The sequence below is a fragment of the Phyllostomus discolor genome, chromosome 3, assembly GCF_004126475.2.
Source record: "Phyllostomus discolor isolate MPI-MPIP mPhyDis1 chromosome 3, mPhyDis1.pri.v3, whole genome shotgun sequence".
In the NCBI taxonomy this organism is placed as follows: domain Eukaryota; kingdom Metazoa; phylum Chordata; class Mammalia; order Chiroptera; family Phyllostomidae; genus Phyllostomus; species Phyllostomus discolor.
This window is the reverse complement of record NC_040905.2, coordinates 9140640-9428997: the sequence shown is the minus strand read 5'-3', so window position 1 is coordinate 9428997 and position 288358 is coordinate 9140640. Positions and strand designations below refer to the sequence as shown.

The following is a 288358-nucleotide window of genomic DNA, read 5'->3' as shown; positions in this document are numbered from 1 at the left end:
GCACACCCAGTGGACAGCTACAGACTACTTTAGAGTATCACCACCTGGCCCCTGCATAGCTGTTCCTCCGCAGAGGGCAGAGGTTGCTGGTCAGTGGTCACAGCCAATCCTTGTAGCTGATTGGCCTGGGTAAATCCCTCCCATTGATCTGCCAACAGCAACCAAGGCTCAACTACAAGAGGAGGGTGTACTCAGCCCACATGAAGGGTATACCTTGAATACCCAGCTTGGGTGATAGGGGAGGCTGTGCCTCTGGACCCCACAGGACACCTACTACATTAGGTCACACAACCAAGACATGAAGTCAAAGCAGCTCTACCTAAAACATAGACACAAACACAGGGAGGCTGCCAAAATGAGGAGACAAGGAAAGATGGCCCAAATGAAAGAACAGATCAAAACTCCAGAAAGAGAGCTAAACAAAATGGAGAGAGGCAATCTATCAGATGCAGAGTTCAAAACTCTGGTTATAAGGATGCTCAAGGAACTCAGTGAGGACCTCATCAGCATAAAAAAAGATCTGGTCCAAAATGAAGGATGCACTAATTAAAAAGTAAAGAACAATTTACAAGGAAACATCAGTAAAGTGGACAAAGCCAAGAATCAAATCAATGATTGGGAACATAAAGAAGCAAAAAGCAACCAATCAGAACAAGAGGAAGAAAAGAGAATTTAAAAAAATGAGGGTAGCATAAGCAGCCTCTGGGGCAACTTCAAGAGGTCCAACATTCACATCATACGAGTGTCAGAAGGAGAAGAGAAAGAGCAAGACATTGGAAATCTATTTGAAAATATAATGAAAGGAAACTTCCCTAATTTGGCAAAGGAACTAGACATGCAAGTCCAGGAAGCACAGAGAATCCCAATCAAGCTGAACCCAAAGAGGACCACACCCAGGCACATCATAATTAAAATGCTAAGGGTGAAAGATAAAGAGAGAATCTTACAAGCAGCAAGAGAAAAGCAGAGAGTTACCTACAAAGCAGTTCCCATAAGACTATCAGCTGATTTCTCAAAAGAAACTTTGCAGGCAGGAAGGGGCTGGCAAGAAATATTCAAAGTGATGAAAAGCAAGGACCTACAACCAAGATGACTCTATCCAGCAAAGCTATCCTTCAGAATGGAAGGGTCAGATCAAGTGCTTCCCAGGCAAGGTAAAGCTAAAGGAATTCATCATTACCAAGCCATTATTACATGAAATGTTAAAAATGTCTTATTTAAGAAAAAGATAAAAACTATGAACATCAAAATGACAACAAACTCACAACTATCAACAACTGAACATAAAAAATAAAAACAAAAACAAACTAAGCAAACAACCAGGACAGGAACAGAATCATAGGTACGGGGATCATTTGGAGGGTTATCAGCTGGGAGGGGGTGAGGAGAGAAAGGGGAAAATGGTACAGAGGTCAAGAAGCGTAAATGGTAGGAACAAAATAGATAGGGGGAGGCTAAGAACAGTACAGGAATGAAGAAGCCAAAGAACTTATACCCACGGCCCATGGACATGAACTAAGGGAGGGGATTGCTGGAGGGAAGGGGGCACTAGGTGGAAGCGGGTAAAGGGTAAAAAAATTGGGACAACTGTAATAGTATAATCAATAAAATATACTTATAAAAAAGAAACATTAAATGCCACATAGATTAACAGCTTGTTTTAACAGCATATAGAATTTACTTTTCCTTGACTAATTTCTAAGTTCAATACAATTACAATTAAAATCCCCCAAAGGATTTTTAAACATAAAATAGATTCTAGAATTTATGTATGAAAATAAAAATTCTCAAAGAGTCATGGCAATACCAAAAAAGAGATATATCAGCTATTACGGCACATTATTGATAAAGCCAATAAAAGGGACAGACTCTGAGAAAATAATGACAATAGCTAAAACCCACACATAATTAAATTTTAAAATATACAAAGAAACTCTTGCAGTCTAGTTAAATCAATATTGAAAGTGAAGTTCAAAGCAGAGAACATAGAGAATAAACTCCCCGATAGATAACAAGACAAATTAGAAAGTTAAATGATCAAAACCAGTCAGGTTAAGAAACACAGTAAAAAAAAAAAAAAAGAAAAGAGTCAAGGTTTAAATAGAGAAATTGCATGTGGAAAAACCAAATGTCTAATCGTTATAGGTAGAATGGTGTCCCTCACTGGAGATCAGATGAATGTAAAGTAAAACAAGAACGATACACCACTTAACACACAGAGATCGGCAAAAATGAGAAAAAGCGACTGCCGGTGTGGACACGGGTTAATCAGGAGTCCTCACACGCCAGTGGAGGAGGCACGAAGCCGTGCAGCCTTTCTAGAAAGCAACCCAGCGATGCTTACTGAAATTAAGAATGCATGCACACAATGGACGGCCCTAAACCCCTACTCCTGACGCTTATCTAAGTGAGTATTTAGACACAGTAGAGGATGCTCGTGCTAAGCTGTTGGTGAGAGCAAGGACCCGGGAGCAATCTCGATGTCCACGGATTAGGGAAACTGATAAAGAAAAGGTGTGACAGGATATGATGGAATCCAGCACAGCCATCGGACATAACGAGATTTACAAGTGACAACATGGATGGATCTCCAAAGAAAGCGTTGAGTAAAAAAGTTTAAAAAAGGATGAGATTCAAAGCTTGACAGCATTTATGTAATTCAAAGATGCTGATACAAGACAACATTATTTTTTAAGGGTCTACATGTGTAAATAAGCATTGGGAAAACCTGTCGCAAAGACATAGGTTAAGCCCATGGTGGCGTGCGCACATGGAGGAAGGGAGGGAGACGGGGGATGAAGGGGGAAACTAGAAAGACAGTCAGAGGGGCTTCGCATGGATTGATGTTGGTCATGGATCAGGGAGAGGAGGGTTTCAGTAACTCAATTCTGCATACCTGAGGCTTCAGAAAGACAAGGTGAAGAAAGGAAAAGAAACCGAGGGTGTGTTGAAAAAACCTTCTGGCTGATCTCTGTCTCTCGGTGTTTGGAAATGTCTGTCTCACTTCTCCAAAAAAAAAAAATTAACCACTACCTAGGACCCAGTCAAAGAAAAGTGTCTTCCTTAGGATAGTCACTTAACTCTGAAGGCTCGGGGTTGTTACCTATTAATAAGAGTGCCCATCTGCCAGGCTGGACAGATGCATAAAAATGCTGACCCTTGCCCATCCCCACACAGTGTCTGGTTCAGAGCAAGTGCTCAGTCCCCAGCCGTCACTATTATTTGAAATTGGAGAATGTCAGAACTTGACCAAATCTGACAGGTGAATGAGTCAACTCTTGATTCATTACCGCGAGGCTGGACAAGGAGATGAATTAGGTGACCTGCCCGCAGTCCGGGGACCAGGGGTGGAACAGAAAGGACACACCCGCTCAACGCATTCATCACTGGTCTTGTCTCCGCTGCCACTCCTTCCTCCTCAGGCTTCCTTGAGAACACACTCACAAACTCGTGTTTCTGGGTCTAACAGGAATTTTTATCACCGATGGTTAAATCCACAGGATGTCAACATTTCTGGCCAATGAAGCACCGTGAAGAGAATTTCTTTAAAGAAATATTACTATAGTCCCAGTTTTTCCACTCTCATATTTCAACTTTATCCCAAGCTGCAGCACAGCATTAAACTCCTTATTTTCTTTCCTTCTTCCTGCCATTGTAGATTCTCAACGACCACAATGCAACCAATTACTGCCCCGCTTTAAAAAGTAATACTTCAAAGGCTTGTTTTCAACACCCACTCTTGCAATGGAGAGGCCATTTCCCCAAGTGAAAGAATAATTACATACTAAAGTTCACGGGTTTCACTTGTAAACATCAGAATCTTGAGTTGATTAAGAGCCATTGATAATGTGTCTCCTCTGAAAAGAAGTGTTATTTGAAATAAAACAATGACGAGAACCCCCTGTGGTAGGAGACCCTGGATAGAAGATGATTCTTTTTCCGTCAAATGACTTTGGGGAAAACCTTGGTTGGTATTTGAGTGTGCACGGAGTTTCTGATTCGCTCTTCCTTACCCCACAAAGATCGGTCGGTCCTGTCTCTGAGTTTTCCTGAAAGGGTGAAAACAGATGACCACCAACAAATAATATATAAACGATATCAACACATCAATTTTATAAGTACCTACATTTACATATATGTAGCTAAATCGATCAAATATTGATGAGTAAATACTTGGTGATCTTTAGCTACATCTCTGACATTTTGGGGGAGGAGAAGGCGAGGACTTGGAAAAGGGAAGTGGGTCTCACGTGTGGCATTGCTTTATACTAGGGCATATACGGTAGAGCCATTTACCATGGCCCAATCCTCAGTGAGGTTTGTGGGGGGAAGAACAACCCACACTTTCACAGCAAGTGCTTTTCTTTCTTCGTTGTTATGGAGAAAGTATGTTTGCCTAACCCTCTTTACCTTGATTTCGGATCCTTCGCAAATGACGGCTCTTCTCTGCACATGACCAGGCTGGTTTGTGCAGAAAAGCACTCCGCATTTTATAGAGGCGAGCGGGTGTTTGAAGTGCTCCTTCAAACGCAGCCACTTGAGGAGGCTATACATTTATTCCAAGAATGCTTGGGAACGCCTTCCCCAGGGCGGCCTTCAAAGAGTCAGTTCACAGGCCCAGGCGTAGACAGCCTCTTTTCTTTGTCGTTTTTTTTTAACCCCAAATGGTTATACTCACGTCGTTGACCAGACTGGCCTCTGGATGACTCTTGGCTCTTTTCAGAAACCATTAACTCCACTCCCTTCCGTGGCTCCCATCCCCCACCCCGCCCCAAAGGATGGAGACTTGGCCCAGAGCGGGGACTCGCAGGAAAACGCTTTGCAGGCTCCCAAGGCAATTCCGCAAGAGGAGTTCCACATGTTTAGAGGCAAAACAACACAATCAGACCGAGTCTATGACCTCCGGATGAGCATGTGCCGAAAAGGGATGACATTCCTCTGGGTTCTAGGAGATTTTTTTTTAGAGAATCATTTTATATGCCTACCTCATGATTGAAATATAAAAGTCCTGTATGTCACACCACACAACCAAATTTAGCAAGTAATTTCATTTACATACCATTTCATTAAAATGAAAGCCTTCAGCTTTTCTTTCTTCTTTTTTTTTTTAGAATAACCTGTACACAGAAGCATGATTTACAAACCTACTACGCACATTAGCCAGAATCAATGGAGTGCAATGACTATCCCATCTTGGATTCTTTAGCCAGGCAGTGAAACCAGCAGTCCCAGCAGCATTGCTAAGCAAAGGACGGGCTGTGAGCAGGGATGCGGCTTAGGAGTAATAAATGAGCATCTTGGGTTAGTTATCTGCCCAGCGGCCGAGCGGCTGAAAGCTAAAGTTACATGGACTCGTCTCACTTGCAGGCCTGGCTAATGGCACCTTCCCTCTTCCATTCTGGCCCCAGCATGTTACCTTGTCTCCATACATCACATTCTGGTTTTAGTCTCCTGGGTATTTATTGTGTTAGGGACTCATCACTATGCCGTTTACCAGAGTCTTTCCAGCATGTAAGCTATTCCCTGTTTGGAAATGAGGCTGTTTTCAAAACTTGCTTTAACTCCTTCAAGCTGCTAGGGTATTATTTAGTAAGTTCACGGAGGCAGTGATTTCCTAGTAGGAGCAGCTGGCCCTGGAAATGCTGTCAAGCAGCCAGCTCGCGAGTTGATAAGATCCAATCAATGCAGACAAAATGCAACCCGAACCCGTGAAGAAATAAGTTACTTTGGGAATTTAAAACAGGAAAGTGAATCCAGGGAAATTTGCTAATTCTTTTGGACAGAAAATTCAGGAATGAGGGAAAACAAATTGGACTTCACATATTTGGGTATCGGAGGAACATTTGATTCAGAAAAGCAATTTTACGCTTAGATTAATTCAAGCTGGGTTGACTGTTTGGAGACGAGAATGCATTAATTCTAACATGATACTCATTAAATTCGCATTTCTCATTACCTCTGGAGAGCGCATCGTGCCAAAGGCAAACATTTCAGATAAGTCCTCTCACTGGGCAAAAGTTTGAGGAAGCTTTTTCCAGGAATTTAACCCCGAGGAAAACCCAACAGAAACAACAGCAGTCTGCATTCGCCCACCCTGCAGCCTTGCTCCGGGTCCCGCTGGGGGGGTTTTGGAAATCTCAAACCCACTTTCCATCCCTACTTCCAGCGCCCACCCCAGCAACACCAGACATGGGTCAAGCGTTCACCACCGTGGAATGCTTCCTTTGTCCCTGAACTGCCCACGCGCTCTGTGGGTTTAGACATGCTTCTCCACCTGCACGTGGGCTCCGGGAGGGGGGAATGCTGTCTCCCTGGTCTACGGCCACACCCTCAGAGCCCACAGGAGCGCATGGCCCTTGGAAGGCAGCAGCCACGAAGTACTGACTTCTGTAAGTGAGAAAACTCAGGGACCTCCAGGGGAGTGACAATGACACGTTTGTTAAGCCCCTACAGTCTTCAGACAGTTGTCCCATTTATCCCAGTTTTGCAGAGTCCCATGTTTTATGAGAACACTACCTTCCTTTTTTTTTTTGGCTGTAATTACACATCACGCACCCATCCACACCCCCTCACACATCTCATTGTGTGGCGTGGCCAGCAGCAATTTGACTTTTAAGAATTGGCGGAAGCTCGTTAATTAGGCACATTGAAAACCAGAAGAGATTTTAACATCAAAAGGAAACAAAGCCAGTTCTGAAGTAATAACACTCCATGCTTATGCCTCTCACGGTTCCAAAAGAAAGTCATGGGTGTGTTCATATTTACTCGTTAATTTTTTAACCCTTCATTATGGTAATTTTCGAGCATACAAAAAATAAAGGGAGTAATGTACTGAATCCTTTGGACCCGACATACAGTTCTTAAATATTAAACATGGAAAACTCCAAAACACAGTTTCAACACATTGTCTTGGGTCGACCTTGTTTCACCGGCCTCACGCCCACATGTCTGTCCCACCTTCACCGGATTGTTGTGAAGCAAACCCCAGATATGTCATTTCATCAGTAACTATCATCTAGACACATATATGTCTTGATTATTAAGAATTCTACCCTGGCTGGCGTAGCTCAGTGGATTGAGCACGGGCTGTGAACCAAAGTGTTGCAGGTTCGATCCCCAGTCAGGGTACATGCCTGGGTTGCAGGCCATGACCCCCAGCAACCACACATTGATGTTTCTCTCTTTCTATCTCCCTCCCTTCCCTCTCTAAAAATAAATAAATAAATAAAATCTTAAAAAAAGAATTCTTTAAAAATTACACGTAAAAGAATTTGAAATAATTCCTTCATGTCATAAAATACCCAATTAGTGTTCCAATTTCCTTCTGTGTTTAAACCATATTGTTCTTATAATTGCTTTACTGAAATCAGGATCCAGAAAGCTCCGCCCATTTGCATTTGGCTGATGTGTCTCAGGCCTCACAATCTGCGGCCCCTCTCCTTTTCCTTTTGTTTTTTTTTGCAATTTATTTGTAGAGAACACCAGGTTACTTATTCCACAGAGCTTCCCACTGTCTAGATTTTGCTAATTTAGTTTCCATGCCTCGTAGGAGGTGTTTCCCTGCCTCCTTATTTCATGTGAACTGAAGGGTGGGGCTGGAGGTACCATCGGATTCAGGTTTGATGGTTTGGTTGTGGGTGCCTCACAGATGGTGTCCTGTACAGCCTTTAGGAGGTACATCATCATTCTCTCTCTTTCTACGAAGTGGGCAGCCATCACGTATTCTTAAAAACTCTTTACACCCCAGGTTTTTGGGAGTGATACTATACATATTTTAGAAGAGTCATGAAAATACCTGCAAGTTTTATAGTGGTCTTCGCCCATTTTCGTTTCCATTAATTATCTGACACTTTTTTCCTGAAGCATCAGCTTCCCAAATCCCATGGATCACGCTGATGTGCCATCTCTTCTGCAAGGATGCGGCCACTCTTCCTTCCTCCGCTTCCCGTGCACCCCCGCCCCCAGGGAGGGAACGTGAGTGTCGTGACGGCGCAGTGGGTTTTGCAACAATCCTTTTAGAATGTTGTCTTGTTTTTACAGCATTCTCCTCTGCCTGTCCCATGGTGCCTTATTTCCTAGGCCATGAAATTCGCCTTTGAAGATTCTGCTCACTAATTTCCATGGGTCGGTTTTCCCCTCACACCACCAAGCAATTTTCTGACACCAGCTGGGTATCCCACAATTCAACTCAGTTCTGACAACATCCAAGGGCATCTGGTCCCACAGGTTCAGGGCTCAGTCCCACGAGATTGCCCCTCCCCCACTGCAGATGCCACCTGCATGTCTAGGTGGTCACCTGTCCTGCCAGTGGACTGACTGTAAGTCAGAAGTTCCAGGACCCACTCTTTGGCTTCGATTGATTTGCTAGCGTGGCTCTCAGAACTCAGGAAACCCATTTACTCATTAGATGACCCGTTTATTACAAAGGATATTAAAGGATACAAATCAACAGCCCGAGGAAGCCACAGGGCAAGGTCCGGACGGAAGAGCGTCTCTCCTGTGGCATTTGGGCCCAGCACAGTGGCACATGGCAGTGTTCTGGTTCCCCTGCCTGGAATCACCCCAAGCCTGGTACCTTGGGTTTCTATGGTGACTTCTCTACCCAGGCAAGGCCGACCACATCATTGGCCATTGGTGATGTACTCAACCTCCAGTCCGTCTCCCCCAACCCTCGCCCCACAGGTCCAGGGTGAGGCTGGAAGTTACAACCCTTAATCACAGAGCTGGTTTACCTGGCAACCAGCCCCCCATCCTTAGGTGCTTTCCAGAAGTCACCTGATTCCCTAAACTCAGGTGCATTTGAAAGAAGTTTGTTATGACTATCGCTGGTATCAGAAAATTCCAAGGGTTTTAGGACCTTTGTGTCAGAAATGGGATAAAGACCAAAAACAGGTTTCTTACTCTAAATCACAACATCACATCTTCTTTTATCATTTTTATGTTTTTCCTCGCACAGTGTTGACACTGTAGGACTATGTCTCATTTCTTCGCAGCCGATATCTGAAGGCCCACGCACCGGAGGGCTGGCTGAGCCTTCTCTTGCTCGTTACCAGATTCCTGACTAATCTAGTGCCGTTGACCACTCCCTCCTTATTGGAAAGTCCTTCCTTTTCTGGGCACCCCGCGCCCCTGGTTTTCCCCTGCCCCTTAGATTCCTCCTTCTTGGACCCTTTCAGAGTCGCCTCCTCTTCTGCCCATCCCCGACATGTGACTGCTGCCCAAGGGTTTGTCCTTGGAACCTCTTCTCCCTTCACATGAGGGTGAGTGGTCTGACCCACCCACTTGGCTTTGACCGCTGACATAGGAGGGTGACTCCCAGCTCCAGACCTTCAGCCAAGGCTTCTCTGGTTGGCTGTGGAACTGTGTATCCCGCTGTTTACTAGAAATCGCTCCCAGACAATTCCTCCTCTGTGGGTTTGGGACAGAACCCCTCACCTCTTGCTTCCGGCCCGCCGTCCCCCGAACCCAAACCGGTCTTGCTTCATTTTCTCCCTCTGTGAATTGTATCCCTGCCAACCACAACCATCAGAGAAGAAGCCCAGATCCTCCTCCTAGGCTCTGCCCTCCTCTGCCAGGTGATCCATCACCGCTTGGGCCCATGGCTGCCGTTCACGCTTTCTCACACCTGCCCCCTGTGCTGTTCCCACGACCTCACCGCTGCCGAACCCGTTTGCCTGCTTCCTGAACGGTGCCCCTTCCATCCGTCCTTCATTCTGCTGCCAGAACAATCTCAAACACAAATCTGGTTTACAGCATTTTTTTTTTTTCATTTAACGTCCAGAGTCCTTGAGACGACAGTCTTCGTTCCGCTTTGGCCGTGGTCCTCTAGCCCGTGCTACGTATAACCCATGACTCAAATGTGCAGCCACACGAGCTGATTTACTGAGAGGGAGCCCAGCTCAATAGATAGCAACTGCTTTCCATTTTGGGCCTAGAAATGTGCTCTTCCTCTTCGGTCGAATGCCATTCCATGCCGTTGTGTGTGTGTACACACTCTCCCGTTCTCCCCTCTCCCTGCTGGTCCTGTCTTCCGCTTTTCCAGCTGGGCAGTGCTTACTTCATCTAGCCTCAGCTCAAGCTTATCTATTTCAGGAAGCCTCTTTTTTGAGATAAGATGCAATTAAACTCCTCTTCCCTGTGCTTCTCAAGGTCTGTCTGTTACCTCTGTCATGGTCCCTAGGTGGCTTGGTGTTGGTTTACGGGCCTCACTGACTGTAAGCAATGTGTGGCAGGTCTTGGGGTTTAATATCTGTATCCCTAATAACAGACATAGTGCCTGGCCCATGGTGGGTGTTCAGTGAAGGCAAAACGAGGGAAGCCCAGTCATGTCTACCTCGACACAACTGCAGGTGAGTCCCGGCCCTCATCATCTCTGCCTGGACAACCATAGTCACTGACGAGTCTCCATCCTGGTCATTTCACCCCCTGGCTCTGATGCCCCCATCTTCCTCCTTCCGGTTCTGACATGATCCCTCAGAGGGCCAGTGCCTAGTAAAAGCCGGGGATTTATATTGTGTTTATAAATGGTGTGGAGGCAGAAAACCGGTTAAGAAACTCTAGCTCATCGAGCAAAACCCAGGTTCCTCAACATGGTTCCAAAATGCCATGTGACCTGGTTTCCCTGAAAACCTCCGAAGAGCCTTGAACCTGGCCATTGTGGACTTCCACTCCCGCACCTGAACCGAAATGCCCTGGGCTCTCCCGCCTCCAGGCTTCTCCTAAGAAGGCGGGCGATGGAGTCTTGCATTCCCTTCTTTCACGCAGTCCTCATCCTTCAAGATCCATCTGAAACGCCACCTCCTCTATGAAAACTTCCTTGACTCTCCCCATGTCCCCAGCATGTTGTGAGCCCCATTACTCCCCCACTTAGGGTCCAAACTCCTATGTCAGTGACCACATTGTATATGTACGCCATTCTGTGTCATGGTACAGAGTGGGATGTTGGTAGCACTACCTCACGAGGGTACAGGGTGAGGGTACTACCTCACTACTTCATGAGGATGGCAGGTGCTTATCCTATTCCTTTTTGTAGCATTATTCCTGCTCACTCCCTCCTCAAGCCCCGAGCACCCAGCACAGGTCTTGACTGTCAGTGTTTGTGGACCCAGTGTGCATTTTTCTCGGGGAAAGCAGCTCTGCCATAGCTCAGGATTGACGGGACCCACCGTTCCCTCCATTTGTGAATACCAGCCCTCCAAGTCTCTTGCTCCTCCCTTTCTTCCCACAGCGGACCCCCATGGCCTTATTTCAGCTTCAATCCCCTAAGTTTTGACATTGCCTTCTCCCGGAAGGGAGATGTCTTTTGCTGGGAAAGTAATATGCTGTCCAAATTATTTTTGGAAACACTATCATCTTAACATGCTCAAGATTTCTTTCATCTATTTCCAGTGTGTCTCAGACCCCACATCTGTCCCCTTTAAGACAGCCCACATACTTTGAGCCATTAATGCCTCTCCATCCCCGCCTCCCACCCCCAGTGAATCACCTGCATCTCATTTCTAGATCTTGACACTTTGAAACCTCTTATCCGCCGTCCATTCTTATGTTGCCTTCCCAGCACAAGCCTGGGAAGCAGACCGCTCTTCTCTGATTAAACGACCTCGTGCAGAGAAAGCCCCGCCTCCCACATTACAGCTTCCTCTGCCAGAGCACGAGTGCCCTGACGGCCTTTAATCATGTTTATTTTATGGCACCCATAAAGCAATAACATATTTCCATCAGCCCACTATGCAAACAGTTGGCTGCAGCCAGCAGTGACTGGGGAAGATAAAAACTGGTTCCTGAGCTCTTTATGAGGCAGGTGGCAGAGGACGTGTGTCCGGGGCTTCTCCTGTCACTCACCTTCTACATTACGGTCCCTCTGTCGCCTGGATTTTTTACGTTTGCTCTTGCAACGTGCTTCCTCGCCATTTGGATTCTCCGTGGGCCTTCCTTTCCTCTTCATGCCCTTTAACTCGCCTCCCCCTTGCACATCTCAGATTGCACTGATGTGCAAGGTCTTGGGTCTCCTCCCTGTGCACTCGCTGTAGATTTCATGTGGTCCATTTCCAGAGTACAGTGCGGAGAGCAAGGGTCCTGGCTGGGGCATCAGCCTGCATCTGGATGCTCTGCTCGGCCTGCTCTAAGTGTGTGATCACAGGCAAGTAGTTCCGCATCTCTGAGCCCTAAGCTCCTCATCTCGAAGGCAGGGCAATGGGATACTCAGCTCACAATGAACAGTGACAGTGGCCGTCATTATCATCAACAGTTTGGCTCCAGTATTTTCATAACCATATATAGGCTCTTACTCAACCACCCCCAACACCGCTACTTTTAAAACTGACGGGTGTGTATTTGACACAGAGCATCTCTCACAAAGGAAAAAAAGGTTGTACAACCATCCCTATTTTGAACCAATTGACCCAAGAACGCAGGGGTCTGTTAGGTTTCTGGGTCTACCCCGAGTTTTGAAGCCACCTAGGGTGCCTTTGGCATTTGTGCCTGTCTTGCTAAGATCTCCTGAGAGCAGAGTGGGCCACCTGGGTGCTCATGAGCAGCAAGGCTGACGTGGGTAGAAAGATCTGAGCCCTCCTCCCTCTGGGAGGGGTCACTGGTCCAGCAGGAATGAACAGAACCCCCACTTCCAGAGGGCCCCCACAAGCCATGAGAGCCTCCAGAGCTGGGTCCAGAATATAAGCACAAAGCCGGGTCAACAAGTGTCCTCAGCCAACTTCCCAAGGGCCAGGAGGCTAGGCCTTCCATTGGAGAGGGAAAAGGACGATTCAGAAGGTCAGGTGAGCAGGGCATATGAACCGAGTGACTCCAGGCAATCGAGTGCCCTCTCTGGACCTTGGTTTCCCAATCTGCAGGGGGCAGGAGGGCTGGATCTAAGGGGAGACTGGATCCGTTGGTTACCAGGCTTTTTATTTATGTAGCCAGCATGTACCTGGCATTTACAGTGTGCCAGGCACTATTCTAAGACTATACTGACATCATTTCATTTCATGTGCATAACCATGTGAAGTGAGAATTTTTATTATTCCTATATTACTGGTGGGAAGCTGAGGCACAGTAGGTGGCTCAAGTCACACAGCCATTGGGTGGCTGGGCCAGCTCTGCGCCCTGCACTGAGGCAGGCCTGCCACTAATCTGCTGCCGTCAGCTCCAGGCACGTGGAAGGGGCAGTGGGCACAGCGGACACTCAGCCCTGAGTCACTGTCCACGTCTCGTCCCACCTTGACTGTTGCCGGTTTGGAAGGACCCGTCACCGTGACTCTCTTCACAGAGCTCAGGTTTCGACCTCTAAGGGGCTGTGGTCCTCAAGGACCATGGTCAAAACACATGGGTAGCATCCCTACTGTACCTTTTCCTGGGTCTGTGGCTTCAGGTACCTGTCCCCAGCCTCCGCAAGCCCCTTTTAACACGAGGCTGTTAGCACCTGCTCAGCCACAGAGGGAAACCCCCGAGACCACAGAGAGGGGACTTTCTGGAGAACTGCAAAGTGAAATACAAATGAAGGGATTTGTGTCAACACCTGGCACCTTGCATGTCAGTCACTTAGGACACACGTTTGTTGAACTGACCGTAGACAAAGGCAGGACAAACGTGAGGAGAGCACACTGGCCTGTGACAGTGTTTAGAAGGCAGAGGAAACTCGGTCCGTGGTGTCCCCAAGCCTCTGTCCCTTTAAAGCGATCTGCTGCACACGGGCACCTTTTCCACCGAGACGCTTGGAAGCGGGGGATGCTCTGCGGCCCACGTGTGTTTCCGTGGAGCTGGGTGACGGTGGGTGCCCCAGGCCTGGGCTCCGGGGAAGAAAGCAGGAGAAGCTGCGGGTGCGGTTGGGGGAGGGAGGTCTGGGAACCCCGAGGGCAGCAGCTCCCTTACGCTGCCCCATGTGCGTGGTGACAAAGACCGAAATTGGTGCCAGCTTTAGGTAAATCTAAATACGAGATTCCAAACACCTATCTCCTTTATCCCTGAAAACAGAAGCTCAGAACCCATTTCCTCGACTCCCGCTGAGGCTGAGGGTAAGGCTGGCCCAGGAGGTCCCTCCCGACAAGAATGAGCACCCCAGCCGGAGCCGCGCCCTGGCGGAGGGCCACGGGCTTTGCTGGGACGCCCGGTTCCAGCACCGTGCAACCCCGTGGACTTGAAAGAATCAGCGAGTCTCTGAATGCGAGCAGTGTCCCGCTTTCAATGAAAAAAAACCTTTTTTTTTAAATAATAAAATAAACATGTCCTGCTGGTTTAGAAGAATCCTTGTGAGCTTCCAGGAACCGACATTCCCCAGCCCTGGTTTGTGTTCATCAGGGAAGCCTAGGCTGGTGCAATAGTGGTGGCTTGTTTAGACACATCTGGCCTGTGGAGAGCCAGCAGGCACGGGCACACTGGGGCAGCGAGGGCTACTGAGAAACCACACACACATTCAAGGGAGAGAAAGTGTGGGCTGGAGGTGAGGAATGTGGAGTCAGCGTCAGTGACTCCCCAACTACTTTTATAGGGGGTTGAAGGCAAAAAAAAAATGCACCGAAAACTCCCCACAAGCCCAAACAAAGCCACAGTGTGTTCCCGTTTACCGCCAGGCCCACGGTCACACCCTGCACATCTCTCAGAGTGCGGCTGGGGCCCCGGGAGCCCAAGGCCCTTCCTGTAAACAGAGGCCAGTAGGGACCACGGGCCTTCCTCCTCTTCCTCCTCCTCCTCCTGCAGCTCCTGCCCTGCACGCTCTGCTCGGCCAGGAGGTCAAGCAACTGCTTAACCTTTGGTGTTAATTAACATTTGGCTCACTTTTGCAAATTAGGAGCCAGAGATAAAGGATGCAGGGGGCGACCATTGGAACTCATGGGGAGGGGCTTGGGGGCAGGCCAGGGACTGCTGCTCGGTATCATGCCCACCCACCCCACCCCCGCGCTGGGCCTGTGCACCCTGCACCTGGGGCTGGTCCCACCTTGGAGCCTGCGAGGCTTGTCTCTCCATAGGCCTCAGCATCACTTAAGCAAGGGGCCTCCGTCTTGGAAGACAGTGTTTGGCGTGGAAGACAGTGGCGACTCTGAATTCTAACCCACAGCCAAACTGGGAAGAGAACTGCAAGCCCCTTCAGAACCCTCACTCCCCGTCCTGGCCTGGACTCCCCAAGAGGGAGACCCCCTCCCTCCATTCCCTTCCCTGTTCATTTTGTGCAGCCTCCTGTGAACCCCAGAACTTGTGCGCCATCCCTGGGGGCCCCTGTGCTCTCCCTCCCTGCACAGTGAGGGACGTGGCTCTTGTTTGAGACTTTGTAGACCCTCCGGCATTTCCAGTTGTTCCCCTTGTCGCCTCCCTTGACCGTGGGGGAGAATGATTTGCTTCCTCGTGCTTTGCTCTCTTCAGCCCCCCCTCCATTACCCCCCAACAACTAGTGGGTAAGGTCTGTGAAGCTGCTACATAACAGAATGTCTTATTTATATGCCACAGCCTATATAGTATCAAAAAAACCAATTTAAATTCCTTTTTAAAGTTGAATGCTTCTTCAACCAATGTTAGCCATCCACAGTCTCTCCTTTTCTCAAGGCCAACCTTGGATTCTGTTGCATCCACGTGACCCCCCCCCCCCCCCACCGCCATCCTCTGGTACCCGCCTTCCCCTCTCCTGTCTCTGGCCTCTGTGGTGCATCTTGTCTCCTAGGGACTCGAAAGTGGGGGGGGGTCCTCAGGAGTCTTCCCAGCGAGCCAGGGACTCCATGGGAGCTGGTCCCGCACCTGCTGCCTTCCTCTCTGTTGCTCCACAAGGCACGGGATCCTGCTGAGATCACTGTTTTCTGTGTGCCCAGAAACTGTTTCCTTCAGAAGAGTGCATGGCGGTGATTGTCAATCTACAGCACGTTTCGGTGTCACTTGGACACGCAGTCAAACACAGATTTGGGCCACCACCCGTAGAAATGGTAAGAGACACCTGGTCGAGGTTGGGCCTAGAAGCTGAGGCTGGAAGACCACAAGCTCCTCTGTGCGGACCAGACCTTAAACTGCACGTGTGTGTCATCCGTGGTGCCAGACAGCAGAGCCACCAGCTGGCTGATTAAAATGATGCGGGACATCTATCCTAAGCCGGTCTTCTGAGCCGGCCGACCTCCCCCTGCAGGCTTAAGAGCTGTCACCCGGGGCCTCTGCAGATGAGATGACCTCCACAAAAGCACATCAGGAAAATCCCTTGGATTCCAAGCTAATGGACAGAGATTCCAGGGATAGTTAGTAAATACTTCTCCCTGCTCTACTGAGAATCCGCAAGAACAATCGTTGGCTCTCAGCCCATCTAGCAAACATCATTCCGCCGGAGTTCTCTGCAACTTCTCGGCGCCCTGCTGCAACATCTAAGAGAACAGTTTCTCTAAAATGGAATTCTGAGCCTAAATGAGACAATTTTATGACACCTGGAGGCAGAGCACTCAGATGTTTGAAGTCAAGTTGGCCCGGCTGAGAGAACTCTCACACTCACAAAAATATCAGAGTTCATTTTTGGCCTCTCCAAAGAGCTGAAATATAGCTCTGTTTTCAAATTCTAATGAATTTGGCACGAACACCATTTCTCAAAAATGTGATTTTTGGAAAACTAAAAAAAAAATGGAGTGTGAATTGATGTAATAACAGATTTCAGAATCGCAGAATGCTGGAACTGAAACAATGCCAGACGCGGCCCAGTCCAGACCCAGCTTTTAAAGGTGAGGAAACGAAGGCTTTGCTAAGTAACAAGCTAACAATGAAAACCACAGTTTCTAAAGGCTCCATTGTTCTTGGTGGAGGGTTGAAGCACAATATAAAAGAAGTCTGTGTGAAGTTGGGACAGCACGGGACAATACCATATAGAGCACTTTTAGTGGGGCCAGAGGTTCTGCGGACGCAAGGTGTTCACAGAGACTGTGATAGAGCAGAAAGAAGGCTGGGGTCGGAGGCGGAAGACAGGCGTTCCGTGGCCCGTGTCGGCCACGTGAAGACCTCAAGACCCCGGGCAAGTCCTGACTGAACGTTAGCACCTTCGCCTGCCAAACCAAGGTGATGGTAGCATGGGCGGTCTCCAGGGGGAAGAACAGCGTGTCTGTGGAAGGACACCACACACTCTCTCCAGTTCCACCGTCTCGGCGGGAAACAGCCCTCCTGGAGATGTGTCCACATGGTCCGCTTCGGGGGCAATCTTCGTGTCCCCTCATGTCACCTCCCTTCTTCCCAGTCACCGGAGTTTGCATCCAGTTTGGGGATCCTGGTTGGTTGTGGCCTTTTTGTCTTTTCTGATCCCACTCTGTCCACAAAAACAAACAAACAAACAAAAAAACCAGGTGCCCCTCCACTCAACGAGGCCCATGTCCAGGCTGATCCTGAAGCACAGTGAACACGTGCGTTCCTTCCGTCCTGTCTCCCAGCACCGCGCGCAGGTCCCCAACCTGCCGGTTCCTCAGCAGGTATCACGTTGTGTGCGAGGGAGTAGAGTTGAATGGGAAGGGAAGAAATAGAAACCCTAACGTGAGCTCAACTCCCGCCCTCCCCAGACTCGGGTCTGTCTACCTTAAGGAGAAGACCCAACTCACCCCATGAGACACGGATTTTCCACAGGGGAGTTCTGCCTACAGCCAGAAAGTGGGAGCTTTTCTTTCCTTTTTTTTTTTTTTTAAAAATTGGGCTCCTCCCAGGCCTCCTGCCTACCTTTCCCAGTAGGAAACGGTCCTCTTCCTTTCTGGAGGAAATGTATGTTTAGGTCTACAGGGTGGGGGCGGGGTGGGGAGTGCTGATACACCACAGAGTTTATTTGCAGACTCTCATGATGGGCAATGATCGGTAATTCTCGTTCACGGATCTGGGCTATTTTAAGGGCCATGGTGAGGAGACCCCTAGGAAAGGAAGAGAGGAACTCAAACTAGTTTTCCTAGCTGGCTTTCACTGTCTGCTCTAGAAACCGTGGCTCTTGCCACATTCCTTTTTCAGGTCCAGGTTGATTGTCCCCCAAAGAGGTTCCACTGAAGCTGCAGAGGTGCCTCCCCCCAGCCCCCCACCCCTGCTACCCCTTTCTTGCTTCCCCATGTGTCAGGTGGGGGCCAGATATTTCCTGTCCATTTTCTCACTGACTCACCCCAACTCAGGTATTTCAGCTCCAGCACCTGTTGGCAGCGCGGCTGTTTAGGCAAGTTACATGCTCAGTCTGTCCTTGGTCTCATCACATGTGTCCTTGCGAGGTTCGAATGAGGTGACCCACAAAAGCACACGGCCCTGTTCTAAGGGAGCACTCGCTGCACGTCACCTACTGTCACCCTTATTCCCTCCTTTTACACATGAAGGAAGAATGTTCAGGCAGCTTGAGAACGGTGCTGAGATTGGACCCTGAGTTTGTCTCCAAAGACTGACTTTGTGCTGCCCTCATGTACCTAAGACTTCCCTTCTCCACTCCTTCCCCTCCCTCCTCTTGGACCCTTCCACCTTGGGAGGCATCCCATTGTACTTTGCGGTGTTTCTGATCCTACGCCGCCCGCATCAGAATTATCTGAGACTCTGCCCACGTGGGCTGAGTCAGAATTTCTGGAGCCGACACCCAGGACTCTGCATTCTCACAAGCAGCCTGGACAATTCTTCCGTGCCCAAGAAGGTTATGAGCCACTGACCCAGACTGACCTCTGCTGCCCCTGCCGGTGTCCAGTCCTCCCACTGCCCCCCTCACCCAGGAAGTAGCTCAAATCTACCTGCTTGCATAGCCTTCCTTCCCTGCTCACCCCCATCTGCTCTTCCGTGATTAGCAACTCAAGGCCGATGCCAGCTCACTGTGGGCACTCATTGCAACCCACTTTGAATAATGGCTGATTGAAACAATGGCTCATCTTGCCTGAGAGTCTGGCAATGGCTCATGAGAGAAGGTGGGGGGAGAGAGGAGGAAGGAGAGGCAGAGGGTTGGACTACACGCACTCCATATACAAGACCTACCGTGTAAAAAGATGCAGCAACTTTCCACCTAGCCAATCTCATGCTGAACCAGCATCGACTGTACAAAACTAAGCATCCAGCTGAGCAAGCAAACACAGAAGGGGAGAAACAAAATCAATATTATTTGTGTTAGAGTTTTATCTTATCTCACAAGCACAGCAGATTGCTTTCAGAGAGGACGCCAGGTGTCATTTACCATCTGCTTTCACTTAATCCAGTTTTGCAAGGAGTACTCAGCCAACTTCTCCTACCCCAACCCCTCCGAGGCTGCTGATGCAGGATCTGAGCACCTAACCCCAAGGCACACATTTCTGGCCTTCCTGTCGTGACGATGATTTTCTCTGCCCGGTTTTCTTAAGAGTAGACCTACTCTCTGGTTATGTAAACAACTCAAGATACTCTAATTGCTGAGAGGATATCAAAGCTCTGCACTTGAGTGGGGGAAGGAGTTGAGGGGGTGGGGAAGAATGGAAGGAAAACAAGGATTAATTATTAAACACAAGAGTCTAGAAATCACATACTACTTGGCACCGTTCCTCTCTGCGTACTGCATTCCCATTAATTGGGAGGAAAGTCAGGCTTCTCGCCATGGCAAATTTGCTTAATTATGTTTTCTCTCTCCTCAAGTGGGTAGGGTTGCCATGGCCTGGCTGAAAAACACACTTCCTCTGGGTGTGTCTGCTCCTCCAGATGGGAATGCAGTGGCCCTGTCCGCATTGATTTGCTGCAATTTCTTATTTTTACAAACCAGACTTGGAACCACTTAACAGAAAGTGGCATGAATACCATGCAAATCAGCTATACCACCCAGAATCCCAGGAGTGCTTTGATAACAGGACAGAAACACTGCCGTCAGCTCTGTCTTTGCTTGTTGGAGCTTGGGGCAGGGGAGCAGTGCAGGGTCTGGGTGTCGAGGAGAGAGAGGGGGGGATAGAAATAAAGACATTCCTGATGTTCCTCACTGTCCACAAGAGGGTAGGTCCAGGTTTGTCCGCCATGTTTTCCACATTGTTGAATTTCTGGGACAGATTTAATGCCACTGTCATTAGATGTATTGTCACCTACTGGCTCAGACGATGGGTGCGCTCATTTAGAATTGGCAACCCAGTCTTTGCAGCCAGGGGTGTCGTCCTCCTGGCGCTCAGAGCCCAGGTGGGGACCACCTGGGGGAGTCATGTTGCACAGCCCCTCTCGGACTGCAGACGGCCACCCACTGTCAGAGGCCAAATCCTCCTCAGAGACCATCTCGTCCAACTCCCTCATGTTACGGGTGGCAAAACCGAGGCCCGGGGGCCCAGTGTCACTCTGATTCAGTGAGCTGGTGGCTACACAGAGCTGAGAATGGGGGCTCTGTGAGACTTGGTCTGGGGACTACCAGGCTGCTCTTCCAGAGTTTACAGAGCGTAGAGATGATATGAACACATTTTCTAACGTCTCCATCAGCTTAAAAGGGAGAGAGACCAAGAAGAGAGAGGCAGGGAAGGAAGCTACACCTAACAAAGGGGTGGGGTGGGCGGAGTGGTCTTGAGATCAGGCTCTGAGATAAGACACGACGCGGACCAGCCACTCAGCTGATGGGTGGACTCGGCCAGTCGCCTCGCCTTGCTAAGCCTTAGCCCTCGTCCTCAGCACCGAGACAGTAGTGCCTCCTTCTCGGGGTTGCGTGAGGATTGAGGGGGATAATGCACACGCAGGTCCTGGCACACGCCCAGTGCTTAATCAGCGTTGGCTCTCACTCTAACCCCAGCGCAGACATCCAAGGGCTGGAATCCACTGCCAAGGCGTCCGTCCTGGGAGACCTGTCCTTACGGCAAACTTCCTTCCTGCCAGCTCCTCTCTTCCAGCCCCGGACCCTGGCTGGCTGACCCCCGCCCCTCCGTCCCTCCGGACAAAAGACAATCAGGACAGCTTTAGTACTCAGTCCCATGGATCTTTCCAGAAGAGTGGCAGGGCACAGAACAGAAACAAAGATGCAAAAAGGACCTGGGACAAAGGGAGCTTCGAAGGCATTGGACACGGGATGGGAGGAGGAGCTCCACACGGGACTCCCTTCACCCATTATCCCTGTGTAGACTCTGAAACTAAGCTGCGATACGTGTAGGGAGTGCGGAACACCACCCCCGGGGCCCAGTCCGTTGTGGAAGTCACATGGGGAGCAAAATCGCTTTCCTCTCACCTCGCTTAAGTCATCAGACAGCCTGGGCTAGTGCAAAAGCTTGTTTTTCTCCCCCCAGGACCATTAAAACCATGTCCCACAAAAGCTGGAGTCAGTGGCATTCTGATCACGGACTCTCGGCTTGGTTCCTGTACCACGGCCATTAATATTTATAAAGCTGACCCTGAAAGGTCAAGTTAAGAGTCCCTGTGATTTTCGTGAGAAATACACTGGATCTGAGTCTCTGAAACTCGGCCACACATCGTCTGTGCACGTGAACCCACACGCCCCCTTGTCTGTCTATATTAGAAAGCACAGTTCACTCTCTTCCTTCACCCTGGGTCTGCACTTTTCCTTTCGAGGCCCCATTTATCTTCTTGCGAAACACGCACCCAGAAGACCAACAGGATAACATTTTCTCAAGACAGTGTTTGTTTTGCAGAGTGCGTCCCTGACACTGGACACCACGCAGCTGCCGGTGACCCTGGAGGCCCAGAGGCTGAGGTTCCGACCTGTTCAAACCCCCCCAGAGCCCAGCGGATCATTGTCCTGCTTTCAGAGAAGTCATTATCCTCATTTTTTCCCTTCTGGACCCTGGAGCTGAGCCCCCAGCCCCTCCCCCAAGACAAGAACAAACAGGACGTGTTCTCTCTCTCCCCCAAGATTGCTGCCTCGGCATGTATTTCCCATTGAAAGCTTTTAAGCGTTTGACTTCCACGTTTGTGAACACCCCCCAGTGGACTGTTAGGGTTTGGTTTAATCTCCAAGAAAACTGGCGCTAAAATAGACCTTTTCCCAGCAATAATAATCTCATTTACGATAAATTATTCTGTTCTCAGTACCTTTGAGACACATGAGAGCTTTTTGTGCAATAGAGAAGCCATGTATTTCCGAATAGTTTAATGCATGTTTCCACATTTTTCTCATTTTTAATGCAAGGGCCATTGACAGTATTGTGAGAGAATGTCTTTGAAAAGCAAATTTACGGTGCGTGTTGCAGCGGAGCAGACGGCTGCATCGTTGCAGGGCTCTTCCGCGGGGAGTAGCAGGGCAGAGATGCCCTAACTCCCATTTAGGTGCATAGCAGAGTCACCCCTACAGCGAGAGACACCGTTCTCGGGTGAATTGATAAGAGGTGGGACACCCCGCTTCCATTTGGGCTCCATCCTTTAATTTGCTGTAGGTGCTTAGTTATCGCTGCGTCCCAGACGCCTCCGCACAAATACAAGGGCAAAGAACTGGCGGCGGAGGAATCCCGGAGGACTCTCGGGCAGAGGAAGTTAAGGCAGGGCCCTTGTGCGTTAAGGGGCGCCAGGGCTGCTCGCAAAAGGCAGGGAGTCGAGGAGCTCGAGTGCCGGAGGTTTGGCTGTTTCGGTTTTCTCAACGTTCGTCTCAGGGCTGCGCGTTGGAACGCCGTCTCTCTCTCTCTCCAAAAAGCCACCCTGTGGAGGCCCTTGATGGGGAAGGTCGTTGCAGGGTCTGCAAGGGGCACAGCATCCGAATCAGAGCATACACGTCCCCGGGGCTGGGATTTTAATTTGTGCTAGGCCTTCGGGGCAGAAGATGTTCTGAGCAATCTGCTCAGAGGTGTCATTCTGATAAACTGCCCGATTGAAAACCACTGCCTAGTGTACGTATGAGATTTAACTTCGATCCTATATACTCACCAGAGACAGCAAAGCAGGTCCTTAACGCGAGCAATATGGCCCTTCTGGGATAAGAAACCAGCTCATGGATGGCTTCCCGATGTTCTTTTGATATAACGCGCTGTACGTTCTCTGACATGAACACGGCCCACCGGTAAGGGTTTCCTGCTGCCCGTGGGTCCGGCTAGCGCAAAGTCACTCTGGAGACCCCAGGCAAGGGCTGGGCGAAGGGTCTGTAAGACAGGGGTCTAGTTGTAGTTCTGGGAAGGTGAGCTACTTGGGCCTTGGAGATGTCGCCTTCCAAGCACCCGAAAAAGGGAGAATGCATGTAACAAGGTACGAGGTAAAGAAGAAGTCGGTCGGAGAAGGAGGAAGAGCCGAAGCCGGGTCGGGGCAGGGTGATGTGTGCGCCGCCCTCCCCCCACAGGCCGGGCTCTGCCTGCAGGCTCCGGCTCTCATGAGAACGAGAACACAGATCTCCTCTAGGGGTGGCTCAGTCCCGCTGTCTGGTAGGGGTGCCTGTGGCCTCGTGCACCCGCTGAGTACTCGACCCCCGGCCAGTGTGCCTGATGGGGTGCCCTGAGTGTAAACCACACACCGGATTTTGAAGGTTTAGTACCAGTGAAAAACAGTAAGCTATCTCATCAATAATTTTTATATTGAATCTACGTTGATGTGATTATGTCTTGGATGTTAGGTTAAACGCAGTACATTGTTACCATTAACTCCCCTCCTTCCTCTTGCCCTGTTAAGAGCAATGCCGCAGAAAGCTCGAGGCGGCACACGTGAGACTTGCCTCTGTGGCTCTCGTCACACTTCCGTTGGGGGGCGCTGGCTCAGACTGTCCTTAAAACTCGGCGTGAGGCGAAGCGGAGAAGGGGAAACAGACACTTCTCAGTTCAGGGGATACCTGAGTCCCCAACCCAGACCCCGGGAGTCCTTTTCAGGGTGGTGCTAGGGGCTGGGGCCGTGAAACTAGGAGACGAAAGCAGGGAGCTGGAGTTGAGAGTCTGCATGCTGGTGACTTTGGCAGGAAGTCCTGGTACAACGCAGCTACTTAGGGTGGAGACTCTGGAGACCAGCTGCCGGGGCTTGAATCACGGCTCAGCCACTTCCTAACTATGTATCCAAAGGCACAGTTCTCCCAGCTGTAAAACTGGTTCATTCTAGCGGCTGCCTCGGAGAGTCGTGAGAATTAAATGAGATGCATGGAAAGCGCTTAGTAACTAACTATACACAGTGAGCCCAGCAATAAATATCGGCTGTTGCAGGATAAGGTTCCGAAGTCTGGCTCCCCATGACCTTCACAGTGGCCTCCCCCGTAGGGCAGTGAACCAGCGTGTGTAGGGTCTGTGACATGCAGAAGTGCTCCAGAGGAAGCCAGCTCTGTCCTGGGGCTGAGAGAACAGCAGTGGAAGGAAAGGGCTGGAGCCTTGGGCCCTCTTCCCCAGAGAATGCCAGGAAGTTGAGATACTTGAAGACATATCATGTTCTCTCATCAGTGCAAGACGCTGTGGACAGTTTGACCCCCCTTCACCCAGTGGTAAAGAAAGATTCTCTTGCCCTAGATGGGCGAACCATCTTTCTAAGAAAGAGGATGTCCCAGGTCTCCCAGGACACCACACGGGGCACAGCTCCACGGCCTGGCAGAGCAGGGCAGGCCGGCAGGGTACCGGGAACTGTATCAGATGCCACGTGGGCGGGGCCAGCATGAAGAGCAGAGCAAGGCTGGAGGGCCTCTGCTCACAGTGGTCAGGAGGGGTGTGGTCACAGAGGCCACAGAGGCCACAGAGCAGGAGGGACACTGGGAGCTTCTGGAGCCTTCTTGAGTGGAGACCGCTTGTCTTTACAATGCATTCACTGCCCTTCCCTGTCTTTGAAAGGCATGTTTGGAAGCCAGAGAGACCTACGTGTGATTTCCCCAGGGTTGGTGCGTCTCCTGGGGGATCCACTGAAACTCAGGCCAAGATGACCATGGGGAGAAAGTTTTATTCTGGCCAGTAGAAGCCAAGAGCCCTTCGGAAGGAGAGCATTGGCTGATGTGCTGCATGATGGAGGAGGCAAGTGGGGCTTCACCTTGAGCTGGAACGAAGGAGGAAAGGGAGTTTGGGGTCAGACCTCGAGAATTGGCCTTTCCTTCCTTCCTGTTTCTTTATCAGAAATTAAGTGGTGCAGGCAGCCTAGACTCCGAGCAGAGAAAGGCAGGCAGGCGCCTGGCTACTGCTGGCAAGACTCACAGCACCCCGTCGAGGAAGAGATTCTCTCCCACAACAGGGAGTCTCAAATTAGCCAGAGTCTTGGAGTGGTTTCCTGTTAAGTGAAATGTAATCAATTATGATGGCTTCTTTGGGGGACGTTACATGTCTTGTTCCTTTCTCTTTGTTTACTTTGGATTGCCCCTGAGGTCAAGTGCGAAGTTGTTGATTTCACCCCAACTGCCCAGCGTCCATGAGCACATCTGCAGCCCAGGACACAACACTCAGATGGCCAGATGCGGAACGTGGTGCGAAGTGAACCACACCATTGAGAAGACATGATCTGGCAACAATTTCAGTCATTATGATGTGATTTGCACTTTTTAAAATGACATTTTAATGTCTCTGGTTATGTTTTGCTGCACTGAATAAAGAACAAGCTGACCGTAATCAGAGGGGAGGGGGGAGGAGGTAATGGGGGGGAAGGGGGAGGGGTTTTCAAGGAACACAAGGACCCATGGACAAAGCCAAAGGGGTGGGAGGTGGGGATGGCTGGGGTGAGGGGGACAGGTGAGGGGAACTAGAGACAACTGTATTTGAACAACAGTAAAAAAAAAAGAGGAAAAAAATATTGCATGTAACTATTTACAGAAAAAAATAGCACGTTAAACACATTTAAAAAATTAACTGACATTTTAAAAAGAGGTAGGACAACACAGAATGTTGAAGCAACTTCAGTGTAAATAAATGTCCCCTTCAGGCATTTATGGCAGTGCCTCCTGGGGCTGAACGTGCAGGTACCTTACGCTCCGGCAGTTCCACTCCCGTGACTACGCCTAATGGAGCTGTACGCACACGCGCACCGAGGCACATGTGCGAGAATGCCCACAGCCTCACTGTTCCACAGCCAACAGGTGGACACTTCTTTTGCACAACCTCAGCATGGGTTTGGCCCCACCTTGCTGTCACTACTGATCTCCTGCAGGCTCTGGCTTCTAGCAGGAGCCATGCATAATGTGGGGGGCTTGCGCCACGCACAGCGGACTGCCCGCAGTGCAGCTTCTCTGACTTGGGATTTCCCTGGAAAACTTAGGTAGGCATGACCTGGAAGAACGGGAGAATGTTCTTGAAGGAATTCTGGCGGGACCATCCTCAGCCAATGGGAGGTAGAAGCCAATGAATGACAGAAAAGTATTTCTACTCTCTGTTCTCCTGGTGAATAGTTCTAAAATGGATCGCATCCACCCCTGTAGAAGACAGAACGGCAGCTAACTGTGGAAGTGGTTAACTGGGTAGCGCATCCATATATTGGCCCCCCTGCGTCTCCCATTTCATGTTCCCTGCCCTGCACACCTGCCCCCAGGAAAAATAGTTCCACGTGAAGTGTGAGCAGGCAAACTTCTGTCTTGGGCCTTGCTCAGTTTGGAAACCGCCCAATAGTAGAACGCATACATAAATGGTGGAATATTCATAGAAAGGACTGTGGAACTCATCCATTCCGAAAAAATAGGTGGATCTCACAAATATAATGTCGAGTCAAAGAGACTAGACATAAAAGGATATATACTCTAGATTCTATTGATACAAAATCCAAAAGCAGGCAAAATCATAGCGTTAAGAAGTTGGGAGAGTAGTATCTTGGGGGGGGGGCAGGGGGTGGTTGTTGGAAGAGGTTAGGAGGGGCTTCTGGGTACGCTGTCAGCATTCTCGTCCTTGACCTGGACAGCGGTGAGCGGAGCTCACTTTATGAGAACTCCTGGAGCTGGACTTTTAGGTTGTGCGCTGCTGTGTGAGACCTGAATTTTAAAACAGGTTTTAAAGGAGGCTAAAATCAAGAGAGAGTGATGACTGACTCTTTTTCCTTACTCCACAGCCATGTGCAAGCCTGCTTTCGGAAGAGCACCGTCCATTTCCTTAGTCTGTTCTAAGAGATGCACCTCCAGCTCCTTCCTTACCCAGGAGGTAACATAAACAAGAGAAGATGGCCCAGCAGGACTGTGTTTCTTCTAAACAGAGTGAGTTCTCTTTGGTTCCAGCCAGTGACAGTGGTGGGAAACCGGCACTCCAAAAAAAAGCAAGTAAGCAAGCAAGAGAGGGAGGGTTAAGGAAAGATGAAGGGAGAGAGGAGAGGAGAGGAGAGGAGAGGAGAGAGGAGAAGGAAGGAAATAAGGAAGGAAGGAAAGAAGGGAGGGAGGAAGGGAGGAAGGGAGGGGACAGGGAGGGCTGGAAGGGAAAGGGACGTGAAAGCCCTAATTTGTCGTTTGGCCAATGCCCATGGTGTAAATAATCTAGTTATGGCCAATTTCAGACTATCAGCTATTTCACACTTGGCTCACAACATTTCTGAACGCTTTATAATTGGCTCCAGTGAGCCGGTCCGAGCTGGCCCCAGCACACCAGCTCCAGCCAGTAGCTGGCACATGTGAAAATGTTTGCAGTGCATGCTCATCTTGGAACTTTTCAAAAGAAGCCAGAAATCTGGGTTTGTATGTGAAAACTGCTGATTTTTAAATGTTATCAGCTAGTTAAATTTTTCAAAAACACTTTACGAACCAGAGGGAAAAAACGCATCTGCAAATTAGATTTGGCCCATAAACATGCCAGTTGTTGAGCTGTGGTTTGCAGACGAAACCTTCTGAGCACGGACAGTGTCTCAGGCTGACTGGTGTAGCATTGCCTTCGCAAGGAATGGCGGACACGCCCGGAGTGCCAGCACGGCGCGGTGAATGGAGCTCTACCTGGGGGCTGGGAAAAGCGGGTGCGGCCCCAGCTTTACTACAGAAATTGTGTTAGTTACCCAGGCCTCGGTTCGCCCATCTGTTTTAGAATGCCTTTGGCAGAGGTCTTCTCATACCGAAACTCTCTGGTTTGTGTTAATGAGCGCATAAGCGTGGGAGGCTGGCCTTTGGGACCAAACATCGCAGCAGGAAAGCGTCAGGGGTGCCGGTCACGGGACAGCCATTGCCCGGTGGAAGGTCACTGCTCAAAGGGAAGGTGCAGCTCTCTGTTGAACGATGTTCGTAGGCCTGCCGGGAAGTCCTGTCCCGATGTTCTGAAGTCCTCGGGCTTCTTGTTTTCAAGGCAGGACACAACCACTTTCTGAACACGTCCCGGAAGGAGGCAGGGTGGCAGGGGACATCAGCCTGGGGGGCCGTCAGACCCGGGCGTGTGCTGTGGCTCTGCCACTTCCTCACCGGGGGCCTCAGCCCCACTTCCGCGGGTTCCTGCCCCACAGGGGCGGTGAGAAGAAGCGTCAGCTGTTTCAAGTGTCTAACTCAGTCTCTGGCACCCGGCGTCCGATCAATGTTACTCGCCATTAGCATCATCGTGATTTATCAAGACATCTGTTTAGAGGTGCTGGACAGCAAACAGCCCATGTAGTCATTAAAATTTAATCTTATGTCTCGTTGTGTTTCATTTGGTCTCCATTACGCTGTTGTTTTAGATACCCAGCCAGAGCTAATATTTCTGCAAGATCCAGGCAGGTCTGGACACGGATACTCTGATCTAATCCAGATTTACGAGCTCAGGAACCCTCGCTCACAGGGAGATGCTGGTAGTTTTCTGCTGGAGAAAGTTCACGTGCCAGGGAGAAAACCATGCAGACTTGGAATATCCAGGAGGAAATTAGGTAGCTTAATCTGTGCTATTAATTTATTTTCAAGTAATATAGATAAGTTCCCTATAGACGAAGTCAGTAGCTATACTGGAGTTGGAGATACAGGGAAAAATCACTCATACTGAGCCCATTTTCATTTAAAATTTTGGTATTTCTTCCATCGAGAATTTTTTTTTATTAACGTTGGTTTTTAAAGCATTGCATTAAAATATTACACCGACCCCTGCATATTTTGACAACCTTTAAGTGTTGCTACTTCCTCCTCCTCCTCCCGGCTCTGCTCACCGTGCTGTGAGGACACGAAGCCAACAGCCACTTCATAAAAGATTTTCTAGATGTTTTTGAGAATTTCTAGTTGAACTGAATCAAGGCTGTGACTCCAGTCTCCTTGTATAATGAGGCAGGTTTTTGTGAAGAAAGCACGAAACGAGGAGCCGGAACGCCTGGTGCTAGCTTTAATCGGGGTGTGATGACTCACGTGAGCACAGCACGAGGTGTCTCTGAGACTCCGTCCCTTTAACTTTAAAATAAAGGTAAACGCACGCATATATTTTGCAAGGTTGGAATTCCTAAGTGCTTACTGAAATACTGATTTTGACCACTGGCTTTTTTTTTTTTTTTTGCATCCCTATATGTGCAAGGAGTTATTAGCGAGAGTTCTTGGTTGTTCATTCTAGCAACCACAGTCGTACTCACTGAACTATACCAGCCTGGCACAGAGTGCCTGGCAGGGCTAGAGTAGTAGGCTTGGAGGCCACTCAGTAGGACCAGCACTCTACCTATTGCTCCGGGAGAGACACTGCTGTCACAGCGCTGCAGGGGACAGCCGCTGGGACCACCACAACAACCCCCGCAGTGTCTCTCTGTCATCCTCATCGACAGTCTCCTACTGAACACCCTTGACTCTGCAAGCGCTTCTCCTAATCAGAGACCGGCATGGGTGCATGAGAGAGGGCCAGGCCCAGGCCTCTCTCTGGCTGCAAAGGAATTTGGGAGAATGAATGTCTGGCTCCTTCCTGGGGAAATAGAATCATAAATCTGAAAACTTCCAGACCGCGGAAGGGTTCTGGAAAGCGCTGGGCAGCCATGTGGCGTGATGGATGTGCACTGGATTTTACAGGCCTGGGCAGCATTCACGGGGATACGTGCGCACACGGGGGCAGGGGATTAAATGTACATACACTTGGAAAATCACCTCCCTGTTCCCCGAAGTCACACTCGCATTCGAAGCCCTCCTCCTTCCCGGCCTCTCCTGGAAGCAGACGTGGGCACGAGGGATGCGGCTGAGGTTCCCTCCCGATGTCCCCATGGCTCGCTCACACCCTTAGATTTCCCCATCTCCTCACCGTCATCTGGTAACACCGTGCCTGCCCAGCCCCCGGGGACGCTCCCTGGACTCATTCAGCCTGCAAATGCTTGGGAAATGCATCTGCGAAGGCCTGCAGCCAACTGTCATCACGGTCAGCGTCCAGACACTGGGGCAGCAAACTGTTTTCGAGTTCTAAGCTCCGGGCCCCAGCCCGTGCCTTTATTTCCACTTACCTAGGCTGGCTAGACCCTCTGCCTAGGACTCACACACTCAAAGAGAGATGTCCTGTCTGCCTCCTTTTTAGAGACGACAGGGGCGCACGGCACCAGCACAAGGAGGCGTGCTGTGAAATGAGACCGTGAGCTCCGCGGGGCGACTCCCTCCCCTGAGGGAATTGGACTTCAGCTCCCCGACACTTTTCTCTTCTTTGGCTCCTGAGAATGGAGTGCCGCCCTGAGACGCAAGGTCTCTTCGCTGGCGGAGCTGTTAGTCTGAATTCAAACGGACCGCTGGCATCCACTCCAGCTTGGAATTTGAGGCTGTCCCCATTGCGTATGTGTGCGCGTGCATGGGCATGCACGGGTGTGCACGCATGTGTTTCGGTGCTCAGTCCCCTCTTTTGCGTTGTGACTTGATGGACACTGGGGACCAGGACTTATCTCTGCCTTTCCCCCAACAGTGACTCAGGAAAAATGCAGTTTCATGAATATGTTTGGAAATAAGTGCTATGTTGATACAATAATTTTTCTTTGCTCCTTCCTTTCATCATAAATTAGGTGGTTTTTCCACCTAAACAATGTAATGAGTGCTGATTATATCCTAAGGGTAACAGCACAAAGGGCCATGTAGTTAATAGTATTGGTGAAAGACGTTTAGTACAGAGGAAATGAATAAGAAAGCCCTTTTAAAAATACTACTTGAACAAAACGTGTAAACAATAACCTCAAGGAAGACATTATTTTGGAAATAGTCTGTAGCGTGGAGGAGCCTGGAACTTGAAAAGGAGCAGGTGACTCCCGGGAGGAGAAAGTGGCGATGGGAACAACCGTGGGGACGCTGCAAGGACCCTCAGGCACGAGGGCCTGGCCAACCCGAAGACGCCAGCGCTGGTTCTTGGTTTTATCTCATTTCACTCCCAACACAGGGGCAGTTAAGTGAGAATACTATTTATAGGTTTATTAGACTTACTACAGCTTGTCTTTTGGCTCACATACGAGACCAAGGGAGGAAAAGAAAAAACACACATTTCAGCATGATAGGCAAGAGTTGAAAGAAAGTGGGAAAAAGATCAAAGCGTGTGTCTCACCACGTACGAGGAAGAAGTGAGCTGCCGTGGTGCTAACCAGAGTAGGAGGGTTCCCATTATTCTCCTGCTGGGTGTCTGGGCTCCGCCTGGCGTGGGCCGCGGCCAGGCCCTGCGAGGCCTTGCAGAACGTGGGCAATGAGAAGAGCATGGGTGTGATAGGGGGCGGTTTATGTTCTTGAAAAGATCCTTCTGGCTGCTGTGTTTGTTGGGGGTCAAGAGTGGAAAGTGGGCAGTGGCCCCTGGGCGGTGGCAGAGGAGGTGGTAAGCAGTGGTCATCTGCTGGATGTGTCTTCCAGGCAGAGCCATCAGGATTAGCTGGTGGTTGGTGGCAGCTTCAGCCCTGTGGAATGGTTAGCTCCAGAAGGGCAGAAGGTAAAATCAGGAGGAAGCTCCTCAGCTGTATGGAAAATGTGGATGCTGGGAGTCCTTCGTTCAGGGGCCTGTTGTCCTTGTTGACTCTCAGTGGCCTGGGGAGCTTCAGGGATGTTAACTGGACTCATCCCCTGGCATGGTGGGAGAGAATACTCACCATTCTAGACTTCCACTCAATACATACAGGGTGAGGTAAAAGTTGGCTTAGAGCTGTTTGTGTGAAAAACACTATAATAACTAATAATAATACAGGAATGAAAGCTGTTTTGTGCACTCACAACTGTGAACCGACTTTTGCCCACCCTGTGTTTACTGCATGCCCCCCGGGTACCGTCGGGCATGATGCTGCAGAGGTGCCAGCTGGCACACAAGGCTTCTGACCTCGTGTGCTTACACTCTAACCACTAAATGGTTTTACGGATCTGACTATAAAATTTTCCTGCCCGACTTGTACCTTCTCACGTCTCAGTTTTTCTCATGTCATTTCCTCCTGTTAAAAGGCTCTTGTTCCTCTGAGGTCATTTGCACCTTTCAGGGAAGCCAGATGCCTTCTTCGTGAAACCTCCCTGATTCTCTATCTTCAGTTTCAAAGCCCTTTTTGATTCCTCTCCTATAGTCCTCACTATTCTGGAATATGTTCTTTATACGAGGTCTGTCCAGAAGGTATCTAGCCATGCACTATAAAAAATAGACATTTCCTGGCTGGCGTAGCTCAGTGGACTGAGTGCGGGCTGCGAACCAAAGCATCGCAGGCTGCGAACCAAAGCATCGCAGGTTTGATTCCCAGTCAGGGCACATGCCTAGGTTGCAGGCCACGGCTCCCAGCAACCGCACATTGATGTTTCTCTCCCTCCCTTCCCTCTCTAAAAATAAATAAATAAAATCTTAAAAAAATAGACATTTACTGAAGAAGATATGAGACACATTATACATAGGATTATGATGCCTCAGTCCCCTTCAATATAGGCACCTTGGGACCTCACACACAGTTCTCCCAGCTGCTATCAGCTACCCATCATGTTTTCCTGAGTCACATCAATGGTCTGAAATTGCTTCCCTTTCAAAGGTGATTTTACTTTTGGGAAAAGCAAAAAGTCCCAGGGTGCCAAATCTGGGCTGTAGGGAGGCTGAGTCACCTGGGTGATTTGATGTTTCACCAGAAAACTCTGCACGAGATGTGATACGTGAGCAGGCGTGTTGTTGTGATGAAGCTGCCAATCATCAGTTGCCTGTACCTGCGGCCTTCTGAATCATCCGGAGAGTTTCCATGGAGGAAGGAATGTTCAAGCTTAATGCAAAATTTGACACAGATTCATTGCTGTACTCACTTTGTCATTTTGAATGCGATGGCCACACAGTACACATGCTCACTCCACAGCATCTACCACCCCCCTGACTAGCACAGTGAAGTCATCACTGTTCACTCATGCGCACTCCAGTCCCCTCTCCTTGGCTGCCAGGTTATATCAATGTGGCACAAACCGCTCTCGTTATATTAACAATGGCTGGGCCTTTTTCCAGACAGACCTTGTATACCTGACTTATCTCTCTCACTAAACAGTAAATTCCTAGAGTAAAGTCTGGCCACCCATCTTTACATGGCCCATTTACATACTTGACAACCAGGAAGTGACAAAAGAAGGAAAAAAATACACTTTCCTGTAGCACAGAATGCAAAAATAAAAGTGCAAAGGGCCAAGGCTTAGGCAGTTTGATATGGGAGAAGCAAAGAGAATTCCGAGGGAAGAGAAGCAGCGTGGCAAGAGCAGGCGCAGGAGAAACGGTGCTAGGGAAGGGAAGAGTGGTCCCTCAGGGGAGTCCCTGCGGGGATGAGGACGCTGGATGTCAATGATAGGACCTCGGTGATGGACCAGAGGCCAGCGTGTGGGAGGCTGACAGACGGATGCAGTGAATGTGACCGTGACCGAAGTAGCTGAAACTTTCTCCATGTACTATGTACCTGCGGGAGTTGCGCACTGCCATGCAAGACATCTCTGTTTCTCAGGGGCCAGAGCAGGACACAGACACCACGGCAGACATTTCGGACTGGCCATGCCGCAGGAGCCGAAGTCAGGGAGGTGCCAACAGGCTTTGGGTTTTGAGATCAACCCACTGGTCGCATACAGGGAGCAGGCTGCTGCAGGCTGTGAGCTGCTGCTCCAGCACTCACATGTGTGGGGGTTGACTCGCCGGCCGCCACCAGAGAGGACAGCTTCTGCTTCCCATCTCCCACCCCAACCTCATGCCAGGGCAGCTCCCCGGAAGACTCTAACTCTCATGTAGCATGCCGGCTGCAAGGAGGCCTGGAAGGGTGCTTTTCAGCCTTCCAACCTCTCCTTATAAAACGGGGCAAGGTGGGGTTTAAGGGTGCTCATCCAAAGATGTTATGCAGCCCAGCCACCTAGGGGTCGGCTGAGAGGGGAGGGCCATGGCCAGGCTCCTGTCTGCCCCTTTGGGCGCAGTCGGCTGTGCCCAGGCTACCGACACAGACGTTCTTCAGGACGCCTTTGCCGTCTCCTGCCTCCAACCTCAGGATTCACGTCCCCTCCTGTGCAAGCTCATCACGTGTTTTTCTTACAATATTGATTATATCCTTCTACGCTTTATTGTTAGTTAGGTAGATCTTGTTCTTCCTTGCCAGGTGACACTTCCCGAAACATGCCAGGGCTCATGTCTGAGTCCGTTCGGGCTGCTCGAACAAGAATATCGTAGACTGGGAGGCTCATGAACAACAGAACCTTGTTTCTCACAGAGCTGGAGGCGGGGGAGCCCAAGAGCAGGATGCTGGCAGGCTCGGTGTCCAGCGAGAGCCAGCTCCCCTGCCGGTGGCTGTCTTCCCGCTGTGTCCTTACGTGGAGGAAGGGACAAGGGAGCTCTCTGGGATCGCTTCGATAAAAGCACTAGTTTCATTAATGAGTGCTGGGCCCTCATGACCTCCTTATCCCCCAGTACCCCCATCTCCCAATACCATTCCCTCGGGGGTTAAGTTCTAACATATGGATGTTGGGGAGGGGGGGACAGAAACACTCAAACCACAGCAGCTTGGAATGGACTTTCATCACAGAAAGTGCTCTGTGATCATTATCAATATTGTCTCAATTCACGTCACCCCTAAATCTCAGTAGTCCTGTGGGTGCTCTGTCTTGTCTTGCTAAGTGAATGAGGGGGTTCCTTAATGCTCTGCCTTTGTAAACAGTAACTCTTCCTTCTGGGGTCCCGCCCCTGCTCCCCAACAGAAACCTCCGCACACAGCCCTCTCTCCCAGAGCTTCCCTCACATCAGCTCTCCTACCCCCATGTGCACGTTTCTGGGAAAAGAACCACGAGCACTGCTTTACCAAAAAAAAAAAAAAAAGTGAGGACGTGTGTGTCAATGAAATAAGATGCTTAATTTTCCCCGAGCGACCGAAATGTTATCAGGCCGCTCTGACTCCGGGGAGCAGCCGGCTCCAGGTCGCCAGGGGCTGACTGGCTGAGCAGGATCTGCAGCCACGCAGCTGCTCCTTATCCTGCATTTTGGGGGATAGTGCCGAAGATTAACGAAGGCTTTATTGACATCCACATCCTCTCCCTTGTCCCACACAAGGCCTCGGTTTGGCGGCGAATGCTTCTCCAATGAGCTTTGGACGGAGTGGCTGCAGCATGCTTTTGTAAAACTGGGTACTGTTTACTGAAAACACAATGAAAACTTCATACTCGGAAGTTCAATCACACCAAGCCCATATCGTTAGCTGCCTGTGTGGCTGCCTAAGGTGCTATTCCACGTGGGGAGGAAGCAGAGGGCCTTTTGGGGGGGCGGGGGGAGCAGGGGCCAGCCCTTGTCGCTTACAAGGGAGGCCGGGTGGTGTTTGCATTCCCAGCGCCTCGAGGGTGTTTTCTCAGTGTTATCGGACGCACTGACAATACACTGGCAGCTGAATGTGGGGACGAGTCCAGACGGTTGGATCAGTGTCTCTCTGACCGAGGTGGCCGCTGTGCCAGTGTGTGAATCTAGTTCCAGCTGGAAGTGGGCACTTGCTGTGTCTGAGGGCTCTTGACATCTGCTTCCCCCGTGAAAAATCTAGAGCAAAGGCCGGTCCATGGGAGGGCAGCTGGGAAAGTGGGCTTTGTCCTTAGGGGAGAGGCGGCGTCCTCTGAGCAGGGAAGGGAGCCCGCGGCCAAGCCGTGCAGGCAGAAATGAGCTCGGCAAGTCCGCGGGATTCCCCCGCCAGCCGCCCCTGTCTCCTGTGACAGTCCCTCCCTCATTTGTCCTCTCAGGTCGATGCCGACGCCAGAGAGGGAGTCAGCCGGCTCCTTCTCGCCTGCCTGTCTCCAGCGAGGTTTTGAAGGTCTTCCAGGGCCTGTCTGCAGCCGACATTCATCCCCTTGTCTGAGAAGAAGCCTGGCTCCGGGGGCAGCCCGGCGGGACGAGCGCCAGGGACGCTGAGGAGGATACAAGTCGGAACAAGAACCCAGCCCCATGGTAACCCACCAGGATGTCGCTGCTCCGAGCTGGCCTGTCCCACGGAGCCCACTTACTAACCATGGCCTTGAATTATTCATCAGCTCTTGCAGGGAAACAAAGGGCAGAGTCATTTCATCTCCCCCAGAACTGACTGTCCTAGTCTTTGACCTCGAAGAACCTTAAAATTCACCATGGGCATCCTGAACTCCCCCAGGCACCTTGGGGAGGGGCAGCCGAAGGCCACGCCCCCTTCCCTCTCCACGCTGGCTGAGTCCTGCTGGGTGGGCGTCTCTTCCTGCTTGGTGGTGCAGGCTGAGCTCTGCTCCTTCCTCTTCTCACGGCAGGCCAGGTCCCCGGGTCTCCCCTTGGATGGCCTTGACATTTAATAGGCACCGGGAACCGGGACAAACGTTCAGCTTTGACTCCAGGGCCACGCTCAGCCTCCCGCCCTCCATCCCCAGCTTCCCTTTGGAGGAGAAGTTCCACACTCCTGGTCCTGGATGGCCCTACTTCACACAGCGACAGGAAAGGGAGAAACAAGAGGAACTTTGTCCCCATCACCACTGCACGTACGCCCTCTTCCAACCCCACCCCCTTCTTCCAGCTTAAGTCCTTGATTCCTGCTTCACCAGAGACAGCGACTCCATCAGGCAAGACCCTGCCTTCCTCCTCCCTTTGCCTCAAAATCTCCTTGAAGAGGCACCCAGCGTCTTCGCACCATCACCCACTGTGTTCCTGACTCGAAGGAGTCTTCCTTCTGGAAACGCCGCTGCTCCCCGCTACGCCCTGTGCCTGAGCACCCCACCCTCGCTAGCACCTGCTCACGGTGTCCCGTCTCCCCATAGAAGCAGGCGGTGCGGTGTGCCTCTTGGGGAGCCGGGGGTGTGGGGACAGGCACTGGTGTGGCCACCTACCAGCCACGGGACATGGGGCTGTGGCACGCAGCACTGGGGTAGACAATTGTCTGGGTTTCTGGTGATCCAAGGGGCGTGTGACCAAGACAGAAAGTCTTGGGTCAAATTCCACAGGGGCAAAGGTTTATCGACTAGCAGGCACAAAACGGTTCCCCCCACAACCCGTGTGTCAAGCCCAGTGTGGCCCTGCTCCACCCCAAGCACTCCAACAAGCAAGCGCCTTGCCGAAGAGCCACTTCAAGGTAGACAGAGCGGTGCTCTGTGAGCAGGACCACCAGCCGGCAGGGTTGGGGGAGAGGTTTGGGGAGCAGGACCACCTCTGGGGTGTGGGTTCCTGAGTAGCAGACTTCGACTCCACCTACCCGCCCAGGGGGGCAAAGTTAACTTATACTTGCAAACGTCGCGCTCAAGCTTGTGCTGAAATATCTTAAAGGAAGTCATCATGCAAACAGCCTAACGGGGAAAGGCTTCTCTCTCTGTGGCTCTGTCTCCTCACTCTGGCAAATGGCGATGATAGTGATACCTGCCTTAGAGGGGCGCTGGGGGGAGTGAATGAGTTAATACATATAAACACTTAAAATAGACTTAGACACAGAGTACACACCCAAATTTTCTGTTATTGTTACATTTCTGTGAAGAATTCTTTCTTAGACCTTGCCTTTCCATCAGTTACGACGTCTTTGCTGCAAAACTTCTTCAGAGACTGACTTTCCCTGTCTGTCGCCACTTGACCAACTCTATATTACTTTTCCAGTTGATTCCACCTTTTCATCATTGCTTCTTATTTAATCCCTCAAACATCTGTTAAACTCCTAGCACATGTCCGGGACGTGCTGTCCTAGCACATGCTATGTGTGTGTGTGGAGGGGGTGGGGGGTGAAAGGGATCATCTGATGCAATGTAACCCTCCGAGAAGCTCAGGGTAGAGCTAGAGAAGAACAGAATGCATAGTTGTAAATTCCTTGGCGGCCGGGGCCTCGTCTTAAGATGTGGTTTTAAAGCAGAGGTAGGGCTGCTCGCTCGTCACCGGTGGCGGGGACTCACTACCCTCGGCAGAACGCACATCAACACCTTGCTGTTCCTGAGGGTCGGGAGGTCCTAAACTAGGGGAGATCAAACAGGACAGGACTCTCTCTCAATTCAGGGGTGTTTGTTTGACATCAAAAACGTTTGCATATCTTAAGATCCAACAAAAAGCAAAATCCCATCAAACGACCAGTTTTAGTGAAAGTTGAAATTTTCTTGAAGCAGCAGCAGAACGAGTTGTTGCCTGACTCGAATGTCAAAGCCACACCTGGGACACCACGTGGCGGGTCCTTGATGTCAGGGCCACAGGTCAGGGGCTCGCAAGGTCTAGGCCATGTGCGCCTCCAGCTGGCTGAGACAGCAGCCCCCAGATCCCACGGGAAGGTCACCCCCACGGTTTGGCAGAGTGATCTATCTAAAGCATTCACTGATTTGTCTTAGTCCAGAAAGAGTTAAAAAATGAACACAGAAATGTTTAAGACTCTCAACACGATAAGTATTAATATTTTGCCTTAGGAATCTATGCATACTTGGTATTTTAGATGTGTGAACATTTAGGATAATTTGGCCTGAGTTATAAACAGGTAAGTACTCAAATTTCTATTTACAATGAGAAACAATAATTTAGACTTTTGATTTTAAGTTGAAATCGCACTGTTTTATACACTGTTGAAGCATCTAAGAAAAAATTAAGCTTTATCACACTCATAAGATTGTGAGTTGTTCATTCTTGAAGAGACTATTTGCATACTCAGGACTTTTTTTTTTAAATCAGGCAGTTGAGTTACTTCAAAGGGAATCAAATGTATTAAATTTATAGGTGCAGTTTTAAATGTTTAAAATAGTGTAACTGAATTTGTAAGTGATACAACATACTAATCTAAGGTCTTCCAAAGTGACTTCTAAAATTTTCCCAATTGAGCAATCCTAATGCATAAGCAGAACGTGAGATGAAAAACGTGGGTTGTGAACGTGCAGCTTGACCAGTGCCACAGCCGGAACCCGAGAAGTGAGTCCTGACAGCCCTTGCCAGTGCCCGTCCGACAGTCCCCTGCAGTCCAGACTGCATTTGCCCAGGACCGGTCAGTCCTCCTTGCCCAGCACTTCGACCTCAGCCACTCCTGTCCCGACCTGACCCTCTCGCGGCTCCACGCAGAGAAACCTCACATCCTTCACCGAGCAGCACAAACAAACCCTCCTTTGACAACTTTCCTAATACTGGCGGCCTCCCATAGTGTTGTTTTGCTGCGTTCCCATATTAACAAACCCCCTCCTCCCTGGGGTGGTGCAGGGGGAGGCAGGAGGCAGAGGGGCAGAAAGCCCTGGCCCCGGATAATTGCAGAGAAACAGGCCTTTGTAGGCGTCTCGCTGCTGTGGCCACTGCTTAATGAGCTAAGTGACCTGGGCAGCGTGGCGTGGACAGCTTTCTTCCTGGCCCGGCCTCAAGCTTTGGGTGACTTGGAACAGCTTGCCCCCTCTCTTTGGGACATCCTTCTCCAAACCCACGAAACAAGCACTGAAACGTGAGCTCTACGGCCACGATTCTCGAACATCTTGGTCTCAAGGCTCTTGAGCACTCTTAAAAACTATTAAGACTCCCAAACATCTACTAATCTATCTATGGGGTTGTATCTATGGGGACCTTTACCGTCATAAAAATTAAAACGGGGATGTCTTTAAAATGTATGAATCAAAAACACACATTCTCTTTGTCACTGGAGCAAAGATGTCATCACATGCCATGGAGCCCCTGGGAAAGTGCACCATACACTTGAGAGAAACCAGAACACGTCACCCCAGAATGTGCCTCTTTGGCATAAAAATGATTGTGAGCGAAAGGCAACGAAGAAGCAGTAAACACAGAGACAGGCCCCCTGCTCTGCCTGAAGGACGGCTGTAGAACCTCCTTGGCCCAAAGGCAGTCCTCAGCCCGGACAGGCCTCCAGGCGAGTCTGCACACAAGCCCCCTTCAGCCAACCTTTCTCCTTCCAGCCCCTTCCCCAGGGGCCCACTCGGAGCTCAGACACCTGTGTCCTCCCCGTTCCTCACAGACTTACTGCTTCTTTGTCTGAAAGGTGCAAACGCTTCCTGCTATGGGCAGTGCTTTGGGCTTCATTCTCTCGGGCAGACTCCCGTGTAAAGACTTAGGGAAATTCAGCATCATGGGTGGGCTTTTCTCCTGCTCATCTGTCTGTGCGAGTTTAATTTTCAGACCCAGCCTAGAAACCCTCACCCAGGAGGGCGGATGGAAATGTTTGTCTCTCCTCCATACTCTTAGAGAATAAACATGTAGGGAAAAAAATCTTAATATCATTATGGAAATAGCGTTAACCTCACAGACCTCACAGGGATGCCCTCCCATCATAAACGCAACTTGGAGTTGCATTACAGAAACAGCCCACTGAGAAGGTTATTATTTTAACTTTTAACTGCCGAGGCCGCCTCACACACGCTCATGCTTTCTCTTTGACCTGCGGAGCGGTGGGGACCACAGGCAGCGGTTGTCCGAGAACTCCCTTCTCTTCCACTTGCCAACTGAGTGTCTCAGCAGGCCCGAGAGAGGCCCTCCCACCTGCCTGTTCCCGCCAGGCCCCGCCCAGAGTCAACACTCTAGGACACAGCCTGTCCTTGTGAGGACTGGGCAAACCACACACATTAACTTCTGGAGCCGCTGGGAAGCGACTGGCATTTACTTAGACCCACCAGAGGACCCAGCCCGCCTTCTGCCCAAACAGCCTTTGCTGGCAAACGTCTTCAGCCAGAGGTGGCTGGCTGGGTTGCTGCCGCAGAGGAGAATGGAACGGACCACGTGGGCAGATGCAAGACGCGGTCACAGAGAGGGGCAGCTGTCACCAGCGACAGGGGACTGAGAGCCCCATCGCTGCCGGGGCGCCTGGGCCCCTGACACCTGCTCTCCGGCTCTCTGAGGGCTCTGGGCCCCGAGGGCTCAGAGGATGATACCCCACGTCTCCTCCCCGGTCCATCATGCACTTTTCATACCACGTCTTTCCACCGAAATGGCCGAGCCGTCAAGCCGCTAGCACTCCAGGGGGCTGATTAGCTAGCCCACGCTGCGTCCCACCCCGCCACCTGCCTCTCTGGTGGAGCTGTGGCCACTGCAGGATGAGTGGCCGGGCACACTGCAGTGGGGACACCAGGGGCAGGCCACTGTGACGCCAGGCACACCTGAGCACACTCTGCAGGATGCAGTAAGTGTCTTCTGGCTCAGGGTGTCTCTGTTTCGCCCACTCTCGGAAAGCGGGTCAAGACTTCCTGACGACAAGGCAGAGACAGCCCGGAAGTGACGATGGGTCCAACGCCCCCCACCCCACCCCCCACAAAATCGCAGAGGGGCTGATACCTCCTCCCCACGTGCCCCCGTTCTGCGTTCATCGCCCACCATCCAGGATGGATCCACTCGAAAAGCTCTGTTCTGTGTTCTCCCGATGTTTGCGGGGAAACTCTGGGTCCTCCTCACACCTTCTTAAGTTCACATGCACAGTTTGCATGGTAAGTTTAGGTCATCGATAAATGTATACCTTCGGACACACTGGCTTTTAACATTGTTAAATCACTCGATTAAATGTCTTGAATACACACCTTCGTCTATTCAAAAAGCTCTTTATCAGGAATAAGTTCTTTCACAGCCGGAAATTTTCCATCATTTACTATTCCTCTTGGCACCTATATCCCATCGACGTTACCCACAGAATTTTACCCTAGCGTGATGTACTTTTAAGCTAAGAAGGTTTTTATTGAACATCATTTCATAGTTCTTAGCAGTTAAATTCTAGACTGACTTACCATGACAATTTGTACTAGTCTATAATTGGGCAAAATAAAATAATTATAATATCAACATTACAAAATAATCATTACACATAAAAAGGCAACTTTTTCCTTACAGACTAGTTTCTGGATCATGGGTGGATATTGCTTACTGCTAGAATAAGATGGTTTTGGGAAAACACCAGCATTAACTGTGCAGAAAAGTCGAAGCAAGCAGAGCAGGGGACTGCCACCCACATTTAAGGAACAAATATGGATTTATACTTCACGACGATCTTTGGCCATAAAGCTGAAGAAAATTGTTTCCCCGTGAGTTTGAGTAATGTTTAAGAAAATACTCCATATACTTTATTGTGAACCTATAATCTTAATCTTTCACCTCCTCCTACTCGAAATCAATGTACAATATGGACTCAAGACACAGACATCCGTACTTCAAGGTGACCCTCCATGCGGTGCCAGGAGGACCTCAGAGAGGCTGTCCCCACTGGGAGAGACGGCCCTCGGGACAGGTGGCCCCGGCCAGGCAGCCTCAGCGAAGGGGGAGGTAGGAGATGAGAAGTCTCCTGGCACTGGGGTGTGCCTGGGAGGGGTCTGTTTCAGGAGCGAGCACGCATGGAAAGGAAGCTTGTCTCAGAAGGCCCAGCCGGGGATGGGACGGGACAGGGCTGCCCAGAGCAGTGGGGACCACGGGCTGCAGTCCCGGTGAAGTGCACCGGCCCTCGGCACTGGCAGCGTGCGCCTGGAAGGGCTCCAGGCCTGCTGGGCATCTTCCTTCAATTCCCTTTGAGAATGGAGGTGTTCGTCACAATTGTCCCGTCTCTGTCTCCCGTGGTGTGTTGACTGTGTGCAGAGCACACGGCTTGTCTCATTTGCAGGTTTTGGGCTCAGAGGAGCTCTGGCCAAGGATGTGTCTCACCTGCACTTGGAGTTGATAGAAATCACAAGATGTGGGGCTCTGAACCTCATGCCAGAGTTGAATGAGACTTGGCTGGGGGGGGGCAGTCCTTGGAGAAAGAGAATGTATTTTGCATACGAGAGGGGCTTTAATACTTGGAACTGGGGGGGAGGCTGTGTTCTGCCTCTGTGGTAATGGCCACCAGTGACTCATACATTCAGGCAGCTACTTCCCATGGTGACTTTGAGCTTAACCATGTGACTTACTTTGGCCAGTGGGACATCAGCAAACGCAAAGCACACGACAGCTTGAAGAGCCACGTGTGTCCATTAGGGCTCGCCCTCTCTCGCTGCTTCTGGAGAGTCCTTCCACCGCCACATGAAGAAGCCCAGTTTGGCCAACTGGAGGGTGAGAGACCGTGCGGAGAGAGGCCCCAGGCCGTCTCAGCGGCCCCAGCTGAGGTCTCAAAGATCTGAGTGCGTCCCACTGCAGACCAGGCGGTCCAGCCCAGAACAAACATCCAGTTATTCCAGGGAATCATGTTCATTGTGTCAAGTCATTGAGTGTTAAGGTGGCTGTTTCAACAGCTAATACAGGGAGGCTCGCCCGGGGATGAGTCCAGTGTACGAAAGACGAGGGGAGGTGACCCGGAGGCAGAAAAACTCTTCTGAGAAGAGTGGACCCAGATTCACAGAGGGAGACCACGCTGTGGTCATTGAGGAGCCAGGAGGAAGACAATGGCCAGAAGTCAAGTCCAGCGGGAAAGTTCGAGATGGAAGCTGGAGCCTGAGCAACGCATCTGGAAGTCTGTGGGATTGAGAAGAGGCAAAGCAGCGGGAGGCATGAGCAGGTCAGGACGAGAGGGTCAGAAATGAAGCTTTGAATGGCTGAAAGACGCGGGCCCCCTGTAAGGCCTCTCACAGGGCATGAGCGTGATGCGTGGGGAGCCAGGACGGTGCAGCCCGGACGGCCGCACGTGCACCAGGAGCCCCAGGAGTTTTCCGCGTGTCGCTTCTCTTCAGTGACCCAGCCTACACACCAAGGGGTACCCGAGGGGGTGAGCCTCGTTAAATTACCAGCGTTCCTGTTACATCCTTTCCCCAGGACAAAGGGTGCTCATCCACCTCAGACATAACCAAGGCAGATCAGTGATTCTCAAACCTCGGTGCACATTAGAATCATCTGGAAAATGTAAAAAAAGAAATATGAAGGCGGTGGGGGCAGACGCTGGAGGTGTTGATGTCATCCCCAAACCAAGAGCCCGTCAGGTTTCTGAGAAACGAGTAATAAATCTCCGGGAACTTCCTCCTTTCCATATATTTTGCCATTGATCTCAACTGATATTACACTCCAAAGAGCAATGCTAGGAATTTCTGTGACTAATGGCTATTTCTGAGTCAAAAATGAAATAGCACTTATTTTCATGATGTAATAAAAGTCAAGGGAACATTAATTCAGACCCTATGAATCAGTGCCTGTGATCATCCAAAGAGTCTGAAATCATCTATCACAAGCTATTTTGCTTAATTTGTTAAACAAGATTCCGAGTCGTGTGTAGAAATGTTCAAACGATTAAAAAAGATTTGGTAATAGAAAGGAGCAAAAAGCCAACCTGAAATGCGGGACAATAAGGCGTAGTGGGGAGTGGTGACAAACCAAACTGGCAGGGTGGGGAGGGGAGAACTTCTGCAGTGGGCACGTGTAGAAAGGGCTGAAGGTCAAGTTAGCCCCCAGGCTGCCAGAATGTGGACGTCTGAGTCATAACAGAAACCATTTCATACAGAAGGAAACAGAAGCGTGGAATTACAATAGGTGAGGGGCCAGGGAAGGGTTTCAGGGAAGGGTAACCATGGGAGTATTGTAAAGGCTGAGAATTTCATTTTCACATTCTAAAAATTTTTTAAAAATATTTCAAACATTTCTACTGAAATGACTTCACTTGCAAACACATTACAAATATGGTAAAAGGCTTTCTGTGCACTCTCCACCCAGGTTCTCCAACTGTGTTAATATCCAATACAACTTCTGTAAAATAATCGAATTGGGACATTTTTTCTGATATAACACTGTTACATAGTCTACAGACCTTATTCAAGTATTACCTATTGCCCCACTAATGTCCTATTTCTGGTTCGAGACCTAATCCAGGATCACACTTTGCATTTGGTTGTCACAATTCCAGTTTCCTTTAATCTGGAATTGTTTGTCTTTGTCCTTCATGACCTTGACATTTTGGAAACTGTCCATTCGTTATTTTGTAGGATGGCCCTCAATTTGGATTTGCCCAGTGTTTGCTCATGATTTCAAATTAGGTCATGTATTTTGGAACAAACACCACAAGGCTCTCCTGTGTCCATCTGACTGTGTCCTGACTGGGCTGTATGATGATGAGCCGGGCCGTTACAGGGGTGAAAACTCTGACCACTAAATTAAGCGGCACCTGCCACATCTCTCCATTATAATGTTGTTGAGAGATACTTTGAGATGATTTAAACATCCTGATTCCCGTCATAATTTGTCCATGAATTTTAGCATTTATTGATGAATTGTGTTACTGTGGTAGCTGTCAAATAGTAAAAATGGCTCCAGCAGTTTCTGTCTTTACACCTTCCTCCTCCGGTTCAGAGGGGAAGAGCAGAAAAGAAGACCTTTGATACCCGGATTGCCTGTCAGAGTCCCCAGGTTTACCCTGATTGGACTGTTTGGGTCGCATGACCATTCTAAACCAATGGGGAATGGGGTATGTTTCACCTAAGTCAGCCCATGCCCACCCACATGGGTAGTGTGTGGCAACAGTAGATCTCCAGTGGAAAACAGCATACACCCTTAGAAAGGCAAAAGTGGATTCTAGCTGGACAACTAATGATAACCCATTACCAGGCCTTTTCAATTAAACTTATTACCTGCCTTTTAAAAATAACTGTATGCCATCTTTTTTTAAAAAGCTGTGTGGCTTTTTTTTTAAAGATTTTATTTATTTATTTATTTATTTATTTATTTTTAGAGAGGGAAGGGAGGGAGATAGAGAGAGAGAGAAACATCAATGTGCAGTTGCTGGGGGTCATGGCCTGCAACCCAGGCATGTACCCTGACTGGGAATTGAACCTGTGACACTTTGGTTCACAGCCAAGCTCAATATCATCTTTTTTAAAATAGCAATAATCTCTATCTGAAATTATTTTATGCATATGTCTCCCTTTGGAGAACCTAAGGTTCCCTGAGAATAGGGACCTTATTTGTCTTGTTCATTGCACTTATAATACAGTGCCTGACAGTCAATAAATATTTGCTTAATGGATGAATGAATGCATTGTGTTTATCCTGCATCTCTGAGACCTTTCAGCGTAATGTCCCAAACCTCTGGGGCACGAATACTTCATCGGAGAGGCTTGGGCTTAAACCTTCACAGCTGGTAGGTGGACGTCCAACGCCTGGATTCATACTTGCTGACTCCACACTGTGCATTTCCGACTGTTCCGAGCTGCTCCGATGTGTTAAAACAAGTCCTCAGAGCTTTAGCACAGCTGTGTTCAAAATCCACGAAGGAAACACATAAAATATGCTGACAGAGTGTCCAGATAATAATTTGGATGGTTAACAGAAGCCTAAGACATGAATAAAATTTTGCTTTTCTGCTTTGGGGCTATCAACAACCCCCGAGTTGAGATTGTGTTCTGCCTAACAGCACATGAAAGGATGGGACTGCCCGGTTGCTGGCCTGGTTTCCCATTTTGGGACAGCACTAATATAAGGCGCAATGTAATTTTGTTTATTGGATGTTGCCTGCATTGAAAAGAAACGCTTTTTTATCTGACAGTGTTAGGAGAGACGCCTGATCAACAAACAGTAAAGAGAACTCACATTAACTCATTGTCTAGCTACTTCATTCACTCATTCACTCACATCTTTTCATTCGTACCCATTCATCAGATACTACGGAGTACCCGCCGTGTGGCAGGCATCGTGCGAGGGGCCAGGGACACGGCGTGCGGCGCGGGCAGGGGAGACGCCGTGGTGCGCGGACCGAGACAATGAACTCTGGGGTCGGGAAGATGCCGCTGTGTTTCCTACCAGATGGTCCCTATCCTCAAGCTGCTGACAGTGAGTAGAGGAAACAGACTTAATATTTCCCCAAAATGCTCTGAGATAAGTGTTATTTCTCCCATTATACGAGCACGGAATTTGAGAGTTTCAATAGTTCACTCGAGTCCCCAGTGAGTGAGTAAATGAAACAAAATTCGAAGGCATCCTAGTCTGAAGCCCAAGTTCCGTCCGGTGACCTGGGTGGGAACCTGACAGGCAGTGGTCCCAGCCCCTGTCTGAGACCAGGGGTCCTCGCCCCTTGAGAAGCTTTATCAACCACCCCACCCCAGCACCCTGCACTAATTCGGATAACCCGGCCCCTCAGGACTGAGTTTCCCCGGGGGAGTCTGACGGGTGTTCAGACTTGAGAACCACGGCTTCAGACTCTTCCAGGCTCAACAGTCTGACCCCTTCCGTACTCCACAGCAATGGTTAGAATGAAGTCAGGGCTGTGGAAGCAGGGACATTCCAGAACTTTCCTCCACTGGGGCTCTGGTCATCATTGCGTACTTCAGGGGAAAGGCCAGCGCAGGTATTGCTCCCTGGGGTCGGGCCGCTGCCGTAGGGGTGTGAGACCCAGTGGGGCAGGTACATGGCACGCCCAGCAGCTGCCCGGGTGCCCATGAAGGAGGGTGGTGGGGGTCCAGTCCCCTTCTTCAACACCGAGCTCACAGATAACAGCGCCCTTCACACATGCAGGAAGGAGTAGCCTGGGACACGTCCCAGACAAACGCAGCTGTTCTTTGTTTCGGGAGAGGGTGCCAATAACATTTTGTTCCTTGGGGTTCTCGAGAATGAAAATGTGTGCGTAGCTATAAAAACAAACAAACCCATAGGGATAACGATCACACTAACCGATATGTCATGCTTAGTTAAGTAAATTAAGTGATAATATGCACTCAGGTCTGTATTCTCCAACGGATTTTATATTGAGATCTTCTACACAAAGGGAAGAAGGACAGTTCATCCCCCACCGGACACCCTCGGTCATTCTTCAGTCCCTCAGAGTCGAAGCTTCTGCCCCTCCCTAAACTCGGTTATTTTCAGGAAATCATCTCCGAGCCTGGTCCACATAAATCTAACCTGCTACCCTCAGATTTGCTCCTCGTAGCAATTCTATGAAATACACGGTCAGGCAACATCATCCCCATTCCACAGAGTTGGAAACTGAGGCTTAGGAAGATTCAGCAAGTTGTTCAAAGGCCAGAAAAATGCACAGCCTGTTTTCAGGCGTGCACCTCATACATGTCACACGCTCAGTAGCCACGCGGGGCAAGTGGCTCCTGCACCGGACTGGGAAGCTCTAGAACATCTCGAACAATCGCTAGGCTGGTGTGCTCACTCCATAAAGTTCGTCTGATGATGCTTCCTCATTACTGAGGTTTGATTTGCAGCAAGATGGGTTCTGATTAAACGTGAAAGGTAAGGTGTCGAATGACAAGAGAGCAGAGATTTTTACTGAATTCTGCCAGTGCCCGACGCTGTGTTTGGCTCTGGGAGTGCAGAGGGGAGCCAACTCGGAGCCCTGGCATCCCCTCTCAGTGGGGACATTTAAGGATGATGAGCCATCCATCTGAAATCCTGGAGATACAATTCTAACTGGAAGCTCACGGGGATTCAGGGAGAGCTACTGAGTGATGGAGATAATTTAGAATCAGAAATCAACAAGTATCTGAGCTCCTTCTGCGAGCTCTGCACCCCCTACGGGTTGTGGGTGACATGACAAACACCTAAGATAGAAGGACTTGTAAGGGTCTAGGCACCTTACATAAACAATAAAAGAGCTGTCTTAGTTTTGGCTCTCCCAATGCACCCCATGAAAGGAAGGATTTAAGTTTGTGCCATTTGTTTTGGAGGTGACCTTAGAAAACGGATGAGGGAGTGGGGAGGTGAGACAGAGAAGGAGGCAAGCCAGTACTCAGTGTGTGAACGCACGGGTGAGTGCTGTGGACCTGCAGAGCTCCGCCCCGCTGAGGGTCCTCTCCGAGAGCACACAGAACGTGCCAGAACCCACCCCCTGAGCCACACCGGAGCTGGGGCATTTGTCCTCCAAGCCCGGCCCTCACTGGTTAAGAGTTTCTCTGGGGCTCCAACTCCAGGCACTTTGGACCTGCCGTGCACTTGAGCTGAGCTCACTGCTGCTGCCGGGAAACACCCTCAGGAAAGGAAGGAAGGGACAGGCACCGTGGGTGTGCATGGGGACTACCGAAGGCAATTCTGGAGCAGGGATCCGGCAGTGCCTGTGGCAATGATGAACACTCCTCAGCGCTGACCATGCAAGACGATGCTGTAAGCACTTACATGTATCACCTCACACAGCTCTGTGAGGTTGGTATCCACCACTATTCCCATTTTTCAAAGAACAAAGTGAAGGCCCAGAGTGGTTAGGCAATTTTCTCAAGGCCATATCATTAAGAAGCGACAGAGCCAGGCTCCGGGTTTGATGTCTGCATCACTGTGCTCTAGGTTACCAAACACCAGGGGTTCTGTTCAAGTCAAACCCGCCTGTCAGAGAAAGGCTCCCCAGGACCTTTCATTTCAACAGAAAACTTGCCTTTCCAGGTCTCATTGTACATTCTGGACCATCTCCACAGCGCTGAGCATCTGAGTGTCTGCAGATCAAGTGGAGGAGAGCTCTTCAAACCCAGAACTAGACTAGACTGTGTCACCAAAGACGGAGGTCTGCCCAGGTGGGTGCACAATAGAAATGGAAGGAACAGTTTTATACGTCAAGAACCAAGATGGCCTGTCTCCAAAACTGAGCAGCCCCCTTGGGCAGGGCCCTTCCATGGCAGCGGGAGCCCAGCTTTCATCTGAGATGTCCCCCTTGGCCCAGGGACGACAGGAGGACAGCCACCCTTGCCACCATAGTGTTATTTGCTGTCCCTTCAGCCTTATTGTCAGGAACAGTCCCGCCGATCTTTCCCCTTTAGCCCTTTGCTGCCTCTGTGCCCTCCAGTTCTGCAGAACAATTGTCCGGCTATGCTAAGCATGCTCTCCACATCCACGGCAGCCTTGGGTTTCTGCAGGTAGGCGAGCAACTAGGTTGGGGGTGAGTGGGCAAGATCTAGCATCCTCTCCTGGCCAACACCCCCACGCCCCGACCCTTTCTCACCTCCCTTCGCACGTTTCTTTTGAGCGAGTGGGAGCAGGGGAGGAGATATTCCGGGTCCAGAGAAATTCTCTCTCACCGACCTTCTTTCAGCATTGCTATTACCTCGTCTACGTGTGGGTGAAGGGGCATGATGCACTGTGGGAGCCAGACCGGTCCCAGCCTCTGGGGGACCACCTGCCGACGGGCCAGCAGCCACTGCCCTCAGCTTTGGGGCCTGAGCCATGAGGACCATCTTACCTCCTCTGGAAAGTTCTGGCTATCCCTCTGAGCTAGCTTACATGCAGTCATTCTGACAATAGTTAGATTATGTCAAGATGTCTTCAACGTTTGGGTTTAATATTCATAAATGTAAGCTTTGTTTGCTGTTTTCCCCCTAACCATAGGACAATTCCTAAAAATGCCTGAAAAGTGGGAAGAATACTTTTAAAAAATTTTAAGTATATGGGAAAATAAGCCAAATATAATACAGAAAAGCAAATTAAGGACCCACAGTTCCACTGATGTAGAACTGTACCAACCGACTCCTGTGCCAATCATTTAACAATAAATGATTCCAAAATGGCAGTCATTTAACGATAAAGAAGTCTGAACAAAAGTGTGATCAGAATACAAGCTTCAGAAAGCAGCCCTCCCCTCCCCCACTGGTGCCTACCCACAGGAGAAACTTATACTAAGCTGAATCCCCACACTAAGTAATTTCTATGTCCATTCCTGGGGAAAGAGAAGGAGGGAAGAACCAAGAGACTATGTTTTTAAGTGCTTAGTGAGCTTCAGATTCAGAGAAATATAAATCTCCCTCTCTCTGACTTTACAGATAAAATCTCCTCTATGGGAGCAGGTTGATCTCGAAGCCATTCTTCCTGTCACGTTCCCCCGCTGCTTACCGAGAATCCGTGTGAATCATGGCCACCATAAAACTATACGACCGAACGCTGGTAATTACATGACTTTTAACTGGAAGAGAACAATGGCTTCAGTTTCCTGATGGAGCCATCCTCCTCAGCCATAGATTTGGCTGTCAACGTGCAGCCAAGAGTTGGGCTTTGCTAGTTAGAAGGTTTCACTGCCTGTCTTTGTAGGAGATTTAGGCACAGCAGCCGACAAGGCTCAGAGGGCCAGCGTGCCGCAGCTTCCCAGAATCCCTGTTGGGACCAGCTCCTGCCTGGCCATGGGGGTGGCCCTTTCCCAGAGCTGGCAGTGCCCAGGACTCCCGCACCCCTGTGGGCTGCCCCCACCTACAGCCTGGCTCTTTTGCCTGAGCCTGGATGGCGGTGGGGCGCCCAGGCGTGTAGGGACAAACCTTCCTCCCGCTGCTCTCACACGGCATCAGTTGGTACAAGAAGTGCCAAAGTGCAGGAGATTGGTTTAATCATTGTGACTTAATTTCCTCCCCCCTCCCCCCCCAAAAACAATGTGCCTTCAAAGGGTAGGTGCCCTGGATCATACTGAACAGAACACTACAAAACAGCAGCTCCGGCTGGGGTACCCGGCTCAGTCCCCTCCTCCCACGTGCTCTTACCCATGTTCGCTCACTGCCAGTGGGGGAGACCGCATGGACACTCTGACCCCTCCTTAAAGCCGTGACCCCTGACAGTGGCCGTCCCACTGCAGGCAGCATGCCTGAGTCACAAAGCTCCTCATGTTCAGGGTCAGCACTGACGGCCGGTTTCCTCGCACTCAGAGACCTTGATCGAGGAGAAAGCTGCACAGCAATTTTTAAAAAGTGATTTATTATTTTTTGTTTATGCAAGTAATTTGTATTTGTCAAAACAACTAGAAAAATGCAGAAAGCACTAGGAAGGAAAGAAAACCCACCCGTGTCTTCAGGCAGACATGATGGCCGCTACCGACACCCAGCTGTGGGAGCTCACACGCACAGGGTCAAAAAGGGTTTCATGCTGTGCGGGCTGTTTTTTGGTGACGTTTCTCCCATCATCTCTGCAACTGCAAAGGTAATACGGGCTGGTACAGGAAAACCAGGAAACAGAGACAACGTAAGGAACATCGAAATCACCCTGCAGTTCCACCCACAAGAGGCAAGCACCAGAAAGCAATTTGATCTAATTGGACATTCAGAGAGCCCATAATGTTGCAACATGCGGCTCAGGCAAGGGTAGGATGTTTTAGGGAAAATTAAGGAAATACTCTGCCGTTATCCTTATTTAGAATCTAGGCTGATTCATCTAGAATGAGTGTCTCATTTCAGCTTCCCTTTCATAGGCATAGGCAAGGGTTTCCAATGAACTTCACAAGAATATTTCGGAGATCGATAATGTGTCACTGATCGGCAATTTTGAATGCTCTGGAAGAAATCAGTGATCTCCAGGCCATGCCCCATGCTCGTTCAGTCTGAGTTTCTCCTTGCCAGGCCAGACCACATGAAATCTGGGCCACATGGAAGTAGGAAAAGGTGGTTTGGCTGGAGATACATTCGCTCTTCAGCTGTCTCTGGGCCCAGGGGTGAAAGGAGTGGACAGCACAGAGGAGAACGTGGATGCTCACGTCCCTCTGCACAGTCAGATCCCCCCCCGGCCACACCCCTGTGTGGGTGCTCCCGGTTTGGGGAGGGAAACGGCTCTCTTGGCTAGGCCGTTTGTACTGGCTTTTGGCTGATATCTGCTTTTGCTTTTCCTTTTGTTTTCTGAGATGTCTCTAAAGGGCCATGAAAATGGTAGTTGGCATGTGGGAAGGTCCACCGTCTGACTCAGTAACTGTCTTTGCACTGTCCTTGCGTAAACGGAGTAGATACAATGGCCGAACCAGCCAAATGGTGGCGGCACCAAGCAGGGAAGATGCTACAGAACATGAAGTCTCAATCGTAACTCACAGGACAGGTGGATGTTGGTCATGGCTGCAAAGAGGCCCCAGAAGCAAGCACTCGGGCGGGTGCCACCTGGCCGAAGTAAAGCAAAGCAGACCAGGCAGCCCGAAGACAGCGTTAAGTGCACTCACGATGTGTGTTGGTCCCCGGTCACCTGACGTTGTCCTCACGCCACGTGCCTCCCAGGCCTGTCCCCGCTCCTGCCGTCCTGTGCATGCATGACAATGGCACCACCGTCTACCTGGTAGCCCCTAAGCCAAATTCCTCAGCATCATTCTTGACCCTTGTCTCTTCCTCATTTCCCGTATCTACTTCATTACCGAGTAACCCTGCTGTTCCTCCTTTCTGAGTACGTCTCAAATCCTCGGCCGTTCGCCATCCCCACTCTCCCCGCGGTCCAAGCCGCAGTCAGTCCTCTCTGACCCGGGCCACCGAGAGCTCCTCCTGGGCTCCCCTGTCCACTCTGGCTGTCGCCCCTGCCGCAGCGGCCTTCCGGAAACACGGATCTCACAGTGTCACTCCTCCACGGCAATCCTTCCGCTGGCTTCCTACGGCTCTTTTCATTAAAGGGCCATTTTCCTGGAGAAAAACCACTCTTCTGAGGGCATGGTTACGCAGATTTTGATAAACTCGTGCAGCCGCGTCACCAGCATGGAATTCAGAATGCAGAACGGTTCCTTTTGGAGATAAGGAATAAAGCTGCTGTAAAACCCACAGAGGTTTTTGTGGGGAAGTAAGTTTTTGTTTCACTTGTATAATGACCTGCGGTGGTATTTCTGGGTGGTACGATAAGGGCGTATTTAACCGTGCGAGCAGCTGCCACGCTGGTATCCAAAGCAGCCACACCATTTGGCATCCCTGTGGTGCAGGATGAGGTCGAAGCGCCAGAGCAGGTCTTCAGGGCCCCCCACCTCTGCCTCTGCCTCTGCCTGTCTCTCCGCCCACAGGGCTCTCCCTTGCCCGCACGTCATCACGCCGCCACACTCAGCTTCATTTACTACTGTGACAGGCCCTCACTCATCTCCAGGACTTCTGCCCCCAGTACCTGCACCCCCCTCTCCTCCTGAGCAACGCCTTTATCTGACCAACTTGCTGGCATAAACATCACCTCTGCCCGAAAGCTCTCCCTGAACCACATGGGGTTCCCATGCTCTCCCCTCGCTTACTCATTCAACAAACGTCTGAACAATAGCACCCAGGATCTCGGCTGGCTTCCAAGTCCCCGGGGAGCTCGCCCTGAATGAGAGAGTCGAAAGTCCAGGTGCCATGAAGCTGCGGACAATGTACACACGACAACAACAACAACGACGACAACAACGATAAATCTACACCAGAATGTCAAGTGCAAAAAAATGATACAGCGGAGCCACAGGCAACAGAGGGGGGTGTGGAGCTGCTCTTTTAGAGGCAGTGGTGGGAGGCCGCCTCTCTGAGGAAGGTGTGAGTGAAAGAAACCAGCGGCTCTGCAAGTACCTGGAAAGGTAATTCCAGGCTGCGTGAGCAGCAAGGACGAAGGAGGTGAGACAGGAAAGAGGTGGGCAGGAAGAGGCGCGGTGCGTTCAGGAAGCAGCCGGGGGACGTGTGGGGGGGACACGGGAAGGGGGGGCACAGGTGAGGAAGCCGAAGCCAGGTCCTGGGTGGCGGCTCCCACCGCACATCCACCCCCGAAGTCGTCTGCCCCTCCCTCTCAGCTATGCCTTCTCTGAGGCCCAGGACTGTGCTTATTCCGTGCATCACTAAGCGCAAGCACGTAGCACAGGGTTTGCTGGGTGGTAGGTTCCTAATTAATATTTGAATGAATGAGCAAGTGCATGAGCATCTCAGCAACAGGACGCGTCTTGACTGAGTGACTAATCCCCGAGAAGATGGCAGGAGCCCCGCATCACCAGGGGAGAAAAGGAGGCTCCGATCGCTTTAATGACTTCGCCAGAGGGAGAGAGGTGTGGCGGCTGGAACCGGGCTCCCTCCCATCACAGCCCCCTCTCACTGCATCTGCTCCGCCTGGCCTAGTCCGAGAAGGAACCGGCTGTGACATCCATCCTCCCACTCTGTCCCCTGCTAACCTTGGGTTTGAAAGAATGTCTCTGGCCCATCCTTTAGGGCAGCAGTCAAAAAAAAAAAAAAAACAAAACAAAACACCCAGCTCAAGACCCACAAATGTTTTCTATTTGACCCACAGAATGATCTCAAAAAACCGGGAAATATCATCTCAAAAAATTAAAGTTTCTGGCTTATCTTAAAAACCATCTGAAGATGTTGCAATGTTGGGTCTGTGCTCCACTCCGTGGAAAAACCCTCGGAGCAGCATGGTGACGGCCCCTGTAGGCAGCCTGTGTCCCTGCCAATGCACCACAGCCCTCGGGACTCCGAGGTGCCTCCAGGGCGGTTTGATGCCCCCTTACTCATGCAGTCACACACAGGGTTCAGGGTTTGCAGGAGGGGCCGGTCCCCTTGAGTATTGCTCTTCCCTTCCCTGCACATTTAGCTGGTTGGATTCCTGATGGAGTGACTCTCGCAGGAGCAGCGTATGAATCAGGAAGCCAGGAAGAAAAGCGATGCCGCAAGGACCGCGGGCAACAGAGGGGATCTAAGAGGCCCGCAGGGAAGACAGCGGGGGAGGCTGCTGCATTGCCCCGCCCCAAGCAGGGCGCTCGGAGCCTCGGCTCAGGGTCTCCCCTGTGTCCAAGCCTGCAGGGTGGCGTGCCGGCTGCCAGAGCCCTCGCTCCCCATTTGACCGTGTACCTCCGCACTCCAGCCATCCTGCACAGCCCGAATTAGTGTTTTATTGAAGACATAGATGCACATCAGGCAGCACTGATTCAATTACAGTCTGGCTGGGGAGCACCCTAGGAGAGAGCTTGGAGAAATTTTCCATGGCGTGTTATGTAACCCGGGGTCTACCACAAATCCTGGCACGGCCACTTAATACTTGCTGAAAATGAATGAACCTTGGGCAAGTTACTCCCCCTCCCACTTCATTTATACACTGAGGGGTTTTCACTGAACTAATCCTTAGCTCACAGAGCTCCGGAATTCTACAGTGCTGTGGGTTTCCAAGCAGTCACATGCCAAGTAGAGGTCAGCAGTAAGTCCCAGGGGTCTGCTCCACTTCCTGGGCACAGTGAAGCAGACTGCAGTGGCGGAAGGAAGAGAAGAGGAAGGCTCTGGTTTCCCCGCCGCTGGGCTGAAACGATGCCATTCGTCACAGCTGTGTTTCTCGGCATGGCTGTTAGAGCGCATATATCAAGAGCTCGCATTTTGAATAGGAGTGGAGTTTATTTGCCAGAATGAATTCATCAAAAAGTCACCTCCACCCCTCAAGAAACGTGTCTGTGATGGATGGGATACCCAGGTGAGGCCAGCCTGCACAGACTGGCCAGGAGGCTGGGGCTTGCTGGCCAGCGGAATGCAAAGAGCACCCACAGGCCTCCGCCCGGTGATTCTGCTTCGGCGCCTAAAATCTCCACCTTTAGTCGTGCCCTTGAGTCGAGGCCTGGAAAGCTGCTGCTCCAATGTGCAGGGAAGGATTTTAAAGAAAGACGTTTGCATTTGTTACCACACTCAGAGGAGAACAATTTTCTCAAACAATAATGATTCTTGCAACTTATCATTGGAACTACAAAACTCCCTGTGTGGCAGGTGACATAGTTACTCTTGTTTACAGGGACACATGTGGTCTTGGTGAGAGCAGAGCTCACATGACCCTAAGTGGGTGCAAACTCGGATCTGCTGATACTATATATTCTCTCTCTCTCTCTCTCTCTCTCTCTCCTCGTACAACTTACACACAGTGAAGTACACACGAATATTTTCACATGTGCACACCCTCACACAACCCCACTCAGACCAAGGTGGAAAGTCTTTCCAGCACCCCAGGAAGCTCCCTGTGTCCCCTCCCAGTCCACCCTCCAGCAACCTGAAAAAGGAACAGAACCAAAGGGCTCATGGACATGGACAGCAGTGTGGAGACTGCGGGGAAGGGGGGAGGGTACAAAAAGGGACTCAATGGTAATGGGGAGAAAAAGTCAATACAAAAATGAGCGGAACTCTAATGCTTAACTGTCCGGCTATGTGAAGAAAGGTGGTAGCCCAGGTAAGCTCGGGAAGAAAGGAAATGGTCCAAGGCAAAAAAAACATTGGAAGGGGGAGGGGTAGCTACACGATAGGAGGGGACTGCCTCTGGAGAAAGGCACGGGTTTGTGCCCAGGTGCCACCAGCCCCTGAGACGCACTCAGCTTCTGCCCGGATGGCTGAGACTGCCATCAGCATCTCCAAAGCATGAAGACGCAACTGCAGAAGCTCAGGTCTTGCATTTTAAGCAGTGCCGGTCTCTCCCGCTGCCGGGAATCCCAGTCCCTAACAAGAAAACGAATGCTGACAAATGAAAAGGAGATGTATTCGCTGGCACAGAGTCAACAGGCGGGGAAAACAGGCCAACTCAGGGCTCCCACAGGAAGTGTCTAACCCACTTTCTAATTCTTAGCTTAGCTGCCATTAACTCTTCCCAGATCCGGTGTTGTGTTTGTATTTTGCTTTGTTTAAATCTCTCTTCTCCTGTTGTCCGCCCTGCCCCTCAGGATGCTGGTTTGAAATTGTACAACCTCCTCTGGCTTCTGCGCAGCACTATTTCCATTCTCTCTGGGAGAGCTCCCCTGCACGCCGTCAAGTGTTGACAGGCAGCTCGCATTGGACTGTTCTTATCGGCTCTTCTTTAAGTATGCATCTGGAGGTGCACATACATCTCCAGATCTGAGGTCTTAAATAGTTGGCAGTCTTAGGGGACACACCTGAGGGAAACCCTATGACTCACACTGCTTTAAAGATTACAAGATACGTATGAGGTTTCTGCTGATGGAGAGAGAGAGAGAGAAGTAAGATTTTTCCAAAGGGAGAGAAAGCTGAAGGAAGAGGGAGCAAGCAGGAAGGAAGAATAAAGAGTGGAAGGAGAGAAGAAGAAGAGAAAGGGGGGAGAAGAAAAATAGGAGAAAAGGGTATGGTGGGAGAAAGAGAGGAAAATAGTGAGGAAATAAGGAGGGAAGAGAGAGGGAGGAAGGAAGAAAAATACAGAGACTAAGTCCAGGCAGGAGCGAGAAGATGTAGTTCAGGTTTCAGAGGACAAGAGAGGAGGCTATTAGACAAGCAAAATTGACTTCTGAAACTTTAATTCCCTATGATAAGTTTCTACAACAACTAACTAACTAAACGCTGCCACACATCCGCCTCAGTGGGCGCCTACGAAAAACTGCACACCGAACGTTGCAAGTATTACATGTTGTGAGTTCCCCGAGGTGGTGGTACAGGAAGACCCTGGACTCCCAGGAACACACCGAATATACACCTACATACCCAGAAATCCCTCCTGAGACACAGCTGAGGGCTGACTGAGTAGCTTCTGCACAACGAAGACGAGAGAATAGAAAAGTGGCCCGGAGACTGTTGGGGAACCGCAAGAACTCTCGGGATCTCAAGACACACAGGAACTCCACAAGAGCAGAGGTCCCTGCGAGTGCCCGTGTTTATGTTCCCTCTCCACCTGCGCTGCCCGGGGGAGCTCTGTGCAAAGGCTCTGGGTGGCCTGCAAGGTGCCCTGGGCACCCCGAACCTGTGCCCACTCCAGCCCCAGGCAGCCAGGCTTTCAGAGCATCGCCACACCCACACACCCTGGGCCTCCCTGCACCAAGCCTGCTCCGCCCTGGCCCGCCAGTTCCCTAGGGTGCTCCAGGCGCTGCACCTGCCCTCTCAGGCTCTAGCAGCCTGCCGGCACCACCCAGCGCTCACAGTCCACACGGAGGTTGCTCATACATATGGCCACTCCTTCAGGATCAGGAGAGATATTGGTTTTGTCTAATTCACATAAACAAACATGGACAATGAAACAAAGTGAGAAGACAGAGGAGTATGTTTCAAATGAGGAAACAAGATAAAAAAAACAGAAAAAAACTAATAAAATGGAGATAATGAATTAGGTTGATAAAGAATTTGTTCAACCAGAACAGCAAGAAGAAACAAGAATTCAAAAAAAAACAAGGATAGTATAAGAAGCCCCTGGGACACCTCCAAATGTACCAACCTCCGAAGCATAGGGGTGCCAGAAGGAGAAGAGGAAGAGCAAGAAATTGAAAACTTATTTGAAAAAATAATGAAAGAAAACATCCCTAATTTGACAAAAAAAAATAGACATAGAAGTCCAGGAAGCATACAGAGTCCCAAACAAGTTGGATCCAAAGAGGACCCACCCAAGACACATTATAACTAAAATGCCTAAGGTTAAAGATAAAGAGATAATCTTAAAAGCAGTAAGAAAAGCAGAGAGTTACCTACAAACATAAAAAAACAACAGCAGCAGATTCACAGATGCAGAGAACAAACCGGTGGTTGCCGGAGGGGATGGGGTCAGGAGGATGGGTGAGAAGGTATAGCGAAATGAGAGGTACTAGCGTCCAGTTATAAAGTGGACAAGTCATGGAGTCACAGTGGACAGCACAGGGAATATAGTCAATAACATTATAGTCAGTTTGCCTGGTAACAGACAGTTACTGGATTTATCATGGTGATTACATGGTAAGGCATATAAATGTCGAATCACTGTGTTAGAAACCTGAAACTAATATAATATTGCACATCAACTATACTTTAAAAAAATTTATAAAAAATATTCTTCCCTGTCATGTTCATAGATATACTTAGCAGATAATGACGTAGATAAATAGATAACTAGCTATACGAGGTCTGCCTGGAAAAAGTGCAGCCATTGTTAATGTAACAAGAACAGTTTGTGCCTCATCAGTGTAACCTGGCAGCCAAGGAGAGTGGACTGGAGTCTGCATGTGTGAACAATGACGACTTCACTGCACTGGTCAGTGGGGGTGGTGGATGCTGTTGAGTGAGCACGCGAACTGTGTGGCCGTCACATTCAAAAATACTGAGCGAGCACAGTAACGAATATTCATCCAATTTTGCATTAAGCTTGATCATTCCTCCGAAGAAACTATTTGGACGACTCAGAAGGCTGCAGTTATGGGCAACTGGTGATTGGCAGCTTCGTCACAACAACATGCCTGCTCATGCATCCCATCTTGTCCAGAGTTATTTTGCGAAACATCAAATCAACCAGGTGACTCAGCCCCACTACAGCCCAGATTTGGCGCCCTGAGACTTCTGCCTTTTCCCAAAAGTAAAATCACCTTTGAAAGGGAAGAGATTTCAGACCATGAATGAGATTCAGGAACATACGACGGGGTAGCTGATGATAACTGGGAGAACTGTGTGAGGTCCCAAGGTGCCTACCTTGAAGGGGGCTGAGACGTCATTGTCCTGTGTACAATGTTTTTTGTATCTTGTATCTTCTTTGATAAATATCTCTATTTTGCGTAGTATGTGGCTGGATACGGTCTGGACACACCTCCATACTTCCAGATTATGAACATGGATGGTCATGTTCAACGTCTGGGAAACTGTTACCGACGAGGGAAACAGGAACAAACAGAAACAGTTCATGGCCACCCACTCCCTTCTTTACAACTTCAACTGGAGAGATTTCTTCAGCTGTCATTCGCTGCGCTAACGCTGGGCAGTCTGCACTTTCAGAACATTCTCACTACGGAAAGCCCGTGATGCATCTTGAAACAAGTTCTATCTGAACTGCTTACAATTTTTGTGTGGATGTGTATAGGAGCTAAACCTTGCATTACAGCTGAGCTTCCCAGAGGGGTGCACCCCCTCCTTCTCCCCCTGGAGCTCTGCAGGGCCCCCACTTTCCCGGAGACAATTGCCAGGAGAGTTGGAGAAGGCCTCAGGGAGCTGCTCACTGGCAGGCCTGTTGGGCTCAGGGGCAATGTGACGTTTCACTTTCTAGCATTGACTTAATGTTTCATAACACCCCTCACTCATCAAAAGATCCCTACAGTTTAACAAAATTAAACCTCTACCAATAAAGGAACTCACTTTAGAGCACATAAAAATAGTGGTTCCAAAGTATAAACATATTATTCTATTTGCACATTTTCTGAATTTAGAAACACAGATGTGCTCATATCATCATGTAAAAGTTAGAACTCTAAATCTAGTAACCTAAGTTCCAATCTGAGAGAACCTGTTTAAAGAAGGCATCTTAGTGAACGAGAAAAACTAGAAATTGGATGACTTTAGTTTTAGTACTTTCTTAGCCACTAAATGGATGTTCTCCTGCCATACGTTTATTTATTCATGAATTCCAGAAGTATTTTATTGGGCCCTTAGTATGTGCCAGACTCTTCTAACCCCACAGGCTACAGAGAGGGAGAGCTCACGGTTAACCACCCTGTACTTCCCCGCGGAATGTACTAAATTGCACCTCGTTATCCAAAACCTACTCACGGACTATCTGCCTCCCACCCTGCACTGTGCACTCCCCAGGAGAAGCGCCTGCGCTGCTGCTCATGCTCCCTTCTCCATCAGTTAGTTCAGTCCGGGCCACGCAGCATCCGCTCAGCAAACATCCATCAGGTGAACGCGTCTATCGTACATTAACACTGAAACAGCATTTACATCCGTCATCTCAGTTAACCTGCACAGCAGCCCTCTAAGGTAGGTCCTGCTTCCTCCATTTGACAGTCGAAGGAACTGACAGAGACAGAAGTGAAGAAACTTGCTGTGGGTCACTTAGCATAGCAGGAGTTCAAATCCAGGCCGCCCAGGGCCAGAATCCACGTTCGTATCCACCTGCTCTGTTGTCTAGGAGTGTATCACTGAAGGAATGAATGAGCGAATGCATGGGTGAATTTAAGTAGTTCGCAGGCTCTGGGCTTCAGGTTTGTTCATGTCAGTGTTGGACAGTGCTTCAAAACGTTTCCACCAAAGTTTAGTACAAGGTTGTTTTTTTTTAGCAAATCACATCACCAGATCATCATCAGGTGCCCTCTGTTTGTTATTTAAGATGCCCCACCTGCTGTCCAGGACAGCTGGGGCCAGTGGCCCGCACGCACTCTCGAGCGCCTGTGCACGGTGGCTGTTCCTGCCGCCTGAGTTGTATCACTTCCAAACACGTTGGTGACTTTTGCACCTGTTACAATTACAGAACTTAATTAAATAGTATTGACCCACACAGAATAGGATTACAAAAAGAGGTAGAGCTGTTGTTTCCATGTAAACTATGCAGATTAATTGGTAGACATACAGGAATGGATTCTTGCCTATAGGTTTGAAATCCTTCAAAATAAATAGTAAATGCTGGAACAATAAGTTAAAAACTTGGGGAAAATTCAACAAATGCCAATCACTTGTGTTTGGAAATTGCTCACAAATAATGTAGAAAAGAGACAGGAGTGAAAGACCTATAAAACATCGTGAAGTGTTTCCCACTCAGACGGTTTTGCTGGCGGCTTTAGATTCTTGCATAGACCAAGCACTTAGGTATATAAGACAATAAGAAACTCCAATCCAGGAACTCACTCTCACAGAAATCCCCTCAGACTGACCTCAAAAGATAAAGCAATGAATATACATTTATATATCTTATATACCATACATATATTTATGTATATTAAAAGACAAAACATTTCAGGCAAGTATGCATCATTTTCCAGGCTTCTCCTGCCTAATCAGTCTTTAAATAGATGCACCTAGGTTGCAAGAAACTCCTTCTCAGCCTTGTGTTTCATCTTAAAGTCTCCACGGACTTTGCACCTCATTCTGTGGTGGATGTTCATACTGTCCAGCAAACATTTCTAGTTCTTCTGGGCACCCAGCAGGGTTGCGCTTCCCTGCCCCGTTTTGAAATGTATGGGTCAGCGTGGCATGCTTCGGCCAACGATGTTTGTGTTGAAACGCCATCTGCCTCTTCCAGGGGAACGTGTTGAGATCCAGCCCATGATTCCTCTGGCTGCCATTCCCTGCACCAAGGCCAAGTTCTACAGAGTCCGCTCCACGACTCTGGATCCGGGAATGAGGGCAGCACGGAGCACAGGCCCCAGCAGACCCTCGTGGGTCTGTTGCATGAATGAAAAGTAAGCTCGGTTGTTTGAAGCCACGGAGATTGGGAATTTTTTGTTACCATGGCACAATCTAATTTACTGTGACTAATACATATTTCACAACACATGTGTACGCGTTTAAATATGTAAATGTATCTCCTTCCAGATTTGAGGATGCCCTGAGCGCTCCAGAGGGACACACCACATTGACCCCGTGACTTTGTCCACTGTCTGCACTCTCCCCCGTGGGGGGGGCACGGAGCCAGACGCCCGTAGGGTCCCTTCAGATGCTCCCATGATGTCATGCTATGTGTGCGGGGAGAGAACAGGCACCCGCGATGGCCGTGCCCATGTCACTTAACTAAACCAAATAAAATTAAATTAATTGGATTGGGGAGTTGCGAATATCTGATTTTGGAGCAATTGATTAGATTTTCACAGAGTGAATCTGATTTGGCTGCTATTGTTCCAGTTGTCTTAATGAGGCAATTGGATTGCAGGGTGACCCAACTGATTGGCCGGGGAGGTGGCCTGCCAACCGTCCTCCCTTCAGCCAGCACCACAGTTTGACCCCCCGGGACGGGATGTGACATTGATTCACTTGCACGCGAAGTTCAAGCACGTTTTCCTGCAAGCTGCTACGTGTCAAGTGCTGTCATGCAATTAAAAGTATTTATCAGCTGTAAATATTTAAAATGCACAATGGCCCCTGTGTACATGCCACACGGAGAAGTCTAAACATTTTACGAGGCTATAAACTTTGATCGGGTCAAGCTTCCATTTTAAACTCCGTGTGAGCCTCTACTTCCCTTCGGGGCTTCCTTCCAGCATTCCTTGGGATCAAAGACCGATGGTAACTTGCTCTTAAAACCAACTGACCCTGATTCCATCGGTTCAAAACGAAAGTACTCAGGCGATGGTGGGAAAGGGGACGCCAGGCCCCGGGACACCGGTCACGTGCCTGTTCTACGTGCCGTTGGGTGCACCCAGACAATGCCTGGGCTCCCTGCGGGTGCTGGCAGATACCGGACGAATACACGAGTGAGCAGCTAACTAATGATTGTGGAGCACCAACACTCTCTCGTTTCCTCTACGTGCCAGAGGTGAGAAAACCGCTCTCCTGAACGCAGGAAGCAATCTCCCTTCGTGGGCGAGGGCTGTGGGTTCGCAGGCAGCCGAGTCTGGGTCTGAAGCGCGATCTCGCCGCGGCTGCTGACTGCGTTTTCCAAAGAGGGTCACGGCGATCCCTCCCATCCCCACGTTCTTAGGCAATGCGAACTCGCCACTCCCCTGTTCCAAGGTAGTCGGTTTCTCCTGAGTCTGCGTTCAGTCTGGGTGCACTCAGTGCCGGGTCTGAGCAATGCCATTCCCGGGAAGTGATGATGATGCACTGAGCACAGACACGGCCCCGAGCGGACCCAGCCGCACCCGCTCCCCGCCTCTTGCACACCCGCCGCCAGGCGAACAGCCGGAACATCGAGGTCTGGATGGGATCCTTACAGGAATGATTGCAAAACATGGAAAAGGGACACCTTTTTGAGAGAAAATAGGACAGGTTCATTGTTGGACTTGTGGAGTTTGTTTTGCCTTTAGGGCACAATTTGAGCAGGGAGGTGGGCGCACTGGCTTGCAACTTGAAAGAGAGCTTTGTATTGAGGATACAGACTTGGGAGCTCACAGCAAATAGGTGGTAACTGGGAACACAGGCTCCAGGGGGATTATCTAAACACACACACACACACACAAAGGATAAGGAAAAAAGTGAGCCTGGGGTGTAATAAACACGAGGAACACCATCATTTAAGGAAAGAGCAGCCCTGGCTGGCATGGCTCAGTTGATCAGGTGTTGTTCCAGAAAGCAAAGGGTCGCTGGTTCGATTCCCGATCAGGGCACATGCCTGAGCTGTGGGTTCAGTTCCCATTTGCGGGCATGGATGAGAGGCAACCAGTCCATGTTCTCTCTCGCATTAATGTTTCTCTCCCTCCCTCTCTTTCTCCCTCCCTTCTCCTCTCTTTAAAAATGACTAAATAAAAATCTTAAACAAAAAAAGAACAGATGAAAAACATCCATGGAAGAAATTGAGAAGAAGGTCCAGGAAGGTACCTGCCTTCCAAACCTTTCTCTGAAGGACCTAGAAAAAGGAATTGACAATCTTCATTCTCCTTGGGCTAAATTACACAAGGTTAAATGATTCACTAAGGCCACAGCAAATGCAATCTTAAGACTTACATAAATTGCTACATAATTCTGGAGACCTCCCAAGTACATAGTTGTTTGCATTTTCAAAGGACTCCAGCATTCTTGTCGCAACCCTCCAAGCAAAGCAAGGCAAGTGTTCAGATTCACAGATGAGGGAACTGCTGTCCTAGCGAGTTCTACTTCAGTGGTTTCATAGCACTAAAAGCAGCAAAGCAAAGGTAGAAACTTGGCTTTCTCCTGGTCTTTTGGTGAATGGTGTAGGCTGAGATTAAGGAGAATGCAGCTTGGTCTTCAAAAGTGGGCACCTACACAGTTATTGAGCCTCTCAAATCCACAGAAAATAACCAAGAAACACACCCTGGGACAGCCTGGACTCCAAGGTCAGGAAGAATATCAGTGCTGTTCTAATCGAGCTGTGAAAGTAACAGCTAATTTGATACACTGAAAAAACAGACGATCTGGGAAGCACTTTGCCCCTCCATTCTAACTGACGGCTTTGCTGCGTAGAGTCATCTTGGAGGTAGGTCTCAGATGAGGTCAAGTGAAAGGAGTTCATCATCGCCAAGCCCTTACTATATGAAATGTTAAAGGGACTAATCTAAGAAAAAGATGATAAAAATATGAACAGTAAAATGACAACAAACAACTGTCAACAACTAAACCTAAAAAGAACAAAAACAAACTAAGCAAACAGAACAGGAAGAGAATCACAGAGATGGAGATCACATGGAGGGTTCTCGGCAGGGAGGGGGATGGGGGAGAGAGGGGGAAAAGGTACAGGGAATAAGTAGCATAGATGGTAGGTAGAAGATAGACGGGGGAGGTTAAGAACAGTACAGGAAATGGAGAAGCCAAGAACTTGTATGTGCAACCCATGGACATGAAGTAAGGGGTGAGGGGGAGAAGCTGGTGGGAGGTAGGGCAGAGGGGAATAAAGGGGAGAAAAAATGGGACAACTATAATAGCATAATCAATAAAATGTATTTTAAAAACCCCCCAAACCAGATAATCCTGTGCAAATATAGTTGTATAGTTCATGGTTCAGCACTGAATATTGCCAAATGTCAATTAAAACCACCCCCACTTCTTTGTAACTGAAAGTTTCCCAGCCTGATGGGAGGAGTCTGTAGGCTCAGGGGGGGCCCGAGTCCCTCAGGAACTGCTCCACGTTAGCTTGTCTTCCCACTCTGCCGGCGCGCGCTCCCCTCCCCCCGTGACACCCCCTTATAATTCAGCACCGCTGTGAAATACGCACAATCATTTTTCACCGCGTTTCCTTGTGCCTCTATCAGCGCCCCGGGTTTTGGCATCTTTATTGTGTCATTAATTTTAGTGATGTTCTAAACATGGAGTAGGGAGGTCTTCAAGGCTACGGGTGACTGACAGTGTTTAGACAAGTCCAATTAAGTTTCTTCTGTTTGGAGAGTCTCGGGAAGATAAATAAATCACTAAAACTTTCATTATGAAAACCGTCCTTTGGCAATGGCGACGCTTCTCCCTGGGAGCGGATGAAGATTTATGCCTGAGGACGGGACCGCCAGCTGAGCGCCCTGCAGGGGGCAGCGTCCCCGTCACGGGATGAGCTCCACGGAGCCTCTGGTTCGGCCGGTGTGTGCACCTCACCTTCGCTCTGTCCCCAGACACCTTCGCCAGCTCTCTTCCCGGTGAAGCTGGGGGGGCTGCCGATCCTTCCTTCGCTCGTGTTCTTCCCACAGGCTCGCGGGGAGGAGGCAGTGCCCAAAGGCGATCAATGATTCCAGGACCCACACATCTGCATCCCGCTGTTCGACTCCCAGGGCCGCCCACTCCCCCTGCTGGGCCCTTCCAGTCCTGCCGTTTCCCAGGATTCCTTTCTGCTCTGGGTGCAGGCTTCGTGCAAGAGAGGAGTTTGCTTGTTCTGGAATTCTCACCGGGAGCAGGCAGTAAAACTGTCCTCACAAGCATGCACGTGCCCCCTTCCCCCCTCCCCCCCCTCACGTGGCCTCCCTCCATCCCCAAGGCATCTGTGAATGATGTTAGGGAGATCTCAGAAGTCATTAGGGGGATCAAGCAAATTTGTATATAAAACAATCATTTTTAAATGGCATTAAAGGATTACTGTTAATGCCGCTGTTGGTGTGCACCGCGGTGGTTATGTACACATTCTAAAGGCACGGAACTGTAAGGATACAGCCGGAGGCACTTACAGATAAAATGGCATAAGGTCTGCATTTGCTTTTAAAATACTTCAGAAAAAAAAAAGGAAGGGAGGAGGGGCTTACCAAGTCAGGACCTGCCAGGAGGCAAGACCTGTGCCATTGATGCTCACAGAGACTTGAAACGGGTCACTGAAAGGCTCCCGGGCCTGGGAGGCCCGGACAACTGCCCGGGGTGCTCTGGCTGCCGCGTCTTCGCGAGCGCGAGGGGCTGGCTGGCGTGTTAGAAAAAGTGCATACTGGGTGCTACCGTGGCTCCAGGGTGAAGCAGCATCGTGGGTGGCGCCCCCCTCCTGCCTCCTTGGCAAAGTCCTGCAGGCAAAACAGAAGTGGGGTCTGCAGAGCCCAGCCCCCAGGACCTCGAAGAGAACGTGGAAGGAAGGGTGTGGAGCTGAGCTTTTGGCTTAACAACCCGCGCGAGGGCGACACCGGAACAGAGGCCGGTTGTTGAGACCGGGCCGAGCACGTACAGGGGTCATGGGTTTGAACACTTTCTGTGATGGGAAGTTAAGGTAAGAAACGAGGTGACAGGCTCACTTTTTAACAAAATCTTTTAAATTGTTGGTGTTATTATAATTACAACTATGAACATAGCAAACATATCAAAATTTTAATGGAAAATAACATTTAAAAACATATTTATAGTTCTGCCATTCAAGAAGAATTTTTTTTCTTGTTTGGACAGCATGTTAAAGAGTTGCTTTATTAAGAATCTCAAACCCAGGACAACTGGCCCACACAGCGTGTTGAGAATTCTACTTCGATCCTCTCTATGCTTTCTCTATAGTTACTTTTCTACTTAAAAAAAAAAAAAAAAAGAGTTCCCAGCCTCGATCTGCATTTAAGGGTATGACTTCGCTCATTGTCGGACTGCCAAAACTATAGCTTAACTTTAACTTCTAAACTTTTAACTTCAACTTTTCTCCATATATCTTTCCCTTTATTCTTTCATTATTCCTTTTCTTTTGAACCCCCTCCAGTTAGCCCTCGGACGCAGCGTTCTCCCAGGGTTCCATGGGGTCCCCAAGAGAGGCTGCCAGGGAGAATGACCAGGGAGCCCACACGACGCCGTCCGTGTCCCCCAGCCAAGGCTGGGCACTTCGCTCTTTTTCTCCGGCGGCAGGCTGCCCGCCCCCCCCCCCCCGCCCCCCGCCTCTCCCGCCCAGGCCCAACATGGGAATGGGCAGAACGTGGGCTGGGTCACACCTGGAAGAACAAGAATGATTCCACGCAAACCCCCACCCGGTCACGTGTGAACAACTTCATGCTTTAGAGAGATCGCCCTTGCTGGGATGCGGAGAGTGGGCTAAAGAGGCGCAAGCCTGGGGCCACGGAGAAAAGTCAGGCTTCGGAAGCAATAATTCAGGCGAAAGCGGATGAGTGCCTGGAATAAGCTGGTGGCGGCAAGGGATCGGTCGCAAGGGATGGAAAGAACTCATGTGCTCTGAGAAACATGACGGAGAAGGAACCCAGACGACGTGACCATAGACTGGAGGCGGAGCAGCGAGACAGAAATGCCAAACACGACTCCCAGGTTTCCTGTCTGTGTGACTGGGTGAGGGGGTGATGCTGTCCTTCCCTGAGACAGACAATACAGGGAAAAAAACTAGAGGGGGGATGCTGAATTTGCTTCAAGGGGGCTTAAGGGAGAAGATTCTGAGAGACGTCCATGCAGAGGTGCACGGCACAGTGAGTTGGTAGGTGGTCCTGGAGCCCAGGTTTTGAAGGATGTTGCATGCAGGCATAGATCAAGAGTTACTTTCTGGCTATCAGGATTGTATTTGCTTTTAATTCCACAAAGATGCACAGATACATCTGAGTTGAGACAAATTCAAACAGCACAGGTAAAGTGTCTCTCGAATACCCTCCCCCCCCCCAGTCTCTCCCTAAAGATAACTGCTAGTGTCTCTTCACTTACACTCGCCCCAACTTGGCCCTGCCTTTCCATCCGTACCTGCACTTTCAGAACCATGTGTGGGCTGTTTCCCTGAAAGGTGTGTAGCTGTCTCAGGTCAGGTTTTCCAGGAAGCAGACTCCGAGGTAGAGATTTGCAGGCGGGAGACCTAATGGGGTGGGGTGGGCCCAGCTGGGACGCGGGGCTGGGGGAGCTGGGCTGGGCAGGATAGGCTGAACGGTGATGCAGGCACAACGGATGTCTCTGCCATGGGACCGGGGGCACTCTAGTACAGGGACAGGCCTTCACCATGGGCCCAAATAGAGATGAAGGGACCAGGCCATTGGACCCTCCCGATAAACCCAGTCACTGACTGAGAGCTGCCCCTGCGGAGGGACTGAGGGCAGTCCCTGGAGAGACAGTCCCCTGTGGCTCCCCAGAGGCCAGCGCGCCTCCTACTGGAGAAATGAGTGCAGTGGCTGAAAGGGCGGACTGGGGGCACCTCACAGCACCCACTCCCCAGGCTGTACCTACAGTTCTCACCCCTGCTTGTGCACCTCGGAAGTGTCCTGGACATCATTCCTCGTCAGTAGTTAGATCGACCTTATTCTTTGTAATGGCTACATAGTATTCCACCCAATGATGTGCCGCTGTCTCTAAAATCATTCTTGTTAATGGGCACTCCAGTTGCTTCCAGCTCTTTACTAGTAAGAAACAATTCTGCAGGGAAACTGACTTCCAGCTTCTGGTAATGACGGAAAAGTCCCCATGGGAGGAACCTGGATGTGGTACTGCGGGGACTCGGGGCTTGGAGGAAGGCAGCGTGTGCTGGAAGTTCCCCGTCTCTGTGGCCTGCAGTCTGGGAGTCACGTGGTTCCTTTGGCATTTGGCACCTGGTGGTGAGGGCACTGGTGGGAAAAGCCCGAGTCTTTCTGGGCAGCAGAATCAGAAAAGTGATGCTGGGAGGCTGTGGCTGAAGCGATAAGTATGTGGTGGAATCTTGGAAGGGAAGAGAAAAGAGACAGCGCCCTGGCTGGCGTAGCTCAGTGGACTGAGCTTGGGCTGCAGACCAAAGCATCACAGGTTCGATTCCCAGTCAGGGCACGCCTGAGTTGCAGGCCACGGCCCCCCAGCAACCACACATTAATGTTTCTCTCTCTCTCTCTTTCTCCCTCCCTTCCCTCTCTAAAAATAAATAAATAAAATCTTTTAAAAAGAGAGAGAGAGAGACAGGGAAAGGACCCCTCAGTTCTGCCCGCCCACGTCTCAGGCTGGCCTGTGGACCGGGCATGCGTGGGGGCAGAATACAGCAACTCAGCCGAAGCGAGTGCTGTGAGTCAAGGCCAGCGCTGCTGTCTGAAGAACCGAAATTTGCAGTTCCTGCCTAACCAAGAAAATTGCTGGCTGCGGCAAAGGAGACAATACATATTAGAGAAAAATAATGAAAACCAGAATCTTCATGATTTCACATTCAGAATATATGTGACACATTCCAAAATGACCTGGCATATAGAGAATCCAGAAAAAAGGAGCACATTTGCAAGAGAAAAGAAACTGCACCACTTCGTACCCTGAAATGAACCAGATACTGAATGAACTGATGTCAAAGCAGCTGTTTGAACTATCCTCAATACAGCAAAGCAAAATATTCAATGAATGAAAACATAGGAAAACAGCAGAGATATTCAAACAACAAAAAAGTAGAAATTCTAAATCTGAAAAATATGATACCTAAAATCTTTAAATGGCAGGGTGAACTTAACCGAATGGAGACACTAATCAAAAACAGTAAATGAACTTGAAAATAAATCAAATAGATAAACAGGAAGAAAAAAAGTTTAAAAAAAACAAACAAGGGATCTCTCAGATAGCATCAAATCATTCAACACACAGTCAATTTCACAAGAAAAGAGAAAGAATAGAGAAGGAAAATATTTGAAGTCATAGTGGCCAAAATTTCCCAATTTTGTTGAAAAACAAATTTACAGATTCAAGATGCCTTGTCAATGCTAGTTAGAATAACATGAAGATGCTAACATTGAACTCCATTAAAACTGTTGAGCCAAAGATAAATAAAAACGCTTAGAATGAGCAAAAGAAAAAATATTGCCTCACATACAGGGGAACAGAATGAAATTGAGAAGTGAATTCTCATCAGAAACCATGAAAGCCAGAAAGGAGTGGGAAGATGTCTTTAAAGCACTGAAAGCAAAAAAACATTTTATCCAGCAAAAATATCCTTCCAAGATAAAGGCAAAATAAAAACAATTCCGGATAAAAGAAGACTATGAGACTTCGTTTCCAGCCGATCCAGACTATAAGAAATGCTAAGGGAGGTTTCTTAGGCAGAAGAAAAAGGATTCCAGATGACAATTTGGATCTTCAGAAAAGAATGGAGAGCATCAGAAATGGCAAAAAATAAATAGCTGGGAAATAGTCATGCTGAAATCCTAAACCCGGCACCTGTGAATGGGACCTTTTTTGGAAATTGGGTCTTTGCTAATGTCATTGAGGAGGTCACTGAGGATTAGGAGAGACCCTAATCCAATGATGAATGCCCTTAGGAGACGAGGGAAATTTGGGCACAGGGATGCATAGGGAGAAGCAGGCCATGCGAGGACATGGGCAGAGACGGGACTGATACACCTCAAGCCAAGGAACACCAAGTGCGCAGGCAACCGACAGACGCTGGGAGAGGTGAGGAAGGGTCCTTCCCAGGAGCCTGAGGGGGAGGAGGGCCCTGCCGACACCTTGGTTTTGGACCTCTGGCCTCTGGAACCAAGAGAAACAAGTCTTTTTTGTTTTAAACCACCAAGTTTATGATATGTTTTTATGGCAGTCCTAGGAAGCTAACATGCAAAACAAAAAGTATTATCACAGAAAAAGAGGGATGTTTCATTTTTTTTTAAAAATAATTTTTTAAAGATTTTATCTATTTATTTTTAGAGAGGGAATAGAGAGAGAAAGAGAGAGAGAAATATCAATGTGTGGTTGCTGGGGGCCATGGCTGCAACCTAGGCATGTGCCCTGACTGGGAATCGAACCTGCGATGCCTGGTTCGCAGCCTGTGCTCAATCCACTAAGCTATGCCAGCCAGGGTGATATTTCATTTTAGTAAAAGAGTCACTACATGAGGAAGGAGAATGGTCATCAATATGTACATAACTAGTAAGAGAGATTCAAAATGCATGCAGGAGGTAGACACTGAGTTAAAGGGAGAAATGGACAATTCCATAAACTTTTATCAGCAATTAATAGCATAAGCGGACAGAAAAATCAGCAAAGACATAGAAGATCGGAAAAAGTCACTCCCAACCACATGTAAAGGAAACCACATGTAAAGGGAAGAAATGCTGTCAGCCTCGGAACATTCTTTTCTGCCTTTCCTGCACTTCTCCGGACGTCCTCAATTACAGTCTTCATCTTTCTTCTGACATGCAGCATGTTTACCCTATTTCTCTCTCAAATTTGTGGTTGCAAATGTTTTTAAGTTGCTTTTTAAAAACATCTTTCATCTGACATCATTTAGGCTGCATTTTTCTTTTTTTACTCTTTCTTCTTGGTCAGTCATTTTGAAGTTTTTATTTCTTCTCGAGCATCTCTTCCACACACCGCACTTTTCCGTTTTGTTCTAAAGTCTTATTTATTCTTGTAGATTTCTGGTTTCCTTAAAATAATAGAACAATAATAGCAAACACTTCCAGATGCTCTAAATACATTCAGTCTTATCATCATTTGCCACAATCCTGTGACGAGATACTACTATTAGTCCCACGTTATTGATCACGACTGTAAGGCACAGAGAAGGTAAGTAACTTACTCTAGGTCACACAGCCAGGAAATGGTGGAACCAGATTCTAACCAGGCACTTGAGTCCTAGCTGTGCTCTTAACTATCGGGCTATGTACATTGCCAAATTGAATATCTTGCTTCCTTTTTAATAGTAACATCTCTTTTATTTCCTCTTTATCAATGTCCTCATTTTCAAAGGTTTTGCTCATTCTATCAGTCATATTACTCTTTACCAAATTACTTTTATGAGGATAATGCCTTTATCATCAAAAATATTCTTTCTAAGCTTTCTGTGGCAGACTGAAAAATGCTCCCCTCCCCCACCAAAAGATATCCATGCCCTAATCTTTGGAACCTGTGAATGTTATTTCATGTGGCAAAGTCTTGGCAAATGTGATTAAGTTAAGAATCTTCAGCCTGGCTGGCATAGCTCAGTGGATTGAGCGCGGGCTGTGAACCAAAGCGTCGCAGGTTCGATTCCCAGCCAGGGCACATGCCTGGGTTGCAGGCCATGACCCCCAGCAACCGCACATTGATGTTTCTCTCTGTCTCTCTTTCTCCCTCCCTTCCCTCTCTAAAAAATAAATAAATAAAATCTTTTAAAAAGAAAGAATCTTCAGATGGGAAGGTTATCCTGGATTACCTGGGTGGGTGGTCAGAGTGATCACACGTATCCTCAAGAGAGAAGCAGAGGTGGATTGGACACGCACAGGGAGGAGCGAGCGAGCGAGGTGAAGGCAGAGCAGAGAGGGATTTGCAGATGCTCGCCTTGAAGATCCAAGTGACACAGCCACAAGCCAAGGGATGCTGGGAGTCGCCAGAAGCCGGGAAAAACAAGGACCAGATGCGGAAGCATGACTGTGCCCACCCCTAGACTTCTACCTGGTGAAACTCACTTCAGACTCCTACCCCCAGGACTGGAGAGAATACATTTCTGTTGCTCTAAGCCACCCAATGTGTGGTCATCCGTTACACCAGCCACAGGAAATTAATACACCCCGTCTCTCAGCTACAGTGTTAAAACCTTTCCTTCGTTGCCTTCTTTCATGAAGAGAGATCATTTTATTCTTCTCTTTTAAAAATATTAGATATAGGCCCACCGTGGGCCAGGGTCTAGGCATAAACATGTAAAGTAGACAGTGTCTATTCGGAAAGCGCTTTGGTCCATGCCGGGCAGTGCTGGGCAGTGCTGGGCAGGGCAATTCCAAACAAACACATTAAAGTAAGTGGTATGAGATGGAGAGAGGCTACGAGATCACAGAGGAGGGGGTATGCACTTGGGAGGACCAGCCTGGCTTCTTCAAGGAGGCAGCATCTAATCTGAGGCTTGTGTGGGAAGGAAGGGGAGCCTGGCAAAGCGTGGTGCTCCAGGCAAGAAGGAGCATGCACAAAGGCAGCGAACGGTTCATTGCTCGGGTCCTGCGCACCTTACGGCACACTTGTTTTCCTCCAGCCGACTGGCAAGGCCCACAAAATGCCTCTTCTTCTGTACCGAGGGCTCCCGTACCGAAGGCTCCAGTACTGAAGGCTCCGTATGCATTTACTAACAATTCAAAGGGTGAAGTATAATTTTAACATAACCAGTTCCCTTGCTTTCTCCTCCGGCAGGTCTTCAGCAGAAGAATCAGCAGCTGAGGGCTGGAGACAGGAGGAGTCCCAGGTCCCATGGCCACGCCTCCCACACCCACCGTGCGAGGCAGTTTCTCCGCAGTTGGTGGGTTTCTTGGTAGGACACACAGGACAGAACAGACATCTCTCCAGAAGGAGAAGGTGTGGCCGAAATGGATGTCAGGCTTACTCTCATTCGACCCTTAGACATGACCTTCAGAAACCGACTTTCCTGCACTCAGCATACATCTCTCCAGAAATAAGTCAGACAGTGAAAAACAAATATCGTATCTCACCTGTGAGTGGAACCTAATCGACAAAACAAACAAGCGAGCAAAATAGAACCAGAGACACTGAAATCAAGAACACACTGACAGTAACAGGGGGTGGGGCGAAAGAGAACAATGGGAAAGAAGAGGAAGGGCCGTCGAGGAACATGTATAACGGACCCATGGACAAAGCCAAAGGGGGGTAGGGATGAGGGGGAGAGGTAGGGGTGGGTGGGGCGGGGGAAAGTGGTGGTGGGAAAACAGAGACAACTGTACTTGAACAACAACGTTTAAAAAATAACTGGCTTTAAAGTTTCAACATTCCCAAAGCCTCAGGAAAGCCACTGTACAATGTGTCTGTCTCCATTTAAAAGGTCTCGGCCATCTGTACCGAGGGCGTGGCCTCACCACCCAGCTAGACTGCACACCAGTGTGGGCGGGAACGGACCCTCCATCTCGCTGGTGTCTGTCCGGGCTCTCCAGCCAGAAACTGCACATAGAAGGTGAAGGGAAAAACACGTGCATAAACAGCTGTGTTCTGTTTTCACTCTTGCCTTGATTGAGAGAGACACCCATACTTCTGCAGTCTTAGCTCACGGGGGGCCCTTCAGCAATGTCTACTCAGAGATTTCTTCACGCTCCTCCTCATCATTCTAATGATGCAATATATTTCGAGTGCAAGAAAAAAACTGGACACCATGCCTTGTGTGAGCTTTGAACTTGCCAAACCACTCTGAAGGTCAGAGGAAGCAGTTTGATAAGAAGGAGATCGAGAGTTAGAGAACATTTTTTTTTTAAACTTTGTTACTGAATTGAAGGCGGGGGGTGGGGGGATGCAGAGGTGCAGGAAGCCGGCCGTGGGCAGAGAAAATGGTGTCATCTGAGGGTACGGCTGGCTGTGCGGAGCCAAACCCCCGGCCCGCCGCGCTCTCACAAACATTCGGCTGGCTGAGCTCTGCAGCTCCATCTCTGCTCCAGAAGGCCTTTGTTTATCTTTGCAAGGACAATTAAGTGACAGGAATGTGTAATATGGTGGAGGCTGCCAAAACAAACAGCTCTCTTTAAACATTATGTAAAAGTGGCCATTGTTGCTGGCATTTCTGCAAGAGTCAGAAACCACTTGCTAATAGTTTAATTCCATTTCTCTGCAGACCGGTCCGTCCCCTTGCAGAAGGGGCCCGTGTGGTCTGCTGGTTACAGAGGAGCCCGCGCGGCCCCACGTTTGACAGCATAGCTGAGCCGCTGACTCATGGGCGGCAGGGCTGAGCCTCCTGGGGCTTGTTGGAAAGTTTGATAAGATGTGAGGCTGGACTGAAAATCGTTTGCGGAGCAGCCGATTCGCCTGACCGCAGGGCAGAGTTTGGGACTGCCGGGCTGACTGAGTGACAGGCTGGGGCTGTGACTGGGGCTGGGGACGGTAAGGCTCCCGCGATGTACGCAGAGGCCAGGATGCTGCGATGTATGTGAGGGACAGGGATGCCTCTCTGCAGAACCAGTGGGAGAGCATCGCTCGTCTCTGGCCCAGCCTCAGCCAACAATCGTATTTCCCTCCAGAATGGCTTCTGTGGACAAAAAACGGACCACGAGCCAAACCTGGCCAGCAAAGAGGAGGCCTGCGTGGTGGCCTCACAGACTCAGAGACTAAGGTGTTTACCATAGGACGGCCTGAAATTAAAACTTTCTAACTAAAAGTGGGTCATGGCGGGTAGTCGTGTCCTAGGACAGTATTTTTCCTTAACCAAGGTCAATCTTTTGCTTAATTGAGTTGATCCTCTCTTTTTTTTTGGCATCTACCATAATATATCTGATAACATGCCTTTGGAATAGCAAAGTAATTTCCTTCCCTCCCCCTCCCCCCTCGAAGCACCATCACCCACCAGAGCAGAGACCATAAATCCCCTCATTGCTCTCATTATCACGTTATATGTTAACTGTTAAATATCCTACACACGCCAGTGTAAAACAAGTATGTGTCTGTTTGTTTCACTTTTTATCCAACTCCAGAGATTTTTTCCACTTTGCTTTCTCCTGCCTCTGTCATCTATCACCGATGAGTTTCACGTAAGTCCCCCCCCAACCCCCGCCACATCGCCTCCCGTGACTGTGGTGTATAAACTAAGGTACGAAACTGCCACTCTCTGGCGCATGTTCTCAATCTGCTGAGTTTTGCTCTCCGGCAATTGCCAGTTTGGCTCAATGAAACTCATAAAAATTCTTACAGGTTTGGACGTTTCTTACGTTGCGGATCTTACATGGATCTCAGCTGCGTCCAGATCCCCCAGCTCAGCGCACACAGTGGCTGGGCTCACAGGGCACGTGCTCTGCCCGGCCCCGAGCGCTCCGTGCTCCGGAGCGTGGGCACTCGGTGTGAGGCCAGCCATGCTGCTGCGACAGGGGCTCACTTGAGGGAGATGAGGAGCAAGCCCTTCCCTGGGTCTTCAAAGGGAAGAGGGTTATATGAAACACATGCACTTAAATAGAAAGATGAATGGTCGAAAATTGGTGAGTTAAGTTCAAAGAGAAAGCATTTCAAGGAAGGGAAGTTTATCTCACAGGAAACTGACATTGGGTATTGCCAGTGAGTTTCTGAATGACATTAAAGGCGTCCCAGGGATGACGGCTTCAGATCTGGGGCCTGGAACTGACAACATTTTTGTCACGCTGGCCTGGCCTTCGACGGTGAGACTTCTGGTAAAACCTGTGAAAGTCTGGATCGGTAATGCATACTTTACTCTAAGCCCCAAGGGAGTTTCCACACTCCCTGGGAAACTGATAGAATGTGCATGAATTGACACTTTTGCTTCCAAGGTCAATAATAGTGGTTTGTGTTTAAAACACCTTTGAGCTACGCCAGCACTACGCAGGTCAAAGGAGAATTGCTTTGGATAATGTACCTGTAGGAGGGGACCAGAACTCACGAGCCAGACACGGCTGTTTGCTGCGCTAACTGTTCACAGGCCCATAGACAGGGCCTGAGCTGAGTACGCTTTTCCCTCCGTCCTATCATGGATGCAAACCGACTTCTCTGTAAGGGTGGCTGAGAAGACCCTCTGAGTGTCCGCGTGAATCTGTCCTCTGCCTGCTGGTCCTGGACATGACTTTCAGGGCTGGCCTGGCTCAAAGTTGGAAGCCCTTGATGTCTTCCCTGGGAAGGGCACATGGTTCAACCACTAACTCCCAAAGAACCAAGAGGAAAACACGGCTGTCATCGCGGGTGGATGAGATGAATGAGAACGACGAGAACGGAGAATGAGAATAAGAAGGTAAGCTCAGAGGAAGCCGAAAGAACAGAGGCTTGGTGGTAAGACTGGAACCTCAGTTTCCTGAGTCGAGGGGCTGGGATGGCAGAGGACTTCCCAAGCACCCTGCATGCACAGGGTGACGACTGCCTGCCACTCACCCATTCATCTTGCAGACATTCACGGACTGCCACCCAGCCTCGCATTGCCATAGGCACCACACAGGACTCAGAGATGACAGACAACTTGACAATCTGAAACACACATTTGAGCCCCTACCCAAAACACATATCCTGTATGATAGTATATACATGCCAGATTAGTAATTCTGAATGATACAGGCATTTTGATTTCAAGAGAGAGATCACTTATTCAAATGAGATTGAACTGGGAAGGAGAGAGAGAGAGAGCAGGTGTGATTCATGACAAAGAGAACGGCATGAAGAAGAGAGCAGATGTCGGGTAATGCCAAGTGTGTCCTGTAGATAGCTGGCTCCATGCACAGCAGGGTCCATTCAGGGGAAGGCAGGATATAAGACGAGTAGGAAGCCTTGAATGATAGGCTTCACCCTAGAGACAGTGGGAATATTTGAGCGTTTGAGTCATTCATTTATTGTTCATTCAACAATCGTTGCTGGAGTTTGTTGTATGCGCCAGATCCTTTTCTAGGCTTTGGGGATTGAGAAAAACCAAGAATCTGTCACTGCCTTCATAGCACTTACATCCTGCAAACCGATCACTGGCAAAGAGTGATACAGTAAGTGGCAAATACAGCCAACTTTGACGTCAGGCAGAGCTGGGTTTAAACTTCACACATGCCACATACCAGCTACTGAGCTGAACAGATTACTTATATTTCTCACCTGTAAAATGAGGTTAATCATGGTGTCTATTCCTTAGGATTGTCATGGGGCTTAAGTAAAGTAATTAATATAGAGCATTTAACAATCCTGGGTACACGGAAACACTCAATAAACGTCTATCATGATCAAAATGATCGTTTTCAGGACATGAGTATCTACAGAAGAGGAGAAACTGATGTTACCGGAGAGGGCAGAGATGCGTCTGTAAGGAAAGCTTTCCAGAAAAGATAACGTCCTGCCAGGTTTGGGCAGACATTGAAATTCAGCGAACCTGGCTCAGAGCCTTCTAGGCCGAGCACAGCGCATGCGTGGAGGCTGGGAGGCAGGTGGCGGCACATTCAAGGACTTGAATGAGTTTTACGTTGCCGTCGACCAGAGGACCGTGAGTAGCAGGGGTCCAGGCTGGTGCATGCCCTGAGCCCGGTAGGCCTGAAAACTGGACCTCAGCCTCTCAGCTACAGGTCCGCTCCTCGAGTCGGCCTGGGCTCCCCTTCCTCCAGCAGCAAGCCCGGGGCTCCCCTGCTCCTCATCGGCTCTCACCCCAGCCCACCGTCTGAGATTTCGTTTCCTAGGGGACATAGGTAGTTGGCTCGGGGGGGGGGGGGGCGGGGGGGGGGAATCCATCCCTGAATCCCCAGCAGACTTCCCCTAACGTTCCATCCGCACACTCACGACAGAGCATCTCCTCTGGCCCGACACAGCACTGTCCGAACAAAGGGGGCTTCCATTAAGAAGAGGGGACAGGGGAGCTACTGAGTGCCCGCCACACTCTGCTATTGGACGATAGATTCCTGGTGGCGGAAACAGAGCCTTGATCATCCTGTCTGCACCTCTGGGGTGGAACTCAGCACCCGACCACGCATGCTTGATAAATGTTTGTTGAATGAATGGAAACAAGCAAGCATGGAGTAATGTAAAAGACATAAGTGTGGGGAGTAACAAAGGCACAGAATTGTACAGATTCCTCTAATCTTGGCCTCTGATTCTCAACTGCCTTCACAGAAGGTCACCTGAAGAGAGGACTGAAGCCATGAAAGGTGTTTTACGTGTCAGGGTGGCAATCTGACATGAGTAAAGTGGAAAGTGGGAAGTTTATAGGCAGAGAGGCTGGCGTATCTGTTGAGAAGTTCGTATTTTAAAGTGTGGACAGCTGACAGGACACCTAATGACAAGTGTGTAGGAAGGGTAGGCTCCATGTGACACACACACATACACACACACACGGTACCCAGAGACCCTGCGGTCACATCCCAAGGAGGCAAAGACCCCGACTCTTCTGTGTTTTATGGCAGCAAGAACGCCTTTCCCAGAAGGTGCATGGTGGACCTCCCCTCACAGCATCACCCACGAGCCCATCTAAGCCACTGCAAGGGGAATGGACTTCACGTGTCTGGGTCAGGTGAGCCATTGCAGATGGGATTAGCGCTGGGGAGAAAATCCACATGGCGACCGGTCCATTCAGGATTCATGGCCATCCTGCAGGTTAAGAAGTTTCAAAAGCCTGCACTTGCTTTATTTATCATGGTAAAAATAGTTATGAAAATAGGATGTCAGAGGTATTTTGAAGAGAGAACAGTCATTAATCAAATAGGAGAATCAAAGAGGTTATGGGTTGAATTTCTCCTCGACATTGATCTATAGCAACAACAGAAAGATGGGGAGCCACCAACTCATCCTAGAAACTTGGAAACTATTCCCAGACGGGAAGGTCAGTTGTGGCTAACGATGAACAAACAAACAAAACCCAAGGCAACCAGCAGGACGCAGGACTCAGAGCATTTTATCACGTGGCTAAGACAGGGCCGAGTTCAGCTAAGAACGTCATACACAGCACACTCTTCACACAGCCTCACAGCCACCTCGTCTCCCGGGAGGACGAAGAAGTGATAAGGGGACCATTGCCCCACCCTGAATTTTGAAAGGTTGCAACAAACTGAGAAGAGAAGAGCCACCAGGCAGGAAGTAGCAGCTTAAATTTCGGGAAAGGGTGGAGGGATAGCACCAGTCTAGTCGCACATGAGCTTGCAACGTCAGTGGGGCGGAGTCTCGGAGTTCGGGGAAAACATGGAACAGACTCCTGATAAGACATTCTGACCAGAATCCCACCCCACACCGATGACCCAGGCCTGGGAGGGGTGGCCACAGGAGGTTACGTGGCTGCCTCAGATGCTCTCCGATGACCCCCAATTTTAAAAGGATGCCCATTAAAAGATGGAATGAGTCACCATCACAGGGTGGACAAAACCTTGGCTGTGCAGTCAGATAGAATGGGTGGGTGGGGGGGTAGATCCTGGCACAGACCCCCTGGTAGCTGTGTGGCCTTAGGCAGGCTGCATAACTGATCTGTGCCGTCTCTCCTCTTCTTTAAACTTTCCTCCCTCCTCCCCGTGTGCCCCTGTCCTTCTTTTTCTTTCCCCTGTGTCACGCTCTAGGACTGAAGCTCCCTGGCCTGAGAGCGGAAGACCCATCCAAGGGAGGAGCTGGCCCGTGCACCCGGCACATCGAAACGAGACCAAGCCGCTGGGCCCCAGGGAGTGTACCCCCAGGGGCTGTGAGAACTGGGGGCCCACACGGTGGAAACCCTGCTCATCAGGTGTGAGGAAGTCCGGCCCTGAGAGGGGTACTGAATCCCAAATTTCAAAAAGTGCACCAATAGGGATGCCCCCCCCAAAAGTAGACTAGTCACCTCAGTAAAGACCTGGAGCCTCCTCCTTCTAGAGCAGGCTATTAAAGGAGATTCGGAGAGCCCAGACCGGACCTCCATCACCCCCTCTCCTGACAGGTTTACCAGACCGAGAATCGGTAAGGAATGCTGTAGACACGGTGGGTGTGGTTGTCATGAGGCAGTTGACAAAGTTTCTTATGCTATACGTGGGGGAGGATAGAGACTGTGGCCTGGGGGCCAAGAGATTCATGTGACTTCATGATCAGCTGGCCCACCAGAGGCGAAGGATGCTGAGGAATGGTCCACGCCAGCTGAAAGGGACGTGGAGGCTGGTGTCCAGGGAAATGTCACCCACACCATCCTGCTGGACAAGGATGTGGTTGGCAGGAGACCTCAGCCTCATCTGACATCCCTTTTTTAGGGAAAACATGCTTTAATAATGCACGCATGAACGAAACATAATTTTAAAATTTGTAGATATTGTTTACAATATGATATAATAAATGAAATATTTTAATATAATTTTATAATAAATGTTCATCATTAAAACACAGTTTGAAGAATAAAATCTCCTTTTGATATTCCCCCATCTTTGTCAAGAGAAATTCCCATCATCCAAGTTCCTGTGCAGAACGGATCGCAGCAATGGCTTTAAGGATGCACCCCTTCCTATGCATACACCCTTTGCAACGAGACCTGGCAGCATCTCCTGAGACATAACCCTGACCCTTGAATGAGGTGGACTGGTGACACCCCATCATAACACGGGGCAGATGGGACTGCGTGCCAGTTCCAAACCCAGGTTGTGGGTGGACATGTGCACTTCCATGTCCTTTCTGCCCCCCGTGTACAGAGGAGCCCAGGCTCTCCTGATGCGTGAAAAGAAACACACGACCGCAACGCCCAGCCGACAGCCAAGGAACCGCCGGCACGTGAGTGAGGCCGGCCGAGCCCGGCCCAGCCTGCCTGCCACCTGACCCCCTGCACGTGAGCAAGCCCAGTCGAGATCGGACGGGTCCGGGCCAGTTCAGCCGACCTTCCCAGCTGATCTGTTGACTCACAAGCATGCATTAAAGCGTACTAAGTCCCTGGCTTTGGGGGTGGTTTGTGACATAGCAACAGCCAACTGGTAGAGCCCACACAAACCTGTGCCTCTTCATCTTACTGTCCTGGTGCCTGAGTGCTCTGCACAACACACCGTGTCGGGTTCCCAGCTCTGCAAGCACAAAGCTTTGGCCTGGCCTCCCCACCCCTCCCACCCTCTTCAGCTGGCTGATTGCTGCTCAGCCCTTGCAGACTCGTCTCAGGCTCCCCTTGGATAGGCAGCATTCCCAGACTCCCTTCCTGCAAACCTCTTGCCGCCTCCCAGGCAGCACCTACCGCCGATGGTCCTTATCTGTGCCTTTGTCACAGCTCTTATCTTAGGTTACATTACGTGTTTGCTCAGCTCTCTACTCTCGCTCCACTCAGAATTCGCTGGAGGTAGCAATCTGGTCCTTTATCTGTCATTCCAACAACTGGTACTTCCAACAGCTAGTGCAGGTCCTTGCAAGCAGTCAGTGGTCTCTACATGCTTGTTAACTATATGACTTAAATGGGGAGAAAGACAGAGAAAGAATTCAACCTGAAACAGATAGGATACAAAGGGGCAAACAAATTTATAATAATAAATAAGCCATTAGCTTGGGGCCAGCTACAGGTCACCAATCCGATCTTCCTTGGTCCAGAGTAACCAGCTGATAAGTTCTGGCTCTTCTGTCCATCCACCCCAGCAGATGTGTCCCTCAAAGAGGATGTCCCCACGGATGCCAACTGTTGTATCTGTAAAGGGTGGCGTCAGAGACGCCGTGAGCATCCGCCTGAACTTCCGAGGTGGACATCTGGGTGCTGTGGGGCGGCTGCCTGCTCACACGCTCGCAGACCAGCACCGGATCTGCCCGTGGACACAGACAGAAGCAAACGCTGACTGAGCAACAGGTGGGTGCTGGGCGCTGCTCCAGGCATGGGAGCCTGCCGGAAACAAACCAGGCAAAGTCCCTGCTTTTTGAAACGCACGTTTAGTAAGTAGGGTCCAGGGAAACAGAGATGATAGGCAGAGAGAGAGAGAGAGCGCGAGTGCAAGCATGGCCGAGTTTCCTGGCAAGCCCGTGGGCTCTGCCAAAAATCCAGCGGTTCTCCAATGAACTCCCCACTTGCTTGTGCCTGCTGGAATTACGCTTTCTGTCGTCCTCGAACCCAAGGGTCTGAACGGAGACTCCCTATGGATGCATTTGACTCCTTGCCCACTCTCTTCACAACCGCTCTGGGGCTGGGGAGAGAGGGAGCTCTTTGGGTCAGCAGGTCAGAAGCCAGTGGAAGAGAATGAGAACGTGTTCCTTGCCACCTTTCCATGCATCCGCTCTCGGATTCAGGGTCTCTAGGTTTCTAGTTTCCATAACAAGGAAGGCCGAGCGAAGCTGCTTCCCCAGATATTCAGCACGGCCGAGCAAAGGTTACACCATAGGCCAGGTTTTATGGTCCCTACCGCATCCAGGTATTATTATTATTTAATATTTCTACACAACCACGCGATAAGCAAGGAAGTCCCTTCTCCACCCAAGCTTACAATAATAAACAAAATCATTCCAAAACAAGAGGAGAAAAAAAAAAACACCCTCTTTCCCCCAGGAGCTTAGAGGCGAGAGGCGCGTCCAGCAACACGGGACAGAAACGCGGTCTCAGATGAGCTCAGGAAGTTTTAAATAGACCGTGGCGCGGCGTGGCGCGGTCGGGTTTCCAGGGGCTTTTGGACAGAGCAGAGGAAAAGCTCTTTGGGCGGTGGCCAGGCCGGCGTGCAGCGCGGAGGGGTGCGGGCCCGGGGACAGCGTGTGCCCCGTCCTCCCAGGAGCCTGTGTTCCTCCGCCTTTCGCTGCTGGGATCTCCAGCTCACTGAGAGGGTGCAGAGAGAGAAAACAGCTTTGCAAAAGCACCTGGCCGTGGCGCCAAGTCTGCTTTTATTTTAATGACTCCCGCAGCGAGATGCAGGTCTTCTTCCCATTTTCCACCCGCTGATTAATTTCCTGTTGACTCTGAAGGTAACTGAAAACCTTCTGGACGAAGCAGAAACTGCCTTAATGCCAGTGATTCTTAGCAGTGGATTGAGTCACTTGGGGCCCGTCCTCAGGGGCTTCCTTTGAGCTCTGCGGGGGCGGGGGGCGGGGGAGGAGGGTGGTTTTGGCCCTTATTGACTTAATATGTGTCCACCAACAAACACATGCACCACAAAGCCGTTCTTCCCCCCCTCCCCAGTGTGCGGGACAGGTGGACCTCGTGACCAGCTCTGGGGACCCAGTGCTGGTCTCAGGTGTGAAATCGGCTCTTTCTGCCCTCCTCCCCCCACCCAGTCCCCTTCGTGTGACTTCTCCCATCTCTCTGGATACCTTCTTCTCTCCCTTCACGTCCAGGTTCCTAAGTTTCACACGTACCACCCAGTTAGCATAACCCACGGAAAAGAAAATACTTTTCTATGAGCCACGTATACTTGAGTGTGAATTTGAGTCAGGTCACTGCTGCGAAGGGCAGCCGCGCATTAACCCCTGCATCCAAAGGGCAGGGGGGGTTTCAGGGGAGAGCAACGGGCTGGTTGTCCACAGACCCTGCTCTCGTCTTGGCTTTGTGCACAAAGGATGGGTTTTCTGGGCCAGACACGTCACGTCTCAGCCTTCATTTTAAAAAAATTTCTATTAACATCAGAGGTTTCACTAGATAAATTCTAAAGTCCACCCTGCTCCTAAAGCAGCTGACTGCCAACATTAGACGGGGCTGTCTGAGGAGAGCTGGAGCCTCCCGGGTCCCTGAGCCGATCACCCAGGGCCTCTGCGTCTCCCTGCCAGGGGGTCCAAGGCACCTTCCAGCAGCTGACACCCCATGTCTGCGGGGTTTCTCTCTGGGAAACTTCCTGCCAGGAATTTACACAAGGAAAGCCCCATTCATGACTCTGAGCATCTACTCACACTCGAGATACCTAACGTTGATGTCCTCACGTGACCTGATGCAGTGCGACCACCAACAAACGCACTTAAAACTGAGAAATGCAGAAACACACAACCTTGAAGCTTCAAGCAGATCCCTTGCTGTGCCTCCCCTTCCTGTCCCCCGGTCTGTGCTATGGGGGTCCCCAACCTTGGCTACACATTTGTCCTCAGAGGGGCGTTAAGGAGTCCTGCGCCCAGGGCCCCTCCAGGACACGCACACCAGCCTTTCTCTCTGCAGCGGAATCCGAAGGCTCGGGGTCTGTTTTGCTAGAACGGAGGCCTCCTTTCCCGACAACACATAGGACCCGGGCAACATCCGGGGTGGGGCTGCGGCTCCCAGCTCCTGCCCAGGTGAAGGAGTTCCTCTGCCTCCCCTTCCTGCCCCTTGTCCTCAAACCCTGCGTGGTCTGGGGGTCTCTACTCTACCACCGTGTGTTTCACTGGGGGACCCCACGTTGTGCCTTCTTCCATCTTGACCTGTTGCATTACCTTGCAGCCCACACGCCAGCCTCCTGGCTGCCCCCACCCTCCGACTCTAGGGCCCTCTGATCTGTTACGAGGCTGAAGGAGACTCCTTCCAGCCTCAGACCGGAGGACTCCAAGGAGCCCGAGTGCCCCCAACAGCTCTCTTGCTCCCCCACCCCATTCCGCTCTGTTCCCGGCACTATCTCCGGCAACCACCAACCCCACCATCCTCACCGTTTTTCTGCACCATTGACACCACCCCGAGTCCTTCATTCCCCCAAAGCACCACTGACAGAAGACTGTGAGTGACATCTGATGGCTAGTTTAGCGCTAATGAAGGGCATCGCCACACGGAATCGCAGGTGGCAACGGAAAATTGAACATCCGACTCCACCATCCTCAAACCCAGCAGCTGTGGGAAACTCCAGCGACACAGAATTACTTTTTACTTTTGGGGTCACACCCACTCAAAAGAGTCTTTTATTTTTTTTCTCTCTCGGTGAGGCCCTATTCCCCCAAATTCCTGATCATTTTTTTTTTATGCAGGCAAACTCCCCTTCCTACACTCTGGGCTAAACTAGCTCTGGTAGGTGGAACTCATGAAGGTAGCTAAGCAGAAGGCCCAAGGCGCAGGGGGGTGGACAGTGGCCGACAGAACATTTTCTTTTCAGCCCGGTCGCCTTTTCGAGCTGAGCCGCCCTCCTCGGCCATGACTTTCGGTGCCCGCCCCCTCGTCCTGCCGCGCCCATTCAGGCCCGAGGTCAGTTCCTGCACGCACAGTGGGCTCTCCGTTTCCTGCACTCACAGCAACGGGCACAGCGGCGTGGGTTCAGGCAAGTGACTCACTCCTCTGTGCTTGTGGTAGCTCTGAGGCTGAGAACAGAACCCATCTCAGCGGGCTGATAAAAAACATGAAGTAACACCCTGGCTGGCGTAGCTCAGTGGATTGAGCTCGGGCTGGGAACCAAAGTGTCCCAGGTTCGATTCCCAGTCAGGGCACATGCCTGGGTTGCAGGCCATAACCCCCAGCAACCGCACATTGATGTTTCTCTCTCTCTCTTTCTCTCTCTCCCCCCCTTCCCTCCCTAAAAATAAATAAATAAAATCTTAAAAAAAAAACAAACCATGAACTGACACATGCAGAGGACTCGGAATAGTGTCTGGACACAGCACAGCCTCAATCTCGGGAGGAGAAGCCGGATCCAGAAACCAGATCTTTCAACTTCCCGTCGTCTGTGCCTCTTACTTGGCCAGGCAACGAAGGACAACACAAAGGTGGGTCCACAGGACCTTGCCGTCTAGCCAGGTGCACAGAACCACCACCCCTGAGACCGTCAAGGGCTCCCATGAAGAAATGGCTGGAGGGACTAGGTGGTGATTGATTCTCATCTTGGCTACACATTAGCATCATGTGGGGACTTTTCAAATCCTGATGCTCCAACCAATGAAGTCAGGATCTCTAGGAGTGAGGTCCAAGCATTGATACGCTTTACATACCCCATGCAGTCTGAATGTGCAGCTGAGGAAGAAACTCAGTGGCCGGAGTAATCACGGCAGCCTGTAGGCCACCTCCATTCAAAGAGGTAATGCAATTTGCTTTTGATCACTAAAGTACTTGGGAAGGCCTGACCTTGACCATATCTTACGGCTCCTGAAATCCAGTCCTTATTCATTCAAAGCTATCATTGTTTGGGCCTTGATTATGTTCCGGGCTGGAGACTTGCTTCATGGACCCAACACAATGATCCCATGAGGCCAGTCCTGTAACGAGCCCCATTCTGCAAATGGGAAAACTAAGGCCTGAAGAGAGGAGTCCTGTGGCCAACGTGACACAGGTAGTGAACATGGGCCCAGGACTCCGACCCAGGCATCTGACGTAGAGCCCATGGAACCAGACTGCGAGTCCTCATGGCCCTGCCCCCGGAAGTACCACTTCTCAGAAATGCTTCTCTCACCTGCCAGACAGCCTGAGGCCAGAACTCTCTCCAGCCACCACCTCCACCTTCTCCAGCACCATAATCCAAGCCCCGGGGCTGGACATTTTTATAAAATATAGCTTTTTTTTTTATTTGCCTTTGCTTTAATCCCCACCCCAAAAGAGATCAATCCCGTTTTGCTGTCACAAACCTTTACACGGCATTTTTCTCGCTAATCCCCACAGTTAATGTCCTTTTGGGTTCTCGCTGTTTTGTACCTGCACTGTCAAACTTCCAACCTTCTTTCCAGCCGCCCAGCCTCCTTCCACTTAGGAATATTCAGCACAGCCTAAAAGCAAACCTTCATCCTCATCCACTGCATTTCCATCCCTAGTCTTCCAGGGTATAATTATCTTGCTCTGAAAAATCGTCCTCAAAGGAATTTGCATTTTCTTTCCCTTTCTGGGGCCAAACTAATTATAGATATATTAATTATCTATTGCAGTGTAACAACATTACCACAAATTTACTAGCTTAAGATGACACACATTCATTATCTCGCAGTTCCTGTGCACCAGGGGGGTCTGGGAACAACTTCGTTGGGTCTTCTTGCTGGTGTCTCAAAAGCTGTAATCGAAGTGTTTGTTGGGGTTGCAGCCTCATCGAGGCTCACGTGGAGAAGACTCCACTTCCAGGTCGTTTAGGTTGCTGGCAGCATTCAGTTCCTTGCAGTTGCAGGTTTGAGAACCTCAGCTTCCTGTTGGCTGGCAGCCAGAGGCTGCCCTGAACAACTTGTCACGCCACATTCTGCACAGAGAGCTGACAACAGGGGCGGCTTTCTCCTCCGGAGGCAGCGAAGGAGGGGGCGCCTCTCAAGGTGGGACTCACAACCGTCCATGATGTGGTCACTTACATGAAATCGAAGTCTGATTCTGTTTGCTGTGTCCCGTTGGTTAGAAGGGAGCCACGGGGCCTGCCCACACTCAAGGCAACGGGTGAGGGCGTGAAGGGCAGGAGGCAAAGACCCTGAGCTTGCCTGCCTCATGGGTCTCGGGCATGCACCCGCCCTGCTGCTCCTTCTGAATGTTCCCTCTTTCCCCGCCTCCTCTTCCTACCCCCCAGTCTTTGCCCAGGTTGCCCCAAATTTGGAGTACAAGGGAAGTGAAATTTCTTCCACCCCAACCTCTACACTAAGGGTAGGGAAAGGCATTTGGGAAGGAGCCCTTCACGGCCAATACAAGTCATATAATTTGGCGATGTAGCCCAGAGCAAAAAGAGATCGAATTGCCCCTTAACATAAAAAAACCTCGGCACTAGTTTGCATGAAATAGAGTCAAGTGTATGTGAAAGGGGGATACAGGTTTTTCGTGCTAATCAAAAGCTTGTACTTCGAAGGAAATTAATCCTCATTGTAATGAGGTAGGTTTAATTTTGGACATTTGAAGAGAGAACAAGAGACAAGCCAGGGTGTAAGCCCTTTCACTCTGTCCCACTGGCCAAAGCTCAGCCCCATGTGGACACTGACCCCTTCCCCAGCCAGTCACGTCGGGGGCCAGAATTTACTCTTTTCGTTGCCTAACCAGCAGAAGCGAGGCCAAGGAGAAAGGTTGTTTAGAAGATGCAAAACAAGACAGTGCCAAATGAGGCAGGATTTGACTATTTCTCTAGGGAGCAGTGGTAAAAAGTATAGAAGCAGGGATATGAGGTTATAAATCAGAATTAGATTCAGCTGTAAGAAAGATAAAATTCCCAAATAAAGATGACTTAAACAAGAAGGAAGACCACCCCTCTCGTGTTCAAAGAGCCTGGAGGTGGGTGCAGCAAGGTTGGTAAATGATCCATGAGGGTTAGACAAGCAGGCTCCTTCCCTATGCTGCTTTGCCATGGGCAAGCTGATGGTCAAAGTGGTTGCTGGATCTCCAGCCATTGCATCTGTCTTCCAGTCAGTGGGAAGGAAAAAGGGGAGAAGAGAAGCCTCTGCTCCTTCATTTAAGGACATATTGTGAGAAGTCACACCTGGCTCCCAGGGAGCCTGAGAAATGCAGCCTTTATTCTAAGACACTTTACTAAGTGTCTAGATGAAAAGCAGGTACCTAAAACTGGGTGATAGGCCCACTGGTAGACAACAAGCAGACTCGCACACGGGTGTGGTGACAGAAAAATGCACCCCCTTCCATCCCTTCAAGACAGGCCTTGCTGCCCCGGCTGCGGTGGGTACTGCCAGTGCATAGCCCTCAGCTCCAGCCCCCCAAGGCCAGCCTCAGCTGCAGGGAGCTGCCTGGCCCAAGGGCTTGCTCACCTTCAGTGGCTGAGACGGGGACAGAGAGGCAGGCATTCCCGCCCGGTGAGGGCCAACGTGAACAAGCCGTTTTAGCTCCAGAGCTCCGACGTGAAACTGGCTGAGGTCACCATCGGGGAGCTTTGAAGTTCCGCTTCTCCTTCACCCCAACCCTGGTCCCCCCTAATACACAGCCGGTGCCCTAACCTCTGTTTCCCAGGACCCCCACCTGCACCAACAGCGGGGAGAGGACATAAAGATGAAAGACTATAGGAAGTAAAGAGAGAGGGGAAGGGGAAGGAAACAGGTAAGTCCACCAGGGACACTACTAGTTGGGGTTCTCCAGGGAAAACAGAACCCACTGTGTGTTTGTGTGTGTACACATAGAGGTTTATTCTAAGGGACTGGCTCACACGATTCAGAGGCTGGCAAGTCCCAAATCCACAGGGTGGGCTGGCAGGCCTGGGACCCAGGACAGCCACTGGTGCAAACGAAGTTCAAAGTCAGGCTGCTGGAGAATTTCCTCTTGCTTGGGGAAGCTGGTCTTTCAGTTCTGCTTCCGCTTTCCACTGGCTGGATGAGGCCCAGCCACACCGTGGAGAGCAATCTGCTTGCTTCAAGTCTACAGACTGGATGGGTCTCACCCAAAACATCCTCCAAGTTGGCACATGACGTTAACCATCGGAGACATTCATGCAAAGCCCAGGAGACTCCCCTGTGGAGCTTGCAAGGCTCTCCCTTCACCACCACCACCCCAGCATGCACACACAGGCGTGCGCGTGCACTCGGGCCTTGGGTGACGAGCACGCAGGCGGCTGACTTCGGCCTCCCCTCCCGGGCCCTGCAGAGCTGTAAGACTCTACAAAAACTGTGCACTCGCAGCCGTAAACCTCCTCTTGCTCCACCCTCTATTTTTCTATAATGATAATGTGAGATCGAGAAAAAGTCAATTGCTGGTCCTCCATTCCTTGTCAGAATGTATCCCAAGGACAATGAAAGACACTTAGAGGACTCGGAAGACAGTTCAGAGCTGGGCAGGCTTGCAGTGACTGGACACCCACTCCTCCTGGGAAGCTGACACCAGGGAAACAGGATACGTGCCCCCAGTCGAACAGCTAGTCCATTCTGCAGCTGGGTTTTAAGCATGTCTGGACCTTATGATACATTGTAAACATTACTCAGGTTTTCTTGGCTTCTTATGTCCTTTCAGTAAACCTGTCATTTTCGTAAAAACAATATCACACACAAGTGGGACTTTCCAGTGTTTTCTAATGGGTTGGCAGACGGTCCTTATCTTCTCACTGAAACCCAGCTTTTCTTCTCATTCTATCTGTGGTGGGGCCGCCAGGGCCCTGCCAGGTACAGAGCAGAAAGGGGGTTCTTCTCATGCTTCCTGGCTCCCGGGGGTCAGCCCGAATTGTCCCAACCTTTAGGGATTTGACCCAGCCTGACATTTCATCTGATTATATATGACTGTCATCCCTCTCCACCCCAAACCCTGTCCCCACCAAAAGTGCAATCACGTAGGAAAAGATGCTCAAGGTCACCAGAGAAAAGCCCATCAAAACCACAACAAGATGTCACCTCGCACCTGTCGGAATGTCTGTCACCAATAAACCAACACACAACCAGTGCTGGCGAGGATGTGGGGAGAAGGGGACCCTAGTGCACTGTTGGTGGGAGTGCAGACTGGGGCAGCCGCTGTGGAAAACAGTGTGGCGATATCTCAAAAAATCCAAAATGGAACTGCCTGTGACGCAGCGATTCCACTTCTGGGAATTTACCGGAAGGAACCCAAAACACTAATTGGAAAGCGTATACGCACCCCTCTATTCACAGCAGCATTCCTCACAGTAGCCAAAATTCTGAAGCAGCCCAAGTGCCCATCAGTAGATACGTGGATAAAAAAAGCTGTGGTACACTCACACCATGGACTACTACTCGGCTGTAAAGAAAGAAGGAAATATTACCTTTTGTGACAGCACGGATGGACCTGGAGAGCGTTGTGCTGATTAAACAAGCCAGTGGGAGAAAGACAAGCACCATGTGGTTTCACTCAGATGTGGGATCTAATGAACAAAACAAACAAACAAAATCAGGGCCCCCGTGGATGCAGAGGACAGACTGGCAGCCGTCAGCAGGGAGGAGGTTTGGGGGACTGGGTGAGAAAGGTGAAGAGATGAAGCAAAAACACCCAACAACTCCCAGACGCATCCCTCCGTGAGACCAAGGCAGCTGCGCTCCTGGTGCTGCAAGCCCACGGAGGCCCTGCGAGCCCCTCCCTCCAGGACAATGAATAATACATAAGGATTTTCAGGAATTGCTAGAAGTATGACTCCCACCCCACCCGTTCCAGACTTCCCGGAAGAATCCTCATTTCTCTCTGACGAATAAGCACATTAAGCATGTAATGAGATTTGCTTTGATTTTTAGACTTTTTGTAAAGGTTTTGTGTCCATCAAACCATTCATCGGAAAAAGCAACCCTGCACCAGACCTCGCATCCTGACGGTTCCTTTGGAAAGGTGGGGCCCGCCGTAAACAAGGCCCTGGAAGGCGGGCGGGAGAGCAGCTTGAACCCCCGGGTAGCCCTGTGCCCCAGCCCCAGGCCGTGGGCGGGCAGGCGCGGAGCGCTAACGTGCCCCACTGGAGCGCACGCCGCCGCGGGAGCCCCCTGCTGTCCTCCCTCAAAGCCAGGTTCCTCCTGCCTTTGGGAGAAGATCCATCTGACTCACTTTCCCTTCCGAGGGTTACATGATGCCCTGCTGCAGGCCACAGGCTCAACTGAGTCATCGGGGCTGAGTCGCCAGATGTGCTCATTCAATCACACTGAACACCCAGAAGTGCTCGTCAGTCGTACGCAACAGTCAGAGGCAACGCGAACCCGGCAGAGCAACCTGCTGGGGGTGGGGCGGGGTGGGGGTGGCTGGGAGCAGCTCCGCAGCCCTGCGGTCTCACTGCTGCGCACTGGGCCATTTTTCCTGAGCCCCACCGGCCCCTCGGCCAGCTTCTCCTCTCCTTCTCCCCACCTTTCGGCCCTCCCTCCCTCGTCCCGCCCTCCCGTGTTTGCAGCCTGGTCAAACGTGGGAGGCTGTTCTTTCTGGCGGCAGGAGGAGGAAGGATCTCACCGACCGTCCCCGGCCAGAGTGTGCGGTGCTCCCCACCCTTCCTTCCTGTCCCTTTCCGATTTATTTCCTGCAAGCTGTGACCCTTTCTTGGGAACAGGAATTAGCCATCGTGCTCTCTTTTTATTAGAATTCTAGGAAAGTGATACCTGCGTGACTCACGCGTTGCAGTTTAAAACAGCATTTACTATATTTGATGGAGGCAAATGAGTGTTTTACTAGATGCTTACTAGACGGGTTTACAACCAGCTGTGACCATTCTGGGAAGGAAAGAAAAAAAAAAAACCAGCACTGCTGGTTTTTAATGAGGCTTTGCCATATCACAGAAACCCTGAGTGAAAACACATGGGACGAAAAAATCTTTACGTGATCTCGTAAATGTCTTTATTTAGGAAAAAGCAACCCATTTCCTTAATAATGTTGGTTTTAAGAATAAAGCTCACACCACCCTTAGAAATTATATTCCACCACTCTTTGTTTAGTGAGAGTGTTTTTACAAACTACAGTTATCTAAAGAAATGTTACAATCTATGCAATCACGAGCTCTGTTAAATAAACTACGTAAATTTATGTGGGCCAGGGTCGAAATTAATTCAGGCCTAAGTAAATCAAACTCTAGCTAGCCCGTGATTTAGTTAAAAATTGAAAATAGGATTCACGGCACTTAAGTTTACTGACGTTTGTTGCCACAAGAGGCAGCGCTGCTATGACGGAGACAAATGCAGGCGGGGCGGGTGGGTTCTTCAGGACGGGAACACACAGAGGTATCAAGACCGACACGGCACTGGGCGCGTCCCTGCCGTTGTTCAAACACACGTCTTTAGGGGGGTTCACAACAAGTAACCTACCTGGCTGGCGTAGCTCAGTGGACTGAGTGCGGGCTGCGAACCAAAGTGTCGCAGGTTCAGTTCCCAGTCAGGGCACATGCCTGGGTTGCAGGCCATGGCCCCCAGCAATCGCCCATTGATGTTTCTCTCTCTCTCTCTCTCTCTTTCTCCCTCCCTTCTCTCTCTAAAAATAAATAAAATCTTAAAAAAAAAGAACAAGTAACCTCACAGCGTGGCCGTGAAAATCCACAGCTGTCCATTTTTAACACATACACATACATTTCAAATTGCATTTTCATTCCTGTTTTCAATTTTTATATATTACTTTTACAAAGTATTTTCTCCCTGCTATCTACAGCATCTGGCAGAAGTAAGGCCTGCGTGAGTGCGGTTGGTCGGGTAGTAATATGGATGTAATAATTTACAGATGTAATTGGGACATTTCACCTAAAATGTCAGATGGTGTGCTTGAGTGTGACGTTGTTATGTTACAGGATTACTTGCTCACGATTTTGCAGTGTGAGGGGCGTTATTGGTGCCGGACCTGTGTGTCCTAAAGTGTGTCATCTGTCTGTTGGAGGCAGCCCTGCCTGTGTCTCGGGCGCAGCGCAAGCCTGGCTGCTCCCAGAAAACATGCGGGGGATCTCTCCCCTGGCCGGGGCCCCTCCTCGCCCTCCTGTCGCCGACGGCCGGGTGCCCCTACGCCTACAGCAGGGGGAGGCAAGCAGGGCCCGAGTGTGTCAGAACCAACATGGGGACACGCGTGTGGGAGCTCACGGAGATGTCCGGATGGCATGTGGAGCCCCAGGGACCTTCGGGCACACAGAGGTGCGTGGGACGGAGGAGGCTGCGGCCCCCAGAGACGCTGGGTGTGTGGAGTCTGTCTCCATCCTGGTGCTCTCCTCTGGCCTCCTGCAGCCCACCCACCCGCCCCTCCCACCCACGACCGGCTGCCCCCTGGGGTTCTCTCTGAGCGGGGGCCCCAGCACCATGAATCCATCCTCCCACTTGTCCAACGAAAACTTTCCGTCGCACTTGTCCTTTCAGGAGTCTTTCACGTCTTCTGGCAAAGGAGTGAGTAAACTGGGGAGTTAGCGGCCTCTGGCAGTGGGGAAGTGGGGTTCTCTTAGGACAAAAGGACCTGGGTGTGTTCCAGACGCCACGGGGCTCTGGGGCCCAGCGCTGTGCCCACAGCAGGGCCACTATTCCTCCGCCACAGGCTGGCTCTGGGAGCTGAGGGACGCAGGAAGGTGGTCCCAGTCCCCCAAGGAGGCTGAGACATGCACTGGGCCCTCAGGGGGCTCTGGAGATGGGGGCGTAGCTGGTGCAAACCTTCCGATTCTGGTCCTGCCCTTCCATTCTTCAACAAGGGCTTGGCTCTTGCTCCCCAAGTTCTTGAACAACTTCTGGGAGACTCAGACAGAAGGACACAGTGTTTAAGGTCAAGTTTAAGATCCGCAGGGTCTTTCTCAAGAACAGACAAAACTCAGGGCCTAAAACCCTTCTCATGGCCAACTGCAAGCAACCGGGAAGGTGAAAGGAGAAAAATAGGGAACAATTGCTAAAATGCCGGAGGCCAGAGCCTTGCCCCCTCCGCGCCCCCCCCCCCCATGGGGGACAGCTCCTGTCAGTGAGGGGCCTGAGCGGCTCTGGAGGGGCCCAGAGCCCAGGGAAACCTCTGCCCCCCCACCCGGCCTCCCTGTCCCGGCCCTGGGGGGCCCATGTGCTAGCCTGGGGCGCCACCTAGCAAAGCCGGAGGGGACTCCAGCAACACGGAGCTGGGAGGTTCGGGTTTTCTTTGTTTTTGTTTTTCCACCACCAGAAAAGGGGGTTTCCATTTCATTCACTGAGTTCTGGGAAATGGAATTTGTGTAAAACCTTTCTTGCACGTGACGGAAAACACTTATTAGCCTCTGAGGAGAAGATGTGGCCCAAAGGCAACTGTCATCAGAACTTAGGAGGGTGAGAGGCTAGCTCTCCCAACTTGCATTTTCCCCGGTGACAGAGGTGACTATGCAGTTTCTGCTGCCAGAGTAACCCGATTTTGCCTAAAGTTGCAGATTTTGTAGACTTTGAAATGGACAAAGAACCACCATTTCTCCTGTGGGTTTTTCCACCCACTTCCCTTTCTCTTTCCTCTGCCTGGTCAGATTTACCTCTGGGGGTTCCCGAGACATCTGAAGGGCTCCCCGCCCCCCGCAGGCTCTATGGGCAAACTCAGGCGGAGTGCAGTCCAGGGGCACCCCAGTGACGTCGTGATGTCACTGTGTCCCTTCGGGTTCAGCAAAGTGGGCTGGGGCTTCCCCTGCCCCCCCAAACCCAGCCCCACGGGGAAACACTCGCCGTGCTGCTGAAACCTCCGCCGACGAGCAGGAGACCTGGGCGCACCCCGGCCACCACGGCCCTGCCCAACGCAGGGAGCCCTTCCCACCCGAGACGCACAAGTTCCCAGGGAAGCAGAGACGGAACCTGAGTCTGAGCTTCCGGGCAAAAGCTGTTGTGATGGCCACACCGGGATGAGACCGTCTTTGCCGCCTCGAGGGTCGGGGAGGGCGGCGGCTGGACACGCTGACTCCAGAGCCAAAGCCTAGGCCCCACATGCGCTTCTCAGCTGTTGAGGCTGCACCTGAGTTCCCTATTCAGTGAGGGTGACCCTAGTGCCCATGCCACAGGGCTCTGGTGGACGGTGACATAAACCCCGTAAGTGCTTAGGATAAGGCCAGGCAGGTGGCGGGCACTTAATTGTCACTAGAGTTGTTGTTTTTCTTTCAGGGGAGAGCGTGAACGCAGCCCCCACTACCACACATGACGCAGTGAAGTTTCCCACACCTGGGGAAGTCTCAGGGGTCGGCACTCCGGAGTGCAACGGGTCAGCCTCGCCCTGGGAAAACCACCCTCCGGATCACGGTGTCTCCCCTGCCGGGTCAGTATTTAACCGGAGTTTCACTACCCGAGCATGTAAAGGAGCAAACCCGAGTCTCCTCGCCCTCCAGCCAACCACCGGAGGCGTCTCCACTAGCGAACACGGCAGACTGTGCCTGCGGAGCATGCTCCGTGGCAACGTACTTGACTACCCCCACGCTGGCCACGCAAACAGGAGGCGGCAGGCAGTTTCCAGTGCTTCCTGCAGGAGGAAGCAGGCCAAGAAGCTGACAGACCACTGCTCCGAGGGGATTGATGCTCCACTGATGCCACGGGCCGACGGGCAGTCAGGGGTGCCCCTCCCGCCTGCCCCCGCAATCCCTCTCCAAACCCCGGGACCCCTCCGGTTGCTTCAGTGACCTGTCCCTGCCGGTCCTGTGGCAATAAGGGTTCCTTCACGTTTTATTTATTAATTGTAAGTGTCTTGAGTGCAAGGGTCCAGCCTGACCCCCCCCATGCCCCCGAACAACTGCTACACACTGTTTTGTCACTTGGGGTTACACGCCCACGCCATTGGGAAAGTGCTGCCTTTTCTGAGGCACAGTGCTGCGATTAAGAGTTAGATGTTCTTAGTCAACCAGATTGACACTAAGTCAAGTCAACACATTGGAGCATCTCCTCAGGGTCCGCCTCTGTGCTTTGCCACTGATTCTGGGCCATTACTGTCCTCAGGCAATGTCTCCCAAGGATCAGGTTACAAAACAACATCAGGAAGCGCCTACTTCTCAGGGAGTGGCCAGCTGATGTCTTTTCCCGCAAGGTGAGTGCCTGAAGAATTTACCAGAAAGCCTCTGGGTGACGCCCTGAGTGACGCCCAGGAGACCTGGGGTACCCACCAACATGCAGGACTTTTAAAGGTGAAGCCACGGTGCACGGCTTCCTTGGGCGTCCCCGACGGAGACGCACAAGGTTGCGCTCAGGCCTGGGCGGTGGGAAAAATGGCTGGAGAAGCTTCCTGTGTCTGGTACCTCTAGGCTTCCTGTGGCTTTTTTTACAATCAAGCCCTGATTGGACTGCAAAAAATATAATTAATAATGTAAGAGCAAAGCAGTCTATACTCTTTCTATTGTTGAGTCTCCTCCTGCAGCCGGGTTGCATAATCGCACACTCTCATCTGAACTGAGTCAACAGTCCTTGATCAAAAACTCTTATTAGTAGTGTATAGGTGGGAAGACATGAATAGACATAAAAGGCCTTTTTTTTGTTTGTTTTACTGCTATGTTGTCCAGCATTTGCGTCCAAGTCCAGTTGCAGTGATTTGCAGCAGGCACACCCAGAAGTAAAATCTTCGTGGGTTCAATAGTATATCGGTGGTGTACTCCTATTAATAGTAATTACCATGCCTGACACCTGACTTAGGCAGCAGCGCTTTAAGCAAAAGCCCTGGTTGTGGTAATTTGGGTGCAACCCCTTCCATGTTGCTACCAGACACAGGTGCACTAGTGTAGGGGGGAAGGAAACCAACGGCTTCTTGCACCTCCACATGAGACCAAGTCCCGCCCCTGACACGCACCAATGATCTGATGCAGCGTGAGGCTGTATGAACTGTCTATTGGTCATTCTGCAGATCTGTCCATAGAACGCATCGGTCTACTGCATTCTAGAGTAGATTGGTCTATTGCAGATCTGTTGGTCTGCAAATGGGATCAAGTATACATGCACATACATGTGAAGGCCCATGACTCTGCGAATTCAATATCCTTCCAATCAAAATTGCTCTGAGCTTTGGAGAAAACTTGGCAAGCTGATTCTAAAATGGACGTGAAAGAACAGACAAGACACGCAAAAAGAAGAACCATATGGGAGGACTTATCTTCCAGATACTAAATCATCCCGGGGCTAAGGCAGTCAAGGTAGTGTGATATTGGAGAGAAAACACATAGACGAGCCACGGCAGAGAAATAGCCCAGGAAGGGGTTTAGACGTGCACAGGAAGGAGTGAAAACTCATGGACACAGACCACGGTGGGGTGATCGCTGGAGGGAGGAGGGTGTAAGGGAACCAAATGGTAAAGGAAAAAAATACACTGAAGATCAAATTTAAAAAACATGCACAGAAATCTGTTTTCTTCTAGAGCTGATTTTGCAGATGCCTGGGGGAAATATCTTTTTTTTTTTTTTTTTTTTGGTCAATGTCTGGGTATAGAGGAAATGAATTACCCATATATTTCAAACATAAAATTGAACCCTTCACATCACACATAAAAGCCATTTCTACTATATTAAAACATAAATGTAAAAGTAGAATTACAAAAAAGTATTAAAATTAGTAATTGAAATGATTTTGTGATGTTTCTGGTTTATAAAGATTTCTTTGAATAAAGAAATTTCTTAAGAATAAAATTTTTCTTAAAATGCGATAACTATTGTTTATGTTCTTTAAAAGACATCAATGAAAGAAAAAGGTAAGTTAGAAACTGGAAGAAGGTATTTACAACACAAAGAATTAATCTCCAGAATATATAAAGAATTCCCATAAACCAGTACATATTGGTAGGTACAAAATAGACAGGGGGATGTAAGTAGAATATAGGAAATGGGGAAGTCAAAGAACTTATATGCAGGACTCATGGACATGAACTAAGGGGGGGGATTGTTGGAGAGAATGGGGGTATCAGACAGAGTGGGACAAAAGGGGAAAAACTGGGACAAATGTAATAATATAACCAATAAAATATATTTAAAAAAGAAAAAGACAATCCATCTGACAAATGGGCAAAAGTGTTAAATGTGTATTTCACAGAGGAGGAGAAAGAGATGGACAATTCCTTATATGGAAATTTCTCAATCTTACTAGAACTTACAAAAAACATACCAATTAAAACTACAATAATCAGGTGCCATTTTATACTTATACACACAAGAAATAATCCTGACAGTACCAAATGTTAGTGACAATTCAGAGAAATAGTTACTTTAGAAAGTATTTTACCATCAGCTACTAAATTAAAAACCAGCTAAACTTTCTGAGCCAGTAATTCCACCCCAAGGTATAGTCCCTAGAAAAACTCTGGTTGCCGTGTGCTAGGAGACATATGCAGGAATGTTCTAGTAGCACTGTGCATAACTGGGGGGAAATAGTTGAAACCAGACCAAATGTTAATATACAGGAGCACAGATAAATTGTTGTGTTTCGCAATGAATACACCGATGAACAAATCAAAAAGATATATACGACAGATGGAATTCAGGAAGGAAATATTGCGTAAAAAAGCAACTAGTGAAAGAGTGTATGCAGAATGGTTTCATTTGTATAACATTCAAAACTGTACAAAACTAAACAATATGTTCTTTAGGGAGAGAAATTTATAAGGTAAAACTGAAAAGAAAAAAGAAAAGAAGAGAAAAAAGAAAAGGAAAGAAGAGAAGAGAAAGGAAGAGAAGAGAAGAGAAAGGAAGAGAAGAGAAGAGAAGAGAAGAGAGAAAAGAAAAGAAGAGAAGAGAAAAGGGACGATGGAAATGAAAACGCGAAGTCCCTCCTGATGGGTGGGGAGGGAGGAGCCGGGCCGCGTGCTCTGAAGGCCTGATTCAGAAAAACAGTCAAGCTCTTTCCTGAAGTAGGTTGTTACTCATGGATCTCGGTTGTGTCCTTATGTTTGAAACTCCTTCAATGTTTAAAGCTTCTTATTTTAAAATAACGCTGTACTCACGTAGACATTTCAAAAACAACAGTGAGTTCCTATGCATCCTTGACCCCCCTCCCCACCCATGACACCATCTTACATCAGCCTGGTTCAAAGGGTCTAAACCAGGAGCTTCCCCGTGGGGCCGTACTGCGAACCCACTGCAGCCCTTATTCAGATCTCACTAGGGTTTTTTTCTATGTACTGCGTGTGTGTCTGTGTATACAGTTCAAGATCAAGTCGTATCTTGTGTGTATAATTTGCATAACCACCACCACCTTCAAGATGCAAAGCTATTCCACTCCCACAAAGAAACTTGCTGTCTACTCTCTCCCCAACCCTAATGACCTCTGGCACCTGTGTGTCTGTTGGGTGCACTATAATGTTGTTACTCTACATATATTTTTTAACGTTCTTTTGTTACACTCAGTGCATCAAAATTACAACCAAAATATAGAACCACCATCACTCAGAACCACCAGAATTTGAGTTGACTGGCAGTCCAACATCTACGGAATTAAAGAAACCACATCCTTCCAGACCGGTAGAAGGGGCAGAGACACAGAATGGGCTGGTCCCGAGTCCACCTGTGGTGGATAAAAATTGCAGAGGGCTATCTTGGGAGGGAGGAGTCCCAGCCCCACAACAGACCCCCCAGCTCACAGTTGCAGTGCCAGGAAGACGAGTCCCCACAACTTCTGGCTGCAAAAGCCAGCAGGGATTGAGTCGATGGAAGACACATCTGGAGTCCCAGGCAGTTCCTCTTAGAGGCCACACATGAACTCATACAGACTCACTCCCTCTGAGCCCCAGTATCAGGGTAGCAGCTTGAAAGGCTAAGCAAACAAGAAGAACAGAGACAGAAGCACAGATACAGAGAGCATTCTGATGGTTGCCAGATGGGAGGGGGGTGAGGGATTAAGAAGTACAAATAGGTAGGTACAGAATAGCCCTGGGGATATAAAGTACAGCATAGGAAATGGAGCAGCCAAAGAATTTATATGCATGCCCCACGGACACGAACAATGGTGTGAGGATTGCCTGAGGGAGAGGGGGTGCTGGGTGGAGGGGGGCAAAGGGGGAAAAAATTGGACAATTGGAATAGCATAATCAATAAAATATCATTTTAAAAAAGCAAAATAAAACAAAGCAAAAAAAAAAGAAAACAGAAAAAAAAAACTCAGTGCATGTAAAGGTGATTCCCAGCATCGCCCCTTAGCTCACGTGCTAGAACTTTCCAGAGCTCGCTGAATTGCAAGGCACTTCATGTTCACCCCACCTCACCTCGCTGGCCCCCTCCTACGGAACTGGGGAGAGAGATGTACACTTCTACTCCTCTTCAGAGCGTCATCTTCCAATCAGACCACCCGTCTTCCCCCACCTGCCCCTCCCCTTGGCCTCAGGCACTGCAACAGCATAAAAACGTGTGGCAGTCTCTGCTTCAGACGGTGCCGTCCGCCCCGCACGGGGCCAGCTCGCAGAACCAGCCAGACACAGAGGGGCAAACACAGACACACTGAGAGTCACCTGACCTTGCCCGACAGTCGCACGGAGAAGGCGCGCTTTACAGTCAGTATCCTTCCGCCCCCCCTCCTCCCACCACTGGCTGCTTCCCCCCAAGCAGGGTCCCTGCGGGATCTCGAACTGCCGCTTTCTGGCTGCTGCACGTCCACCCAGTTTAGCTGGAAACCAAACGCCTTGGTGCACGTGAACCCCAGGCCCATGCCTGCCTGCCTCTTTGGGAATCTGCCCGGCCTGCTCTTCCACGCGCCGCCTCTCCTCCATCCGGCCTGCTGGGGATTGAGCATCCCCTTACTCCATTTTTTTAATTTAAAAACAAACAAAGCTGTTCTCCTTCGGGGGTCCTTCAGGGGTCTTATGGTAAACCCTTCGTGCTTACCATAGCTTTCAAACCTGTTTCAAAATAGCCTCCACCACCTCCCTTAGATGCCACCCCCCCATTCTCCTCCTCCTAGTTAGGTGTGTCTTGTTTTGTTTCCACGTTATAGTGCCCGACCAGACACGCACAGGCAGACCCTGTTTTTGCCACAGTCAGTCAGTCGTTGGAATCTTCCTCATACGAGGCATCACATTTCCTCGTAAGAACAATGCCATCATTGGAGGCCACATTCCTGAAGAAAGCCCAACCAGGCTGAAAACGTGTTCCTGAGGGTATTGTCACGTGATCTGAGAGGCAGGTGGTGGACAAATGCATCTGGGAAACACTGGATTTAATAAAGTTAATCCCCAGCCCCTACACTGCAAGAACGCTCAGACCTTTCTAGGGGACCCATAGACCTTTTCAAGGGGAGAGAGGGGAGGTTACCACGGGCAGGCTCCTTGAGAGTAAAGCCACCACCAAATTAAAGCGTGTGTGGGCCAGTAACGTGTCTTTTTATTACTATTAAATTTTCTGGGATGGCAGTTAAAAGGGCCCGAGGCATATTCTCCGACTCCCATAAAACGCGCCTGTGTTGATTGGCCCCTGCAGGACCCTCTGATCTTCCCTCCAGGTGCCTTCTCGCCCCAGGGGCTGACCTGCAAGAACAGGCTGCCCTGCTCCTCCCCCAGGTCTCTTCCAAAAACACTGGGCTCCAGAGCACGCCCCAATACAAGAGTCCAGACACCTCAGCCTGTGGTAGCAGTCAAATAATTCTACAGATCTGATGAGAAGAAACAGCCCCTATACACAGAGTCGAGCAAAAGCAAGGCCTGCTTGAGTGTGATTGGTTAGGGTAATAACGTGGGTGTAATAATTTATAGTTTTAATTTCAACATTTCACCTAAAATGTCATACGGTGTGCTTGTGTGGGATACTGTTATGTTACAGAATCACATGCTTATGATTTTGTAATAAAAAAAAGGGGGGCTGGTATTTGTGCCAGACCCTGTATATGGAGAGACACAGAAAGAGAGAAAGACGGAATTTAATGAATGGACTCGCACGACTAGGGGGACGGTGAATCTGGAGTCTGCCGGGGAAGCCAGCAGGCTGGAGGTTCAGGTAGGAGTCGATGTGTTGCAGCTTTGAGTCCCAAGACTGGAAACAGGCAGCATTTCCCAGAATTCCTTCTTCTTGGGAGACCTTGGTCTTGACCTTTAAAGCTCTCAACTGATTGGATAAGGCTCCGTCCCATTATGAAGAGTTGTTTTTGTTACTGAAAGTCTGCCGATGTACATAACTGATCATCTCTGGAAAATACCTTCAGGGGACATCTAGACTGGTGTTTGACCTAGCTACGTTGGCACAAGATTAACCGTCACACACAGCGCGTACAATCTTCTTAGAGCGTGAAACCAGTAGAGAATGGTGAGGAAGGGATCCAGAAAAGCAAGCAGATAACAAGCTCCGGATATATGTTTCTTTTTCTTCTTTTTTAATATCAACACGATGTCACTGCTATCAACCCAATGCCAACAGGAGTCCCTAATCCGGGGTCCAGTACATGGAGAAACTTTATATTCAGGTCAACAGTTTGCAAACCAGGAAACGCAACCTCCGGTGGAAACCTAAAATGCACCGGGAGAGGAAGGATAGACGTGCTTGTATAGAGAAAAATGCCTGCCCTGTCCCCTGATTGGTCTACTTTTCACAATCTGATTGGTCCAAATAGCACTGTCCTGATGGTTAAAATCTCAACCTCTGATTGGTTGTCATGGAGCCACTCTGATTCATTGGTGAAGATGCAAATGAGAAGCTCCAAGTGGATGGGGCAGATCTCAGCCAACTGGTGAAAATACGACTCCAGGAACCCCTTTACAAGGTTCAGCTTAGCCGGCAGGAGGCTTGGCTGCTCAGTTTGGAGCGTTCCCTGCAATGCTGGGTGTGTGAGCGGCCGCTGTAAACCGTGGCTGCTGGACTTCCATTAGGAATCTGGGCCCTGTTAACCACAAGGATTCCTTTTTGGCATGTATATGCCTTCTCGGGGTCAGCAATACACAAGCAGCAGTCTGTTATACACAGCATTTTAAACCTTGCTTTTTTCATGTTTTGTATCTTGGAGATACTGTATTTTCCCATTAGTATATGGTTGCCTCATTCTTCTTTTCTGATGGATAGGATTACATGTTGTGGCTGTAAAACAGTTTATTTAACCAGTTCACTGCTTGTAAACATTTACATTTTCCTCTTTGGCAAACCATGCTACAGAGGCTGCTACTGAACCTGCCTCCCTTGCATCTGTGTGGGGATGATGAATTCCCCAAAGTATAGTCGCTGGGGAAACGAGCATAAATGTATTGTCAAATGGCACTCTCTGTGGCGCCACCAATGTACACTTAACCAAAATATGTGGTTTGTTTCCTAATATGAAATGTTATTTATCTGCAGGATCTTTGCAAATCATCTAACATGGTGTTCTGCATTTTAAGTAGCGTAAATATGAACTTATTACATCCAGAATCTTAATCATAACAAGAGATTTTGCAATATGCATCGGTAGAATGGGATGGCCACAGGTCCAAATCTTCAAGATTTTCTGTGCTATCGCAGATAAAATGCTTAGCGTAATATCTGATCCACGGTGAGCACTCAATAATTGTTTGCTTTGGGGGTATTTGATGCTCTGAAGGATGGAAACGGTGCGTTTGTCCTCCAAGATGAAGACGTGAACATGGTTTTAAAGGAAAATCAGGTAAAAAAAGGTATGCTTACTGAGAGAATATTTTCTAGGTTTCTCTCCCCAGAACATATACAATGACCATTATTTCGCACATTTTGTAAACTAGTACACGACTAAAATATTGCCAGTGCCCAACATGTGTGTCAGCTCTCGTTTGGGCCTCGCTCTGCCTTCTGGGGTGCGGAATGTCTCAGGGACGGGGGAAAAACAATCGGGGTGCCAGGGGGTGGGGTGGAGCCCTGAGGACTTTCAGGGGCGTGGACACACTCTGTATGGTAAGTACATGGGTGGATACGTGTCATTACACACTTGTCCAAAACTATAAAGTGCACGACACCAAGTGAACCCTAATGTAAACTGTGGACTTCGGGTGACTGTCACGTGTCAATGCGGGTCCATCCGCTGTAACAAATGCACCACTGGGGGGGAGGAGGGGGAGGGTGGAGATACTGACAATGGGGGAAGCTCATGCATGTGTGGGAGCAGGGGGCATGTGGGAACTCTCTGTGCTTTCCTCTCAGTCTTGCTGCTCTATGACAAACAGTGTTAACAAAATTATCTAAGGGATTTGCTGTTGGCAGACTACCCCTGCACCTCCCTGCGCGCCACACCCGGCCTTGGAACAAACGGGAAGCCGAGCCACCGGCGCAGCCCGAACTCTCGGGTGCCAGCCAGCCCGTGAGGTGTGGGAACCCCCGTCACAACTCCCCACCTGAGGGGGGAGGCGGGGCTGGGTGTGTCGGGGCACTGACACGTGGCACAGCTGTGACCCCTGGACGCCGCGCCTCCGACCTGCCGGCCTCCGTCCGGCCTCCGCCGAGAGCCTGGGCAGCGCAGGGAGGGAGTCCCTGGCTCTCCTTTGCGTTTGTTGACGTTAAAAAAAATAATTTAGGCCAAGTTTCCTCGTTGCTCATTTTAAACGGTTTTCCGTAGAAAATCCGCTCTGGTTCTCACATTCCCACGTGTAAAGGGACACTTTCCACCGACAGCAGCGCGTACCTGAGACCGCGAGTTTTAACCTTTTCCGTCTCATGGCGCACATAAACTAATTGCTTAAACTTCTGCAGCAAAGCCCCCAAAATATATTTTTTCTGGCCTGACAATAGTTAGGTATAATTTTAATTGCATTATCTAATAATAATAATAATAATAATAATAATAATAACCTACCCTTTTTGCTCCAACGGGACTTGTTAAAAAGTCAGGTGCCTGTACTCGTATGGAAGGATTTCTGGTGCCAAGAATTAACCAATCAGCCGCAACCTTATTGTGCCACGTGACCAGTGAGCTGCAGCTCTATTGTACGACCTGTGTATTTGTGGTTCAGGGCAGGGCATTCACACCAGGTGGTTGTTGTCGTTTTTTAGTTTGGCCATCTAATTGGGCAATCCAAGAGAAAAGAGGTCAGTACCCCTGACTACACAGTCAGGTGTTGCATGTTTTAAAAATTCCCGTGGCACACAGGGTGAAACTTGCTGGCCTCAGAGAATGAGAACCGACTGTCATGTTTGGACAAGACCAGCTGAAGCTGAGACGGCGCCATCAGCGTTTGGACCTGATGGAGGACACCCCATGACCGATGAGCAACAAGACTTGTTTGAACCAACTTTGCCCAGATCTGCGGACTGGTTCTGTCCTGATTTCAGCCTCGATTAGCATAATTACCTACTTGTTTCATTAGCATAATTACCCTGAGCAACCCTCCACCACTGTCACTTTAAAAGTCTTTCCCCCTCAGACAACTGCTTGGAGAATTTCTTCGTGGGGATCCGTGCCTTTGTCTGGCAAAGCAACGGCCTCGCCCGGGGGCTCCTGCGCTCTGGAGGTCTCCGTTGTTCCCTGTTGCTGTTGCCTGTGTTGTGTGCACTCGGTATCCCGACTGCATTCCCATCTCCCGTCCCAGTTTCCTCATGTTGGGATCCCTCACAAAGTGGATTTCCAAAAATGGCTCTTCTTGGCGCGCGCGCGCACACACACACACACATAAAGCAATCTAACAAAAAGCAAATCCCCAATCGTTTGAAAACGATCCATTTCATAGATGAAGAAGCTGAGGCTGGAAATGTTGGGATGGCAGCGTTTCCACTACGGAGGCCTGGACTGAAGGGCGGGAGGAGAGGAGTCACCCATCAGGCAGCAGGTGGGACGCACGGTGGATGGCTGGCTGCCACGGACGTGCGTCCTGCTGGAGTTCACCCGCCCGCCTGCTGTCCAGAGCCCCTTCCCAAGTGGCTGCTGCCTGGCTGGGGGAGCAGCTGAGACTGCAGTTGCGAGCCCCCATTGCCTCCCAGGAAAACGTGGGAACCCGGCTCTTCAGGAAAGCACCTGAATGATGCCAAAGGTGCCAGTCACACTGGACCTGGATAGGGTCTGATGGGACCTCACACGCACCCGCACCCGCCACACCGCACCGCACCCACCCCCAGCCCCGCCTCGTTGCCACCAGCCCACACTTCCTTCTGCTGGGCTCTGCTTCTCTCTGGCGGAAGGGGAGGACCCGCCTCAACCTGCCGTGTTGGGCAGCCCCTTCATGCTAGTGCTCTCCTGCGCCTCCTTGTGATGACACAGCTTCGACTGTGGGCAGTGGTGTCCAGAGGCCCGCGGAGATGGTCGGAGGAGGGTGGATCTAAACCTCGGGTCCTCTCCAAGATACTCAAGGGACAGGACACACTCCCAGGGGTGCTGGTGGTTTACTGCAGTGCCTTGGGGAACCAGAATCCTAGGGAGAAGCTGGGGATGTAGGGAAAAGCCTCCCAGGATGCGATCATGACTCTGCTCCCTTTGCCCCACCTCTTACTCCCTGCTCCCGCCACAGAACGGGGGGGGCGGGGGGGGGGGGGCGGGATGGGTGTGAGCAGGGACCTGGGGACCCTGGAAGACTTCAAGGCTGGGAAGGACGTCAGAGCCCATCCAGACCAGTGTTCACCCGAGACCTAGCCACAGACAACACTTTAAATTTTTTGAAACAGAAAAGTTTCAGTACAGAAGGCAGGCCTTTTTTTTCCTGGACCATCTGAGAATCAGTGGTTTGGGAAACCTGAGGCGGCCTCTCTCGAGACCCAGGATCTGCCAGCACCTTGACCTCGAACTTCCCAGCCTCCAGAACTGTGACAAACACAGTTTCTGCTGTTCATAAGCCACCCAGACTACGATATTCTGTTCTAGCAGCCCAAACCGACCAAGACGAGGAATTAAACAAATTAGCAAAATGTCCGGCACTAAGTGGACAAGCCAGGCAGAAAGATTTAGAAAGTTCTAAGATGACGTATTTCTTCATTAGGAAGACACCTGTCCACATCTTCATCATTTCTGAGTGACTGCTACAATAAAGGTCAAATTGTTTTAAAGAAAAACAGGACAAAGTAGTGTCCTATGGCAACGAAAGTTTGTGGTGATGATGGATTTGTCTGTCTTTTCAATCAGTGGGCCGCTACCGATGCTTGAGGCTGAGATGGAAATGCTGTTCATGGTCCTAAGCCTCTCCCGCTACCTGCTCACACCCCACCCCCACCGCCTCATTTTCCGCAAGCCCCTGGACAGATGCTGACGATAACAGGGTTGAGTGTCTTGGGGTTTAAACCTCTGAAACTGGTTGACAAGGCACCGACAGCAGCCAGAGTGGGAGCCCTACAGTGTGCTGGCCGATGGAACCACGGTGAAAATGTACCTTACCGTACGAGCAGAGAAGAAAGTCGGTTTGCAGGAAAGTGGAAGGCTCGAAGGACATTGCAACTAAGGTATGGGGAAAGACAGTGTATTTGTAAGATAGGTAATTCCCTGGAAAATTACTCAAGAGCAGGAATAGGAAGAATTTCACACACTGGCAGCTGAGCAGAATGGGGAAACCTCTCGTTCTGAGATCACTGAAACTTAATAGAATCACTTATCTCTGGAATCTAATGAACAAAATAAACTAACGAGAAAAATGGAACGGAGACATGGAAACAGGGCGGGGACTGACGGCTGTGGGAGAGGAGGAGGGAGGGGTGGAGTGGGGGGAGGAGGGGGAAGGGGTGAGTCAAGGAGCACATATGAGCGACTCATGCACGTGGGCAACCGAGAGGGGATGGGCCGTGGGGGCGGGGGTGGGCCGGCTCGGGGGAAGGAAGGGAAAAAAACTGGGACAACTGTAATGAAGTCAACAATAAAGTTATAAAGTAGAAAAAAGAAAATAGACTCAAACTGTTCCAATTAAAGGGAGTAACTGAAGTGACGTGTTCAGCGCCAGGCTTTGAAGATTAACGCCTCTGTGGCTGATCTCTAATATCGGCAGTTGGGCTCCAGTACTCCCAGAAGACGGTCTGTGTGGTTACACTGTGTCTCGTCCAAAACACGAAACACAGTGGGATGTTTTCTTCAACAGCGATGCACACATTACACTAATTTTAATATATAACACTGATCCCGACAATGGTGTTGGATTTTTTAAAGAAAATCCAATATCATTATCTTTTAGAGATTGCAGACTGAAATATTATATTTACAGTTGGAATGACAGGATGTTTCAAAATTGCTTCAAAGTCACCCCAGGGAACGGAGGGAGGCGGACAGACATATACAGGGTATAAAGACCGGCCAGGGGTAGGCAGACCATTGTTTACGCTGGGTGATGACCATGTTACAAGAGTTTTCTTTAGTTTTATATATATTTGAACTTTTCCATAATGCAAACTTTTTTTTTAAAAAAGGGATTTGCGGTGATTTTGATGGTCATCGTTTCCAGAGGGTTGAATTAAATTCATCCCTCTCAGGGGAGCATGTTAGACCCCTGGGAAAGGTCAATCACCGAACCTGGGCCCAGACTCAGGGGCCCTCGGCCTGCATCTTCCTCCCATCGGCTCCCGGGACACCGCTCCTCCACGGCTCCGGTGTCTGTGGGCACGGGCTGCTCTCACCTGAGCCAGGTGTGTTCCCGACTTACCTAAAGAGGCGAGGCCAATTTGGGAGAAGCGATCAGGGTAAGAAGAAATACATCCACTTCTCTAATAGATGGTCCAAAGAGAGCTTATTCCAAAGGTTTTATGTTTTCATCTGAAGCAATTATGCACATTAGCAGAAGCTTTGGTGAAAGGTTGGTGGGAGGCTTTTGAACTCCCTTATTTTTCTCCTCTTCAGAAAAAAAATGCTCAAAATCAGATGCATTTCCAGAAGAAAACTTCATCAAACTATTGATACTTTTAACATTTAATTTGGGTGATTAATTTGAAAACTTAGTAGTATAATAAATGATTTCGTGTTGCGTGCTGGCTTTATGTTTAAATGGCAAAGGAGATTGAATTTATCTTCCAGGCAAACACACACATCAGTATCCACACAAGACCTTCCTTTCCTGCTTTCTGATGGGGTTTTGTTTTCATTTGTTGTAGTTTGAGCTTAGAGTAGACCTTTCTGGAGTGGAAGTTGTGAAAGAGGAAACTGAAAAATTAGACAGTGGCTTGATCGCCTTTTACATGTTGCACTTCATCTGCATGTAAAGGATCTCCAGCTGCCCCCATGCATGGGTGCCCAGCCCCCCTCGGAAACGTGCTTTCTCTGCAGAAGCCCGCTCGACCGCCCCCATGTCCCTGCTGTACTTGGTGAGCTGGCGGTGAAGAGACGACAGGCAGCCCCGGTCCTCCATGCAGGCAGCCTGGGGAGCAGCATCGGGCCAGAGCAGAGGTCCCGCCGGCAGCATCCAGGGAAACATTTATACGGGAAGCTGGAGCTAATTGTATTAATTTTTGGACAATATGAATCTCCTTCTCCTCACCCTGGAAGACAGAAATGCTTCCACACCCTGCTGGCTGTGGGGCTTGGCCTGGGGTCTTGCTCTGGCCAACAAACGGCGAGCAGACGTGACGTGACCAGAAGCGCTGAATGTGCCTGGGCAGCCTGGCTTCTCCCTTAGGCTTCTGTGGTCTGTCATGGGGAGAGCATACCCTGGGGAACTGTCCATCAAGGAGACATGCAGAGCAAATCTGAGCCCCACTGCAAGCTGGTGGCCAGAGCCCGAGGCAGAGCCATGAGCAAGAAGACATGAAAGCTCTTGTTGCGAGTCATTGACCTTGGTGGTGCTTTATGATGCAGCATTATTGCACCGGGGCTGACTAACACAGAAAAATCCCCTATAGACACAAGCAAAAAGTGAGAGCAGATGCCTTTTCAAAGGAGACTGTGTAAAAAGCAGTGACTCGATCTACTTTAGGATTATGGACTTCCTTGAGAATCCACAAATGTCTCGACCAGGCTCTTCTCCAAGCGTCTGTGCATCCCTCTGCCTCCCCCCAGGTTTCCAGGTGAGTCTGTCTGGTGGGCAGAATCGAAAGCGTGTCTGGACCACTGGCAGCCCAGGAATATGGGACATGTAGCTTCTTCGCTTCCCAGCCTCGGAAACCCGGGAGGACGTTGTGATGGGCCTTGAGTGAGGTATTCTACTCTATCCCAGCTCGAGGAGGAGGAGTTTAGGGAAGCAACAAGAAGACAAAGCCAGAGAGAATTAGGAGGACCTGGTGTCATAAAAGTCCTGATGAGAGTGTGAAGAAGCGAATGGTTAATTGCTTGAATGATGGGGAGCAACCGTGGAAAAGTGTGAAGAATCCACTGAATCAGACAATAATCATTTCCCAGGAGACCAGGACTCGGGCTGCCTTGTCGGCATGGTGACGAGATGAGAAGGGAGAGGCCACGAGTGCTGAAACGGCCGCCCGTCCAGGAGCTTGGCTGAGAAGGGGAGGAGCTCGTGGTCACCGTCCACACGCTCTTGGGTAACTGTGACTCATTCCTCACCGAGGGCCTGGGAAACTCGGTCTGCCACGGACCAGCCAGAAAGCGTCTCAGTCTCCTGTCATTTCCCCCCTTGCCTTCTTCTTACTCCCTGGACCAAGGAGCCTTCTCCCTGGTTCTCCCAAGTCTTCTGGTGAGTCATCAGAAGTGACTCTCAGATTCCCTTTGCATGCACTGGTCGTCAGGCTGCCACTGCCCACAGCTGTGGGAACGTGCCCTGAATCTGCAGCCCCCGGTGTGTCCGTGCTCTGCCTCCACCCCCAGCCCCGGGCCCACAGAGCCTGTATCTCACTGCCTCTCGGCAAGGGCTGTGTCTCTCGCTCACCTCCTTTCCCTCCGATTCACCCTGATTCCCACGTAGTGTTCGCAGATCTCAGGCCTCCTCGTTTCCAAGGTTAAACCACCCTTGGCTTATGGCATTGGTAGAGGCTGCTAGTAATCTCCCAAGGTCCACCTTCCTTTCCTTCTTTTAGTCAAAGAGGCTCCTCTGAGCCAAAGAAGAGACTCATTGCTCAGCTTCTTAGGCAACTAGATTTGACCAGACAATTATATCTGAACAGGGGACACTCATGGTCCCTTCCTTCTGGGTGGAGAAAGGCGGTGGCTGCAGCATCTCAGGAGCCATGATTTTCATGCCAGAGCCACCCTGGATGTCCAGGCCACACCCCTCTAGACTGTTAAATTGCATACACTTAAGCTTTCGGTAAAACACAGTGTCATTAGACTGCACATGAAATAGTACAAAGGCCGCAGGATGGGTGTCGGGCTGGTTTCACTGCGACCGCTGCATCTCTCAGGTCTGAACCCCAGAGAGAATTTGTTCTCTGCCTCTTATCAGTCTCTGCTGACTAGAGTGGGTGAAGACTTTTCCCGTTTTGGCTTCACACAGGTTTTGGACAATTTGGGGCAAGAACGCACAGCCCCCGGTGGAGTTCCCTGGAAGCTTCGCCCCCTTGCAGACAACACACACTTTCTCTATCATCACCCGGCACTTCCGGAATCAGCCTGCACCGAGTCCCTGCTCCCACTGCACAGTGATGCTGCCACCTACCCTTCCCAGGTCCCGGTGGTACAATGTGGATACTAATTATACTTGCCTCCAAAAGTTGCTAGGACAACAGTTTTAAGCAGTTATATTTGAATTATCTTACTTTTGCAAACTTTAGGACAAAATACAACCATGTGAATCCATGCGTGGGTCCCTCCTGGATCTTGAAAAAGTCTGCATCACGCCCCGGCTGGTGTAGCTCAGTGGACTGAATGTGGGCTGTGAAGCAAAGGGTCGCCAGTTCAATTCCCAGTCAGGGCACATGCCTGGGTTGAGAGCCAGGTCTGCAGTGGGGGCCATGTGAGAGGCAACCACACACTGATGTTTCTCTCCCTCTCTTCCCCTCTCTTTAAAAATAAATAAATAAAATATTTTCTTAAAAAAGCCTGCATCACCAGCTCCCCAGCAGTCCCCCACTGCTTACCTCACAGGGCCGTGAGGGGTGCCGAGAGAGTCCAGGGCCAAGTGCACATGAGGCCCCTCTGTAGTTATTGCACCAGGGAGACGCCTCCAGACTGGCACGGGCTCAGGGCTGGCCCAGCAGAGCACGGCGGGGTTTCAGCCCTCGCTCTGCCCCTGACTGGCAAAAACTTAATTCCATTGATACATCCGTGCAGGTGGTGGACTGCTCAAGGTGCTGGGCCGCCAGAATGGACGTGAGTGGAATTACACTGAAGTCCCTTCTCTAGCTACATTGTGTGTCAGCACACAGGGGCATATGCCTGAGAGTAGGGCATTTTTTTTAGAGTCTTCACACAAAGACTCTCTGCCCAGCTCCCCACCCATATTTTGTTAATGTGCACAGAGGTCCCTAAGCAGCATCGTGGGTGGCCTAGCACATGACACTAGCACAGGTGTCGGCTGTGACACCTGGCCCACAATAAGCACTTGGCACATATAAACACTGCTCTGTTGCACCCACCCCTCACGGTCCTTTTTCCTATCGGTGTAACTTCTTCCTTACTTGCTCAGTCTTGTCTAACTGAAGGTCACCTAAAAAGTGAATTTGTGCCCTGGCTGGTGTGGCTCAGTGGATTGAGCCTGAGAACCAAAGGGTCACTGGTTTGATTCCCAGTCAGGGCACATGCCTGGGTTGTGGGCCAGGTCCCCAGCAGGGGGCTCGAGAGAGGCAACCACACATTGATGTTTCTCTCCCTCCCTTCCTCTCTCAAAAATAAAATCTTTTTTTAAAAAAAGTTAATTTGCATATTTTCAAGAAAGCAATTGGAAACCTAAGTTGCTCTGTGGACTGCTTTACCACCGTGTCCCTGTGTTTTCTGGGGTGGGGGGATCCACACAAGACAGCATCTTCTGGGATTTTGCCACATTCCTTGGCTCTCTGCATTAGTGCACTGGTGGGTAGGAATTTGCGGTTGCACCACCCAGAGAAAGCCCAAATTCTAGGCGGATTCAAGCCAGGGAGCTGTTCCTAGCCAGTATCAGAGCCTGGAGGTGGGGAGGGAAGTGGCAGCGGATGGGGGCAGGGGGGTGGCGGGGAGGGGGAGGATAGGGTCCCACAAAAGTGCCCTGTGGTAGCCGGCTTACCTTTGGCGCCGAGGTAGGAAGGCTCCAAGCAAATTCCTGAAGGAGCCTGTTGTCTACAAAGCAGCCACTAGAGGGCTCTTCAGGGTTTCTCTCGGCAGCCAGTCCTGCTGGGAGCTGCCAGGTTCAGGGAGAGACCTTGGACCACTACAAGCCCCGCTGAGGGACCGCACGCAGCTCTCCGTCCAGGCCGGGATGCTGAATCGAGCTCCGTCGTCTCGGTGAGGACAGGAGGACAGATGGCAGGACAGCAGAGGACCTGCTCCGCGAGCCACTCTGAGGCAAAGGGGCTTCAAGCAGCTCAGTTTCACCAGCAAAGTAAACACGCATTTAGTGTTTTGCTAATTAATGTTGATGTAATAGACATTCCAACCTGTAGAGAATGTTTAGGAGTTTATCTGAACCAAACGGATGACAGTTGCCAGGAAGCAACAGGCTGAGAAAACGCTCCGGAGAATGGCAGTTTTTTAAAAACGTTTTTTGTTAAGTGTATTGGGGTGGCATTGGTTAATACAATCATATAGGCTTCAAGTGTGGAATTCTGTGGTTCACCATCTGTGTATCACTGTGTGTGTTTGCTGGGCAAAGTCAAATCGTCTCCCATCACATGGCATTTGCCCCTTTACCCTTTACTACCCCCTCCCCTTTCTCTGAGGCCACCATTGTCTGTGTCTGTGTTTGTCTGTCTGTTTTGTGTGTTTATCTGTTGCTTTCAGGGTTATGGCCCGCATATGAAGTCATACGGTTCTCGACATTTTCCTTCTGGCTTCCTTCACTTAGCATGGAATTCCCAAGATCCGCCCACGTTGTCACAAACGGCAGGATTTCGTCTCTTCTCACGGCCGAGTAGCGCTCCGTGGCTGTATGAGCGCCACGCCTTCTCCCTCCGGTCCTCCGTCGAAGGACATTCCAGTGTCCGTGTCCCGGCCACTGTGATGAATGCTGCAGTGAACATGGGGGGGGCGTATATTCTTTTTTTGTAACTTTTTTTGCTTTTTAAAAATTTTATTTATTTATTTTTAGAAAGGGAAGGTAGGGAGAAAGAGAGAGAGAGAAAGATCAATGTGCGGCTGCTGGGGGCCGTGGCCTGCAACCCAGGCATGTACCCTGACTGGGAATCGAACCTGCGATGCTTTGGTTTGCAGCCCACGCTCATCCACTGAGCTACGCCAGCCAGGGCATATTCTTACAAATAAATGTTTTCAAATTGGGGGGATAGATGCCCAAAAGAGGGGTTGCTGGGTCATAGGGTAACTCTCCTGTGAATTTTGTGAGGAACCGCCATACTGGTTTCCCGTCTACCGTCCCACCAGCAGTGGGTGAGGGTCCCTTTTCCTCCACAACCTTGTTATTACCTGTCGTCTTAATGACAGCCATTCTTGCAGGTGGGCTGTGGTAGCTCACTGCGGTTTTGACTTGCACTTCCCTACAAGCGAGTGAGGTTGAGCATCTTTTCATATGTCTGTTGACCATTTGTGTGCTTCTTGGCAGAAGGGTCTGTTCAGGTCCTCTGCCCACTTTCGAATTGCTTCGCTTGTTTTTTTGTGCTTGAGTTGTGTGACTTCTTTACATATTTTGGATGTTAACCTTCTTGGAGGGCCTGTTTGCAAATATCTTCTCCCATTCGGTTCGTTGCCTTTTTGTTGTGTTGACCGTTTCTTTTCCTGTGCGTAAAGTGCTTTTTAGTTTGATACGCTCCCATTCGCTTATTTTTGCTTTTACTTCCCTTGCCTTTGAGGTCAAATTCAAAAAGTCCTCCCTAGGACCAAAGTCCTAGCCTATGTTTTTGTCTATGTAATTTGTTGTTCCAGGTTTTATGTTTAGGACTTTGATCCATTCTGAGTTAAGTTTTGTGTATGGTGATAAACAGCCACACAGTTTCATACTTTTGCGTGTGGCTTTTCAATGTCCCCAGCAGCATGTATGGAAAGGCTTTCTTTGTTGACAGTCATTTGTCCGTGTACAGGCGGCTTTATTCCCGAGCTCTCAGTTCTGTTCCGCTGGCCCGCGTGTCTGCTTCTCTGCCAACCCCACGCTTTGCCTACTGCCACTCTGCAGTATCGTTAGAGTCAGAGAGTGCGACGCCTCCAGCTTTGTTCTCTTTACTCGGGATTGCTCTGGCTGCTGGGGCCTCTTGTGGTCCTGAACAAATCTGATGATTTCTGTTCTACCCATTTAAAGATGCCGTTGAGATTTTGATGGGGAGCACATTAAATCTGTATATTGCTTTGGGTGGTAGGGCAATTTTAACTGTGTTTATTCTTCCAATCTGTGGACATGGAATATCCGTCCATTGCATTGTATCTTTTTCGATCTCTTTTAATGATGCCTTGTAGTTTCCAGTGTCTAGGTCCTTCGCATCCTGTGTTTATTCCTAGGTACTTTACTCACTTTGCTGCGATTGCAAAAGGGATTTTTAAAAAAATTTTCTTTTTCTGAAAGTTCTTCTTAGTCTGCAGGAATGCAGTAGACTCTCGTACATTGGTTTTGTACCCTGTGACGTTCCTTATTTGTTTGTTGTTCCTAAGAGTTTTCTGGCAGCACCTTCAGGGTTTTCTATATAAGGAATCATGTCATCTGCAAAAAGTGACAATTTTACTTCTTCATTACCAGTTTGGGTGCCTTTTATTTCCTTCTCTTGCCTCATTGCTCTGGCGAGGACTCCTGGAACTGTGTTCAGTTGCAGCGGCCTCGTCTTGTCCCTGACCCAAGAGGAAAAGCTCTCGGCTTTCACCACCGAGTACATTAGCCCAGGGCTGGTCGTATCCGGTCTTCATTACATTGAGGCACTTTCCTTCCACGCCCACTCTATTGAGTGTTTTAATCATCAGTGGATGTTGTATCTTGTCAAATGCGTTTTCTGCATCTATTGGTATGGCCTTATAGCTTTCATTCTTTACTTTGTCACCGTGGTGTATCTCATCGATCGATTGGCATATGTTGAACCATCCTTGTGTCCTGGAACGAACCTCTCTCAATGGTGATGTGAGTGGACGTAAGGACACGTACCTGAAACCCACTGGTGGCAGAGCAGGGAGGCAGGAGAGAGCAAAGCAGAGACATCTCTGGGACTGGATAAAAAGTGAAATGGAGAGGCCCACCTTTTTTTCTATTGGTGCATACAGGGCAGTTACTGATGAACCCTTACGCACCCAGAGAGGGTGTGTGGGGAGCAAGACAGCAATGAGGGCTCTGTGGTTTCTGCCCCAGCGCTGAGGCATCTGGGAAAGAAGACGATCCTGACATTTCAAAGGCGTGTTACCTTAGATGCAAACCACAATGGACAGGCTCACCTACAGTAAAGAGAGACTTTGTCAAGGAAGCTACAGGCCCAGGACGTGACCGCCCACCGTGACCATCTTTCCAAACAGAGTTTTTATGTTCAAACCACTCCCTGTGGTTCAGGTTCGGTCTCTGAGTCTGTAGAGCCCAGCACGCCGGCCTCCCCAGAGCCCGTCGGGTTTGGCGTGTGGCCGCTTTTTCATCCACCCCAGCACAGAGTCTGACTAATTTACACTCTCATCAACAGCACTCGAGAATTAACTGTGCAGCCACGCCCTCATTAACGTTGGACATGATCCATCTTGTCAACTTTACTGACACGATAGATTAAAAATACCTACGGAGCAAGTCTTTTTAATGAGCTCCTGCATTTTGTCCGTTCCTGTCCTGTCAGTACTCTTCACCCAATATGGGTATTAATAAGTGATATTTTAATCCATACAGTCTCCCTGTATAAAAGAAACACGGTTTCCGTGCAGTCCTTTCCTCCTGGCCCACCTAAGCACCCTGGCCCGGCCCGAGTTCACTCCCACGAGCACTGTGGCCGTCTTCTCGCGAGGACGCGCCCGCTGCGTGCACTGCTCTCCTCTCTCGTGTTGGGGCTGAGCCTGTCCATGCATTAGTACCACCTGCTGCAGGTGAACACCTCCCGGAGAGGCGGACCTGCTGTGCTTATTCGTTCTGTTCGGCAAAGCGTGTCCCTTTCAGTGTGAGGCGATGGACAAAGACGGGTGTCAGACTTGCCTTCCCCTCCCAGAGGAATAAGTCTAACACAGAGTTTGACCATGGCGTGGGTCACAGGGGACACGTGGAGCATGTGTGCTGTGAGAAAGAGTAAGCACTAACGCAGAGAGTGGCCTGGTGCTGCTTTAAAAAAATCCTTACTAGTATAACTTCATATTCATAGTGTAACAACTTATAAACGAATTTTAAGTGTCAGCTCTGGTTTCAGATGAGCTGAGGAATTTGCTGCTCAGATGATACATATTTCTTTGAAAAGTATAAAGTGAGCAATTTCTTCAAAATTATAAAAATGACTTATAACCCTACCATTTAGAGATAACCACAAAAAACATATTTTTATTCCCTTATGAGTACATACATACAGAGATATTGTATTTTTCCAAAATTAGAAACATAAGATTCTGCGTCTTGCTTTTTCACTTATCACTGGCATTTTCCTGTCATTAAATTCTCTTTGAAACCTGATTTTCAATGGCTGAATGGCAGGCCATTGTCAAGGTTATCATAATTTATCAACAAACTTCCTTCTTTCCCCAAACAATGTCCTCATGCCTCCATGCTGTTTGTGTCCTCTCCGTGGGCACATGGGATGCTCCCATTTCCCAGCCTCCCTTGCAGTTCGATTAGGACCAGGCTACGGAGTTCCAGACAATGCAGTGTGGGTGACGGTGACTGGCCCTGGCCTTGAAACCTGCCCATGTCATCCCCCTGCCATCTCTCCTGCCGCTGCAGCCACTCAGAAACCACATGAGGCAGACGGCGTGGCTGGAGCGTGGAAGCAGCCTCCACCCTCAGTGTCGGCCTGGGAGAGGAAAGAGCATCTGGTCGGCATCGGACTAAGGCCTGTGTGCAGACCAGCCCCCCGAGTGCTCCTGCCCACAGCCCGGTGACGCCTTGAGAAATAAGCACAGGTAAGACCTGCAAACTGCTTCCAACTTCCCGTTCTTGTAAGGGAATGCCACCACCTGGGGTCTTGCCAGTTATGTTATGCTAAAATAAGTAAGACATATCAGGCTGGTTTTGCCCTCTATTTTAAATAAGCAGATAGTGTTTTCTCTTTTATATGTTGGTATGATTTTATAGGTCTCCGCAGAGATCTATTTTTTTAAAATGTGTGAGAGACCAGCGGAAGTCTCTGGAGGAGGACCCAAAAGGCTGAGCTCGTCGGGGGAAGGACTGCCCGGCACAACGGCTCACTCTTCTCCCCCTGGGAGGGGCCGTGTCCCCACCCAGCCCTGTGGGTTAGGGGCTCCAGTTCCCCTAGCTCTCAGAAGCCAACCTCTAGAACTCGCCCGGTGCCCGGAGCCCGCACCCCTAGCCCGCTGCCGCACAGCTGGCATCTGGACTCACCCGCCTGGAGCCCCAGGCCTGTCTGTTACACTAGAGGAATCTCGCTCGGGGACAGGCTTGGCCCATACACACACTTCAGATCAGTGTCTCATGTTCTTCATCGTGGGGGTGGGGAGGTACTTTACATTTTCTACCCACTGATGCCTATGTTCATGCGGATGAAAATTCAAGAAGTACAAAAGGAGAGTTAGAAGTCTCCCCTGGGCCCCTCGGTCACCCAGTTCTCTTTCCCAAAGGCAACTGGTTTTGTTCCTTCTGTGTCCTTAGAGAGATTATCGCTGATTACAAATTGCGCATAACAACCAAAAAAAAAAAAAACCCCAAACAAATGACGTTCTTTTTTAATCAAATAATGCATTCTTTGATTTTTTTTAAAAGATTACTCTTTAAGCCCTGGCTGGCATAGCTCAGTGGATTGAGCGCAGGCTGGGAACCAAAGCATCACAGGTTCGATTCCCAGTCAGGGCACATGCCTGGGTTGCAGGCCATAACCCTCAGCAACCGCACATTGATGTTTCTCTCTCTCTCTCTCTCTCTCTCTATCTCCCTCCCTTCCCTCTCTAAAAATAAATAAATAAAATCTTTAAAAAAGTACTCTTTAAAAATGAAAAACACATGATAAAAACTAAGCTGCAGTCTAAAGTAAAAAGGGCGAGACCTCCTTGCACACCCGCCCCACTTTCAGACACTCGCCTAAAGGACAGCCGCAGCCGGCTTACAACCCGACTGCAGACCTGCTAAGGTATATATCTCATAAATATTAACAAATAGATGCATGAACATGCCAAGCACACACTTCTGGCTCTTACTTCTGTCACCTAATTATATATCTTGGACATCTTTCCATAACAGCAAATCATCTTCCTTCTTTCGATTTTCATGAATCATAAAAAGCTTTCGGTCTTCCATTAGAAGATCTTTAGGTTGTTACTAGTCTGTTGTTCTTACAACGCTCTTTTTTTTCTATCATCTCTCCATTTCTCCCTCAATGGTTTCCTCGTGAGCATCTCTGTGCGTATTATAACTTTGCATATACGAATGTTTGCAAGCCTAAATTTTTAGTCAAGTAAAAATTCTTTTTTTTTCCTAATAATGGAGGGGGAGGAGAATTTTCAAAAGAAATGATCTATTATTGACCTTTTAAAAAACATTTACACCTTCATCTTCAATAAACTCTGGGAGGACAAGTTCTTACAATTATTTTTGCTACAAGCTCTGATAACATTGATTCGATAATATGTCTCTCCTTCTGGGGTGTTTCATTATACTCTAGTTTAGCTGGTTATTTCATGTGGAGTTTGAATAAACATTCATCCCTGGCTTGTTCCCCACAAACTGCCTCAGGAGTGTGGAAATTACCTGCACATTAGCCCAGAGTGACGAAGCATCTTCTGATTGTATTCGGTAATGGACAAAATAATTGCTGCTGTGTTAGAATCGGAGGAAAGAGGTTCCAGTTAAGAAACTAAGGCTGAAGATGAAAGTGAATGCCTTTAGGATGTTTTCAGTTTAATCTAGATAAAATTAATTTAAGCACAAATGGAGTCAGAAAGGCAAAAATGCAGCTTACTGTAACTCCTTCAAATAAAATTTGTTTTTGGCATTGGAACAAAGTTCAGGGGAAATTCAAAGGCAAGTCAACAGTAAAAATTAAGGATGCCTATTGTAATTTATAGAGCAGACACCAAGAGTCCTGCAAAGAGGAGTAACAAAAAAGGCTAATTGAAATTGAATCCTAAAGTATATATATATGTGTGTGTGTGTGTGTGTGTGTGTGTATGTAAAAGAAGGCAGAAAAGGAGAAATAGAAGAGCAAAACAAGAGGACACAAAACAGAAAACAAAGAGTAAAATGGGAGGCTAAACGCAACCATATCAAGAGTTGCCTTGAATGCAAGTGTGCTAAACACTTTCTATCACACTAAAATGCAGAGATTTGCAGAGTAAACTTCTTAGGGTGCCAACTACATGCTGTCTGTGAGTGATGCTGCTTAAATATAAATACAAGAGGGACTGAGGGAAAAGGAAAAAGGACTCGTGGGCACGGACAGCGGTGTGGTGATTGTGGGTGGAGGGGAGTGTAAGGGGGATGAGTGGTAATGGGAAAAATACAATAAAAATAAAAATAAACCAGTGAAAATACAACGATACATATTTTAGATCAAACTTAACAAATAGTTTTCAAAAGTCCTCAAAGTTCCCATCTAATTCCTCCCCAAAGTACTTCCCCCCTCACTGTATTAATGTTCTGTTTTTTAGCATTAACTACTACATTCATATTTATTAATTCCCATAACCATCGGCCAAGAGAATCGAAGCAACTCTCTAAACAAACACGTATTCAACATTCTCCCTAAAGCCCAGGGGAGAAAAAAAAAATCCAGAAAAGTTCTCCCCATTGCCTGGTTTCTGATAATTTCTGGAGCCAGGTGTGAACGCAATTATGTCTAGGAGAGGAAGAAGTGTGTAAAATCAATCCATCAGTTAGTCTTCAAGCCATATGTACTTCAAGCAAGAAAGTCCTTTAGAACTCTTAACAATAGTGCCATGCCTAATTTAGATTTACTTTACAGATACTGGAAGGGGAGCAGTTCATAGTGAAGCACTAACAGGAAATCCCTGAAATCATTCAATGTGAAAGTTCCATGCAACCGCTGGCTCCCTCCACCCTTTTGGGGGAAAGGGAGTATTAGGGAGCGATAGATGTCTCTTAACCAATCGAGCTTTATGATATATTTTAGACAACAGGTTTTCAGAAGGCCTATTTCGTTTTGCACCGTGCAAAATAATACGTTAATTTCATTAAGTTTTCTCAGAAATCACGCCAGCCTCACCAACAGTCATAACCACAGCAGCGTGCTTTAAGGCCTAAAAGTGAATCTGTAAAATATCAGTGTGATACTATGCGCCCCCCTCAAATTCTGATCCCTGAGGGTGATTGTAAATCCTCATTCACCACTTCCTTCATGAAGCCACATTCTTCAGAAAACTCCCAGTTTCTTCATACTCCGTCAGTTTGGTTACCAAATACTGCCAAACATGTGATTATAGATATTTGTAGTAGATGAACAAATAGGATCATAATTAATAGCTGATTTCATATGTCTATATATATATATACTTATAGCCACACCCATATCTATATCAATATAAGGTTAGATCCAACATTACAGTTACAGTTTGAGAACCAGTTTTCCCTGAGAAGTCGGACAGGGTTAGGGATATATTCCACTGTAGCCTCCCCTGTAATATTATGGTTGTATACCTGAGCCTTTCCCGTGGCAGATGCAGGGTGATGGAGGATGGATCAGGGATCATTCCCAGGTTTTTTGATTTGGTGTCTAAATTAAAGGTTGGGCCATTCAGATAATGTAAGAGAATCAGAGGGGGAAAACGATGAGTTTGCACTTTGCCCTACTGACTCTGATGTACAAAGTGGGTCTGGGGTTCAGATGAAATAACTACAACACAGAGGAATATTCTAGGGTCGTCGGTGCACAAGTGATCATGAAATCAGGACCAGGCACGTGGTCGTTTGGGGGACAGCATTCAGAGAAGTACATCAAGGACGGAGCCCTGGGACACTCTAGCACCCAAGGGACCCGTAGAGAACAAGAAACCCAAGAAGGTGACAGAGAAGAGAGTCAGGGAAATGGGGGAACACGGGGAGAGCTGTGCCACTGAAATCAAAAGCAGGAGGGAACATTGGGGTACTTCAGTCCTTAGCTTAATAAGAGGTTAGCATTTTTCATCTTTTTCTTTTTTTTTTTAAAGAGGGAGAGAAATATCAATGTGTGTTTGCCTCTTGAGCGTCCCCTACCTGGGACCTGGTCTCCAACCCAGGCATGTGCCCTGACTGGGAATCGAACCAGCGACCCTTTGGTTTGCAGGCCAGCACTCAATCCACTGAGCCACACCAGCCAAGGCTCATCTTTTTCATTTCAGCTGTTTTCAGGCTGTTAAAAGTGACCTTTAGAATATGCATGAATGCACACCTTGCTAGAGAGGCTGTTACAAATGACCACAAACAGAGTGGCTTAAAAATTACAGGAACTGGATTTCTCACAGTTCTCGAGTCCTACCGTCTGACATCAAGGTGAAGCAGGCAGGTGAGATCCTTCCTAAGGGCTGGGGGCGGGGGTGTTGCTACCTTTCCCCAAACTTCAGCGGATGGCCAGCCGTCCTCGGCGTTCCTGGCGTGAGGCAGAGTGACACCAATCTCTGCCGCGGTGGTCACATGAGCGTCTTCTCGGCATTCCTCTGGAGTGTCTGTGCCCACACCGCCCTCCTCCTAGGAGGACAGCAGTCCTCGGACTCATCCAGTGCGACCTCTCTTGACTTGATTAAATCTGCAGAAACGATCTTCTCACGTAGGCTCACACGCTGAGGTCCCGGGTGGACATGAATTTTGGGAGGACACTGTTCAATCCTAAGGGTCTGATCACAGATTTACCAGTACGACAGCAACTAGACTCTGCAAAAAGGGATAAACGGCGATGAGAATGGTGGTGCACACGGTCATTGAATTTGATGTGGACACCTGCTGCAAGAGGTCGGTGAGAGGACAGGACTCCCCCTTGACCCCAGGCCCGGACCTAGGCAATCAGAGGCCCTTCACCCCTTCCCCTTTCCTTAGGAGACACCCACCAAGGACGCTATCTGGAGAGGCACTGTGTTCCTGAGACCGACAGGATGAGGCACTTCCCTGAGCCCACGGGGCCTCCATATAAGCTCTCTAGCTTTTGGCGGGAAGGTGCAGCAATGCACCTGCCCCTGGCCGCCAGACCCCTCTCACCTGTGAGTCCCCCCGCTTACTAAAGCTGCACTTACCTGCCTGCGGCGGCCTGCCCCAGGGGCCGGAGGCCAGTTCTCCTTTCCCCAGGGGAACCCCTGAGGCTTCCCACCAAGAGCACTGCATTTTTTCTCTGCACCTTAGTTTCCTTCAGTCGTAACAGGAGACCAAAGTAAGTTAAGATTCACCTTGTAGAAACTGTTCACACTCAGTGTTTTTCTTTGGCATCTCACCTGCTCTCGGAGACACCCCTCGGAGCTCCATCAAGAAGAAAGCCACTTTTTTTTTCCCCCTCAGTGAAAGACAGACTCAGAAAGCCTTCCTGGCCGGTGGGGACCAGGCGTGCCGGTGTCCACAGCCATGCGGATGGCGAAACTAATGGACCCTTTCAGACTCTTGAAGTAATGGGAGGTGTGGCCAAGGAGCACCCATTTATTTAGACATAGGTACTTTTTCTTCATTATCATCAAATATTTACCACACACGATAGTCTTCGTGGCACCATCAGGTATTACTAAGTGTGTGTTCAGGCATCAAAACAAGTCTTGGCCTGCGATGACCTTAGGGAGGAACAGAACGTCTCGTCAAACATAAAAGTAACATTTGGGGTAATTCTGACATTCATTGGAGCCAGCCAGTCAATTCGAGACGTCTTTCCGATGCAAGACTGATTCGCAGGCCGTCCTGCTCCATCACTCTTGCGCCCCGCCCTGCCCACCACTGTCCCTGCCATTTGTGGTACTTTCCAGGGTCCCCGAGCCCCAAGCAGAACAGGCTTAGCCGACCAGGAGCAGGGCCACGCTCTCGGAGACCCCCGCGCCCACGCTGCCCAACGCTGCTGAGGACGCGCCGGTGTTCAGAGGTCCACACCGGCTGCAAAGCCGACGTGGCTCTCGACAGTCCGTCCCACAACCATAAAGAGAGGGCAGATCTGTATTTGAAAGGTGCTGGATTTGAAACGTGTATCTCAGAGATCGCTGGCACTCGTTGGAGGAAAAGTGAGCCACGAAGCGGCACCCACAACTCGGTGAAACGCAGGCTGGCGGGGACTTCTAGATGCGACCAGGACCCGGAGCCTAGAAATCCCTTCCCACGTTATCGCTTCTCTGAACACCACACGAAGCCCACGGGTCCTGCCCAGGTGGGGATAACAGGTGGCCCTGCGGGCTCCCCCGACCCTCGCAGGCCTGTCGCCGCCCCCTGCGCCCCTCGTCCCGCGTGGGCTCAAGGGTTGCAGTCCCCACCTTTCCTCTCCAGGCCTCTCCCACTTCCTTCTCCACCGGCCCCCGCCCGGCCCACCAGTCCGGGGCCCCACCTCGTCCTCCCGCGGGGACCCGACCCCTTCCCCCGGGAATCAGGAGGCGAATTCCTGCGGGTCCCAGAGGTGCCAAGAGTGCGCAGCTAGACGGGAAATTGCAAAAGTCTTCGGCCCTCCGCCCTCCCCCGCGGCTTTCCCGTAACTCCCGCCCCTCGGCCCCCGTCCCGCGGCTGATTCATAGCCCGGGCGCCCGGCAGCCTCCCCGGTGTCCGCACCCACCGCCCGAAACCCGCGCCGCGGAGGACGCGTCCGGCTCCCGGAGCCCTGGCCCGCGGGGTGAGTACCGGCCTCGCCGCCCTCGGGGGCTCTCCCGACCGCGGACCGGACGCGGCCAGGGGGCGACCCGGACAGCCTCGCCGCACCTGCCCCGCGTTCGCTTCGATCTGCGGGGAGACGGGGATTGGAGGGTCCGCGCCGCCGGCTTGCCCACCTGGCGCGTCGCACCGAAGGACTGACTTTTTCCAGAGCGCACGCCGCCCGGCCTCCAGGCGTCCTGCCCAGCGTTTCCGTTCCCGGTCCCACTCCCGCTCCCACCAGCGGTGGGAACGTTTCCAAACTTCCCTTGATCCGCTTATGCCTCCCACCCGACCCACCGCCGGGGTCGCCTTCCCCAGACGTCCCCCCACCCACCAGCGACTCCCGGGGACAGCCGCTCTGCTCCGAGTCCCGATGCCGCCGCCCTGGGTCTCTGTTTACACCTGGCGGTGGGAAGCGCTCGGCGCAGGTGGAGCGCGCGCTTCCCGGGGGAGCTGGCGTCTGGGACGCGCGCCGCCTCGTTCCCTTTTCTGCCTCGAGCGCGGGGGGCAGCACACAGTTGGCGGGTTGGGCGGCAGGAGCCTTGCGTTTGTAAGCGCCCTTTCCCCGGTTTTCTAGACCATCCTGCGGTGGAGGGGTTCAGTGACTCGTCCAGGGCCGTACAGCTGGCTGCGGCGGCCCTGGAATCTCTGAGTCCAGGGTTTTTCTTTTGCTCCTGACTCAGAGATTCATTTCCTGAGAGTCCTTCATCCACCCGCCCCTCCGCCCCTCCTCCCGTCCTGCCTGCAGGGAGAAAGGCGCGGGGCCACGGAAAAAGGCTGGTGGATAAGCGTCAAGCTTGAAGACCCTCTGCGGGCAGGCTTATTCTCCAGCTCAAGCAGGAGTAAAGGTAGGGGGCGACATAAGCACGGGGCAGGAAGGAACCGAATGGGGTGTCCTTAAGGGGCCACGGGGAAAGACGCTTTGGGTCTTGCTCCCAAGCCTAAAACTGACTTTGGGACTTGGGTCAAGTTATGCATCGCCTTAGCCTCAGTTTCCTCGTCTGCAAAATGGTAATGGTTCATACTTACTGCAGGCCGGCGACTATGGGAAGTGTTTTGCATATGCTTACTCACCCAGTCTTCACCTGCGAGGTAGGTGCTAGTTTTGTCGTGCTCACTGTATCCACGAGGAAGTGGAGAGAGCTGAAGTAACTTGTGTGGGCTCACGCAGCTAGCAGGTGGCCGGGTCCAGGTCTGACTCTGGAGCTTGCCTATCACCACTGGGCTGTGCCTCAAATTGAGGACCATTTGGAATGGCCCTGGGGTCGGTGTCTCATTGCTGTTCAGCTTTGTCTCTCTCCTGGATTGCGTTTCAATGGGCCGAGACACCCTTGAGGCTGAAGGGTTTCAAATGGTGTTAGTAGCCAGGGGCTCGCAAATGTAGCAGTGCCTCCAAATCATTTCTGGAACTTTCAACGCACGGGACCCCAACCTCAGGCTGCCCATTCCGGACCCCCCAGGGTGCGCTCTGTTGGTGTCTCCCCTGGCAGCTAGCCAGCATCTGGCGCTGTCAGAAGGCACCTGCAGGGAGCCCACCACCTGTCGTGTCATTGCTGCACAGAGCTGTGCTGGCCTCCCTGTGACTTTCGTCTGGGTCCCAGCTCTGCCTCCCTTGGTCCCAGCGAAGGGGTCTCAGAACACTTCCTTACACCCCGGGTCTCCTCTGTTTAATCCAAGAGAGCAGGAACACCTACTGGGGTGCGCGGAGGTGTTCTAGAGTCTGTGATGCTCTCAGGACCCTCCTGTCTTGAAAAGGAACCAAAGCAGGAAAACGATGCATTATAGGTTTGAAAAGGGGCTGAGCGGCCGTGGGACCCGACGAGAAGGAGCGAGCTTTCCTTGCGGGAACCGGGCTGGGGCATAGCCGGGACGGAGGGAAGGAAATCTCCTTGAGTGTATGTAGTCTGGCTCCTTTAGCATACCGGGGGCCCTGGCCCTCCTTCCTGGTGGGGGACGGTGGTGGGGGTGGGGAGGTCCTCCTTGATTGCAAAAAGAAATAGGTGAAATGGGAAATATAAACAAATAGAACCTTGTGAGAAACGCCATGCCTTTAAGCAGTGGCTTAAGCCGGAGTTTCCTTCCCGCAGCGGTGTCCTCGGCCTCACAGCTTCCTTCCTCTCTCACTTGAGTTCTGCTAGCGGTCAGCATTTGCTCCCTCCCAGGCCTCTGTCTTATTTTCATATTTTTGAAATCGTACAAATCATAACTGCCCACACTCTCAAGCAACAGAAAAGCACGTGGGATGAGTTGCGTGAGGGCCATCATCCTTCTTTGCAAGCTGAAGAGGGACGGCTGAGTTCGGTGAAACCTTTCCCAGACTTTTTTCTTTTTCACACATTTGCATAATAGGTATAGATGCATGCGTTGTAATATATGTAAATGCAATCCTGCTATGCAGTGTGCAGCTTACGTGGTCATTTTTCCCAAGCCTGAGAGGTTTTCCTGGTCTGTAAGGACCTCTTTGTGGTACTGGCTACATTTCCTTCTAAAACAGAAATGCACTGGACCCGTCCTTTCCCTTATTCATGGGCACGTGGGTCATTTACAGTTATCCTGCCTTAGCGACAGGACCCCAGGGAAGACTGTGCGTTCCCCTTCGTGCCTGAGGATTTCTGAAGACGAGACTCCTGAGATATTCTTGCATCAAAGGGTCTGTTTGTTTTTCAGCTTAATAGATAACAACCCTTCCAATTGCACCACTGCCCCCAGAGCAGGTCCTAATTCACACTTGGTGCAGGAGAATCTGTCTTCCTGGTCCTTCCTGATATCAGCTGTTATTTTTTTTCAATGTAGCATTTCAAAAATGGTAAATCAGTGAAACCGAAGGAGGCATTCCTATCGCTGTGCAGCCATCACCACCATCCTTTCCCAGAATTCTTTTCACCTTGCAAAACTGAGTCTCTGTGCCCATCAGACAGTGACTCCCCATCCCCTCCCCCTGGCACCCCCCACCCCCACACAGCCACCATTCTATTTCCTGACTGTGTGAACCTGGCTACTCCTAGGTACCCCATATACATATCAGTCTTCTCTGTGACTGGTTTGTTTCACTTAGCAAAATGTCCTGAAGGCTTATCCACGTATCAGAACTTTCTTCTTTGTGTGTAATATGCTACATTTTGCTCACCTATTCATTATACATTTATGTTCAACTATCTTTTGCTGCACAGAAATTTTAAATGTGTGTGTTGTCCACTCTGCAATCTCATGATTTCTGTGCTTTCTTTGTTTAGTTTAGAAAGGTCTTTTTTTTTACTTGAATATCATTTAAAAATTACCTTGTATCCTAATAAAGAATTTTGTTTTTTACATTTGGTTCATTAAAATATCATACTTTCGTGTAAGGTGAAAAACAAGGATTATCATTTTTTTTCTAGAGTTAACCTGACAGCAATTTATTTAATCATCCATCTTTTTTTCCCACTCACTTGGAATCCTGTTTTCATAGTAAAATAAATTTCTACTTATATAAGGGCCTGTTTTAGAACTTTATTCTATTTCACTGAGCTTTTTTGTCTCTTTTTATGCCAGCACCTTCCTATGTTAAATGCTATAGCTTTATAGTATTTTTGTATCTATTAGCATGTATTCGTACTTTCAAAAAATTTTAGGAATGATCCTTGTGCTATTTCCCTTTTGTGCCAATTTTATAAATAGCTTGCCAAGTCTAATAAAATCCTGTTGAAACTTTTCCGAAGATTTCCTTGAGTGTATGATCGTTAGTAACCTTTCTATCCCCAGCGCGCATTCCAGTGTGAGCTCCAAGCACGCAGGAAGTGGAGTGCCGTGGAGACAGGCGCTGCCCTTGGGGGAGGGGCTTTCCTGGTTTCAAGTTCCGCGTTAACTATGCCAACTTCTGCCAAATTTCCTTTTAACCTTTGTTAGCCTTCATTTCCTCGTCTGTGTCTGGAGATAATAATAGAATCTCCTTAGCCGTGCTGTTGTGAGAATAAATGCATGTAAATCATGCAGCAAAGTGCCTGACAGAGAGTTAGCGTCCGATCTGTGCCAGCTGTGGTGATTACCCTAGAAGGAAGGAGCACGTACTTTTCATGATATCGTAGGTCTATAGTATCCTAGGAGACAAACTTTTGTCATAAATACTGAATATAGGTAGCAGTGTTTCTCGAACTTCAGTGTGCGTGTGGATCACTTTGGGGAGTTTGTTTAAATGCAGATGCTTATCCAGCAGGCCTACGATGTGACCTGATGTTTCCCATTTCTCACGGGCTCATGGGAGATGTCAGTGCCATTGGTCTGTTGTCCACTCTTTGAGTTTATAGTCGTTCATGGATATTTGAAATCATTCTGGTAGTCACAGAATAATCCCCTATGAGGATAATTGTGATCGACAGCAATTGAAATTGCTTTCTTTTAATATTATATGCTAAAGAATTATGATTGTGTTCTTTCTTCATCCCTTTTCTTTTCTTTCTTTCCTCTTTTTTTAAAGGAAAGAGGGTTAGTGAGAGCACTGAATGTAACTCCAAGTTCTGATCTTAGATCTGAAATCCTTGATCTAGAGGTCATGGGTGAGAGGAGTCCCGTGCTGGGCAGAAAAGGCTTGGCCTGACTGGGAGCATCTGGTGCGACTGTGGGCCTGGACGTGGAAGTGCGGACAGCCCGGGCGTGCGGCCTGGGAGCTGAGTCCGTGGGGCTCCTGCAGGAGGTTCCCACGGAGGATGCTCTCCAGAGAACAGCAGCGTCCCCACGCTTCTCTCCCTTCCTTCTTCTCTCCTAGTGTGGGCGGGTTTCTGCGCACACTATTCTGAAACTTGCTTTTCCATTCACTATGTTTTGGACTCCTCCATGTGAGTTCGTGTATGATTTCATTCTTTTGAACAGTTGCATAGTACTCCTTTGTAAAAATGCAACGTAATTATATTGTCTAGGTTTTTTTTTGGATAGACACTTAGGTCTTTTTTGCTTTTTTCTCAACATAAACATTATGATGACCCCCCTCCTTAAAAATATATATTTTGTATATATACATGAACACCACACACACACACGACCTGTAGGACAAAATTCCAGAAATAATGTTTCTGAATCAGAGGTGATAAATACTGAAATGTTAATAGTGCCGAATCGACAGTGATTTTAAGTTTGTACTTTTTGGCCATCAGTGAGTAACAAGGCCTCCTTCTTCAAACTCGTGCCAACACTGGATTTTAGGACCTTTTTAAGCTCTGCAATGGGACACCACACAGACACACGGGGGGACCTACACAATTACTGTCTTAACTTGCATTATTTAATTATCAGTGAGAGCATCCAGGTTTTAGTTCTTCTCTTTTGCTTCTTAGTATTTCCTTCTTGTTTATGAATTACACATCCATGTTACCGGCAAGCGTTTCTACAGGGTTGCTTGTGCTTTTCTTATTGGTTTCTGAGGGCCCCTTAAGTGGCGGGAGTGGTAACCCTTTGCCCCGACTATTAAAACTGTTGTTCTGTTTGTTGTCGGTCCAGTTACAGCACTAAACATTTAAAATTCGTAACCAGGGCAGCAACCTCTGTTTTCGTTGCTCTGGCTCTCACACTGCGCTCCAGCAGACCACACATGTAGTCGCTGCAGCCTCCCCCTCCCCCAGCACATTCCAGCACATTCCAGCATCTCATCCTGCCTAAGCAGCTTCCTTCTTTCAAAGGCTGTTTGCCTACGCCATTCTCAGGCACGCAGCCAGTTGGGAGAGTTCAGCAACACACCCACGTTCTCAGGAAGCAAATGATTGGTCATACTGCTTCTCCCAGGGATTATGTGCGGTGGGGTAACTTCCCAGGAATATAGATTTCAGTCAAGACAGAACAAGAAGTGCCGGTAAGGAGGGCAGACTGACACCCTCTTTGAAAGTAGTGTTTTATCACGTGTGGAGTGTTTACACTCATAGTCAAAGGCCTCTTCATGCTGCAAAGAGACAAGATTTGAATGAGGAGTTCTTTCTACAAAATGGGTGCGTGGTTTTTCTTTTCTCCCCTCCCTGTTTCCCCCTAGAGAGGGGGTGTCAACCAAAGACTATGAATTAGGCAATAGTTGGTCACAGGAAAAGCAGAGGGGCCTGAAAAAGAATCTATTTTCATTAAAGTTGAAAGCAAAGAGAGAACGTGAGAAAATTGATACAACTTCATATTCATTTGCCAGGATTTTCCTGGGTAGCAAAATATGTTCTGGGCCTGTGACACACCGTGGGGGACGAGATCCAAGCCACTCACAGTCCAGTTGCGGATGATGGAGATCTGAAGGATAGAATGAAACAAGAACAGATTTGGGGAAAGGACCAAGGAGTGCGGATGGGGCAGGAAAGGGTTTCTCCCTTTCTGAATTCTGCCATTGTGTGCTTCCCTGACTTTCGTCCCCCACTGGAAATCGGAAGTGGCAGCGCTGCTCACGGATGGCTGCAGGGAGAGAAGAACCCCTGTGGAAGGAGCGAGAGGGTTGGGGGGCCTTTCCATGTCAGACGCTGGGCTTTGGAGACCCGCTGGGCATACTCAGGGCAGGTGGGGAGCAGGCACCGCCGACGCCTGGAGGAGCCAGCCCTCCAGCCACCCCAGCACGCAGCCCTCGCCCTTCCGGTGGTGCAGGAAAGCCAGGCCTAATTCTGGATTTTGGCTTCCCTCTGCCTGAGGAGGGGTAGAGCGGGGTATGGGGTGCCTCAGGGCTCTGTGCTGGGCTCCCTCTTTTCTGTCTGTCCTCCTTGTCTTGGTGCTAAGCAGGCAGCTGAATTCATGCCCCGGCCAGGACCCCTCCCATGAACTCCCTATCATGTATCTGGCTTGTTCCTCAATATTTTCATCTCAGTTTTAACACGAGGCAAATGGAGCCCCGCTACAGCCCACTTCCTCTGTCCTTCCGCTTCTCTATTGAACGCAATTCCAGTCCTGTGGGCTCAGACGACATTTAGAGCTGTTCACCATGTTTTGCTTTGCCACCACTCCCCGCCCTGCCCATGCTGTCTTTCAGTCCCTCTGGGGGTCCCCCGCTACTGCCACCACCCTGGTCTGAGCCAGCGTCCTTCTCCCCAGGCGACTGCTGTGACCCCCTAACTGCCCGCGCCGCCACCGCTGTCACCCCTGCAGTCTCTCCTCATTCCTGGGTCCTCCCTGTTCCCTGTACGTTAAACCATGTTGTCCCTCTGCTCAAAGTTCCGTGTGGCTGCCCCCTTTCCCAAGTAGAAGCCACATGTCCAGAACCGTGCCTCCTGTTTGCTCCCCCTCTCTGTGTGCCCCTGCCTTTCACCGCCTGTCCCTCACCTCCTTGCTCACACCAGCCCTGGCCTTTTCCTCCTCAACCCCACCAAGCACTCTCCTACCCCAGGATCTTTGCACAGGTTGCTCGCTCACCTCCAGGCTTTGCACTGTGTGAGTCAGGGCCCATCCCGGAGCAGCTGGCGCTCGGAGTCCAGAACTCGAGGGGGTTTATGTGTGAGGTGTGGAGCAGGGACCACGTGGGTCGTGCAGTCAGTTGCGTGGGGCTTACAAGCAGCCGGGCTCTGTGCTTTCACCTCCAAAGAGAGCCTCTGTGCTGTCGGGGAACCTGCCCCTCCCCGGCGTTTCCCAAGGGGCTCCGTGCCTGTCCCTGGGGTGTTCCAGCTGCTGAAGCTCGTTCTGCAAGTTTTGGGTGAACTTTATCAATTTCCCCAGAAGGTTTCCAGACAATAGCTGGACTTGGCAGTCCTTCTGTGAGGCACGCCGTGGGAAACAACTCCCACTTTGCTGGGGTGCAGGCACGGACCATCGTGTCCCGGTTGCTGCCTGCCCAGCGTGTGTGAAACAGAGTGTGTCAAACCGAAGGAAATACAAGCAGTAAATCCAAATGGCTGCTGGAGCTAACCTTGGACTCCCAGCCGACGCGCCTGAGAGAGGGTGGGGAAGGGCAGGACTCTGGAAGGACTGTCCTGGTGGCTCCCAAAGACTCTCCTGCGACTCCCAGACCGTGGGAGCGTGCCCTCCGTGGTACTTAGTACTCCGCAGCGGTGCTGCGTGACAACCTTCCTTCCTTGATTTCTGGTTACCCTGGGCGGGTCGGTGGCTCCTCACGTTCAGCTTTACATGTTCTACCATGGAAAACATTTGATTTGCTGCAAGTCCAAACTTTTAGGACTTTAAAAAAATTTAGTTGTTGTTCAAGTACAGTTTTCTGCCTTTTACTCCCATCCCAGCCCACCCCCCCGCCAGCCCTCCCCACCTCCCTCCCATTTCCACCCCCCCTAGTTTTTGTCCATGTGTCCTTTAAATTTGTTCCTGTATACCCTTCCCGTTTTCCCTGGAATTCCCTCCCCTCTCCCCTCTGGTCACTGTCAGCCTGTTCTCTATCTCAGTGTCTTTGATATACTTTGCTTGTTTCTTTGTTTTGTTGTTTAGGTTCCTGTTAAAGGTGAGATCATATGGTATTTGTCTTTCACGGCCTGGATTATTTCGCTTAGCATAATGCTCTCCAGCTCCACCCATGCTGTTGCAAAGGGTAGGAGCTCCTTCTTTCTTTCTGCTGCATAGAATTCCATTGTGTAAATGTACCATAGTTTTTTGATCCACTCATTTACTGATGGGCATCTAGGTTGCTTCCAGCACTTGGCTGTTGTAAATTGTGCTGCTATGAACATTGGGGTGCATAGGTTCTTTTGGATCGGTGTTTCAGGGTTCTTTGGATATAATCCCAGTGGTGGAATTGCTGGGTCAAAAGGCAGTTCCATTTTTAGTTTTCTAAGAAAGTTCCATACTGTTTTCCATAGTCACTGTACCAGTCTGCAATCCCACCAACAGTGCACTAGGGTCCCCTTTTCTCCACAACCTCTCCAACACTTGTTGTTTGTTGCTTTGTTTATGATGGCCATTCTGTCTGGTGTGAAGTGGTAGCTCACTGTGGTTCTAATTTGCATCTCTCTGATAGCTAGCGATATTGAACATCGTTTCATGTGTCTCTGGATCCTCTGTATGTCCTCCTTGGAGGAGTGTCTGTTCAAGTCCTTTGTCCATTTTTTAATTGGGTTCCTTGTCTTCTTAGAGTGGAATTGTGTGAGTCCTTTATATATTTTGGAGATTAAAACCCTTGTCTGAGGTATCATTGGCAAATATGTTTTCCCATAGTTGGTTCTTCTTTTAATTTAATACTGTTTTTTTTCTTTTTAGCTGTGCAGAAGCTTTTTATTTTGATGAGATCCCATTTGTTTATTCTTTCCTTTATGTCCCTTGTTCTAGGGGACATATCAGTGAAAACATTGCTGCATGAAATAATTGAGATTTTCCTGCCTATGTTCTCCTCTAGGACTTTAATGGTGTCATGACTTATATTTAAATCTTTTATCCACCTAGAATTTATTTTTGTGTATGGTGTAAGTTGGTGCTCAAGTTTCATTTTTTTGCATGTAGTTGTCCAGCTCTCCCAACACCATTTGTTGAAGAGGCTATTTTTACTCCATTTTATGTTGCTGCCCCATTTGTTGAATATTAATTGACTGTAGAGACTTGGATTTATTTCTGGGCTCCCTGTTCTGTTCCATTGGTCCATGGAACAATGGTCCTGTTTTGATTACAGTGGCCTTGTAATACAATTTGGTATCAGGTATTGTGATCCCTCCTACTTTGCTCTTCTTTCTCAAAACTGCAGCAGCTATTCAGGGTCATTTATGGTTCCATATAAATTGTTGAAGTGTTTGTTCTATGTCTGTGAAATATGCCATTGGTACTTTAATAGGTATTGCATTGAATCTGTAAATTGCTTTGGGTAGTATGGACATTTTGATGATGTTAATTCTTCTGATCCATGAACACAGTATATGTTTCCATTTGTTTGTGTCTTCCTTGATTTCTTTCTTCAGTGTTGTGTAGTTTTCTGAGTACAAGTCTTTTACCTCCTTGATTAGGTTTATTCCTAGGTACTTTATTTTTCTTGTTGCTATATGAAATGGGATTTTTTTCTTGATTTCTGCTTCTGCTGTTTCATTGTTGGTATACAAAAATGCCTTTGATTTCTTGATATTGACTTTGTATCCCACTGTTTTGCCAAATTCATTTATTAGGTCAAGCAGTTTTTTGGCCGAGTCTATAGGATTTTCTATGTACACTATCATGTCATCTGCAAACAATGACGGTTTTGTTTTCTCCTTTCCCATTTAGATGCCTTTTATTTTCTTTTCTTATCTGATCACTGTGGCTAGAACCTCCAGTACTGTATTGAATGGAAGTGGTGAAAGTGGACAACCTTGTCTTGTTCCCGATCTTAGTGGCAAAGATTTTAGGTTTTGCCCATTGAGTATGATGTTGGCTGTAGGTCTCTCATATATGGCCTTTATTATGTTGAGGAATGCTCCCTCTATTCCCACTTTGCTGAGTGTTTTTATCATAAATGGGTGCTGTATCTTATCAAATGCTTTTTCTGAATCTATTGATATGATCCTGTGATTTTTGTCTTTGTTTTTGTTTATATGATGTATTACATTTGTTGATTTGTGAATATTGAACCATCCTTGCATCCCTGGGATGAATCCCACTTGGTCATGGTGTATGATTTTTTTAATGTATTGTTGGATGAGGCTTGCCAGTATTTTGTTGAGGATTTTAGTATCTATGTTCATCAGCAATATTGGCCTGAAGTTTTCTTTCTTTGTTGTGTCTTTATCTGGTTTTGGGATTAGGATGATACTGGCTTCATAAAAAGAGTTTGGAAGTCTTCCATTATTTTGGATTTTTTTTGGAATAGTCTGTGAAGGATGGGGGTTAGCTCTTCCTTCAATGCTTTGTAGAATTCTCTTGTGAAACCATCTAGTCCAGGGTTTTTGTGTGTCGGGAGTTTTTTTTTTTTTATTACTGCTTCAATTTCATCTACTGTTATTGGTTTGTTCAGGCTTTCTGCTTCTTCTTCATTGAGTTTTGGAAGATTATATTTTTCTAGAAATTTGTCCATTTCACCTAGGTTTTCAAATTTCTTGACATACAGTTCTTCATAGTAACTTCTTAAAATCCTTTGTATTTCTGTAGTATCAGTTGTATCTCTCGTCTTTCATTTCTGATTGTGTTTATTTAGGTCCTCTCTCTTTTTTTCTCAATGGGTCTGCTTAAAGGCTTGCCGATTTTGTTTATCTTTTCAAAGAACCAGCTCCTGGATTCATTGATCCTTAGAATTGTGCTTTTAGTCTCTATGTCATTTAATTCTGCTCTGATCTTGGTTATTTCCTTCCTTCTACTTGCTCTGGGCTGTCTTTGTTGTTGTTCCTCGAGTTCTCATAGGCGTAGGGTTAGGTCGTTTGTTTGAAATGTTTCTATCTTTTTTTGGTAGGCCTGTATTGCTATGAACTTCCCTCTCAGGACTGCCTTCTTTAGGAACATTTTAAATAGGCTTTTTATAAAGAGGGCATAAGGCTGCATGCCTGCGTCACCATTTGAATGTCCCGTTTTTAAATTTGCCCGATGAGATTTCCTCACCGTGGTGGCACCCTGCCTCCCTCAGGTGATGAAGGGAACTCAGACCAGGACTGGATGGGTGTTGAAGCTGCACAGTGAGCGCCGGACACTTCCCTTTGGCATTTTTCCTTTGCCTTCCCTTTGGTTCCCAGCAGAAACTCGTTTTTTTTAAAAAGTAGTGCCCCTCCACCCTTCCCACCACAGCGATGTGCAGTTGTCATAGGAACCAGTGTGAAGTTGTAAGGAAAGATTTTAGAGAGGTGTGAATGGCCTCTTGGCCAAATACAAGGGGCAGAAAGCAGAGCTTAAAGACTATGAACAGAAGTTGTCGTTTGTAGACTTCTGCAACTGTTGCAATTGGGCTCAACTCACCTGTAGGCAGGCCGGACCACGGCAGAGTAAGTGATGGCCTGGCTTACCCTCTTCCCGTCTTCATGGTCATTCCCATTGACCTACACAGGCCATTAAAAAACAGAGAGTGTGTGTAATGTGAAGGGATGGCCTGGTACACTGACTTCCTAGAGATTGATGAGAGCCAGGTGGCTAGACAGAGGCCAGTTTTGACCTTGAGTTGTTTGATCGTTTCTCTCTCTGATGAGCCAGAATTTGAAGTAGAACAGTGAGATGCAGTGCTTCTCCTGACTAACACATTGATTGTTGAATTAGAAACTCATTAACCTTCTCGAGGTCATCCAGGCTCATTCTCCTGCCCTCAGACTTTTCCGTGGTCAAAGGGCTTGACGAATCAGGGGTCCTCCTGGGCTTGCAGTTTAAAACCCTCTCTGAAGGCAAGGGGAACTGGAAATTGTTTCAAACAATGAAGCACCATCTTTGTAGGTAGAATGTGCTCCTTCTTCCCGACTGTGATTTTAATGAGACAAGGAACCGGGAAGATGAGTCCCCCCACCCCCGTAGGTCATTAAGGCATTAATTCAGATTTAGCCCTTTTGAAACTGGCCTCTGTACTCTTGCTAATCAGTCTGGTTTTTTATATTTAAATGTGTCTCCATGCTTCACCTTTCTTTATGCACCTTTGCCTGATTTGAAGAAACTGGGGGATCAGGCATCTCTTGCCGCTCAGCCCGAGAGGCAGGAACAGACTGCGTTCTCCGCCGGTGATCAGCTGGTCCTGGCTGGGGGCAGGGGTGTGGCGGAGCCGGGCGCCCGGGCTGGGTGACTCAGCTCCACCTTCCTCGCGGCTCACGCTCCTCGGGGCTCCAGTGGTGTAGCCCAGAAATGTTCTTTTCATGCCCCAGGCAGAAACACGAAAGAGCAAGCAAAAACACACACACGGTCTCCTTAGGCATCGGCTCCAAGCCAGCACGCCATCACTTTGGCCTCACGGTGGCCAAAGCAAGTCCCATGGAGTGGGAGACACTTGCAGTTCCTCTTGGGTGGGAGCTCCAGGGTCCCAATGACAAGGGGTGAGGGTCTTGGGGGAGAGAGCATGGGCGGCTTTAATGCCATTGTCTACCACAGGTGGCTCAAAGAGACCCTCTCCGTGCTAAATTCAACGAGGTTTCCCTCCGGGGCCATTTACGTTTTTCAGGAAACAGAACTATGGCTCCCTTGGCAGCCCTTCAAGCGACATTCCTCTCGGCGCTGCTGTTCTTGGGAACTGACTGCGGCAAAGGTAAGATGTGGAAAGAGCAACAAAGGAAACAATCCCATAAAGGACACAAATGAGGTAATGGTTGGTTCCGAAGAAAAGTTGAGCAATTCTTTTTTTTCCTCCTGAAATTACACGGAATTGGTGAGTAGCAACGGGCCCCCCCCATCACCGGTCCTGGCCTCACGGAGCTGGATGGCTCATCTGAATAAGCCGCCCTTGGCCTCCAGCTTCCTCGGGCGGACCTAACCCTGCAGAACCTCTGGGTGGATATGTTGAAAGTGACCTTGACCAGGAGAGTCCCTCCTGCGTCGTGCCAGGGAGAGATGGGTGTGAGGCCGCCCAGGGCTGGCTGCTAAGTTAGAACGAGCTGTGATGTCCTTCAGCTGTGTTTACGGAAAGGCTACTAGCTACAAGATAGCACTGCTAAATGCTGAGATGCCGTTCATGGGTTTTTTAAAAAGCACTTGTGGCTTAGCTACCCCCCCCCCCCCCACTGAGGGTGTTTGGAAATCAATGAACTGTATAAACAAAGTCACTTAGAATTCAGTTCTTCTGCAATGTTTACCAATACTTTATTCTTCGAGCCAGAGGGTTTCTATCGGTTTATAAAGTTTCTGTCGCTGTGTCCTGTGTGTTACAAAGCTTTCCATTTCCCCCGGCTTGTGTTTGCTACTCTCTGTGCTCCCGTGGTGAGACGGAGAGCACAGGTACGTGATTTCCGTAGTTAGCCTTGCAGCCCCGGCTGTGCAGTCCCAAAAGGACATTCACGAGCAACAGCCCCAGCATTTTCCAGTGTCGCCTTACGACTCTGTGGAAAGGTATTTGGACATGAAAACAGGAGGTTTCGTTCTGATAATAGCTTAATTTCCTGTCTGACACCCCTTAGGTCTGGGTTGAGTTCTTTCAGCTTCAGAGTGCATTGACAAATGCTACTTTGATGGCTTCTCAGAAATGGTAGTTTGAGTGTTGGTGTCTCCCCTAATCTGGAGCTGAATGGTGGGAACTGAGACTGCTCACCGGTAGCTTGTGTGCCCTCCCTCCATCCACCGTACGTCCAGATATGTAAGCCTGGCCCTCCTGGGCCCGCGGTCCCAGCTCCTGGCTCCACGGTCCCAGCTCCCGGCTCCGCAGACAATCCCAGGCACTCAGCCAGGCTTTGGGCGGCTCACTTCCCCAGGGAAGACTCATCGCCTGGCCCGAGACTGTTCGCTGTGTGCCCTCCCCTTGCCCAGGCTCTGCGGCTCCGAGCGACTGCCACTCCCCTCTCGGCCCCTGGCATTTGGATCCCACACACACTTACCTGTCTTTCTAGCACGGGTCTGTGTTTCTGCTTCCAGCGTTCCCAGCCTAGCGTGCCTGCTTTGCTAAGTCACCCTGTGTTGGGTCTCGCCCGCACTGCTTGGATTTCCTGTCTCAGTTCTCGCTACATCCGACAGGTGCCTACCAAACCTCCCCACGCAAACTGGTCGTCCTCCCACGGGATCGCCCGGCCAGGCTCGCGTGGGAGGCTCCATTCCAGGTCCCGAGCTCCTCCCGGCCGCTCCGGTGAGCCCTGGGCTCGCGTCTCCCTCGGCGGGAGGTCAGGGCTGCCTGCAGCCTCTGGCCGAGTTTCCCTCCGCTCTCGTGTGCGTAGGTGTGTACGGAGGTAAAGATGGGAGTGTGTACACTTTTTCATAGAAGTGGAGTTATACCATATCTCCTGGGAGTATTTACACCTAAGTGTGTGTGTGTATATATACTTGTTAAAGTATACACACTTCTGATAACTATATAGACTTATTAAAGTACATATAGTATAAAGCATACTTATTGTCTATAGCCTAAGTATATATACTGGGAAAACAGACTATATATACTTCATAAAGTACACACACTTTAGTATATACATGTTTACATACTTTAATATATACTTACTAAGATTAATACAACACACAGTGAGAGTTTTTACCTTGGACGTGAACTGTTCTTCTAGAAATAAATTATAGTTAATGGCTGCACAGTGTCCCACCTTATGAATGGGTCATGGTTTATTTCCTCAGGCGGGGCCGGGGCCAGGCAGAGAGACGGGGCTGGGAAGGGAGGGGCGGCCGGGGCTGCTGCGACGGAACCCGGTCAGCCCGTTCCCAGGCCCGGTTCCCGTCTGGCGGGGCTCCAGGGCAGTGTGGTGCAGCGAGTGCTGGGCCCAGGGCCAAGAGCCCTGGGTTCTGGTCTCGTTGTGTGGTTTTGGGAAAGTCACTTCCTTCTTTCTGACCTCAATTTCCTCATTTGAAAAACAATGCAATGGACTCGATAATCTCCAAGGTCCCGTTGCTCTCTCTGACTTTACCTCAGCCTTTCCCACTGTTGCCCAAGGGAGCCCTGGGTGGTTTCCAACCGGATTATTCCAACTGACTGATGCCCCTCCAGCACCTGAGTCACTCCCCAGTTGCTGACACTGCTGTCAGTGTACAGGGCTCCCCGTGTGTCTAATGCATCAGACAGTGGCTCTCTAGAGTTTCCAGAAATAAAGGTGATCCTGGTGGGTAACTCACTCATTCAGTGACCAGTCACTGAGCGTCTGAGCTGTGACAGGTGTGTTACTGGCCCTGGTTTCACTGAGCTGAGTAAGTCCTAGTCTCACCCTGGTTTAGCTCACAGTCCACGGGAGACAGACACACGACAGAGGGTCACCGCCCTCTGTGATCAGTGCGCACACTGGGGCTGCGGAAAGCAGCCACGGGGAGAAGAGGGCGCCCGGAAGGACACGTCAGGGTGTTTGTGAGGAGGTGCTTGCCGGGCACTTAAGACCTCATGGAGATCCTGGGTCTCTGTCATCCGAGGTCACCCTGGGCCATGGGTAAGACATTGTGCCATGTGCTGGGGACAAGAGTCCATTCAAAGATGTATAAGCGTCCACCTCTGTCCTTCTGCAAAACTGAGTCTGGAGTGAGACCAGCAGCAGCAAACCACCACCCGGGCACAGTGAAGGGGGGCTGGGTAAGGTGGGGTGATGTTGCATGCACCCCGCTTCCTCCGGTGCCACGAGCTCCACAATGATTAAAAACAGGCCCCGGCTATACCACGGCCATCAGGCACCAGCTGGCTTCCTCAGCAGTCTTCATCTTCATCCTTTCAGTACCTTGGCACCATTCGCACTTTCTTCCGACCCCCTCAAGCCAACAAGTCAGACCAGCGAGTCAGCAACACACAGTTCCTTTCGGCTCTGTGTGGCGTTTCTTCCCCCCAAGTGGGAAGGGGGGTGTCTCTCCTCTCGAAGGCCTGGCAGGGACTCGATCCCCCCATCAGGGCCCATCCGCACCCTGGGCTGTTTCCCCAGCCCACCCACCCCTGTGAGCCGCCTCGTTCATGTTTGACTCTCCCTTCTTTTCCGGCTCCATCACACCTCTGGACACTCTAAACGTGCAGTCTCGCCTTGCTTCACGAGTTGGTGGTGTCTCCCTAGCAGATGTCTTCCTGAGCCAGGGGCCTGTCACGGTCATTTGATCTCACACTCAATGCCTAGCGCGTTGCTGGCGCCGATCTTATCCACAGAGTTCAGTGGCTTTTTGCCAGACGTGTTTCACGTTCTGTGCTCTGCCGAAGTGGGATAACGCTCTATTGTACAACTATGTACTAAACAAAAAGATATTGACTCTCAAAAACAACTTTTATTTTCGACTTCCAGAAGTATGACACTGATCGCCAAAGTTCCTGCTTCTTTCTCCGGCCTTGCTGTAAATTTCCAAACCAGTTGCGTGGTCTACTAAAGTGTTCCTTATTGTTTAGTTGTTAAATTAACATGCCATTTGTTTAGTTTAATTATTGTGTATTGTTGAACTGTTTCACTCCTCTAGGCCTTAATTTCTCCATCTGCCAGATAAGTTCTAAATTCCCCGCCAGCTTTTCAAGGTGTCTGATTCTAGGATGCTCACGGGAGCAGTGTTTTTCAAAGCGAAACAATGATGATATCGAACAGTAATGACCTGTGGCTATTCAGTCGCACTGCATTGTTACTTGATGCCTCATTTTGGTCTTGCAGCCCTGTCTGAGCCTTCACAGTTGGCTCCCGAGTCACTGAAGGTCTCCATCAACACTTCACAGCAGAGTTTGCATGTACAATGGACTGTCCACGGCCTTGCGTATGACGAGGAATTAAACATGGTTTTTCAGATACAGATCAGTAGAATGACCACGTTCAATGTCATCTGGGTGGTAAGTATTTTTTTTGATGGATCTCTATTTTAAAAAAACCCCTTTCTGGTGCTGTGATTCATCTTCTCTAACACATAGAAACATCCCAGCATAGAAACGTTTTAACAGCTCATGAGTTTTCCCGAGCAATTGCGTTTCTGTGTTTTTGGCGAAGAGCATCTGGGGCCGAGGAGCGTGGCAAGTTTGGTCTGGCAGGTCGGATGGGAGGCATTAGGTGAATACATCTTACCTTCAGTTCGGCTCGGCCCCTGAGGAGGGGGCTGTCGGGCCTGTCCTAGTGAGTGCCGACCCCCCAAATCCCTGAAGGTCAGCCACCTTACTCCCCTTCCTTCCTCCTTCCCGGCCCACCAGATGTCCCAATAGGATGTACTGGCTCAGCAACATTCCTCTGGGTGGCATGGCTTCCAGTCAGCCACGCTTGCTTACACGGCTACGGACGGCCAGGAAAAGGCCACCCAGTTCTAGCACTCTGTGTCCCGGCTGGCAGAGAGCCGCTGCACGGAGCCTGCTGGAGAGTGACTTATGGTGCCCTTTGCTGTGTCACGGGTGGCTCTCTTTATCCTGAGTTAAATGAAGAGAATCCTGGTGTCACACCCTTTTGCCTTTGAGATATCTGATCCAGCTTTCACTTGTCTTGGTTCCGGTCCTGGTGTTTCCCCCGATGCTTCCTCATCCAGAGCACTGGGACACGATGGTGGCTTCTTCTCGTGATCATGTACGGTCTGGGGGGCCTTAGGGATCCACGCGTGCACGCTGCTCCCTCATGGCCGCGGGATGCTGAGGGGCAGCGGGTTGGGTTCTCACTGAGGGGGGACGGAGGAGGCGCCTGGAGAGGAGGCAAACGCAGCAGCAGCGATGTGTCATTGCCGGGGAACCTCTGTTCGCCCAGTGGGCGGCCACCCTTCTCTCAGGCGGTGGAAGCGGGGGCCCGGGGGTCCAGAAGCTTAGCTCCTCGAGTTAACCACAAAGGCCACTCGTTTTAAAGCCTCCAGTCACTTTCCATGTTCATCCTTGCGTCTGCAGTCCGGTGAGTGGCCCAGCCCAATACAACTCTGGCTCTGTAGGCTCAGGATTGACCGCAGGGCTGTAACTCCGCCCCCAAGGGCAGCGCCCAGCAACGGGAGCTGTTCGGGGTCCTGACCTTAGACCCCAGTGAAGTCTGCGGACAGCTGGGCACCTCCCAACACCAGCACGTCCGTCCCCCACCCCGCCATTCCACCGCATGCTAGCGATGTTTGTCTTCTTATACCTTTTTTTGTGTTTTTGATGGATACACTGGTTGTTGACTTGGACCTGGTAAAGGATTGAACAAAGGTCTCGCCGAAGCCAAGAACGGTCTAAGAAAAAGAAATTTGAGGGAAGCGCTGGAGGGATTTATGGAAAACCAGCACCTAACGCCATCCGTGAGGGTGACATCCACCTCGGACCCGGGGGTCCCGTTCTTTATTTCTCTGAAAGACGCTTCCTTCTGCCACCACGTTAGAGGAAATAGTGGCAGCCCCAGACCGAGTCGGTCCCACTCTCCATTTCTCTAACAGGCGGCTGTTTGCGTCTGTTTTCACCTTGGAGTCACGTACCAGTTCCCCTTTCCAGGGGAAGAACCTACCTCTGTGACTCACCAAGGCTCACGGTCTTTGGGAGCAGACCCGTGGTATACTTTGCCTCGTCCGTGGTATTGTCCCCGTAACTCCCAGCCCTGCCGATGGCCCCCCCGCCCCCGGAGGAGAAAGCCAAGGTTCAGAGGGTCTGGCTGTGCTGCCCCAGGGGCGGAGCCAGGGCACCCTTCACCCCGAGCCCACACAGGGACACAGGGACGAGGGCCACAGACGGCCTGCCCGGTCACCAGCGGCCCCGTGTCAGGCGATGCCATGGGGAGCCCTCATCTGAGCCTCTCAGGCCTGAAGGCGGGAGAGACGTAGGGCCCCCCACCCCCAGGAGAAGCAGCCAGCAGAGAGGGGTCCCTTCTGTGTAGAGCCAGGGGTCTCTGGGCCACACTGGAAGCAGAAGAGTCACCTTGGGCCACCCATTAAATACACTACAACATGTAATCACACAAAAAATCTCATAATACTTTAAATAAGCTTACAATTTTGTGTTGGGCCACATTCAGAGCCATCCTGGGCTGCAGGTTGGTTACCCCTGGGAGGCCATAAGCTCCCTTTCGAGGGGCAGCACCCCGTATTGCAAGCCTGACAAGGGCCTCCGTGCATGTGGAGAAGGGGCAGCCCTCTATGCTCATGTCCCAGGTGACTGTGTCCCCAGAGGAAGATCCAGGTGCCGCAGAGGGACAGGGACCCTGGCTGCCTCCCGGATGCCGCTGCCACTAAGATCCCCCACGGATGGCCGCTCCGTGCGCGGTCTCACCCTGGGCCGGTTCACCCTCGGCCTCTCTGGCCAGGGAGAGGCAGGAGAAGGAGGGAGAGGCGGTCGGTGGCAGAGGAAGGCAGAGGCGAGGGACAGCTGAGTGTGGAGGGGCCTGCAGCGTGGTCAGCCAGGCCTGAGCTCTCGCCCCCAGCCCCCAGCCCAACTCAGTGACCTCGGTGCACATCTGTGTCTGCCAGTGCCAGTTAAACTCTCCACTTAGCAGCCCAAACACAACTCAGCACATTTATTTTTAAATGGCTGAGTGGATGCGTTCAGGAAAGTTTTATCTCCTCCACTGCAAGGCCTATATACACACCACAAAGCACGAGCTGTAGTTAGAGCGAATGCACACGAATCGTGTCCGGGAGCGACGGAGCCGCTGCGCTGCGTGCGCGGAGGAAGTCATTCAGCGCACGGTTTTAGACCGCAGGCCCGGGTCCCCGCGTCCTTCAAGGCTGGGGTTTGCGAAGAGACAAACGCGAGATCAGTCAATGATGGGGAGGGACAGGATCTGCTCCGGAGTGTTGAAAAGGCGTACTCCACCTGCACAGTGGAGGGCAGGTGGGTGAACGGGAGAAGGTGACGAGTGGCCAGACAGGAGAGGTGCCTGGAGTGGGTGGGGACAGCGGGGACGGAAGCGGCCGGATTTGAGAGAGACATCAAAGCTGAGATCCAGTTTGCGGCTTGTTGGTATTGTAGAACGGTCACCATTATGGATATTGTTCGTTTTCTTTCTTTCTTTTTTTTTTTTTGTATTGGCTCTTAAGTTAAACAGTATGTAGGCAAAATTGTACTTGAAATTGCCAGATTAAGTAGTGAAAGTGGCATGGATCAGGACCCCAAGATTTGTAGTTAACAAAGTGTGTTTTATACACTAGAAATAAAGTAATGCCATGCACTGACATGAAATGGAAATGATTTGGAAACCGGAGTTCCGTGCAGAGGACATGCAGGACCAGGCGCCGCCCGGGCGCCTGCAGTGTCCTCACTCCAGGGCTGTGTTTGAGGTCAGCACCCTGCACGGGGGGAGGGCTCCCGTGGAGGGAGGTCCCCAAGCCTGCCACCTCCAGGCTGCATGAGACGTGGGCGTTGCCTCATCCTCTCTACTGTAGGATGTGCCATCGGTCCTTCAAGGTGTGGATGCAGCCTCGGTTTTCACCAGGGAGTGCAAGGGGTCAGCTGTCACCGTCCCCCAGCTGTGGGGCCAGAGAGCAGGCGTCCTGGCTGTCCCACTGGGGCCCACGGGTGGCTGGAGCTGTGGGGATGGATGTGAAGAAGAGGGAAGCTCAGTCCCTGCTCTCTTGGGGCCACGCTCACTTGAGTCAGGAACACACCCACCCATGAAGCGCCAGCAACCGCACCCGGGACACGATGGCTCCAGGGGAGGTGGGGGTGGGCGGAGACTGGAGCAAAGAGCAAGCAAGGCCTCAGGAGGGAGAAGGGGTGTGACCTGAAGGGACCGATTCCTCACACGGAGGGACAGCGGGGGACACTGTGGGAGCACACGCAGAGGTGAGGAGAAACACGTTATTCCAGAAGTGTGGGGCGGAACTCCGTGTCCAGAAGAAGGTTCCTGGAGGGAGAGGTGGGCTGGAGTCAGACTGCAGATGGCCCTGAAGGGCAGGGCGAGCTGCGGAGGAGCTTCTCAAGCTCACTAATTACGGAACAAAAGTTCCAGTGTCTCAGAGGAAGACTCGGGGCTGTGCCAAAGGACCACATCCATTTGGCTCTTGATTCTTGATTCTCTAGAAGATTTTCTTAGCAGGTCCTATGTGACCAGTGCCATGAGCACCTTCTTCCGTCTCTGACTTCGTCCCCCACAACTTGAGTTGCTTCCATGTCCGTCAACCTGCTCCACAGGAACCCTCTGCCATTGGAGGGCTGGAGCGGGTGGGGGCTGCGTTTTTGAGAAGCGCGAGGCTCTGGCTGGTTTCTTGCTGGGACGTCAGAGCGTGGGGAGCTGCCTGGGCAGCTGCCTGGGCAGCAGGGGCCAGGCTTGCTCATATCATGGAGTTGCTGTGGGATGAGTCCAGGCAAGCCATTTTCCAGCACAGCATGGCTATGTTCTCAAGTTTTTCCTCTTCATTTCTAGGAGAATTACAGCACCACTGTGGCGTGGAAGCAGGTGCTGCACTGGAGGTGGGACTCCGAGCTCCCTTTGGAGTGCACGACGCACTTTGTAAGACTGAGGGGGATGGTGGTGGAGGAAGCCGGGACCCCCGGGCCGAGGCCCTGGAGCAACTGGACCTCCTGGGAGGAAGTCGATGGTAAGAAGTGAGGTGCTGAGCGAGTGAAAGGCTGAAACAGGTACTTGGGGATCCGTAGTCCAATCGTGGTGGCCCCTTTGGGGGACGCGGCAGACACCAGCACTCATTTCCTTGGGCTCCCTTTACAGCTAAAAAGTGGGGGAGTGACACTGGGCACCCGGAGGGAGACTTCTGAGGTTTAGCCTCTGAATTTATTAATTGAAATAATTATGCAAATCCAGACGATTGTTATCTGTTTTCCAAATGTGCAAAGCGTGTTTATTACAGAACGCTAAGTGAACCAGGCAGAACACAAATTCAACATACGTTTTTATAAGAATAACATGCAACATGTGTACGCAGCTGGAGCACAGGCTGCAAGCTCCGTTATGACTATGCAGCTCTGACCGTGTGTTCTTGAAGCGGTCATAAATGAGTGCCGGTGGTCGTGTTCCAATAAAACTTTATTGACAAAAACAGAGGGTGGGCCGGCATCGGCCCCTTGCTTAGTTTGCTAGTATCCCTAATGTAGACAGAAGGGGGGTGAAGGTTTAGTTTGAGTAATGAGCTTATGGGTACACACATGTTAACTATGTCAATTTTGATGATTTCATTTCGTTGTAATTAAAGTTTAGAGTGGGTGTGCCGCCATTTCTCACGCTCCAGCTAAGCGGTAGGCAGGCCAGTTCTCGAGTAGCAGGAGTGGCTCCTCTCACTACAGACCCCGTCAGGGTACCGGGAACTCCCGCCAGTGGGACCGCGTCTTTGTCAAGTGTTTATGCCGGTTTGTGAGCTCAACTGGTAACACATTTACCCACAAGGGGCCTTGGGCATTGGTTTCACACTAAATAAGAGAATGAAGTCTACATTCTAGTTCCTCTTTTAAACACTACGCGTCTTAACTTAGTCCTCACATCTGCCCAGTGAAATATGTGGTGTTCTCATCCCCACTTCACAGAGGAGGAAACCGAGTCACAGACAGGTTAGAGAACCCAGGCAAGGCCAGCAGCCCGCTAACCGTGCGGCAGGTCGGACCGTCCCAAGGCCCCGCTCCCCACAGCGCCCCCTACCGCCGAAGGAGGGACACGCCCCCAGGCACAGCCGAGGCTGAAAAGACCGCACTGAGAGAGAAAGAGCAGCTTCCTTAGCAGCACATCGGGTTTGATAGAATAGACCCCGCTTCTCGAGACTGTGATCTCCAGAGCAGCTCAGGAATAAGCGGGAAACCCGGTTCTTCCCGCCCCGCAAAGCACTGGTCCTCCGTCCCGGCCACACGTTAGAACCCCCCGGGGACATAAACAACCATCCCGTGCCCTGGCCACCCTGCAGCGGGGGCTGACTGCGTGGGGCGGTGGGAGCGGAGCGGCTCCCCGGGGGGCTGGCGGTGAGCGCAGGCGGCGCGGTGGAAGGAGGCACGGCCCGGGGAGGATGGGGACGATGCTTGCGGAGACGGGAGGCCCGTACGTGTGTGCCGGCAGGCCGCGCAGCCGGAGCGGCTGGAGCACAGGGAGATCCCGGAGCGGCTGGCGTGTCTGGGAAGTGGGAGGGGACGCGACTCGCAGGACAATTTAGAGATGACGCAGGAGGTGGGGCTTCGGAGCTGGCCAGACCCAGCGTGAGTGACCGTGGCTTTGCCACTTGAGCGAACTTGAGCTCAGTGCTCCCTGTCCCGTGGTTGTGAGGCGTAAGGATGCCGTGAGATGAGGGAGGAGCCACCTAAGACAGGGCCTCCCCCACGTGGCTTCCGCTGTCGGAAGCCCCTAGCGCCAGCCACCCAGGTACAGCAGCTCTCAGGGGTCACGGCGCTGGAAATCGGCCCGGGTCAGCAGGGTCAGCACACCCGCAGGGGCAGTGGTGAGGGCAGAGGACTGGTTTGTGTGCATGCATCAGCAGTTATTACAAGTGTGCTGGAGAAACCTGGGCTCCCCTGGCCTCCAGAAGGCAGGAAAAGCTGAGTGAGGCGGCAGGGGGCTGGCTTGGATTTTGAGCGACTTTCCGACCGAGTCGTCCGGTCTTCTCTCGTAGCACAGAAGTCGCTGGGACCCGACTGGCTGTTCGTTTTCCCCGAAGAGAAGCTGGTGGAGGAAGGCTCCAACGTCACCATCTGTTACGTGTCCAGGAGCCACGAAAACAACGTGTCCTGTTCTTTGGAAAGTGCACCGATACTCGGAGAACAGCTCAGTCCAAACGTGTCTGTGATCACCTTGAACAACGTCTCTTTCATTAGGAAGACGGGGACGAATTTCTTTTGTCAGATGGAGCAGACACACACAGTAAAGGGTTCCGTTCTCTTTGTCTCGAGTGAGTATGCTCCCTCTCTGGGCCCTCCGTCCCGTTTCTTAAGGAGTCGGCGGAGTCTGCTTTGCCAGAAGGCAAACCTTCCCACACACACACACACACACACACACACACGGCCTCGGTTTCCTCTGACTTCCTAAGTCTTACAGCAGGGACGCAGGAAAAGACACTCAAGAGCCACAGCAGCAGGATTTCCTGTTGTTTTCTTGTCCTTGCTGACCGTTGCATTCCTAGAAACCAGGGGTGCTCAAGGGGAGAAAGTTCAGGGCAGGGCCCGGAAATGCCTGCTTTGCCTCGACCCTGCTGCTGGGAGCGCAGGCTGGCAGGGAGGGCAGGGGAGGGCGGGGCTGTTGGCAGAGGGTGGCGGCCAGGAGGCAGCTGGTCTCTGGTTCTGGGCCCCGGGTGAGTCTGCTTCCCGTGCCAGGCGTGCCATCTCGGCCAAGCTCCCCAGCCCCTCTGAGCTGGTGTCTGCCTCTGGGAGAGAGGGAGATGGTGACGTTTGTCGTGAGGATCAATGAACGTGGACCTGGACTGGGCCTGGCCCTACCCGGATCTCTGCAGGTGGCAGGCGCCCGGCAGTGAATGTTCCAAAGCCCCGCTGGTGGCCGCGGTGGAGCGGGGTCACTTTCTGCTTTATGTCGGTCTGTGGGCACATGCCGGTGGCCCCCTGTGCTCTGTCTTGAGGTGGCCCTTCCCTGCACTTTAGAGCAGAATCTATGTTTCCGCCCTCACTGCTTCCCTGGCAAAGGGCGTCTCCAGGCTCCGGGGCACTCAGTTTAGCTGTGCTCCTTGGAATGGCCTCCAAGGATCCCAGGGACTCCGAGGAGTCGGAGGTCTGCCCCACTCCTTGGACCTCTCGGCTCTGGGCTGCTGAATGTGGCAGCTTCCCCCAATCTGACCGACTGTTGGCAACCCGAGCAGGACCCCCGGGCTCTCCTCGAGCCACAGTGCACAGCATGAGGCTCCAGGCAACACCGACTTCGTCCTTTCCTTCTTTCACGCACAGGGTCTGGCTTTGAGCCGTGCTCATTGAGTGCAACCCCCATCCAGCACTGTCAGTGCTGGCTGTGCAGAACCCTGACCCCCCTCCCCCGCCCCCTGCCCCCAGGACGCCCAGAAAAGCACAGGAGGAGAAAGGACAGGGGCCACAGTGATGCTGCATCTGAAACGTGACCTTCTGGCACTGCGAACCTGTAAAGGGAAGGGATCCGTGTAACGATCCTTTTATTGTTCGGAGTCACTCTTGTTCCGGACCCTGTAGAGAGCTTCCCATTTTTTTTGTTTTTGATTTAACGAGGTCTTTCATTTGTTTTCTTTTGTTTTTCTTTTCCTTTCTACGGACAGAAGTACTTGAGGAGCCCAAGGGCCTTTCTTGTGAGACTCGGGACTTCAAGACTTTGACCTGCACTTGGGACCCTGGGACTGACACCGACCTGCCCAACTACCGCTCCCAACACTACATGTTATTTGAAGCGTGAGTCAGCTCTGGTCCCATCGTTGACAGAGTCCTCCTTGTCTGAGGTGCTCGTGACAACCTACCCAAGGCCACACTCAGACATTGCACGAAACTCGAACCCCTATTTCAAGACCACCCCGCCAGCACCAGGGCCTCTGTAGCCGGTCACGAGCATACAACACGCCCTCGCTGAGTTTCGCTGAAGGAAAATGTGGCATGAAAATGGTTCATCCTGATGAACATATTTTTATCTTTTTTTAAAAAATATTTTATTTATTTATTTTTAGAGAGGGAAGGGAGGGAGGGAGAGAGAGACAGAGACAGACAGAGAGAGAGAGAGAGAAACATCAATGTGTGGTTGCTGGGGGTTATGGCCTGCAACCCAGGCATGTACCCTGGCTGGGAATCGAACCTGGGACACTTTGGTTCCCAGCCCGCGCTCAATCCACTGAGCTACGCCAGCCAGGGCCATATTTTTATCTTTTAATTAATAGTTCCATCCGAGTCTTTAGTTTCTAACTTTTTAAGGGTATCCAAAGTCAGTTAAGGGGAGTTCTCACCACCCGCAAGGGGGAGTCAGTGGCTCATCATTCCGGATTTAACCTCGTGAACCGAACTCGTTGGAGCAACGCTGTCCCTGCTGGAGAGGGCTGGGTCTCATGTAGAGCTCAGTTCGGACGTCCCGAGGGTCCCCCCAAGGGTGGAGACAGGGGTACACATCTGCGCTGGCAAAAGTGTTAACTCTGAAACTGTTCTGTTTTGTTTTGTTTAGATTTTCTGGAGAAAACAAATCGTGTGAGCACAAAGACTCGTGTGTTTGGCAAGTAGCTCCAGGCTCCCAGGAAACCTACAACTTCACACTCGTGGCTGAAAACTTCTTTAGGAAGAGAAGCGTCAATATTGCTTTCGACCTGGCTCACCGAGGTGAGAGACTCGGTGTTCAGACCCGAGAGGGACGGTTCGCCAGCTTGGTGTCAGGGACGGTTCGCCTGGCGAGCAGCACACGCCAACCCGTGTTTTGCCGGCGGTGGTTCCGAGGCTGGTTCTGTTTTCAGCGTCTTCGCAGCGCTTTTTGGATCCGTCCCCGTCCCTCCAGGGGACAGGCTGGGCCCTGGGCAGTAGCGTGTGAGCTGGGACCTGAAGGCCTCGGTGCCGTGATTAAGGTCCACGCACGCACAGCTGGGCGGTGAGCACAGGCGTTCACAGGCAGCGTGGTGGGCTCGCTGTCCCAGGCTCCTACCTCTTTCTCCATGATCGGCCTGGTGCTTTTCGCTCTTCTGCAGCTCCGCTTTCGTCCCTCCGGCCGGAACTACGGGACTTCCTTAGTCTCCCCGTTCTGACACTCGCTTGCACTCCTGTGCCAAGTGTCAGGAGGGAACAGAAGGAGGTCAGTTCAGAACTGCTGCTAATTCTGGTCTCTCCCTTTGGTTACACTCTGGGTGCTGTTATCTCCTCCCCGTGGGGGCGGCTTCTCCAAGTTCGGGCACCCCTCCACCACCTGCCTGACGTGTTTCAGTGCAAGAGTCCTCCGGGGGCTTCTCTTTGTGTTTTGTTCCGAGTTCCGAAAGTAATCAGGGAGAGAGAAAGGCTGGAGTTGGCTGACTCCGTCCTGGCTGTGCGTCAGGTTTTGCTGGCCATTTTCTCAGAAATAAACAAAACCACGCTTATCGAATGAGTAAAGGAGGAAATGAGCTGCTGACTTTTACCAAAGTCTTTTGGATCTATGCTTGCATTTTTTGTTTTTTACTTGGTCTCCTTCCTCTTCCCCCTTTGGCAGTTCGCCCCATGGACCCCTTTTCGATGAGCCTAAAAAGCGTCAGTGCCACAGGTGCCACCGTGACCTGGAAGGTGCACCCCGTCCGGGATCATTTCACACACCTGTGTCAGGTTGAGCTCCATGGTGAAGGAAAAGTGATACAGGTAAGCAGACTGCTTACTATTCTATTCCCACACATCCCTGTGTGCCCTGAACAGAGAGACGAGGGAATCAAATCCCTCTAAACCCGTATTTCCGTGTGGGTTCGGCTGGGGTGGGTTTCAGGCAGGGCACGTCCCGGACGTTCAGAGCCGGGAAAGGGGGCCTCAGAGCTATTTCCTCGCAAAGAAGCCGTCTTCCCCGCGTCAGGAGGTGCTGTGCCGTGGTCTGGCTCCACGGAGAGCGCGCTCACTGGGACGTCTGTCTTTCTGTATCAAGCAGCACAACGTTTCCGTGGAGAAGGACGGGCAGCGTCCCTTCAGCGAGCTGGAGCCGGCCATGGAATACACGGCCCGCGCCCGCTGCGCGGCGGCCGAGCACTTCTGGAAGTGGAGCGGGTGGACGGGCCAGGACTTCAGGACACTCGCAGCGGGTGCGTGGAGACCCCCGGCGGTTCACTCGGGGACCTCGGCTGACTCCCGGGAGGCCGGCCGGCTTCTCTGAGAACTCCTGGTTGTGCCAATAGCTGAGGGCAAACGATTACAAAAGGGGCTGGGGGGCTCTCTTGAAAAGTTTTTAAAAAATTAAAAAAAAAACGGAATGCAATGATTAGTGAGATGTGAGTGGGAAGGCATCCACTGCAAACATTTGCCGTCGGTGTGATTTCTGCTCTGTCGTCACCTCTCTGATCTTGGGTTTTGCCAAAGGGGCTTCTAAGCTCCGGGCATCGCTGGATTCCTGCTGGGTCCACGGCTGTGCAAATCGGCGCAGACTTTTCACTCGGGCCCGGGGCACAGGCGGAGTGTCCGAGCCGAGGGAAGCGCTGGTCTCAGGCCAGACAACTGTGGGCCGAGTTCGGGAAGGCAGCGGTGTTTGGAAACCCAGTCTGTGCTGGCAGGTCCCCTGCTCAGCGAGCCGTGAACCCTTTCTGTTGTGCTCCCAGGGGTCACTTCCTCAGTGTCGACAGAACAGAGAGCTTTTCTCCCAAATGTCTGTGTCTCGGAGCTCAGCCAGGCCTCAGCAGATCAGGTGGCCCAGCCCTGCTGCAAGGCAATGAAGCATTACCATTGCCCAGTTTACTGCTGAAGCAACTTGGGCCCACAGACACTTGCCTAGTTTGCCAAGTTGACGAGTGGCAGAGAAATATTAACAACAACAACAACAACAATGATAAGAATAATAATGGGTAGAAAAGTCACAAAGAGTGACAGGGTGAGAAGCCGGCGGCGAGGGCAGTCACTGCCATGTGGCTGACCCAACCGGAAGCTGGAGCGCGTGGCCCTGCTCGCGCATGCTGCGACCCAGGACCTTGCCTTGGCTAATTTCAGCTCCCTCCGAGGCTCCCGACGTGTGGAGGGATGTGAAGTCGGTGCTGGGATCTTGTAACGTGACTCTGTTCTGGAAGGTAAGATGCACAGATCTGGAGCGGCGGGCTTGCCTGGCCCTGTCTTCCACTGCGAAACGAGTGGGTGTGGGTGCTGTCGTCCGACCCAGGGCTCTTAGGGAGGGACCTCCCCATGACGATGGCAAATGGCTCCCCCAGGGGAGGGCCCCACTGCACACCCACGCGGCGGCCACTTGCCCTGCTCGTTCCTGGCAGCCCACTGCCCGGGCGGCCTGTTCTTTGTTAGAACCTGTGTCCTCCTCGGGACTGTCCAGAGCCCAGGGCGCGAGAGGAATCAGGCCTCGAATGCCAGGTTCTCGAGCCTCCACAGCAGAGAAGCGAGCACTGAACTCGGCGCCAGACCAAGCGGCCGGCGATCTCTGGAAGGGGCTCGTGCACGAGGAGGAGTCGCCGGCACGGAGAAGTCGGCTCCCCGGGGGCCCCGGGGTGGGGATGCGGTCAGCTGTCCCTTCGGTGTCATCGGGCGGCAGGGGGTCCCGGGGTGGCCACGAGATGTTTCCCACGGTGCGTGGACCACCCACAGGGCCTGTAAAACAAAGCGAGTGCAGGTATATGCTAGTTACCATTTCACTGATGAAATAACTGTTTTGCAGAACATGATGTTAAAAAAGGATGTTACTGTGTGCATCCCTTTGAGGATGTGGTTAGGTCATTTCCACTGCGGAACTTTGCTGAAAGCCAGGCGTCATGGCCAGGCCTCGGTGGAGTGCTTTTGGCCGCACTGGAGTCCAGGGTCACCCCTCCGCTGTCTCACGGGTGTAACTGGAGAAGCACTTATTTAAAAGTATGGTCATTTGAACAGTTGTGGTATTTGTCACGAAAAGGCAGGAGTCAAGCGAAGGAACTGTACTGTAAACCACATGGTGCCCTTTGACCTTGATGGATGTGCCTTCACAGCCCCTGGGGGCCAGCTTTGGTTCACAACTCCGAGGTCCTCAGCGTCTGACACTGCAACATGTCGCGTTGGGGGAGCTGGCCCCCGGCCACCACCCACCCCGCTTCCTTCCCACCTCCACTCTGGCTCTCGCAAGAAGCCCCGTGTGCACGCGTGTGGACATGCCAGTCTGTATGCGTGTGTTGTGTGCACACCTGAGCGAATGGCCATTCTCAGCCCGATCTCATGGCTCGGGGGGCAGACACCCCCTGTCCTTGGGTGGGGGGGCCCCAGGGAAAGGCCCTGGGAGGGGGCTGAGTCTGTGTGAGCAGGGCATTCTCCACAACCTGGGGGATCCTCTAGCGGGGGAGGGGGGGGGCGTGGGCTCTGGGTAGGGGGGGTCGAGGTTGGAGGGGGTGGGAACCCCCTCAGCTAGGGTTCATGCTGGGCTAGAGAGCCCCCCCCTTGCAGTTCTCTCCACTCTTGACTTGGTCACTCTTCTGTGACAGACGGGGGGGTTGGGGGGGACACATTCCGCAGCAGCCTGCTGGCTACTCCACTTTTCAGAAGCCGGCCTGAGGCCACGCTTGGCTTACTTAGGTGGTTATTTTCTACAGTAAACTGTTTAATGTGCTGTGTGTGTGTGTGTGTGTGTGTGTGCGCGCGCGTGTGCATGTGAAGGACAGAAAAGATGACCAGGTAACTGGGCAAACTGTTGCCAGAGGAAAGCTCATTTTGAAATGACTCTCACTGTTTTCTCAGCCGCTCTCCAAATCGCACGCCCATGGGGAGATTCTGTTCTACAACGTGGCTGTAGAAAGCCTACATGGACCGTCCGGCTCGAAGCTCTTTTCCATCCCCGCTCCGGCCGGCGGCACGGAAGTGGCCCTTGACGGCTGCTCCCACCGCATCCTCGTCACGGCTAACAACAGCGTGGGCTCTTCTCCTGCCGCCATGATCGTCATTTCCGGGGACCCTGCCGACAGTGAGTCACGTCCTGCTTTGTTTTTATCCCCTGGGAAAGGGCTGTTGATGTTACGAGGGACGTGGGAAGGACGATGACTTGGAGAGACAAATGTCTGGCTAGCAGGCAGTGTTAAGCGCTTTCCCTTGGTCCAGGCGTGTCGGTGGGTTTCCCAGGACAGTCCTCCTCCGCGTGGGGAGAATGAGACGTCAGCCACAGTCGGAAGGAGGCGGCTCCCTCATCCCCCAAGGTCCAGGGGGGCCTGCTTTACGTCCATAGGACTGGTAGTCCGTGGAGACCGTGTCACCTGTTTCCCGACGGCCAGACCTCACGACAACCACCCTGGTGTGTCCGACACGATGAGGCGGCAGCCTTGGGCGGGAGCAGCGTGCACATGCCCGCACACTGCGGCTGTGCTTGTCTGAATTGTTTCTGTTCTTTGTCCTCACTTCCATTTCTGCACCTAACACCTGAGGAGCAGTAGCGAGTTCGGGAGCAGCCAGGGTTAAACAGGGGAATGCAGCTGAACTGTTTGTCCATTCCACAGACAGCTGTCTGAAAGCAGATCAAGCACCAGATACGGTTCTGGGTCAAGCGTCAGCAACTTTTTCAGCAAAAGGGCAGATAGGAAGTATTCAAGGCTTTGCAGGTCCTACTGGTGTATGTTTTCTTTTTTTTGCTTTACAACTCTTTAAAAATCTTAAAGTCATTCTTAGCTCCAGGGTCATACAAAAACAAGTGTCAGAGGCTAGATTGGTCCTGCAGGTGGCGGTCTGCTGGGCTGTGTTAGGTGCAGGAGTCTGGTTGGGTGTCAGGGGGTCAGGACAAGGGGCATCCGAAGGGCAGGTGGGAGTGTTTGCTTGGACGTGAGCGGCAGGAAAACACCTGTGAACACGTTCCCGCATTCCCCGTGGCAACGGAAGTCCCGGGGCTCTTGCCTGGGGGTGGCACTGCAGGTTCAAGGTTATCTTCTTCGGATGCTTTCACAAAATGTCTGCTCAGTGTAATCTGACACGCTGCCCTGTTTGTGACGCACAGAAGAGGCTGAGGAAGAGAGAGTCGAACCCACGGAGCAGGGGTTCTCCGTGTCTTGGAAGCCCCCACTGGAAGACGTCGTGGGCTACGTGGTGGACTGGTGCGACCGCCCCGAGGACGCCCCCTGTGGTCTCCAGTGGAGGCGCCTGGGCCCCAACAGCACGAGCGCGGTCATCCGCTCAGGTAAGAAGCACCTTCCACGGTCCCATCGTGTCCCGGCCACCTCGCAGCACCATCCGCTCGGGTGTCCGGGGCATCTCGAAGATGCTCGGTGATACACTCGGAGTTTTGAAGTTGCCGATCCAGCAGGGGTGTTAGGATTTCAGACTCGGCACGTGATGGGGCCTGAGATGCGACCTTAAACCGGCTTTGGCAGAGGATAGCCGGACCTGAGGCTGGGACAGGGTTTCACGATCCTCACGGATTCGTTCCTCTAAACCAGTGCTCTGGAGCGAGTGGCGGAGGGACATTCGAACGGCTGTCCTGGGAGCTCGACGAAGCCAAGACGTGCACGGATCTGGCAGGCGTTCAGGACAGCGCTGATGCGAGTCGATCTTCTACTCCTTCAGTTTTAGTGGGTTCTGTAGAGCTTGGGCCCTTCTCTTCCACATTGGATTTGTCATTTCAAGGCTGCTGCGTAGCAAAATCAAAGAGGAGCCTTGGTTTGTGGCTTGCGTGGCGGCTCGGTGGCGCCATCTGCTGGTCAAGAGAAAGGTGTGGGAACTGCCTGGGTCCGGAGGGTGGCAGAGCCCCCTGGAGGGCTTTTGGGGAACGAGGAGGCGAGGTCCCGCTTGGCTGGAGCAGCCGCCCTGGCCTGGCAGGTGCTGCAGGGGGATCTCTGGGGTGCTCACGGGCAAGGGGAAGTGAGGAAGGGGAAGCAAAGCCTTCCAGACTTGGCCTTTGGCTTTCGTGGGCAGAGAGAAGGGGCGTTGTCGTCGCTGGAGGGGGATTTGGGGTCCAAGGAGACCTGCTTCTGGTTTTCTGTCGGGTGGAACTGCGCACACCCAGTTTTGCGCACGGGGCTCAGGGCATGTTTAAGAGCTTTTCTTCGGGGGACGACAGAGAGAACGGTCCCCGCGGCCTCATCGGGGGTGGGGGGTGGGGGGGGCGTGGCGCGCCCCGAGGCTCAGCAGAAGGAGGGTGGACGGTGCTGGTGAAGGGCCGCAGCTCCGAGAAGGAAATGAATGAGGGGACACATTCGGTTTCCCTTCTTTTCCTTCCGGGAAGTACAAGGAATGTTCTTTTGTGTCGTTATTGAAAATCTGTTGGTTTTTCTGTGCAGGTGCTTTTAGACCAGGGGTCCGATACCACTTCAGGATCTACGGGATTTCCCCGCAAAGGAGGGCCTTTCTGCTGGGGAAGAAGACGGGGTACGCTCAGGAAGAGGGTAAGCGGACCGCGGGCGGCCCGTCCTGTCCTCGGAGACTCGGCGGGAACAGTGTGGAGAGGCTCCTAGCTTTGGATTAGGAAGGGTTTCAGCGCCGTTCCTCATTTTCAGTGTCCGGTTTATTTGGTAACTGGGTACTTAAGAAATTATTTTTTAATCGTACTAACGCAAACCAGTTTCAGTGAAGACAATTTATCAATCTTATGCAAAAGAAGACAAACTCCCTGCCAGTTTTAGCCTGCAAGGGCCAATACCCAGAGTTCACATTTTATGTTTGTCCAGGCGTTCCCTTCCCTGCACAGACCGTTTTCGGTGAGCAAGGGGCCTCACTCTCTGCGGCTGGACTTTGGTTACTGAAGGTTGTTTCACTGTATCATTTTTCCCACTGCAAAGTGCCTCATTGATTGCATAGGTCAGATCACCTGTTTTGGACCTTTAGGGTGATTACAGTGGTTTTTGATGAAAAACTATGAAACCCACCTTCCGTTCCTGTGCAATCCCAACTACTCCACATCTCCTTGTTTGCACCCCCCCTGTGTGCCCTGTCCGAATCACCATCATTGTAGCCACTTCTCTGCCCATATCCACAGTAACCATTTTTAAATGAAGTCCTAGAGGGAGACCCTACAATCAAAAGGTTTGAGCTTCTTAAATAGTTTTTCATCTCCTCTACAATGTTTAGGACTTTTGATGCGTGCTGTGAAATCACCCCAGAAATTTCACTGCGACCCCACCTGCCCTGGAGGGGATTCGATCCTCCGCGTGGTGTTTAGCCACCTTCCTGGTGCCCAGGGTCTCACACCCACTGACAGCCAGGAGCCTGGGCCCTTGACTGCCTGGCACTCCTCAGACCCGGCCCCTGATGGGGGCTTTCTGTGTGGTTGCCGCTGTCTAAGACAGGCAGGGGCCGTGTGTCAGGGAGCCCGGACTGAGCGTCCACATGTACAGGGTGAGACAGGCCCAGAACAAGGCTCCCGGGTTGTTGCAGTGGCCCGTGGATAACTCTGTGTGACTTCAGCCTGGGAACCAGAGTTCTTCAGTCCATGCCAGCCTCTGAACATGACCCTTCCTCCTGCTGCCCTTGCCCCCACCCCAGTCCATTCTCGGGTCAGGTCTCCTCTCAAACACGACAGTTGACCCTCGAACAACGCAAGTGCTGGGGTGCCAGTCCCCACACAGTCAAAAACCCACGTAGCATTTGGACTCCCCCAACACTTAAGTACAGCGGCCCCTCCATGTCTGCGGGAGACGTGTTCCAGGACCCCCGCAGATGCCAAAATCCACGGCGGCTCGAGTCCCGCACATACAACGTGGTGTGGAGCAGTGAGCGTGGTCAGCACTCCCCCTCTGTGGGTTCAGCCAACCACGGGGAGGGAACAGTGGTTTCCGATTTTTACTTGGGAATCCGCAGATGAGAAACCCAAGGATACAGAAGGCCTCACTGTGTATTTATGGAAAAAATCCTCATGTAAGTTCACCGCGCAGTTCACACCCACGCTGTTAAAGGGCCCACTGCATTTAGCACTGAGGAACAGAAGGAGCTCCTAGGAAGCCTCTATGCTCTGTTGTGCCGCGGAGTCTCTCTGGGCTTCCTTCCGTTTGACATCTGCGCAAGGCAAGGCTTGAACAAGAGGACCGCTCACCCTGCCGTGTGGCTCTCGGGGTTGGAGCATCATCCCACGCACCAAAAGTTTTCATGTTCGATCCCTGGTCAGGGCACATACCTGGGCTGCAGGTTCAAATCCGGGTCTGTAGGGAAGGCAACTGATCGATGTTTTTCTCTCACATCGATGTTTCTCTCTTTTTCTCCCTCCCTTCCTCTCTCTCTAAAATCAACCAAAAAATGTATCTTTGGGTGAGGATTAAAAATAATAACAATAAAAAAAATTAAAAGAAGATCGCTCAACTTCTTCCCAGCTCTCCTAAATGATGTCAAGGCCTACATCTTCTTGAGAAAAAGATAAAATTCCTTAACCTGTCCCAAGCTCCCTCCGGAGCCTCTGGGGTTGGCTGTGGTCGCACTGGTAGTTCACATGAACGCTCAGAGACTGTTTCCAAACCATGACTCTCTTCTCACCCACCTTCCTTCCCCAGTGCCTTCAGACCTGCCTCAGGTGCTTGTGCATAACCTGACATCCCACTCCTTCACCCTGAGCTGGAAAGATTATGCCACGGACTCCCAGCCTGGTTTCATCCGCGGGTACCGCGTCTACCTGAAGTCCCAGGCGGAGCAGTGCCAACCAGAGTTCCAAAAGACGGTCCTTCCAGGTAACTTGTTTCTGTTTGTCAGCCCCTTTGAAGATCTCATTATTCGAAATCATGGGAAAGGCTCCCATCTGGGGCTGTATCCGGGCTGAATTCTGTTCTTGCGTGCTTTCACTGTCAAACAGCGTCCTTAAATTCCTAGGTAGGCAGCGTGGCGGGTGGGTATTTTAACTTACTTAAAAAGCCACGTGGCCTGGTTTTGCAGAAGCACCTGAAGTCCCATCACCTCCTTCAGAGAACCCGCCACTTAGAACTTTCTTGCTAACTCCTTTTTCTGTTTCTCTTTGACCTTATTCAAAGTTAGTCTAATGATTAATGTTTCAATTACAGTAGACACTCAGTATTATTTTCTATGGGTTCCCAGTGCACACCACGGCGGTTGGACGTTTCTGTAATTTATGACATGGCCCCCCGATAATTCAAGTACTCCCCAATACCGCACAGGGATACACAGTATCCCTGACTGTGTTCACATTCCCTGTGCTGGACTTCATGTCCCTGGGGCTATTTTGCAACTTCTGGTCTGTGCTTCTCCATCCCTCCCCGCTTCCGCCCAGTCCTCCGGCCCTCTCCCCTCCTCTCCCCTCCTCCCCCCGGCAGCCGCCACTTCATTCTCTGCGGCCATGGAAAGTGTTTTTAAGTTGCATGCTCTGGCCACTTCTTGCAGAACTGCGGGCTCTCCCTGGATCGCCCACATCTCTTGCTTAGCGGGAGTTTCCCTTTTCTGGCCATCTCCCGAAAACGTCACCCGAGTTCCCGGTGTGATGAAATTGCGATCTAATTTCTGGCTGGTTTAAACATGCTGATGGTGCTGAGCCAACAGGAGTGGTAATGCCCAAGTCACAAGTCTCTCACACTCTTCATACTTGTTTCTTCTTGTAAAAAACACAATAATTTTTTTTTTTAAATGACAGATCGTTCAGTAGGCTGCCAATATGAAATCAACGACCCGGAGCAGAAGACGCTGGTGATGGGAGACCTCCAGCCGGAATCCTCCTACGAGTTCGCGGTCGTCCCGTACACCGGGGCTGGCGAAGGCGCGCTCGACGCCTTCACCAAGGTCACCATGCCGGACGAGCGCTGTGAGTGTCCCCGGGTCAAAACCGCCCCTCACGCGTTCCTTGCACACTGACAACGGGCACACACGTTGCTGTGGGCTTTGTCTAGATCAGGAATTTTTAAGGTTTTCTTTTCTTTCTGTCTCTGGTCTGTCTCTCTCGAGATGAAAATCTGTTTCACAAAAAATGTTGTGCAGACTTGCACTCCACAAAGCAGATGCAAGTGGGGCTAATCCGCCTGATGGGTGGCCTGGAACCTTCCTCTCACCTCACTCCGGTCCCCGGGGCACTTCTCTGGCACTCAGTCCCGGGGTAGTTTGAAAATCACAGACGGGAAGTCAGTGTTGGCTTGGGAAGGGCCCTGCGGCTCTCTCCAGGGAAGGTGGTCTGGCTGGTTCCCTCTTGGGCACACGAATCGTTTCCTGACTGCCTCTCAGGGGGTGCAGTTGGGCAAGAATGATCTGTTCACAAACCCGGTGTCTGCAGATTTGGTGGGGAAAGGGTGAGACAAAGAGATACGTGTTTTCAAAATGCTTTTGGCCTGAAAGATGAAGAAAGGAGGAGGGAAGAAGAGAGGTAGGAACTGGTTCATGGTAATAAGATTCTCTGGGTAAACCCTGACCTGCGACAGACTGGAAGGTGGGGGGGAAACAGGTTCAGACGGAGGAAGGAGGAAAGTAGGTGTCAGCCGGGGAGCGCACAGGCCCGCCCTGGAAGCGGTCTTTGAAGATAGTCCCCCGTGAAAAACGAGTCCCTGCCTGAGATGTCTGCCGGAAGTTCCCAGCTGTCCCGGTGTTGGGGGGGTCCCTTTGCTGCAGGCGGGGCCATGGGGGGCAGATCAGGGTCATCAGGTGCACCTGCGGACCTGGAGGGCCCTGACCAGGGGCAGGGCCGTGGCAGCTGGGCACGCACTGCGGCTCACTGAAACACCGCCCCAGGTCCCTGAGCCGCAGGCCAGAACATGCACCGTCAGGTAAAGGTGTCAGTCAGCCGTTTGCAGTATTTGAGTGCTCATTTCCAGGTTGTTTTTCTTCCACCTTTGGTATTTATTTACGTGGCTGGTGGAGGAATGTGTCTGTGTGGTGCACACGTATGTAATACATACAATTACCTCAAGTATGTTTTCTGATTTCATGTATCTCCCCGACTCGTGCTAAACCTCCTTGGTCTTGGCCATATTGATTCTTCTTAAAATGGAAATAAATTGCTGCCTAATTGCAGCGATGAGAGTGACATTCTACAGTCACAGAACGGTCTGGGGAATCACAAATGGGATGCTGAGTGACCAGACGGACCTGCCTCTTGCCGTCTGGTTCCCTTTGCAGGGGACAGAAGGAGGCAGGTACCGTGTGTCATTAGAAGACCAGACCGTGGTTGGCTCGGGAGGGGAGGTGACTGCAGGGGTCCTGGGGGGCTTCCTGGGGAGCTGGTACGTGTGTGTTCTTTATCGGGGTTAGGGTTACATGGATGCGTTCAGTTTGCAAATATTCATCCAGCCACACACTCACAGGCACCGTTCTGTGTGCATAATCGTACTTCAATAAAAAGTTCAGCAAACCACTCTGAAGTTCAGCAACTACTATGGCTAGGTCTCTAGGCTTATTCTCAATCACATGATAAAAGTCCAAATTTGACCATATTTTAAAACTAACTGTAGTAGTCAAAGGTGCTGACTTGGAGAGCAAGGTGTTTCTTAGTGGTGTCTGGACAGAGATTTATTTCCCTTTTCCCGGGCACCAGCGTTCACTGGAGGCCAGTTGTCAAGGTGCTTGGTCCCCTGCCCCCTTACTGGGTCCTTCTCTCCAGAGCCCCATGCTGCCTGACAACCCCAGCTTGGGCATCTCCCCAGGCCTGCCCTCCCTTACAAAACTCCAGCAGTACCCACCCCCTACCTCCCAAATCAAACCCCATTCCTTCCAGGGCAGCAAGTGCTGTGGCCAGGGCATGGGTGTGGGGTGGACACATGGATCTACTGCCCGTGAGTGGCTGTCAGCCTCTCAGCCGTCCCCTGTGTGGCCTGCATTTGTAGAAGAGGGTGTTTGGCAACCCTGCTGCATTAGTAGTGGGCGGAGCCTGCTCTCTGTGTGAACCGGAAGACAGGCATCCGAGAAAGTGAAGCGCTGGTTGACCTACCTGGGAACTAAAAGTGGAAGGGACTAGAGAGTGTATCAGAGACTAACTAGAAGACTATATTGGAGGCTTAACTAGAAGGGGCGCATCAGTCAATTTTTTTTTTAGATTTTTTAATTTTTTATTTTATTTTATTTATTTTTAGAGAGGGAAGGGAGGGAGAAAGAGAGAGAGAGAGAGAAGCATCAATGTGTGGTTGCTGGGGGCCATGGCCTGCAACCCAGGCATGTGCCCTGACTGGGAATCGAACCTGTGATGCTTTGGTTTGCAGCCTTTGCTCAATCCACTGAGCTATGCCAGCCAGGGTGCATCAGTCAATTTTTGATGTATAACAAAATACCTAAAAATCTCGGGGGTGTACAAATAAATTCATTGTCCTGCTCACGGCTTGGCAGGGCCAGGCAGGGTCCTGGCTTGGTGAGGTCCAGGTTTGTTTCATGCAGCTTCCATCTGGGGTGCAGGCTGAGGGGGCAGCGGTGCTGGGGGCAAAGTCTTTTTTTTTTCTTCTCATTTTTATTTATTGATTTGAGAGAGAGACATATCGATTCATTGTCCCACTTATTTATGCATTCATTGGTCGGTTCTTATACATGCCCTGACCAGGGATCGAACCTGCAGCCTTGGCATGTTGGACAATGCTCTAACCAACTGAACTACCGGCCAGGGCACAGGGCGAAGTCTTGTCATGGTGGATCCCAGGCACACAGGGGACAGGCGAAACTCTGCGAATACACCGATAGCAGCTACTGGCATTCACTGCTCACGTCCCATTGGCCAAACCAAGCCACGTAGCCAAGCCACAAGTGAGGGAGGATTATGCCGTGACGCTGTGGCAAGAGTGCAGGGTGGAATTCCGACACGGGGGGGTTGGGCGGGGCACCCACTGGGAGCGATGACCCCCTGTCAGAAGAGGTAACGGGGCTGGTCACCAGTGTCACGGGCAAGCACTTGCCAGTGCTGACTGATCGGAGGCCCCGCCTTCTCCGGCAGGCAGATCTCTTACTGCATCTTGCACATGTCGACTTTTGAGAAATAACAAACCTATAAAGTTACACTTATCCTTAAACTTATTTTTTCTTCCTTGGTGGAAGAGCGAGCACTCCCTTGAAAAATCCTTTCCCTGTCCTTCTGCAGCCCACGTGCTGATACGAATCATACTGCCCATGGTCGCCGGCCTCGTGGTTATCGCGATCCTGTGCTACTTGAAGAGTCGGTGGTAAGTGCGTGGGGCGTGTTATCGGAGAAGGGGGTCAGAGAAGGGTCCAGACAGGAGTCTGATAAAACCAATCACACCTCCTCCAGGAGGAGGACTAGGGCTAAAAGGAAAAGGACGGAGGGGGCTTAGAGGAGCACACGAGAAAGTTTTAAACAATTTTGCTTTTTGGATCCACATGTGAGAAAACCACCACCATTCAGAAAGATTAAGGACCCGTTCAGCAGCAGCAGGCGGTACCGGTGTCTCGCTCCGTGTGCTCGGCACTGTTCTGAGTGCTGTCCATGCAGCAGCCCATCCGGCCTCACGGCGTCGCCCTGAGCACCGCCGCCATCTCCCCTGAACCCCCGAGGACACGACAGCCTCGACGGGTCACGCAGCTGGCGCACCGCCCGCCACAGAGCACGGGCGGGAGCCCAGGCGTCCGGCCGGCCTTGGGCTTCTCACCTGTACCTGTTCCCGCGTATTTAAGATGTGGCCTCACTGTCTCTGTTCCTCTAGGATGAAGGAGATGTGTTACCCCGACATCCCAGACCCATACAAGAGCAGCGTCCTGTCCTTGCTGAAACCCAAGGTAAACGTGGTGACACTGTGCAGATCCCTTGTACCCATCCACTGCCAATCCAGGGGGTGGGAGGGCTGTACTGATCACGCTTTCGTAGACCCCCCCACTCCCGGCAGGTATAGCGGAGCGAGCAGGGCCACCTCTGCCCCCACAGCCGGGACACGGGTGGACGGAGCTGGGTCTCTTCTGCTGCTGCTGCGGGCCGTCCCATTCCCCTCCACTAACATGCGCCCGGGACGCCACGGCAAACGCTGAGCTCTCCATGCCGCCCCCGCGCCCGGCGCCCGAGTCACATTCGTGTGTGTTTCCTGTTCCTGTTCCAGGAGGCCGCTCCCCTAACCATAATGAGTGTCAACGACTGCGTCCCAGACGCTCTGGAAGTTGTCAAGAAGCCCGAAGGGAGCAAGACCCCGTTCCCAGGCGCCAGGAAGGCGGCCCCAGACACCGCACGCATCAGGCCCGACTACATTTACCTCCTCCCAACGGAGAGCTCCTCCGGCCCCTGCATCTGCTTTGAGAACCTGACCTACGACCAAGCAGCTCCCAACTCTGGCTCTTGTGCCCACGTCCTGGGACCTCACGAAGTCCCACCGAGTCAGCTGGGACTACCCACCTCAGCTGAGAGTTTGCTGAAACCACTAGAACAAAACTACGTGAACACCCCGGCGGAAGCCCCAGCTGGGGAGACTACTTTGAATTACGTGTCCCAGCTGGCCTCCCCCGTGTCTGGGGACAAGGACCTTCTCCCAGCAAAGCCCCCGGAGCCAGAGCCGGAACTCTGTTGCGAGTACAGAATGCAAATGGCCCTGCCCCTCGGCCTTGCCTCACCCTCCCTGAATGAGAGCAGCAACAGCTCCCCAACCGCCCTTTTAGGGCAAGAATACCACGGCTGACCGCCCACGTGGTTCAAACCTGTGTGTTCCGGAAGGCCGAGAGGCGCGCCCCACCCCACTCCATCACGAGACACCCCCGCGTTTCAGCCCCAGTGAGCTGCCACCACCGGCAGGCCTGACTTCTCAGAGGCCACGGCCATTTGGCTGGGTTTCCAAGTGCAAGAGCTAGGAGACTCCCCGTCCTTCCTCGGAGCTGGCTTGCTGCAGGAAGGCCGGCATCGCCCGTGAGCACCCACTTACCTTGCTGCCGCATGCTCCCGGCCGCCTTCGCAACAGCCACCCTGGCCCCCGACGCGGGGGTGAGCCCACCCACCCGGTACCGGACAGGGCGGCTCTGGTCTCAGGAGTTCAGCGAGAAGGGGTTTCCACTAAGTTTTACCCCCGCATCGACTGTCGTGAGGGTGCAGGCACTAGGTGGAAGGCTTTCACGGAGGCCACGGAAGGTCCGTTACTGCGGCAGATGCTGTCAATGTTAATTTACTCTGGATGCACTTAGTGGAGAAGTCGCAGGTGTTTGAGACAGAAGCGGATTCTGGGCTTGTCTCGCAGTGATAAGAATGCACAGCTCGCTGGCACGGTGCAATGAACTCTCCCCCCGGGGGGGGGGTGGGACAGGGGGGTGGGGCACAGACCTTCGTAACTGGTAAGACCCGTGAATGAATGGGACCCCCACAGTTGGATGACTACCTCAGACGGAAAAGGGAAAGCATGGCATCGAGTGACTCCAGGCACACGTTTTTATTTTTCCCTAGAACTGTATGATATGTGACCCGTGTCCATGTAGCATCCTCTAGACTCCGCAGCAGGTTGTCTGGGCCCACGCAACACCCTCCCTCTCTCTCATAGTCCTACTATGCGGACCTAGCCGACACAATGAAACCACACTGCTGGGCGTGCCTCCTCAGGGCGTGACTGCGAAAGGCTGCCCGAGGTGGGGCAGCTCCGTCGGGCTGAGCAGCAGCTTCGCGTCCCTGAACCCACGTGGGCGAAGCTCCGCATGGCATGCGCTCCTCCCTCTCTCCCTGGTGCCTGTCAGCCCGTGGTGTTCCCTGGTCGCGTTTCTCCACGAGCACAGACACAGGCTCCTTTCCATTCGCCGCGGTGGAAATGGCACTGCCTGTGCCTCTGGTGCCACGTGCCCCGCCAGGGCTGCCGCCACCACGAGGAGGAGGAGGAGGAGGAGGAGGAGGAGGAGGAGGAGGAGGAGGAGGAGGAGGAGGAGGAGGAGGAGGGCAGGACCCACGTCTCAGAGGAAGGCGGCTGTCCGCTGGCCTGGACACAAGGTACAAACCAGGACTTCCATTCAGGCTTTTCAACATCGTCCTCACATACGTACGTCTATGGCTTTTGCTAGGAAAACTGGTTACGAAGTCCTACCCCAGTACACACGAGCATCTTGATTAGCATCGCAGTGTTGAGAAGACTGGGTCCAGATGGTCACTGGCCCTCTTGGGTTCCCCTGTCATGATGAGGCGACTGTAAGTCAGTCCACAGAAGTGTCGACGACAGTGATGACTGATGTGAACCGTCTCTCTCATGTACTCTCTTTAAAAAAACAACGCATGAAACCTTGAAGTTGTGTTACAATAGCCTTAATTAAAATACTTCACCACTGCATTATTCCCTGTGTTCTCTATCTCGGTGAAATGAAACTCTGACAGTCAGTAATGCCGATGCCCCCGCATGAGCTACTGCAGGTGCCTGGGAACCACTCCAGCCGGCCCAGTCCGGACCCCCACGGCACGTGGCCTGGAGTCCGAGCTGCACCAGGCATTCGATGCGCGCTCAGCTCTGAGCGCGGCCGGTCCAAGTGGGCTGTGTGGCTTTGTGCTCACAGTTACCACCGTAACTGTAGTTCTGGGCATGCACATTCCTCTCTCATGTTCCTTACCACCAAGTAAGCTAGTATTTAAAACCTTAGCTGTCGATGCTGTGTGCTTAACAGCACTGCTTTAAGAACTGTTATTCAGAAACTGTGAGGCTTGTATTCATGTGTCAGAATCACTAGGATGGAAACTGTTAACAGAATTTCAACTATACACGAAGGTAGAATAGCGGAAGAAACCCATATTGGTAGGTGGGGCCTTTGCGAAGTGGTCATGAGGCTGGATCCTCCATGAGTCAGAGTAACGCTCTTTTAAGAAACACACAAAGCCTCCTCGTCACTCCCACCATGAGGACAGACCCAGTAAGTCTGGGACTCAGAAGGGGGCCCTCACCCGATCATGCTGGCACTCCGGGCTCACACTCCCAGCCTGCAGCTCTGGGAGGAATACATTTCTATCGTCTATTAACTGCCCCAGTCTGTGCTATCTTGTTATAGCCTGAAGGGAACTAAGGCAGTCCTTTACTTCTTAGTATTTTTATACAAGGTCTGTCCAGAGGGTCTCCAGCCATGCAATATGAAAAGAATAGAGGCATTTATTAAAGCAGATACAAGAAACACAGGATGATGTACATAGGACGATGCCTCAGTTCCCTCCAAGTAGGCACCTCGGGTCCTCACACCGTTCTGTCACCATCATCTGCCTCGTCGTATCTTCCTGAATCTCATCAACCATCTGAAATCTCCTTTCAAAGGTGATTTTAGTTTTGAGAAAAGCCAGAAGCGGCAGGGCCCCAAATCTGGGCTGCAGGAGGGCTAGGTGATTTGATTTTTCCTCAAAGTCTGAACAAGATGTGATGCACAAACAGGCCAGCTGTCATGAGAAAGCTGCCAATCACTTGTTGTGTTGTCCCCGAAAGCCTTCGGAGGCACCTGAATAGTTACTGCAGAGGAATGCTCAAGCTTAAGGCACACCTTAATGCAGACTCGTTCTACTCGCTCGGTCATTTTGAATGCGACAAACAGCACACGTGCTCACTCAGTGGCATCTACCGCCCCCTGGCGATGTCACTGACTAGTGCGGTGACGTCGTCACTAGTCACACACGCTGACTGCAGCCCCTCCTCTTGGCTGCCAGGGACATCGTTCTTGTTATATTAACAATGGCTGGACAGACCTCAGGTGTCAAAGAGTTTTTGGTGACTGAGGGGGTGAGGGGGTAGTTGGAGGTGGAAGAGGGTATTGGGGGGGGATAAATGGTAATGGAAAAAATACAATACAAATGGTAAAAAAGAGCTTTGAAAAATGAAACAAACTTTCCTAAGTTCAGCTATATTATGTTTTTCAAAGATCAGCTATATGATTATTAAGTGTAATTTTTAGTTTATTTGGGGGCCTGTTTTTGTTGAATGATATATATAGTGATAAGCAATGAAAAAATGATATACAGAAATGTACTTAAAGACTAATAGATCCAAAGTAAATCTATTTCTAAAAGTGAGACATTTTCCCCACATTCAATCAACTGTACTAGACCCTCGCTTTGGCACTGAAGTTCATTCTCCAGGCTGGGTTATTTCCTTTGTGGCGCCCGCCTCTGCTCCTAGGGCTCTGGCTGTACACTACCTTACCTGATCAGGTCAGTTTTTACGTAAGATATCAAATACTGTCTCCGGGAGTCATCATACTATCAGCATTTTTATTGTGCATTAATTCCTCAAAATATTCAGAACTGTTCTAAAGACTGATCCATTTTTCCAAATCCTTGATAATGATGTGAAGTTAAAATAAACTTGTAAAGGTAGGTTTGACTAGATTATTAGGAATGTTTAAGAAAATGGAAATAGCTAATTTAAAATGTGGAACAAATCAAAACAGCATGGTACTGGCATAAAAACGGACACAGGGATCAACAGAAAATAAGAGAGACCAGAAATAAACTCACATCTCTGTAGTCAATTAATATTTGACAAGGGAGGCAAAACATACAATGGGATAAAGATAGTCTATTCAATAAGTGGTATTAAGAAAATTGGACAGATACATGCAAAAAATGAAATTAAACCACCTTCTTACACCATACACAATAAACCCAAAATGCATTAAAGATTTAAATGTTGGCTTGAAACCATAAAAATCCTAGAAGAAAACAAAGACAATAAAATCTCAGATATTTCTCATAGCTATATTTTTCCTGATGTATCGCCTTGGGCAAGGAAAACAAAGGAAAAAAATAAATGGGCTTACATCAATTTAAAGTGTTTTTGCACAGCAATGGAAACCATCAACAAAATGAATAGAACCCACTGAATAAGACATATTTGTCAATATATCTGATAAGGGCTTAATATCCAATATTTATAAGGAACTTATAAAACACTAAAAAAATCCCAAAGCCCCAAACAATCCAATTAAGAAATTGGACAATGGACTTGAATAGACCTTCTTCCAAGAGGACACAGAGATGTCCAATAGACATATGAAAAGATGCTCAATGCCCCTAATCATCAGAAAAATGCAAATTAAAACTAGTGAGATATCGCCTCATACCTGTCAGAATGGCTACCATCAATAAGTCAACAAACAACAGGTGTTATCAAGGATGTGGAGAAGAAGGAACCCTAGTGCACTGTTGGTGGGAATGCAGACTGGTGCAGCTACTGTGGAAAACAGTATGGAGATACCCCCAAAATTAAAAATGGGACTCCCTACGACCCAGCGATTCTACTTCTGGCAATGTGAGGACACCTGAAACACTAATTAGAAAGAACACACACACCCCTGTGTTCACTGCAGTGTTATTTACAATCGCCAAGATTTGGAAGCAGCCCGACTGCCCACCAATAGCTGAGTGGATAAAAACCACCGTGGTACATTTACACAATAGAATACCACTTGGCTAAAAAAAAGGATATCTTACCTTTTCCGACAGCGTGGATGGAGAGTATTACGCTACGTGAAATAAGCCCGTGGGAGAAAGACATACCATTATGATCTCACTTGTGTGTGGAATCCAATGAACAAAATGAACTAAGGAAGTGGAGACAGACTCATGGGTAGAGAGCACAGACGGACAGACGGGAAGGGGCTCAGGGCTGGGTGACAGGAGGGAAGGGAGGAAGCGGAGAAAAGGAAGGCTCACGGCCATGGACAACGGCATGGTGACCGCCAGAGGGGAGGGCGTGGGGGAGGAGGGAGACGGTGACACGGGACACACGGTGGCAGAAGGAGGCTGCCTTGGGATGGAGAACACACCACACCGTGGACAGGTGATGTGCTGCAGAACTGTGCACCTGGCGCCTGTGTAATTTCATCAACCAATGTCACCCCATTAAGTTCTGTTAGAAATAAATAAGAAAATATTTGGAACAGGCCACCAGTGTGTCACCGAAGTAGATCCTCTGTGTTGCCTGGAAGTCACTTTCAGGGGGGAGCACCTATGTCAGCCTCAGGGGTGTGTAATTCAAATCAACACTGACTGTTTTACAATTTCAAACAGAACAACACAAGTTTAAGAATTTTAAGTACATTTTATTAAGAATGTATCCCTTTGATAAGATTATGTTTCAGGAGGCTTTTAATGCCCTTGACATAAACTGTACACATTATACAAAAACAAGAAAACCACAAAAGAAAAAATCAAGGTTGAGCAAAACCATTTGGGGACAAACCTTATTTAAATTATACACAACTCAATGAAATATTCTTACGGAAAATATATAAATACTTTTTCTTTCTATGTTACAGTTATACAATATAAATCATATTTCAATGTCTGTTCAGTGACCTACAAACACCAGAACCTCCAAATATGTAGCAGCGTATTACTAAATAAAAAAGAGAAGAAAATCCTATGGTCAGGGAGTATTAATCTGAGATTTTTTTCACAATCCCTTACCATTTTCAAAGCTAATTTACACTGTCTGTTTTACAATGCAGCTTCAGGGTTTCTGACAGGCCAGTAATGGAACATTTTTCAACTATCATGTATGAAAAATTTTTATCCCCAACCCTCTCTGCCCCAAAACTTTGCATTTTGTGCTAAATCAACCTGTTCAGTGGCAAAATTACAAGGTATACTTTTTGGCATAAATTATATTTTTCAAATTAAATATTTTATAAAGAAAGTCAAACAAAATGTGCAATTTATGCATGATGTGGCATAGTTATCTGCCTACATTACCAAAATACTCCAAAGGGGGAGAAATCCACATTCTGTGTGAGTCGTACAAACCTATGAATGGAAACTCCCCTGGGAACCTGGGACAAACAGAAAAAATGAATGCTCCTAGAAAGAGTCTCAGATTTCAATATTGTTTGATAAGCATTGCTATTAATTTCACTGGCGTGTTCTTATAGTGAAACTCGCATGTGAACCAGTAATAATGTACTTCCTGAATGGGGACACCAGGGAGAACTTCCTCAACTTACACTCTGGAAAATCTGATAGATCCTTTTATTCCAGTAGCTTTTCTTCTAAAACTCTTCGCAATTCTACGTTTTGTTTCCCCCATGTTTTAATGGATGGCGAATTCGAGACGAAATTGGAAGCACGGGACAAGGGAAACCCCTCACTTCCAAAGGGCCTCTCCCAAGGTAGCTTACAAAGCTCATGTCACACGGAATTAGCACCTCGCTCTCACCATGCAAAAGTAACTGTGGTTATAATTTGGATGACAATTTGACTGTTTTTTATTGCTTAATTATCTGTGCTTTAATGTGGGGATGGATAAAAGGCATCCTCTGAATGGAATGAAAATTCTCATCTAAATAGCAGTGGACGATTCTAAGTAAGCACTGACACCTCACTGTTGAACACTCTGCCACTGGAATATGCCCTGAAAAATTCAGCTTTAATTATTTCAAGCTCTGGAGGAAAGAGCTGAAAACTATTAAAGCCACCATTTCAAAGGACTAGTACACATGACATTAGAGTAACTAGTCTAATAATGTATACACCTAGCTCCAAAGAGCCTTTTCTAATGTCACCGTCATACAGGATGTCCATATGCTACCAATCGTTATTAAAAACATTTTTATTAGAGAGAGACTTTCCCCCCTCAAATATACCTAAGCATAAACAGGAAATAAAAGTATAAGAAATCTTAGATCACATTTAATTATGAATACTAATTTCTAATTTCCTTATTTATCAGTTTAACTTAGTATGTGAAGCTGAAATTTGTTCTTGAAAAAAAATTTCAGTTAGAAGTAACAATTCACGTTACAATGAGAAATTCACAGTTTACAACCAGCACAACTGTCCAAATTCCTCCAAATTATCAATAATTATCATTAGTACAAATATGTATGGACTAAGAATTCTAAAATCTTGAAAAACTATAGTATTGACATTATTTTGGTATTTTATAGTCTGGCAATATCTATTATTTATAGACGATTTTCTCAATTATTTCTATTACCACCAACACCTTTCCTAATCTTCTCTGCTGTAATTTAATAATTTTTAAACACCTAAGTTAATCACTTGGCACGCATGTGAGCTTTTTTCATCATTAACATCTATCTTTATGCAAACAAGTACTCAAAGAAAACATATTAGACCTGTCAGTGAAATATGGATAAACCAAATAGCACTATCCATTTAAGTACATTTTTTCCTTAAATTACTGATAACCACAAAGCTCTGAGTATCTCCCCAAACTAAGTGCTATAGGCAAATATCATGATGTACACATGTAAGTCTTTCAAAGTAACTGTCAAAAACCCCCCTGTTCTGGCTGACAGTAATGAAGACTTCATTTCAGGGTGGATGAGTGAGTCTGGGTGCAGGTAGGGGTGATGCGTGTGTGACAGAGAAGAATCACTGTTAACTTCTGAGGGATTAAACCACAGATTACACTCTGTATGAACTGAGGTAGTGTTGAAAATGAATGTCTAAAACACGTTAATCCCATTGTAAGTAAGATTACTACATGACCTCCTTTGGAGTTTTTAACTACCATCTGGTCTCAGTTCCTCTGACGCTTGGTTCTCTGGAAGGCAGTTTCATCATCCAAGACCAAAGACCAAGGTGACAGGTGACGTTCTTAAAAGCACTGTCGACATTTAAATAAACACTTGGGTTCGGTGATAAGTTAAAGTATAAAAAGCGTGTGTCTTATCCACAACTGGGTTTCTGAGAGGGAGTCTGAAGAACCCCTTTTTACCCCGAGCAGCAGCCTCCAGCCCTCATCTGCTTTGTTAGCGTGAGTGTGGGTGGCTGCACAGCGCACGCACGGACAGTGCGCTGCGGCGCAGTCACCGAGAGGCGTCACGGAGTGAGATGAAACACTTATCCCCACTGGAACTCTCCGTGCCAGCGCGTTGTTCCAGAAGCATCTCTGTGAGCTAGGTTTGCTAGTTCACAGGGTTCTTTACAGAGATCTCAGAGAGCAAGCCCATCACCAGAAGGATTTGTGATACGGGAAAGTGTTCATCGATACACACGACGGAGTCGAAGCTGATGTGTGACTAGAAAGGGCACACACAAACGAATTAGAAAAGGGTCCTAATCAGTCCAGCTGGATTTTTCCTATTTATACACAGACCTAAAAAAGATAATCCTTTCATTTACAAGCATTCTAATGATGATGGCCATGCTGATTTTATATACAAATTTGCATATATGTGTAATTCCTGTGAAGATGTCCAAGTAATCTTTAGACATATACAAATTAAACAGACAAATAAACAAAACCTTGCCCTCATCAACTTAAACACTTCACAAACATGATAAAGACAATTACTGTATGCATAAACTCACCTATCACTGCATTTAGTTTGTGCAAAACAAGAACACTGATATAAAAATTAAATTACTGCTGCTTTAAAATTTGGTACTTAAGGCTTTTCACTACAATTTTTAATTGTTATAACAGTGTCATTAATAATTTTTTAAAAGGAAATATGGCTGGCTCTTCTTTTTCCATGGAATGTACAGTAAATTGTAGGCAATCCTGTCTTTCCCTTAAAGTATCATTTAATGCTTTCCGCTGCTTTGTGTCTACGTTAATAGTGCTTGTTCGAGTTCCTACTTAAATGGTGATATGGGAAGGTGGTGGGAATGGAAGTCCACTGAACACATTCATGCATTTTATACATGGGAAACAGCTGAACTATAACATGATTTTCTGATTTTAACCAGGAACTGTAGTGAAAAACCTTAATCAGTTCAAATAGCCTATAACAACAACACATCGAGAGAAGGAAAACAAACACGAAAGAAACTTTATGCGAGTCTGACAACATAAAAATAACTTATAAGTCCCGGGTCGCCGAGGCTCTTCTCTGGCTCTGAGGTCACAACCCCTGGAGTAGTGTTACAACGCTAAGAAAAGCTCCCCTCTCACGCCGGCAGTCACAGCACCCCCACTGTGGGGACCGGGTGCAGCCTCGGAGACACCGACTCCTGGCCTCCATGACTTAGGTAACAAACAAGGCATCTTTTTATTTTCCCTAAAAGAAGAATTCAGAAATAACTGTGTGAGGGTGCTTCTGCAAATCCTATTATTGTTCCTTTGTGGTTGAGCACTCAAAACGGGAAAGCAGAAAACCTGTGTAGGTATTCAGTGCTTGGCTCTCGCATACAATGGTAACGAAAACTTTTAAGACGGCGGCAATGAACACGGAACCCCTACCGGGGTGCGCCGGGGACAGGGGACGTTGTTTGGTTACGGAAGTCTGCAGTTCCAGCTGTCCAGGTGCCAAAACTGCTGGCACAGCGCACATGGGCCCTCCTGTCCTTGCAGCCCAGCGCGCCAGCATCTTCTGAGGCGTTCGTGAACTGCACAATGTGAATGTGTACACAGGATCCGTCCATACACCTTGCAGACACGAGGTCAGGACTCGGCCGACGGATCAACTACGGGTTGCTTTGGTGGTACTGCCAACACAGCCTCTGCTTCCTCATGCATCTAGGGAAGAAGGGGTCTGCTTTAACAACCTTCTGGTGTATTAACAGATATAATCTCTCTTAACGCACACACGGAAATGCTTTTGAAAAAAAATTTCAGAAGTACGCGTTCTACTCACTTGTAGAAACTGGACATCTTGAAACAGCTCCTGTATGAACCTGCGACACGGGAGCCTGAAGGCGCAGTGCGCCAGCAGGTGCGAGACCTCCGAGTAGAGGCAGATGTCGTCGAAGGTCTGCGGGTACTTCTCCTTGATCCTGCAACCAGAGGCCAGACCACGGCGGGGTGAGACTGGACCAGTCACGGCGTTTCCTCCAGAGTGTCACTTTCTGAATATTTTTCTCCAGATAATGATTAGATGCCAAATTTAGGGTGATGGTGTAAGAATATAAAACATTAAATATTCCTACCTCATACTTCAATTAGATGTTTTACATTTCAGGCTATTTGATTATTTAAAATAATCAAAACCCAAATGTTTCTTGGAAAGTTAGAAATATCCCTTTTCACTGGCATGAGAAACTGCAAAATTTGTTAGGGCAGGATGACTCAAATATTTTCAAAATTGAGTTTTAAGATAGAAGTTTCTCACATCAGACTGAAGTTGTTAACATCCGTGACTGAACTCTCTCTCTGTGTCTGACAAACTGGGAACAGCGGCTCTGAGCCGGCACAGCCCTTGGGAGCGGGAGCTGGTGCTGGGCTGGGCTGGGCTGGGCTGGGCTGGGCTGGGGCAGGACACAGGGCGAGGGCCCCGGATCCTGGGGCTTCTGGCCAGGCGGCCGCAGTGAGACCCTCGCACCCGTTACTACTGGGTTGGCCAAAAAGACTGTTTTGTTTTTTTCCATAAAACAAAAGACACATTTTTCATGTTCACCAATAACTTTATGGATTTGGATATTCTGAGTGTGTTGGCTATCTCCCGTGTGGCAGAAAGTACACTGTTCTCATGAATGTCTGGACTTGACTGTTACCAACTTCACCTGGTCTACCTGATCGTCAAGCGTCGTCCAGTGAGAAATCTCCAGCGAAAGTATAATAAACCGAAAATGTCACTTTCCTTCCACCTTCAATATTAAAATGGCTACACAAAAATTCACCAATTTTGATTAAAAAAAAAAATGCACGCTGACATGGCATCTGTCCCAATACAATCTAACAAAACTGTTTCAAACCAAGCTAAAGACAACTAAGTGCTACTAGAGCCATCTTATGGAAACAAACAGACTCTCTGGCCAACCCACTATTTTGTAAAAGCCTCACAGGAGACCCCGAGGTGCCTCTCTTGAGGACTGCTGCTTTATATACTACAAATGAAAAATGTTGAATCCAAGAAAATATCACTTGTTTTCTGTAGGTCAGCTTTTCTCAAACTTGAAGAAAGAATTCCCTTACTTTCTTTAAAATTAATAAAGACCCCCCAAAGCTTATTTTTTTTTGTGGGTTATAGCTATAAATAATTACCCTGTTAGAAATTGAAATAAAAAAATTTTCAAAATATTTACGGATTCATTTAAAAGTAAGCCAATTTCATGTTAACATAAATATATATATATATACACATGTTAACAAAAAGTAGATTTTCCAACACTAAAAATGTAACAGTATTATTTTATACCTTTACAGCTCTCTTTGAAGTCTCGCTTAATAAAGGTAGCTGGATTCACATACCTGCTTCTCTATTCAATCTGGTACTGTATGTTATTTTGGTTGAAGTATATGAAGAAAATCTGGCCTCACACAGCTATACCACGTGTTGAGAACCACTGATGTAAGTTAATTAATCTAACTTTTGATTTCAAGTATCTTTTTCACCTTAAGAAGCACAACAAAGGATACCCATGCTTAGTATTAACTTACGTTAAAAGCCCAGTTTCATGACATTTAGTTGAAACTGAACTACTCAAATTAATGACTAATCTTAGAACTTCTTTGCGAAGGAGTATACGGCACATTGGTGTATCATCTGGAATTGTTTTAACACCTGAAAAGAAGATTAAAATATTTTACCTATATCATAATAGAAAACGATTATGTCATGGAATTTGTTAAATTTACGTAAAGATTGAAAACAGATAAATTACGCATGCTCTGCTGATCATCTGGGAACAAAACTCTTCCTAATGAAAGCGGACAGCTAAGAGGGTCCATACAGGGGCTGATGAAAGTGTGACAGTTGGCTAAACACGCCTCACCAAAAGTGATGTCACAGCTCTGAGACAACTTGAATTAACACTGACTGTGAGCAACAACCACACTTAGGGTTGTTAACAAGGCTTGGATTTGCATCTGAAAACTTACCTAGCAGCAGTTCTGTGCTTTTGGTGCTGCTGGCTGAGCCTTCTTGAGACACTCCATCACTACAGCCAGAAATCCCCGAGAACTTAGAGGGAACCACTTCTAAGGGATTATTGATGCTCTGCTCACACCAATCAGAATATGGAATGTCTTGAAGGTCTGAAGGAGAAATTAGTTACTTCAATTAAAGTATTGCAATGGCTTAATGCCTATGCTTGCACTGCATGCCACAGAGATGTTCCTTATCATTTCTGGCCAGATTTCAACAATTATTTTTCATGATGAAGATTTTCAAAATAAACTCAGGTTACTCAGATAATGAAATCTGTTAAATTCTGAAGACATTTATACATAAGATTTTATTTTCCCAAATTATGAAAGTATTAATATATGTTTAAAAATGCAAGTAAAATGTATGCAGAATAAAAACTGAAGACGTCTTATTTATCCCTCTCCTATTCTTTCCACCCCCAAACTAAATCTCACGCTCCAGAGAAAAATACAGTTTAAAGTCCACATGTAATTTCAAGTCTTTTGCTATTATAACTTTATCTCTTTTGCTCTTAGGGTGTAAAGTGGGATTATACTCTATGTATTATTCTATGACTTACTTTTTTCCCCATTTAATAATTATCAACATACGAATCTATTTCCCTGGCTTACCGTATTATTCCTTAGGGTTAAATTTATTATACTACCCATCATGGCAAACGTACTCCAAGATGGGATTTTAAAGTAACCAAATATCTTAGGATTGCTAAAATAACATTAATTTTTTTTAACTTAAAAACTTTCCGAGCACTTAAATGATTAGAGTAAGTGAAAATCAGAAGTCTCTGGTTATTCTTTAAGGGAGTAACACTGGGCAGCCCATAAAATCACACAAGCTTAGCACCACCAAAAGCACTGGGGTTAGCTAGAGCCTCCACCTTAGGGGGAGGAGAGGTTCGGAGAGGAGAGACCACACGGCGGGACACCAAGACCTCTGCACAGCAGCTCCGTGCTTTCCTACCACAGCACCCGTCGGAGTGGGGAAAAAGGTGCACACACAAGTTTTAAATCCTCACCCAACGATGTGTTTATGGATTTTAAAGAGGGAGAGAGCAAGACAGAAACATCGACTTGAGAGGCACTGGGTTGCTTTCCATAAGCACCTGGGCTGGGGTCCAACCCACAACCTAGGCACGTTGTGCCCTGACTGGAAATCAAATCTGCGACTTTTTGGTGCACGGGACAACGCTCCCACCACCTGGGCCACCTGCCCAGGGCAAAAAGCGTATTTTTTACAGTCCGGGAAACTAGACCAATCTTAGTATGTGCTACCTCTCCTATGTTGTTTCCCACAGAACAAAAACATCACCACCTCATCTCACCTACTCACCCCCGAGATTACTCTTTGTGTGATACTAAACATAAAGTACTTGGGCTCGTTGGAAAATGTCTACAAATTTAGCATAGCTTTAGAATTTCAGTTATTAAGAAAATCATGTAACTATTAAGTAGTAAAACATGCTACTTAAATTATGCACTGATTTTCAGAATAAACCTACTGCCAAAAGGTCTGAGAACTGAAGACACGCTTAAAAACCAGCACCGCTGGACAGCCAGGCACGAGACGAAGGTTATCTCAGGCTCAGCTGGCGAGCCACCCGGGGGTGAAATGAGAAAATGCCCAACAGTACGAGTGACAGTAAGGAAGCTATGCTTTCTTCCGCTGATTTATTTCTACAAAGTTGTAAACTAACTTATTTAAGCCTCACTTTAAACCAGTAACAACTCCTAACATTTCTAACTTGTTAGAATTGCATTCTATTTCTAAAGATGTCATTTATTCTAATTTAAAAAAATCAGTTCTCTAGATAAGTCAGGTTCTAATATAGTAATTAGTTCATTCCTTTTTGGAAATGAGAAGCAGCATCTTAAGTAAAATAATAACACAAGGCATTTCTTATGTAGGATACATTTTTGTGTATGTGAAACACATTAAGTCATATGAAGGAACTTTTTAAATGACATAATTTAGTGTTACATGGAAACTTCAGAGAACATGAGGGAAAAATGTGCACACTATTTATAAACCGGCAGGATAAGGAGAAGCAAAAGCTCTTGGAAATGGGGAGAGGAACACAGCTAGCTGGCCTACTTTTTCTCTTGCATGGAAGATAATTTAGTATCTGAGTTCCCTAAAGGCAAAACCACATATGCTCAGTTAATGATATTCGCCTTTAAGGACCTTTATTTCCCATCTTCTCTTAAGAAGTATTCAAGGCAATGAACCTTAAACACACTTTTATTTAAGACATTTCAAGATTATTTTTAATTTGGATGAAACATTATGTTCATAAACTGAATCATTTTATCTACATGACTGATGTTTAGCTTAACTATAGTAGTTTCCTTTTACTGTTTCCTCTATTTTTAATTAATAATACTCTAGTGTAGCTTTATCTTTTAATTAAAAATGCAGACATGAAGTGTGTGGCAAAAAATAAAAAGCTCTAAGCAAAAATGATATGAATCTGTATGGTTAATTCAGAAAAAAATCATAAGCTTATTTCTTCCTACTAAATCCCAAATAGCTTATGGGAAATGCTGAAATAATGATTTAATAAAAAACTCAACATTTCTGTGAGGAGCTCTATCTCTAAAAATATAACCACCTGATAACCAATTCTCTTGGGCAGCAGCAGATGTAAAAGAAAGTGAGCAAAAGTTCCCTTAGGAGCACAGTGAGACAGTTCACATCAGGACTTACGAGAGAATATGATTTCTAACACAAACAACTTAAGAGCCCAAGTTCCCTGGACACCAAAGCTCACTGCTCCGCCATGCCCACATTGGGGGTCCGCAGTGTTTCCGCAAGCCCTGGCCTTTCCTGCCCCTCACCCCACCGCTTCATCACTTGGGCACGGCCAGACAGAGGGGGGATCCAGGCCATCATGCCCCCTCCATCACCTGCGTACCACTGGTCTTCTGTGAGGATTTTGATTAAAACATGGGTTCTACAACTAAAATAACTTTGAAAACCAACACTGCACATTTATAAGGCCTTCCTCTCCCCAGTGTAGTTTCTACTTACTCCTTACAAATTGTCAATCAAGTAACCTAGACATTCAAACTCATCTTGCCGTTGTCTCTCAGAGTTGGCTGACTGTTTCTACGGCTTTTACTTTCCCAGATGGCCTGGTCTAATATACGAGGGTTTCCCACTCTTCGTTAGACACCAGGGCAAATGTGGTGGCATATGCAAAGTAGACCCAACAAAAACATATAATACTAGATGTTGAAAGGCTGACACATTGCCTTGCACAGTAGAACCATGCAATGCATAAACATTTGTGACAGTGGAAGACGCAGAATAAAATGTTACTAAACATCGTGTTCTAGTAGCCTTTCCTCTGAGCTTCAGCAGTTTTTGAATTACCACTACCATCACTACTGCCACTGGGCTGCAAGTTTCAGAGAATGAAATGTCTTGTGTTCAGATCTTCACATCCCTTTAAACAGATCATTAAACAGTAGGACTAATTTTTAAATTGTTATTTATTTTTATTTTTTCCATTTCCAGTTATCCCCCCTATACCCTAGTAGGACTATATTTTTAGCCCTGCCATGGATAAGGACATCTTCTTTCCCGCACGCAGAACCCTCACTGTAGCCCACAGCAGTGCTTCTCCAACTCTGCTGTGTGCCTGAACCATGTAGCAGTCTTGTAAAAGTGCAGATTCCGACTCTCTACGTGGGTGGAGTTTGAGATTCTGCACTTCTAACCAAGCCTCAGGTGATGCTGATGCTGATGCTTAGCCGCTGGCTCGCGGACCACACTTTGGGTAGCGAGGCTGCTCCTGTGCCCCCCACCCGCCTCACTTTCTGAGTTCAATCCGCACAAGTGTCAGTTTGGTTCCTTCTAGTACCGGTATCGCTCTCATTAGAGAAGACCTTTGCTCAGGCTTTTCCCTCTGTCTTAAAATTCTCTCTACTCTGGCCTTCTCTTAGCTAGCTTATATTCATTCTTCACACCACAGCTCAGTATTAACTTCTTCAGAAGTTCCTTCTTTGACCTGACTATTTTGCTATATTCCTTTGCTAATACTTGTGCCTATCCCGGACGGCATTTACAAATGCAGGACTATATCTGTACAACTAACTGATCTGATAAATGGAGCAACCAATCAATTAATTAATTTCTTTCCCCACTGAACTAAAGCTCAACGAGTACAAGAATAACGTCTTTATTTTTTCTCTCCCAGTTGCTTTCCTGGCATCTAGTTTAACAGCTGACCCAGGGTGGTGGTGTGATGAACATTATGTTGAAGGCACGAATGAATAAAAGTTCGGTGACTTTTTAACCATTAGCCCCCATCCATTCACACCCCTCAGATGGGTTCTGGCAGTGAACGGTGATCCCTTCCCCACGGAGAGGCACTCCCCGACTGGTGCTCCCTCCACGGAACACTTCACGTCGCACCTCTGACCGCAGCAGGTCTCCCACAGGCCCCGCACGCCACGACGCTGCGTGCTGCCTCTCCCAGCCACGGACGACAGACGGACTAGCGCTAGCTGTGACTGTGACTGGGCGCACAGACGCTGGTTTCCCTATTTCTTATTGGATAATAAGTAGGAAGTACAGTGAAAACCCACAGCAAGTGCTTCGTAAGTACTACCGAGTGACCGATGGAAGAGCAGGACGTGCACAAGTGAAAACGCCGTAAACGCTGCCTGTACGCCGCCAAGTGGTGCACAACGGCATCTCCTCTGCTGTGTGCCACGCTTCCGAACAGCACTGCTCAAGCCTTCTCACTCACCGGGCTGTTCACAGCGGGAGGGCCTCATCCAGGGGTTTGGAAAACCCAGGCCCTCTTGGGGCCTGGAACCATGGGGGGCACGGATTCCCCAGAATGCCCTATCCCATCTGCAGCACGGCAGTGTGCTGTACCCACCAGCTGGGAAGCTCTGAATCGTAATACCAAGGAGGAACTTGGAAGGTGGTCCAGAGGACTTGGTCATCACTGGGTTCTTCTGAGGGTAGCTAAGTGATATCCACCAAGAAAAGGAATCTATGGTAATACTTTAAACACTTATATACTAATGTGAAATTGCTAACGTATGTCATTTGTTTAGTGATATGAAAAAGCTAAATCTGGGTCTGCTTCATTTACTCCCTCAACAAAAACACACTGAGTGCCTACTATACAAAGCAGGATGTAGTTAAGTATCAGCACTATAAAAGTTAAAGAGATATAATATCAGGCCATACTCTGAAGGAACTTAGTAAGTGGGAAGGAAAAAATAACCGAGCAGTAATGATCCAAAGCGATCTATGTCCAAAGGCGGTGAGAGTGGAGAGGAAGGAGTGTCAACGGCTAACTCAGACAGAACACCTCTGACATTCGGAACGGGGCAGACTTGCTAAGTAGACAGTGCGCTTGTGTGTGAGCTGCCATGTGTGTAAGGAAGGGGGCACAAGGAGAAACAGCAGGGAAAACATGTAAGCCATGCCTAGAATCATGAAAAAGAACACAATCTGCCAACAACTTCAAGTCAATCAGTAATGGCACGTAAACTATGGGGGAGGAGAATGGTAAACAAAGACACTGGACAGATCACACACAGGTCACGGGTGCTGGGTGTGGACAGACGGCACAGAACTGTCAGGGAATTAATTCCAAGCGAGGAGCCAAACTGGAGACTGAAACACCACCACTCCAACAGGGAGACTGTAAATGACTCAACTAAGGCTGAGCTCATGGGAATGGGGTAAGAGGGATGATCGACAAATTCAAGTTCAGGGGGTTCATCCAGAAGGACATAATCACTCACCTGAATGGCTACATATTGCACTTAGTTGGTTACTGGGCTGAAAACCCAGAATCTGAATACAGACACAATACAGGCAGTTATCATCTGTATGCTCCTGCAGTCCAGTGTCTTCTGTACTTTCTAAAAACAGAGAAGCATCTGAATGGACTGAATTCATTATTTCCGTAAGACTCATCTGCTGTCGTAGCAAGTGAAAGGAATTTTTTACAAGACCTCCAGTTCCAGATGGAAGACCTGAGTGTGAGTAAATACAAAACAATCTGATAAAGAAAGTATCAATGACAATTCTTTCAAGGTGCCTTAAACTACTTGGAATTTTAAAGGAGGGAAGCAAGGGAAGAAAACCAGAACTCTTTTTTATGACTCAAAATGTAACCTTAACTGTGAAGAGAAAATAATAATTTGCTTTAATTAGGAAAATAATATAGTCAACAGATATATTTATATTACTTTAATGAGGTTTTAGATTCAAAATGGAAAACTGTACAATTAAGGCATCATTTCAATTATTCCCAATATTTGCATAAAGAGAAGTAATAATTCTGAGTCTAAAGACGTATTGATTTAAAAACAGTACTCAAGATCACAAAGCTTTAAACTGTGGTTGATGCATGTAATCATTAAAACATCACAGTTGATAACAAAGAGAGTTCATGTAATGTATAAGTACATTATCTTTCTCCTTTGCCCAGATGGCCATTTCACAGACCTATGAGGATTAGTGTCACACATTTTTCATGCACTATTTTTTAAAAACACAAGTAACTGATCTAGTTTTTGTCTTCTTAGAGGATGGGTACTTAGTTGAAGAAACACTTTAAGTCTCTCTCTCTCTCTCTCTCACACACACACACACACACACACATTTGTGGTTTAATTTTAAATGAACTCAAACAATTATTTTGGTATAATTTTAAAGATGGTCCAAATGTAAGTATCCCTGGATTTGTAGTGTCATCCTACTAAAAAGAACATTCTCTTCAATTTTCTGTAATTTTTTTTCTTTTTACTATAAAGAGAAGCCTGAGAACAAAACTGCACATTACCTCCCGCATCATGAGCAAACACTCTTGGACCTCGGTCGTCAGGTGGAGGTATATTTTTAGTCTGAAAATAGGGAATATCCTTTACCTAAAACAGATATAAATCATGGTAAATCCTGCTATAAACAATAAGTCCACTTTATGAATTATTAGCAAAATCAAATGAAATGCAATTTAAATAGAATTATTACAGCACACGAACCTATAACAAATAATTAACTGAAGGTTAAATTACCAAAATTTGACAAAATAACAAATAATTCTTAAATCCTTATCTATTCTTGGTGATTTAAATGGATATTAAAGTAATTATTTTAGAATTATCCCCAACGTCCTTAAACCGCTGAGCGAATGTACTAGAATGTACTAAACCTCTTTAGTACTGACTGTGTGCCTTCTGGGGATGTGTGAGTGTCTCATGGGGCTAGGGCGACCTCATGAGACTGGGCACAACATGTGCTGCCCTGTGTGAGACAAACAGGACCGAGGGTTAAAAAGCAGGGCATACAACGTACATCTCAGATTCACACAATGTTATATGTCAATTATTTCTCCATTTCAAAAAAACCAGTAAGGAATAAGTCAAATATGACTACAAAGCAAGGTTAGGAATTCACTCAATTTCTATAGAGAATATTCTGATAAAGAAATCTAACGAGATGCTCATGAACAATTAAGGCATCAGAAGGGAAGATAACATTCTGTGGACTTGGAGACACTAAATGATAACATGTAACAGTTGAGGAAGGTAAAATAATTTTCATAAAATTTCTTTAAACAAAACTGCCTTTAAAATCACTTCTTCCAAATTAGTCTTCACTCTATACTTTCTAGCAAGCAGCTATAGAACACAAAAACCCAGGAAACCAGCTGGTAAGAGAACGACAGGGTGAGTGATACCTGGAATATATCGTTGATGTCCACCGGAAGAGCAAGACCAATGTAGTCATCCGAGCTCCCGTATGTTGCACTGGACACCATAGACCTCACCGAGGAGGATCGCTGCAGGGTATTTTGATTAATAGGACTTAATAAGTCTTCTTTATCTAACGAAGCATAACTTAAAGCTTTCATGAACCTATAACACCATAAAAAATCACTTGCATTAGTTTCTTGATTTGTAATATGTATTAATTACATAAAGAAATTTTAATTTATTTTTGTATCTTCATAAAAGATAAGTAGCTAGTAGCTAGCCAAGAACTAAACAGTGCCATATTATTAACTAAGAACATATAAACACTTGGAAATATTCAGCTGTTATAAATTGATATACAAAAGGTCATAATTAATGTTGACTGTTACCAAAAATAACTGTTATGGTCACCCAGGTACAATTCCTTATTATTTTTATGAAAAATGAGAAGAATTACTTATTCTCTGAATAGTAATTACTTCAATGCCTCATCAACATTAGATTCATGTAATACAGAAGACAGAGAACAAAATACAAAAGTGGTATCATCTGTAATTACAAGATAGTCTTACATGAAATACTGTGTTTCCTCAATGTACTCCTTACTAGTGATTCCCTAACAAATATGGCCTACTGATATAAGATACACTTTTCTCAGATTCTTGTTTATGCAATAGACATGCTAAAATATTTACTAGACATCTGCTTTGTACGAGAATATACAAGGAACTACTCAAGGTTCCACAGTATGTATATTGATATTTGGAAGCCCAAGTCATTTAAAATGTAATAATATAGCCTGGAATTAAAGCAAAGAATTATTTGTGAAGCACACAAAATAAATGCTTCATAAACAATCGCTATTAAGATTATCATAGCAAAAACCACTCTTAATTTCTACTAATCTCCACCTAAAAATCACTAATAAATGAAATTTATGAATTTCAAAAAACAGGCCAATAGTTTTTAAATTGTATTGTTACACCTCTCTAACTCCACAAAACTCAAGGTCTGCTGGAATGGACAGAAGGAATTACTGGATTACTTGCCTTTTCAATCTCTACTTCAACCAGAGTAGCTCTATCTTTATCTATTCCAGATACTACTGGGTTTCCACAGAAATGTTTTTGTAAAGGAAGAATTGCTCTACTTAAAAAGCAACATTTAAAAGCTTAAAACTTCTGACCTAGCCCAGTCTCTGCTAGAGGCGGCACCTGAAGTATAGGTATTTACTACAGAGATTTATAATGGCGAACAACAGAGAGCTGTGTCTGGCTTGGTTCTAGATTGCTGGGGTTTGCAAAGCTGTTGAATTCCAGGAGGATGAGACATTACAGCATAATTCACAACTCTGTCCAAGTTCCTTCACACATTGCCAGGGTCAGAACTCAGGACTAAGGATCCCTGCTTCAGTGTTTTTTCTACTGCGCGCCAAGGCCCTCTCTCAGTGAGGTCAGGTTTTTAGGGCTGTCGGATCCATGCTCCCCACCACACCACTGGTATCAGCATGCCTACTCTTCTAGAGTTACAAGAAAATGAGCAAACAAAAAATCTTCTCAGCCTGGATTCAAAACCATTATTTTAAAGTAAACTTGTAGTTATCAACCAGTTTTATTTTCTCTCAACTAGCCCAAGAACAGAAATAGAAGACTAATGCCAACACAATTTCTTCCTCCATGGAACCCAGTACAAAGTAAACACTAAATACAATTTGAAGAATGAGTGAAAGACTTGATGAACATGAAGTTCTGTTACGGTCTCACGCCTCTGCATAAGCTGTTCCATTTTCTGTTGACTGCTTTTTCTCTCCCCCAAAACTAAAAACGCTTATCCATTCTTTATAATACCAGTGATTTAGCATTTTACTCGAGGAAATTTCCAAATCTTCTCCTGTTCTAACAGAGAATAGGGAAATAAGATCCTAAAAACCCAGGCTGGTTAGAGAATAAACAACTTGGGGTTAATGTCTTTGTAATTTATTCCTATGAATATTTAAGCACTACAACTTTTTATCTGTGCCTTCACCAACGTGGGCAGAAATGCCTGCTTCAGTGAGAGACAACAAACTTCACTGGAAGTTCAGAATGAACAGCACGTTTGCCATTGTACTGCGCCGTGAGTGCGCTGTGACACTCTTACTGTGTACTTCGGTGTACTGCGCTACTCACTGCCCCGACTGGGCGCTACCAGGCTGCGTGGTCTTCCAGTTCTCAAATGCTTTCTTGTAGTACTCAAGTTTCCTCCTCTGCTACCAATTTTATCAGCTGCCCTTTGCTGCCACAGTGTGCCCATAGGAGTAGCCTCTAATTGTTGCTTCTATGGGCCTGAAAACCAGTACCTAAGGTGTTAGAATAAATGTTAACAAACTTTGAATGAGTTTGTGCAGAGGTCCCTCCTTTGAATACAATTCATGAACTTCACTGCACAGACTTATGTTGGTGAGCTGATGAGAGGTTGTTCTGAATTGAGGAGGCTGTCAAAACCAGTGTGTTCCAGGTAAATGAGACATTATTGCATAATTTATGAAATTATACTAGACGTAATTATCTGCTACTAGGAACCCCATCTACTAAATACGTTACCAATATTAAAACAAAACTTCTTAATGTGATTAAGATTTTGGTCATATAAGAGCCAAATGAATTACATTAAGAAAAGATTACCAATCATGATGATGATGGTAGTAATAACAGATAACTTTTAGTGAATGCATAATACGTGCCAGGCATTCTTCTCGGTACTTGACAAGTAGTGAATACATGTAAATGAATAATCTCAAAGTAAAAACATTTTTAGAACTATTTGGCCCAACAAGAAACAACAAAAACAGGTCAAGAAACTTTTGCAGCAATCAAATACAATATTGCATATCTAAATTGCTTACTTTGACCAGCCTGCTGCAATCTTTAGATATGGCACAGACATTCCCTAAACCAATGTTCCCCACCCTCTTTGGCCTCAGCGACCATTTTTTTCCACGGGGGGAGGGCAGGGGACATGGAGGTGGAGCTCAGGCAAGGAGCTTCCCTTGCGGCTAGGTTCCCAACAGGCCCCGGCCTGGGGGTTGGGGACCTGGGCCCTAAAGGTTCTTGAGCACAGGCCCATCGGTACTGCTGAATCCTGAGGGCCAAGTAATTCACTTAATGTTCATTAGGTTCCTACTTAATAATAACGGCTACTTAAACTAAAAAGAATTTCACTGAAATTCACAGGTATTTAAAAAAAAAGAAAAAAGGTCAACTTTCGGAGCCTTAAATTGACCTACCTGAAAAGGTTGTTTGTTATTGTAGGTCTTAAGCTCCTGATTCCCCCGACATGCTTCCTTTTAAAATCAATCCTTGCAGAAGCGAGAAATAAATAAAAAAAAGCTTGTGACTTATCTGTCCTTGCAAAGCATATATGTTTACTTTCAGGGCCTAAAGGAGTTTCTTTCCCCCCTCGCAGCTGCAAGAATCCATTTCAAATCATATCGGGTAACTAGGAGCTTATAGCCTACCATAGTAAACAATAGGTCAGTCAGAGGCTTCTACGTAGATGTAAGGCCTGGCTATGCTTTACATTTAAGTCTGTTAAAGTACAAACACTACTGTTCAGTTTTAAATATACATTTACTCACCTGCTTGGTGTTAACCTGGACTCGAAGCTGTTGGCCTTCATGGTGATGGTATCAGTAAAAAGCACATCTTTTGCTGGAGATGCCAAAGCTTCAGAATGTGATAGAGATGGATGCATTCTCTGTTGCTGTAACCTTTTCAGTGTAGCATAGCCAAAGGCATCTCTAGAACTTGTGTAACTAAAGTTACAATCTGCTAGACTTTTAATTGTAGCGATAGAGGGCGCTTTAAGGGACTGTGCTCTTCTAGGAAGTGTATGAGAAGAACCCGGAGGCACCAGGGACACGGAGTTGGACTTGGAGAGAGAGAGATGGTTAGACTGTGGCGTCAAGTAGTGGCCTGTCTTAACAGTTTTAGTACTTACCACAGTACTCATACTTCCACAGTCTGTGTCCACAGTCGTAGCATCTACTCCTACTGTCTCTCGGGAAGGGCTTGAGCTCATGGAACTTATCCCACTGGTTGTAGTGTCTGTGTTAAAACTTTGGCTACGTATCTTCATATGTGAACTCGTCGAACTTTCCACAACTAACCTTTCTCGGCTCGTGTTTTCTCTGTGATTCTCTGAACCAAGACTCTTGGTGAATTTTAAGTCATTCTCCCCAATACTTGGAGTACTACCAGTGTCTTCAATGTGCCTATGCCCAACGAATGACGTTTCTAGTTGTAATGTTTTCTGTACTGCGGGTGTAAAATCGTCACTATGATTAAAGTCGACGCTGGGCTCCGTAAGCGTTCTGACCCGCCTGTTGCTTGTCTTATTTTCAGATGACATTTTCCCTCCTTTGGGGTCACTGCTGCTACGATGTTTTTTATTAGGCAACGTCAGTGAATTTAAGATACGATTCTTCACAAGTTTGCTAGAAGCAAAGAAAGGGAATGAGTTTTTATCCTTCACAGGTCCAGGCCGATCGTAGAAGGCTGGCTCTGCGTCTTCACTGATGTCGAGGAAGAACGTGCTGGTGGAGCTGCTGCCAAACCGGTCGTCCTCCATTATGAACATACCTGTGACCAAAGGACTGATTAGTAAAGACACACACAAAAGGCAAGCATAATCATGGTACCTAGCAGTGACATATTTCAAGAAATGTTTAAGTCATATGAAGTAAGCACTGTCAAAAATGAAGGGATAAGTTGGTAGGCCACAGAAACAGAGCTTCCTGACAGGGCTGTTCCAGATGTCATCAGCGGAGACGAGGTCACTGGGGGAGGGTGGCCCTCCATCCAATGTGACTGGTGTCTTTGTGAGAGGAGGACACTGTGAAGACAGACACACAGGGAGAACGCTATGCGACAACAAGGCAGGGATCTGAGTGAGGCAGCTGCAAGCTAAGAATGCCAAGGACTGCCAGCCGTCACCAGAAGCTAGGAATAGGCAAGGAAGGATTCTTCCCAGAACTTCAGAGGATCCACGGCCCTGCTGACACCTTGCTTTCGGACTTCCCGCCTCCAGGACCACGAGAATTAACTTCTGTCTGGAGCCACTCAGTTCGTGGTACTCTGCTATGCCGTCCCTCGGAAACTAATACACTCAACCCCCTCAACCCCTAAAAGAATTTTGTTTTTTCCATTATATCTGTTACTACAAAAAAAATTGTGCTCAATTAAAAAAATATTGTTAGGGGAGAAACAGAGCTTCCTTGAGGCCCAGAGTTTGGGCTTAAATAAAATGTAAAATTACGTCATTATGAGGTTCTCCTGTTATTTCCAAAGGAAAATTATAGGATTGCTCATGGTACAGCCTCCATGAAGTTTCTTCTCATTATTCCAGAGTGTTTCCAAAACATCCAGATATTCAGGATGAAATTAAAGAGAAAAAAATAAAAAGGACTTGACCATGGATGTTCACTTAATTGGTACAGATTCTTGATGGTTTATTCTTCAAATCACAATAGGCAGGAGAAATTAATCTTATAATAAATTCCTAGTCTTAAAGTACATTTAGAAAGAATCAAGTCAAAACATTGTAAATTCACACTTAAACCAATTATGCTTATTTCTCATTTGCCTGAGGTACTAAGACACTCATCTAAATTTACTGCCTAACTTGTTAAAGACTCAAACCCATAGGCTTAATGACATCTATAGGATTTTATTCTATTTCTATGTTTAACTATTCTATTGAAGAATTATAAAATACTTCAAATGTATTTTGAAAGGCAAAAATGAAATCGCAAATGAACTCGCATATTACACTATTATTTCCATACTGTCCATTCTATCTACATTTTTCACACTTAATATCTCTAAAATCAGGACGCATCTTGCGATCGGGGATATGTCCTATGTTAATAAGCAGCATTTTTTCCCCTTTTTTAGTGGTATAAAAATACTGGTACATCTCATAATTCATGGTACCTTAGATCTGGTGAAATATGGGTTGATAAATGTACTATCTTCTTTTAAAAAAGTCTTAACTTTTATACACATAATGACATTTAGCATAGGGCTTAAAATCACAAACCATTTTTTATTTAACTGATTTTTGACATTCCATCGTTTAAGTTTCATGGTTCAATTTTAAAATTTAGCTCTTTTCTTAAAAATGAACATGTGAATCTATCTTTTAATAAACATATTCTGAGTCAACAATCTGTGTATCTGAAAAATAAATTAAGAAGTCAGGCAAATAAACATTTATTTGTTACATTACATGACAAGCAAAAACAAGCAATGGTTCTTTTGGCATATGACTTATTATTTCACTCAGAAAGTAGGACTTCCCAAAGGCTATTCAGAAAGCAAAGGGAGGGAACAGTGCAGGTTGTGGCTATATGTTATACTGTGAAAAAATATGCATTTTCCAAGAGGCTATTATTGCCAAATCATCTTAGAAAAGGTAAATTAGGACTATGACAAATACATGCAAATTTTGGTGACATGAATACAAATGCTAACATTGGCTTAACTTTACGTAACTTGGTCACAATACTCACTTGACGGTGCAGATTCACTCTCACTATTATGTCTAGAGCTGGTTGACTCTGAGTTCAAACTTAAGGTGCTGGGTATAGATGAGAGCTCATTACAGAGTTGTTCTACATCATCTGGAACCACTGGCCACAGGTGTTTTCGGCTGTGCCTTACAGCATCCCAGTTGTGACATTTTAGAATGTCACAGCCTTGTTTGGTTTTGGCTATGAGCCCAAGAACATATACACAGGTCCTGTACATAGAAGATGCAGTAATGACCATTTAAAACTCCAAAATGAGATTTCTTAAAGCAATAAAAAAATACTAGTTGCTGGTATGCACATTTGATTTTCTTTTGAAGCTATTAAAATTGTTAAGATCATGGGACAATGTATTAAAACGAGTCAGAGGTAAATTAGAAGTAATACATTACATGAAAACCTTCCTAATAAAAATATTAATCACAGTGAAATAATTTAAAAGAACATAATGCAATCTTAGAACAAAGCATGTATTAGCTATTTGTCTTAAGGAATAAATTTGGAATATTTAGGTTACTGGAATATTTAGGCAAACACTATAGTTCACTGTTTATTTGTAAGGTAAACTTCAATATTACAATGAGAAAAGCAGAATAATAACATTAAATGAGGACGTCCCTGAGATGCTTAACTTCATGAACTGTCAGTTTTAATGGACGACTCCGGATCATGAAATACTCTTCCCTTACACCCATCTGTGTGCAACAATATGTCATACACTAGGAAGACTTCTGAGTCAAGTGACATACCCTCTGATGGAAAGAACCTCACACTGTTTTGCAAGTTTGAGTATATCTGGAATTACGTTTTCTTCCTGCAGCAAATTGAGACCCCAATTTGAGGAGCCAATATTTCCCTGAAAGAAAAGAAGTAACTTTTATCCAATCTCATACAATAATAACTCTTTCAAAAGACTTGGAAAGCTAGCTAAAAAAGGATAATTTTAATCCCATCTATGAGAAAAATAAAATGTGAAATAAATCTTAAATAAGAAACTTTAGGAATTAATGTTCCATTTGCCTTAGCAAGAAAACTAATAGTTTAATCATCTATTTTCCAGTTTAAATAATATTTAGCCCAGGCTAGTGCGGCTTAGTGGAATGAGCACCAGCCTGTAAACCAAAAGGTTGCCAGTTCGATTCCCAGTCAGGGCATGTGCCAGGGTCATGGGCAAGGCCCCCAGTTGGAGGCATGCAAGAGGCAGTGGATCGATGTCTCTCTCACACATCAGTGCTTCCTTCCCTCTCTTTCTTCCTCCCTTTCCCCTCTCTAAATAAATGAATGAATAAAATCTTTAAAAAAATAATATTTAAATGGTCAAGAACAATCTTAGTCTCTGAATATTAATCTAGAACAAGTTCCAAATAAAATGACTTTTATTTACTTAATATTAATGGGAAAATTAGAAAAATCAAAAAATAACAAAGATCTTATAGAAATGTTTATTACAAACCAAGGCCCAAAGAGATGCTTTCAGTTTTTTCATTTCTTCCCATTTATCCAAATCTGGTGTACGAACATTGTGACAGAGTTCTGTAATAATATTCTGGAGAAAGAAAGAAAAAAATATGAGGATCAACTGTTTTTAATGTATTTTATTATATCTTAGGACCTTATTTAAGGTTTGCCTTTAGTATAGTCCGCATATTTAAAATTCTAAAATAATTTCATGTAAAGTATCTTGAGAAGCACCACTGACTCTTAACTAATATTCTAGAATTAGTACTTATTAGCTACGTGGTCTTAAGAAGTTACTCAGTCTCCCCATGCCTTGATTTCCCAATCTCTAAAATATGAAAAGTAACAGCACCTATCTCATGAGGTTTGATTTAATGAATCATTATATATAAAATGCTTAAAAATGTACTTAATACTTAATGTACTTAATGGGCAAAAGTAGGTTTACAGTTGTAATACAAATAATTAACATAGTAATAATAATACAAGAATAAAATCTGTGTTTCACATACTCCCAACTATAAACCTACTTTTGCCCACCCCATATATGAAACTATAGAGAATATTTATGCAAATCTTTTGTACTGAGATGAACACCGACACGAGAAGGAACTAAACGGCTATATTAGACGCAAACACTCCTATCACTATTTCTAACAGGAGAAAAAGGTGATGTTTATTGAAAACACCTAGTTGTAAGACACATTCACAGCCATAAACCTGGCATGCATACTAGACTCAAAGGACTGCTGGCTTAAGCCTTTACATTCTGTGAAGTATAAGACAATAGTGAGATACTAACAAAGGGCAATTTACACTTTGCTAGTCACCCAAGATAACTGAATTTGTATCAGTTATTCAGATAAACTTTCCAGTAACAGGAGTGAAGAAACTCAGTTCTTTAGTCATGTTTTTACTAAGGAGATGAACTTCCCCAATACACTCTAAAGGAAAAAACTCAGACCTTCACTGGGTTACAGGCTTTATGTAACCAATAAGCTTAAAAAAGGTGACACATACATCAAGGAAATGCATGCAAGCTAGTAATACAACTAAGGATTACCCACAAAGACGCCAAAGTCAATTACAAGATGGACACTTTAAAAGCAATTTTGCCACTGGCTTTTGAGAAGTTTTCACAAAAATGATACTTCAATAGTATTAAGATTTTTTCCTATTACTGTACCTATTGAAAATAAGCAAATTATGTTTTTACCTGTACTTCCAACAAATGGCAGCCTGTTTTGTGGTGTACCAGTTGTCCATAAAGGTGCACAGGCAGGTAGACATGAGGACGCTGTAATCTAGTATAATGAAGTTGATTGATATACTTATTGGCTCAGTTAAAATATGTCAATTAAAACAATTACTAGTAACAAAGTACTAGGTAAATAGAATTATGATATATAACCCCCCAGCATAAATAAAAATACTGAAGCAGAAAGACATGAGGATTTCTCTAGAAAGATAACAGTTTATCTGGTCCAGAGTTATAGCAGGGGAGCTAAGACTAGCAACAGCGGGGAGGGCAAGTGAATGCTATGTCTGTAAGGGTATTCTCAGTACGCTATGGATGTCACTGAATTTTTGAGCAATCTATTCTGTCCTTTAGAAAAATTTTTCTTTTTTCAGTATAAGAAACAGAATATCCAAGTATTCAGAAAACTTTAGAAATAACTTATTACAAAACAACTTTACATTTTTTATTTGAGGAGCAACAATAAGTTATTCCATTAAGTGGATGGTACCTTTGGTTACTCCGACGAACATAGTTATCACCATCAATTGGCTTCCGGTAAGTAGTAAGTGCTTCGTTAAGTTGTTCCTCAATCAAGTCAACATATTTTAAATTATATTCCTGGAAGATAATGTTGTTTTAATTGTATGTGGTACTATAAATTCACTAACTTTATAATATGTTAGGCACCTAGCAAATCTTGCAACATAAATATGAGAAAAATAAATATCTGTTTAGGAAGTTTAAGAAATTTCTGAAAAGGGCAGACAAGGTACTATGAATGCAAATGTTCTAGCACACCCAAAATATTTGTTTATACTCCCCACCCTCACTTTAGATGGAGCCCACAGAAGTTATTTTGTTTTCCATCTTACTTGAATCCCTTTTCCCATAAAAAAAAAAAAACAGCTTCTTAATATTAAGCACTGAAGATATTCACAGGAAATTTTAAGAAGGAAACTGAGTTCTGTCATTTGAGCACCTCTGGTAAGAAATAATATATTTCCCCGCTGATGAAAATCAGGTCAGAGTAAAAAACGTTTCCAACCAAAACACAGGAAACATTTGGCCGACCGCGCTGCGCTGCCTGCTTCACCGCGAACGATCTTCACTTCAGAGTGCTTGGAAGGGATTGGTAGGGCCTCTTCAGAAAGCAGTTTGGCAGTTATTTATCAAAAATTTAAATTCATGTATGTTCTGATCCCACAATTATACTTTTAGAAATTTATCCAATAGACGTACTTGAGAAGTATGGAAAGATATGTATGCAAGAATATACCACAAACACGGTTTATACAATTAAAAAATTGGAAACAATACAAATACCCATCAACACAGGAGTAGCTATAAAAATTAAGGTACATTCATACAATAATATACTACGTAAGCATTAAAGAGAATGAGATGATTTAAATTTCTATAGAATATACACAAAATCAATAGTTCACTATCAAATAACTATAGTTTAAGAAAGAATATAAATATAATTAGGTAGAATTTAAGACTTCATATAAAATTTAAATATTTAACACCTTAAGTTTCAAAATATCGATGATGTAATAAATCCTCCAAATTCACAAATCTGTCTCTCAAGATAACATACAAATTGAATGTTATTCAAACTTACCTTGTGCCACTTTTCTAGTTGTTTTGCTACATAACCCCTTTCATTCAGATAGGAAAACCCTTTTGGAATGGAGAGAAATCTAAAAATAAAAACAATTAATAGTTTAACATTGGGTATGACAAAAATGTTAAAGACTAAAATATCTCAAATAAAAAATATGTTTAAGGAGTGAAAAGACTTTAGGAACAGCTCCTTCCTAAAACAAAAAGGTCAACTATTATTTATTGTAACTTCAATTACAAATACATTTTCACAATCTTTCCAAAAAACACTTGAATCCAATCACAGTCTAGAGAATGCCCTGAGGCTCCTGAGATCCAGAAATGACCAAGAAACACCGAGCAGTTAAAGGAGTCCGGGTTCTAACGTGGACCCCTTGCAGAACCTAACAGCTAAACTCCCGAGGGTGCTTCTTCTTCAGACCAGAATCCAGCTTGAACACATGCTACAGAGAGAGCACAACAGAAAGCACAACCATAAGAAAAATTTACTTGCAATTTACCTCAGAAGGAGAAGCAAACCTTTGTCCCCAAGGTGGGATAAAGCTGGCTTCATTTGAATAAGAGCATGAAGATTGGCCTAAAATAAATAATTATTAGGTAAATTAACAATTGCACAGATAGTAAATTCTCTATTTTCAAAATACCCATAATATGTACATTATAATTTCATGCAGTTTTCCATTAAAACTGAACACTTAACAAAAACGGATGCGTGCGTATTGTGTTAGAAAACCATGAGCCATCACCTTGTCTTCACATGCTTCATCAAGGATATCGAGAGCTTCGGAAGAAATTGTTTTGTTTTTATCATGTAGCTGGGTCACTAGTAATTCAATTCCCCAATTATTGAAGAATTCAACATTGGCTCTCAATAATACTCTTAAGTGTTTTGTTGCATACAGCCTGCAGGCCTATAAAGACAAACGAACATGTTAATAAAAACCCCACAAACTCCATCACGAATAACCATTTTACTTTGTTGTGGGACAGTTTTGCAACTTGAAAAGGGAGAAAAATTGGAATTGATGAATACTTTATGTGAATACTTTTTTTAGTGCCAGTAAAATAAAATACTTCTGTTTCTATCTAGCTGTTTCTTCCCCTTTATATAAAAATATGAATTCTATATGGAGTTCTTTGGAAGAACTAAAATTTTATAGTAAGCTCAAATTCCATCCCATATTCTCATAATTTATAATTAATTTTAATTGGCTGAAATCTATAAAATAAGGAATTATCTGGCTATAAAACGTATAGTATTATTGCTGTTACACTCACATCAGTGGCTGCTGTGAGGACTTTGGAAAGGATGACTCTGGCCAACCCATCTCTGCTGTAGTCCAAGCTGGAAACAGTCAGTTTTAGCAAGTGATCTTGGTTCTTCAAGGAGCAAAGGTTAAGAAGACTAAAAAATCAGAAAGAAAATAATGAAGATTATTAGAAATTACTGTATCAAGCTGTTAATTCGCTAAATATTTTTAAATTCCTAATATATGCAGGCATTTCTAAAAGAAAGCATTTAATGACAAAAATAGAATCACCACTGTTGTCGTTGTTCACAAATTCTTTCTCTTTTTCTTTGTTTGCTTGCTTGATCCCTCCTTCCTCCCAAATGCCCCTCCAGAGCTATCAGCCTGCTTTCTATCTAGGAAAGATAGAAAGTTTTTTCTTTCTATTTTTCTGTTTGGCTTGTAGTTCAGTTCATTCATTAGATTCCACATATAAGTGAAATCATATGGCACCTGACTGTCTCTGACTAGTTCATCTCACTTAGCATGATGTTCTCCAGGTGCAACCATGTTGTTGCAAAGGACTCGTGGACACGGACAACAGTATGGTGATTGCAGGGGGGAGAAGGGGAGGTACAAGAAAGTACAGGGAGGACAAATGGTATTGGAAAACACAGTAAGAGAAGGAATCATGGACATGGACAACAGTGTGGTGATCGTGGGAGGGTATATGTGGGATAAATGGTAATGGAAAAAAATGCAATAAAATAAGAAACAAAAACAAATAATGTAAAAATAAATAAACCAATAAATTGAATAAATACCCAACACTGATGCTAACTAAGCCTTTGGTCAAACACCCAAAATAATGTTTTTCATTAAACTAGTCATTTTTTTATGATTACCATTTATCCTTTAATAGTCATATCTGTTACTAAATTACATATTTCATTTAAAAAACTCTAGGGATGCTCACCATTGAAATACACTGCATTTTTCCAGCATTTTGACTCCATGAGGATGGCAAGAAAGTGTTCCAATGAATAAAAAGTAGTGTTGACTAAGGGTAGTCAATAAACCATTGTTTTGAAGACTTCTTTCAGGCTTCATACCAGATGAGGCATTGAGCCACTGAACAATGTCCTTTACTAGATCTTCTAAGTATCCTTGCCCATCCTGAAAGCAAATACATGTCATAGTGTTAGAAAAGCACTCAGTACCTATAATTAGAAAAATTAACTTTAATCAAGTCCACAAAATGTAATAATGATGAAGTTACTAATAACAGACTGAGTCACTGAGTACCTGCTGTTTTTAATCCCATCAGAGACAATGCTGCATGGAGATGGTGTTACTTTCCATTCAATAAGGAGAAAACCAGGTGTTCCAGAAGGCAAACTACTTGCCCAAAGTCACAAAAGTAGCAGGATTCAAATCTAGGTCTGCTCACTCCCTATGTTTCTAATATAGTTTATGCATATTCAGAAATAAAAGGGAGAAAGTTGAATGAAAAAGACCTGCTCTGGAAAAGATTCGCAGTGCGCATTACCTCTTCAGACTCCAGAAGAAACTCGGCGAAGTGGCAGCCCACAACTGTCAGTTGCTTTGCCTTGGCAAAGTCCAGGTCCAGGCTGGCATACAGCTTACTGCTGGGCTTGTAAAAATAAAGCAGTCTTCGTACAAACCTAAGGTCCAAGTAAGATTAGAAGCAAACAAAACCAAACAATTACTTTAGAATCTTAACCATACCTTAAGGAATAATAAAGTTTTGAATGTTTTAGGTCTAAACCATTGAGGTAAGTGGCAAGAAACTGAACACACACACATAGAACACAAAACAAAAATATCCTCAAACCCCTTCATTTTAAAGAATATTTATGTAAAATAAGAATTTTACAGTGAGATGCCTGAAATAAATTGTGGAGAACAGAGGCACTAGCAGGAAAAATGCAGATATTAAGATAGCAGAAGGTTAGATACATATGAGAAAGTCATCTGGACATAAATTTTCTTCTATTATATTTTATAAAAAACTTTGTACCAGGACTCCATAAAATAATCTTATTCTAGATAATTGTAAGCTTGTTACCACACTATAATTATCTTTTTCGTTTTCATAATTAGGCAAAAAGCCAAGTCTAAAAACTGCAGGTAAATTTTGGGCACCTTGATTTATGAAGCAATGAACATAATTTGTGGTATTTCAATGTTATAGTTTTCAGCACTATATTCTACGTTTCCATTTAATTCAGTTCAACTTAGGTGCATTCACTATGACCCAATCTAATAAAGGTGCCAGTGAGAGAGAAGCTGGAGAAACACAAGTGAATGAGAGTTCGTCTCCGCTCTCAAGGAGTATAAAAGTTAGTGCTGTGCTTCTTTAGTCCTATGTAATTTGTGTGATCTATGTAGTTCTCCAATTTCAATGTAGATATTAAGTAAAATATCATGAGTTAATAAATACAATCAAAACCATGAAGTAGCCCTGGGTTGTGTGGCTAAGTGGACTGAGCACTGGCCTGCAAACCAAAGGGCCATGGGTTCGATTCCCAGTCAGGGCGCATGCCTGAGTTGTGGGCCAGGTTCCCAGGAGGGGGCACGTGGGAGGGAACCACACACTGATGTTTCCCTCTCTTTCTCCCTCCCTTCCTCTCTAAAACTAAATAAAATCTTTAAAAAATAAAAAACATAAAAATCATTAAGTAAAGGCCCTCTTTACTTCTCCAAGGAGATCAGTACTGGTGGTTGGTTACCCAACTCAGATGCAGTAAAATGCATAAAAGCTTGAAGTGCTCTATTTGTTATGAACATTAGCATGTTTTGTGGAAGGTGTGGAGCATTAACTTGATTAAGGTGAGTGTAAAGAGGAGGGAGAGTGGCTAACCCTTCAAAATCAGATGCAAATTAAGTAGAAGTAGACTACTGATAATGGCCATCATTTTGGGAGGGAAACATGTCCTTACTACCTACGCCATTCGCATACATTAGGGTAAGATTACTACAGGGTTGATAGTGCCCAATTTGAGAAACTTTTACCTCAAGTACTTCATTTGTTCCAAAATTGAATAACAACTAGAAAGAGAACTAACTAATACTTTCTGGTTATAAAATAAGACTACACATAAAATTGTATAAAAAGATGGTCTAGGACTAACAATTTTTCAACTTTACAATGGTGCTAGACAGATGCACATTCAGTAGAACCTGTACTTTGAATCTTGAACTGTAAACCTTCCCCAGGCTGGGGATATGCAGTCCAACACTCTCTTGTGATGCTGGGCGGTGGCAGCAGGCCACAGCTCCCAGGCAGGCATGTGATCACCGGGGCAAACAACTGACACTCTACAGTGTGCTGCGTGGCCAGAGTTTCTGTATATTGTGTTCTGAGCATGTCTGAGGTAGGCTAAGGTATGATGTTCAGTAAGTCAGGTGCACTAAATGAATTTTCGTCTTTCAACGTATGACTTTATAGGTTCATAGGGATGTAACCCCACCACGAGTCAAGGAGCATCTGTGTTTATGTGAAGAGTACCAACTATTACAATGTATGTATGTATGTATGTATGTATGTACCTTTAAAGCACTGATTAACAGATTAGGTATAATTCCAAGCTAAGTCTTTATATTTAAAAAGTAAAATAGTTCTTACATACCTGTGTAACTGTTCATCTTTATAGTTTCTTAGGTTTACATTTGGCCACTAGAAAAACATAATATTTATATTATAAATGTATTTACCAACATCAAACAAAACTATGATGAATTAAAGTGAACAATAAAATGAAGACGATCAAGTCATTACCAAGAAGCACCCTGTCATACCTTAAGAATGGTCCCTATAAGATTCCAATTCCATTCAAGATTCTCTTTATGTTGAAGGACTTGGCTATCTCTAAGGTTCATTAAAAGAGCTTCCTCTGTATCCTAAAATCATCAGAAAGTAATAAGGAAAATTAAGGCAAACTGTCTCAAATCAGAAAACTATGCTCAAATTTTAAAAACAAAAGAAAACATTTTTCATTTAATAATGGATTATCAAAATTTTAACTTTAAAAGTTACAAAGACACAGCTCTAGTCTGCCTAATCATTACAGAACTTGGAAGCCATCTGAAAATCCATATGCGTGAAAAAAACTGAAAAGTCAAGTAAGTATATGCATACTAAAATCCAAGCAAGTATGTACATACTTAAGAAACCAAGTTAAAAATTGCGATTTTGTGTCAGTACCTTAAGAACAAATATATCCTTCTGAACTCTGAGATACTGATCCCGTTTCTGGTGTGTTACAATTGCCTTCTGAATAATGTGGTCTAAATGAAGGCTGTAAGGTTTGGGTCCTCGTTTCTTCATTTCATGGAAGCGTTTCAAACAGTTCAAGGCTGCACTGGCTCGCCTAATGAGAAAAAATTTCAATCAGTACTGTAGTAAGCTAGCATAATTTTAAAGAGATCACTTTGGTAAATTACTCTATTAAAACTTGCATAAATTCAAGTGTAGGGATTGTTACTAAAAAGTAAATTATTTAATCAAATATGGAACTACAAAGAAAAAGAAATTAAAGAACACTGCTCAAATGTATGAAGAAATTCATGGCCATAAACTGACCCAGTAAATTTAAGTCTACCAGGCTTTGGGAAAGTGTATTTTTCCTTATGAAATTACTGACATAAAAGCTGAAAGTCACCATCACTAATGTAAGCTTGGAGTCAGGACTGAGAGGGCCCGTAAGGCCCTCAGTTTATAATACATCAGCTTGTTAAACAACAGTATTTTCATTGACAGGATTAAGTCGAATATCACTATGAACTGTTAACAAAAATTCATAATTTGAACAGCTAATGAACTATATTTTACTATCACTACGCAAATGAGGTCCAAAAATACAGATTTTTAAAATCACACCTGAAACACAGATGCCCCTGGCCTAGACGTAATCTTTACCAAATGAAAATATTCCCACTAGCCCTTCCCAATCAAGCTCCTTTACCTTTACCCTACATATTATACTTTGTTATTAGAACTGGAATTCCAGCAAAGCAATAGCTATATTACCAAACCTTTGTTTATAGATTCTATATTTGCAATATTTCTTTCAGAGTTTAGCTTACTTCAATGCCTACAGTATGGGCTACAAAATTCCAACATTAATTTCAACCCCACGTATAAAAGAAAACACTGTTAATCTTTGTGCTTTATTCACTTGAAATTAATTTAAACATTAAAAACAAGCCTTAATTGCTGCTTGAAACATAAAATAGTCCCAAAATCTCACAACCAACATTTTTATTAATGTGGTAGAAAGTTGATGCCCTTGTCCAGAAACATGCTGGAAAGAGTTGATTTTACCAAGCTATAATACTTTGTGGCCTAAAATACAAATAATAAAAAATAAAACTATTAATTTTCCTCTTATCTGTATGGTTTCTGCAGAACTTCCCAGCATAGCCTATTCATACTACATTTTAAAAAGAAGAGAGGGTTAACTAATTGGGTATTAAAGATACCAGGCAAAAACTTTCCCAGAACTCTGATACTTACACTCTTTTCTCCTTGGGAATATCAAAGGAGGCTGCCATATTCATTAGGGTTGGCAGGCAGTGCAAATGATGGCTATGCGAATGAGGAAGAATTGTGTTTGCCTAAAAGGAAACAACATTTTTGAGAGCAGAGAAATATTTTATGTTCTAGATTATCTATAGATATAATAAAAAGACTCTAAGGTTTTACTCATGAAATTAACCATGATTTACAATACATATTTATTTGTAAGTTTACCTTATCTACTTTCAACAAAGGGATATAACAAATATAGACTCACATTAATAAAACTAAATTTCACAGATAGTTCATTATAACATTAAATTGTAATTTTAAGTGGTACATAATTAAACTCAATCTTTAAATGATTTCAAAAAACAATACAACAAAACAGATCCAGAGCTATAATTTACATTAAAAGTCATATTTAAAATGCTAGATGCAGTATCTTATGAATTGACTTCTTAAGTTTTAAAATCCACTTACTCAAAACAGGTTTGTCTCATATTCTGATAATATTTAAAATAAGAAACTTATTAACTCCTGCTTTCCAAATAAAATTCTACCACTGAATCTGCTTTTATCAATGAAGATAACTAAATTAATTAAATGTGGAAGCCAGAAGATGTAAGAGTAATAAGTAATGAACTAACAAACACCACTGTACTACTCAACAGCACTTTTATATTTCAAGAGATTCAGAGAATTCTGGTGTGTAGGTGAAAAGAAAAAAAGTGATTCATTTATATAAAATTAAATAGTTCTGGATATTAATATGCTTATAGGAAATGATATTTTAAGGACAGAAATCAAAATAATCAAAATAACCTGAGAACCTGCAATATTACTTAATTCCTTCAAAGATGCGCTGAAGGAGAAGAGAGCAAGTGGCTAAATAATTTATTGATAAACAAGACAGTTATCATTAAACTCTATTTACTTCTCTTTACTTCACTCACACAGCTGAGCTGCTATATGGGGGAAAAAACAAAATAAAACAACAACAACTGGGGAAGTAGAGTGCTAAAACAATACCTAAAACAAATACTCTGCCAATAATAGCAAGCTGTAGTATAATTTTGAAAGACTTGCCACTGGGCTACTTCTTCCTTACTGAGTTTAAAATAGTTCTTTTTACTTAGCATTTTATTAACTAAGAGGTAACCTACAAATATGAACTTTTTTCTTACAAGCAAAGCTTCCTCATTGTTTGATTTACTGGGAGTAAAGAATGATCAGATCACTTTCCTAGCTCCTTGTTTTCAGACATTATTGATGTCACAAAATCAAGGCAAAAAAAAAAAAAAAAAAAAAAAAGATTCCCACCTCATGACCCTCAACAGGTACGTTTACAGAGGCGACTGTGTTTGAACAAGGCAGGTATAATTTGAACTTCTGCACAAAGTTCTCTAAAATTCAGGCACTGACTGCCATACTCCATTCCTAGCTGACTAAAGTAGCATCTGTAGTTTTATAATTCCTTAGAAAGTCTTTCTAAGAGAGATTAAGATTTAAAGGACTCAAACTGTCAACATTGAAAGTTAGTGCAAAAATCCTTACTTGGTACTTTGTACTTTTTATATTTGTTTCATTTCTAAAACTAGCCAATATATATCAAAATATAAGACATCAAGGGTTCCTTGTAACGAAAAGATGTATGTCCGAAAACATGTATTTATTCTTTGAGAGAACACAAAGTAACATTGCTAACATAACCTATTTCATAGGTTAAAATATTAATGGCACCAGACGCCACCAGGGGCTGGTCAGCTCACCATGTGTAAAAGCTCCCCGAGAAGGATGGTGGCTCTCACTGAGATAAGGTCCTCACTGTTGGTTATCACTTCAACCAAACCCTTGGAAAAGAAGAAGAAATACCACAGTCACAAAACAGTACACACGAACACATTTACACGAATGTCTGTCGCTCTGAAAGAATTCTGTTAGAGAAAATAAATAAAATAGAATAAAATGAGGTTCGTAAGTCTTACCTCTAAAAGTCCATTACGAATGAATGCGGAAAGTATCAATGCCAAATAATTATCCATGAGGTCTGGCCTGTAATAAATACCGCACAGAAACAACTTAAACAATATTCCATATATTATGTAATTTAACATAAAAACAGTAGCTGTAATAAATCTGAACCATTTATGTATCTAAATTCTACCTGGATCTGGCACGATGAGGAAGAATAGTTTTTGCCTCAGCTGCTACAAAGCCATCTGAAAGCCTCCAGCTGTCTTGGAATCTACCTGGATCTAAAACAGTTAAAGGTAGGTAGTTAGAAGATAAATAGATGTTACTGAAACACTTAGGTAAGTGTATACAACCACCAGCTAGCCAGGCTATAAATAATCTTTTTAAATACTAGTTAGAAAAAAATAGATTAAAAAATACATACAGAAAAAAATGATTTATGTAAATATATACAAATCTAACTTTATTTCGGGACTTTGGGGTCATTTCACTAAAACAAAAAAAGACAAGAATTAGATTATCTAATTTGAGAATTACACAAATTTCTTATGTCTCCTCTTTCTTCCTTGGTCCATCTTTCTATTAATTTCATTGCTTATTTGAAAGAGATAGGGTGACAAAGAAGAAATTAATTTTATTTTTAGAAATCTAGTGCAGTTTTTATTTCTATATTAATTTCATGCCACTATGATGCAATGATAAAAGAAAATCATATTCAATATGTAGTTCAGTATTTTTCCTTTAAGGGACTGTGTCTCACTCAACTAGGTATGCCATTTTAAACATGACAACATTTGAACAGATGCAAATGCACTCGGCACTTACCTACACTGAGCAGCGCTTCTATGAACTCTTCAGTCACGGCAGGTAGAGGAAGGCGAAATATATCATAAAGCACTTCGAGCAGACCTCGCTACAAGTGCAAATAAATAAGTTCATTTACTTTTCTGGAAAAAATATTTGCTGAAAGATGCTATGAATATCTTATTCACAGAATTAAAAATTGAAAAAACAGACTAATATATATTTCTGAGCTATGCTCAATAAAAATTAATTACTAAATGCTTACTACATACATGATTTAATCTTTTCAATAAGTCTTTAGTAACCTCATTGTACATATGAAGAAACAGATTTAAAGGTTAAAAGTAATATGCCCAAGGTCACAGACTATAAATAATAAAACTAGTCAAACCTCAGTCAGTCAGATTCCAAAGGCCACGTTATTTCATCATCTCCTGAGTAATAAGTCAATCAAACCGCCTCAACCTCTAGTTGCTTGATTCTCAATCTTTCCACCTATAACCACAACCTTCCATTTTCATTGTCTAAATGCTTTTTAGTTTACACTTTAAGTGAGGCACCCCTGGCTAATATTTTCTAATAATATTGCTCAACTCCAAATTTGGTTTATATAAACAAAAGAAAAAAATTTTGTTCTTTTGAATAAAATTAAAACACACTGAAGGGGAAAAGAAAAAGTTAATTTTTCCCTCCAATTTCCACTTGGTAATTTGTTTTGGCTGTAAAATATGAATTCTCATACATTAAAAATTTATGAATACATCTAATAAATAAGCATATATGTACATATAGTCTGTCCAGAAGGTATCCAGCCTTGTAATACAAAAATGAGACATTTATTGAAGAAGATACAAGAAATATTATACATATGACAATGATGCTTTAGTCCCCTTCAAACAGGTACCTTGGGACCTCACACAGTTCTCCCGATCACCATCAGCTGCCCAGTCATATATTCCTGAATCTTATCAACAGTTTAAAACCTCTTCCCTCTCAAAGGAGATTTTAGTTTTGGGAAAAGCCAGAAGTCACAGGGTCCCAAATCTGGGCTATAGAGGGGCTGAGTCACCTGGGTGACTTGATGTTTCAACAAAAACCTCTGCACAACATATGATGCATTCACAGGCACAGTGTCTGTGATGGTGCTGCCCATCACCAGCTGCCCATACCAGCAGCCTTCTGAATCATCTGAATAGTTTCTGCAGAGGCATGTTCAAACTTAAGGCAAAATCTGAGGCAGATTCGTTGCTCTACTCGCTCAGTCATTTTGAATGCAATGGCCACACAGTACACGAGCTCACTCAACAGCATCTACTGCCCCCACTGACGAGTGCAGTAAAGTCGCCATTGTTCTTCTGGGCTGTCAGGTTACACATGTTGTGCAAACTGTTCTTGTTATATTAACAATGGCTGGAATTTTTCTGGACAGACTATATAAACACACACGCACACGGGTGCACATACGTATATACACAAACCAATTTTAATCAAAACCACTTATATTATAAAACCATGTTAAGTCTGAAGATGCATAAATATCAGTTACTTTTTCCTAAATATAATTCTGTATTGCTTGAACCTTTTACAATAAGAATGCCTTTCTGTATTCTTTGCATATTTAATGAATAAAGCATAATTAACTTCATATTTTTAATCTAAATTTAGTATAGCCACAGTTCCTAATAGCAGTATTTCTAATGATTCATATTATTCTTAAGATTCAACTAAGTTGTAAATATTTATTTATGTATTTTCTAAATGCTCTATGATACAGATTAGCAATTCATGAGGAAAAAGCATCATCTGAATAACCTTTTTATAATCAGCATTACTTTTACCTACCCTTATTTCCATATTTGGTATGCAAAGTACTCCAATTAAAGACTGAATGCCAGAGTTTCCAGGTTTACATAAATTAATAATACCTAAAGAAAATTAAAAAAAAAATCATTGACTAGAATTTCAAAATTTTTTTTAGTAATATATCCACAATATAAAAATCTGTAGTGTTTTTCCAAGCTAAACTATAATATTGTATTATTTGGGTGTCACAAGTGATAGTATATTTCAAACATTCTCTGAATTGCCTACTGATTAGAGATTACCAGTAATTTTATCTTACTTCCTTCTTCTATTTGTTTTACACCCCCAAAAGTTTGTAGTATCTGATTGCTTACAAGCTCCCATTTATTGATGAGTGATTCTCAGGAAATAAAAATATTGGAGAGAGTAAGACAATGGTCTTTCTCCCTTATTTAATGCATTCTTCAACTAAAGTGAAAAACTCTTCCTGGCATTAGTCTTTTAAAAGTTTAGATAACCAACCTATCAGATGCAGAGTTCAAAACACTGGTGATCAGAAAGCACAAAAAACTCACTGAACACAGTAAAAACATAAGGGATAAAATAAAGGTTACACGAAATGAAATAAAGAGAAAGCATTCAATTAGAACAGCAGGAAGAAAAAAGAATTAAAAAAAGTGAGGAGAGGCTTGAGAACCTCTGGGACAACTTTAAAACATACCAACATCCAAATCATAGGAATGTCAGAAGGAGAAGAGAAAGAACAAGAAATTGAAAACTTATTTGAAAAAAATAATGAAGGAAAATTTCCTGAATTTGGTGAAGGAGATAAATATCCAAGCCCAGGAAGCACAGAGTCAAGGTGCACCTTGTTCAGGTGTTTCTGAAACAAGGTGGACCCAAAGACAACCACACCAACACATATCACAATTAAAATACCAAAGGTTAAAGATAAAGAGATAATCTTGAAAGCAGCAAGGGGAAGAGCAGAGAGTTACCTACAAAGGAGTGCCCATAAGACTATCAGCCAATTTCTCAAAAGAAACTTTGCAGGCTAGAAGGGACTGGCAAGAAGTATTCAAAGTGATGAAAAGCAAGGACCTCCAACCAAGATTACTCTGCAAAGCTATCATTTAGAATGGGAAGGGCAGATAAAGTACTTCCCAGACATTGTAAAACTAAAGGAGTTCATCCTCACCAAGCCATTATTACATGAAATGTTAAAGGGACTTATTTAAAAAAAAAAAAGATCAAAACTGTGAACATTAAAAGGGCAACAAATTCACAACTATCAACAGCTGAATCTAAAAAAACCAAAGCAAATAATCATAACAGGAACATAATCACAGATATGGAGATCATTTAGAGGGTTATAAGTGGCAAGGGGGAAAGGGGAGAATGGGGAAAAAGGTACAGAGATTAAGAAGCATAACTGGTAGGTACAAAATAGACAGGGGGATGTCAAAGATAGCACAAGAAATGGAAAAGCCAAAGAACTTATAGGCCCAACTCATGGACATGAACTAGTAAGGATGGAGATGCTGGAGGGAAGGGGGATCCTGGGTGGAGGGGGGCAAAGGGGAAAAATTGTGACAACTGTAATAGCATAATCAATGAAATATATTTTTTAAAAAGTTTAATCTTAAAATTTAACTTTTAGCACAGAAGAGTGAAACTGACAGACTTCAAATAAATTGTATGGATCAAAATTTTAAGTGAGAACTGAATCAAATAATTTTAACCATACTAATATAATGTCACAAAAGAAGATGTATGAATAGTTAATAAGCAAAGTGTTCAATATCATTTGTCATTGGGGAAATGCAAATTCCATTCACAATTAGATACCTCTACACACCCAGCAAAATGACTAAAATTAAAGACCAACAACACCAAATGCTGACAAGGATACAGAGCAACTGGAACTCACATACAATGATTACAGAAGTATAACACAGTATAAGTATTCTGGAAAAAAGACTGGCAATTGTTTGTAAAACTAAACATATATCCACCTTGTTACCCAGTAATTCCATTTGGGTCTTTACCCAGGAAAAACGAAAGTTCACATCTGCAAAAAGAAGTGCGTAAAACTGCTTATGGCACTCCTACTAACAACAGTCAAGGCTGGAAACAGACTAGGTGTTCACTAACAGGAGGAGAACTAAATACACTGTGATACATTTACCCACGCAAATACTATTCAGCAACAAAAAGGAACACATTACTGGTACATGCAACAACATGAATGAATCTCAAAATCAAACTGAGTGGGAAAAAAAGCCTTACACAAAGGCAAAAATATACTACGATTCCACTTATATGACGTTTCAGTCAGAACAGGTAAAGCTGACTATGAGGAAAATAAACAGAACAATGGTTACTTCTCAGGGGTGTTGGTTCAGGGATTCACCAGGGAGGGACAAGGGAGAACCTTCTGGGGTGCTGGCAATGTTCTATGTCCTATACAGGGTTTGGATACACACATGTAAGCATTTGTGCAAACTCATTAAACAGACTCAAGATTTGTGATGTAAGGGGAAATTTTACCTAAACACACAAAGCTACAGAAACAAAAATAATCAGTCAGGGCCATCAACAAATATTGAACTCCAGGTAATAGTCTTCATACGCAAGTGTTTAGGGGTCAAGAGTACTAAAATATGCAACTTCCTGTGAAATGCATTAGAATAATGTAAGAAGAGGACTGATAAATTCACAGAGGGATGGGCAGATGAACAAATAAGCAATGAAGTAAATAGAGCAAAATTTTGGTGGTGAAAGTATTTGGGTGTTCACTGTATAATTTTGCTGTACATTTGAAATTTATGATAAAATGTTGGAGGAAAATGCTTTTAAAAAGTCATATAGAACTCTGAAGTTCTGTTACTTTTAAGCACTTATATCAGCATTTCTCAAACTTTGATGTCTGATGTAATGTGAGAGGTTATAGATTAAGACACAGTCTACAGATCATACTCTATACTAATAGTCTAGAAAACAGGCAGTTGCAACTCCTGAAGAAACTGTTACAGTTTATTTGTAAATCAGTTATTTGGATTTTGAAATCTATTATATATAATAGAAATAACGTCACAAATATAAAAAAGCTCATTTACCTCATAAATAGTACCTGTTTCTAATGATGGATCAGTATATAAAGGCCTCAGGACAAAGGGAAGGAAGCAAGGCAGCGAGAACGTTTAAGGGAGGCAAGGGAAGAGAATGGCAGAGATGAGTGACGGGGAGAGGGAAGCCTGGAGGGAGAATGAGAAGACAGTAACTAGGCTGTCCTGGTGGTTAAAGCCGGAGAGAATTCATGACTTGGTGACACAGGAACAGCTCTAAGGGCAAGGAAGCTGAAGGCCAGTAAAGGGTGATGGCCACAGCCACAGAGGACAGAGTGAGTTCTGGAGCCAGGGCAGCGACAGCTAAGCTTGGCAGGAGGGCTGTGTTGGTGTCCACACTGAAACAGTGTGGGGAGGCTGGCTCGGTGTAAGAAAGAATGTGTGACCGCTGGGCCCTTGTAAACACTAGTTTATCCCCAGGGTAAGGGAAATTGGTAGCCATCAGGCACACACAGCACAAGTGCAGAAGCTCAGAGAGGTCAGAGGAGGTCCCTGGAAACACACAGCGGGGGGCGGGGGGAGGGGGGATGACTGGGAAAGTAATTTACATGAAAAAGATTTCTGTTTGTTAGGGTTATCTAGGTACATCAAAGTGTTTAGGTAAATTTTCTAGTTCTGCTTACTGCTACACTCCTTTGTATGCTATTCCTTAAATTACTCTACAAAGTCAAGGAGGAAGAAGGCAGTTACTAATATAATTGGTGGTATTATATACGAAAAATGTTTGGTCTTTATTCCACAGAAAGATAAAACATGCATAATCCCTCTTCTAAAGAAATTTAAGAGTACTAATGGCCTACCTTGCTTATTTGGTGTTAATGACATTTTATATTATACTTTTAGGTAACAAAAGTATAGATCATATTTAACTTTCTTCATTGGCCAGGCAATCATGACTGTATAGACTTAGAAATAGTCAATTTTAATGGTTTTGTACAAATCCCTTTAACTCTAAAAACAACATGTAAGGTAAGACCAGAGTAACATCTAAACTAGATGCTGCAATAATAGTTTAACGTTTGGAAGCACAGCGAAGTTTTGCTCATGTGAGAGAGTGTTGTGGAGCAGCACCCAGGAACTCACCTGCCCACGACCGGAATGTTGCTATGATCCCCATCTTACTGGCTAGAAACCTTGCCTCTCTGTCTTCCCTGGGGGCGGTACGTGGACGGCAGCAGGGGTGAGGAGGTCGAAGAAAAGAATAAAATGTTAAAACAAAAAGTGAGTTTTTCCTGGTACTATAGCAGAATGAACACTATCATTAGTTAACATTTAAGTATTTACACAGGAAATTAAACATGTTAAAAACACAAAGATCAGAACTGCCTCAAAGTGAAGGATCCAATAACATAAGGACCCCCTTCCAATTTAAGATCCACAACACAGTTTAAGGTAAGTTACATATTTTGACTTTCTTACTTAGTTCCATGTTTAAAAAAGTATTCTTAGATAGCTCATTATCACTTTTAATTGAGCACTAGAGAGAAACACCAGCTTGCTTAGTAAGCATTTCTGTCAGAACTCTGAAATACCCCCGTCACCTCAAGTTCCCACGTCCTAATCTGGGGACCTTATGTACATGATTTTACTGTCCTGAGTGTGGTTATGTTTATGTTCGAGAGCCCAGCAGACTGTGAGATGGGGAGTTTACTGGTAGGCTTGATCCGACTAGAGAGTTTTCTCAAGCCAGTAAGTCTGAGATTCAAGCACAAGGATTCAAGGAACAACTCCTGTCTGAAGATGGAGGGAACCACGTGGCAAAGAGAAGAGGCTGGCCCCCGGAAGCTGAGCGGAGGCTCCAGCTGACAGCAAGGAACCAGGGACCTAAGCTGTTTAACAGCAAGAAAGTGAATGTTGACAACCTGAATGAGACTGAAAATGGGTTTCTCCCCACAACCTCCAGACAACAGCCATTCCAGACCTCTGAGCTGATGAACTGGGAGCTAATAAAATGCTGCGGTTTTAATGGGCTACATGTGTAGTAATTTGTCATGCAGCAATAGAAAATACGTATGCTGTGCGTCAATAAAGAGAATGTCCAAATATCATAAGAGAAACCCAAGAAAGGGGTCTAAAAACCCTAAATCCGTAACTTAGCAAAAACAGGTTTGAGAAGTCTTAAACAGAGAACATCTATTTTGATTTCTTAGATCAGGTCATGGTACGTTAGAATGTGAGGGGTCCACTGTGATGGAGGTGATTAAAGATATACAACCACTTTTTTTAATTCAAGGGGAAAATGAAAAACAACAGAAATATATCTATTTCACAATGTTCCATAACTTAGTAATTTTAATATTTACTATCTATCAAAATAAGTATGTCTGCAACCAACAATCCTACCAGAAAAGCACCTCATAGCATATTTGCAGGAATTGTGTCATTTGCAAAATCTTCACAGGTGGTACATTATTTGATGTCTAATCAATTTAATTAAAAAGCTATCCCATAATATCTAGTGAACTATGTGCTTTTTCTCTCCCAAAAAACTCTGAAGATTATCCTGACTCATTTTTAGAAAATAATCTTTATATCCTTTTGCTTCCCTTTTAACCTTACTTTCAGTATTCTACCTATGCTATCTTTCTATTTACTCAACTTGTTAATAAGGTAGCACTTCATTCTATTCTTGTTATTTTATTCTTTCAGTCTCTCAATGTAATTATACTAAAAAAATATAAACAATAAAAAAAGACCTAGGTTTCTACTGCAGCCTAATTTATATTTTTATATATAAAATTAGTCTTTAAACTTCTCAAAGTTCACTTTTAATTTTTTAAACCACAATTAATTACATTATCAGAGACTTACAACATAATTCCATGAAATACTAAACTTACTGAAACTCACTTTGCCCTGATGAGTCTATATGCAAGCAGGAATATTTAAAACTTTATTAGCAAGATACACAGCACCTTTTAAATGACTAGGAACAAATGATACTCACTTGAGCTGTCCTTCCGCTGTATCTGGACTGTGTCTGTAGTGAAAATCAGTATAGGGTGCTAAAATTCGCTAATAAAAAAAAGGAGAAAAAATAAGTGCCTTTATTGTACAACATGTTCTTTCTGTAATGAGTTAAAATTAATTCCACTTCTCTGTATCTTTAATTGGGTACTGTTTAAGAGACTTATTTCTTCAAACTCATTATCAAGAAATATACTTGAGTGATTTTTTAAATATAGAAATTGAAATTTTAAAATTTTAAATTGAAGTATAACACACATACACATATAAAAAACAGTGCACAAATCATAAATGTATGACTTGACGGATGTTCTCAAACTAAGTGCTCTCCTGCAGCCAGCACCAGATGAAGGAAACACCAGCAGCCTCAAGACCTTCTTACTCCCCCCTTGGTACTCACGAGTCACTACCATTGGAGGATCCTGACCTGCAACCCTATGACTTAGTTTTGCCCACTTCTGAACGTTACTGAAACGGTTTTGTTTTATAAGTTACATTCTCCTCTTGTTGCTATTATAAAGAAATCCAAGCTATATTTTGTGTATTGCCCCCATATTCAGCAACCTTTCTACACTCACTCATTTTAGAGCTTTAACCACTCTATCTCGTTTGCTAATATCCATCAGTGCCTACTGCATTATTGGGGTCTGAATTTTAATTTTAAACTCCATTTAAAATATGGAAGACGTAACTAATATTGCTTTTGACAATCAGTATTTTTTTAAATATTTAGTCATATATGTGCTTTTTCTGGCATTTTTCATTCCTTCCTACATTTGTTTAGATCATATTCCTTTTGACTGAGGACTCCCTCTAGACTTACTTTCTTTGTGTCTGCCTCATTTTATAAATAACAATAAATACTCAGTATCTCATATGGTTTCTGTGAGTCAGGAATCTAAGAGAGGCTCAGCTTTGCAGTTACAACTCAGGGTCCCCCACACACTTCAAAATGTTGACCAGGGCAGCAGCGCTCTGCAGGCTGACGGGAGCTGGAGGATCTGCTTCCAGACAGTTTACTCACAACGTGCTAGTTGTTGGCAGCAGGGCTCAGTTCCTCCCCACGACACACGGGAAAGCAATCCAGGAAGAGTAATGTTTCTTCATATCCCCTTGGGTCTTTAGTCTGAAAAACCTTTATTTGACCTTTGTTTTGCAAAGTCATTTTCTCTGGGCATTATTTTGACATTATTTTCTTTCAGCACTTTAGAGTTTCCATTCTACTTTTTTCTGGTTTCCATTAATTCTGTCGGGAAATCGCTGTCAGACTTGTTCCTTTGAAAGTAATGTCTTTTTTTCTAAAGCCGCTCTTAAGATTTTTATTGGTCTTGGTTTTCAATAATGTGACCATAATGTGCCTACATATTGTTTTCTTTGTATTATCTCATTTGGAGTCTTCCAAACTTTGCAAACATGAAGTTTCATCAGTTTTAGAAACAAAAGTTTTGGCCATTGACTCTGGATATTTGCTTCTGCCTATTTTGTGTCTCTTCTCCAAAGACAACAATTATGTTTTATCCCTTTTGTTTTGTGGCTTTCTTTTCCCACACTGTGCCTTACTCTGAATATTTTTACTGACTTTTCTTCCACTTTACTAATGGTATCTTCTTGCCCAACATGAATTTTTAACTTCATTGAGTTCAGAATTTCAAGTATTATGCTTTTCAGTACTAGAATTTCCATTTGACTTATTTTGTACATTACAATTATCTGATGAGATTCTCTATTATCTCATCTATTTTCTTCCTCTTTTCCTCCATTTTTTTGAACTAATGGATCATAGTTGTTTTAAAGTCCTTTCTCTCTAGCTGCAACAATGTGGATCACCTCTGGGAGTATTTCTATACAATATTTTTTGTTTGTGTTTTCAGTCTTACAGACTTTATCTTTTTGTATGACATTCCACCAAAGTCCTAACTGAATGTCAGACATGTTGAATTTTATAATTCAAATGATGTTACCTCCATTAGATGGAGATGGTTATCTCCACTGTTCGGTAGGTTAAGGAGGCTGATTATTTTTTCTGATTGCCAAGTTAAGTTGAGACTATGTTGCAATTTTGATAAGACAGAGTACACTTTGGCTTTCCTTTCCTAAAGTACAGCCCTCCAGTGCTTTCAATGGAGAGCTTAACAAGTATTTTTCTCCTTGGTGCTGACTGGATTTCTTTTTTTATTTCATAAGTTTTGAACTAAGATCTTTAGCTAGCCATCTATGATAGCTTCAGATTTTAGGGAATGTCACGAACAGGAAATCAGCTATGAAATACCTAGTTTTGTCACTGTAGTACCACGCACTATGCTAAATGCTCCTCCCGTTTTTCGGATCCCAGCAAAAGCCTATGTGGATTTTCAGCTACTAATTATATCCTAATCAGTAAGTGGACCAAGGGAAAAAAGCAACTGCATAATCAGTGTGAATTCACTACTCCTTTAAAGCCCTTTACCCTTTTGCCCACGGCCCCTCCTCCTGGGAGGCCTTTTGTGTCCTGTGCGTGGGGACTATAGAATGTTCCCCTGTGCTGTCCTTAGGGTCTGACATGGTAGCCTCTATCCTGCAGAGATGCTCATTTCAGCAAATGTCTGGGGGGATAAGTCAGACTTGGTCCAGGGACGTTACACGTCTCTAGACTTGTCATGACATAACCCCCAGGACTGGCAAATACTCTGGTCTTCTATCCAGGCCTAGGTCACATTCTCAGCTTCTAGCCTGTGCCCAAAATCTGCAAGTACCCCTAAGGGCATCTGTAGATCTTCAGGGAAACTCTCCAAGTACCTTCCTTCCTTACAACGTCACTCCCATCTGCAACAGTGTCAGCAATAAAATAAATAAATACATAAATAAACTTCACTCCCTCTGGTCTTTATTGGTTTCATAGCCCTACACTGCTTTAAATAGATGATTTCCATTATTACCTAGCTCTTCCAGTTTTCCACAGCAGATGTTATTAACTAACCTATCCCACTCTGAAGTGTAAGTTTAACTGTTTTTAAATTTACTATAAAATTACAATTAATTTACAACCTTTACAGAGTTTCTACTCTATTAACATTGTTATATTAAATCTACATTTCTTTTCCTGTCTGAGGTTAAAATATATTATATGTACTATAAATAGAAGCCAAGGTAAATTTTAAAAAAGATTTCTAACAGGAAGGAGATGTGGGCCCAATAACAGATAGTAGCACTGAAAATCGTTCCTCTGTATGTAGAAAAGGGAACCAATCATCAAGTTAGAATGAAACTGATAAAATTTAATTAATAAAAATGAGGACAATATTCTCTTAAGAGCAGATTCTACAATGAAGAAGAAGATGATAAAATAGAAGATGATGATACTGAGTAATATCCAAGGCAACCAGTATTTGAATATTTATTATGTGCCAGGTACTAAAATATTTCATGTATATTAGAATATATGAAAAGCACCAAGAAATACCCAACTCATTAAGGCTTTATATTAGTGTTGGCTGCTGCTATTACTGCTATTACTGCTGCTTCCACTAAATACTACTACCATTATTATTACTACTACTACTAGTAGTAATAATAGTATTACTTTTATTACTATTGGGAGGCAACCAATCGATGGCTGTCTCTCACATTGATGTTTTTCTCTCTCTCCCATCCTCTCTAAGAAGCAACAAGAAAGTGTCCTCGGGTGAGGAAATGAGAGAGAGAGAGAGAGATAGAGAGAGAGAGAGAAAGGCTAATAACTAGCCCCAGCTTTCCTGCTGGAAAGCCAGCAGGTCATACAAAAAGTCAAAGCCAGATCTGCTCTCAACTGCTATGCTATTCTCGGGGATCTCAGTAAGGAAAAAAAGAACCAATTTTTGTGGTTTCAAAGAACAAGATATAAGCAAAGATATAGTTGTGTACTTAAACATCTAACATATTATTTGAAAAATTTTCACATATAAAGGCTTTTTAATCTGTTGTACAATTATACAGGAACAAAAAACAGGCCTATACATATTACCTTCCTTCACTGTAATCATCTCACCAACTTTAAAATTCTAGTTTTTCTACTTGATAAAATAAAACTTAAACCTAGACATACAATAAAATATAAAAAATGCCAGTTTATCCCCATTGGATTACCAAGAACAATGTATTTAAAATCACATATTAAGAGAAATATTAAACTTAAATTTGTTAGTATGATACAGGTTGATGTCAATGTTATAATCTCAAATATTTCTAATAGCCCTAATAAAAGCAGAATTATAACATTTAAGACAAGGTTTAGAAAAACTAATTTAGAAAGACAAACTAGGGAAAATAAATCTTTTATACCTTGCATAATTTCAACCCAAATACAAACAAATCCAGAGTTCTGGATTTGTAATGAATAATAATATAGTACCTGCACACAAATAAATTATGAGAATATAGTTTGTGATGATTCTGTTCCAACCTTCACTACGTACTTTTAAAAGAGTATGTATTATTTTATACTAACTAGAAAAAACAATGAATTAGTAAAAAAATTTTAAAAAGGATATATATGTATTCTATTTCTTTCAAGTATATGTGGTCATTATTTGCTAATAAGCAGTTCTAAGTTCAAAGACTTTTAGCATGGTTTAATAAATAAACAGTATATAATTAGCAGGAGCTATTTACACACAACACACTAAAGTCTTTAAAAAGAAAGTCTTCTTAAATAAATAGGTAAATGGCTATGTAACCTTACTTGTGCTTTAATTTGTTTAGTAAAATTTTCATTGTTAAAAAAATAAACTTCGTTTTATACAATGAGGAACTACTTTGAGAATAATATTTTTCAATTCAGTCCAAACTGAATGAGCTATAAAGCATTGCTGGGAATAAGCCAGTCTTCGAAATTTAGGTTTGATAATGCTGTTCTGCATCTACTAACTTTAAAATTTCAAAGTAAGAGATTGTATTTAAAGTTATATTTTAAAACTAGAAAAGAATATTAAAGTTCCTACCTCTAATTCTACATCAGCTCGCACATATTTTCGGGTCTTTGGATGATTAAGGAGGTGCAAAATTGTAGTAATGAGGGCCTCATTTATTCGACTTAACTGGCAATCGATCACATTTTTCAAGATGGTGTTTAGTCCACCTCGAAGGGCCACCACCTCTGGATTCTGAAGTGCTAAAATAAAAAAGAAAAACTTAATATATTATATAGGGGATAACTAATCAAATATAATCAGAAATCTGGGGATTTGTTTTAAAACAATTTCCTTTCTGACTTGAAAACCTTTCGAGTCAAGGACACTGAAAGGGGCATGTGGATAAAATGTACCTAATAAGAGTCACCGAACATACTTTCCAAAACTCTTCTTTATTTATGTCACTGATTGTTTTTCCATATCCTTTATTCCTGTTTTACTGAAATGGTCCTTCTTGCCCATGAACTGCATGGACTTTTTATATGAGACTATCAGCTATTTGTTTCAAATCTTTTATAAAATTTACAATTTTACTTTAGATTTTAAACTCAAATTTTAAACTCAGTACATAACCTTTGTCAAACTAGAAGTTGTCTCAGATCACTCTTTAATCAGTTCCCCTCCACCACAAAGGTAACCAAGGTTCTCATTTTTACACATACAGATTACCTGTGCCTTCTTGACAATCAAGCGGATAAATTCAAAGAGTGAAAAGTACTCCCCAAATACAACATATAAGTCATATACATTTCTTATCAAGTTTATTTGTTGTACATAGTTTTATTTTCTACTTTGGAAATAGTACAATTTTCTTCTGTTAGATTTACTGATTATTGCTCTAAACATGAAGTAAATCTACCAAACCTGTATTTTCACTTTCAGTGTACCAAATCCTTAAGTTTTGTTTTTCAGGTGTTTCAGAGTTTCCAAGATATACCATCTACAAGGTAAGAGCATCTTCTTTCCAACATGTAAACTTCATTTATTACTTTGTCTTACTAAGCTGGCTAGAAGTTTTTAAACAACATTAATTAAGAGCTAAATAGATGTAGTATTTGTACAGATCCACAATTAAGAAGTGTTGATTTTAGATAAATATTCTAGAATGTTATCCAAGTAGCCTTCTAATTATTTTACTTTGTATTTCTATATAGGTATGTGAGTATATGTGTATTTGTGGGTATATGTAGATAGATGCTAGTATTATTACAAATTGGTAGATTTCCGTATTTTTACCCTCTCAATTTAAACTATATAGGAATTATTATCTGTTCCTTGAAGAAATTTCTTTTTAAGACAAAACTACCTGAATGAGTCTTTTCGGGGGCAATTATTTTATAAAGTACTTCAATGGCTTTTGATTATGTTTTATATCTTTTTGAGTCAACTGGATATAAATTTTCCCTGAAAATCCATTCACTTCAGTAACATTTCCAAATATTTATAAAAGCTATTCCATAATTTAAAATCTCCTATTATGTTCTCTTTATTTCTAAATTAACCTTTGTTTCTCTAACCTTGGCAGTTTTCATATTATATATGTTTGCCTATCTGTATATCATTTTTTCTTCTTTCAATTAACACTGGTTAAATTAAATAATCTATCTCGTTCTCTAATTAAGACTCAATTTCATTGTTCCTTTACCCTGCTTACCTAATAATTGTTTTTTTCCCTTCTCTTTCTATTTTGTGGGTATACTCACTTATATTCATTACTTTTTGCTTAATTATAAAAGCATTTTATGATAAACTAACTCTGAGTATAACTTTCTAGGCATCTCACAGATTGGTATGTAGTCAAATTTTTATTTTCAAAACTTCCTTAATGAATTTTACTTAGCTTTAAATCAACAGGTATTGTAGACACTATTCTTAAATCCTTGATGATCAGCTATTTTGTTTTAGTTTAACATTTTGTTATTAATTCATTTATTTTATCAAGAGTCAATGTAGCCTACACCACTTCTACTTTTAGTGGCAAAATATTATCTTCTTATTTAAAATACACATCTTTGGTTATAAGTGAGGTCGAACTTTTAAAATATGTTGACTGGCCATGCGTTTGATGATTATTTATTTTTCCTATTGATCTGCATATAAGTTATTTACTTATCATGTTTGTTACATTTATTTTTCCTTTGTTCTGGCGCTGTAGTATGTTTTCTTGCCTCCTTATAATACAGTCTATAGCTGCTGAAATCTAATTTCCTTTGTAATTCAAAATTCTTCTTCCATTTTTTCCTGTTTTTCCCATTTTAATTCTTTAATGCTTTTGCATTTAGAATTCCTTTTTTTTGTTAAAATATATAATGGACTGTTTATTGTTTTTAACCTACATCATGATACAGAATAGTTAGCTTATGTCTGACAGCCAGAATTTAAGAGATTTTATTGCAATTACCAAAATTTGGACAATTCTGATACACTAAATTTCATGATAAGGAAAATGCTAAAATTTATAGTTTCAATGTCATTTTGAAATTATTTGTTAAACAGCAAGTCCTCTACTATCAGGAATGTCGTGCTTATTCATATCGTACCAATAACTAAAGAATTCATGTATTAAAGGCATTAAGAAATGTTATATATGCTTTCTAAAATACTGTATTTTCATTATTCAAAGAAAATTCTAACCTAGTTCACAGATAATAGCAATGCATGCTCGGACCATTCTGTCTCTCTCTTGAAGTCCATCGTTTCCAACTGCTATTAATGAATTGGCCAAGGAGCTAGGAAACAAGGAAGCATTCACAGTAATCATCTGTAACAGGGAGAAATCAGAAAAAGAAGTTACTTCAAAATGTATTTTTAAACCCTACTTTGTCTGAATTGAGATTTTTAAGACCATAGAGCAGGGGTGTCAAACTCATTTCCACCGGGGGCCACATCAGCCTCGACGTTGCCTTCAAAGGACCGAATGTAATTTTCGGGCTATGTAAGTGTAACTACTCCTTAATAGTTAAATGAGAGCTCAGCACTGCCACCAGTAGAAACAAGGTGCCGGGCTAGATAAAACAAGGGGGAGGGCCAGATCTGGCCCGCGAACCTTGTGTTTGCCACCTGTGTCCCAGATTATTCATAAGTTTCAGGCATCAAATTTAATCTTCTACTTCATGTAAATGTTTCAAAGAATTAATATAAATAATAATTGATATAACTGATGTTAGTATCATTACTATGCCAAAATGTTTTGGCTTTTCCCCCCTAATAGTCCAGACCATAAATTAGTTGACCAACAAGATATACCATTTCTGAAATTCTAAGCTCCTCTGGAAAAAAACCTAATTTGTCCCCTCATCCTTTCTCACTTTGCTGTAATAAATGCCTAATAATCTCCCTATCGCCAACATCACTTATTGCTATACCAAAGGCAAATTTAATAATCTATAAACCTTTTTAATATTTCAAATAATCATGATAGAAACAGTATGTATCTGGTAATAAACTTTGGGTGAATTTCACCTCAAATGAAAAGTTTAATTGGCCATAACATATTTGGAAAACTGAATACAGGTAACATACATATATCTTCAGTTTGCAAAACACAAAGAAGACACATTGTGTAATTAATGACTGTTTAATAAATAAAAACGATTTGGTAAATGAAGTATTGCAAAATACGTCCTTGAACTGGGAAGTAGAAGAAAACATTTCCTTCTATTTGGGTGGTGATAAAGTATTAGGGATAATTAACATCCTGTCCTGGATGTTACTGGATTTATAATCTTGTTGAAAAGTAAGACTTGTGCTATGAAACAATTAGAGGATGTAATGTAACTAAACTAAAGATATCCAGTTGATTCCTATAAAGGGACAAAGGAAAGACGTGTATTAGCTAGTATACTTATAAATGATTTATGTTGTTTAAGCAGCATTATGTAATATTACAAAGTTCAAATAAAATGACAGAATACACAACCACAAAATAGATTTCCACTAACTACAGAGTTGACGAAAGTTTTCACATTCATTTCTGAATCAGTATTTTCCATTAATCAAAAATGTTGGAGAGAGAACGAAAGGAAAAGGAGGTATAGAAAACTGATCTTCCTGGATGAGAAAATTCTAACACTTATGATATTAATTTGTATTTTAATACTTATTGATTATTATGCTTATAAGGAACTTAGAAAAATTCTCCCCCAAATAAAACATAATGTATCCTGAAAAGAGCTGGCTAGGAAGCCAGGTCAAATGTCTTTCAGAGCTCAATCTCAATCAGTAAACTGTTATCTTGGCCAAATCAATCTTCTCAATGATTTTGTTTCCTCATTTGTAAAAAGGATGTGTATCACCAAATGCTTTCTAGAATTTAAAGTACAAAATCCTACTCTATAAAGCTAAAGTGTTAGGAAAAGAATACCTCTAATTCAATTTTTTTAAACAAATGAAATCTTATTTTTGTGGGAAATATATGCAAAGAAACTCTTAAATTCTGTGCAAATCAGAAAATACTTTTCTCATAAATCATTGAGTACTCAAAAAAAACAGTCATAGAATTTATCTCTACTGAAATAAAAGTTTAATCATCTTTTTGGGCATGACAGGACAGATATACTGGGTTGCCTTCAAAGGACCGAAACAAAAGCTTGTTTGTTTTTTTTCCGCTAAGATGGCTCTACCAGCGTTTAGTTGTCTTTAACCTCATTTGAAACAATTTTGTTAGATTGTACTGTGACAGCTGTCTCATCAGTGTGCATTAAAAAAAAAAACTCATCTAACTGGTGAATTTTTGTGCATCCAGTATAATACTGATGATGGAAGAAAATATGCAACATTTTCGGCATATTATGTTTTATTATTTCAAGAAATGTAAAACACAACTGAAATGCAAAAAGAGATTTGTGCAGTGTATGGAAAAGGTGCTGTGAGTGACTGAATGTATCAGAAGTGGTTTGCACAGTTTTTTGGTACTACTGACATTTTAGCCAGTAATTCTTTGCTGTGGGGCTGTCTTATGCTTTGGGAGATGTTTAGCAGCACCCGTCCTCTACCCACTAGAAACCAATAGCAGGAGACAGCTGACATCTTCAAAATATCCAAACCAATACAGTTATTGGTGAAAATGAAAAATGTGTCTTTTGGCCAGCCCAATAAATTAAAGATCATGAGTAGATAATAATTCGTAAACTGCTATAAAGGAAGACAGAGATCTCTAAGGGGAGTATCTGAAATCTGAGCTGAGACTGAAATGAATACAATGTAGATAACATAAAATCGAAAGGGAGGGAGGGTGGGAGGTGGGGATGGCTGGGGGCAAGGGGAGTGGTGCGTGGTAAATGCAGACAACTGTAATTGAACAATAACATAATTAAAAAATGAAAAGAGTAGGAAAGAAATAATGATCATAATAGTAGTATAGGAAACTAGTCTACGTGAATAATGGCATCACGAGACAGGTCCTAATAACAAGCAATCGTGGGCCAATACAGGTTTGGAAATCCAAAGAACTAAGTTCTTGCACTGGATCTGGCAATATCTTGCTATGAATCAAGGGCAAATAATTTCCTTAAATGAATCTCTTTTCAACTGTAAAAAAGGCAAACAAAAGAAACTGATGTATTAACCTCTTGTTACATGGATAAAGAAACGAGAGATGAGGAAAATGATGACTTAGAATTTAAATAGGATAACAAAGCAAGAGCTGACCAGTGAAAAAATATATAGCTAATTACAGAAGTAAAAATCAGGAAGATAGCTTGGACTGGAAAGACAGGGAAAAAGACAGATATTTAAAAAGAAAGAAAAAAATAAAACAAAAATGTCCCAAATGACTGAAGTAAGTGAAAGAGAAAAAAAAGTAACAAGAGTATTCCTTAATTATTCATCGAACAAGTTAACCTAAAGCAACAAATATTTTTACTTATAAAATATAGAAGAAAAAAATTTACAGAAAATTTTAAACTTCTTTGAATGCATACAAAAAACTGTCAGTGACCCAGCAGTTACATTATTATCACTAATTTCTATTAGGTCAGTTGCCAAGATGTTACTGGAAAAAAAAAAAAAAAGGTTTGCTTTGGTTGTTAAAAGTACTAACAAAATTATAGTTCCACTGGCCAATAGAGGACACTGTTTATTCAGCAAGTGTGCTTTCCCCTTTAACTGCTTTTATTTTTTTTATCTTTTTTTAAATTGCTATTTATTCTATTATAGTTGTTCCAATTTTTCCCCTTTGCCCTCCTCCCCCTTTTGACCCAGGGATTCCACTGCTGGTAATATACTTTAAAAATCCCAAGTTACCAATTCAAAAGAACTTGCACTCCTATGTTGATGCAATAGCTAAGTGCTGAAAACAGCCCTTTTAACTACTTTTAGTTGAACCAAGAAGGATCCCTGTGCCACAACTCTTCCTCTGACCTGTACTCTACCACCAGGTATGAGTAATTTTCCTGCTGTTGGATTCACAAATGGTATCTGCCACAAGTTACTGTGTACTTCAAAAGATAACACAAGAGTGTACTTTTGTTATGGCATTAGTAAATTGTTTCCAAGAATCTGTTTACTTTGATTGGCTATTTTATAAACTATAATGGGTAAAAACAAAATAAAAATAAAAGATTCTCTAAAAGCTGAATTTCATTGTTTGAATCCATTTGGAGTTGTGATTTCTTCTGAATGCGGTTTCTAGGGCAACGATTCTCAAAGTGTGGTCCAGAACTAAGGATCTCTAGGACACTTTCAGGCACTCTGCAAAGTCAGAACTATTTTCATAATAAAACAAAAACATCACTCATCTTTTTTTATACTCTCATTCTTTCACAAGTATATACTAAAGTTTCCCAGAGGTCCCACTGCATGTGAAATCACAACAGACTGAATTCAAAAGCAAATATGATAATCCAGCTATCTTCTATCAAACAAACATTACAGAGGTTTGTAAAAATCTAATATAATGTCCCTCTACTCATTCATTTTCTTTTTAGCAAATAATTATTTTATAAAAATGTTATTTGTTTACATGTAATGAGTTTATAATTTTCATGTTAATATATATTTTAATTTCTTAATGTATATTCTAGTATGATAAATATTGACACATATAATGCCAATAACCACAAAGTCATTCTAGGTTCTTTGGAACCAAGTTTGTTTTCTTATCTTGAATTCTCAATATCATGGTGATAGGAGAGATTGTATGAGTAAGTAAACATCATAAATCTAATTTTTACATTTAAATTTAAAGAGTCAAACCATGGTCTCTACCTATGACAGAAATTCATGACCTCTAATACCAGTCTCAATGAAACTGCAAACATCTCTTAAGACATCTCATCCATTTACTTTCTCCTTACTATGTTCACCAGTGGATAATTACCAACTACAAGCTAGACAACTGGAAGAAAAAGAAAAAAGGGAGTCTAGTTAATGTACAAACTCAACATTGTACCATTTTGGAGCATGCATTGAATTCCAAGGTGCGGAAAGAGCTAAAAAATTTAATTGCTAAGTAATTTTAATGTTTTTACATCAGAACATACATACACATTATGAGTCTTATGAATGTTCAGAATCAAACACAATACTTTAAATGAAACGTGATGAAATTCTTACAGCAGCTATGTCCTAACCAAGTTAACTCCCTCTCAGTTCCCTGTTCCTCTGCCCTGGGACATCACATTACATTAAACCACAACAAAAATTCCTTGAGGGCCTCTCATCAGAAGCACTATGATTGCTCTTAACACATTCTCTTGAGGAGTTTACATTTTGACCTTTTACCATGTACCAAGGCCTGGCCTGCTTATTGCAATTGCCTATAGACTGTACCCAAATTCATCTTCAAAATGGCTGTAACCATCTGTGGCATCCATTTAACAGTATTAACTCCAAGCATACACTGAAGAGAAAATCAGAGGAGAGAGCAACCAGTCCTCTTTTCTCAACAACATATCAAAGCAATAATTTCATTTACTTGTCTACTAAAGGGAGAAATATTCTGTACAATATACATTTAAAAAATATTATCCTAGCCATACCCAATCACATAGAATAATTACACAAAATGTTTATTCTTATCTTGAAGTTTAACAGAACTATTTAACTCATACAATTTAACAAATTGTTTAATGAGAATTTAGCCTTTACATTTTAATAGAAAGATTTTACAAAATAGCGTTAAATCTAACAATGTAAAATACTGTCATGAAAACCACAATCCTGCCTTCACTCTTAGACATGGAGCATACCTTTCTGACTAATCGAAGTGCTTGCGTCCTCTCCACCTCGTTGCTCTGCTGTATGTCAATGCACCTAAATAACATACAAAATAGTTATTGATAAAAGCCTTAACAATTTCCTATAAAACAATACCACTAGATCAGACACATATGCAAGATGTCAATATGGTACTTAAAATGTTTATTACACATCAATTTGTACTACCAGCAGATATTTATTTAGTTAGCTTATATATCTCTAGTGATAAATACTTGTTATAATAAAACATTTCAAAACTATTTCATTTACAACTCTAGGAAGGAACACAGAATATAGTAAATAATTCACACATTTATATATGTCTATACAGAAATAATAATCACAAAGCAAAGTACCAAAAATCTACTGAAAGAAACTTTCATCTGTTTTTGATAAAATTCAGACATTTTATATGAACTGTGAAAGAAAAATATTTTAAGCCTATGATTTAGTTAATTGCGATTTTAACCGGGCCTAAATTTTACATACAGGGATTGGCGAAAATAGGTTTACAGTTGTAAAAGACAGTTTATTCTTGCATTATTTATTATTATTGTATTATTTTTCATATGAACTGTAAACCCCTGTATTATAAGCTAAAAGTCGTATGTACTAGCCACAATAATTCTATTTTACCAAAATATAATTTGAAACTGAATGTACTTCAAAACTTAATGTTCTATCAAATATCACTTAACTGATGCTTCTCTCTAAAATTTATTAAATTTTTCAATTTCTCAAGTCTTTGATTTATGTTGCATGATAAGTCACTGTCACTTATATTTAGACAGTTAATTTTTCTAATCAGTATTTCATATATATAGTTTGCTATTCCAAAAGCATTTCTTGTCTCTGTATGCAACAGAATACCCTCTCTGGCCAGATTAGAGAGGCTTGGCTCAGACCGACACTCCTGCCACGACAGCTCTAAAGGCAGAACAACGTACTTTGTAAAGCCACTGTTAAAGAACAATGAATACTAATCCCTGGAAAGAGAGGCGCCAACTGCACATCCACCGCAGGCTTTTCCACGGGGCCTTTGTCAATACCGCCTTTTAAGGAAATGGTCTCAGCGGAAAGCAAAGAAGTCTTGTGCTGGAGGGACAGGGTGAACTTTGGGGAAACCAAAGTGGCTGAGGCTTGAGGGGAAAAAACCCCACAGGAAGCAAAGATAGGAAGGCGAGTACAAATCTGCATGCAATCTCCTGTTTAAGCTGTATGCCAACTTCTATGTTGTGCAAAAGCAGGGTTAAAATCCAAGAAAGCAAGCTAAAAGCTACTGCTGAGAAGCAGATATTTTAGCAGGTATGTAATACTCTAAGACTGGTCAAGGTGAAGAGGTTCTGCTAAACTTCTACAGTTTTATTTGAGATCCCAAATAGCCACTTCCTAGAGCAAAGGCAAAGCTAAAACCAAACTTTAACAGAATCAGTGCTACACACCAACATTCTAGAATAAATCTTGACTCTCTTAAAGGGAGAATAACATCTGTAGCCAAAAATTCTGAATACACAATGTTCACATCCAATCAGATAATAAGGTATGCTTTAAAACAAACAAAAAGCCAAGTAACAAAAAACTAAATAAAAGAAAATGACTAGAAACAGAACACAGGTGATTCACATATTTAAGTTCAAGGCTCTATAAACAACTATGCATAATATGCTCAAGAAATTAGAAGGAAAGATGGAGAAATAGGTAGACCTAGAATCTTTAAGTAAGAGTAAAATAAATCATAGAAATACAACAACTAATGTCAGTTATTCAAGAGACTGATTTACTAGTAAGATGGAGGAATTAAAAAAACCACATTGAAACACAAAGATTAACAACAACAAAGGAAGAAAATATAGTAAGGGCATCAGAGACACTTGGGACAGTAAACAGATTCAATTATATAGTTGGAGTACCAACTATAGGTAGGAGGGAATATTACCAAAAAATTTCAAAGTAGCCAGAGGGAAAAAAAGATACATCACTTACAAGGAACAACAAAAAGTGAGCTACTTACTGTTCAACAGGTTAAAGAAAAAAATTCAGAATACCTATTTGAAGCACTGAACAAAAGTAACTTGGTCATAAAAACAGCCTTCCAATAGGAAGACAAAATAGGGGCATTTATAAGCAAATAAAAGATGAGAGAATGCATCTCCAGTAAAGCTGTCCTACAAGAAACATTAAAGAAAGTTCATCAAACAGATAGGAAGAGATCCAAGATGAAAGTATGGAAATGCAGAAAAGGAAGAATACTGGAATACATAAATAATGTAAGTAAGTAACAGTAGTTGCAGTTTAAGACAAAAACAGTACTATCCCGGTGAGGTTACAAATTTATGTAGAAATAAAAAACATAGCAATAATGCAAAAGAAGGGAGAGGATATAGTTAAAACTGTAAGAGGTTTCCTGCATTGTGCTGGTTTTAATAAAGGAGATAGACCTTAATACACAAAGAATACCTGTTGTAATCTCTAGGGCAACTGCTAAAGAAACATTTAGAGAAAAAAAAAATCTTGATTATTCCAATAGAAAATAGGAGCAACACAAGAACAAAGAACAGATGTGACTGACAACAGACTGCAATAGCAAGATTAGCAAACAAACTCAAATATATGAGAAAACTGACAGTTAGATGACAGTCTCTCTCTCATACTTGTGTGTGTGTGTATGTATATAAAATTACATTAGACAAAGCCCAAAGACCACGTATATAAAAAACCACTAGATATAGTCTAATCACTCTAATTAGAAGATAAAGATGTCAAACCAGAATATCAAAAAAAAAATTTAATGTTTACAGGAGAGAAACTTAAATGTAAGGACAAAAAGATAAAAAGTGAAGTGATGGGAAAAAAGATAAAAAGTGATGGGAAAAGATATACTAGGCAAACCCTAAGGAGAAGAAAGTTACTGAAGCTATATTTAGATAACATAAACATTCATAAAAGTTCTCCTAGGGATAAAGAGAGACATTTCATAAATATAAAAGGATTAGCCAAATGTGAAGGTTTAATGTTTGTTATTATGAATGCCATAACAAACTTCAAAATATAAAAAGCAAGAGCTGATGACACAAGAAGTGGAAAAACTTAATAGTACTAATGGTACTGTATCTCTTAAAGAAAAATTGAGTCCACAATCTTAAAACTCCTAAGAAAGAAAACCCCAGGCCCAGACTTACTTTCTGGTGAATTCTAATATTCATGTCAGACAAAATAATACCCATCTTATATAAATTCTTTCACATATAATGAGGGTAAAGCTTCCCTAGTTGTTTTATAAAGCAATCATACTCCTGATACAAAACCAAACAAGGGCATTAAAAGAATGGAAAAACATGGGCAAACACATCTCATGAACATAGCTGCAAAAATGTGCCACAAAATATTAGCAAACCAAATTCAATTATACATGAGAAGGGCCAGACATCACAAACAAGTCGTGTTTATTTCGGGAATGCAAACAAAAAAATAAGAAGAAATCCTTTTAAAGCCTACAGCAAGTTTCATATGTAAGGGCAAAACACTGAACACTTTCAATGTGAGCTTAGGAGCAAAACAGACTTTCCACTATAACCATTTTTAAGTCAGTGCACTATTCTAGCCAATGCAATACTGAAGGAAAAATAAAGATATAAAGATTGGAAAGGGAAAAAATAATATGGCCATCACTTGCAATTAATGCTTATATAATAAAAACTCCAAAATAATTTTAAAAACAATTAGAATTGAAAGTAAATATAGCAAGATGACTAGATAAGAGCTTAATATACAAAAAGAAAAATCCAGCCCTGGCTGGTGTGGCTCAGTGGGTTGAGCACCAGCCTGTGAACCTAAAGGTCACCAGTTCAATTCCCAGACAGGGCGCATGCCTGGGGTGCAAGCCAGATCCCTTGTTGGGGTGTGTGAGAGAACACTGATGAGACGTTTCTCTTCCTTTCTCCATCTTTTACTCTCTCACTAAAAATAAATAAATAAAATATTTATAAAAAAGAGAAATCCAAAATTATGTTTCTATATGTTAGCAAAAATGATTTAAAAGTTATATTAATAAAAGTACATAAATCATAAAACATACCTTAAATAAACCTAACAACTATGTGCCAGACCTCTGCACAGAACACTACAAAATGTTGAGAAAAATTAAAGTTCCAAATACATAAAGGTTTGGAAGATTCAATATCATTAAGATGTCAACTCACCCCAAATTAACCTAGAGCTTTAATGCAATTACTACTAAAATCCCAGAAAGTTTCATGGAAATGGACAAGATGATCATAAAGTTCATACAGAACCCACAAAGCACCAACAGTCTTGAAGAAAAGCAGATAGAGGACTTACATTAACAAGTGTCAACACATTATTAAGCTGCAGTCACTAAAATAGTGTAAGAATACACAAACAGACCTACTGAAGAGAATACAGAATGCAAAAATTAATCCATATTTACCTTGTTATCTTATTTGTAACAAGAGATACTAGTGAAAGAAAAATCTTTTCAATAAATATTTATTGGATATCCATAAAGATAAAAATGAATCATTACTTACTGAAATGCATTCAGGAATAAATCTTTTAGGAGAAAACATAGACTATCAATAATCTTTCAAAGAGACCTAAAGTATTAACTATAAAATAACCAACCTCTAAATTGAATTTTATTAAGGAAAGTGAAAAGGGAAGGCAGACTGATTTGGAAAAAAATATTCTCAATATGCATACCTAAATATGTAATACTAAAGGAATCATACATAGAAGACATCAAGAACTCCTACACAATAAGACAGACAATCAAATTTACAAATGAGCAGAAAAAAACGAGGATACCCAAATAGTCAATAAGCAAATGAAAGGTGCTTAACATCACTACTCACCCGGGAAATGCAAATTAAAAGCACAATTATAATTCACAATGAAAAACAGAGCCCAAAGGGTAAAATTAAAGACTGAAAATATCAAGTGCTGACGAGGATGTAGAGAAACTGGAATTCTCAAACACTGCTGGTAAGAGTGTGAATCGGGACAATCATTCTGGAACATTGTTGGCAGTATTTACTAAAGCTGAAAACACACAAACATGACCCAGCAATTCCACTGCTACATATACACCTGAGAGAAATGAGTGCATATGTAAGTCCATCAACAGAATTATACAGAATGTTCACACTTCATTCACAATAGCCAAACACTGAAAACAATCCAGAAAATCATCAACAGAATGGAATACATTAATTGTAGTTTATACATAACATGAAAAAGTACACAGCAATTTAAAAAACATCAATATGGATAAATCTCATAGATGAAAAGAAAAGAGTAACCATGTGCTTCCAATATATGATGTTCAAGACAGGAAAAGCTAGTCTACAATGAGAAAGGTCAGAGTAATGCTTATTACAATAGTAGTTGGAGACATAAGGAAACTTGACTAAGATGCTGAAAATGTTCTACATCTTTTTCAGGATAACAGGGCACTTGATTGTTTCTATCTGTAAAAATGATCAGGTTTTACACTAAAAGCATGTAGGGTTTATGGTAGGTATGCTAAAACTCAGTATGTAATTTTCAAAACATATAAAACCATAAGACAACTCTTAGAAAATTACCTGGCTATTAAATAGTCCACTTTCAGTTTAAGCACCTTCTGTAGAATACTGGAGTCTTGGATGAGATACCGAAGGGCTCGTAGCCCTGCAGCCCGCACTTCTTTTGCTTCATTCAACAAAGCTAACCGCAAGCTGTCAGAAAACAAAAGTTTTGCGGCATAAGTTTCGGCTACATGTAAAACTATGGTGTTGGGGACCGCCTTGCCTGGTTTCAGAAGCTGTAATCCCCCCATGGCTAAGGCTAAGTGAAGCACCTTGGGACCATAAGCCTCTTAGAAGACAAAGCTTATCTTCCTTGTAGGGGCACCACCTCTGCCCCCTTTCTCTTCACCCTGCTTGGCCCTGGGCGGATGACCTGTGAGAGGGTGGCCAAGGCGCTCCGAGGCTTTTTCTCCTCTTGAGAGAGAAGCCACGCCGTCCCTTCACCTCCACCACAGGACTGGGTGGTCCGTGTGGGTTTGTCTCGTCTCATCCATAACACCTCGGGCCCCAGGAGCTGGGATCCGCGTCATTATGGTACCCAATTCTTCTTCAGTTGAAATAAGCAAAACTGTTAGTCATTGTTTTTTTAAATCCTCACCAGAGGATGTATTTATTTACTCTTTTTTTTTTTTTTTTTTTTTGAGAGAAGAAAGGGGTAGGGAGCAAAAGAGAAAGAGAGAGAGAAACACTGATATAGAAAAATATGGATAGCTGCCTCCCCTATGCACCCCAACCAGGGTTCAAACCCACAACCCAGGTTGTGTGTCCTGAGTGGTGATCAAACCCACAGCCTTCTGGTGAATACTAGGATACTCCAACCGAGACATCTGGCCAGGGTAAAACTACTAGTCATTTCACACATATAAAAATCATTTGCTATACGCCATGGACTCTCACTAATGAAATTTTTAAATCTGGACCTGCTTGGTACATTCTCACCAATCAAAAAAAAATTATTGAAGTTTGTTCTATCTTCTGTAGTTTATTTTATATAAACAATGAGATATTAAATATTCCTTTTTCAAGCTGTATCACATATGCCACTATAATCTATTTCCCCCATCTGCCTACCTACTTTCACCCCTCTCAAATAATCTTTGGTTTAAGACAATAAATAAAAAAGCTTTATAATGACAGCAGGCACAGGTTACTTACACCAACTTTAATTCCCAAGCATGCCAAAAAGATGGTTATTAGTACTGTAATGTGATGCCTTTATTAGTGGGCTTGATCAACAAGTTTGCCATTAAGAAGTTTAAATTGGGTCAGTCCAGTTTTCAACTTTAGCTTTGGTTCTTTATATTTGATACTTACAAAACTTCAGAACAGGTAACAAATTTTGAAATCTTGAGTTTTTCTAATGTTCAAATAATTGTTTTTATAAGATCATATATGTGGTGCTAAAGTATCCCAATTGTAATTTAAAAAACCCAAAATGATAACACTAAAATCCATAAGAGGTAAGAAAAGAAACTGAACTATACTTACCAAATAATAATATCCTCATAATTAAAACCCAATTTTTCTTCACTGTGGCCAATATCACAAAGAAGCTGTCAGAAAGACAAAACAAATATGTGTGTATTTGTTATGTATTTTTGTCTCTGTATATTACTCTTTTAGACTGGAAAATAAGATATTTTAAACAAAATTTTTAAAATATGGGTCTGCAATTCAAATATGAAGATTTATTTCTATCATTACTTTTTATTTGATCTGTTAGTTTTAGGTTTCTTTAACCCTCCTTTCTGGCCTTTATTTGAATTGACCAATTATTTGGGATTATTCTATTTGCCCCCTCAGTAGTTTTATCATTCTTTTTGTAGTTACCATGGAGAACACAACATGCCCTTTTGACTTATTACGGTCTCACAGAAATTACTACTTTATCCCGTCCTTAATAATGCTAGGCTCTTATAACACTTTAATGTCACTTACTACCCTTATCTTTCACTTTGTTATAACTGTTTTGTCACCTCTAACTTAAAATCCATAAAATATTTATTTTTGTTTTTAGTTAATATTTAGTTAATACCAATTTATACATATTTACTCACAAATTCACCTTTTCTATTATTCTTTATAGGAAATTCTTCCTTCAGTCTGAAGAATCCTTTTTGTTGTTATGGATTTATTTGTATTTTCATTTTGTTAATTTTTAGCCAAGAATGCTAATAATGGATTCTTTTGATTTTTGTCTGGAAATGATTTTTTTCACTTTTATTTTTGGAGGATATTTTGCTAGATTTATAGATTTTTTATGTTAGGTGCTGCTTTCTTAAAAGTTTTTCAAGATGGCTTCCACGGTTTCTGTTGAGAAGTTTGAAGTCAATCTTACTGTTGGCTCCTTTGAAGATCACAGCCTTTTTCTCAGACTCCTTTCACAATTTTTTTCTTAATCTTTGGTTTTCAGAAATCTTATTGCTCAGGTTTCTTCTATCTTAATTAGGGAAAACAGAAATTCCCAAATCTCTGGGTTAACATATTTTATTAGTTATAGAAAGTTCTGAACATTATCTTTTCAAAAGTACTTCTGTCCAAGTCTCTCTCTCTTCCCTCCTTCTGGCAATTGAAATGCTGAAACATTTTGTGTATAGTACAAATCTCCAAACCTTCTTTTTCTATTTTCTCCATTCTTTTTTATATCTATGCTTTAGTTGGATATACTCTATTTGTCTTCTTATATGTCTAATTTTCTACTATACCTATCTATTAAGTTTTTAAGTTTAAATATTATATTTTTCCTTCTTGACTTTTCACTGAATTCTGTATACATCCAATGCTATAATAAAAATCATTTTTTACCTATTTTCTTCATAGCTTCTTCGATTTTGACAGTAATCATATTTTAAACATTTAAGTGCTTATTAACTAAGTGGATGTGAATGATGGGGATCATCCCTCAGTTTGTTTCTATTATTTGGTTTTCCTTTTGTCCTAATCCTATACAGCCTGTCTTTTGGTGGATCCTGTCACCTTTGTATATATAACAGCTTGCCCAGACCCCTGATGATGTTCTCCCTGTTAGGCCACCGGACAAGGCTGAGTCCAGACTGGGGTGCTGCCCTGGGAAGACTTGGTCTTCCCCCAGTTTTTCCTTTTCCTCCCTACCCCCAGGCTTCAACTGACAGCTTGTTTTTCAGGGGCCTAGATCAGAAAGGGACATATCTAATCTAGTAAAGAAACTAAACACTATATTAAACCTTTCTTTTTAACTCTTTTAGTTTACACAACACAACGCGCACACACACATTTATAATACACCAGAGAAGGATAAATACCTTCTGGTGGTTCCCTCTGGAGAACGGTGTTTTTGTCAGAGTGGGGAGACAGATGGGAAGTACATGAGAAAAGACTTCAATTTTCACTATGTATTGTTCTGTACCATTTCAATTTTTCATATTTAGTTTATATTATTTTTGAAGTTTTTAGAACAGAATGACATAAAGACTCCTTTGGAGGTTTTAATATAAATACAGGAAAAGAGAACTTTTAGACTATAAAAAAATTGAAATATTTTCATCTTTAATAACAGGCCTTTTTGAGCATGTTGATAGTTTTGAAATAGAGTACGAAGATTATATCCGCCAGCAGGCCGTTAAACATATTACTTTATCCAGTGAAGTGATGTCAGAAAGCAAGCACGCTGTGTGACAGTCACATGGTTATCGGATCACATCGCTAGCACCCTCTCTTCATACCTCAAAAGGTTTAAAATTCTGGAGATGAAGTCCCCCTTACACAACATTTTAGCCCACTGATCTACTAAATTAACTTAATCATAAGGGCTAGGGTTATTCTTAACAAAACAAAGGCTAATATAACAAAAGCACACTTAAAATGCAAAATGTTCCCAATGTTAATATAGTAACTTTAAACATTCATTATGTGCCAGATTTTGGGATAGAGAGGATGTAAGAGTAGAAAAATAATCATTAGGTATTTCTTAAAGAAACTCTGTTTAGTAAGACAGTAACCCACAACAGATTATAAAGACGAGACACAATTCACTAGACGCGCACATAACCTGCTATGGGAACACAGAAGGGTGACCACACTAACTCCCGAAAGCAACGAGTCTCCTGGCATCATCATTATCTTCTCATTTTCTTAGTCTATAGAGCTATTCTTCGAGATTTCTGAGAATTTCTACATTTTATTCTATAAAGAAATAAACACAGATTTTTGTAGGAATACCAGCTCTGTAATATTTATTATTAATCTAGCTAACAAAATGGAATTCAAAGACACATTATGATTAAATTTAGTGAGCACTTATTCTCTGCTAGGCACTTAGAGAAATTTAATAACACAATCTACAGAGATTTTACAGCCGTGGTTCTTGACCAGGGGCAGCTCTGTGTCCCACGAAGTACCTGGAAGGTCTGAGACATTTGTGCTTGTCACTGCTGGTGGAGGTGTGCTACTGGCACCTAGCGGGCAGAGGTCACAGAAGCCCCTGAGAACCTTAAAGTGAACACGACAGCCTCCCAAAAGAAACCATCATCTCACCTAATGTATCAATATTGCTGAGGTTGAAAAACCCTTTTATACCAGCTTACCAATCTGTAACTCAAGCTATTAAGCAGACTTGTCCTCTTAGAGTTAGCTCCCCTCCCGCCCCCCCAAAAACCCCTGGAAAAGTGGAAAAAATATAATACAAAACCAAAACAAACCCCACGTCGGAAGGCACTACACATTACTGGCACTGTACGCGGCAGACCTAGCTTCTAATGGCTGCACGATTACCTCAGAGTAAAATATCAGGCCATGACGGCCTTGCTGGTCAGGGTCAGCTAGGCTGTAAGCCCTCCTCTATTTGATCTAAAGCTCGTACTTTCCCATTTTATCGCCAAGCAGTCAGAACAGATTTTATCAAGTCCAACGTTTGTGGACAGCCCCTCAAACCCCAACGCAAGGTCTAGTCCCTTACTAGAGAAATTCTACTTAAGTCTGGTTATCCAGGTCAAAGAGCAAACAGGGGCTTCTGTAACCCAGCGCCAGGGCCAGGAGGGAATGTGAAAGCTGTAGCAAACATATGGCAAAGCGAAAACCAATGAGAATACAAAATGCCCCAAAGCCTAGGAGCTTCACCACAGAGATAAACCATCCTGTACTGTACAGAGGTACAACAGAGAGCGGGAAGGAGGGAGGAAGGAATGAGGGAAGGAGAGAAGAGGACTGCAGTAGAGCAGGGTAAAGAGAGAGGAGGTGAAAGGGAAACAGGGGAAGAAGCAGAGAGGGGAGGGGATGGAAGGGGCAGAGGGAAGGGGGAAGGGGGAGGAGATTAGAAGGGCACAAATCCAGCAGAGGCCAAGCAGGGGGAGCAATTCAGCAAACTACTGTGGGGGAAAGTCAAAGACACAGAAATAAGGAAATGAAGTAGAAAAAAAGAAGAGAGCAAATGATCCTAACCCAAGGAAGCCTGGGGGCTAGACAGGGAGATAAATGGGGAATAAAGAAGAAAAAGGGGTGTCCCACAGACAACTAGAAAAAGATGTCTAAATCACTCCTGTTTGAAAAAGTACACTGTCCATTATGGTTGGTGCCTACTAAGCTGCAAGTGCCTATGGGGACTGGAAATGGGGCTAGTCTGAACTGAGATGTGCTGTAAGTGTAATACACACAGTAGATTTTAAAGAGTATGAAACAATGTTAAATAGCCCATATAATATATTGTATTTTATACTGATTCCATCAACTGATAATAATATGGTATGTTGGATTAACGAAAATATATTACCAAAATAATTTCACATTCCCTTTTACTTTTTTAGTGTAGGTACTAGAATTTTTAAAATTACGTATGTGGCTCACACTGTATTTCTAGTGGACTACTCTACATTTCTAAGAATGCTTTAGAACTTGCACAGCTGCCAGAATGAAGTGAGAGAAATCACTGCCATTCTTACATCCATCCTCACATTTCAGAACCCTAAATGTCAAGGGTGGGAAACAATTACCTAGGTGTCAACTGATTTATAATGACAGCCATGACTTCGAACAGGACAGAAATCTCTACCAATGTTTTTAATTGTTAGATCCAAGCAAGTGATAAAGACTTATTAAAGTTGAGTGAATGGTGAAATAAAACTGGAAATTTAATAGAAGGGAATTAACACAGGAGATGCTACTGGCAACTTTGGAACAACTTTGGGATTTGGAGACTTGCCATTATCTGACCAATGCAGTGAAGGAAGTTATTGAATAGTTTCTTTACATTCTTGAAAATAAAAGCACACATAGGAGTAGCTTTGAAAATCCCTCCTCAAGCACCTATTCAATGTTTTTGAAAGTTGTTTTTAAAAAATCCCTTTCTCATCTCTCATATAAAACAAGTTTCTCATCTGTTATATAAATATAAACGCCAGAATATCTCAAAATTTCACTAAAAATGCATATGTACTTTCTTCCCTAACTATGAAGAAAACTAACCTATTTTTTATTTGTTGCACAACACCATGCTGACAAAATCATTTTGTTACATAGTGCCTATATTCTTATACCCTTATATTTCTATAAAATCAAATCAAACCTAAGCCACAGTCCAATTACTAGAAAGGAAAGAATTAAAGATTTTAGAGGGTTAAAACAGAGCCATTCCCACTTTAACGTACACTGAAGTTCACCAGAGAATCTTTATTAAAATGTCCATTCTAATTCTGGGGCTGGAGACAGTGCCTCTCAAACAAGCGCTAAGGTGACGCCAATGACGCTGGTCTGTGGATCACACTTAGAGTAGGACGAGGTTAAAATATACAATTATCCCCACATTTACAATGGAGCAGAACAATTTTTATTTAGTAAACTAAAATGGGAAAATAAGTTTTTTTCCCAAAGGATCCATTCTGATTTATATTTATGGTATTACCTCAAATAATAAGCATTTTAGTGTTTCCAAGAGTTGGCTGTCCAGAATTACCAGGTTCAAAAACATACCAAGACATCAAACTCAGGAATTCTTGGCTGCTAGTAGAGATCGAGTGAATATTTATTCGGGATGAGGGTCCCTACATTTATCTTAGGCTCTAACTGAGGTCCAGACAATGGGAACAGACCATCAGAGAAAGTGAAAGTTCTAATATTTCTCTGGGAATTATGGTCATGCCTATGAAATGCAACACACACATGTACTGCATTGTATAAACATGTACTTATGTACTTATGTATAAACATATCATATATCAACAAATAAAAATAAGTAAAAAAAGGCAAAATAAATACATCAATATGTGAATAACAGTGAAGACTGGATTATGGACTTCTCAGTATTTTTTTCTTTATTCTTTTCTGAACCTACCAAATTTTCTATAAGTACATAATACTTCCATTATTCAAATACACTTTTAAATGTAAAATCACATGACAAAATCCATAAGAAATACTACAGGAAAGCACTAATACTGAGTGAATACTCAAGAATTCTTATTGATGGTTAAGAAGCATCTAATAAGTATAATACAGACAAACAAATTTTAGATGATAACATGAATAAAGAATCGAGTTACTTACCTTAGTAAAGTTATTCAAATGGCCCAGCTTTCTCATATTTGAAACCCCTTGCAATTTGGCCACATTCTGGAGAATCTCCCTTAAGTTATCAGAAGGCTCTAGAAGACAGATAATTTAACATAATTTAAAAGAGTATTTTCCTAACCAAATACATATAACTTGCAGTATTAGAATTTTACAATTTGGCTTTTGGTTTACATTCTTACTCTCTCTCTCAAATCCACCCACTTGTGTGACTTCAAAGTCCACATGGATGACTCACTCAATATCCTTCACATCTACATCCCACCTAAATCTGTGGTCCAACTTTGGGTGTCATCACCCAGAATTATTCAACTATTAAATCTTAAAAGTTCACCACACCAAATTTCATTCCTAGCTGCAATGCAGTAATGGGCACCAAAATTACTATCCTATTTGAACAAACAAAAAAAAGGACAAACAAATGAAACTATAGTTCAAGACACTGGACATCAGCAAGTAAAGAAAAAATGATCCCTGAGATGAGAAACAAGGAAGTGTGCTCTACAACTGTCACAGCTTACAGTCTTAATAGTGTCTTCAGGCCTTGGTGCTGACAGGAGAAACCTAGGTAAACTGTTTGAGATGAAGAGACAGAGCTCCAAGTCCAAGGAGAGCAAGTAGTATTAGAGAGTACTGGTGAGAGAGAACTCTTTCAAGATCTTGCAAAGGGACGCCTCAGGCAGTTAGTATAGCAATGACTGGTGCACGTACATGTGTGAGGAATTACCACTCAAAAGAATTAAAGGGAAGAGGACCTTGCATTCATACAGGACAGAAAGCTGTGCTTGTTTCTAAAAGCCAAAGTTGGGAAGTCTTAGCTCAGTAGAGGGTAAAAATCAGATGCAGACTAAATATTTTTTGACCCCATCTAACAAATCTTCAAAGCTAGTTTTGAAAGCTTTCAAATGATTCCAAGTAACTAAACTGTGTCTCAGACCAAACTCAAGATTTATAAGCAGAAAAAAACTATGAAGCATGTTAACAGCAAAATTTACAATGTTTATCGTCTGGTCAAAAATTATAGGCATGCATGGCAAACAGGCAGGAAAACATGACCCACAATAAACAGAAAAACCATTCACCTGAAAATGACCCAAAACTGACACAAACGTTAGTATTAGCAGAAAAAGACATCAGAACACTTTTTGGAACTGTAGTCTGTATGTTCAAACACTGTAGGGAGAGGCATGAAAGGAGTATAAAAAGCTACAATATCTCAGATGGGAATAATAGCATAATACCCTTTGTACAACATAAGAACTGTGAACTTGAAAACAAAACAATAGAAACTATCCAAAATGTAATACAAAGAGAAAAAAAAAAGAGCATCAATCAGTGAACTATGGGACTTCAGGCCTAATACAATTACAGTATGTGTAACTGGAGTCTTCAAAGGAAAGAAATGGGAGACAGAAAAATTATTTGAAATAACAGATGAAAACTTTCCAGATTTGATGAAAATAAGCCAATAAATCCAAAAAGCTCAACCAACCCCAAGCACAAGAAACATTAGGAAAACTAGACCAAAGCACATCTTAACCAAATCAAATTGCTCAAAACCACTGGTAAAGACAATCTTAATGTAACCAGATAAAAAATTTGGAAAACAAAACAAAACAAAACAAGTTACATAGAGAAGAGAAGAGTAGATTTCTTGTGGGAAACAAATCAAGTGACAAGATAGTAAAACACTTTCAAAATACTTAAATTCAAAAATGCTATGAAAAACGTATGAAAACCATTCTTAACTCACTTGCTTTACAAAAACAAGCCACAGCCAAACATGGCCCCGTGGTCAGCATTTGGCCAACTCCTGGTATAGTGTCAACTTCCTCAGGCTTCCACAAGCTACTTGTATAATAACATATTCAGCAATTCAGCATCTTTTTTGTTTTAAACAAAACAAAAACACAATCTAAAAAAAAATGTATCACATTGCAGATATTTCAGTTCAAGAGCCACTAGGACTTACTTTGAGATTTTTATGTAAACACAAACCAAAGAACTATTTGTTCTGAATTAGTGTTTCCTCAGCAAATGAAACTGTTTGCATTACCGTGTTTTACATTCAGCTTGCATCTGCCCACCTCCCTCCATTCTGCTGCACTGGGTGTTAACCATGACAACCACACATCCGTCTGTGTCAGACCCACAAGCACACCACATATCCCAGCTATTTCCAATCACTTTGAAACGGCAACATACAGAGGTCCTTCCTTTGGTGTTAGAGTATCTCCCATACGTTTTGAATAGTATGTGCTGGAACTCCAATAAAATTCAACCTAATGTTAAGAGTTGTTGTAAAGATTTTATAAAGTTCTCAAGTATAGTTAAATCACTCTAACATCACTGGTTCACTCATAAGATGGTCCCTTGCAACTCTTTTTAATGAGGTCTGATTCCACCCAATGATGAGCTGTTTTCATTTCACTTTAAGATACTCTCAAATCACTAATTATAAAGACATATTCTAAAACCACTTATAGTAGTGTAGAAGCTACATCCATCAATTTGCAGTCAGAGTTAAGGATCATTAAAGCCAGTGTTAAGTTTAGTTAATGGAAATATATAACCTAACCATTTTACATCAATTTATAATTAGGATGTCAGGCATCAAACAAAAAGGTGCACTAAAGTGAAGATAGTACAATGTAATAATCTGATAGGACTCACAGTTAAAATGATTAGTCTGAAAAGATACATACTCTAAAAACTGGTAGATTTCTAATTATTGCTTATTTTCTAGGTACAAAATGGGTGCAGACTTTTTTTATTTTAAAAAACCCACGACCACATTAGAATCATTTTACACAATCATACTCTAAATAAAACCCCATATCTGAGTTCATTCATTCAATGAGCATTAACTAAACAACTGTTATGGCCAGGTACTTTTAGGTACTGGAATACATCAATAATCAAGACAGATGCTTCTTTAATTAACCTTAGAGGTGGAAGAAAATAGACAATCAACAAGAACAACAATAAGAAAAAAGAAAAAGACATGCACACAATTTGAAAGCTGACAGGTGGTAAGAAGCCAGCACTGGGTCAAATGTTTGTCTCATGAGTGATGATATAAAATGAACCTAACACACTGTAATACAGATGTTATTGTCAATATAAATCAAAATAAACTAGCCTTTCTACTTCATTTCCCCCCTCACCCCCTTTTTCTTTTATGTAACTAATTACAGGAATCCCCAACTATGGAAGAATGTCGAAGTTTCTTCATGGACTATTAATTCAAAAGAGTATTAGGGCCATTTCAGACATGAAATGCTATAATGTTCCTATCATAATGAAATGAGAAATCCCTGGTTTCTTCCTTATTGGCTAGATCAAAAGTCTGTACACTTTTTCTGTAAAGGTCTATCATAAGTATTCTCTACTGGCTATAAGGGCTCCATTGCAAAACTCAACTCTGCTGTTGTACCAAGAAAGTAATCAGAAATACGAAACCCCTTGGCTGTATTTGAACAGCAATAAAAAATAAAAAAGAAAGAAAATACATAAATGAATGAGTGTGGCTATGCTGCAATAAAACAGGCTTGGCAGGATCTGTAGTTTGCCAACTCCTTTGCTATATAGTCAGAACTTAGACTACAAGAGCAGTGAGAAAGCTGAGATCAACTTGACTACTACTTGGGTGGGGGAGATGGGGAGAAACAAAAGGAAATTTAAGGAGAGGTTTACCTCTATTTCTTCCTGCTCTTATGTAATGTTTCCAATTTAGCTTCTCCAAAACTGTCCCAATAATAGTGGTATGTGAGATGTTTAAAGCACAAACGAGATAATTTACTAGGATATTTATTCTCTGAATGCTTGAAGTTTAGGAAACCCACAGCTGCTTAAGGGAAAAAGAAAAAAAAAATTGTGCCTAGCTGACTGTGATGACCAACCTTTCAATGGCAAGGAAGCAAAACACAAAAGAACTACAAGAATTACAGTGGCTCTTTTCCTCCTATTGTATAAACTGTAAGTTCCTGATACATCTCTCTGGAGGTAATGAAGTAACTGATGTCAAGTATAAATAAATACTCAGTAATTTAATATTTTATACACACATATATACTATAAGAGATACATACATATATACAGAAAACCACCAAAACTACAGTAAATAAACCTTTCTCTGTATCAACATATCTACACACACACACACACACACACACACACACACAATTCCCCCTTCCACATAATTCTCTGTGTATATACATATCTATGTACATGCACCCACTTAAATGTATATGTGAGGTCTGGAAAAAGCCCAGAGTTGTTAACATAATGAGAATGGTTTGTATGACATGACGTAACCTGGCAGCCAAGGAGAGTGGACTGGGCTGCTCATGCACGAACACTAACTTCACTGCACTAGTCAGTGGGGGACAGTAGATGCCACTGAGCATGTGTACTGTGTGGCCATTGCATTCAAAATGACTGAGTGAGTCGAGCAATGGATCTGCATCAAATTTTGCTCTAAGCTTGAACATTCCTCTGTAGAAACTATTCAGATGATTCAGGAGGCTGCAGTTATGGGCAACTGGTGATTGGCAGCTTCATCATGACAACATGCCCGCTCATGCATCACATCTGGTGCAGAGGTTTTCAGAGAAACATCAGGTCACCCAGGTGACTCAGCCCCCTACAGCCCAGATTTGGTGCCCTGTGACTTTCAGCTTTTCCCAAAACTAAAATCACCTTTGAAATGGAAGAGATTTCAGACCATTAATGAGATTCAGGAAAAGAAGATGGGACAGCTAATGGTGACTGGGAGTACTGTGTGAGGTCCCAAGGTGCCTACTCCGAAGGGGACTGAGCTGTCATTGTCCCACGTACAATGGTTCTTGTATCTTCTTCAATAAATGTCTCTATTTTTCACATTACATGAATGGATACCTTCTGGACAGACCTTGTATGTGCAAGTAAACATGTATTAATTTTTAAATGTTTTCAGTATATGCTGCTTTAAAACATGCTACAATGGACTATATTAATATATTTATCTGTTAATATCAACGTACAATAGATTTTTATATAAATTTAGGTTCGAGTACACACAGTAAATTAATGTCTACAAACTACTGGCATACAACTATTTGGGAGTAATGGAAAGAATGACAATTTTGGAATGAAAAATAACTGGATTCAAATGTAGCGTTTTTGTCTACAAACCATGTAACCTCATGGGCATCCATTTCCTTATAATGTATAGTAAAAATTATAATTACCTACCTTGGAAGCATTGTTATAAGATGTGAGGTGGAACTTTCTTAGCGCAGTGCCTAGCCCATAACAGACAATAAATAATAGCAACTATAATTTAAAGTTATTGTTTAGCAAAAACAATTGCTATGGCTTATCTGTGAAAGTTACATGGTTAGCCTAAGCAAATGTTTAACTCACATAACAGTGTCAACATTAATGAATTTTTGTTATAAGTTTTGGAGTATTACTTTTAGGATTCAAGATTTCTCATTTTTAAAGTACAAACTTTTATCATCCTTATTTGCCTTAAAAATTTCAGATGAGTGAGGAAAGCAGAGATGAATAATATTTTTGTGACTTATTTATGAAATCACAGAAACAAAAGCTACATAAGCAATGAGCTAGAAGAGTTGGGCACGTAAGCATTTAATATAAGAAAATTAAACATGGCTATATAAACCTGTATGTACTTAACTGTATCTTTAATATTATGTATGAGCAAATAAAATATGTGGAAATTACCACCGCTAGTATTACCTCTGCAACCGCCAGCAGTACATGTCTCCTCTGCCAGCAGAGACACTATGAGTAAGTACACCTTCTCACCTGACCCACAGGTCCGGAGGTTGAGGAAGCACTGCTTCAAACTCTCAGACTCTCTAACGTGTCCTGTAATTGTAACAACTATCAGTATCAAAGAGCTATCTAATTTAGTAGGGAAAGGACCTATCCTAATGATAGCATCCTGGAAAAAGGGTCTTCCTTTTACCTCGAATGCAGAGGAATTCAGGATCTCACTGGAGAGCTTATTCCATCTTTGCATAGAGCAGAACATTTTTTTTTCTTATAATGTTACCTTTGTAATTTTCACCCATTTTTTTTTCTGGTGTAACTATTGGAATGCAGAACAAGTATTATCTTCCCTCGATATGCTGAAAATAACATTTCATCTGAAGCAACTTGAGCAGATAATAACCTTTTAATCATTGGTATATTTTAATACAAAGACTGTAGTAGACAGGGGCAAGGAAAATCTACCAATTACTACTACAAATAAATCAGTTTTATAATTTCTTAAACATTAGGTTTATTATAGTAAAAACGATAACATTTTAGTAGGGCTGTTCTAGAAGAATGATAGACACGAATCACTGATTAAGAGGGAATGATTTAAACAGAAGCAGGGCTACATGCCACAAAGATAGCTATAGGTTTCTGCAGCCCGGCATGCCCTGTTTCCCCACCCAACTAGGGGGAGATCCTTCTCATTCTTGAGAAGTCTGGCTCAGCTGTGTAAATGTTTTCCCGAAGTTACAAGCCCCCCTCGTATGTTCCCACAACACATTCTTCATACTACTCTTGCAGCAGTTTTTGCCGCATGCACCTGATTTGCCTGGGTTACAATGTACACTTCTTATGCCAGTGTATTTATTATACTACCTCCTTGTACTCCCTAACATATCCCAGTTTGTGTTATAAATGATGTGGTCACCATAGGTACAGTTCAATTTCAACTCATATTTGTCAGATTTTCTTACAACTACATCTGCTTTCCATCTCCTTTTCCCAGAGACAGAAAAAGAATAGTTCTTGTCCCAGTGTCCTACTCTCATAGCGGCGATGGCAGTACGAGGTGAGGTGACTTTCGCTGACATGTGCCACTGTAAGACTGTCCTCCCAGTGACCCAAGGTTTCAGGAATCTTTCCCTCCACGTCAATTTTGGATTAAGTAACATAAAAATACATCTTTCTATAATGTCAAATTATTGCTCATTTTGAATGCTTTAAAGGGGAAAAAGTTCATATACTAATGTGGAAGAAAAAGGTCTTCGTTGAAGGTTTATCATTCCATACCTTTGATTAGATATATTAAACAACACCTATCGGTTCACTGATGTGAGTGCTTTAAAACTCTATGAACAAAAACCATGTCTTTAGTTGGTTTATTATGAGCTTTTATTTTGTAACTATAAGATACAGTCCAGGGCTGATCTAGGTATGGAATATTAAAAATAAAGGAAGTCAGCTGGAAATAGTTAATAACTCATCTGAACTTCTATGAAAAGTTGTATGAGTATGTAATCTTATTAATTAGAAGCTATAATCTTTATTTCAAAGCATTGTTTTGAGTAAACTATAAATGCAATTGATATAAGTGGCTTAAAATTAAACTTTAAATGACAGAATATTCCTCCCAAAGAAAAGAGTACAGCCCTGACACTATGCAGGGGAAAAAATACAGCGGGCACACAGGTTTCCCTCTAAACTGTGTTTAGCAGCTTTATTACTTATACAACTAAATATACACGTACTCTATAAAGGACAGTTTTGAAACACCCTGGGAGTAGCTTCGTATTTAGACATTTAAGTTTTACTCAATTGTACATTTCGGTGCTCACTATATGCAATGTATATTGTGCCAAATGCTAGGTGAGGAAATTAATAAACATACGATACGGTGGCAGCCCTGGTGATCAAAATTCAGTGGGAAAAGAGAGGCCATTTAACATTTAGTAGTGATATAAAAGAGAGGTAGGTAACACCACGCAAAGCAAATGAGAGAAGAGTGCTAGACGGAGTCTGCACTGGACTGTAAGACGAGTGAGGACGGGACACATGTCTGTCTTGTGGATGCCAGGCTCTTGGTAGGGTCTCAATAAACACAGGTTGAAAGACTGAGCAAGAGAGTGAGACAGCTGTTATTTGGCAACCAATTAACATGGGAACTGATTCTTGGCCATAAGCAGTAAATCTTCTAGGCACCTAAGATAGAAAAGAGCAGTGATGTAAACAATAAGGAAACATGAAAAAAATATGGTATTTTTCTCAAAGAACTGAAGGAACAGCCAGAAAGTCTATTATTCCCAGAAAATATGACGACAGAGAATAAAGCAAAATGCAGTACACTGCAATGACCTTATAAGGATATACCAAGAAACCAAGAAACTTAGATTATCTTTGGGCAATGGGTAGTTACTAAGAATGACATTCATGCAAGCAGATAACACGACCAGGTCTGTGTTTCAGAAAGACACTAGAGAATACACCGCAGGAGAAGATAAAGCCAAGTTTTAAATAGAGGTTACAAAAATCTCCCATGCAAGAAACTTCACCAATAATGGATTAGAGATGGTAGGAAAGATGGAAGTAATCAAAGATGAATCCAGATTTACCAACTGGGTGAAATGAGCTATACTATTCTAATTGGAATCACAGGGCAAATACAGACTTAGGGAAAATTTTGTATCACTTGCAGGAAGCATTACACAGCAAAAACAGTAACAACAAAAGAATACCATACAATGTTATATATTAAAATACATGAGCTATTTGGCCCGCATCAATATGTTATTACAAAAAGTACTATTCCAGAATCAAGCATGTCTAGAAAGTGACCCAGTACTCTGCATATATAAGAGACAGCCACTGATTCTTACACACCCTGAAATTTATAAAAACATGATATAAAAACTGCCAGAATGTCATGTAAGGAGGTTCTGATGTCCCTCTGGATTATTTGATCTTAAGTCTAGAAGAGGTAAGAATCTACTGTATGAATTATGCTTCTGTACCATAAATAAGAATGTTATAATGTGAAACAACACCCACTCACACAAAAATAATTAGGATTACATATAGAGAGCCTTTAATACTGGACATTAATATTTTTATATAAATCTCTTTTAACCTCCATACCAACCACAGAAGGTAGGTACTATTATTTTCATCATCTCATATTCAGAAATAGGTCTTAGAGACATTAGTTCACCTGCCTAAAGTCACCATAATACCAGAAATGACAACATGATTGAACATGAACAATCTGACTGCAGAGTCTACCCTCATTATCCACAGTACAGCACCCTACAGTGTGCCTCATTACACTGCCTTTCATAGGAGAGCGCACATTCGGTGTACATACCAGTTTGCAATTACTTCACTTGCGTGACTATTTGATGTTTATTTCTCCACACAGAAGTCTGCTTTAATTCACTACTGTGATATCATCCTAAACCTAGAACAATGGTTGACACAGTAACCACTCAAAAAAATGTATGCTGAATAAATACGCTATTCAGAGTAAGTACATAAATATTTTTAAATATACCAATCTGTTGATCTAGACGCTGGTTTCACAAGTGTGTCAATCTGAAAATCCGCTGAGCAATATGCCTGTAATACATTCACTTCTCTCCAGATATAATTCAATAAGTAGTTTAAAAACAGAAAAAACATTTTTTTAAATTTTTTTTAAAGCTCAGATCACTGAGATTTTAATGTCTTCTATTTTTCTTTTTTTTTTTTTTAAAGATTTTATTTATTTTTAGAGAGGGAAGGGAGGGAGAAAGAGAGAGAGAGAGAGAAACATCAATGTGTGGTTGCTGGGGGCCGTGGCCTGCAACCCAGGCATGTTCCCTGACTGGGAATCGAACCTTCGATGCTTTGGTTCGCAGCCCGCCCTCAATCCACTGAGCTACGCCAGCCAGGGCAGAAAAAACATTTTTGTTATATTGTCAGTTATTACAGATTACATCTATTATTTTATTACAGTAAACAGGAATTTGTTAATTTAACTTTATTTTTCACAATCTGGCATTTATAACAAAAGAAGTCCCCAGGTCAGAACTGTGAATATTAAAATACAAGAACTTACAATGAAATAATATTTTGTGATCAATTATAATAACAATAGCTGTAGTAAAGAGAATGTGAAAGAGGAGTAAAAAAGATCATACTGCTTTAAAATGAATCTATTTTCAAACTCTGAGAAATAAAAATTTAAAAAATTATTCCTTCCAAATCTAAGCAAAACGTCTTTCTACTGCTTTAAAAAGGAATCTCACTTTCTAAAGTAAGAACAAACCTATTTAATATAATTAACAATGTAACTGCCTTGGCCTATTCAAACTTGTCAAAAACAAATTTTTTAAATGACAATGCCTAAGAACATCAAAAGAAAGAGGTAGAAATTTAAGCCTGCTATCCACTTTCAGAAAATCACCTTCCTTGATCGTTCACTACTCCCCTACTCCTTTCCAAGGATATTTGTTTGTTTGTTTGTTTGTTTGTTTTCAATACCATTTAGTCCCCTTATACCCTCCTCCCCCCACAAAGAACTCATGGACATACATGTCCAAGCATTTATATTTACATTCACGGCAGCGTCAGAAATCATGTTCCCAGGTTGTACTAGTCAGATAAAGAACTAAAGCCTAATTATTTACCTTGCTAATAATCCTCTAGTTATTCCATCCTATTTATTTTACGTGATAAGTAATTTATGATTTTTCTGGTAAAGATGGCTTAGATGTCTGAGGCAGAAAATGGAGAAGAGCTGCTTATAGCCAGGTGCTGTCTTAGAGTTCATTCATCTCTTTCCCTTTCTCACTATAAAATTAGAGATCAGGGGAATGCTTGGGTTTTTAACACTTGTTATGAGTTGTAGTAACTGTGGTAAAAAAAATTGTAACCAAATTCACAAAGATCTTTTACTTCTACACAGGTACAAAGTATACACAAGTCAATACAAAGAATACACAATGGCCACGTACCAGGCTACAGAAATGGCTTTCATTAAAGAAATCATGACATGTATTTTAAGGTTATTTTTCTATAGAAAAACTATATGAAAAATACAATATAAAACTAGAACGTTTTCTGAGAGTAAAAATAACTGAAAGCAATTGTATAAAGATTACAATCACTGAATGTTCTGCTAAGCTTCTGTCTTAATTTATCATATTTTACAAAGATATTAGTAAAATCATTAGGTTTTCACAGTCCCCTAATTGGGAATCATTTACTATAAGAGGAAAAAAATCTATCTCAAAAACAATTCACCATGTAAATGAACCCTGTAAAAGACTAGAACAGCTATGCCTAAAGGCTGAGAAAAGTGTGATACACACTCAGCCTATTAGAATTATTTACAAGTTGTACATTTTGCTTGTACAGCTACTTTCATGTTTCTGTTTTTCTCTATGAAACATAACTATTTATAGTTCAGATCACTTATCTGACAGGTGGCTTCTATGAATGTAATTAAGGGCTTCCCTCTCAGAAACTAATGAAGGAACAAAGTTACAAACAAATGCACTTTGACTGAAGGACACTCAATTTGAGTGTGGGTTAGAAATCTGAAAAATGTTATTACAATGCTATTTGCTAACCCTCCCATTTGTATCCTTTTTTTTCCTCACCCAAGGATATGTTTATTTATTTGAGAGAGAGAGGGAGAGAGAAACATTGATGTGAGAGAAATGTGACTGGCTGCCTCCTGTATGCACCCCAACTGGGGACAGACCCCAAAACCTGTTGTTGCATGGGACAATGCCCCAACTGAGACACCCAGCCAGGGCAATAACTCAAAATATTCAAGTAAGTAGGGTTAGACATGCACAGCTTACAAAGCAGTGACATTTTAATACATTCATATAATGATGTTTTTGTCGCTTTCTCCTGAAGAGGATACGAAGTCTCACATGATTCAAACTAGATGTAAAGTGTAAGGATGAATTCATTCACTTACTCAATTTAACACTGACCTAGTGACAGATGCCATGCAGAGCCTGCTCCAGGGCAACAGTCCGTTCTCACCAGCGCAGCCAGAGCAATCTTCTAAACTTAGAATCTAAATAATCAGATGTCACTCTCCTGCTTAAAACCTTCTAATGACATCCCTTTGCAAACTTAACACTATCTCCAGGTTATTGCTTGTTCTCTCTCTAATCTGGTATCCACCACCCTCCTCCCTCATCAAGCAATAGCCACAAAGGTTTTTCCTGTCTCTAGTCCTCTGAACTCTACGTTCTACTTGGAAGACTTGGTGCCTTCTAGGTAGTTCCGTATCAACCAAATATCACAGCCACAGACAATCTTTCTCTGACAATTCTCCCAACCACCAGTCAACTCTCATATATCCAATTTTACATTACTCAGACCACTTATTAGTGCTTAAAATTTTGGATTCATATTTTTACTGTCCGTATTCTCCCCACTAGAACATAAACTCCTCAAGGGCAGACTCAATTTCTCCCACGATTCAATCACCAACAGAACAACAACACACAGGCACCTAGTAAAGGTTAATAAATACGCATCAACTGTGAACCAATTATAGTAATAGTATAAGAAAGGTAACATAGCATACTACAAAGAAGAAAGACGCTCAATGCTGCTGGGAAACTAAGACTGACTTTGTGGAAAACTTGTTGCTGGCTTCGATAAAGACAGCAGACTGGGAAAGGCCAGAACTAAAATAGAGAGAGTAGACAGGAAGTCTGCACACCCATACAGGAAAGGAAATGAGAGCCTTAATGAAGGCATGACAACAGAATGGAAAAAACAGATTGTGTAGGTACCTCGAAGATAAAATCATTATCATCATCATTATTAGCAGTGGAGATCTGATGTGTAGAATAAGGGCAAGGAATGAGGCTAGGATATCTCCAGGGTGTCTGATCTGGCCCCATTAAAGTACTGCTCTTAACCCAGATGGGAAATATGGAAAGACTTTTAGCATAGTAAGATAATTAGTAAGTTTGAAACAGAAAAATTTGATATATGTGACTACATGGTTAAGATGTTGATTAAGCAATGAAAAAATTGGTCTCTCAAATACCATAAGATCTCAACTTTAACAGGAACCTAGTCAACAAAACAAACAAACAAGCAAAATGTAATCAAAGACACTGAAACTGAGAACAGGCTGACAGTGACCGGAGGGGGGAGAGGAGGGAGTTTCATGGGAAAGGGGTGAAGGGTTTGCAAGAACATTATAAAGGACACATAGACAATAATGGGGGGAGGGGAGTGGAAACAGGGAGGGAGGTGGGAAGGGCTGTTGGGCTGTGGTGGGGGGAAGGCAAAAAGCTGTACTTGAACAACAACAGAAAAAAAATTGGTCTGGAACCCTCAAGCTAAAATACAAATTTGATAGTCATTTATTCAACCAATAAATATTTATCAAGCACAACACAATGTGTTGGGGCTGTTCTAGACACTGAGGATACAATGGTAAAAAACAAAGTAGCTCCTGTCCTCACAAAGCTTACATTCTAGGGAGACAAATAATAAATAATACTGTAATGGCAGTACTGACAAGGGCTATGGGAAAAAAAATATAAAAGAATGGAAAGTGATGGAGAGGGGCTACTTTTGATAAAATGATCAGAGAAGGCCTCATTGATAAAGTGATATTTGAACAGAGGGTTACATGAAGTAGGAAAGTAAGCCTACGTATACTGGGGGAGAACAATCCAGACAGAATGCAAGACACACAAAGGCCCTGCAAACAGAGTACGAGTAGACAAGGCTGTCAAGAAGGCTGTTTTGAACAGGAGGAAGAGTTAGGCAATGAGAATCATTGTAGAGGGAGCCAGGAACTAGATTATAATGACTCATCCCAAACAGCAGAGGTATGTTAGAAAACTTATCTTGTCACACATTCTAGTATGTAATGCAGTGCTAAGAATATAACAGGTGCTCAACTAATTTTTTTCAAAGTAATGAGTGAACAGATTAACAGATGCCCATTATATGAGCTCATTTTGTATTTGACCATTTCCCAAACTCCAGTTCAGCTGCGAAGGATCAACCAAGCAGCAGTTTAAAGGACTATATTATAGGCTTTAGAAATCGTCAGAAGCAGAATTTTTTAAATGTCTTGAGCAGTGACATCACCCCTGGAACAAGTGCACGCCCTTCTAAGGGGACTGCATGGAAGGAAACATCTACTTCAAAGTATACTGTACAACTGTGAGACTGCCTGCTAAAACAACAGTTCATTTGATAAACCCTTCACGTTTGGTAATGTTTTAATAACCAAAATATAATTTCAGACCAAATTCCAATCATGTTGGACAGCCAAGAGTTTACCATACTACCTCAGTTCTATTCTAGGAAAAATCATTTAAAAGAGTTGGAAAAAAAAAATAAGCCGTGCCAGTATGTTTAAGAGCAATAGTAATATCCTTAAAAACATGGTTAAAAAATAGAGATTTACTGCATTCTGCCATTCCTAATTAATAGAAACAAACAAGCAATCACTCAAAACTTACCAAGGAAAAACAAGTATTCCTTTGGTAGCTAATAATCCATACTCATTTTAAAATTTCTCAGTGAATTAAATAGTCTAGACTCAGAATCAGCAAGGATCTTCAAGATTATTAAATGTTCTCACCTTAAGAGAATTCTGAATTCACTGTTTTCCATACTTCCAGAGAATAAATGCACGGTGGGGCAAATGTAGGTTTACAGCTGTTCATATGAAAAATAATATAATAATAATATAATAATAATTATAATACAATACAAAAATAAACTCTTTTGCATTCTCACAACTATAAACCTACTTTCACCCCACCCTGAATTTAAAATGAAGTGAATACTAGTATTTTTTAAATGATCAACATTTAGAAAATACATTTCATCAGAAATTTCTTCACCTTCAGTATAGTTATATATTTTGTTTCACTTTCACATTTACACTTGTCTTTGCATTGAGAAATAAGTATAATGTGCTTTATTGTACTAATCTATGCCAAGCACATGTTGCCAAATTGTTGTCAAGTGTTAATCAATTTCCTATGGAATACTCAGTTCTAATTTCTTGGATATAAACATAAAGAAATGGTCCATGGGTAAGTTTTCTACCAAATCATCATCAACTAAAATCAACAAAAAATTAAGTTAAAAAAAACCTTAAAAATTAATTTTCTTTCAAGTCAAGGAACATAAAACACTATCACATACAGCAAAAGAAAAATGTAGTACATTTCCATAGCATGTCCTATTATTGAGCTCTTAAGAAAAAAGCAGTGGACATTTAAATACATATGTTTTTTCAAGGAGAAGCATTTCTCTTTTGTACTTGAACAACTTCTCCACTCTGATGTATATTTAAAACTACACATTGTAAATCTAACACATTAACACATATTTCCGCATGAGCATATTACTGAAGTGAAGACCAAGCAATGGTCATCACCCTCCATTTTTCTCTGTAGAGATACTAAACCAATTTTGGTAACCATTCCACCAAATAAAGTAGGTCAACAAAAACTTTTATTGGATCGAACTTCTGTTTTCCAACTTGCTTTCTAACCTGTAGCTTTGAACTCTTTATGATGATCTGATTATTTATGCTTCCTTTTCATTAGTCGTGAAAAAAAAAATTAAAGGAAAAATTCACTTATGTAGATGTGTTAACTGGCTAAGGCCTATTAAATGAAAAGGTCAGGCTAAAGATACAAAAGAGAGATATTCAAAAAACCACTGAACATTTTTAAAGAAAGCAGGAATTAGTGTGATTTGCCTGAACTCTACCCACTCACGCACACTCCTGCCCATCCAAACAATCCATGCGCATCACGGTGCCCGACACACACTTGGTTAAAACAACATCAGTGCTACATGCATAATGATGCAACAACACAGTACTGGCAAATAAAGTCACACACAAGAGTACAGACTTATGACTACATCATGTAAAGTTCAAAACCAGGAAAAGCCAATCTCTAGCGTTAGAAGTCAGAATAGGGGTGTGCCCTCGGTGGGGGAAGGAGTGCCTGGAAGGAGTCCAAATGGGTGTTTCTAGGGCATTGCCATATTCTGATCATCCCTGTTTTCAATTTGTCAAAATCCATAGAACTCCACATTTACAAGAACCATTTTGGGGTTCATGTTTTCATTCAGCTAAAAATATTTATAAATAATGTTTACTGTCTCTCACTACATGAGGTATTTTAACATGAAAAAGAAAAAAGGGTCTAACATCTCCACAGTTTCCAAGGCCCTCAATAACTGACCCCTCCCTACAAACCCAATATAAATGCTAAAATTCTATGTGCTTTTATTCCTGTCCCAGTAACATACTTCATGCCTTTCTCATGCCCTATTCTTCTGGATTTAACCGCATCCTAATCACTCAACGTTGAAACAACGCCCCACTTTTAGTTTTTCTAGCTCAGGCTTATCTCTCCCTTCTCTCATCCCCTCTGCTTTAACTGACAATATAAAGAACCCCTGATACCTATTTACTTTTATCTATGTGCCCAAACTGTAATAAATACTTCATAAACATTTTCACTCACTACTCAAATAAGTGTTATCTCCAACAGAGATGAGAAAAGAGGCAGGGTCAAGATTCAGAGGCACGTCTGTCTGGCTCCCAAGCCCATCATGGTCTTAGCTCCAGGGCTGGGCTGTCTTTGTATCATGCAATTAATATGTTATTAAATGTTATTTTGTCCATATTAGTTATATGTTGTACTTTGTTATCTATGCTTATATAATCCTACTGGTCATATTGTACACAGATATACCAACTTTATCAACTCATACTTCACTTACCTTGAACTATGCTACGAGACAATTGCCTATCTGAAAAATAGCCAGGATGCAAAACAAGTACTCCAAAAGACGGCCATAAAAATTCAAAGTATGTGTCATCATCAATTTTACTCACCACAATCATATATATTATTGACAGTAGACCCCCCTTAATTCCTTATAATGACAACCCATTTATCTTTATTTTCTATACAGATTAACCAGTCTAGGTACAGCTGTTATTTTATAACACAGTGGAAGTAAAAACTGAAGAATTAAAAGACTGCTAAACAGAGAAATAACAGTGCAATGCAAAGTGAGAGCTGAGAGCAATGAAACAGCACACAAGATCGAACAGAACAGTCCAATGTTACTTACACAGAGTAGTAATAAACACAGTGATTGTATCATAATGATGCCCCTAGCCAAAGAGAAAAAGTCAAACTACAGTTGATCTTGTCTTCTTAAGAAAGGAGAGACATATGTAATAGAGTTCTAGAAATAATTTTATCCAAAATGTTAAAATGTCTATTTCAGAGCTCGGGCAGCAACTTGCTTCCTGAGTGTTGCAAATCAACAGTCCTACTATATACAGAATATTCATTTGGTTACTAATTATTCCAGCAATCTGGGTTACCTTCTTTTTATTAACAACTGTGAAGGGTTAAGTACATGAATTTTAGCATCAAAAACGATGAACATGACCTGAACCCTACCTCTCTTTCCTACTGCCAAGTGACCTGGGGCGACTTAGGCAGCCCTTGGGCCCCCCTTCCTTCACGGGAATATTAATATGTATTCCCTAGACATGCAGAAGATTACATTGAGTAATTTCAGTGATGTTTTCAACACAGTTCCCAACATTTTATAGTAAGGTTCAAAATATGGTAGCTGCTGCTGCTATTTTTTTGAAATGTTTAAAAATCATGTCTTAAACACCTAGCAACCAGAATAATACTGGACACACTAGTGGTGTTCAATAAATACTTGGTGATCAGCCTGTAAAATGAGAGGAAAAGGGTAAAAGTCTCTCTAATAGCATGTGACAGTGCACAACCTGATCATGTCTATTACTTTTTATTTGTAAACACTTACAAAAGAACTGTTTCAAGAACTAAAACCAATTACTGAAAAATTATTCTTTTATTAAGTTTTTGTTTAATCTGATAGGAGGATTTTATTAACAAGTATAGCTATTCAACAAAAGAGCAAACCTCTTTGAATAAGCTACTCATCAGTGAAAGGTCTGAGTGATAATGAATGGTATCTGTCAGATAATTTCTAAAGTAGCTTCCAAATATGCTTAAAGATACATATAATATTTATATGCACACATACCTCTTCCAATACACTCACATTCAAATACCCCAGGTGAATATGTAGTAAATATGTACCCCAGGCAATATAATTACTTGTTTTAAAAATAATTACACTTTTTTCTGTGGTACTTTTACAATATAGAAACAATTACTGATGTAAGTGAAAAACTTCCTAGAACTCAAAAATAAAGTTGACTCTTTTAAAAGAAGCCAGATAACTATTAGAAAAAGCAGTAACATAGCAAAAGGCAACTGTAACAATTTATCCAAATGTCTTAATCTTCTTTTCATTTCCTTTTGAAAAATGGCCAGCATCTTTTAGTATGGCTTCCATTTTTCTAGGTAAACAATATATTCATGTATTCAAAACAATGCTGAAACAGGAATACAACACTAAATTCTCCCCAAGGAAAGAGAAAATGGCATTTTTAAGGTTCTTATTAAAATATATAAAATGATTTATACATTTTTAAGACTATGCTAATCTAAAATTCAACTCATTAGAAAGTTACAAAATCTTATGTTAAAAACTTATGTGACCCTTGAAATCTTATCACGTAAGATTAAGCATTTAATCTGCTTTATACCAAATCTGACCTGCTTTATACCAAATTAAGTATGCAATTCAAAAATAACACCAGAAGTTACAACCTAAGTTTAAAAATAAAACATCAAGTTATTTTAAATAAACAAGGTACCCCATTGTCACGACTGTATACTAGTATCACCTGTGACAGATATGATTAAGAACTTATCTACAACACGTGATAAATAACACGTCCACAATGTTCCACTTGCCACCCGGTCACACACAGAAACTGCCACACAGCTGAACGTCACAGTTCACAGCTCACCTACCTCCGACCACTGGAGTCTTCTCACTCTCTCTGCAACTCTACTCTCCTCAGTTTTTCTTTTTCTTTTTTTTTTCTTGGGGGAGAGGACTGGTGGTGGTGGTGGTGTGGTGAAGGTTAGGGAGTGTATTATACGGAATTATGAGTAGAAAAGAAAACAGGGCAATTAAAACTTTTAGTATCTGAGGGATGAACATCAAGCATGGAAATAATTAGCATTATTCTTTAAGATGTGATTTCTTAAAGTATGAAACTACTGGTAAAAATATGTATGTGCACACATCTAAAAACAGTTCAATGTACTTTTATCTGGAAAGCTGCTCCTCCTTGGTCACCATCTTTGTTTATAGTTTCTGTGTCTTTTCACTCTACCCATTATAAGAAATACATAAAATTACACGGGATTGTGAACAGATTCTAAAATCCCTGCAAGTGGCAATTCAACTCTCATTCTGCTACTTTAATAGAGCAGTATTTACCGAAATAACTAGTGGGGTAGGGTATCTAGATTTGGCAATGAAACATTCCATGTTTTTTCAGGATAATCTTAAATTCAAATATTCCATATCACTGTCAGGTCACATGTTTGAATTTTTAGTTCAGGAAATATGATCATTTTAGTGTAAAAATAACGAAAACACTCCCCATCCCATTTATAGTCTCTATTTTTAAATGGCATATATCAAGAAGTAAGTTTGATAACACGTTTACAGAGCCCTTTGAACATGCAGTACTAATGAAGGGGAGAGAAGACACGTATACTACAAAACAATGCAAGAAAAAAAAATCACTTATGCTTGGGTTTGGAATGCAGCCAAGCATTTATATACTCATAATCAAAAGCACACAATTACTTCACAATATGCCTACATCTCTCAGTCCAGGACCGCCTTCAAAGGTTAGAAGAACCCTATTTTAAAATACAATCAGTCTTCAGAAGTAGAGATTTACATGCAGAAATCACCAACTTTTTCTCGAGGTTTTTTCTTCAAATACTGAATAATATGCCAGAAATACGTTAGTTCAGAAAATTAAGCTATGATTTTTCCAGCACTGAACTGGAGCTCTAACTATTCAAACGCTCCTCTTTTATGGAAGGGTCTTACAGGTGTCAACTCTCTAGGAGGTCTTCTTTCCCCTCGGTCATTCCTTACCTATCCCATTCTTGTCGAAATTCCCCCAGCTTTTGATTCCTTTATAAGGATAATCAGCAGGTGCTTCAGATACTACAGTCTTAAACTATGCTCTGATACCAGTATACCCCAGCTATAATACAAATCCATAAAGCCAAAAATTATGCCTTCCTGAGTTACAGTAATACTTACTAACCTAATTATAGACTATATTCATCTAAAATATGCTGAGTGACATTAACAAGCCACCACAAATTCGAATTTCTTCAACATACAGGGGTAAAAAATGGTAAAGTCATTGAAGAAGCCAGGTTCTTTAAAATTCAAGTAATTAAGGTTAAAACTCCTTTCTGTGTTTCTTACCAATCAATTGACTCCTTAAACAGTGTATGTTTGAATCTTCAGCATATCCGCAATTTTATTATATTTTATATAAAATTCTTCATTGCCAGGTACACTGTTTATGCAATCTGTCTGGCTATATAACTCTGTAGAAAGAATCTTAAGAATGTACTTAAGTCTAGGTTTTCTTACAACTCTATAACTTTGGACATATGAATGTTATATTTACCTAGTTTGACATAACTATTTTCCATTTATTTTAACATCTGTATAATTCATCATAGAGATATAATTTTAGAGTAGCTAATCACTTTAACCTGGCCACAGTAACAAAAGCACAAATACAAAACAATGGATGATCCAAGAAAAGCACAGCCAACTCTCAATTATTCACATATAGATCACCTAATAAGGACTTTAGCCTGTTTACTTCCACTGTTTAACAGTACTTGCTTGGGAAATAAAAATTGATGCTAATAATTCATATACTAGATACTTCAATTTATTGTAGGGGAGGAAAGAATATAAAATCTTCCCAAGGCACACATAAGTAATGCTATTTACTTAGATTATACATTTAGCACTCTTCCACCACTATTCACCTTATACCAAGTGCAGGTAACTGAGAGTGGACTGTATGTAGCTTGGTGATAGTCAGAGGTACAGATACACAGGCATGCAAACCATTCACTCACCCCACTGTGCTTTTCACAGCCCTATTTTCAGTAGCCTGAGACCTGGGAGGGGGAGGAGGCAGCAAGTCACTGCAGATGATCACTTAAAAGGAAATTGAGAGTTGACTATAATTTACATTTAAAGTGCTATGAAATAGCATCCCTCCTACGTGTATTCATTGCTGTTTATGGGAATACCTCTCACAGTGACTTAACAGGACTATAAATGCTTTCTCTTTAACCTTTCAATATCCCAGAAACACAGTGATATCTGAGAATCACAAAGACAGAAAGTGAAAGTGCTACAAATGGAAAGTAGTATGTACTTTAGAGATTAGGAAATTGATACCCAGAGAGGTTAAATAAGCAACCCAAAATCATCCTCAGATTAAGGGAAGAGCATAACTCAGTTCTTCCAACCCCAACTGCAATGCTATACTCTCATTGATCCTTCAACCCAAAACTTCCTTCTTGGCTTCAGAGATCATATCTTGCTGACTTTCTTCTCTTCTGTTGACCCCTTTTCTGTACTCACTTCTCCACTATGCCATACTTTCACCTAACGCTCAAATCTTCAGCTCCTTCTCCACTTACTTTCTCCCCTCTCTCTAAGCCTATGCAGGGCACAATTGGATCCCAAGTTCAGCACAACTAAAACTTCCATTTCAGTATTTGCTGCTATCTCTTACACATTTCTGACAGTCAATCGCCTTAAACTCAAAGAAACTCAAAGATGGCAACTCAATACCATCTCTCTCAAAATGATTTCTTCATTTCATGGTACCACCAAATTCATTGTTCTTCAGGACTGCAAACTTAAAATGCTTTTACATCTGATCTCCTTAATACAGTACTGTACTACCCTTTTCCCGTCTCTTCATTCTTCTATTTAATAAATCCTTTAGTTATTACTGTGTAATAGATGGTGGAAAAGATGTCTGAGATCCAGTGAAGGAAAAAGAACTGGACAAAGACCTTAAACAAGGCAACGGTAAATGATACTGAGAAAGTAACAAACAGAGATGTGGAAGAGGAAAGGAGAAAGCCATGAACTCTCCTGGAATGATTCTCACTGGAATGACTAGGAGGGACTTCCAGGAGTGGTGTGCGACCTAGACCCTAAACTAGGAGTTTGACACACAGTGCTGCAGATGGAATTCTAGGCAAAGGAAACAACCTATGCAAGGTCAAATCAACAGGAAGTGCATGCCACAGGCAAGGGATAACAAACAGTCATCTTTGAGTGAAGCAGTAATCCTCAACCAGGGGCACAGCATGATCTTCAAGGGAAAAAACGAGAGAAGGGGAGGCTGGCACTTGACTAGCACACTCTGCCAATCCCTCTGAGAAGCACTGTGTGTAAAGGGAGGGAGGGTGATATATACGTGAACTGTGCAGAGAGACAGACAGACTGAGAATAGTATGGTTAAGATAGTACAGGAAAACATTTTGAAATAAATCATAAAAGGGCTTCAATGCTAAACAAAGACATCTGGACTCTATTCAGTGAGTAAAAATGGGCCTGTAAAGTGTGAGTTTGTGTGTGTGGTTTTTTTGTTTTTGTTACTTAAGAGAATCAGATCTAGATTTCAGGGAAATAACCCTGGCAATCATACAGCAGAGGGATTAAAAACAGGTGAGAGAAAAGAAGACTGAACTATCATCCAAATGAGATAACGAAGATGTGAACTAGACCAATGACAATGGGAAAAAAGCGGAGACTGGATTCAGTAGACAGCTCTGAAGCAAACTGGAAGAACTTGGCAACTGAACAAAGACGATGAGCTGTGTATCTCTCGCTTGAACAACAGAAGATGGTGGCGGTTCCTAAAAAGAAAAAAGCAGGTATGCTATGGGGTGTAACATGTCACACATCACGACTATGAATACCAGACGCAGATATTGGTGTGTTTTGCAAGCTTAGAAGAAAAAGTCTGAATAAAAATGTAATTATTCTAACAATCTCAATGTATGGAGTTTGGAAGTCACGAGTGAAAAGGCTGCTTAGGGAAGTAACACCAGTAGCAGAGAACAGAACAAGACCGAACCCTACGGCTTGCTTGCTTCAAGAGCTCCAAGACCAGCCAGCAAAGAGAAGCAGCAACATAAGAAGCAGGAGAAGAACCAGCAGAATATTTCACCAAAGTCAAGTGAGGAAAGAGTTGCAAGAATAGCAATAATATAGTGGTACAGTACATGATAAGTTAGTCACTCACTAACCCTGTGGCCTTGGCTGAATTACCTAAGTTTAGTCCTTTAGAATTTCAAAACCTTTATCTTCAACTGTAAAACAGGGATAAGAGAACCTCAAAAAGCTGTTGAAGATTAAGTGAGATAATACATTTTAATACAGTACTACTACTAATAGAATGGGGAACTTAAAAATGCCAATGAATTCTGCATGAGGTTACTAGCATCCTGTAAGACACTACTTTCAGAACAGGGGGAGCTCTGTGCTTGTAAGACTACAGTGGCTAAGGAAGAAAGCTGGGAAGCGCGGATAAACTATTCTGCCTGTAGAGCCTAACAGAAAAACAACAGTTTTGTAACCTTTGTCTTTATCTTTCCACATCTCTCATCATCATCTTCTGCCCAGTCTAGTTAGCACCTGATCCATACGAAGGACACAACAACACACATTGCTGAACATGAGAAAACTGAGCTGAAAGGAAGGAATAAAGAAGCAAGAAATCGTAGTTCTACAGAGAATATTAACCAGCATCAGAAGCATAAAATTCCGTTCCAGGTTAGCCTTGGAAAGGAGCAGAGATGCTTTATTCTCCGACCGAGAAACAGAAGGTAAGTGGGGTAAAACATAAAGGGGATACAAGGAAACGCGTACTAGACAGCTCCCGTAATCTTAATAAAGAAATAAGAGTTCTCTGCACAGAGTAGGAGGATTCCAAACTCCGTCTGGAATTTGAACAACAAATGAGGTGATCCCTCCAGGCCTACATTTATTCAACTTCATTTATGTCTTCAGCACCTTGGCCTAGTCCCCCATCACCTCTCAGATTCTACCAGTGGCCTCCTACATGGCTCCTCTTCCCGACTTTGGACTTCACCATTCCTGAGGTGTGGAGCGGTCTCCGGAGAGCCCGCACCTCCTTCCGCTGTGTCCAGGACTGTCCTCAGGAGAAGCCAAGCCCTCGCTGAAGCCGTGGGGGATCCTCCACCCACCAGATGACAATCATTCTCTCCTTAGGGCTACTTCTGTTCCCGAAACAGTCTGATTACTTAATTTATTGTTTCACATTGTAAACACTTCTTTTTGTCCGTTCCAGTAAACTCCTAAAGAGAGTAACATCTTCCTCATCTTTATTCCTCTGGCACTTAACTCAGCATTTAGTATACAATAGGCATTCAGTCAATGTTTGTTTTGTCTAACTGCAGTGAGTAATTAAATAACATGAGTAATGTCCTAACTAAAAGAAATGAGAAAACAAGAAATTACTGTTCAAATCATTATTCAAAAAACCTTTCTACTTTTCTAAGTATTAAACATCAACTAAGACAATTTTTCTATTCTTACTAATGTAAAAGGGTTGGATAATTAAAAAAACCCCTCAATGCTTTTAAATAAATAGTATTCTAATAATTGTATTTGAATATAAGTGTGTCCATGTCCTCAAAATTCACTGTGAACACAATGATTAAATTATACTAGGAAGGGCTTTCACAGGAAAAACACTTTGTCTTTTCAAGCCATTCAATAGCAGGAAGACATACACAACTGGACCAATAAAAAACAGATTATCCTTGCAGCAGAGGTAGCTAATGGAAGCATCTGGGTTTCAAAAGAGATTCTGAATTCAAAACTGAGATTATTTAATGGTATCAATAGCAAATATCAGGGACTTTCACAAATTAAGTAGTTGTCCGGATAAAACTGAAAGCAACAGTTACCAATAAGCTGCCTGGAAGACCTGGTACATGAAGTTCCTAAACTAGATCAAAATTAGTCCATCAACAATTTTTAACATTTTAGTATTCTCCTAGGCCTCAAGAAGATTGCAAGGCTAGCCAAGTTATTATTACTAGGAAATTTTCTAGAGTCAGAGAAAAAATTCTAAGGTTCTGTAAAATAAAATATCACATTTTGTCTTATGTTCATTAATAGGTTGCTCTTTGCTTAGATCTTATTTACTGGAATCTCACATTACCTTTTTATGGTTGTTATTTTCAAGAAATCTACTTCAGACAGATTATATCCATTTTAATATGTTATCAAAAAAACCCTTCAAACACATAATGCCTTATTAGCAAATTTATAATATTCAAAACAATTATTTGAAATATCTTGAATGATATAAGTAATTTTGATTTCATAGTGTAGGAAAGCAACTAGCATTTAGTTAACTTCACTCACAGAGTATCAGGTCTTGTGCTGAGACTTTACGTGCTAGTCATTCTTTTCTTCCTAACCCTGACAGCTGAGATTACAACCCAGAACCACTTGATTTTACAGTCTGCTCTATTTTTTTAAAATAAAGCCCATGACCATGACCTTTATTTTATAATGAATTTTGTTAGATAGCTACACAATGGGTTTCTCAGAAATTACATAAAAAATCGGAACGGGAGCAAACACTGCCTCACCATCAATACACATATACACACAGTTGACTGCCTAAACTTGATCTAAAACACACTGTAATCCAATCCACAAACAGCTGCCCTTCAGCTGCAGTCCGGAGTGTCCCACAGTTCTCAAAATATTACTCAAGTTTATTCCTCGTGAAATTTCTTCACATTACATCCACAAGTCTTCTTTTAACAATGAAATGTTTGTCGGAATAACAATTTCTTAAACAACAGTGTCACTAAATAATGAATCTAATTCAGATTACTTTTTTTATTCTAAACTTCCTTGGGATTCAGGAATACAGTTCTTGTATAACTTCTCACTCTTAGTTGCATATTGCTTTTGCCATCTGTTTCAATGGGCTGTGTATATTTCATTACAAACTGAAATACATTTTGTCAAGGCAAGCAGAACTTTTTGAATAAGCTAGAACCCCCTATGGGTATATGGGTTCAGTAAATATTCAGGGAATGCAGTATTTTAAATAGTGAACATACGCAGTTATCGGTGTATCTGAGTAAAACTGGAGTGAACCAAAGGCATCAAACCATCTGTATTGTACGAAGCTTCTACAACCCAAAACTTGGACACCAACCAGAGAAACCACTTTATATAGGAACTCAGCAAACACAACTAAAGCACAACTGTAAATTATTTCTAGCAGCACATCCAAGCAGGCTTTTAATGTGCAAACTAGACTCAAAATCGAATGAATGCTCTTTCCACCTCTATCTAAAGCATATATTCTCATACATAAACCAAATCACTAATGAACTGTATGTCACAGAACTCAAATGCTAATTTTCAGCCCTGTGGAAATTTTGCTTATTTTGTTAGGAAATTTACTAGAAAACTTTTTCCCACATATATTTTATATACAGTTTTCATGTGTGTCTTATATGTGTATTTTATATAATAAAGTTTCCACAGTGACACAGAAGTCAAAAGCTTTCCATCTTTAGTAATATTCAAACCCCATCTGCTAAAAAAAAAAGTTCCAATTTAGTGATCTAATTAGTTGCTATTTCTATTACTAAGCCCTTTTGTATTATACAGGGTCAAGCAGAAGTAAGAACTGCTTAAGTGTGGTTGGTATGGTAATAATATGGGTGTACTAATTTAGTTTTAATTTGAACATTTCACCTAAAATGTCATATGGTGTGCCTGAGTGTGATATTGTTATATTACAGAACTACATGCTTATGATTTTGTAATAAGAGACTCTGTAATAAAAAAGGGGCGTTATTTGCGCCAGACCCTGTATTTTATCCTCTTCTTCCTGTAAAAGGATCTGGTTCACCAAAAACAAAGTCCTGGAACTTTCAAAATAAAATATTCTTTAAAAAAATGTACTCTGGTAGCTACACTGAAATTAACCTTAGTCTGTAAAACGGTAATCTTACCTTTTGATGCATAAAATAAATTAGAGATCGCACTATGCTTTAAATACAGAGATGAGCTCGCGTCTAATACTAGTAGATAACAGTCTTCCAAGCATAACACAGGTCTAAAAATGTATTTTTATATAGAGTGTTTACAGTGACTTGTTTAACTTCCCAAAGTGTTTCTCAGATCTCAAAAAGGAAACTGATTCTGCACAGCTCGCCCAGGTTACACTCGAAGCAAGCTGCGGCCAGTGTGAAAGAAGACTTCTCCGTTTTGAGTAGACCAAATCCGGTCTACGGTGGGGGAAGAGAAGAAAAACCTAGTACACACAACCACTGAACCTCCAGCCAGACTTTGCCCAATCAAGGCCAGTGCTGAGCCTAACAGCAGAAACTCCGGCCGGCCGGCGGCCGGATCAGGTCTTTAAAAATACCCCGGGGCTTGACGCAGTTCCGAAGGTGTAAACAAACCCACGGCCGCTGCAGAAGGTAAACAATGAACCTGCGGCGGGGCGACGGGCGGTCCCCGCCGACTCCGGCCCCGCGGCCGGCCGGCCAGCCGGGGAAAGGCAGGCGGCAGGCAGGGAGCTACAGCGGGCATCAGACACCGAGCGGCGATCGCCGCTCTCGCGCTCAGCAGCGAGTCACCGGAGCCCCGGGTCCCCGGGGCGGGGGGCCGGGAGCACACAGGCGGGCGGCGAGGACCGCGCGGCTCCCGCTTCTGCAGGGGGGACGGCCGGGGCAGGCAGGATGTGGTCGCTCTTCCCACAGACATCCTCCCGCAACCTAAATAACAACCTCCAGGCTTCCACCTCCCTCCGGCCGCCCCGGGATTCGGCTGCACCAACTCCGGGACGGGAGTGAGACGCTTCCCCGGGGACCCACGGAAGCCGGAGGATGGCCGGCGGGGCTCCCCGGGTCCCGCGGCACCCCAGGCCCGGAGAAGCTCCCGGGGCGAGGGGAGCGGGCGCCCCCGGGAAGGGGGATGGGTCCGGGGAGGCGGCCCCGGGCTGGGGTTCCCGCACCCCCGCCCGCCGGTCCCGTGCGCGGTCCGCCCCTGCCGCCGGCCCCCGGCCTCGGCTCCACCCCGGCACCGCACCCTCGCGCGGGCCCGCGCCGCCCCGCGTTACCTCGGGTCAGATCCAACGGGACGTTCTCCTCGCCGCTGTCATTCCGCCCTGCGCGAAACAGACACACAGCCCCGATTAGCAATCGCTGGCAGGCCGGCGGCGCCAGCCCCGGCTTCGGCCGGCGCCCCGGCTCGCTCCCGCGGCCCCGAGCCGAGGGGCGGCAGGGGCCAGGGATGGCAGGCGCCGCGCGGCCAGGGCGAGCGCTACAGCGGGCTTACCTCGTATTCGGAGGGTCTTCAGCGAGCGACCGCGGCCGATCGCCGCCATATTGACGGGTTTCAGTCACAACACCGGAAACCTCGCCCAATCGCGCGAGAACCCCTTCCCCTCCCCGCGCGCCGCGCCCGCCCCCCGCGGCATCTTCCCCGCCCCTCCGCGGCGGCGGTTCCGCCGCGGGCGCCCTGCCTTCTCCGACCCGATCCCGGGTTGGGGTGCAACTTGCAGCTCCTGCGTCCTGTGCTTTGTCTGTCGGAGGTTGCGGCGACGCGCCCGGCCCTCCGGGAGCACGCCTGTCGGGAGGGGGCATCTCCCGCTAAGGGAATCCCATTGATGCGAGTTTACGGCGTGGGAGATGCTCCCCCTTCGCCGCCGCGGAAACCGTGGTCACAAGCCCAGGCAGCCTGGGAGGAGGCCGGGATGGGACCGGCTGGCCACCTGCCGAAACCATCCTGTGTGATTTTCCTGCTTGCTTTCGAGCACTGGGATAGGATAGGCAACCCCCTTCCTTATTCATCCATTAAAACGATTTTTACTCAAAACAAAAACACGCTGCGCACAGTGTTAACGTAACTCAGTTCCCTTCTGAGAGTTGCTTTGCTCCAACCAAGTGAACACGTAACAAAGTTTGTTTTCCACCCCGGCTCTGCCCTCCGTGCTAAGCGGCCTTGCATTTGATCTGCGAAGCCACGCTCGACCGGGGGCTCCCACCAGTGGAAGCGGTCGAGGAAGTTCTGTGTAGCAGGAGTGCAGGGTGGTCGTCCCTGGCGGTGGGTGGGTCGTCCTGCCTGCGGATGCCAGGAGGCCCGGGGAAGGGTTTCCTCTCCGCCTGGAACCGAGAAGGCTGCTGAGGGTGGTGTCCGGGTTTTCTGTCTGTGTAGCTGCTAAAACAGTGGCTAAGATAAATGTGGGTTACTACTTTTAATGTGTAAGCCTAACAGTTGTTAGACAGTTTAATTCTAGAAACTGCTTTAGCTGATTAACGTATAAACACCTGGCCCCTGACCCAGCAACTTGTCCTTAAACTACGTTAACTTTAAAGAGAGGATGAGCGTTTTGTTGCGTCCTATTCCTCAACACTTGTGTTTTTTATTCCGGAGAATGGAAATTAATTGATAGTGGAAAACTTGCCTTAACCACCTCTCTTTCCCAGTGTCCAAAATGCAATGTCCGGCGCAAATAAATGTTCGATATATAATTATCGAAATATAAATTGGTTGAGTAAATGCCCGGATTACTTTGTTTCAATGCTCTTGCTTGAAAATGAAAAAAAGAAGGAAGGAAAGAGCAATATTGACGATACTAATTGCAGTCGTTAACAATAGTGAACAATTGGAAACACTTAAATGCCCCAAGATAGGATTTATGAAAATCATTGCAGTCATTAAAAGTGATGAATTAGGTCTAGCATATTTAATAGGAAGGCATGTTCATGATATTAAGTGAAGTGAGAGATTAGGAAATTGCCATTTTTATTAACGTTTAAGATATATATCAAAAGCATACTTTGATCAAAATATTTTACATATCTCTGTAGGTAGGAAAAGTCTGAAGTAATATACATCAAACTGTTAACTGATTTTTTCCTCCATAGTGGAATTACATATATACAATTTTTGTTCTTTGCTTGTCTGTGATTTCAAAATGTCCTATAATTAATATATAGGGTGGAGCAAAGTAGGTTTACAGTGGTATGTGGAACAATTCATTCTTCTATTATTTCTTAATCATTGTGTTATTTTCCATACTAACAACCATAAACCTACTTTTGCCACAGCCTGCATGTCAATTGTAAAATAAATAAGTTTTAAAAAGAAAAATAAAAGTAGTATGGAGTAGTATCATCAAGAAAATAAAATAGGCACACTGCTTCCTTAATACACTGCCCTCTGTGCATTCCAGATCATTTTTGTATTAGATATGCAATCAGGTATCTGCTGCTGATACTGCACTTAGATTCAAGGATGCACCACAATTAGAGTACTTTTTAAAAGTGTCTCCTGACATCACCAGTAATAATTTTAATAGTAAACAACTTGCTCCCTCTTTTGCAGGTTTTAAGTCTTGGTGCAAATGATTCATTCTTCTTACAGCCTCAGGCAAAAATCACAAATCTTGAGGTCTGGCTAGAACATTAAAAATTTATATTTCATCCCTCCTGCCCTGCATTAACACATTTCACAATTTTACAAGAGTTGAAATCTATCAATGTAAATTCTATCAGATCCATAAAATTTTTCATATTTTCAAACTTTCTTATCCTTCTCTATTCTAAATTAACTCCTTCCTAATACAATTTAACTTTATTTACTCTTTCAGTCTTTCATGAAAGTTGGGTACAATTGATCCACTTTTACATTATTTAGGGTACAGGAGAACCTGAATTCAGTAGCCTTTCATCTTTATAACTGTATGTTCCTGTGTAAAGAGCATTATTCAATTACTCCACCTCTTCCAGGAGAAAAAAAAAATCAACCCTCTTCAGTCTTAAAATGAAACTAGTTTTCCCTCTGTTACTATCTCAGTCATTTGAATGGCTGTTTTCTCCACATGTGTTCTTAGGGTGAATGGCATTTCTGGAAAAAAAGAACAAGTTGTTAGTGTTTGCAAATGACACTCAACTAAGCCGCAGGAGTTTGGGTAAATTTTAGTAAGGAACACACTTCACAATGTTGTGTTTGCTTTTTAAACAATAGCACTACATTCTTTTTTAAAATATCTTCTATACTTGCCAATTCCTAGCCATTCCTCTTCTTGAAACTTGCTTTTCTTCCTCCCCCGCCCACCCCCCCATTCCTGTTTCTTACTCATTTTGTTTACTTCTTGCTACTTCTCCAATTTTCCGGGTCATTTCGATTCTAATCTGGTCATTGAGAATGTGACTTCCTCTTCTTAGTTTTCATTCCCCAACTAGGTTTCATTTTCTGTGTGAATGACTGTTTTTCTCATAGTATTAGTCATTGATAAAAAATGTTACATGCGATTAGGTCCAGGACCACACCTCTGAGAGATAACTGCTGGATTCAGATGACGTAAAGACCCCATGGACATCACGCTCTGGGGTCTGCTTTCTGTACTATCGCCTGCAGATACTATTCTAGCTGGTAAACCAAATCGTATTGGTTTCAGGTACCGTGGTAACAAGGATCAGAAACGAAGTCTCGCCGAAATCTTAGTTCCCTTTATCTGCCTTATGACCTAGGCCGTGTGAATGAAGATGAAGCGAGTCAAGAACCACATTTGGTCAGTCTTTTCTTTTTTTGGTAATTTCTCTTCATAGTTAAACCACACATGTAACATTTAGATAAAGGCCATTAAAGTGACAGGCAGTGGGGTCCTGGCCAGGCAGCGCAGTTGGCTAGAGCCTCATCCCTATATGCCAGGATCGCAGGTTAAATCCCTGGTGAGGGCAGGAGGAAGCAGCAAACCAATGAGTGCCTAAGTAAGTGGAACAAGAAAGTGATATTCCTCTCTCTCTCTCCCCCTTTCCTTCTCTCTCTCAAATCAGTCACTATAAATAATAATAAAGCGACAGGCAATGGGCTAAATTCAGCAAATGTTACATAACCCTACACAGGGTTGTTTATAAAGATTCAGCCTCCGTCACAGCAGGAAGTAGCCTTTTAGTATTGTTGCCTTAAATTTTAACTTCTGTCACAAAATCTTTAAATTTCATTTTACAAAATTCCGTAAGACATAAAGGCCCTCTATGAGCACAATTGTAAATGAAGAGAAGCCTATGCTTGTGAAAGAAGACATATGTTTGTAAAATAAAATTGGGAAGGTTGTGCGCTGAAATTTCAACAGCAGTTATCATCGTTGGTTGGTAGAATTTTGAGTGATTATTTTTCTTTTTATCCATTTTTATCGTCCTAAAACAAATTTTTACTTGTGTAATTTTTAAAGGAGAATATTATAGAGAGATTTTGTTGGTGATTCCAAACCACAATTATATGTATATGATTATAATAATTTCTTCAGTAAAGGACCCATGAAAATTGTTTGTCTGTGCATCTCATTAAAATAATTTGTCCACATACTCCAACATATGTATATTTATTTTTTATTAAATAAAACATACAGGCAAAAAATGGTTAAAAGTAGTTTTTAATGTTATATTACTAATGGCACAAAAAAGCAATGGAGCTAAATATATTCCATTGTTTTTAGAATTTCTTGTTCAATACTTTGTGATACAGCAACTCAAAAGTCTAATTCCAAGTTTATTTGGATGTTGGGATTTAGTAGCCGAAACCTACAAAATACAAATTAAAAAATGGAAGAACTGTTCTGCTGGCTGCAGTTTCTAAATCATAACATTCGTTTTTTTTTCAATTCTATCCATCAGTAATACAAAGGTTTTTTTAAATGTAACTTGGCTAATAAATGTCTATCTTTTTAAGTATATTTTCTTGATTATGCTATTACAGTTGTCCCAATTTTTTTCTCCCCTTTATGCCCCCTCTGCCCTGTACCCTCCACCCACCCTCTAACATGGCCCTCTCTCCTTAGTTCATGTCCACGAATTGTACATATAAGTTCTTTGGCTTCTCTATTTCCTGTACTATTCTTAACCTCTCCCTGCCTATTTTATACCTACCAATCATGCTTCTTATTCCCTGTACCTTCCCCTGCTCCCCATCCTCCCCCTCCCCCTTCACACTGATAACCCTCCCTGTGATCTCTATTTCTGTGATTCTGTTCCTGTTCTAGTTTAGTCTTCGTTTTTAGGTTCAGTTGTTGATAGTGAGTTTGTTGTCATTTTACTGTTCATAGCTTTTGATCCTCTTCTATTTCTTAGATAAGTCCTTTTAACATTTCATATAATAAGGACTTGGTGATGATGAACTCCTTTAACTTTATGTATTAAATGTCTGTCTTTCTTAATGTCAATCGGTTTTCATAGGCTGGAAGGCATAACATTCAGAAATTTTTAGCAAATGGTTTTAAAACTCTTGATCCAAAGAATTTTTAGCTGGTTAGAAAAATCTGTTTCCAAGATTTTTAAGTGTGCTAATATTATAGAGGTGACATTTATATTTTTAATTGCTTCAGAAAAAAAATTGCAAAATTGTGGAAATATTCTTTAAACATCTATTTTTGTAAGTGCTCTGTAACACATTTATTTTGATAAGTAATAACTTTGTTATTGTTATCACGTGTACTTTGAGGGGAAAAATTAATATTTTAAAAAATAGCCGCTAAGTAAACACGAGACTGGAAACCACCAATCATCATGAAAAAAAGTTTGCCACTAGATAAACATAAAACATTTACATGGTGCAAAAGATTTTTAGAGTCACTCCCCTTCTCTTTTCAAAGTGTGAAAATTAAACTGCATTTTAAAGGTCTTTATTATATAAAATTATCACATGTACTATCTCTGTTCTTCTGTGAATCTCTAATTTTTATATTTCATTTAAAGTGGCTGTTTCATCGATTTTTCATAAAACATGGCTTTTCTTAAAGAAGCTGTGTAGTGATAACACACATTCCTTGGTACATCTTTACTTGGGGGGCACAGAAGTAGTTATTTGTGTATTTCATTGCTGAACAGAATTTAGCAAACACCCTAAGCTAGGACAAGTGTGGAAACTTCTATATTTTCATCTCACTGTACTGCAAAAATTCTGTAATACCTGTTTGTTCAAACACCTTTTTCTTCAAATCTTCAGCTATTTTTTCCTTTTCCTCTTCCCATCTTGGTTGACTAATATGACCACATTTTAGTTTTGTTAACAAATTGTTTTCTTTGTGGGTTTTTTCCAGCCATTTTGTTAGCACAGCAGGAAATGCCAATATATTCCCTCTTGATATATATCTTTTAGTCTGTTACTGAAATGAAGTCTCTTTGTTTTGCAAAGCAACAGATTCAGTCAACACTTCATGACTTGCAACATCACTGAAAAGTATAGAAAATTATCTTCATATTCTCAATGCTTATTTTCAAATATTTTGCTAAATAGTTTTATATTATCATTAGCTAACATCTCAAGGAACAATCTACACTTAGAGTTAAGTAATAGTAAAAAATAATGTACAAAAATTCATATGTCACATACCCTAGTTTCAATTTTTAACATAGTGGCTGGCATTGTGATGCCTGATTAAATTATTGTTTTTGTTTAATGCATAACGATTTTGATGAAATGCTAATATCAGTGGCAGAAGTATCTGATCTTTCATATTTTAAAAACGTGTGCTTGTTCTTTCATTATTTATGTTATATGCAGGTTTTAATGCAAGGCTCTATTTTTTTAAAAGATTTTATTTATTTATTTTTAGAGAGGGAAGGGAGGGAGATAGAAAGAGAGAGAGAAACATCAATGTGCGGTTGCTAGGGGTCATGGCCTGCAACCCAGGCATGTACCCTGACTGGGAATCGAACCTTCGACACTTTGGTTCGCAGCCTGCCCTCAATCCACTGAGCTATGCCAGCCAGGGCTGCAAGGTTCTTTTTAAGCCGAGTGTCCCTTTCAAGAAGGATACTTCAACATACACCCCTTCAGCCCACTTCCTGCACACAGTCTGTGGCCTTGCGCCCAAGCAGAAAGGACTCCTGAGGAAGTGCTGTGGACTCCTCCAAGCCTCAGAATTTCCAGTCTTCCTTGGATCTCCTCATATGACTCCTTCCAATTTAACCCACTGACCAAATGACAGCTTCATTGTTCATCCGTATAATAAACACCAATAGTTTAACTTTTTTCTTTCTTTCATTCTCCTTTTTTTTTTTGGCTGAGAAACATCCCAACTCCTCCATCAAAAAGCATAAAAACAAAGCAGTCCTTCCAAGTAAAGGGACATGGAGCAAATAGAAAACTGGAGCCCTGGTTGGTGTGGTTCAGTGGACTGGGTGCCGGCCTGCGAACCAAGGGGTCACCAGTTTGATTTTCAGTCAGGGCACTTGCCTGGGTTGTGCGTGAGAACCCCAGTTGGGGGCATGTGAGAGGCAACAGATCGATGTATCTCTCACACATCCTGTCCTTCTCTTTCTTCCTCTTCTTCTAAACAAAATAAATACATAGAATCTTAAAAAAAGAAAAGAGCTATCCAGTGGACAAATAAAAGCACACCTGAGGTCTGAAGACTAAGCCAGTACCAGTACCGGTACTAGAATGTACAAAGGCAGAACAGGAGACTTCCAAATTGAGCCCAGGCAGACCCAGGTTGGTAGCGACCCCTGGCTTCCAGCAGTAGCAATTACAAACCCTTTCTGGGGAAAAGTCCTTGGCTCTTCACAAATGAAGATGAAACAAATAAATACTCATGTTCAAACATCTTCAAACTCATTGGAAAAAACCACCATGAGTAATAATAAGAAATAAAAATAAATATAATTATAACTCATGAACTTCAAATACTGATAAGAAACAATAAAAAGTAGCTACATATGAAATGCCCTCTAAAATGAAGAATTTCTGATTTCATCCATGATAGAAAATAGATATTGGCTTTACTTTCTCACAATAAACAACTATTAATCTCGACTAAATGTATGGACAATGTTTCTAGGCTTCGGACAATAGATGACATGGTGCTGTGACCTTGAGGTAAATCAAAGAAACAAACTAGGTGAGCTCCACCACAAGGTGAGCTCTCTGGCTTTTACCCCCGAGGACACCTTTCAAAAGACAACACAGGCTCTGGAGCCCAAACAGACCACATCAGTCTCACCAGCTGAAGGAAGAGACAGCCTGAAGTTCAGGCACAAGGAGGCAGGTGAACTTTGAGGATGTCAGAGGGGAGGTAACCGGACAGAGCAGGAGCTCTGCTCCAGAAACGTTTGCTTGCATCCTTTGGATTATTTAGATGAACTTTAAGCTGCGTAACCACAGGATGAGTCTCTGAGAGGCCTGGCGGAGAGCAGCTACTGGGGGATTCCAGAAGTTGCAGACTGCTAGGAGATGTTAGAGTTCCACGCAGCAAGAAGAGAAACTTGGGTGAATACTCTGAGCATTCAGTTAAGACCCCCGGAAGCCTACCACTGCATTTAGGGAGAGAGCTGCTGGAGACCCTGTAAGGGTCATAACCTGGAGAAAAATATGCACTACCCCTAAAATAAAGGCTACAATAGACACATCCAAACAAAACCTAAAACTAAGTCTCAACAGGAAGAATCTGATCTGCAAGTAAATTAACCAATAATGGGGGAAAATCCTACAAGACTCATTAAAAAGAAAGCAGCAGCATCTCCACTCTCACACTTATAATGTCCAGCGTGTGATAAAAACTATATTAGATGCAAAAAATCAGGAAAATGTGATTCATTGACATGAGAGAAAATAGTCAATAAAATAGGTGCAGAGGTAACATAGATGTTGGAATTAACAGATTTTATGTTTGATGATTTAAAAGGAAAGCTGGACATAATGAATGAACAGATGGGGATTCCCACTAGAGAAATGTATGGTCTAAAAGAGAATCAAGTGAAAATTCTAGAAATGAAAAAAACAATATAAAAATGTTAGAATCCATTGGAAGATAACATATGGGATACTAAAAAAGAAAAAGGACCATTGAATTTGAAGCTAGACCAATAGAAAAAAATACAAGAAGACTGAAAAAAAAAGCCTTAGTGGGCCAAGTTAAAAAAATAATCAAACAGTGTAAAACACATGTATTTGGAATCCCCAAAAAAGTAAAAAGAGAGATTAGGACAGAAAAAAGTATTGAAGGAGTACAGTCATGCACTGCATTATGGCATTTTGGTCTATGACAAACTGCATCTATAATGGTGGTCCCCTCAGAATATAATAGAGCTGAAAATTCCTTATTTCCTAAGGATGTCATAGCCATTGTAACATTGTAGTGCAACTTGTGCCTTGTGTTAGTAGTGATGCTCCACAAACATACTGCACTCTCTGTCGTGTAACAGCACACCATCACAATCATGTACAGAGCCGTACTTGATAGTGGTAATGAATGGCTGTTGCTGCTCTATGTACTCACTGTACTATATTTTTATCACTACTGTAGAGTGTACTCTTCCCACTTAGAGCAAGTATTTTGCAATAAAACAGCGTGCTGGGTTACGTTTGCAGCAGCCGCATCTCATGTTTACATCATTTGATTGCATCCTTTTCCCTGGTGCTGGCTTTCATTTAGTGTTGTTCTCCACAGTCACATGCTGCACGGGTTTATCACCTAGGAGCAATAGGCTACACCATGTAGCCCAGGTGCGTAGTAGGCTATACCATTGAGGTTTGTGTAAGTGCACTATGACATTCACATCATGAAATCGCCCAATGACGTATTTGTCAGACCATTTTCTCATCATTGAGCGGTGCATGGCTAATGGCTGAAATGTTACAAGTTTGATGAAAACTATGAAAACACAGATCCAAAAATCGGAAAGAATCATAAACAAGATAAACACAAGGAAAATCACTCCCAGGCATATAATAGTCAAAGATAAAGAAAAGAAAGATAAAATAATCAGAGAAGAGAGCAAAAGGCCAATTAACTATAGGCAAAAACAATAAGAATTACTGATGACTTCTGGTCAGAAACAATGCAAGCCAAAATTCAATTAAACGACATCTTTAAAGTGAAAAAGGAAAGAAACATCTATAATCTAGAATTATATATCTTGTAAAATCAGATTTCAGAAAGGAAAGGGAAGTGAAAACATTTTTCAGATGTAAAAATTTCAAAGACTTGTCACAAGCAGATGTGTTCTATGGCAAATGTTAAAGGAAGTCTTGCAGCCTGAAGGAAAATAATACCAGATGGAAATTCAGATTTACACAGAGGAAAAGAATGCCTTGGTTTATATATAAGTAAAAAAAAAGGTCAACATATCAGTAAATAAAAAAATTTTTTTAAAGATAATTACTCATTTAAAACAAAGGCAATAACAATGTATTGTAGGCTTCACTTGTAGAGGAGAAATGTATAGAAAATAGTACAGCTATAAGGTTATCATTATATGTGAAGTCGTGCGATATTAGTTTAAGATACATGCTGATAAGAAGTCTATTATACAAATAACTACATAGGAGATTAGCTGCCCTCTCATATTAAATATTATATTAAAAGTAAGTTAATTACATACTTCCTGATTTTAAAACTCATTACAAAGCTGCAGTAATTCAGACAGTGTGGTATGGCTCTAAGGAGAGACACAACCAGGAAGCAGAAACAGCCAACTGCAGGGAAAAAGAGACAAATACATACCTAGAGTGGAAGACTCCTTCCCTTTTCTCCACAATCAACAGAACAAGTACACAGAAAAATCAGTCAGCTTATAGAATGTCTGAACAATACTTCAAACTACTTTACCTAATTGACATTGACAGAATGACCCACTCAACAACCAAAGAACATCCATGTTTTTTTAATTTTAATTCTTCTTTATAGAGAAAGAGACAGAAACATTGATTTGTTGTTCCACCTATTGTATGTATTCTTCATTTGACTCTTGTTTGTGCCCAGACAAATGATTGAACCCACAACCTTGGGGTGTGAGGACCATGCTCTAACCAACTGAGCTACCCGGCCGGGGCACATAGTTTCAAGAGCAATTTAGCACATAGGCAATAGAGGAACCCTCATAACTATGCCCATAAATGCTCATAGTAGCGTTGTTTTTGAGAGCAGAAAATGGGAACTTCTGTAGAAAAACAGGATTTCAGTAGAAAACCAGAAATCTCTGTGGTTTGTTCATCGAATGGAATGATATGCCCTTCCCAAACATAACAGCTGACAAAAGTGAGTTGCAGAAACGTACATGCAGTATGATACTGGTTACATCAAATATTAAAGAATAAAAAACAGCCCCTGAAAAATTTCGAGATACATACATATCAAATGGAAGTATAACAGAAATGCGTGGGAGTGACAAGCACCAAAAGTAGGCACGGGTGTTCTTTGAGAAGGAGGGAAGCGTCTTCGGCCATACGGCCCTGAGTGCGCCTGATCCGGTTTGAGAAGGAGGGAAGGAGGGAATAAAATGAAGTACACAGGGAACTTTACATTTATGTTTTATTTAATAATAAATGAATTTTTGAAGAGTGATGGAGGGAGAGATGGAAAACTGTTATACTATCACTTATGAACTTAAAAAATTAAATATTTGATGAAATTGATCTTTAGATGCTAAGAAAGCTTAGAGGCAATTGACGATGAACAAGAATCTGTCATTAACACACGGTCAGGTCACAGGACTGTGTGTGACCTGCTTCTCCACCCACCTTGTGTGCCAGGTGAGGTCCCAGTAGTTTTAGCTGGTTTGGAAAAATTGAACCCACTTTCAAAGAATAAATATATATTATATTTTGATAACAAAATTATTAAAATAATTTTTTAAGTTTTGAAGGCCAAATCCCTCCTTTTGGCATAATAAACCTTAGCCTTATAAAAACTCCTGCAACAGATCCCTACCACTGACCACTTTGAAGGGGACAATGCTACCCTGAATATGTAAGTAAGTTCTGGTATGTTTGTTAAAGAAGCAATTATAATACATTGCCATCGTTTTTTTTTGTTCATAGTAGCGTTGTTTTTGAGAGCAGAAAATGGGAACTTCTGTAGAAAAACAGGACTTCAGTAGAAAACCAGACATCTCTGTGGTTTGTTCATTCAATGGAATAACATGCCCTTCCCTGTACACTTTATAGCTCATATTCTTTAATTTACCTAACATTACTTAAATTGATTTTTTTAGTCTTGTAACTCCCCGTCGTGAAGCTGGGCTCCTTACCTTATTCAACAGTAACATTTCTGATTGTCATTTGTATCATAATGGAAAAGGAACCACCAATTTTCCTAATTCCTGGCTTCTTTGTGTCTCATTGATATTTTCCATGTTTGTTTTTCATTTAAATTATTTAGAAACGTTCAGAGCAGTGTGTACCATATACCCATGGAGCAAGCAAGATAACCCAATAATTAAGATCTTGGATGTGGAGTATAAGCCTCATATTGGCCATGTGACTTGGGCAAAGCTTACATGGTCTCTAAGACTCCTCTAGTCACAGTACAATGGCTTGACTTGTAGGACTGGCATGGATGTAAATGGGACACAGCCCACAAACACCTAGCAGTGTCCAGCACACAGTCAGCCCTCAGACAAAGCCAGTGGATGGCGAGGATGTTGTGACAATGCAGCACTTATATGGAATTGACTTAAATCCTGAGACTGGATTTTTTTTTTTACCATTTGAGTAAATAAGTAAAAGACATTGAATAACAGTAAATAGGCTTTTAGTGAACATTTACCTTTCAACTGCCTCTCAACTTACACACCCCATATAAATTTGGTTACCTGGGTAACGTTGCATCTGAAATGATGTGGGATGCTGACAGGACCCTGACAGTCCGGGACAAGCCCTTATGATGTGAGGAGGGCCAGCTTCAGGATTTGGTTCATCTAATATTATGTCTCTTCTTTGAAGTGAGAAGCACCATTTCTGCAGGAAATTTACTTCTGATCTGTCCCTGTTAACTCGCTGGTGGGTGCACTCATCCCTTAGCTGCTGTAAGAATTGGCTGCTAGAGTCCATGGTTGCACCTTAGTCCAGAGAATTGTCCACACACCAAAGAGGCAGTGATGCTCAGATACGCCTGGCAGAGGAGATTGGGGCTGGAGGAGGAAGCCTCTGGCAGCCAACGACTGCCTGGAGGAGGGGAGGGGTACAGCCCAGCCCTCTCCCCTCAGTGTGCCATGACTCAGTGGAACCATTCCGGCTTCAGTGTTCCTTCCGGAATGGGGCTGACCTTGGGCTGCAGCCGGACCCACATCTTTGCCAACTGCTCTCCCTGAGCCACCCTGCTTCCTCCCTCCTTGCAGGAGGGCCCTGGGCAAGCCCCCCGACAAATCCCGCATCCAAGCATTCCAGTCTCGAGCTCTATCTACTTTTGGGAACTCAGCCTAAGAAATCTTCGTAGTGCATTTACTTCTTAGTACAGCCGTCTTAGGAAGAACAGAGTTGTCTGTGTTGTTTCTCTCTAGATGAATGCCTAAAAAACTTTTGCATGTCTTTGAATACTTCGTGGTTTTGGTTTGTAGTCCTGTACATTTATTTAGTTCTCAGAGGTTAGTAACCATCATAGCTTGGTGGACCTCTTTTAGATCTGTACCTATGAAAGAAGAGAAACCAACCGACTCTTCTGGTCCCCTGAGATATGTGGGTAGCAACAGCATTTTAATGCTTTTCTTAACATAGCTCCTACCATGCCAGTAGGAGCTCTGACAAGCATATCATATTAGCTCAAGTACAATAACCTAAATCCCATCAGAACTTAAACACTTCGTTCAGTACTGCTGCCAGAAGCACGATGGAGAGTCAAGCTTCCGTCTCCACTGACCTGCTGTTAGACCGTGCGCTGGAAGGGAAAGCGAAGCGATCGTCTGCATGCCTGAGTAAACTCTCTATCAGCTTAAAGTTTTTGAAAGACATCACAATGTTTCAAAAGATCTTTTTCCAAGAATTGAGATGAAAGGCCCGACACTGGTGGTCTTAGAAGGTATTTCTTTGCTCTCCTTTGCTAATAAAGACATGGCCACAAACAGCCTATATATTAGCTACTGACAATCATTCTCACTTGGGCAAGGGCCAAACCACAATCTGACTTTGAATTTCTGTTCCGTTCCAGGCCACGGCATTTGCAACGTATCAGGCGCTGAGGAATTCGTGGGCAACGGCATTGGCTTTATGATTGCATTCCTAGGAGACCTGTCAGTGGCATTTGGTGCTACTAACAGGAATGGCATCTGGGTGTCATAGGCGCTAAATGAATTTTTTCCATCCCTCGCCCACACAGAGACTCGTTGCTGGCAGGTTGGATGGCTGCAGGACAACACGGGCTTCATCTGACTAATCTCCCATTGTAAATGCCCAGTGTTGCGGACTCACCGTGTGAGTCAGATCTGGCCTCCAGGGATCATTTGTTCGGTCTGCCTAGTTCATTTCAGAAAAACTGAGTCAACTGGAAAAATAATAGAAATCATATATATGGACCTTGATAATCAGCTTCATTCGGAAACTGAAGACTCTACCAAGACTGGGCTCACAGTCCATCAGAGTTAGGTCATATTAACAACACAAAGGCACAGGCGGGGAACGAATGGCAAACGCAAGGGGGAAAGCCTGAGACCTGTTTGCGAAGGTGTGGGCTGTGTGTAGAGAAAGCATATAGTAAAGGGCCGTCCCCTGCAGCTGGTCGCCGCAGGGGCTGGTTGCAAATCCAGAAGGAACGGGGAGCAGGAGAAGACCTGGAACCCAGAGAGTCAGCACCAGGTGAAGTCTGCCTGACAGAGCTGTGACCTTGGGTGAAGGACACAGCCACTCGTGATGGGACCTCAAGGAGGGAGCTGGAAGAATAAGTGTCCGAACCTCACTCTGCTGTCCCTCTGATTGCTTGCTAGCGCTCCTGATCGGCAAATAGAGACTGGAAGCTCCAAGGCCAGGGGGCCTCTGGAGGCAGTCCATAGAGGTCAGTCTTGGGGGCACAGAGCAGAACAGAGAAGGTCTGAGCGAGGGATCCAGGGGCCCAACCAAAAGTGGCCAGCCCGATTAACCACTCAGTCTTGGACACAGAGCTTACATCCTACTGTGTGCCGCAGCCCCACCCCAAAGCCACCATCGCTTCTCTCTTACCGCTTATCATCATGCTGACACTCCAGCGCTTCTTGTGGGAAAGAACCATTCTCCACCAACGTCTCTCACCCGAGGGAGCCAGAAAAAAAGAGAAGACCAAATTCTTCAAGAAAAAATGTGAAAGTGTGTAGATATTGATCTGTGTATATATATAGAATATATACCGCATTTTTCTTGTAAAAGTATGACTATGTGTTTAATAGATAAATAAAATACACTTGGTGTATGTGTATCTCTCTCGATATACCCACATCTACACCTGTGCCCATGGACCTTCCTGCAGTGTAGCTGCAGGAAGACCAAGTGCAAAATGCCGTGGCACACTGGGACTTCATACTCAGATGTAGAACTTGGACCTGGCACGGACATGGCGCTTATTATTTTAAAAATTTTATTGTGTTTAACCTTAAGTGTTTCTATGTTACCCTCAAATATCAGCTGGCAAATAACTGGGACGCAGAGCCAGTTTACTGCCACTGAAATTACGCTCGTGTTGATCAGGTTCCATTGCACTGACTCACTCGAAGGGGACGACAGCATGCCAGCAAGCAGGGCGACAGTGAGAGTATGTGTCAGACAGCGCTCTCAATGCTGGGCTGTGTGCAGCCCTGCGAAGTAGGTACTTTTGTATTGTATAAATGAAAATTCTGGGTCTGCTAGCAAAGTTCAGAGTCTTGTTTGAGGCGACATAACCTCGCTGGTAATTTGAAGCAGGAGCAAGAGATGAGGCACACAGTCACTGAAAGGAACCTTTAAACACGCAGCACAGTTGTGACAATAGAAGCAGCATCAGCAAGTATTTCAAAATCAGTAACAATAATAATATTGATAATAATGGTAATAACTGGTGATATCTGCGTCCTTATGATGTGTCTGTCCAGTACGATGCTTAGCATTTCACAGATGGAATAAGAAATTATTAGGAAAAGCTGCATATCTACCTTTTCAAGACAATTAGATCTTTGTCCCTCCTCTTTCCCATGTTTTCATCTTTCCTCTCCACTAGACCCTTCTCATTAGCTTTTGATTAAGCTTATGTCTTCTCTGTCTTAGAAGACAAACCATTCCTCAAAACAAAATTAAAAACAAAAACTTTTTAAGTTTTCCTACCTGGCTATCACTTACGTCATGTGTCTAAGTTTTAGGGTGTCACTCCTAGAAAGAGGTGTCCCTAACATCTGCCTCAGGGTTCTAAGCTGCCCTTTCATCGGTGGACATGGACTGCCGGACCCCGTTCGAGGACGGGGTGAATTATTGCGTGCAGCGGGGCCCCATCAGCTGGCTGCTCCTTCAGGGTCTGTCTCAGCTTCAGTCATCTGGCACAGGGTCATGCCCTTCCTGGTGGCCCAACATGGGCACATCAGAGAGGTAGGAGCCAAGTGGCTGGCCATTTGGGCCCAAAGGTAGATATCTCGGAAGGGCAGCATTTACTCCCGAGATTCTCATCTGACTGGCTGAAGATGCTTCGTGGCTAAAGATTAAATTCATATTAGAGTAAATTAAAAATTGATGAACAACTTCTTTCCCCAGAGATTCTGATCCAGTTGATCTGAGGAGGAAGATGTATATTTTGACAACCTCTTAGCGGTGCTGTATTCAGTTTGGATCCTCTGGAAAGCAGACACCAATATGAGGTGAAAATGCATTAACTTTTTTTCTCCTGGGCAAAGCACATGTGTGAGAGGAAATGGAGAGAAAGCTGGGGAGGGCTGGAGGAACCATCGGAGAACAGTGCCAGTCTGACCACAGCGAAGGGAGGGACAGTTGGGCGGAAGTGTCTCAGAGTGCTGTAGTGCAGGGCAAGGAGGGCTTAACGAGGCTGTTGGGTGGTCCTCAAACCAAAGTCGCCACCTGAGTGCTTCGGGACCTTTCAGGAAGAGCCCAGGCAGGTCCAGGCACTGGCAACACAGCCACTGGTCTGTGGCGGGGGGTGGGGGGGCATGGCGTGGGCACAGCTGGCAATGGATTTCAGAGGGCAGAAGCTGGGGTCTTTGGTTAGTTAAGCTCCCCATCATCAGGGGTCTGTAAGGCACGTTCCCTGCAGTTTTGAGACAATAGGATGAGAAAAGCAAGACAGAGATGGGCTGCAGTTGGAGAGGTAGTTGGATTCAAGGCAAGGTTCCCTGCTGATTTTGAATGGGAAAGAGTTCAATGCACTTGTAAGCCTAGATGCGGGAAACTGCACGATGGGAGAAGCTAAAGGAAAAGAAGAGGAGGGAAGAAAAGATGGATAGAGAGGGTGGGGGGGAGAGATTGAGAAAGGGACAGAGAATAAATTAATCGTGGAGCAAGAAAACTCCAGAGCAGGCAAGAGGAAGAAATGGGACAGAGGTTGTGGCTTGAATCTGAGAAGTGACATCTCAGTCTCTACGCTAGCGTTTGGATAAGGGGTGAGGGTTGAACACTGTTGCAAGTTGGAGGAAGTGGCACTTGGTTATCTCAGTGTTTACATGAAAGGAGACAAATTGTCAGGAGCACAGACGGAAGGTTTGGTTTTGAACAGGAGGTACCTCCTCCTCTGAGGCTGAAGCAAAAAGGTACGAAGGGCTCAGATGTGGCATCTCGTTACGGGAGAGAAAGGCTGAAGGTATTATTTATTTGTGGCTCTTCTCACATGACAAATTCCATACATACAACTATAACAGAAATAACATTTAGTATATTAAAATGATCCCTTCAAATATTTATTCTATATTAAGATGGTTGTTTATTACATACATCTTTCATAGTTGTGTGAGTCTATTTCCTGGTTGTATAAATCCAAACTCTAAAGTATTCCCTTGACTTAATTTGGAATTTTAAAAACTGATACTCTATTGAATTTATCCTGTTCTCAATCAACCAGAAAAAATAACTGGAAATATACTGCCAGTGTATTATGCAAATTTGATACCAAAGTCAACAAACAAAAAGCATTCTGAACTATGCGATTTTATCTGGTATTAAATTCCTCGTGTGAGCGTAGACTGGTTTCCCTGTCGAAGAGCAGACATCGAAGTATTTCAAAATGGGCGGGGATCTTTGAGGTCAGCGGCTTCTCTTTGGGGGGTTTGACTCTTCCAGAATCTATAAACCGAGCAAAAGAAGTTGACCAATTTTCAAATTTCGGTGTATCTGATGGAAATTCCACTTTACCCATGTGAAGGTGCTGAGGGTCTTTGCAATCATTTGAAATTATTTCAATTCCTTGAGGTCACTCTTCGGAAACTCTTTCCTTGAGTGTCAGGATTTTGGGCTCTGTACCACGGTACTTAGTGTTCTTAGCATTTGGGGCCCCGACGCTTCACGTTTTGTTTCTGGGCCGCTTTAGGAAGGGTGTGCGTCCACGGAACCCCCCAGCGCTAACACCAGGATGTACTCATTTGCTCTCCCGCTGCTGGGCAACTTTCCTGTAAAGTGGCTTTTGAAAGAGCTCCGCAGAGGTCACTGAGAAACAAAAACAAAAACTGAAAAAAGTCTTCATAGTAAAGAAGCGCCATAAAAGGGTAATGTCAAAGCCCCGATTTCATTCTGCATAATTTTAGAGCAATCCACCTTCGTTTCTACTCCAGTTACTACAGAACTTTAAACAGAATACAGAATTACCCTGTTAGCGTATGAATCTGCAAAAAGAAAACTTACTTTAGATTCTTCTTTAGTTTTTATTTTAGGTGTGCATACCCAAATGCATACATTCTTATGAAATAATTAACACATATTCACAAT

The 288358-nt window shown here is 45.1% G+C and overlaps 2 protein-coding genes, 1 long non-coding RNA gene and 1 other non-coding gene across 7 annotated transcripts; 1 reads left to right on the top strand and 3 right to left on the bottom strand.

Annotated features, from left to right (window-relative positions):
* Positions 1-96676: 96676 nt before the first annotated feature.
* Positions 96677-96838, bottom strand: LOC114514791. Its single transcript, XR_003686119.1, has one exon. It is a non-coding gene; the product is annotated as a U1 spliceosomal RNA (small nuclear RNA).
* A 28864-nt stretch (positions 96839-125702) lies between these two features.
* On the top strand, positions 125703-168080 carry OSMR (oncostatin M receptor). 2 transcript variants are annotated; one of them, XM_036020196.1, is made up of 18 exons: positions 125703-126186; positions 139150-139233; positions 143231-143403; positions 147860-148034; positions 150039-150314; positions 151656-151785; positions 152540-152691; positions 153545-153687; positions 153962-154115; positions 155011-155087; positions 156724-156946; positions 157964-158143; positions 159243-159347; positions 161442-161615; positions 162527-162694; positions 165935-166016; positions 166515-166587; positions 166902-168080. In XM_036020196.1, exons 2-18 carry the CDS (start codon positions 139161-139163, stop codon positions 167469-167471), a joined length of 2928 nt encoding a protein of 975 aa, XP_035876089.1. In that variant the 5' UTR covers positions 125703-126186; positions 139150-139160; the 3' UTR covers positions 167472-168080. The 2 variants fall into 2 exon arrangements, with proteins under 2 accessions (XP_035876089.1, XP_035876088.1); XM_036020195.1 differs by having other exon boundaries at positions 125838-126186; positions 153965-154115.
* LOC118499412 lies at positions 137763-139201 on the bottom strand. Its single transcript, XR_004901889.1, has 2 exons — positions 139141-139201; positions 137763-138052 (listed from the first exon to the last, which is right to left on the bottom strand). It is a non-coding gene; the product is annotated as an uncharacterized LOC118499412 (long non-coding RNA).
* Positions 168081-172806: 4726 nt separating the features above from the next.
* RICTOR (RPTOR independent companion of MTOR complex 2) lies at positions 172807-270161 on the bottom strand. Of its 3 annotated transcripts, XM_028506251.2 has the most exons (39): positions 270056-270161; positions 269838-269885; positions 241853-241950; positions 235829-235893; positions 234359-234490; positions 228746-228809; positions 223191-223317; positions 220587-220756; positions 215612-215679; positions 213748-213815; positions 209576-209658; positions 207755-207842; positions 207120-207210; positions 206941-207007; positions 206725-206805; positions 204950-205050; positions 203639-203804; positions 203233-203334; positions 203064-203110; positions 200960-201095; positions 200387-200586; positions 199460-199586; positions 198928-199092; positions 198682-198758; positions 198180-198258; positions 197064-197173; positions 196532-196619; positions 195311-195403; positions 194607-194713; positions 193840-194069; positions 190906-191908; positions 190555-190626; positions 187274-187451; positions 186377-186461; positions 185331-185564; positions 179514-179669; positions 179073-179196; positions 177331-177469; positions 172807-177212 (listed from the first exon to the last, which is right to left on the bottom strand). In XM_028506251.2, exons 1-39 carry the CDS (start codon positions 270102-270104, stop codon positions 177138-177140), a joined length of 5193 nt encoding a protein of 1730 aa, XP_028362052.1. In that variant the 5' UTR covers positions 270105-270161; the 3' UTR covers positions 172807-177137. The 3 variants fall into 3 exon arrangements, with proteins under 3 accessions (XP_028362052.1, XP_035876085.1, XP_035876087.1); XM_036020192.1 differs by lacking the exon at positions 190555-190626 and having other exon boundaries at positions 173190-177212; XM_036020194.1 differs by lacking the exons at positions 269838-269885; positions 270056-270161 and adding an exon at positions 260593-263732 and having other exon boundaries at positions 175630-177212.
* Between the last annotated feature and the right edge of the window lie 18197 nt (positions 270162-288358).

Bases quoted from the DNA above. Each gene is read 5' to 3' on its own strand.
- OSMR (XM_036020196.1), top strand. From the start codon at position 139,161: ATGGCTCCCTTGGCAGCCCTTCAAGCGACATTCCTCTCGGCGCTGCTG. The intron at 155,088-156,723 runs GTAAGATGCACA...CTGTTTTCTCAG, and splicing joins ACGTGACTCTGTTCTGGAAG to CCGCTCTCCAAATCGCACGC. The intron at 156,947-157,963 runs GTGAGTCACGTC...TGTGACGCACAG, and splicing joins TTCCGGGGACCCTGCCGACA to AAGAGGCTGAGGAAGAGAGA.
- RICTOR (XM_028506251.2), bottom strand. From the start codon at position 270,104: ATGGCGGCGATCGGCCGCGGTCGCTCGCTGAAGACCCTCCGAATACGA. The intron at 228,810-234,358 runs GTAATTTTCTAA...TATGTTATTTAG, and splicing joins GTGGACTATTTAATAGCCAG to GTGCATTGACATACAGCAGA. The intron at 196,620-197,063 runs GTACCATCCACT...TCATTATACTAG, and splicing joins GTTCGTCGGAGTAACCAAAG to ATTACAGCGTCCTCATGTCT.